Source organism: Gadus chalcogrammus, chromosome 7 (assembly GCF_026213295.1).
Source record: "Gadus chalcogrammus isolate NIFS_2021 chromosome 7, NIFS_Gcha_1.0, whole genome shotgun sequence".
NCBI classification, from domain to species: Eukaryota; Metazoa; Chordata; class Actinopteri; order Gadiformes; family Gadidae; genus Gadus; species Gadus chalcogrammus.
In genome coordinates this window covers 20,389,960-20,678,317 of record NC_079418.1, presented here as the reverse complement: position 1 = coordinate 20,678,317, position 288,358 = coordinate 20,389,960, and the positions used below count along the sequence as shown (strand labels likewise).

General features: G+C 45.3%; 14 protein-coding genes across 15 annotated transcripts in view; 8 read left to right on the top strand and 6 right to left on the bottom strand.

The window, feature by feature from the left end:
- Positions 1-27,166: 27,166 nt before the first annotated feature.
- uvrag (UV radiation resistance associated gene) lies at positions 27,167-100,575 on the bottom strand. Its single transcript, XM_056593456.1, has 15 exons — positions 100,249-100,575; positions 96,768-96,885; positions 95,954-95,988; positions 94,742-94,903; positions 93,732-93,806; positions 93,378-93,463; positions 85,608-85,713; positions 82,256-82,382; positions 76,245-76,329; positions 73,710-73,797; positions 73,230-73,290; positions 69,342-69,507; positions 57,561-57,636; positions 36,631-36,722; positions 27,167-30,106 (listed from the first exon to the last, which is right to left on the bottom strand). The coding sequence occupies exons 1-15, from the start codon at positions 100,351-100,353 to the stop codon at positions 29,143-29,145; spliced, it is 2,346 nt and encodes a 781-aa protein (XP_056449431.1). The 5' UTR covers positions 100,354-100,575; the 3' UTR covers positions 27,167-29,142.
- An 847-nt stretch (positions 100,576-101,422) lies between these two features.
- dgat2 (diacylglycerol O-acyltransferase 2) lies at positions 101,423-113,245 on the bottom strand. Of its 2 annotated transcripts, none has more exons than XM_056594575.1 (8): positions 112,940-113,245; positions 110,944-111,072; positions 109,815-109,922; positions 109,285-109,355; positions 105,197-105,401; positions 104,440-104,614; positions 103,360-103,562; positions 101,423-102,912 (listed from the first exon to the last, which is right to left on the bottom strand). In XM_056594575.1, the coding sequence occupies exons 1-8, from the start codon at positions 112,977-112,979 to the stop codon at positions 102,758-102,760; spliced, it is 1,086 nt and encodes a 361-aa protein (XP_056450550.1). In that variant the 5' UTR covers positions 112,980-113,245; the 3' UTR covers positions 101,423-102,757. The 2 variants fall into 2 exon arrangements, with proteins under 2 accessions (XP_056450550.1, XP_056450551.1); XM_056594576.1 differs by lacking the exon at positions 112,940-113,245 and adding an exon at positions 111,584-111,659.
- A 2,143-nt stretch (positions 113,246-115,388) lies between these two features.
- mogat2 (monoacylglycerol O-acyltransferase 2) lies at positions 115,389-123,661 on the bottom strand. The gene is made up of 6 exons (XM_056595386.1): positions 123,500-123,661; positions 122,370-122,548; positions 118,566-118,770; positions 118,122-118,296; positions 117,686-117,885; positions 115,389-116,249 (listed from the first exon to the last, which is right to left on the bottom strand). Exons 1-6 carry the CDS (start codon positions 123,591-123,593, stop codon positions 116,095-116,097), a joined length of 1,008 nt encoding a protein of 335 aa, XP_056451361.1. The 5' UTR covers positions 123,594-123,661; the 3' UTR covers positions 115,389-116,094.
- Positions 123,662-124,408: 747 nt separating this feature from the next.
- On the top strand, positions 124,409-138,648 carry map6a (microtubule-associated protein 6a). Its single transcript, XM_056595385.1, has 5 exons — positions 124,409-125,406; positions 132,165-132,381; positions 132,811-133,040; positions 136,310-136,420; positions 137,656-138,648. The coding sequence occupies exons 1-5, from the start codon at positions 124,673-124,675 to the stop codon at positions 137,801-137,803; spliced, it is 1,440 nt and encodes a 479-aa protein (XP_056451360.1). The 5' UTR covers positions 124,409-124,672; the 3' UTR covers positions 137,804-138,648.
- Positions 138,649-143,184: 4,536 nt separating this feature from the next.
- On the bottom strand, positions 143,185-155,547 carry umodl1 (uromodulin-like 1). The gene is made up of 17 exons (XM_056594828.1): positions 155,500-155,547; positions 151,850-152,092; positions 151,107-151,268; positions 150,847-150,956; positions 150,453-150,639; positions 149,212-149,352; positions 148,634-148,842; positions 148,101-148,545; positions 147,645-147,757; positions 147,238-147,451; positions 146,930-147,067; positions 146,260-146,507; positions 145,961-146,112; positions 145,602-145,838; positions 145,302-145,461; positions 144,070-144,154; positions 143,185-143,706 (listed from the first exon to the last, which is right to left on the bottom strand). Exons 1-17 carry the CDS (start codon positions 155,543-155,545, stop codon positions 143,519-143,521), a joined length of 3,078 nt encoding a protein of 1,025 aa, XP_056450803.1. The 5' UTR covers positions 155,546-155,547; the 3' UTR covers positions 143,185-143,518.
- Positions 155,548-161,418: 5,871 nt separating this feature from the next.
- Positions 161,419-170,148, top strand: zbtb21 (zinc finger and BTB domain containing 21). Its single transcript, XM_056593771.1, has 2 exons — positions 161,419-161,893; positions 163,228-170,148. Exon 2 carries the CDS (start codon positions 163,234-163,236, stop codon positions 166,306-166,308), a length of 3,075 nt encoding a protein of 1,024 aa, XP_056449746.1. The 5' UTR covers positions 161,419-161,893; positions 163,228-163,233; the 3' UTR covers positions 166,309-170,148.
- Positions 168,610-170,181, bottom strand: atg101 (autophagy related 101). Its single transcript, XM_056593773.1, has 2 exons — positions 169,441-170,181; positions 168,610-169,351 (listed from the first exon to the last, which is right to left on the bottom strand). Exons 1-2 carry the CDS (start codon positions 169,690-169,692, stop codon positions 168,947-168,949), a joined length of 657 nt encoding a protein of 218 aa, XP_056449748.1. The 5' UTR covers positions 169,693-170,181; the 3' UTR covers positions 168,610-168,946.
- A 73-nt stretch (positions 170,182-170,254) lies between these two features.
- Positions 170,255-187,611, top strand: LOC130385315 (C2 domain-containing protein 2). The gene is made up of 13 exons (XM_056593772.1): positions 170,255-171,147; positions 171,602-171,694; positions 172,980-173,093; positions 174,917-175,018; positions 175,350-175,466; positions 176,492-176,600; positions 178,129-178,237; positions 178,556-178,620; positions 179,870-179,985; positions 180,209-180,377; positions 181,726-181,973; positions 182,783-183,053; positions 184,858-187,611. Exons 1-13 carry the CDS (start codon positions 170,866-170,868, stop codon positions 185,082-185,084), a joined length of 2,022 nt encoding a protein of 673 aa, XP_056449747.1. The 5' UTR covers positions 170,255-170,865; the 3' UTR covers positions 185,085-187,611.
- A 143-nt stretch (positions 187,612-187,754) lies between these two features.
- Positions 187,755-200,882, top strand: prdm15 (PR domain containing 15). The gene is made up of 24 exons (XM_056594827.1): positions 187,755-187,822; positions 188,426-188,466; positions 188,554-188,647; positions 189,242-189,395; positions 189,936-190,088; positions 190,469-190,571; positions 190,951-191,034; positions 191,637-191,930; positions 192,280-192,489; positions 192,899-192,993; positions 193,091-193,178; positions 193,640-193,807; positions 194,356-194,450; positions 194,947-195,078; positions 195,913-196,053; positions 196,500-196,663; positions 197,004-197,083; positions 197,352-197,471; positions 197,802-197,933; positions 198,063-198,146; positions 198,682-198,857; positions 198,950-199,030; positions 199,488-199,718; positions 200,274-200,882. Exons 2-24 carry the CDS (start codon positions 188,433-188,435, stop codon positions 200,880-200,882), a joined length of 3,522 nt encoding a protein of 1,173 aa, XP_056450802.1. The 5' UTR covers positions 187,755-187,822; positions 188,426-188,432.
- Positions 200,883-201,755: 873 nt separating this feature from the next.
- On the top strand, positions 201,756-215,586 carry ripk4 (receptor-interacting serine-threonine kinase 4). Its single transcript, XM_056595019.1, has 9 exons — positions 201,756-202,213; positions 203,353-203,619; positions 206,892-207,183; positions 209,284-209,432; positions 209,802-209,851; positions 210,797-210,955; positions 211,257-211,363; positions 212,120-212,345; positions 212,719-215,586. The coding sequence occupies exons 2-9, from the start codon at positions 203,438-203,440 to the stop codon at positions 214,215-214,217; spliced, it is 2,664 nt and encodes an 887-aa protein (XP_056450994.1). The 5' UTR covers positions 201,756-202,213; positions 203,353-203,437; the 3' UTR covers positions 214,218-215,586.
- Positions 215,587-221,104: 5,518 nt separating this feature from the next.
- Positions 221,105-233,351, top strand: c7h21orf91 (chromosome 7 C21orf91 homolog). The gene is made up of 5 exons (XM_056594489.1): positions 221,105-221,210; positions 222,114-222,245; positions 229,691-230,158; positions 230,349-230,411; positions 230,933-233,351. The coding sequence occupies exons 2-5, from the start codon at positions 222,119-222,121 to the stop codon at positions 231,103-231,105; spliced, it is 831 nt and encodes a 276-aa protein (XP_056450464.1). The 5' UTR covers positions 221,105-221,210; positions 222,114-222,118; the 3' UTR covers positions 231,106-233,351.
- Positions 233,352-233,995: 644 nt separating this feature from the next.
- btg3 (B-cell translocation gene 3) lies at positions 233,996-237,239 on the top strand. The gene is made up of 5 exons (XM_056594490.1): positions 233,996-234,104; positions 234,606-234,812; positions 234,941-235,078; positions 235,575-235,782; positions 236,321-237,239. Exons 2-5 carry the CDS (start codon positions 234,640-234,642, stop codon positions 236,525-236,527), a joined length of 726 nt encoding a protein of 241 aa, XP_056450465.1. The 5' UTR covers positions 233,996-234,104; positions 234,606-234,639; the 3' UTR covers positions 236,528-237,239.
- Positions 237,240-237,850: 611 nt separating this feature from the next.
- cxadr (CXADR Ig-like cell adhesion molecule) lies at positions 237,851-268,587 on the top strand. The gene is made up of 7 exons (XM_056594420.1): positions 237,851-238,032; positions 255,457-255,626; positions 260,414-260,615; positions 264,216-264,371; positions 264,943-265,065; positions 265,898-266,036; positions 268,246-268,587. The coding sequence occupies exons 1-7, from the start codon at positions 237,981-237,983 to the stop codon at positions 268,553-268,555; spliced, it is 1,152 nt and encodes a 383-aa protein (XP_056450395.1). The 5' UTR covers positions 237,851-237,980; the 3' UTR covers positions 268,556-268,587.
- Positions 268,588-286,873: 18,286 nt separating this feature from the next.
- Positions 286,874-288,358, bottom strand: part of auts2a (activator of transcription and developmental regulator AUTS2 a) — a 265,666-nt gene continuing 264,181 nt past the window's right edge. The window contains exon 21 of the mRNA XM_056594279.1: positions 286,874-288,358. This exon is cut by the window's right edge and continues 1,519 nt beyond it. The gene's annotated coding sequence lies outside the window, so the exon portion shown is untranslated.

Genomic DNA, 288,358 nt, shown 5'->3' with positions numbered 1-288,358 from the left:
CAGTTGCTTTTGAGAAGTCTGCGTCTTTTTTGAAGAGCTGCATTTTGATGAGTCTGAAGAAAAGGAATTTTCGTGCACAATAAGAAAGCGCTTTTTCAATGGCCTTTTTGTATCCCCTATGATTGCGGTGTGTAGTTTTCTTTTCATATAAATCCTGCTACTTCTATTTTGGATCTCACTTTAATGAATCCATCCATCAGAGAACCCAAGGTTGAGAAGTCAATGAAATGCTGCTCTGCGACAAAGAAACAGAGTCTGATGTCAGATATCCCCTTTGAAGCCTTTACACGGACGTCAAAATCCAGCAGCACCAGACACTCTCATTTGAAGTCAACCTTCAAACAAACACAAGTACACAAAGCGACAATTGTAGATGGACAGCGAGGTAAACTTTCATGGTTGCATACGTTCCAGCTCAGTTGCGTCGGACAAACTTCTCGCACTCACGACAACACCAGGCCCTGGCCAATTTTCCTCTCTTCTCTTGAACCTTCATTGAACACACTCCCTTTACACCACCCGAATGAGGAGGTGGTGGAACAAGGAGCCGTGTCGACATAACCGTTTTAGGCTTTCAACACACACACACACACACACACACACACACACACACACACACACACACACACACACACACACACACACACACACACACACACACACACACACACACACACACACACACACACATACAGAAACACTTGCACACAAAAACACAAACACACAGAGGCTTTGTTTGTTGGAGGAGTAATGGGCCTGTTTTTTATTTTACACTCTCCACCCTGGTAAAGTCTGGAGAAAAGCTTAATATATATAAAGCTGAAGCTTGAGAGAGATCTTGTCAGGGGATGGGGGGGGGGGGGGCGGGGGGGGTTGGGAGACGTGCTTAATGGAAGGATAAACACAGATCCGTGAGAGTGACCAGTGGCTGGGGTGCTGCTGGCTAATACTAACCGGGGGGGGGGGGGTGAGCTACCGTATCCCCATGACATCCTCCCCGCGCGACCGTTGGTCTGACCGGGCGATCCGCCATGTCTGGGGCCCACATGAGGAAATGATGAGGGACCCTGGTTACTTTGTGCTGCACGCTAACAGAAAGCAAACGTCAGGGGAGGGGAAAACACTGGAACGCATTACGAACCCGTCTGGGGAGGGGACTGCAAGCAATATAAAGGAGAACTTATATTTATTGAATCAATAAAATAAAAAATACGCAACGTTGTTTTCGCATTGGATCCCTGGCCTTTTATCCTCTGCTTATTGGACGGTATTGAATCCATCACATGTGTTCGGCCGGATGAGGTCATTACCCAAGGCTTTGTGTGTGTTGTTTTTTTTATAAGGACAATTTATAGCAAATGGCGCATCGCTGAGCTACTCTGAGCGAACTGTATTGCCTCATAGCAGACAGCCGTAACCACGCGCTCACTGTTATTAATTAATAGCAATTAAGATGCCATGGCCCATCTGGTGCTTTTCCCGGTGTTAAAGACTCTGTGCTGATGGATAACCGGCTCAATCCGATACTCTTTAAGTCCCTTGAATCTAGCACACGGGGGAATCCTTTCCTAAACATTTAGCAGTCATTTAGAACCCTGGTATTCGGCAGTCGGTCCAAAGAAAGCCATCTAATGAGACGCCGTTGTGTGATTTGGCAGGGCCACAAGAGACCGTATAAACAATTACATGGCAACATTTGAAATTTGCTCATCTCACGTTCGCAAAGAAATAAACAAAATGTGTACACTACTCGTGTAACGATGGAATGACTTTGGTTCACACAGTGGTGCTTTTAGGCAGGAATAAATAGATGTAAGAGGAGACTTAATGCTCGCAATCATGCGTCGAAAGTCCAAGTCCAGGAACATGGGGAGAGACACCCACACACATGCACACACACTCACCTTCTCGGTGAGTGTGTGTGTGTGTGTGTGTGTGTGTGTGTGTGTGTGTGTGTGTGTGTGTGTGTGTGTGTGTGTGTGTGTGTGTGTGTGTGTGTGTGTGTGTGTGTGTGTGTGAGAGAGGACGTCCCTACCTCTCAGCTACCTTTCGGCCTGCCGTCAGAAGTGCTGCTTCTCACGCACCAAGAATTGACAGCCAAGATGGATTGCCCCAACCGATAATAAAAGAGATGCCCTGATTGGTCAGAAATTAGCTGGGTGCGGTCTTAAATCGAAAGTGTCTCATACTGAGGCAGGCTCAGGCAACTCAAATAAAACGTTCTCACAGGGCATTTCACCTACTAATAGCTGACTGATTGCTGTGGCAAATTTGAAATTACAGTCAAATTATAGCTCTTAACTAAAATATTACCTCCAAAGGCTTTAATGAGGCATTCCCTCTCCAAGACTAAAGTTTGTGGTCCAACAGTAAATTCAATGAGTCAATTGTAGAGTCGGCTGAAATTGCTTGATCCTGTCGGGATCCCTAAGTGGTTGAGCAGAGCACACGCATCAGACCATGATGTCAAGCTCAAAACAACGGTAGTAGGTAAGAGCCCGCAGCGACACCGCGGTACAGGTGTGCTGTTCCCCTCCGGATGAGGGACAGCTCTTACACTGACACACACACTGACACACACACACAATGGGACGTAGGAGTCCTGGCTAGTGCTTCTAAATGCTCCCAGTGTGCACCACGGAAAGCCACCGGCACTAGGTGGCTGGAAATAAAAGTGAAGGCCTTCTACCCGTTAACCACCGGGAGAAACCACTGGGTTTTTCTGCACGCTGAACCAATGTTTAGACTCGGGCTGGCCCACATGCTTGCTCTTCTCACGCTTATTAAAAACGGTGACGGTCCCGGGGCGGGTCAGGGACGAGGGCCCCGGGGACAGTGTGTGTAAAGGATATAGAGCGCTGTTTGTGTGTTTGATTCCTAACGCAGAACGCGGCCCCGCTAAGCCGTGTCACAGTTCAAGGTCTATTGAAGCTGAGGTTTGAGCGATTTTAAATATACCAACCCCATGTTTAACTTGGGCCGCCCCGGGAAGGACCCGCGCTGGAGGTTGATCTGTGTCAACACGGAGGGTGTTGTGTGTTGGTGTTGTGTCTTCGATGGAGCTTAACATGTCTGCTGTCGTCATTGTGCTGAATAGGCCTAATTTATATGCCGAGAAATGTTAATGTTTTTTAAGAACATACTCTGTCACACATTAAAATAAGAGTACATTAATTAACACTTAGTTAACGTTTCAGGGTAATTAACGGATAAATTGTGTAGCAATCATATATTAATGGTGTTTGTGTCGTGTTTAAGTTAACAAAGTTATTTATGTTTTTATTTAATAAGGTTAGGGTTAACTAACACTAAGCGTAGCCCCTGTGCGAACACTATATAATAATGCTTGTTGCAGCTTGATTTCTTTTTAATTAATGGTGAATTATGGCGTGCATATTGTAAAGTGTTACAAGGCTTGTTAGGCAAGTCAAGGCAAGTCAAATCACAAAGGTCATTCAGAGTACTTTACAAAGTCAGGAATACATTTTGAAAGACAATTAACAAATATTACAATTAGGAGGTCCAATAATAAAAAAAATCCAGTTCAGATATATAAGGCATTAAGAGTGTTTGAGTCCTGATTCAACAGTAAAAGCGTGCCGCAGTAAGTGAGTCATAACGGGCGTTGAGGGAGATGCAGAGCTCAAATCTGACATTTGAGTTTGACGTGTGTCCACATACTTAACGCCCTCGGCTGCCAGAGGACGTCTCGGAGCTTTGATGTTCCCCCTGCCCTCGCTGTTTGCCTCGGTGGGTGGGAAAATCACAACTGGAGCCGGGGACGGGCCCGGCGTGGTCCAGCACATCAACACTAACCCCCTGTTAGCGTACAAATTTCACGGACGTCGTTTGGCCGGTTATTTTTATATCAGGGCTCGGAAATCAGAGGATTATGTAAATGGACAAACATTTACCCCCTCCGCTCCCAGTGGAATGGCTAACCGGCGAACTTCTGCTGGCTGCCGTCGGTGAAAAACAAGGAAATCCTTCATAGATATATACCTGCACCTCCGAATAATATTATGAAAGGTGATGGGTTTCATTATGCTGTACGAGAGAACTCTGTAACCCGACCAAGGAGATAATACCGTATGTAGCTACAGGGAAGCTGCCAAATAAGTCACCTAATTACAGGATGGAAAACACACACACACACACAGCCCTGAAATATCTGGCCGTGACGGCCGGCCGACCGCTGAGACTGAAACCCCTTTGTTTCTCTTCGGTCTCGGGACGCGTACGCCAGACAGAAGAGACTTCATGTTGGGTGGTTGGGGTCGTCCTGTGGTCCAAAGTGCATCCCGAGTACACAGGATGTTGTTGCTTCTCAAGGTAGACGGCGTGTCCGTTCCTACCTGGTCTCTATCACTTCTGTTACACTTTGTTTGTGACACTCCTTGATGTCACAAAACAAAAGCGACATAACGTTTTTATCTTCATATTTATTTGTGTTGTGGTTGTTATTAGTGAAAGCAGTGGACGTGCAAGTAGTAGTCGGATCCGCCGAATAGGGGGGAAAGGTTGAAAGTAATAATAACTTTAACCAGAGAAGAAACACACAAAAAATTCCTGCAGTTCACCACCTGGCCACCGTGGCTGTTTATCTGGTTGGAATCCGTCTGTCAGTCAGAGGATATTTATGGCTCAGCTTAGCACTGTACAGAATCATTAATAATAGTCTCATTCATCCCCCATGGGCAGTGTGCGTACGGCGTCCTCTCTGAACTGGTGGTGGTGGGGGGGGCGACATTAAGGTCAGACCCCCCCCCCCCCCATCATCAAACCCCTGTGTGGTTCCTGCCAGACATCCACCGCAATCAGCCAATGAGATGGTGCTAACACAACAAGCCTGCATTGGACTCCTGCTCAGAGAGCAAACATATCGCCTTTCTGAGCTTCCCAGTTTGGCAGCAACCGTTTAAAGGCCATGCAGGGGAAGTTGCCCGTCGCCTGGTTCTATTTATTGATATGTGGGTTGTTGCTTTTTTTTTGCTACGAAAATCTTTTCACAAGACATGGCAATAAACACCAAGGGTAGACAATTCAGGGAGGGGGGGGGGGGGTGCTTGGTGAAAGTTCTACATGAGAAGGTGTCCCTGTTTCTTTGTTTTGAGATGAGTATGAGAGAGCAGATTCTTGTGTTAGCCAGAACCCTCTCAGCTCAAAGGCAACAATCCTTTCCTCTTCTTTCTAATGCTAAAAAGGTACTCATCATTTCAGGGATATGAGGAGAGCCTGAGCTAATGTCTGCCATAGAGCCAAAAGACCAGCCGTAGGGATGCGCATTTAGGAAGGGTTTGGGGGAAGGCATCCTCCTCATGAATATTCATGAGCTACAAGCTCTGAACTTCTCGTCATTTGTTTAATCCAAATGGATCCTCATTGCTGGAGCTCAGCTCAGAATTGTCTCTCTCAAAGCCTTAACCTGACCGCTTACAGACCAAACTCTCTTTCTCTATGATCTGGAAGTACCTCCGGCTGCAGCTCTCTTCTTGGCGTCCGTGTGAAGAGTCAAACTCCCCCCAACCACGGACACCGAGAGGGGGGGCAGCCGCGGCCAGAGCTCTGGGGCCCAGGCATGACAAAAAAAATCCTGGCCTCTCTTTTCTGGCCCGCTGTATTTATATTTTCTATAAACCGTAGGCCCTATGTGGTGAATAAGAACTAACTAACTGAGACGATTGTGATATTATTTCTTACAAGCTCTGCAGCACTAATGGTTTTAAAATCAATAACGTGCTGATGTAAAGTCTTGCCGATTTCAGTTGGCCAGTGATAAATCTGTTAGTTATCTTTACTATCGAAGATTTGTTGTATCGTATCAAACGAGTAGCAGATTTTGAGTAGCAGATTGCCCCCTCCCACACCCTCCACCCTTTCCCTGTGGCCGGGGCTGCTCTAGGTGTTAGCTGAAACCTCCTTTTCTATCCCAGAGGAAGAAGGAAAGATATAGAATCTGGAGGAAGGAAGAGACAGTGAATAGCTACAATGGGATTGTAAATAGTATAGTATATAATGAGAACAATTTTTATGAAAAGATAAATTTGAAGAGCACAGATTTTGGTTAAAAACGTCCACCCTAATGTCTCTGAGGTAAGATTGAGGAGAAACATTTTTATGTTACAAAAAACGACCATTCCTTGTGTTTTTGATAGTTTATCGGGAGTATGCTAAAGTACTTCATTCCATGGGAGTACCAGCATTGGAGAACATCTCATGTACAATAATGTATGTGTGTCTGTGTGTGTTTCAGCATGCGTGTGTGTGTGTGCTTTCGTGTGTGTGTGTGTGTGTGTGTGTGTGTGTGTGTGTGTGTGTGTGTGTGTGTGTGTGTGTGTGTGTGTGTGTGTGTGTGTGTGTGTGTGTGTGCGTGTGCGTGTGCGTGTGTCATGTTCTTTAAGCTTAATTCTGGGGCCCCTTTCTATCCTGAAAGAGACACAGATAACTTTAGCTGTCTGCAGAGATAAGACACAGCTGCAATTTGGAGCCAAAAGTTGACAACGATTCATCTTTACCAATGTCATATTCTATTACCGCTGACCCTTATACACATCTCTCCTTGTCATTGCTTGTATTTTTTTCAATCTATGATTGCCAGAAGGGATTTGTGTATGCTGCATCAACATAGTTACTCTTACATGACAGCTTAGGCGTGGAACCAGCATGTACTTCAAGACACTAGAGAAAGAGAACCAGAACACATGAAATTGGTGTGCTTACGGTTCTTAATATATATAAGGGTTCTTAAAGTATAAAAGGGTTCTTAAAATATATAAGGGTTCTTAAAATATAGATTCAAAAAGCCACATGTAAACACCCCTTCCTGATGTTTATCAAAAGACTTGCTTGCTGACTATAATAACACGTTCACTTAACACCTATGCGTGTTTGAAAACCTCACAGTTACACTCGGGGTTGAGTAACCGCCAGGGGAGCGAAGAGATCCCACTTCTTTTGTTCGGGAGAATCTGCTTCGAGGCCGCGTTAATCAATCACCCAAGAAAAATAAGCATATCGGCAATGAATCAGATCAATGTTGTGCACCAGCGCCATTGATCCCACGCAAGGCTTAACCCAGAGAGACCTTGGGGCTGATCTCAAGCGTAGCGACTAAACAAGGGAACCCCCTTGGGCCCGGATCCATCATGACAATGGTTCTGCATTGTGGACGGTCGGAACGGGAGGTTCTCCAATCCTTCCCTCCAGATCTGTGAATGGAGCGGAACGTACCGGAGCACAATGGAGTTGAGTCTGGAGTGGAAGTGGCTGTGGGAAGACGTACAACAGGAAGGAAGGGTATAAAAACGCAGCACCAATGGATGACCTATTGAAAGGAGGCTTTCACCTTTTATGGGCCTTGACAAAATTTATACTCTCCCATTATGGGTTCATAAGAAAGAAAAAAAAAACGCATTGCTCCCGCTTACGAGCCAGATGTGATAATTGTCCTGATACTTTATGGATTCAGGCCCAACGTTGGCGGCCTGAGAAAAACGCTGACGTTCAAAGAATCTGTTCTCCGTCGGGTGTGTTTCTTCTCTGCGTGGTTCTCCGTGTTTTCATAGCGACTAAGATCCACCTCCCGGAGAGATTCGTCAATGCCAAGCCTGTGTGTTTTCTAACCCCTCCTAACCCACCGTGGTTCCATCAGTCCGTAAACACAGACGTCCATATCTCAGGATTACGGCGTTAACGCTGTCATTGGTGCCCTGGGACATGAAGGAGGGCAGCTGCTGACCGCAAGGCGGTTCATCAACAGCTTGACTCTCTTTCGACCCGCGGAGTCGAACGGCCCGCCGTCGTGGTGTGTGTTTCTTTCTGTGCTGGAAGGCTGTGCTCTATGTCTGCGCCATTGTTAGAATGACCTCTAACTATCCAGGCGGTGTGCATGTGAGAGAGGCAGAGAGAGTATGAGTGTGTGTGTGTGTGTGGGGTGTGTGTGTGTGTGTGTGTGTGTGTGTGTGTGTGTGTGTGTGTGTGTGTGTGTGTGTGTGTGTGTGTGTGTGTGTGTGTGTGTGTGTGTGTATGTGTGTGTGTGTGTGTGTGTGTGTGTGTGTGTGTGTGTGTGTGTGTGTGTGTGTGTGTGCGTAAGTGTGTGCGTGTCTGTGCGTGTGTGTGTGTGTGTCTCTAACTATACAACGGCCAGTGTTCTGCCATTAAGTCTGGTAAAATGTCCGGTTGGTGATTAGGGGAAGGATTTGTGTGTCCGAATCACCGCTGGACATTTGTCTTCCGCTGTGTGTGTTTGTATATGTGTGTGTGTGTGTGTGTGTGTGTGTGTGTGTGTGTGTGTGTGTGTGTGTGTGTGTGTGTGTGTGTGTGTGTGTGTGTGTGTGTGTGTGTGTGTGTGTGTGTGTGTGTGTGTGTGTGTGTGCGTGTGTGAGTGTGTGTGTGTGTATTTGTTCAATCTCCCCTGCTGTATAAAGCACATACCTCTGGGCATGTACAAAGCATTGTGGGATACACAATTGATCTTGCCTATGTGTGTGGGTGTGTGTGTGTGTGTGGGCTGGTGCTTATGCGTTCATGCGTAAATGTATGTGTATGTGTGCATTATGTGTGTGTGTGTGTGTGTGTGTGTGTGTGTGTGTGTGTGTGTGTGTGTGTGTGTGTGTGTGTGTGTGTGTGTGTGTGTGTGTGTGTGTGTGTGTGTGTGTTTGTTCATGCATGTGTACAAGGCCATAAACATTCCATGTTACAGCAGTAACTTTATTGCTGCTCTCAGCAGGGCCGAGGGATGAGAAGGTACCACGGTTTTCCCACCTGTAACCTGGCCTGGTCCGTACTGTTTTGATTAAACACGACGGCCCCCCCACCCCACACACACACTCACTACACCTGCATGCCCACCCACACTCTGCTGGAGGCACTCACAAACACACACAGACAAACACAAACACAGACACACAAACACAGACACAAAATATATATATGCACATTCACACAAAAACACACACACACACACACACACACACACACACACACACACACACACACACACACACACACACACACACACACACACACACACACACACACACACAAAACACACACACACACACACACACACACACACACACACACACACACACACACACACACACACAAAACACACACACACACACACACACACACACACACACACACACACACACACACACACACACACACACACACACACACACACACACACACACAGTGTGTCGTGCAGGGATGGCAGGTTGGTTTCTCTAGCAGCCCATAAAGCGCTGGGCTGGCTGGGGCCGGCCCCCCTCGCGGCCCCCTCGATGCTGCACCACACTAAGCCCACCGACATGTGTTCTCACAATGGAAAACCCTCGCCTTCTGTCCCCTCCTGAGGGCCATCCATTCTGCTGACCCCCCCCTCGCTCCCTCTGTGTCCGTTCTTCTTGTCCTGTCTTCCTCTCTCTCCTCCCTCTCTCGCTCTCCCTCTATTGCTCTTTCCATCTCTCTGCCCTCTCTTTCCCCAGCTTTCTCTCTCCCCTCATCTGCTGTCTATGTCCCTTCATTTGTCTCTCTCTCTCTCTCTCTCCCTCTCTCTCTATCCCTTCTTATTTTTCTGATGTCCTCTGTCTCCCCCCCTCCCCCCAACTAAGTCTTCTTTTTCAATGTCAGCCTCTCGTTCTCTCTCTCCATTCCCCCCCACTCTATTCCCCCCTCCCTCTCTCTCTCTCTCTCTCTCTCTCTCCCTCTCTCCCTCTCTTTCCCCTCCTGACATCCATAAAAGAGACCTGAGTTCCCATGGCCAGACAGATACCATACGTGCGGAGGGCATTCCTCCACCTATATAAGCTACGAGCTAGAAAGCAGAGCCACGGGGGCCCGGGGCCCCGGCACGCACACCGCAGGGAGAGAGAGAGAGAGAGAGAGAGAGAGAGAGAGAGAGAGAGAGAGGAGGCTCTCCTTTGGGGATAAAAGAAAGAAGAATGCGTGTTGATGTCTGCTCAAAATCCTCTCACACAGGAGGGAGAGAGAGAGAGAGACAGAGTGAGCGGGAGAGAGAGGACGAGGGAGCAAGGGAGCAAGGGAGCAAGGGGGGGGTGAGAGACAGGGAGAAACAAATCACAACGAGGTCTTCATTAATTTAACTATTTTAGTTCTTTCCCCTCTGTGTCAACAATGTTATTTTTAAATCAAACCTAAGACTCACTCAACAGCTGTGACCCACCTGGAATTAGTGTGTGTGTGTGTGTGTGTGTGTGTGTGTGTGTGTGTGTGTGTGTGTGTGTGTGTGTGTGTGTGTGTGTGTGTGTGTGTGTGTGTGTGTGTGTGTGTGTGTGTGTGTGTGTGTGTGTATGTGCGTGTGTACACGTTTGTTCACCAAGGAACGTATATTTGTGTGTGTGTGTGCCTGCGAGTGTGAATGTGTGAGTGAATTTAGGGGCTATACTGTTATTAGACCATGGTCACCCTCACACACACAAACATACACATATGCACAAACGCACACACATAAACACACACACCCACACGCACGCACGCGCACGCACACACACACACACACACACACACACACACACACACACACACACACACACACACACACACACACACACACACACACACACACACACACACACTCACACACACACATCTCATTTAAACATCCTACCATATATTCTTTACCGGTAAAGAATATGCTGCTATATGCATTACCTGAACGTGAATAATGGGTTTGAATGTAGATACAAATAATGATTTAGGAACAGTGCTTAAAACACCATTACCTGCAGTCAGGCGGAAGGATAAACGAAGGTTTTTGTTACGTTGCTGCCGGAATGCAACAGCGAGCGTGTTCCCTACTCTTACTGCACAACTAAACCTGCATGTGTTGTTCATATTTCAGGGGGATCTCTTGTTAACTCCTCAGAAAGCATAGAAAGATCTTTAACCCTGTGTGTAAAAGGTTGGTTTTTGTTTTCTCAGTCCCCTGGTGTGAAGGACTGTGTTTTTATAATGCATACCATGGAAGAATCTAGATGCTTTTCTTGTCCAAACCGGAACGTAATGAGGTCTTCTTAATGTGGAAGACATGGAGGAGGAAGATTTAGGAAGTTCTGCTAACATTGAACGACCGGGGGACTGTATGTTGACAGTACACAGACATACTGTATACAGTCTGTTGAGATATTTGCTATTGCTTTTTTTTTCTTTTTTCGGTGCACATCTGCTCCATATGCCGAGGTAAAGAAGAGGACAGAACAGGAAGCGGGTGGAGTCTGGTCTGCCTCTGCATAAAATAATACTCATAATAATAATAATCCTGATGATAATGGCTCTTTGTAGCTCGCATGGGTGTTGACAACTCAGTCCGCTGCAATGACAGGGCCAGTCAGTGAGCTCCCGTCTGTAGGTGCCAACAACTGTTAGGGCGCCTGCCAGAACTGGCTGATGCTTCAGCTAGCTCAGTGGAGCCAGGGGAGAGAGACACAGAGAGAGAGGGAGGGGGAGAGGGGGAGAAGGACAGAAACAAGGAGAGAGAGGGAGGGAGAGGGACACAGAGAGAGAGGGAGGGGGAGAGGGGGAGAAGGACAGAAACAAGGAGAGAGAGGGAGGGAGAGAGACACAGAAGGAGACGGTGGGAGAGAGGGGAGAAGGACAGACATAGGGAGAGAGAGGGAGGGGGAGAGACAGAGGGAGAGGGAGAGATACAGAGGGAGAAGGGGAGAAGGACAGAAACAAGGAGAGAGTGAGAGATAGAGAGAGACCGAGAGGGACAGAGGGAGAGGGAGAGATACAGAGGGAGAGGGAGAGGGAGGAAGAGAGCAAGAGAGAGGGAAAGAGAGAAGGAAAGAAAGAGAGGGAGAGAGAGGAGAATAGTAAATATAGAGATTGAGGGAGAAAGAGACCAAAAAAAAAAGTGAGCAAGAGAGAGGGAGAGAGATCGGCGAGGAGAGACTATGCAGGAGAGAGGGGCGAAGTGTATTTCATGTCAAATAAAGTGCCTGAGGACCATCTAGCTCTATCTAACAGGTAGAGCAAGCAGCAGGAGGCGTAGGAGTCGTGGGGCAGGAGCCGAAGCCTCCCCTGGGCCGCTCTCCCATCCTCCTTCCTCTCGTCCTCCTTCCTCACTGCCTCTGGTGAATGAACGAGGCTCCGTAACGATAAAGACCATGCATCAGCCTGTTGGATGACTGAGGGCCAGGGGGGATGATTAGGGGGGTTATGTTACACCATCACCATCACTGTGCGAGTGCTTACGTTTCAGTGTTTTTGTGTGTTAGTGTGTGTGTTTGTGTCTGTGCATGTATATATAGTGTGTGTGATTTCTGTATGTGTGTGTGTCGTTGTCTGTGTGTGAATGTGCAAATATATATATATATATATATATATATATATATATGCAGGTATATTGTGTTCTTTGTATGTGTGCGTCCGTGCGTGCGTGCGTGCGTGCGGTCATACAGCGTGTGCGACTAGCTGGTTGTGACGGGCAGGTTATCAGTGGTGAGCAGAGCGAGGAGGCAGGGCCGCTCCTGGTAGGCAGATGGAAAAGAGAAGAGCCGGCTGAAGAGGTGAGCCTGGAGCTCCTTCAGCACGCTTCCTGTTTTCCCTGTGCGTAGAGGGGGTATGAAACATGTGGCGCTGGGCGGGAGACGCGCAGACGTATATTATGTTCCCCTGCTCCAAACAGCCCTGGCACCAGGAAGCAGAGCCTCATGGCTTTCCCTCATTGCACCTGGTGCTTTTCCTTTTTCTATCCCCCTTTTTTTCTATACACCATCCCGTACGAAGTTGCCTTTAGTTTTCCTAACATGACAACCATCCGCGCTCACCTGCTCACCCCTTTCCTTCTCCGTTCTCTCCATGCCTTCGTCTATACACACACACCCCCCCCCCCCCCCAATACCTAATCTCCCCCCACCCCGTCCTCTCTCCCCTTCTGTTACTCCACAACCCACAAGGGAGAGTTTTCCCGTCGCAGTCCCCACTGCGAGGGGGGACCCACGTCCAGGCACAGGGGGTGTGGAGGTGGGGTCAACTTCGCCCATCTGGGGGCTGCCCTCTCGCGGCCACACACCTCCACCCACTCCCCTTCTCTCTCTCTCTCTCTCCACAGGATGTCCCCACTTGTGACGAGGTGGTGGGTACATCCACAGCCCTCGCCAGCCGGTGGTCCCCCGCAAAGCGGCCTGATCGCGTTACCAGCCAGTGGCGCGATCCATGAGGGATACATCTCCGGCGGTGGCAGACTTTATAGAGCGTCCACCCCCCCCTCACCCCGGGCCCACCCACCCTCCCACCCCTCCCGGTTGTTATTCATGCCTGCAGCCCGAAGGAGGGCGAGAGGGTGTGGGAGTGTGTGGGGTGGGGATGGGTGGGTGGGTGGTGGGTGGGTGGGTGGGTGCGGGGTCGGATCCCACATGAACACAAGGCACTCGGGGGGGGTGGGGGGGGGTTAAGGCGAACTCCTCCTCATTCCACCTTCTCATACGGGGTGATTTATTCGGCTGACTTAAGTTGTAGCACATGTGTCTCGTGGACAGAGCGGCACATCGGCCACGAACGCTGCACCTCATGCCGGGGGACTCATTTGTTAAGGGCCCCCCCGAAAGGGAAAGCGAGGGGTGAAGCGACGAGGAGGTCGGGGAAGGGGGGGTCGAGGTTCCAAAATATGCATTGGACGCCTGCTGGGGGTGCAGGTATCGGTTATTCTTCACACTTAAAGGGTCTTTGTACGCCTCCTTACAAGGAATCACTTCTCTGGCAGCGCGGAGACAGCAGGGGGGGCTGCCTGCGCCGACCTGCAACAAATATTATCGTCTGCGTGGCGGAGAATTCGAGAAATACGCACCCTTTAGAGAAACGTATATTGCAGAAAAAAACTGCGGTCTGGCGGATGGCAGACGCTGTGGTGTCATCAGATCTGGGCTCGTCATCAGACCTCAGGAGAACTGGAGTGGGACCTGGGGATAGAAATCCCTTCTGTTTTGGGGAAATCCTTGTAACTCTATTCTGAAAAAAAACAAACATCAGAACCACACTTGCGAGGATTGTAGTAGTGCCTTCCAGGGCCGGCAAAATATGAGACGCGTTTTTTTTTATGGGGAGAAAACTCGACCACATCTGGAGGTTGTGTGGATTGACGCTTCATTTCAGTCCGTCGAAAAACAATATTTTGTCTTCTTTTTTTCTTTTCAGCATGGCTGCCAGGAATCATATACTAATTTCACTTCAGCTTTCCCAGCAACTCAAGAACTTAACATGTGTACATTGGGCATACTTCAGGACATAAAAGGCATCATCTTCTTCTCGGCCTGCATAGGGCTCACTCAATGTTATTTTATGTCAGTACTCAGCCTTGTCCCCTCTCCTGAACATGGCCCTGGGGAGATACAAGGTGTTCACATCGCGGTGATCTCTATGAGGTGTTAAAGGATGAGCCATCAGGTTGTAAGGGCCGTGTCAAGGCTTAAAATACACCATTGTCCCCATTGAAGGTCAATTACACCAAGCTTTTTTTGTTGCTTGTATTCGTGCCCATCTCCAGTATCCACTTGGCTTCTATTCTTAGCTCAATTGTAGCGGGATTAGGGTGTCATGTTGTCCTTTATGACGGTTACAGCACCCTCATCATCCGGACCCGTAGGGCCACGAAAGCTTGTTTTCCGTTTGACAGTTTGAAATTGACGTATTCCTTACCATATGCATGCACGCACACACGGGAACGCGCGCATGACTGAATGCCTGAGCGTGAACACACACACAAACAAAAACAAATGACTGTATGATTTCAGATCCAAAATATTTCCCCCAAATTCAAGGTTTTATATTCATTCGTCATCCAAGCTTTCCTTGGCACACTATATAAATCCTGTCATTCCTCGTTTTGGCTCATGCGTTTCCGCAGTCAATCATTGGTTTGATCCCATAGCTCAGCTGTTACATGCCAGGATGACATGACCACTGCATTCTACTTCTCGTCCATGCAAACCTCACGAGGAAATGTGTTCTGCACCCTGGCCAGGATTAAAAGGTGGATCTGTAAAGGTAAGTCTGTGAATAATTTGAGGTCCGTCGTTTCCAATCTAAAAAGAACGGCGATCATTGATTGTGTTTTTTTAAGAACAGAGGGCACATAAACATCTAACCAGTCCACGGGGCTAGCTAGCCCGCTCACAGAAGGAATGGCTAAGCTAGCTGCTCCCACGCTATGGACTCCAGCCATAGCTCGTTCATAGACATCCGATCTCTCCAGTTGGAGCAAGCAACCTCTTGCGTTATTGATGGCGTGATTAAAGAGTTCAACTGTATCGGCAATAACAGATGTAAGGTATCCGCGTCGGGGAGTTAGCCGCGCGGCTAAATGTTGGGTCCATTTGAAGTCCACCTCGAAACAGAGTCATGTGTGTCTTCATGCTAATTCGGTTAGCCTTGAACCGGCAAAGAACACAGCTAAAACAGCTGCACCGTTTCCTACGAGGAAGGACGGCCAGTCTCGATTGTGGAGCCCACATATGCCTTCAATCAGAGAGAGCGGGGGAGCGGGGGTCAAAGGTGAGGCTGTTATGGCCCTGGCAAAAACATCAGAAGATGGAGATATAAATCTGGCAGTCAATATTAGCCAGGTAGATATGAGGTTCTTGAAGGAGACATCATTGGATCAATTCACCGGCCCCCCTTCCCCCCCCAAGGCCTTTCAGAGGTGAGGCCATGACACTTGACCTCAGGGACACACCATCTCGTCCCTCCAAACCCCACTCCCGCCCCACTCCACCTCTCCAGGCCCATGACGGAGTTAGCCCTATCTCATCCATCTCCTCTTAAGTGGGTTCTGAAGGGCCACTGCAAGTCTCTTGCTGAGGAATCCGCTTCCAACCCCAAACCCCACCCACCACCGCCCCTCAGTCGCCCCCCGTTTCTCCAGTACCCCTACGCCAGGTCTGTCTCATAATGAAGACCCCTGTCCCAACCTAAGACGTCACCGCTTTGCTGTGACATAGAGGGGGAACGATGGACGGGCTTTAAACTACTCTGACGCTGCACGCAGTACAGTATGCCACGGGAAGTATACGCCACTCAAGACAACTCACTTTAAAAGGGGGAATTCTTACTCTTGACCCATTTGCTAATATGTTCAGTGGAACAAATGTCTGCCTTCAGATTGTTGTCTATTGATACATGGTTATTTAAGCTCACCAAGCACTTGCTTATAACCTGGTTGGTATGACACAGAAGCTGTGATTGAGAAGTGTTTCGATGTTTAAAGAGGAGTGCTATAGGTATCGAACTACAATCTGAAATCCACCCTTCTTTGTACACTGCTGTATGACCGCGGTGTCATCCAAAAGCCACAGTCTGAGATGCGCTGGCTTTTATTTAGAACTAAACTTTCTCAAAGGGCCTCCAAGTTCAACAGAGCCAAATAAGAGTATGCTAAGAAATACCGGATCTTCAGGACCCCAAATAAGTTTAGACTTTTGCTAAATAACTAAATAATTTCTTTGGCCGATGTTTGCTTTCCCTCCAGTGATGATAGTCAAGGCTTCATAATGACCGCGTCTCCCAGCTAACGTAATCACACAACCCGCTATGCAAAGGCCAACGCTAAAAGATACGCAAACATCTAGCGGGCTAACCGCTGAAACTGGCCATCTCATTTGGCCGCAATCAGACTGTAATACAGGGCAGTGTTGATTCACAGAGGACCGTGTGACTTATGGGTGACCGGCCGGTTAAACAGTGTACACTTACTTTAATGTGCTCTTGATAGATTGAAATGATTTCTCCCATGCATTTTCAACATTGTTAGAAATTACTGCTATGATAACCATAACAAAATACTTGGAAAGGCAAAGGCCAGAGGGAGGGGGAACATTTGATTAAATGCATCAATCTCTATTAGAAGCGCTTAATACATCCAGACGATGGAACCGGGCTCACTTCTGTTACAAATTAAAAAGCCGTTTGTTCTACTTATCATCGTTCTAGGCTGGGGAAATATGATGCACCAGGCATCATAAGGAAGAACATGGGTGAATGTTAGACACTGGCAACGGTATGCGCTATTGGTGGGAAACATGTTTGTGATCTTGTTGAGCATGTTCACACTTTCTTAAAATACCATTACAACTCATGGACTTTTTTAAATAATATTTTACTTTCTGTGCTGCGCCTTTACATTTTTCTCTCTTTCTGTTTTGTCAGTCACCCCCTGGAAGCTGATTTTTTACTGTGAGTTTTCTTTACATTAGGATAAGTAAGCGTAATAATGGGGTACTACCTGGTATACGAAGGAATGTTAAAAGTACTTAATAAGTACTTTCTATCTATATATACATACGTTATCATCTTGTGTCTTCAAACAACAGACTTTAATCTTCAAACGAGGACAGACTTTGATACTGGCTCAGATTTCAGCGCTAAACCGGTAATAATGGTAATGTTAATAGCGTAATGCCGCCATTTTACCGTATCCATTTCAAGGGCCGCTAATGGACTACTGGTGTGACTGGAGTAGCTATGGAATGTTCTAGGTTTCCATTTACATCAACAAGGCACCGCCATGTCCACGGAACAATGGCTCGTCTAAAAAGAGTGGTGGTCGTTGTGGTTTAAAACCCCCCAAAAAACCTTATATTGAATCTAGCAGGCCCTCAACATACAAAAATGCCGGTCAGATAGTTTTCTGTATATTTCGAAAGGAGGAATGCGTTCACGGGTGAAGCCCACTGTCTGTGCTTCGTCTTTTAACCAGGGGGTGGGGAGGTAAGGGGGGGGCTCTTCAGAAGCCCCAGTGACAGGCAGCAGGAAGGGGTTTACACCACCATTCATGTAGGCTGGAATCCTTCCTTTTGCTTAGCTCTTTGGTAACATCCCGCTCCCATATCTTATTGAATAACCCAGGACTAGGCGCACAGGCTTTGAAACTCTTCCCGGTCCATCTGGCAGGCATTAAACGTTGCATGTCTCCAAAAAAGTTTCCTCAGCCTTAATATTCTACATATGAGATTGTTTTATCTGGCCCACCAGAACTGAACTTCCACAATCATCGGGGACACCTTGGCACTAATATCCAACAGACTGCCAAGAAGGTTGAGGCCCATGTGATTCTGCACAGCATCACACAAAATTAAGTCAAATGAGTTTGTTTAGTGTTGTGGCAGTGGCTTGTTTTGTATAACACTTCTAATTTGGAGGTTTCAAGGTTCCTGGGGCCCCACCACCACCACCACCTCCCATAAATTGGGCCCTAAAAGGCCTCATATAACAAGGGCCCACTCCAGGAGAGGCTTGTCAAGGAAGCGATGGATCTCGTTGTGGCAGTACAGTGAGGAGGAACTGGATCAGACTTCTGGAGGAGTGTCTCAAAAGGCCAGTCATGCTACTTACTGACCACCAGGATAAAGAGAGAAACACTGGAATATCATGATGGATCCAAAAAAGTTCCCTCCAAGTTAGGCAACAAGGAAGGATCTATTGCATGTGTGTAACGTACTGGTAACTATTTATGAATTACTAGTCACTATTTAACGAGCAGGTAGGGGCTACAGTTTTCACCTGCTGTGTGTACTCAGTTCTGTCCCCCCCCCCACTTGGTATTCAGTGTGCTATGATCATGGAAAGGTGGCTGACGACAGTCGACACGTGTGATATTCATGCTGAAAATGACAGAGCAGTGTTTATGTTCCGGCATCATAATCATTTAGACAAGGAGAAAACAAAACGGCCGTGAACAGATTTGACATCTGGTTCTAAGAGGACCTCTGTGAAATGATAATGAGAAATGCGCGCAGCCAATAAAATGTAAAGTGCTGATGAAATGAGAAATGCCAAATAAAATCCGGAAAAGGGTGTTTAAATTACGCACAAACACACGCACACACTCACAAACACACTCAAACACACACGATTTTCAAAAAGGAGTAAACACAAATACATTTTGCTATCCCGATGGAAGTGGCTCAAATCCGCCACTCTATTCAGTATTATGAATTCCTTTAAAGTATCTCTGTTTAGGGGCCAAAGTTATTCAAAGTCATGCATATTATGTGTCTCATTTTTGTCCCATATCAAACATCCAGATTGTAGACTCACATACGGTAGACGCATTTGGATTCGCTTTTGACAAATCAATCCTAAAGAATAAAACGCTCATTGTGAGCATTTACAGGCTTAGAATTTTGGACAACTCCCAACCGTCCCAGAACTTCAGAACAATAGTTGTTTTTTCTGGGACCCCTCTGGAAGTAAGCCCAGAACCAGCAGTGAGGCTCGAGTGACGAAAGAAGAGAGGGAAGGACTGCATGGCTACATCTCTTCCTGATGTGCACGAGATCCACGCCAGTTTACGTTAAGGGTATAGTGGGACTCCATGGATACAAAACTAACCAACTATAGTATTCAATAGCAAATTGAAGAGAATTGTAAAATAATATTTATAAAGTAATACATATCTTTAGTTTCCTTGAGAACAGTAGCTAAATCTATAATAACCTGCTTAACAAAAGTAGCCACAGCCAATAAAGAGCTATTAGTTTTATGTTTTTAAGTTTGGGGGTGGGGCGTTAAGGGATAGAGGAGAAATAAATCTTCCAAGAAGGGTTTGATTTGTTTGAGGGTTGAAGTGCTAAGTTAATGTTAGTATATAATAGTACGGTTATGACTGTATGAAGAACCAACGCATACAGAAACAAAACAGGGTGTGGTTCATGTATGTGTTCTGTCTCTGTGAGATTCGGTGTAATAAAGCAGTATTATCAAACGTGAATGGGACCAGTGTTCCACACCACGTTCCGAAGCCAAACTCTGAATAACTTGTGTAACGCATATACTTCATTAAAGATGACATATTATTTTATGGTCTAATAGCCCCGTCCGGATTTATTGCTGCTCATTGACGAATCATTCTCATAGAGAGCAATGTGTAATGTGTTTCCCTGTATCTGCATCAACGTCCAATGAAAAGCTCATGGCAAGTAAATCTGGCACATAGTAGCAGGGTTTGATCCAAGAGTTTTACGTATTCATTAAATTTAGAGGCGGAAAATCATGTCAAACGAATGCTCTGTGAGTATGACAATCGAGAAAACAACCAATTAATGACACGAGTGAAAGATTGGGATAATAAAAAATAAATAGCAGCGTTGATGTTGAAATAGTCCAAATGACCACCATGGGAGTTGAACCATGGCGACAATTAGCAGCAAATTTTATTTCAATTTTTCTTCTGCCAAACTTTGGCTGCCTATGTGGCTCCCTCTTTGAATAGTTTCAAGCTACTCACACACACACACACACACACACACACACACACACACACACACACACACACACACACACACACACACACACACACACACACACACACACACACATTAACACACTCGCCCAACACGTGTGAGGGAACATAGAGTGCAGTATCAAGGCGGGTTTGTTACTTGTTAGTAACTCTGCCTTCTGACCTTAATGAAACAAACGCGGGCCGACTGGTTGATGTCGAGCCAGTGGATACAAATCTATGAATGAACATGCAACAAAGACCAACTTGTGATTGGTCCTCGGCTCAACCCTATCACATCGGAGACTTTGGGCTCCGTAAAAACCCCACTAAATTCTAAAACCAGCAAACCACGCTACTAAAACAAAGCAAAGCAAACGGAATTGGACACAAGAACAATAATTAGCAGTGTGACTGTTCGGGACGTCTCAGTCATTAATCACGAAGGCCTTCTCGTCGTATCCTCCCTGCAGGAGACAGATAGCTCTGAGGGGGGGGATAGGGGTACTAGTAGTTGTCCCGGAGAAGACAGAGAAGCGGTGAACTCTGGCAAGTGGACAGGCAGCACCAGAGAGGATTTTACTGAATTGGAGCCGACATGTAAATTAATGGTTTGTGTCGAATATTACAACACAAACCAATGTGGCGGCCGTGTCTCAAAGCACAAGATTTGGATGGAGAGTGTGGTGGGATGTTTGAGACGGCACCACTCAGGCTCAGTTCTGACTGGTGCAGTATCCCTCTACCGGACTGATGTTTGCTCTCTCCATGCCCACAGAGGGCCGCTCCACCTCCCAGCGAAGGGGGAAAAGCTCCTGGACTCTAGATGCCGCCAAGGGGCTGGTTTAGTTTAGTCTCCTGGCAGACGCTTTAGATGTACTTTTCGTCTTCTTTTCTTTTGAGAAAGGGGCTTCCAGACTGACCTCAATCCCTGGTAATCCCACCTCCACTACTGGCCGCTCAAGTGGATTTCCTTAATAACACACACGCTCACGCACACACTCATACACACGCAGAAGCACAAACACACAGCCGACACAGATGCGCGTGCGCCCGCCCCACACACACACTCACACATGGTTTGGCCTCAAGCTCCCACATAAAAACCGCGGATGGGACCTCCATTAGTCCTTCTCTCTCTCACCCTCTGTCTTCCTCCTCTTGTTCATGTTCTCCCTGGCCTGTGAAGAGATGTCCCCCTGTGGCCCCCCCCGGGGTCCTGAGAGAGTACAGAGGGGTCTATAAAGATTCATCTCCCCACCAGATCTCCGATGCTGGGCTAATAAGAGCAATTAGCCAACAGGAACATCCTTAATGGCTCCCCACAGTGTTTTAAGAGCTTCCCGGATGAGCGCTAGTGTTGGACGGGCACTCGTGACGCCTCCACATGTGTTTCATTACCGCGAGGAGGCGGAGGAGGAGAGCCTGCGGTGGGCCAGGTGTGGGGGACCGGGCTACGAGGTTCACACAACAGGATGTGGCTTTGGTCCCCGCAAGAGGATCCTCTCCCTGTCTGTTTCTGTGTCCCTGACTTTGTCTGCCTGGCCGTTAATCTGTTTATCAGTCTACCTGTCTGTCTACCTGTCTGGCTGTTCATCTGTGTTTGTCTACCTGTCTAGATGGCAGTATGACTGTCTGGGCGTTCATCTGCGTCTGTGTCCCTGTTTTTATCTGGAAGTCTACCCATTAGTCTATTTATTAGTTAGCGCCTCCATGTATTTGTCGTTCAGTCCGTCCGTCCGTGCCTGTACAATGCATCTGTCTAGCTACCTCTTCTTTCTGTCTCTCCGTCTGTCTGTCTGTCCACTCATCTGTCAGCCCCTCCACCTGTCCATGTGTATCCGCTCCTCATTAGGCTTGGGTTGGTTCTGAGGTAATGGGTCAGTAATGGCGACAGCGTTTCCTTCCTCTTGGGGAAATGCGGACCCAGACCCACCGTCCGACAACACACCAGAGGGTATGTGTTACACGTCTACGTCAGAGCCCAGTCTCACAACCTGGCCGATGTATCTTTTACACACCAAGCCTGCCAATCCCTCGCTCCGACATGTCAACACGGCCGGCAACATAATGTTATTCATGGCACAGGCAGGCCCTCCAGACTTTACGTTTACTCCGGAGCTGTTCAGAAGTCTAGCGGCCTTACGTAATGCATCAACAGAAGTGGTGCTTCTATTGTTCCCCATCACCCATGACCCACGCACCAGCGTCTGACTCAGAAGAGTGTGCATTGGAAACCGGTAAACAGATGCACCTTGAATGGACGAACACCTCTGTTACACATGTAAAACACGAACACCATTAAAAATGTCTTCCGTTCCAGAACCTAATCCCTCCTTTGGTGTTGAGGTGCGCCCTCTTCTGCTGCTATTGTCCCACCCATTGTTGGCTTGCAGGTGTGTAGCTGTATGTTTCAGCCCCCATTGTCCCTCTGAAGATTGATCGCCTGACGTGCTCGTGTAACATGTCAGGTGTCGGCGAAGGGCGACGTCACCGGAACGCCACCCCCTTGCTGCACGCCTTGAGCCCAGGCTGTTCAAAGCCTCCACGCCATGACATCACCCCCCCCCCCCCCCGCTGGGCGGGTTACCTTTCACGAGGTCCACAAGGTCGCCTTCACGCTCGGTGTGGTATCCCAGCGCTTGTGTTTTATACGCTAATATTTTATACACCCGTAAACGGTTTGCCCGGCGCCTCTGCCGCCCTTTCACTTGGCATGGAGAAGCGACGCAATGTATCCCGCGGAGCGAGTGAAGTCTGAGGCTATAAATAAAGAACCTTCCTTGGAAGAAGAAGAAGGAAGGTTCTTTATTTAGAAGAAGAAGAAGAAGAAGGAGAAGAAGAAGAATCCATCACGATTTTTCAGAATGCGGACTCGAAACGTTTTGCCTTCGTCTGAAGGCAGAACGTATCCCGGTCTGCATTTTGAAACATCGTGATGGATTTTTCTTCTTCTTCTTCCAAGGAAGGTTTTTTTTTTTCCCTTCCAGACAGGTATTTGCTGCTGGATGCTGAGATGGCTTCAGCAGCTGAGCAGGTGACTGTGCACGGTGTTACCAGGGCTCTGTGAACACATGGCTGCATGGGCTAAGCCAGGCCAGTCTCTGGGGCCTGGTCCTGCACTTAAGAGACACCACCAAGGTGCTAGTGCTCCCTCTGCACTTGTAACCCAGCCTCCTCAATCCCCATATAGGGTCTGTAATCCAGCCATAAGCAGTTGTACAGCCCGTAATATATAGCAGTATAAGGTCTCTGCTTGCTAATGAATAAGAGCGTTTTCTTGAGTCTGGGCGTTCAGAGGAGGAGTGAGACGCCGTCCAGGCCTCTTATCTGTCCAGTGTAATCATTATGTTCAGCGAGGGCGCCACGATAGACAAGATTTCCACTTGTCCTCCTGAGGCAACATTGCTGACCTCATTGTAATTGTGCTTTCTAACAAAAAGATATTCCACACATATATATTTTTTATGACAATTAAATAAAAAGTACCTTGGTCGTATCTTACCAATGGTGTGAAGTTAAACAGGCAATTTTGGAAGTGTTCGTTCGAAGTGCTGGTTTCTGATTGGCCTGAATTTAGGTGTAGGATTTATGAACGTAATTATATCACAGACTGACAGATAATCCATGCCAAAACCTCCCAAAAATAATAATGCAATACTTTTTTTGGAATAAATGTAAGACCTCATTTTCCATTCTCCAGACAAAACCCCTTGCAGCGATATGTCTCAGCAGCATTCTGCACAGCTTCACCGAGTGGTCATATTGAGTTTCAGCTCTGCTTGTTGGTGTGAGCCACTTTGTACACCTCTTTGCTGGGCGATAGGATCAGAAGGCTCAGAGTGTTTTGAGTTGCGTCATTCTGAAGTGTAACATCAGAGCGATCAACGCATGTTTCTCAGCCCTGTCGGCACTCCTGACATCCATGTTTCAGGACACGATCAGCTCCGGGTTATGTCATAGAATTACACCAATTTCCCGATAATAGGACTCTTATTGCCTGCAAAGGAAATTAATCTTCAGGTGTTGGCTGTTTTTGGCTTCTCTGGCTTCTACTCGATTCTTGTGTTGCGTTGTTGAAATTTATCCCATATGGCTCTGGTTTGTATGAGGTCATCGACTGGAGAGTACAATGTGTGGGTCATGTTATGGAGCTGCGTGGTTCGGACCTGATTATCCAGAGGATGTGTGCTGATACACAGTAAGCAAACAGGGGGTGGACTGGTGGACCAGGTGAACAGCAGAGCGACCGGTGGGACCTCCACGGCTTGTGGAGCGGGTCAGTGTGATTAGACACAGGCCTCGCTGCTTTCACTCGCATGATGGACTCCATTTCCGCGAGGCCTACGTTCTTCGTCCACTCTGGTGCCCAGGGAGACAAAAACAACGAGGAATTCTGTTTCAATACGATGGGGGTCCCCCCGAAAAGGGAATTAAAACAGGTATATTTTGACGGAAATTCAAATTGGCAGATAGTCCCTCTGATTAAATTATCCGGAGACAGGATCATCTTTGCATTCACTGCCCTGAGGGAAATGAAAAGGAGGAAAAGAACATAGGTTTTACACACACACACACACACGCACACACACACACACACACACAAACACACAGAGACACACAGCTATACACTACCCTGAAGGCGAGGGACATGGGGCCGAGTGGCGGGGCCCTTGGCGTTGGACCCAGTGTGTACTTTTCGAGGTGTTTCTGACGGAGAGCAGTGTAGTAGACGTGACAAGTCAGGACTCTGGTATCTCGCACGCGGGCTCAAGCATAGCGACATCGCGTAGCTGGGGGGGAAGAACAGGGAAAGAAAACTCTTCTGATGGTGTGGTGGGGCTTAATCCCGCCACACACCCCCACAGCCAGCACCCAACACTCATTCTGCTGCCTTATGGTCGCCTGTCCACCACCAGATATTGGGTGAAATGCATAATATAAGTCCCTGTTGCACCTGTCGCAGAGCGCCTTCTCACCTTTGTCCTCATCATCCGGGTCCAGTTACCATAACGACATCAGTCCCCCCCCCCCTCTCTGACCACACAAGGTGTCAATCCTTGAAATGGGGGGAGGTAAGAGGGAAAGAGGCCTCAGACTCCCCCCCCCCCCCCCCCCTCTCTCTGACCGCTTAAGGTGACATTCCCTGAGAAAGAGGGGGGTGGGGGGTGAGGAGGCTGAGGCCTCTTTCCGTCGCGGCCTTTCGACACCTGAAGGGGCTTAGTGGTGAGTGCACAGACACCGTGCGGCCAGGGAGACCGCAGGCTTATGGGCTCCAGCAGCACAGGGACCCTGCCTCACGTCGAGGCTGGAAAACCGGTGCGCACTGAGGGGATTCATCGGCCGCTAATGTACTAATGCACACAGATGTACTCGTAGCTGGGCTGAAGGTGGATGAAGGAAAATAAAGTCTGAACCGTGCTTGAGAACGTTTAAAAGAGAGAGCTTGACGAAGCGAAAAGCTGGAGAAGGCCGTTATCTTCGAATGGGGGGGATTGAGTTGTAAGGGAGCTTATTGTAAATAGGCAGATACATTATCCCCCAGACATGGAGGAAAACAACCTAGTTGGGTCAAGCTGGTGAGGCTATTTGCATAATGAAATAAAGATAAGAAGAGGGTTGGGTTTCATTGATTCAGAGAGATGTGGTTCACATCAGGTCCTGGGCTCAAATGGAGGTCTGTGTGTGATTTTACGACTCCAGCTGGTTCCCAGACTAACCATTTTTGAGAAAGGCGGAAGCGATCTCAGCCATCTTTGGCTGAGATCGCCAGTAAAACTGCGACAGCGACAGTAAAACTTGCTCGATCCGGTCATCAGACATGAGTTAAAACTGAGATGGGATCCAAAGGCTGTGTTAAAATCACAACAGGGAAAGGGAATCTCATCGGACAGGAAGTTTTCTTTCCTTATATTCCTATATTAAAGTTTTATTTTTTATAATACAACTTTTTAAAGGAACATTATGTACAATATCTACATGGATTTATGTAAAAAGGAAAACAGCAGTGTCTGGTCTTTCTTTTCCCGCGTTCCTTATGACGATGTAAAATGATAAACGTATAGATACAGACGGTCGGACCAGACTTCCTCTGTTTACCCCGACTTGTCAAGGAAATCTAAGCAGCGAAGTTAGCTATAGAATACGGTAAATACCATCTACCTTCTGTGGTTGTGGTTGTGTGCTACACCGGAGGGGAAGGCAAAATCGAGAACTTTGTTGTGATTTATACGTTGTTGTGATTTCAACATTGTGTATTCACTTTGAAAACAGTGGCACAAAAAAAAACTGTCTTTTAGGCTGAATCTCTGCTTCCAGTTCAGTTTGAATGCAAGCATAGAGTATTTCTATGGCTTCGCCATAATATCCATTATCTAGTATGGCATAGATATAATGAAGAAAACATAGAAAGCATAGCCTCTGGTCACCTTTCCATTTGGAGAATTTAGTAATATGTTCAGACTGATCGGGCATAGAAGACCGCTCCATGTCTGTCCGAGATAACCGCTGTAAACAAGACAATTGATTTCTTCATACTACTAGTCTTCTGAGTCATCGTCTTGCCATTTAGAAAACCATTATCACACAATGACAATAACCCATCGAAAGCTTAATCTAAATCGTTATATTTGTGTCTATGTCTAAGACACAACTAAGTAGACTACATGTTTGAAAATAACATTATTTGAGTTTCAGCTGAACAAATTGGTAGAATAAATTATTAATAAATGTATTATTTATATACATTGGTGTACTCTCCTTTCAACATAGATACCTTTCTAGAGAATAAAAAGTACAAGCAGGATGCATCCGTGCCAATGGCTGGTCTTTAATAACAAATCACCCTCCATAGAAAAGTGTGCGTATGCATATATATATATATATATATATATATATATATATATATATATATATATAATCTATATATATATATATATATATATATATATCTATATATATATATACATACATACACAGAAATGGTCAGTTACTGTAAAGCAGTATTACATGGTAATGAGCCTGTTGATCCTAATGAGGACTCCATCTGGTTGGTCACGGCACCTGACCAATAGGCTACAGGCTCGCCTCAGACTCCATCCAATAAAAACATTCCGTGGTTCATTCATATAGTATATAGGACTGTTGATGTGTGTTGCCATTACACGGAACAATACGAATTAATGACTTCCCCTGTGCATGGGGAAAGGGGAAAAAGAAAAATGGTGGAAAATCAACTTCCTTTGAAACAAGACGCACATGGTCGCCGAGGGAGATAAATAGAAGGGGAATATTTGCTAATGGATACCAGTCCAACAACGCAAGTTCATTAATAACACGTAGACGTCCTGAGGGGTGATGGGGTTAGTTAAATCACATTCTTGCTTTTAACATGTGAGGCCTGAGAGGGACATCTGAATAGAATACACACAGGTAATTACAACCGTATTTTTCGGGGTCCGTGGAAATGGGCAATTGTGACGCGCTGACATTAACATTGATATTAAATCCTAAGAACGACACAAAAAAGGTGAACATGGGAAAACAAAGTTGAGGATGGAAAAAAATAAACAGATAACATTGCACCGTTCCCTGCCATGTGCCGTTTGCTGCTGTTTGTGGAGAAGTAGGAGACAACGTTGAGCCGCTCCCCCAGGTTTGACCCAAGGGGGCTGGGAAATGCAGTGTAGGACAGTTAATATCGTGTCAAGTGTTTGGACGAGGGACTGACCTCCCACCTCACTTTGAAATCATCAGGCACTGGATCGACTGGCCAACACTGTCCCAAAAGGTCATTGGTGGGAACACAAGCACGCTTGCACGCACACGCACACACACACACACACACACACACGCACGCACACACATACACACACACAGAACAAAGGCCAGGGTAGTGGGAAGCATCTGAGTGATATTTGCATCTACAGTTGAAAAGCACAAGTATTGGAAACAGTGGGGGCTTGTGTTTGAGCCAAGTCAGGTAGTTTCCAAATCAAGAGCTTTAAATCTCAGTTCGAATAGTGCTCCTCAGACACAGGATCTCGAATATTTTGCTTTCCTTCTCTATGTATTAGGCTTGTTATTTAGCATTGAATGATATCACAGAGGTAATGTTCCAGTCCTGAGCGTGTTGAACCATCCAGAAACGGTTACAGGGTCAGACCTCACAAAGTAAACCCCACTGCTCCTTGGACTGACCGCCACCTGAGCTTTTAGCGAGAGAGGGCGCGTTTCATGCCATGATCAATGCCCAGCAGTTTTGTTGTGAGTAGAAGGAAAAATGACAAAATTATCATACGTGAAAGTGTCTGCTACAGTTGGGACCGGAGAAGAACAACAAACTAGGATGAAGGAATCCTCTAATGTTGTTCTCCTGACACAAAGTACAGCTTGCATTGAAGTGGTTGCTAATTTACTTTAGTGGCTTATAATCATTAAGTTATACATCATTAATGAAATTAAAAACCACAGGTTCGGGGTAACAACTACAGCCTCTAATCAATCACTCAGGGATAATTTATTTGATCTATAGAAAAAAAGAAAAGAAAAAAAAAAGGATAAAAAATACTTTATAAAAGAAATAGATAAATAAAGGGCAAAAAAATAAAATATATATTTTCTTTGATTACTGACCCAATACTGCCTTAAACTGCATTATATTGAAGGAATTACTGTAGAAGCTTTACAAGAAGTGCAAATTGGTCATCGTCCCAGTATCTTTCCAATGTGTGTTGACGCTATGATGCATGAAACAGGGAGTCACACTGGGGGACCGCCTCCTTTCTTAAAGCAGGTCCCCGACCCGTCGTCACGTCCAGGACCCTGGAAGACCAACCCCGGGCCCCCCCCCCCCTCCACATCCTCCTCTTCCACTTAGCCCCGTCGTCGCCGCCTCCGCCTCACTTGTCGGAGTTCTTGCGTGGCCGCCGGAAACTGGGCATGTTCTCGTTCAGAGCGTAGATGCGGCGGGAGAACTCCTCGAAGCCGGCGGCGTCCAGCTCCCCGAGCACCTGCTCGTCGCACTCCACGGCGACCGCGTGCTCCACCGGGATGCAGGGGTAGTCGTCCAGCCGCGCCCCGCCGCCGCCGCCGCCGTGGCCGCCGCTGCCGCCGTGGCCGCCGCTACCGCCGCCCAGCCGCAGCCCCAGCCCCAGCCCCAGCCCCGTGGCCTCCGTGCCCATGATCTCCTCCGCCTGCTCCACCGAGCAGCGCAGGTCCGGGCCGGAGCCGTCTGCCCCGCCGGTCAGGTCCTGTCCCGGGGTCAGCGTGCCGTTCATGGCCCCCGTCGGCTGACTGCCGGGCGCCGCCTGCTGCCCCTCCTCCTCTGTGAGGGCCTCCACCCCAGCCTGAGCAGCCGGATTCGGGTCAAAGGTGCCGCCGGTGGTCCCCGGCTCCTCCATCTCCCTTCCCTCCTCCATCGTTCCCTCGTTGCCTTGAACCCGTCGTTCGCTGCTTCCTTGTTGCTCCGTCGCCGCCACCACCACCACCTCCGCCGCTACTTCCTCCTCCCCGACACACTCGGCTGCCTCGTCCCCGGATCCCCCCCTGCCTCCCTGCTCCTTGACCTCCAGACCCTCCGACAGGGTGCGCAGTGGCGCGGCTGTGTCCAGGGAGGAGGAGAGGGGCTTCGGGGAGGGTTGCGTGGGGCCCCCGGCGGCCGCCGGCTGCTCGCCCATGGCCATGTCGTAGCTTGGCACGGCGCCGTCTTTGTACTTGAGCTTGTCCGTCTCCGAGCTGGCCCTCTTCCTCACGCCTCTCTCCGGGGAGCTGGTGTGGCAGGGGTAGCCCATCTCCGACATGGCCGACACGCTGAGCTGGGATTTGACCGGAACCGGGATGGCGCTGGAGACAAAGTGCTGGTCGCTGTGGAGGGAGGAGGCAAAGGGAAAAATGAAAAAGGTCAATTGTTTAAATCGCGAGGAGGATACATTTAAACTAGCAGGCCATCAATGGAACCCGTTGCCGGTGATATAACTCAAGATGTACTCAAGATGAGGGGAAACGCATAAATAAAAGCGAAGACATACGATATAAAGCGTTTCAATCATCTGCGTGCATCGTCGATTCTGTGGATTGATGCAATGCAGCCATAAAACATTTGTCACGGGCAATGAGCACGGAGCACAGGTCCAGTCGAGGGGGAGGCCCCCGAGGGGCCCCTGAATCCCAGAAAGACCCCCCCCTCACTGACCTCATCTGTCCCTCTACCCCCCCCATTTTCCTCGACCACCACCCTAACGCCATGATAAAGTATAGGCACAGCTGCAGAGCTTTTACAAATCATTCTGTGATACAAAGGAAAGCCAACCATTTTCTCAGCCCCTGTGACTACATTCAACCCCCTCCCCCCCCCCCCAACAATTGGAAAGTTTGCAGAAGACGTCCACCCGAGCGTGCAAATATAACAGATACTAACTGACGAGCGACGTGGGACACACACAGCCCCACCCAAGCTGAATGTGAGCCATCAATCAGATTAAATAGGGGGTCCCAAGGTCTCTTTCGATAGGCCGGATCATGTATACCTCAGCAGTGTACTTAGCAGTGTGCTTAACCTCTCAGAGTAGCCAAAGCTCCAGAGGAGTTAGGGGGGAGAGGGGTCAAAGGTGAGGCAGGGCCCCCCCCCCCCCCCCCCCCCCCCTCTGTCCTACCCTGACATCCACATGTGACTGGTTAACCAATAGCATAGCAAGTGATGGCGCTTCCACTCATGTGATGCCAGTGGTTTGCAATATGTTCCAGTGTTGTATAAGCTCCCATACATCTTCCAGACAACAGCAGAATCCATCGATAAACAGCTCGGATGCCCAGCCTCAAATGAATTTCTCGGTATGATTTCCCCCTGCGATGCCATCAGATAAGTCCATTCCATCGTTGAGTTGAGAGAAGTTAATGACGTCTGAACACTCAACACTCAGCCTTGTTGTGAACATTTCTGCCCTCGGTTTGTTTCTCCAATACACCACGGTCTGGCTTTGTAGAAACAGAACGCACAGAACCGTGGTGATGAACCGCACACGAGCACCGACGGACGCACACCAACAATGCTTACACGAGTTAAATTACAACCCATTGAATCAGCGAATAGAAATACAAAATGGTCGGATATTTGAGCCAGTTTCCAAGCTAAGATTGTCGGAAAGGTTCCTTTGACCATGTGACGTCAGAGGAACCCACATGGACGGCAGATGTGGTGGTGAGGTGCTAGATGCAGCTCGCAGAGAAGATTAAAAAGGTAAACTATGATGGAGAGATCCCCAACCGTCAGCACATGATGAAGGGGGGGCCTAGATACCATGCGCCCCTGTGACCCCGGGTTGAAGACTTTGTTCCGACACATGCGGGGACGTCAGAGGAAGCACAAGGGTTGCCTGTGTGGACTTCAAAGCACCTGATTGATGAAAGAGAAGGAGTGCTCCACGCTTTGGGCTACCACAGCATTGGTACGCCATCGACCCGAGGAACACCCGTTCCTCCCGCTCACCACCTCGGCTCATCACATGGATGAACGCAGTACGGTTGCACGGCCAAGTGGGATTGTGTTCAGTACACGAGGCCAACGGGTTGCCATTCTGGGAATGCCCCCTCTTCATGCAGCCAAACCGATGACTGAATGTTCTGGTCTTGGCAGCTCGTGTCCATCATGACACATCGTTCTGAGGCCACAGTCAATAGAGCGTGGCCAGGCCTCCATTTAGCACAAGGGTAAGATTGAAAACACACTCCTCAACACCTCGGTTGATGGAGAACACAAAAATACTCAATGGGTGGAATAGACAGCCTAGATGTTTTTGCCCACAGGGACGCAATGTTTTGATTTACCGCAAACTTAGTGGCTCATTATGAGCACTGGGTCATAACGTCAAACAGAACACAATTAAGTGGGAAGGAGTCAAGAACATTGAGAAGGATCGAATTGAGGTTTACAAATGTGGAAAGGGGCGACCAGGCGTATGGGAATCAGAGAGGCTGAGACCATTGTTAAGGTCTTTGTGTTTAATAAAAAAGAGCATAAGTCTATTCTTTTGACAAGTGGATGTTCTCATGGTAACAGCACTGAAGCGATTACCCTTTATGAGGCAGAGTAACCAATGCCCCATTAAACTTGCTATTTAATTGTTAATTTGCCCCAGTGTCAATGACAACATATTACTCACTGGAGGGTCTGTTTGTTACACCGAGACGGATGGAAGCATTGGAGATCCTGGCTCAGAAACCTAGGGCAGATGCCTGCTCATACAACTTCTTTATGGCCTGGATTTGCAACAGGCAGTTAACGCAAAGCCGCATTCCACCGGTGATCCAACATTTCTGAGACGTTAGGAGTAGATAGTAAATGAGCTCATTGATAAGATGTACTAGAGCCTGCTTAATGCAGCAGGTTCTTGTTACTTTTGAGGTATGGCCACTATTCCACCAGTGGTGAGCTGCAGACATATTCACACCCAACATGTAAGGAACAAACGACACCAAAGTGCCCAGTGGACGGCTACACAGCCCACTGACTCACCATGTCCTAGAAAAGCGTAATGTTTTTTAAATGAGGCCTCATCCCTGGTGAATGTTCCTGACAAGGCTTCCATTTCATAATTGAGGTCTCTAGCCAAATCTTCAGGCTGAACACCGGACATGTGGAGCCAAGAACAGGGTTGTACCTCAAACAGGCATTTCTTTGATCGCTTCTCCTTTCTGTTGCTGAAGACAAACCTGGTGCACTCAATGTAAAGTCTGGGAATGACGCAAGTCAAAATCATTCCTAGGCAGGCATAACGGACATAAGAGACCATCCATGTGCAAAGCCCTGCAAGATACCAGGATATTGGGCCAAAACAAACATGTTAACACATCATTTTGACTTAACTAAGATGGTCTAAAATGAAATCACCAATATAAAAAGGATTTCATTATATTCACTATACGCAACAGATTGAGGTCTTTGAAGGTAGTAGTGTTAAACTATTTGATCTAAATCAACACAGCAATGCATTGCATTCTTTTAACAACATCCAACACCTTTGTCATTCAGACACATGCCTTTCGTTTATCACTGCTAATAAGGTGTAGTCAGACATGATGTATTGACGGCAGCAGGTTGAGGGACTAATCAAAAGCAAAAAGCAAAAATATATTAAAAAGTAAATGGAGCAAAAGTGGGGTTTTGTTATTTTTGCTGATCAGTGATGAATGGGGCCAACATCAGTGGTCTATAGTATTAGGACTGTGAAGTGGTCTCTGCAGTGAAGTCAGATTTATAGTTATGGGGCATGTTTCTCCGAACGTATGCTGCCGAAAATATACGAGCTGCATTACTTCCTCATCCCTTAGGGGAAAGAACTATGTTCAATAAGACACACCCGTGCATGTGTACAAGGCCGTACACACATGCGCACAATTTCCCTATTAGAGGAGTAAACTAAAAATTCCAAAAAGAATCGTGGACATTGTGCATGCTTCAAAGGACAATTTGTGGTCACAGATATTACTTCTTATCATGCACTGACGAAGAACCATCACAGGTCATGATGTCGTCATTTAACTTCTAAAAATAACATTCCATTATTTTTCTACTTTGTGCTCCGCCCACAAAGAGGGGCAGTAGGTAAGATGGATGAACTTTTATTTGAGTGTAATTAGTTAGAAATGACAGCCTCCCTACATCCATTAGTGAGAGAAATGTGCTGCGAGAATTTCCGTTCTGAGTTGACTGCGCCTGCTCCCTGCTCATATCTGTGGGTCCTGGAATCCATCTTGCCTGTCAATCCCAGATGAAGCGTGAAAAGCAACACCTCAAAATGCCTGAGAAAGGCAGGAAGGGAGGGAACTTTACTACTCTCGAATCTTACCTACACCACCTTTCACGTGGTAATTGGGCTGTACCGATTCTCAACAAATAAAATCATGGACCAATCCGACTCGCTGCGAAAGATTCAAAGACACATTCACAGACTGACGGCTCTTGGCTGCGGTTCGGGAAGACGTCTTCATCCCTTCTGCTCTGGGCCTTGAGAGGCACAATGTCCAGACACGGCTTAGACATCGAGCGTCTCTGTTGTGTTTCTGCACCACACCTCTCCTCCCCCTCAACCCTCTCCTTCGTGTGACGGCTGGGCCGCCAGGCCGTCTGAACCCGTGCCAGACTCCAGGCTTCAGAACGCCGAGTGGCAGGTGTGTGGAGCGCGTTGAACTTGTCTTGTTGTAATTCCCACCAGACTGTTCTGTTTATGCAGACAGGAGGTTTTGGGTAGCGTCTCTCTCTCTCTCTCTCGTCTCTCTTCCTCGGTTAATAGATTCGCCATATAACCGCCGTGCTATGTCCTTCAGAGTCTGGGAGACGTACAAATAGGACATGCGATCCTGTGCCTCCTTACACTGTGATGTGCAGTGACTGAGATTGGTTTCACTTCTATTTATGTATATTGGTCAGAGATCTGACCCGATTTTCAACGGTCATGCTGAAGTCGGCACACCTCTTGAAGTTCAGTATTTTACAGCGGTCACCAGGATGAATGGAATCACTATGATCCCGAAGACTATTATTGCTGGACACATATCCATCCACTTGCATAGGGCAGAGAAAGAGCTGGACATCAGCTGGACATGAGCATGAACGCTTGTTCACTGCCTGCCACTGCCCTAACCTTCGTATAGGGATGTACTAGAAATAGGATATCAAAAAGTTAATTAAGAGTTACTTTGTTTATTTCCAAGCTAGGTGGAAGTGGTTTGAGATGATAACAGTTGAGGGAAGAGCTCCTGCACGGCTGTTATGGATATGAAAACTGCATATTTCAGCAAACATTGTAACGACAAAATATCCTGGCCCATCTCCTTGACCAGTGTTTTTGCCAGGGCTTTCCAGTGTTGGAAGCAGTACATTAATAAAGTCCTCTTGGCAGAAGGCTGCGTTGCCTCTTCTCCTGGCGCTTGTAAAGGCAGCAGGCTTTCAGTTCTTCCCATTGCTGCTGCTGCTGCTGAAGCTCTCGAATGAAGCGTGCCTTTTCATAATGCACATAACTATGTATGAGGTCTAAAACAACGTTGCCCCCAGAGTTTGGAAAAAGTCTGACTGTGGTCAGACAGCCTGGGTGACTGTGATCTGCCACCGGTTATATCCCCTCTGGGGGCCAACTATCCGAACCACATGCAGATCTGCAGTCGGGACGCATGCCAACCTGCGCGCGTCGACCAGAAGCATGTGTTCCTGTCCGAGTGTGACCGAGTCGGGAGAAGGGGAAGGTAAACGAGAGACTGCCGAGGCTCCCGGATCAACACAGAGCGCCTTTTGTTCCCGTCCCCAAGGCCTCGTCGTCGACCGGGAGCGTGGCTGTGGCGAGCAGCCGTGGAATTGCTGCACTTCCACCTTCACTTTACTGCGATGTGCACACACAGACAGACACACACACACACACACACACACACACACACACACACACACACACACACACACACACACACACACACACACACACACACACACACACACACAAACACACACACACACACCTAGCTCCTCCCCCTTTGCACCGGGGGTAGACGAGCCAAGGCTTTCATCTAATCTCACTTCAGGCACCCCCACTTCCCATTTGGACTGAGGTGGGGGTTCAGGGGTTGGACTTGGACGGGGTTGATTCGAAAAGGCCCGGGCTTTGCGTGGCGTCTTCCCTTTCAAAACAAAAGGTTATTCAATTAACGTGTGCAGTACACATTTTCCCCTTTGCTGACCCCGGGAGGAAGAGATCAAAGGCTAGACTTGCATACGGCGGCGGGCCGACGCTGACTGACTCCCGAGGTTTAACTGTAGGGTTACTCACGGGCCAGGAGACTCTACCGGCAGTGTGAGCGGGGGATCTAAGCATTCCACACTGCGGTACAAAGGCCCGCACCCAGCCACCGGCACTCACCTTATTGGCGAGGGCAGAAACATTTTGGAGGCAGGGGTAGAAATGATTGTTGTAAAACAAGTGGCGAGTACAGAACGGACACTCGAGCCGCCGGATCTCCAGAGATTCCCCCCAAACGAGTTTTGCAGTCGGAGCGAATCTGGTCACATCACAGATGTTGCAGAGGTTTGATTGATTTAATAATGGAAAGGAAAGGCACCGGGAGATCATTTATGCATGCCAATTTGTTAACTTGACATCAAGGTTAAATGTACCTGTTCATGTTACGACATGAATAAATTTAACTTTATCATTGTACTGTTCACTCATGTGTAATAGGCTACCATAAGGTTAATTATTAGCATAGAACACTCAGTAATAACCATTAATTGCCAATTTACTTCTGTCTCTAAAATGAGTGATTTAATGCATCAACTATTGCGAGTGAATAGTCAATAAGGACACGAGTTGATGTGTTTCCATCCACTATTGCCCCCGGAGACTCACCATCTGACCAGCAGGCCGTGCTCCAGGAAGTTCCTCAGGTTAGGCAGCGTTTGACTCAGGTCTGGAGTGGATAAGCCGTGCTGATATCTCAGCTGGAAGAGACAGAGAAAACAAGAGCTTTAAAACCCACACACACGGTCACATCTATTGAACAGTATCTTAACCCCCACCCACTCCATACTGTACACTACAGTATGGTCACATGGCAGTGCATCATCACGTGAAGACGGCAGGCAAGTGTTCAAAACCACAGACGGGGCTGAAGTCCAACATTTTTGCAGCGTGAGATCAGCCTCTCTCTCCCGGCCGTCAGACTATTACTCAAGCGGGGAACACACAACGGTTATTCCTCCCTGATAAGGGGCGACTGGGCTAATGTGTGAGGTGTGCGGGGAGACAGGAGGCGTAGGACGCTGGGCAGCGACACATGCTCTCTCAATGTTTAAACGCTCATTTGATAAATACACAATGGGAACAGATGAATGATTGTCGAGTAAACCCCCTAAAACAGAAAGCACAGCGCGACTTAGCCTCCATCTTATCTTGCGGTCGCGGAATCAAGTGTAGTGGAGAAACTGGAGCAAACGAAACAAAAACAAACAGCGCCACGGCGACAGGCTGCCCCTGGTAACGGGTGGGCTCTGTAGGGCCGAACAGCCTTGGTGCATCGGGCCTCACGTTCAGAGTATACAATCTCCCAGGACCCTCTGTCACACACTTTCTCCCCGCCAGCTCACATCTGGTTTCTTTACAACAGGGGCACCACGACCGCGCACACACACACACACACGGACACACACACAGTCATAGCTAGAACAGCGAAGTGACAGGGGCATGTGATTCTGATTATGAAGGAAACAGAACAGCCAAAAGTCTATCCTCTCACTGTTAAAACATCCTGCTAGCTCACACTCTCACACACACACACACATATATATAGAGACATTATGGACCAGTGGTATCCATTTTTCTTTGCTCACATTTATGTGGGAGACAAATGTTTTTTAAAAGGAGCACAGGCACCCAATCACAGTGCGTCCACACAGTTGGGTTTCCTCTCTGTCAGGGATGTGGCCCAGTACATTGCGGTCTTTGTAAAGCCTGATTAATGCCATGAAGGGTGGCGTTAGCTCCGACACAGACAGTCAAGCAACTGCCAGAACACATAAAGGCCAGATGTGTGTGTGTATGCGTGTGTGTGTGTGTGTGTATGCGTGTGTGTGTGTGTCTAAACGTCAGGGCTTTAATCCCCGTCTATCTGAACAGCTGCATATGTACGCGTGTACGTGTACATGTGTGTGCGTGCGCGTGTGTGTGTGCACGCGGTATGAAGGCGTGTTCACATGAACTGTACTTTTCATACACATGTCGGTAGAATATGTCCCAGGGTGCTTCGGGGGTGTGCACTGCGGTCGCGGGTTGCCTCCCCCGTTTCTTCTGACCCACGACCGTCGACGGTGTTATCATTCCTCCTATCTTCGACACAGCAGCGCTTTATTCAGGAGCAGACCAGATGTGGGGGAGCGGGGAGCCGGCGTGACACCTCAAATCTCTGGGTGTTGAAACAGCGCGAGCAGAAATAGGACGACACAGACGCGCATTCATCGCCTAGAGTAAACCCGCTCCGACCCAGCGCCGGCCATGGTCCCGTCCGCTGTTGCCGGCGGCGGCAGGCAACACAGGCCAACATCAATAGTACTGGCGGTTTGACGAAGGGAACGGACTCCACCGTATAAGGGCTAGGAGAGAATCCCACGGAAGTCTCAACAAGTTATTTAGCCGATATGAATCATGTACAAACAACGTAAATATTATGTCTTGGGCAAAGTGAGACTATATACACTGGACATACCTTGAGATTTTCTTTTTGTTAAGGCGAGCCATGGAGCCAAGTCAAGGAGTTAATAGATCTTCTGATGCCTCTTGCTGAAGGACTACATGATGGGAAGGTGTATGTGGGACGTTGCTGCATGCAAGATAAAATCCTTAGATGATCAGGACGTGGTGCGAGAACGCGCGAGCGCGAGAGAGAGAGAGAGAGAGAGAGAGAGAGAGAGAGAGAGAGAGAGAGAGAGAGAGAGAGAGAGAGAGAGAGAGACCAAGTGTGTATTTATGCGTATCAGTATAGTATTTCCTGTGGTTAATGAAAAATACGTTATAAGGGTTAAAAAAACAGGTGAAGGATAAAGACAAGGTGAGAGGTGACATCATTGGGCCGTCCCAAAGAGGAATCTGAGATGTTCTCGTGAGCAACGCATGTGCATATTGAGAGGCATAGGGAAAGGACTGCGGCTGGCCCCAAGACCCTATCAGGAAAATATTTGCGCTATGGTCTTCTTATGTTCCTCATTTATTCACCTTCTTTCAATCCCGGACAAATACACAACAGGCCTTTGCCAAATCTCTGCCACTTTGCGCCACTAACACTTAAGCTAAGTGTTTGGTTGGCAGCAGCAGCAGCGCCATCACAGGCATCGGGCTAACAAACGCTACGCGGCTCCGATATACTTTATTGTAATCAACAGTATTAAACACATCCAGAATGTTTGGATGGAGAGCGGGCTGTGGGAGGGCTCCAGGGTGACCAAGAGCTCAGCCTGCCAGACTATCAATATTCATGCGCTGGTCTGGCCTCCCTGGTGGAAACCACCTTCGTTTCATGACTCGGAGCAGAGCAGTCAGTCAGGGCGGGGGGGGGGGGGCTGGTGGTACTGGGCTTTTGTGGCGCTACGTGGGTGTTGAGCAGGAAGACCTGTATCCTTTTCATTAGCTGACGAGAAAAGCAAACCGCTTAAACAGTCGCCCTCTTGTTCGCAGGTTGTGCGAGACAAACAGTCAAACATCAATGTGTTGGTGCGTGTCATCATGGGAAAACCAGGCTTAGGCAAAGTTGTACGAGACGTTGAAATGGCGGATTACTTCTGCGTTCGCAGGCACCACGAAGGATCTGCAACGCGAGTTAGAAAACAAACGGCTCCTTGGGAGGCTGCAGTTCCCCTCCTCTGATCCCAATTAGTTGTTTGGGTTTGTGTCACTTTTGACGAGGTGAAAAACAAGACTCATCCAGAGAAAAATCGCGGCTACATGAGAAGTTAATACTTGGATAATTCCGAGCACATAACATACACAACAAATGTGGAGCACCACTGTATCAACAACCACTGGTGAAATCATACTAATTGCTCCCAATCAGACCACATGAGACAGCTTGTCATTACACATTTCCCTTCCACGCATCACCCTGAAGAATGCTCGCTGGGCCAGGTTGCGTGCTCATGTACACGGTATGGAAGTCCACTTCGACCTAGCCACAGGGCTCTTTGTAATCGAACTAAACAGATTGTGGCGAGAAATTCCCAGGGCCCATTGATGGCGGCTGTAAGGCGAGAGGACCGAGCCGAGGTAGGCAGGGAGGGAAATGGGGGGGGGGGGGGGGGCAGTGGGTCTCTTTCTCATGATGCCTGCTGAAATAGATCCATCCAGGGTTCCCCGTCGCTGTGCACACCTTTGTGCTCGGTCCCTCCCTGTATACGCTGGACCATTCACCCCAAACCGACTGAGGTGCACACTTCAAAAGCTTTTGGACGGGGGCGCTAGAAATGTGCACATCTGTTGTGTCCACGTACGTGCAAAATAAGAAGTTTGCAATCAAGCGGTGTTGACCAAGAGATCTGGGTTGCATCCTCATCCCCCCCCCCCCCCCACCATCACAAAGAGCCAGAAGAATGTTGGATTGTGTACATCGCGGGCCCTGCCAATCCACTGGGTCCCTGACCACATGTAAACATACCACAGCTGACTAGCGCCAGCGGGAACCCGTTGGATTACAGTACATGCCACCCATCATTTGACAAAACCTGTGTGCTCTCGCTGAGCTTTGTGGAGTGGCTAAACAAACACAACGAGGCTCATGCCACGTATTACTGTTTCCCCGTATTTGTCAGTACCAATCACCCTCAGGCCGGGGGCCAGGGATGCTGGACCGGCCCCGGGGCTTTTCAAAGCCCATCGCTAATAACGTGGTGCCGGCTCCTCCTGGGTTCTTTGTTTTGTTCGCTGAGAGATCCGTGGCTTGTCAGCAGAGAAGTCACAACAGCTCAGAAAGTGTTGGCTATTAGCGTCGTTTGACAAGCGCTGGTCCGTCCATGTTAACTGGAAATGGGGGATACCGCGGAGACAGGCGACCACGGACGTTTTTCCTCCAGAGGGTTCGGTTTCACACGTGTCAAGGGGTCAGAATTCTCCAGAAATCAAACTTTTGCGCATCCTGTCCATGTCGGCCGTTATCTCAATACGATTTACAATCAAGAGTGCAATTGCCCACCGCTGTAAAGAATAGACACGGTACATGGGTCTAAGCTTATCCCGAGAGAGGATAATCAGGGGACCTATTAGGTTCTGTGTCTGATTGCTAAGAAAAGTGCTTGACCAGGTGTACTGCTTTCCATGTCCCTGTGCAGACATTCGGAAACTGGGTTTCAGAGCCAAAATCAAATGGTGGACACAGACGTCGGACTCTATAGATTGGAAACATGAACAGAAAATCCCAGCTGGGGACGTTGCCTGCCACTTACAATATTTCATTTTAGGTTACCGTGATTGAGACATAGATATAAATGTACAAGAATTTATTATCCGAAATGACAGTAGCAAAACTGAAGTGCATCTCTGTTAAAGAAACAAAGGGATAGGCCAACGACCCGTTAAATTATACTTCATTATACTATACGTTTTGACAAGAAGAGACGTTAAACTAGACCAGTTGAGAGCTGAATCGCATCTCGTTACAGCAGAACATTTTCAAGGAGACAGTTTATTAAATTGTGCGAATGGATAAAGTTTTAAGAGGGGTAATTCTACAGTGGTCGGGCTACATGATGTTCACTTGAAGCCTTTGTAGCAACTGTTTTACAATGTTGGCCAAGTTTGTGTTTGCTGTAATAATTCATAATTGGTCAAAAAAAATGAAGTGACAGAAAGTGAAGTGCACCCAGATTTGAGCTCACGTGCACATTTAAAATTATTAATCGAAAGTCTGATTTGTGAGATAAAGTATCTCAATAACCTAAGCCTAGAATTTGACAGCTGGCTACCTTATTTCCAACCATTTTATACAAATCAAACGGCAAACATCTCATTGAGGCGGATTCAATGTCATTTGTATACTTTCTTTAAAATTGGTAGTTATATATACATATCTGATTTATTCACATCTTTCCAACAATTACATTGATATCATAGCGGTATAATAGATCCATTCAAACCCAAGCATGTCTATACAACACAGTCCAGAGCTAGCTTTCAACAGTTTGTTGGCTTGTGGAGCAATTGTCATCTAGTCATCCATTAATGTCTCGGTCTTCTGTTTTGCCATGGGTAATTATGTGTTCGGCGCTGTGATAGGTTGAATGCTACATTTCTTGGCACAATAAAGCTCAATAATCATGTTGTGCAGAAAGGAATATGGAAATCAACTTGATTAATGACCACAGCGTTTCATGTGTCTCACAACATATACATAGCTAGACCTAAACGTTGCACAAGACTGTTTATGGACATCTGATGTACCAAAACAGAAACACAAATATGCTAGCTTTGAGCAGTTTCTTGGCGCAGAATAAAATGCCACAGTCATTATCATCGTGCTCTGAAACCAATGTGAGAAAAGAGGGGTTTCTAAACAAGACAAAACAACATCTTTCTGAATTTCTGACTCAGAAGAATTCCCTGTCAATTTTGACATGTGGCATAAATTACAAGACGTATTAATAATATTACATAATTATCATAGCTGCGTCTATATTAATTGTTATTGGCAAACGAGTTGAAATGATTTAATTGATCGATGTAGATGTCACTCATTTTGAAAAAGTATTTGTTAAACCCCTGTAAAATGTGTTTATTTAACTTGGTCTACTCAGAATTTACAATGCATAAAGTCTTGTGATCCTTTCACTTAAAGCTAAGATTAGTTGGAAATGAGAAGCCGTTTCGTTTAAAGTTATTGCCTTCTGTCGGGTCCCTTAATACTATTGCTATGGTTAAGCAGATCGATGGCCACTACCTGACCATGTAGTTTGTTTGGCCTTTGGCTACAAGGCAAAATCCAATATCATCTGTGGTCTGTTGCCGCAGTTGATATTTCAAAAAGTCCCATTTTGAAACTACACAAAATATTCAGTACTGCGATACTACTCCCTTTACTTCAAAACTCCAATCCATCCTTTCTCCCACTACTGATATTCTGAACTCTACGTTCCCTGCAACAAAGTAATACAACACAGGTGTGGTGCACTCGCAACAGTGCAGGCCCAAGTACGCCTCTGATTTAAAACACATTCCTCCCTTGCTTTGCAGGTCGTTACTAATTCTTGAGTATCGTATTGCCGCCAAATTCAGTCAACAGATTTACATAATTAGCTGAGAGGGTTTTGTAAGATGAATGGGAAATTAAGTTAGAGGGACCACCGGTTGTTAGGAACCAGTTTTATTCCCCGCTGACCCAATTCACAGCAAGGGGATGAGTTGAGGAGCTGGATGGCCCTTATATATTGGTGGTGTGTTTGAGTGCAGGCTGCTGAACTGATAGAAGCCACCGGTACTGGTGTACTATAGTGACACCTATTGGAAGAGCCGTCAGTCCTAAAAGTGGGATAGCCCCTCAGGCCTAATGACCCTCAACCGATGTAACACTAGAGCCACTCTATTACGGTCAAGTAACTTGACACTCGGCATGACCCTGGCAGTGAAGTCACAACAGCAAGGTAGACTTCCTGTTAGCATTGTGGGCGTGCAGCACCATCATCAATCCTCCTCTTCGGGCCACCGGCAGCCCTCAGAAGTGGCGTTTAGATGGGCCAAACCTAGGAGGATATGCTAATGGTAGACTTTGAAGTTTCAAACTCAAAGCATACACTGCTGGCTTTTGAAGAAAGCCACAATGTTTCACAGTCTACATGGCAAATGGTGCACATCGGGGTAAACATGCTACGTGTGACCGGTCCCTGTGAGGGAATAGAAGAGGCCTGACGCCGGTGTAGGCATGATGAGCCTGTTTGGCATGTATGGATTACTAGAAATGATACTAAATAAATGCATAAAAATAAACAAGAAGTCCAATTTGACATGCCTTTTGAATGACAGTGCCAAACATAACCATTAGAACGTTATGCGAATCCGAGCCAAGTCCTGATCAGTCCGTTTATTATTTGGAAGCAGCTTTTGTGGCATCACTAGGGAAAGTTATTATTTTCTTAAGCCTGTGTCGAATTTCAACAAGTTCTGTAGGAAAACTTTGCGGCGAGGTGGGTGAATATATATATTGTGTGGTCAGGTGCCCATCTTGGCCTTGAGCTGACCACATGTTCTCTCAGTCTGCCTCACTTCCTCTCAATGGGGACATTGTTTCTTTTCCGTTTTCTCCTTTTCATTTCATGGCAGGCTTTACGATTTGGTTTTTGTATTGGTATCACTCGGGGGTCAAGGGTCATAGGGAAAGCCTGGGATTGCACACCGCATGCATTCCTCCCCATTGCCTAGTAACCAGGAGCCTTTTCAAATGTGCGTGGTAAAAGTGGAAGGCTGGGAGCTCCCTTTCCAGTTACATTCATGGTTGAAATATATGGTGTTCACATGATGATCATAAGGTTTAAAATTAGCCATGAACCGTCTGATGCATGGATGCATCAAAAATACATCTCAAAATACCCCTGATACCACAACACACTTACTAACCACCAATAGTAGCTGGACCACCACATGCCCTTCCAGAAGCAAGCGAAGAGAAGCCAATTGATTCTTCCAGAAAGTTCCACCATCCACCTCTCTGTGTGTGTGTGTGTGTGTGTGTGTGTGTGTGTGTGTGTGTGTGTGTGTGTGTGTGTGTGTGTGTGTGTGTGTGTGTGTGTGTGTGTGTGTGGTGTGTGTGTGTGTGTGTGTGTGTGTGTGTGTGTAAGATTTATGACAATACCAAGAATTTAGCAGCCACTTTCAATAAAATGTGGGGCATTGTCACAGAGCATTTGATACTTTGGAGAGTACAAAGATCAAGCTGTTTGGATATGACAATACCAGATGAATGAAGCAGTAAAAGTGTAAAATAAAACCAATCAAAATGGTTTGTTCTTCAGGGTAGATATAAATCTGATTTATATGGGGAAAATTAGTTGGGGGCGACTTAAAGAGACTGTACAAAAACATACTAAATTAAAGAAAACAAATTAGAAAATTTGCAACTCAAAGACAAATATCCAAGTCTTTACGTACTTCTGATTCGAAGGAGGTTTTACAACTCAGAGTGTAAGTGTGGGTCGATTCTATTTGTTACAGTGATTAAAGGCGAGACTAGCATAACACTACAATGTACGACAAGAGCCCCTGAGTTTCCTTTTCCATCGCCCCTGGAGTATCAAATTAGAAACCTGTCACACGGTATGGAAGACTATAGGCTGTGTCCGGTTTACTTTGGAGGGCTTTTAGCATTCCCTGGTCATCTGGGTTTGTTCAACTGTGACCCTGCTCAGTGTTAAGGACATAAAAACCTGCATTGCAAACGTGCTCAGATCTTTGGCTGCAGAAATAATAATGATCCAAAGGAAGCAAGGAATTTGCGTATGATGGATGAGAATCAAAAGGTAATCTGTACAATGGTTTATCATGCAATACTTCAGTTGTGTGTCTCCTGAAACACAATGTAATTTCTATCATATTTCAACCACTAAACGATGGACGATCAAAACTCCCATGCTGTGTGCATTATTAATTTCTGAAGCAAATCAAGAAGGCCTCATCTCCGAAGAGACAAAATGTTCTGAGATCAAAAGACATGCCGAGTTTACCTTGGTCTGAACCTAGGAACTCTACATATTTAATAATAACTCAAAGCTCGGAGTTTGCTTGCTTTAATTTTTTTTATTCATCTCTTCTCAGACTCAGCCAACAGTCAAAACATTTTAATGTGAGCCTTACAATACATTCCCCATTCCAGACTGCACCGCAAATCCAGCCTGACAAATCCCGGCATGGGCAGACAAGAGAACCCTGTTATATTGGTTCTCCCTGAACTGACACTGATGCAGGCGAGGTGTGGATCGGCTTATGAAGATTAATTTATCTACCTACGTCATGGAGCACCACGGCAAGTGCCTCGGAAAGATTTATGCATCTCTTTTTTTTCTTTAAGAAAAAATGTCAAAATGGATTATCGAAAAACGTAACTAGTCCTTTATAGGGGGGTGGGTGGTGAAACAAAGCAAGCCATGGGAAAATAGATAAATTGAATGATAAATGAAAAATCGAAACAAATCGCTATAGTTCTTTTTAACTGAGGAAACGTGCCCTGAGACTCCCTCTCTTTCCCCAGCATTCTTAGGGCAGATAAAGATTGTTCCATTAATTCAGCGCAAGGAAAGAATTGGGAGGTTCCGTGTGTGGTTTATAACAGTTTAATGAGTTGGAGATGGGCCACCTGGGAACAAGACATTGTCCACGTCTATATGGAATGGGAATTTTCTAAAAATACTGTAACAAATAGGGGATTTACAGCTGATACATTTGGGGCACTAGTTAACTTAATAAATCATTGTACAACTTTGAATTCCCATTAGGGGAAAAAATTACGTATTTTTTTCATGTGAATGTCCTGGGTGTTTGAAATATCCAACTGATATACAGTTAACCAGTAAATCCTTAGTTTGATTGAAAATTGAAAGGAAAAATGCCCCACACTTCTATCACAGCTCATAACAAATTTTGGGGTGTTTTGTTAGTAATGTTTTTGTTAAAGTGCAGTGGAATTAAAACCAAACAGAACAGGGGAAGGACCAGTGAAATTATTAACAGATATAATTGGAAATGTAAAATGACACCCTGTTACACCCAGATAAACAACCTTTCTTTATTAATCATAGAAAGTTTTCACCTGTGAATATCTTTGAAACTTTGCAACACGTCCATGACCCAAGTGTTAGGTTTGCATTGCGAGCAGACTAGATCCAATAATAACGTTAGGGTGGTGCATTAGATGAGTTATGGCGGCACATGTAGAAAACAGAGCAGACCCCCTTGCGGGCAGAGGTGCGGCACATAATTCATAGCAGGGTTGCTGAGAGGTGGGGTTCTCCAGCCACTGATTTCCCACAGCTCAGGAAAGACACTTTACTGCCTTCAATCTAGTGGAACGGGTGAGCTTACAACTGCAGCAGTGTGGCTGAAAGGACAAACACTGTAAAATGGAACACGCGTTGACATAATGCTGTATAATTACAGCACATGTGCTTCGGTTTATATTTAGACTGGGCATTGTTCGGCTTACTGCAGAGGCGAGAGCGCTAATTATTCCGGCGCAGACATGTTTCACCTTAAAACTACTGGTTTCCATGGCGATAATGTCAACAGTGACATGCGTCTCACATCAAGAGCCACTGTTGTTTTTCATGGTATGCGTTCATTAAAACTATATGGTAGCTAGCTATACAATTTCTGACTTAATTTCATGGAGTTGCGCGTGTTGGTTGAAGATAAAGTTTATAATTATCTTTAGACAAGAAGTTTTATAGCTTGACTTCCGTTGCCACCATGCTTATCTCTCCTTTTGCCGTCTCTAAAAATAATTACCTTTAAATAATTCTGAGCAAGTGTTGAGGCAACCGCAAACATACCTATACTTTCCTGCAAACTGCTAAGATAATATAACTTTGCATCCTCTCTTCACACTTTGTTATGTCTTACCTTGTTCGAGCCCCATATCCTTAGGACTGCAAAAATCTGCTTCCTTTAAAAACAAAGATTATTCTAATTCTGAACCACAGCCTACTCCAATTACTCTCAAAGACTGAAAAAAAAGACCCAGAAAAGAGTCCAAAAATAAATAAAGAAAACAGCCCTCCCTATGTGCTTCCTTTTAACACGAGCCTGTGTTTATTTAACCGCTGCTTTCATTAGCCACTTATCCCCTCCTCTTTCAATAACCGTGAAACCATTATGCAGGGCCGAGGAACAAGGGGCCGGTGCTCATCACAGACGCTTCATTAATAAAAAACCAAGAGGGGCCGGCCATGGCAGAGCGACTAACCGCCGTGAGATGACAGTGAGGCCTCTGGCCGGCCATTCTTATCCTCTCACCCTGCCAGCGGTAATGAAGACTGACATCAGGGTTGATAAAGAGACACCCGCCTGTAATGAGGTGAGATCCTACTTGACCGAAGAGGGAGGTGGGGGGGCGCCTGACATTTTGAGAGCAGCACTGAGTTAAACGTTGTGGAGGAAGAAATAAATGACTGAAAATCACTTTCCTTCTTTCTTGAGGGATGAGTCCTGGCAAAGAGCTCTGTAGGCCAGTGTGTGTGTGTGTGTGTGTGTGTGTGTGTGTGTGTGTGTGTGTGTGTGTGTGTGTGTGTGTGTGTGTGTGTGTGTGTGTGTGTGTGTGTGTAAAGTCAGATGAAAAGCCTGGCGAGTGGTGACCCAAGAGGCCGTAACGAGATCCACATTGAAAGCAGAGAGGGTGCTGCTGAGACGTGACTCCGAGCCAGGACGGTTGATATTTTCGACCAGATGGGGCCAGCATTGTTTTATTCCAAGAGCTGTTTCATTTCATTGAGGCAGAATAAATGTCTTTGCCGATGACGCAACCACTCTGCCCCGAACAACTGTATGACAGCACCCAGGGTTTTGATGAATTCACAAGAAAAATCTGTTTGGCCAAAACAGCTGACATAAAATATATTTGGAGCCGTCCTTCTGCTGGTTTACATGGCTTGAGTTGGAGCAGAGCTAACCTCGGCCAGACCCTCATCAAAAGGAAAAGAACAAAAAAGCTGCTAAGCAGCTCAATAAATCTTGTCTTTGTGACTCGATTCAATTTCTTCTGTACACGCGTGGGAGAAACAGAACTCAACAATGATATGTTGTAGGTTTTGCCAATTTAACACATTATGAAACAGCTATGATAAGATGAGATAGATAATCTTATTTACTTGGTCATGACCTGCCGGGAGGCCTTTCATCTTTCCCGCTATTTATCGGGCACTTATTCTTCACGTCAGTCTTTAGATATTACTACATGGGCCTGCCTTTTGAAGAGGATGCACGAGAGAAAGCAGGGTTATCTGTTACTGAGAGGGATATTAAAGGGCTCTGTGTGGGCTTTCGAACAGTGGTCTATGACACAGTAGAGCTGACTCCAAACAAATAGGCCCCTGGCTCAAAATTCCAACCAGCTGGAAAATGCAGCCCGGCTATTAAGTCAATGATGGAGAGGAGCCAAGTACTCCTGGACACCCAACTCACCAGACAATGCTCATTTTCTTAGGCTGTACAAGCACTGACAGACACATTCTAATTAGGTCGTTATTATCATAAGGAAGGAGCAACCAATAAGAACTACCCAAGAACAAGTATGTTTTGAACGTATTAAACATACTTTTCGTGCATATCAATCTATGTATCCATTTTATTTTAAATGGCAAACTGATTAATTTACAGAAATATATTCCTAGAAAATGATTAAAATAAAAAGTATTTCAACCTACTGGGTCGCAATCAATCATGCAATTTTGACCTCCTAATAGTCTGAAAAAAGTGTCCATGGCTCAAATAACCAATGAAACACACACACACACACACACACACACACACACCACAAACACACACACACACACACACACACACCCACACACACACACACACACACACACACACACACACACAACACCACACACACACACACACACACACGTCTTTGCTTCCACCCATATATTAAAGGGGGAACTAGCTCCCCGGTACCTCTTTGCGGTGACAGACAAAACCCCAACTACCAACCTCCAAAACGTGGAAATTCAATTAAATGAATTTAAGTGTTTCATAAAGTCAAAGGTGGCTGTCCAGAGGAATTCCCATAAAGTCTCTGGGGCTGAATGGCAGAAGACTGACAGGCCCGCTGTGTACACATGCACTAAACTGGAAGCCACCCAGCAGTGACATAAGTGCAGTCACAGAGACTCTCTTAAGATTGACAACTGCTGGCCAATAGCCCGAGTAGCCCAAGGCTACCCCTTCCTTGAAACCACCACAAACAGTGAACAGGGGTAACAAACACAGGGTAAACATAAACCATACAAGGAAGCGTGGCGGCGAACGTTGGGCTCACACAGAACCACAAGGAATTCCCCAAAACGACTAGACTTGTATTATCAGTTTATGGGCACCAGGTAAAAGGGGGGGGGTTCTCCCACTTCTGGTTGTAAACGGGTTTCACCAAGAGTGGTGCCCATAAGTGGCACTGGACGCATTTTGTCGCTAGCAACAGAGGGTTGTGATGGAAAACGGGAGCAGACAGTCTGAGAGGCTATGAAATCCATGGGCAGGATGAGTAGAGTGTGTCGCAACTGGCGTGGGTCAATAGTTAACTGGTAATAGGGAGACTCCTAAATGAATGGGATCTTGTTCCCAACGCCGTTTACAGCAAAACAAGAATAGCACTTTCTCTCGACAGCTATAATGCCAGCGTCATTGGACAACAGGCCAATGAAGCATCTTATCCTCTGCTATGCGTTGTCCATTATCTTACCCGCATTAGCAAGCAGGACAGAAATGTGCTGCAGGTGGTTTCATAGCTGATCGTGTCTCAAGACATTGTGTCCTATAATTTATCACCCAGCAACCATCAAAATGTTGCTTACTGTGAAATGTCTTTAGAACATTGGCACCACAGTAACGGGTATTGCTGAATGGCATTTAGAGGTAATGAAAGGGGTAAGGAGGCCAATTTCAAACTATGAATAGATTCCTGCATACCTGTTAAACAATTATGATGTAACTTAACAAAATAAACTGGTACTGATGCAATGGATGACGAAAATGAATAGATCAAAATGTAACACGCACATTGGTGTGGTTGCATGTCAAATTTTGTCATGCGTGTTGTTGTTGTGATGTGATCGAGCAACATTTCCGCTGTTTGCTGTTATATGATATAGCAATATATATATAGTTTGTTATGAGACAGTCAAATGACCACCGTATGTTGTTATGTCACACAAGAACACTAGCACTGAATGATGTTATTTGACATATTAACATCACCACTGTATAAAAAGTTTGCATTTGCAATGTATACATAATCCAAGCCAGTCCCCTCTCAAGGCAACATTGACGTTGCCGTCATGTACTGCGAAATATAGACCCACATACCGTACATCCAGGTCCTCTGTGAAGCCAAAAAACTGCTCCATCTAATGGAGCAGCTTACTGTAGCAGACACTATGTCTTGTCATTATCCCACAAGCATGCTGCACATTTTATAGTAAAACTTAGGACTTCAAATGAATCCATCCGATCGAGTTCTACGAAGCTCAAATAGGATCATCTTCTTCTTCTATTAATCAGTCAAATGTGTTCGAAACCAGTAAGTCGAGTGAGGCCGACTCGGTATGGCTGTATTTCCATTTATTTAACCCAGTCACCCCCCTGCCAGAAATAATCCTGTGCTTGAAATGTGATAAATACAGTAAACTAACACACACCGTAATGCACACTATGGTGTCGGGAGTGGAGGCCCGGTTGCGCAAGCGGGACCCTAATGGCATTCAAACATGAACCACATTGTGTGGTGTCCAGGTCTACAACCCACCTTGTAGTAGATGTGAGGGGACGATTACATGTTCTACTTGTTGCCATATGGAAGCTGACACTTGGAGCTCTCAGCTTAGGGCGGTATTTTACCACGCTAAAACAAAAACAGACACGCTTAAGGCCTCGACGGAACCTCGTTCTCTCATTGGTCCTTTCCGCTCTTCCTGTGAGAGGTAAATGCTCACTTTTTTCTACCATGTTCACAAAGGGACTCCTTCCCCACCCCCCTGCTCTCCGTCTCAACCATTATGTGTTTTAACATATAGGGTTCCTGGACGGTAAATGGAAAAGGGATGTTGCCTCCATGGAAGGATGAAGAAGGTTAGTGGGACGGCTGTGCAGGCCTGATCCCTTCCAGGTTTGGCTGTCTTGGGGTAGTCTTAGAAGCTGTGACCAGAGGAACCATGGTCCAGGGTTCAGATAAACAAACAACACACAGAGGGATGTATTGTGATTGCCGAACACAGGACTGGTTTGTTAGGGCACGGTTTAGGCAGAGGCACTTGGCCATGGAGGAGGTGTGTTGTTGTTTAGGGCGAAAAAACTGGAGACGCAACAGCCATTTCTTCCCTTCTTTTTCTGGCCTGTTCCCTGGACTGTTTTCAGGGTTGAGTCATGGACCGCAAGCCTTGGCCCAGACGAACCAAGAGACACAGGATGATTCTAGGGGGAATTTGGAATAGTCATTTCTAAAAGTGGGCCACTTCTCAGAAAGATCCTTGGAAAGAAAAACAAAAAAGAAAGGAAAACCTGCTTGGCAGGACACCCTCCCTTGTTGTTTGTAAGTTCTGCTTTATTTCTGGTATCGATTTATATTTACTCTCATACCGATCAGGACATTTGCCAAGCTCTATAGCCTGCACATTTTGCACTGCACTGGGAATTCTACCAGGTTTCTAATCAAGGATCGAAGAAATACATATTGATGCTTTAATAATAATAATATTAACTGCAATATTCAAGAGACAAAAAGCACTTTTCTCTCTCTCTGTGTGTGTGTGTGTGTGTGTGTGTGTGTGTGTGTGATGTGTGTGTGTGGTGTGGTGTTGTGGTGTGTGTGTGTGTGTGTGTGGGTGTGTGTGTGTGTGTGTGTGTGTGTGTGTGTGTGTGTGTGTGTGTGTGTGTGTGTGTGTGTGTGTGTGTGTGTGTGTGTGTGTGTGTGTTTGGAGGGGGGTTAGGTAAACCTCACAGAGTACCAGCCACCTGCCAGTATGCGCCAGAACACGAACCCCACACTGCCTATCACGGTGGAGGGGAGAAATTATGAAACTAATCAATCAGAGACCAGACGATGCTTAGGGAGACATGTTGGTACAAGAGGCAGGACACTGGGGTAAGACTCCCCTACTTTTGCGATGAGTGTTGCGATCTTTAGTGACCACATTGAGTCTGGACATCGGCTTAACATCTCTTCCGAAAGACGTTGCTCTTCGACAGGACATATTCCCTGTCTCTCTCCTGTCCCAGGGGCCTTGTGGATATTACCGAGGCCAGAGGGATGGGCACCCCCTACTGGCCCTCCAAAACCTCTGCAAGCACACATGTCTCCAAGCCACAGATGGCCCAGGACCAGCCCTGCTGAGCTCCAGAGAAGCCAGTATTGTTAGGCAGGTAGCCATGATGAGGTGAGGTAACCCATAACAATGTGTCTCCTTTTGGATGTTCTATATACATATCACTGTTGATGGAGGAAATGATCGGGACAATTGTCAAGTACAATATTGACCCTGGAAGAACAGAACCTGCACAAATGGGGCTAATATTCTTAATCCCTTTTGTCTTCTGACAATATGTCAATCTCTACTATAGTCCACATGGAATTCACTATCTCAATATCAACATATCTGCAAAAACATTGAAAACTCAAAAACCGTTAAAAGACCATTGAAAATAATGGTCTCCGGGGCCTATTAAAGTCCTTGACTCCACTAGTCATGGCTTTTGTGTTCCACAGAGATTTTGGTGGAGCAATAGCCCCATAGTGTTCCTTTTCTCTGTGCCTTGTGTCTGCCACATATGGTTACTATTGAAGGACAATCACATGAGATAATGGCCACACTGGGCTCAGCCTTCTCACAGTCCTGTTGTTGGAAGACTGGGTCCTCTCCCAGTCCTTGCAGATTGTGAGGATCCGCAAGGAATCGATGTCGGGGGGGGAAGAGAGGTTATATCAATAACATGGGATATCAAACAGCATCAAGAAAAGAAACGGGAAAACAGAGAAGGAGCAGAGAATGAAAGTCAGGCAAATATCAGTACAATAAAATGCAATTTAGGATTCTCATCACATGATGCATGGCTCTCAATATGCCAAATTAAATTGAATCAACTAATATTTGTACTTGTCATGCACCTCCCACCTCTCCCAAGTGCTCTTTTCCAGAACGGCCCTGCCAGCTACTGTTCCACATACTGCCACCTCCAGCAGCTACTCAACGCAGTGGGCCTCACCATGAGTCACAGCCTTGTTTTATGGGGCCACGGTTGCCACATTTAAGAGCCCATGGCACTTTATCGTATGCTAAAAACCACTGAGATGGCAGTGTGCCTGCAGCGCATTGTGTACATGTGCAATAACTATATTTGAGACAAAGTAGCTACAAGCAAGGCCATCGGGAGACACAGGAGGAGGCCTCCCCCGCTTGCGTTAACCTTTGTGGTTTTAATTACCAGTAATGGACATCCCACACAATTACTAACCCGCAGGGTTACTGATTGAAAGCTAATTGTTTTTCGCCCCCCAACATCAACTCATAAAGCCTCGTAGCCAGGGCCACAAGCGTGTTTAACCACCGTCTAGCCTGGTGGACGAGTGATTGAACACGACACCTGGCAGGATTCTAGGAGGAGGAGAGGCCTCTTGTTTTCCCTTACGCGCAGTCTCAACAACTACAACTCATTTGTGTGTTGTAAATGCAAAGGTTGTGGTTTTGGCATCTGTGCCCCCCTGCGAAGAGGACTGCTAGTTACATGGGCTGGTCCGTAGGGGCTCATGTTTGAAGGGCAGGGAGCGAGCAGGGGCAGGGGGGGCTACCCGCATAAGTAGATTAAGACCCATCCGATGCATGTAGTCGCAATGGATTTGAGCTCAATTCTGGTGCTGGTTCAGAGTTAAAAGCTATGTTTTCTTCAGTTACACTTGCACAATCTTTGAGGATTCTTGAAATCATACAAAATAATTAAAAGTTCACCCTTTTATTTATCATCAACGGTACCCCTAAACAGTCTCTCCACAGAGCAAACCCCCCCGAACCTCATAAAATAAGCCCTAAACAAAAGCAGTGTTTAGTGTTTTGCTTGGGTCACATCAAAGAGGAGCCTTTTGCTGCCGTCGTTGTGCCTTCCCAGCTCTCCTTGTATCGCTCACATCAAAGACAACCTAGCCAGCGAGAGACTGCCGGCTCCTTTCTCCCACCCAGGTTTCCAGCCGGTCCTGGACCCAGCCTGTCAGCCCGCCAGCTGAGGTAACTAGCCAGCCAGACCAGCGCTTTCTGTACGGGGAGACATATGTCTTGCAGTAGCACTTCTGCGTCCCTTCTTCAACTACCCACGCCACTGCAAGATGACGAGCCTAGTCTTAACCAAAGGAGCACATTGAAGAGATTAATGTTTTCAGTAAACCACAATAACAAAAAAAACTCCAAACACTGTCCATAAGTCAATTATTTGAGTTGTAGAATGGTAAGAAAGTGGCTAAATGTTGGTATGCATGGCGGTTAGCAAGCAACCGTACACTCTTCATTCAATTAATAAGAACCATTCCGTGGTCAAGGCAATGGGAGCGAGACAAAGCATCCTGATAAAACAGCGGGGAACTACAAGGTTAAGGAAACCCCAATTCGATTTCGAGGAGGGAGGAAATCAGATGTAACATGGCAGTGGTGCGTAGCCTCACGCATTTCCCGGCCTTTGACTCCGAAAACCTGAACATGTGGGATGTGATGTCTGATTGGACACACAGGAGTGTACGGTTTGTTTGTGGTGCGCCTGATCCACCACCGGAGGGGTTGACAAAGCTCTCGGCGATAATTGGCTCTGCTGTATCGATTCTGACGTGGTCACCACTTCTGCCATTTTCGGAACAATGCTCACAATATGCCATCATTATCATCTGGAGACGGACGGTTCATGGGGCTGGTCACACCGCTTTAGAGTCGTCCCGGTAACCCATTTATAACGAGCATCTATCCAGCCCCACATGGAAGGCATCAGAATGAGCTTTGAAAAGCAAGTCGTGTCCCTGCCTCATAAGAATGCAGCATTGTATTTCTTATTAAAAAATACCCTAGACAATTTTCGGCCTTGAAAGTCTTTTCTTTTATTCTTATATTGTGTATAGTATAGATCACACAACATCTTTTATTTTTTAAGAGATGAAAGGGGGTGGGTCTCTTGTTTCTAGTTTCCAGTCGAGTGCCCGACATACCGGGTCAATTTATTTAGCTTTTGGTTTGGCTAATAGGATTTATTCCTTACAGAGATGCACACAACAAAGTCCTCTACTTACGCTCATTCGTATATTCTCATGCAGAACATGGAACATACTAAGGAATGCTATAACATATTCACAGCGGTTTTCCATGACGAGTCTGCTAAGAGCTCCCTTTTTGCCGTTATATACGTATATATATAAAACTTTATTTAACGGCCGAGAGCATTCCACTTAAGTGTTAGAAGGGATGGGGCAGGGGGGGAATTAAAATGTCGGAGTGTCAGTATGGACGTTTGCCAGGTCCTAAGGATCGTTACGTATAACTTTTTGTATACGCACACATCTGAGAACATGTGTGAGCACTTAACATGTGTGTATGACGCTGGGCAGTTCCAACAATACAGTAAAATAAATCAAACAACAGCAGCCACTGCGGAGGACCGCCGCCTCACCTCTGATGACGCAGCGCTGAAAGTGACCAGGAGCAGGGTCAAATCAAACGGGACCTCCCATACTACTGGATCAAGTGTGCCAGACTTAAACGCACCGCACTAGAAAGAAAAGCGTGAAAAAATTGCTTTCTTTGGATTTATGATGCGTGAAGAAAAAAAAAGGATGGTCGGGAAAAAATACTGAAAATTTTGACAAATTATACACAACGGCCCCCATTACGCTTCAGATTTTCGTTGTTATAGTTAGAGCTTATTTTCCTTTGACTTCCAAAATGTTTGCTCATCCACCTCGCTTTCTTGATTTTGGACGGCAGTGTGCGCAAGGCCGTAGGTCCGACGTTTTGGCGAGCTGTTCTCGGTCTCGGTTTAAACTCTTACTTTCCAAACCTCCCAACGAGAAGCAATTTGAGGCCTGCCACCTGCCAGCCCTTAATTGGCCAGTTTAATTCCCGTCAGTCCCGAGTTTCCCTGCCGGGGCAGTGGGAGACAGGGGATTGGAATGCACAGGAGATAGAAGTCAATTGTAAATGACTGGAGGAGGATGGCAGGGAGTTACCCAGGTCAACACATTAGAGCCACTTTAATAAGTACGGCTGGGTCAGGAGTTCAAACCTACCCTGAAGTGTGTTTGAGGGAGACAGCGTGAGCGAGAGAGAGGGTTGAATTCCAAGGGAAAGGGAATAAGCCAGAGATGGGATAAAAGTTAAACCCTCGAATTCGTAACGGAAGGCAACTGCACCCGACCGTGGAACAAGTTTTTCGTTGTTTATACGACACAATATCACAATACACAATACACAATACAAAATGTTGTAGGCATTTGCACATACAGTCATTGTCCCTTTGACTTGCATTATAATAAGTCTCTTCCTGCTTGACAGTGGGTGTTGAATGCCGTTATTTGCCTCAGCCATATGACTGTATATATGGATGAGTGTGTCCATGTGTGGGTAGCCTCCTACATCTTTTCTGTATTAAATCTGATCTTTCACAGTAGACCCACGTTTATTTACTCAGAGCACTAGATACCCCGACTCCTAGAGAATGTGCACAGAGGCCACCGGCGTGTATAATATTCAGACCTCTACAGCACATTCTGCTCTTCACACCTTGTACTGGATACCCTTGAATTTGGGAAAATGAATTTACACATGTTTTTTCGGGCCATGCGGCAACCCCTGTGGGGGGGCTTTTTCAGGTGTGTGTGTGTGTGTTGTGGTGGTGTGTGTTTGTGTGCCGTGTGTGTTGTGTGTGTGTGTTCGTGTGTGTGTGTGTGTGTGTGTGTGTGTGTGGCCGTGTGTGTGTGTGTGGTGGTGTGTGTGTGTGGTGTGTGTGTGTGTCGTTTGCTGCGCGCGCTTTGCGAGCGCCGTTCGTGCTTGCGTGTGTGTGTCTGTGTGAGTGTGTGTTTGTTTGATTACCTGGGCGATGTTCTTGTTGAGCAGGTAGACGGCGTATTCAAAGTGGAAGCGCTCTCCTCTGGGGTACAAAGGGAACCTGTGGAGGATGGAGAACAGGGTGAGTGGGTGGTGGTCGCACAACAAGTGGTTTTCATTCCCCCTAAACCACTACTAGGAGCACGACGGCCGGAGGAGAGCAGGAAGAAGAAGAATAAAGTAAACCATTATTCATGTGCTGTATCAACCAGCAAACAACCTTCCCGGTAGAGAAGCTCTCACAGCCCCACCGAGCCCAGTGTGGAGGAACACGAAGAAGAAAGCCTGCAGCAGAATATGGAGCCTGGATCATGGATTCAATGGTAAGATTCATAATGGGGGGTGGGAGGGTTCTGGCGTTCATTACACTTTACTTTTGTTTCTTTCATCGGGCAATGATCTTTTGGCGATTGTCTTGGTTCCCTATGACCAGCTGTGTGTAATGTCGGCAACGTATGCAGGTGGTTGGTTGGTTGGGGGTGTGGGTGTGTGTGTGTGTGTGTGTGTGTGTGTGTGTGTGGGTGTGGGTGTGGGTGTGTGTGTGTGTGTGTGTGTGTTTGCGAGGGTGCGTGTCTGTGAGCGAGGAGGGTCCCGTTACATTCTGTGAGCATACCTCACAAGGATCCCCCTAAAGCCCCTGCTCTTGTTAAACTGAAATATTAAACAAGATTGGGAGGCTCTCGAAAAAAAATAAACTGTCCACCCAAATCACATTGTGAAAACGAAGAGAACTTTCTCTCCCTCTCGGCGTGGTTTGGAGAGGGTCATTTACGCCACTCAGACGTCTTAGTTGGGAGTGATGATTTGGGCGCCTCAAACAACCGCCCCCCCCCCCCATGGCCTAAACATGGGAGAGCTTGTGGACGGAGGAGATTGATAGCCTCGGGTGCTGGAGGAATGCTGACGTTCTGAGTGGTGGGAGAGAGGGAAGAAAAAAAAAATACAGAGTCCTCTACCAAGGGCTAAAGGCTGGCCTCTCTTCCTGTCATTATGCGCTTATGTCTGCTGATCTCCCACAGCGAGGAGAGCACTGGGAGCGCAGCCTCACAGCCTGGACTCGCCTCTGGGCTGACAGGCATGTACAAGAACCTGTGTGCCTTGGTGCACGCACGCACACACAGAGCTGAACGCACACACGCATAGAGGTGCAGGCGCACACACGCACGCACACACACACACAGAGGTGCGCAAGCACCCACACACACACAGAGGTGTGCGCCCCCCCCCCACACACCACACACACACACACACACACACACACACACACACACACAGACACAACAGAACAGATCACACACACACACACCACAGCACTACACACACAACACACACACCACAAACACACTACACATCAGACGCTTTGAGGTTATGGGAGTAGTTGAGGATCCACGGAATCATTGTGAATGGATTCCAAACTTCCTCTCCTCCGGTAAAGTGAACTTATAAATATCAAAGCTGAACGTGTACAGTTTTTTTTCAGCTGTCACCGTTGTCACACAAGACAGAATATGCAGACGTGCAGATGTTGCTCCATCACTTCTGCGTCAACATTATGTTCTTTATTTTTTACGACCCTTTAATGTTTTCCTCCAACAACTACCATACCGTGTCTCAATACTTGACACCATATTTTCTTTGAAAACACATTGTTCTAATGAACTGAACTATGCATGCATGTCTGGGGTTAGTGTTATGCTTAAATCAAATAATTTCCATTTTCAAACCGTTCATGGGCAATTTCCGAAATAGATATGGAAAGAATTGCACATAGAACCACATTGAACCGACTAAAAAGCGCTTAAGCAATCGATGGGCTGGGCGAGTGAGAGTACATGGTGTGTGAAAAGTCTGCACAACAGGTGCCGCTCTGCTACACAGCTGTAAGACCCGATGCACACACATGGCTGAGTCCGCATGTGTGTGTATGTGATCTCTGTGTGTGTCTGTGTGTGTGTGTGTGTGTGTGTGTGTATGTGTATAGGTATGTGTGCTGAAGCATGTGCGCAACTGGCAAATCTCCTTCCTTTGGGTGTGCGTGTATCTTATGTGGTATCTGTGTGTTTGTGGTGTGTTGAACGTATGTGGTGTGAGTACCCAGTGTCTGCATGTGTAGCGCGTTGTGTGTGTGCATGTTAAGTGAAGGTGTGTGCGTGGTCTGTTCCCCTGGGGTCACTCGTCCATTAATCCTATGTCAGAGCAGACGTGGTGTTCCTCACCTCTCACTCAGAGCGACCCGCAGGTGCTGGAGTGGAAGGAGGGAGGGAGAGAGCGAGAGCGAGAGCGAGGAAGAGAGAGAGAGAGGGAGGGGGAGGGAGAAGAGAGGGCGGGAGGGAGGGAGGAAGAGGAAGAGGAAGAGAGGGCGGGAGGGAGGGAGAGAGAGAGGAGAGAGGAAAGAGAGAGAGAGAGAGAGAGAGAGAGAGAGAGAGGGAGAGAGAGAGAGAGGAGAGAGAGGAGAGAGAGGAGAGGAGAGAGAGAGAGAGAGAGAGAGGAGAGAGGAGGGAGAGAGAGAGAGAGAGAGAGAGAGAGAGGAGAGAGAGAGAGAGAGTAGAAGAGAGAGAGAGAGAGAGAGAGAGAGAGAGAGAGAGAGGGAGAGAGGAGGAATGAAGGGCGGTAGGAGGAAGAGTGGGAGGGAGGTAGGAAAGGAAGGGAGGGAGAAAGGGAGGGAGTGGCTGAGGGAGGGAGGGCGGGAGAGGGAGGGAGGGATGGAGGAAGAGAGGGATGAAGGGAGGGAAGGGTGAGAGGGAGGGAGGGATGAAGGGAGGGAAGGGTGAGAGGGAGGGAGATGCTGGGGGCATACCATAGAGAACACACAACTGCCTCAAAAGATCAGTCTCTGAAGTCAGCCGGGAACATTCCCAGTACGTAGAAGGTCGGGTATATCAGTGACCGATTATGTATTTCATTAACCCCACGCTGCATTAAGAGTGCACTGCTGAAACCGGGCTTGAGCAGGTCATCATTCCAAATCACCCTTGTAGTCCCTCGCCCGCCCCCCAAAGCGATATTTCATCATCACCATCCTGTTGTGTGTTGTTCAACCGCCCCACAGGGCAGCTCGCCCCCCTGTATGGGGCCGAGTGGCCACACAGTGGGACATCTCGTAGCTAGGCGTGTCCCTGAATGGCAGCCGGGGTCCCAAAGGAAAATGAAAAGAAAAGACATGGCTGAGGTCACTGCCTTGGACCAGCACATGACCAACAACAAAGGGAGAGAAAAACCCAACACACAACAACCCCCCCCTGCTTTCTGAAACCCAATATCGCTTACATCAAGAATCAGTAGTTTGCTGAACATCATGCACAAGGCTGAACACACTTTCACACACAGACATATATACTCAATATAGGCGTGCCGTGGATGTATAAAAACACACAAATACACACACACACACACACACACACACACTAGCTCCGTCATGGTGAGGTGATTAATGACCCCTGTCCGATGCGTCTGAAATCACACTGGTGGGACCCTGGTTCACCAAACACGAGGAATTCCTCTCTGGGACGTTGAGTAAAGTCAAATATATTACTACACACCAGCAGGGAGGATCAGGGAGAGGAAGCAGAGGCAACAGTGGGATTTGGCGTGTGTGTGTGTGTGCGTGTGTGTGGTGGGGGACAAAGCAGTATTCTGTAGGACAGAGAGGCCAGCCTTGTACTATACGTATGTATGTACTCTGTGAGGGAGCAGCTGAAAAGGGCGTCAGTGAGGAAGGACAGAGGGCCAAAGGCTCACATGTCCAAGACTTGAACTCTGGGAGAACAGGACGCATGAACAACAAACAGACCAATTGATGACAACAATCAACGGTGATGACATCAAACAAAATGGTGTGCTCTAAGATCAAGGATTAGAAACACAGTGGAGTGCAGAAGAGAGAAGATAGATAAATATGTGTGCAGTACACATAGATGAGTTTAGACGGACACTAGAGGAGGCTGCCAGGCAAGTAAGTCCAATGTCTCCAGACTAATAAGGGAGAGAGAGGCAGCATCAGTCCCAGGTTTACAGACTAGTAAGGGAATATCAGTCCCTACAGTTTTCAGTCACATGTCTACAGATTTGTCACTGACGACTAAACCTCAATTTGATACTTAGAGCTGCATTTTCTTTTACGATTGAAAAGACAATTTCAATTTGCCAGTATTTGTCCATGTATACTTGTTTTAATTGAAGGTTGCGATACAACCTGCAGAATGCTTTTATTTTTTCTTCACTGAGCAGGACGAAACACATGGACTTAAACACACAGCTTTGCTAGTTCATTTAATTTGCCCACCGTCTCTCTCCCTCTCGCACGTCCGTCAATGGCAGCTTCCGGTCACACTGTCAGGCGCAGTGGAGCAGAGCTGGCGGGTGGATCTGCAAGGCACCCACATCAACACTGGAGGGTCCACATTTGCATCCATGCACCCAGAGACTTGATTATGCAACCCTGAAATGTGCTTTCGTTTAGCCAACGCTTTAGCTCTCATTACTGCTGGACCCAAAACGATTAAAAAAACAGCAGCGGGTTTGGAAGCAAAAGTACATCTGTCACACACACATCCTCCTCATAAAGAAATCCCCTTGTGCGTATGTGTGTGTGTGTGTGGGTGTGTATTTTTCTACCATATCAGCCCCCCCACTGTATGATATTAAAGCGATGCATAGCACGCCATGCCGGGAATTGCGTGTAGACACAAAAATATGTAATTAATAAGGGTAGTTCCACAAGAGAGAACTTGGAGTGCATCGTAAAAATAAATCTAAGTACCTGACAGAAACCTCTGTGTCTCTGTGTTGTCATAACAAGACAGACCCAGTCTGCCTGCCACTTAGCCATTGGAGCTAGACATCCCCTTTCTCGCCTTCACAGACAAGCTGCACATATCAAAGACCGAGTTCCTAGTTAAAAGGAGGAAGCCGTTTTCTCAAGGATGAAGGGATAGGTCGAGAGATGGTATGGCATGTCCATTCTGGGGTTGGCCTCTTTTGTTCTGTTATATTCGTTTGCGAGCGCGTTCCCATCGATAAACCGACAGATGAAACGTGAGCACGATTCCATGGGCCTCGGTGGAGATGAATACCGCACATGGCGTCTTTAATGACTTCCAATAAAGAGACGTTTTACTGTCTCCCCAGCCGGATCCGTGGCTATTTGTGAGTGGATACGATGTGGTTTCTTGCATAACAAAATAACCCAATGAGCTCTGCTTTGAAGCACACAGTTGGACACACAATGCATGATTAGAACTGTATCGATAAAGAGTCAAAATGGAGGAGAGAGACTCCAGTCTCTCGAATCTCTTAAAATGGCCGTCCTCCCCTTAAAAAGCAGTCGTTTCTCTAGGCCTGTGGGGAAGAGCGCCGTGCAGGGGGTCACGGAGCTGTAGCTCACACACGGCTCCTGCATGCGGTGCATGTGTCCCTGCCTGTGTACCGTTCAGTGTGTTAAAGCGAGTGTCTTGGATCTCGGGGGAGCCATTGCGTTCAGTTAGAGGAGTGTACAGGAGAGAAGGGGGAGGAGGAGAAAACGGTGTGTGGCTGGGTGGTCGTGGCTCCGGCGTAATCTGGTTCCTGAACGCGCGGCGGGAATAGTCCCGGTGACTGGCTGACCTCCTCCAGTGTATACAGTGGGCCGGCATCCGCACATGTGTCAGCGAGCCTGTTTAGACAGCTTCATTAAGACTGGGAGAAGTAGCAAAACAACCCGGGACCGTGTGCCCGAAAGAGGGAGGCTCGCCGATATTTCAAACCCTGCTTGGAAGTGTGTGTGTGTGTGTGTGTGTGTGTGTGTGTGTGTGTGTGTGTGTGTGTGTGTGTGTGTGTGTGTGTGTGTGTGTGTGTGTGTGTGTGTGTGTTGTGTGTGTGTGTGTGTGTGTGTGTGTGTGTGTGTGTAGGCGAAGGTGTGTGTTCTAAGGAGGGAGGGTATCTTGCCACACTATGTGTGTGTTTTGGTTCACCATAGTGCGTTTGAAAAGGTGGTCGGGTTGACCGGGGAAGGGGGGGGATATGCCTGTAAGTTTCACAACGCCGCTTTAACGTGACATTCTAAACGGCGTGGAACCATAAATCATCCGGCCCCTTCGCTTCGACCAAAAAGAAAAAAAAAGAAAAAGGAAAAGAACACCTGCCTGCGACTGTCGGAGCCTAAACGGCAGTGGTTGCGGTATAAATCACGGCGGGCTGTAATCTCCAATATCGGAGGAATGATTACACTGAGCATCTGTCAGTGAAAGGTATTTTAATGGCCGCCGCCGCTGCTGCTCTCCACTGCGGCCCCCGCCGTGACTGCTCCGCCGTCGCGCCGCGTGCCGTTAACGTGTCTCCTGAGCGACGGCGCTCTCCGCTCCGCTCGCTGCGAGCAGCTTGTCGTCTCCGGTTTGCGTCGGGGCCCTTAAGGAAATCCAGCGGCCCCCGTATTTCTCCCCCCCCCCCCCCTCCCATCCTGCAGCCCCTTGATTTCTTCTATGGTTTTAATCAAAACCAGAGCCGGAGGAGAGGAGCGAGGCCCCGTCCAGAACCCCTCCATGGTGTTTATGGGCACGGCGCCATCTTCGTTATCTTCCCCAATCCGACGGACAACCTGTAATTTGGTTTCCCCCCCTTAACTGGATAACAACAAAACAAATTAAAACACCTATTAACTCAGTGTCACGAGGGTCTAAGCACAAAGCACAATGAGAGTGAGAAAGAAAGCGAGCAAAAGAGAATGCCCGGGAGAGTGAGCCGGACAGAGGGAGGGGAGGGGGGGGAAAGAGAGAGAGGAGAGAGAGAGAGAGAGAGAGAGAGAGATAGTAGAGAGAGAGAGAGCGAGAGAGAGAGAGAAAGAGATTAGAGAGAGAGAGAGAGAGAGAGAGAGAGAGAGAGAGAGATAGAGAGAGAGAGAGCGAGAGAGAGAGAGAGAGAGAGAGAGAAGGCCTGATAGCGTGAAAGATTCTGTTCTGATAGTCGTTTGTACAAATTCAGAGCTCGTCTGTCGGAGGAAATATGAAAACAGAATTTGATCTCCCTAAGCTCGCTGGGTCACTCTCCTCTAATTCGCAGCATCCCTCTTCTCACAGGCGTCGCGTCTATGGCAGATGCTTCTCATTTGCTGTGTAATGAAAGGTGAACACAGAACCATCAGGCAGGTTGCGTAACGGCAGGGCCTTCAACGTGATGCGAGGACGAGCCAACTGAACTGGCCCTCACCAGAGTTCCTTTCTCTCTCTCTCCAACGCCGTGAGAGACGTTCATATTTGTCCTTGAATGATAAATAGTGAAAGAACATACAGTAGACTAAATTCGGCCCTTCATAGGAGCGGCCAGGTCTCGTCTCCGACACCAAAGGCTTGATCTGTTGACGGCCTGCTGTGTGACTGACCTGGTGGGGGGGGAGCGGGCGTGCGGCAGGGGTCGGTGTGAAAGGGCAGCGTCCGTCTCGGCCCGTCCACATGGACCACATTAGGAGACGTGGAGCCCATGCGGAGCCTCATAACAATAACCCTGCTGCTGCCTTTTCCCTTTGAGCCTCGCGAAGTTCCACTCTTCTTATCCAGGCCTCCCATGGTTTGCCTGGCACTAACACGAGTACTTCCACCCGCTTTCCCTTTATACTTGATCCAGGTGGTAATGTGTAAATCCCTTCTCATGTATATATATATATATATATTTATATATCCCCCACCACCCACCATTCTCCTTCAAACTGTCGTGAATAGGAAGAAAAATTTATGAAAAGAAAAAGGGGAAAGAGGAAAATGGATTGGCATTGATATGTGGGCTAAACCACGGGGCTGTCCAGCGTTTCGCTTTTAATAGCCAGGTTCTGGTCTCAATCACACGGAAGACATCTGGATCGCATCTCCCCACCCCCCCAACACACACACACACACACACACACACACCCATGCAATCAGACACAGCAGGACAAGGTTCTCGCCAGGACAAAATGTGGGCGCAATGTGTCTTTAGGAGCCCGTCGATTTCAGAGAATGTGTCAGGGAGGAGAATGCTGCTAACTCAAAATAGTGATGAGCTTATGTCAGGCAGAGCAAAAAAAAAAACGGATGTCCTAGGACCCAAGGGCAACACGGCTGATTTTAGTTTGACTGAGAGGATGGTTGTTATCAAAGTGATAGTGATTTAATCTTGGGCTGCACCACGGCGGGAAAGGCTAATATGTCGGGGTCCATTTCGGAGCACTACACACCCCACTGACAGATATACCGTTACTGGTAATGGCCATTATATTTATTCAATATTTTTCGACTTCTACGAAGATAGTTGAGAAGCAACCGGCTGAAATGTTTGTCCCCTCCAAAAGTTGGGACTATTACCTAGTTTAAGTACAGGGTGGGGGCCCTTGTTACAGTCTATTCTGGTTGGGATCCTCAAGCACGTCCTGCCTGCCACACTGAGTGCAACGGCCCTTAACCACATGGCAGGGGCCCCGGGGGAACAGCAGAAGCTTCCTGAAGACCATTACATTTTCCCCGGTCGAAAAAAAAACCTCACAAATATTGATATTTGGGTTTTCATTCGAGCACGCTACGTGAACGATAGGCTGTCGGGCTAATTCTGCCACCCTTTGAGCTCGCGTTCCCGCATCGCCTAACTCATCATCATTGGCTGCCTCTTTCCGACACTTTAATCGCCAGTCTTTGTACACGTTCCCCAGTTTAGACTGGTTGCTTTCCGTCTTCCCACACATCATTTGGCTCTGTGTCTGCTTACACACGAGGCCTTGCGACTCATAAACTTTGGTGGGGTGGGTGGGGGGCAGGGGGTGGGGGGGGGGGGAGGAAGAGCCGTGGAGGCGGGGGAGTGGGGGTCATCCGAGCGTATGGGGCTGCTCGGCTATCGAGTCGGGTCCGGGTTCACAGAGAGCCCTTCTGTCCCGACACCCGCGGACTCCCAGCAGGTTTATTGTGTCTGACAGTGTGAAGGTAAATATCCTGCACTGTGGGCCTGGGAATCCCAACGGTGTAGACACACCTTTGGACCACGGGGCAATGACATACCACACGACCCCCACCCCCCCCCTCCACCCCCGCCATGCCGAATCAGACTCAACACCTGCTGTCCGGACTCAAAAAAAACGAGAGAGTTGGGTGCTTGACTGCGATGACGTCTGATTCCGATCAATGCTCCTGTGTGCCTGCACACGCACAACATGTGCGCACACACACACACACACACACAGATATGAACCTAAGCATTATTTTACTCGTAATGCTTAGCAGATGTTGGATAGGGAATCGTGTGCTTGTTTACATATCTCCATCTCACACATGTACTCAAAATGCATGCGTGTTGCCGCACAATAAACCCAAGATTGCCAACATTTGTTCTCAACTTGTTCACTATTCAAAAGACCGCTGCAAGGTTATTCTAGTTTGTGGGCTGCGTAGTAGTCTGCGTGGTGAGCTAACATGTTGGGACGCACAAAGTGTAGCTCTGGAGAGACTTATTTAGTCCGGAGCCCCGTTATTATGACTGTTATTAACGTGGCTGGCCGTGTGGCCTGGAACTCCTCTCTTTCCCTGTCCTTAATTCAATATAATGAGTCGGCTCTGGGTTTCAAAGGCTTACCCCCGCCTTCGCCGCCAGCAAGACAACAGACAGCTTTACACTAGGCAGACAGTGTCCAAGCACAAGTGCTTGGATCTAAAATAATGCATGATATCGTTTTAATTGCAGGAGTGCAATAAACGCCTAAGAAGAATTTGATCTAAAAGGCACTGATCAGAACGTCTCCAGATAGTCTATTGAACAGATATACTCTATAGTGACGATAGGAAAATAATGCTGCCGTGTTGTATCATAGGGCTGTTCTGTTACTGACGTACATCGGGGATAGGCTCTGCATACTTTAAAGGCAAGTCACTTAAACAGGCTGTGTGCGGACAGGAATCATCGCACTGCGACTGAAAGCATCGCGTGGCAAAACGTAATCCAGAGCCGGTGCCTCTTTCACCTAAATACTTCTCTCAGTCTCCTTCCAAGAGCATTGAACCTGCCCTTACTAATCACTTTGAAAAAAATTACACACATAACCAGCCCTAACAACACTGATTATACCAATTTCCCCATCATCCTCCCACCTCTCTCCCTTACAGCAAGTGGGGTCATCATGCATGGAATGCCTGAATGCTCCAGTTGCTGCATTCCTGACGGCATCTGCGTGCCGCGAACGTGCAATTATTCACAATGCAGCATCATCGTGCGAGGGTTTTCACCTCGATTCACTGCATAGTAACGGGTAACCATAGCACACCCAAATAATAATTTAATCTCTGTGGCGCGATGAGTTCAGTGGAGGCTCTCTTCTGTAGCCTCACGTGAGAAATTCTGCCTTGTCATTATCTGCCACATTTCAACTTGAACATTTCTCGTAAATCGAGACTGTAAGTAATTCAGCAATCATAGAAAATCTAATAAAATCGTTATCCAAATTCCACAAGGTACAAAACAAGGTTGATGGTAGCCCGGAGGTGCTGTAAACACACGACAATTTCAAAAGTTTCCAACAATGCGCCGTGTTATAAGACACAACTGCCACACCGACATATGTACGAAGAGATCAAAAGGGGGAATTTATAACCACTTCAGCTTGGAGTGCTCTCCATTTCAAGCAGATATGGTGAAAACGACCACTTTTAAAAGATGAATGTGGCTGTATTGCGTTTCTACTGCTTTGAAATTGATTGTGGAGTGGCTTGGCCGAAAGGTATTGGTTCCATCCTTAATGTCCTCAACCTTACCTGTAGGCATCCTGGATCAAGAAACCCATACCATCTCCTTAATGATATGCATCTGTATTTTCTATGGTTTTGATAAAAAATATATTGATTATGTAAAGATAACAGATGTTTCACACTCCTTCTCCAAAGGCCTCTTGAGTCTACGGTCTACGCTGCTGTCAAAACCTTTTAAAGGATTGACCAAGCTGAGCATATGCAGACATTTGTGATGCACTCAAAAAACAACGGGATATACAATTCTGCATGATGTGTATTGGTAGAGACAGCCACGATTACTTTGCACTGCATTATTGATGACAATCACATCTTGTTTCAACTGAAAATTAAATGTCATGCCAAGATACTTGGATATCTTGGCATGTCAATTCACATGTTTTGATTCAACCCATCTATAAAGGGTTTAATGCATTCAAAGTTATTGATTTCAATGTGCACTAACATTGCATTAATCAAGGGGGGGGGGGGGGTAAACTGATTGATTCTGAGTAGGTCTCCGGCATGGACTGGGCTTAATTATACGTTGCATTTATCATGTTAGGTTTAGTTGGAGACAAATACTATACTAAAAATTTGCTACTTATTTTGTTGTTCTTCTGTAGCTAGTATACACTCTGTAAAGATATGTCTTCAAACTGAAAAAAAATCTGGAAATGCACTGATAATGTTCCAGAGAAAAAGATTCCTATACCAGACCACTCCTGCACGCATACCAGGCTTGTGTGCATCGAACAAGGCCACAAACGATCTGACGGCTGGAGAGAGCAAAGACTGTATCGTGAGGAATGCAGAACTACAACTGGTTCACAAGCCAAGGAAATACTTGGGCAGATTTCATTGTTCTTCAGGATTTGAGTAAAACAAAACATATATTCACTCATGTACATGAAGTTGATTTGAATAAGCCGTTTGGAAACCTGCTCAAGAAGACACTGCAACATACACACACACAAGCAAATGCGCACACATCTAAATTAAAACTGTGTAGATTGATGATTGAGTTGATAAATGCGTTCCAGCAATTTGATCCACTTACTCTCTCTCCTTCTCCGTCAGCCTGTCGGTGATGGTGTCCTTGATGGAGGACCGGGAACCCTTGTGGATAACTGGATACCGTAAAGGGATCTGGAGGAAGCAGGACACCATCAGGACCAGGTGCGCCGTGTAACCGAGGGCCACTGCCACGCTCCCGTCATCCTTTGCTGTGGTGAGAGAAATGGAGGTTCCAGCTGTTTACAACGTCAAATCATGGCGCTTGGCATCGGAGAATATGGATCAGAGGCGCCATGCTTGTTATTGAACTAATCAAAAAGAATCAACATGCAAAACAGATCCACAATCTGACATTTGATCCAAGATCAAACATCTTCAAAGCATACAGTCAATGCCATTCTGTCTGCTGATGTGTTGGGGATGGGTGTTCATTATGTGAAGAAATAAACTGTTGGAACATAATCCATGTCCACATCTTGTGAATCCAAACAACATTATATACCGAAAGGGCTGAATCAGGCAGAATATGTTTTTTGAAGTATTCACAGAAGGAGGCTGTTGTATTTATGTGGGAAAGTATGATGAGAATCATAAAAAAAATAGGGTTTCGGTGGCAAGACAAGTCTATGGCCAAGAACATCTTGTATACAAATTCCTAACTAAATCCAACAAAATTTCCTAGAGAAAGACGGTTCGACAGGGTAGGATGTTGATTGATGGTTAAAGGTAAAAATTACTTCACAGCTCACAAGTAATTCTACACCGCAACTGAATTGCTCTGTTTTGAAAGAGCAGAGAACCACTATACTGAATACAACAGAACTTGGCATGCAGGGCTTGTTTTTATCTACATAAAAGAGATTTTTGCACGTTTTTTATTGCATTTTTGCATTCACGTTGTTGCCAACATGGCACACAGGCAATTGTGGTCCGGCGTTTTTCTCCCCGCCAACTTACAAGAATGTCAGGTCAGTTAAAGTACAAAGAAACTGATGCAAGACCTTGGGGTGCAAACTTTGATGGACAATTATGCTAAAGAGACAGGTAGAGCTTAGTGTTTGAAAAAGATTATGGTAATGAAAAAAAAAAAAAAAAGACTTTCTCCCCCTGGTGAGAAAAGCACTTCCATTGACCCTGACCCCTGCTGATAATGTGGAACATCCTCCCCTTCAGCCTCAGGGCGTTTCAGACAGACAACCATCCAGAAAGCTCTAGACTTGATCATGCAGCCTCTGCGACGGACCCCACACTCAGTGAGAGCAGAGGTCAGCGGGGAGGTCAAGTGCGTTGGGTCAGGGGCCATTCTTTTCTCCCACGTTATCTCCCATTTCTCTCCGACATTGGCTAACAAACCGCACCTCTGTTACCGACCACCCTCAAAACCACACAACTCCAGCTCAAAGGGAGAAACGACCAGATGGGAGATGGAGGTTGGGGAGTGAAATGCTGGTTAGGATGTCTTTCTCGCTGTCTACCCCCGCATGCTTGGTGCTCTTCTCACTGGTAGGTGTCCACCTTATCAGGGCTTAAAGGCAGGGGCAGAAGCAGGGCACAGAGGAACAAACCACCGCTGCAAATACACATCGACTGTCAACGACAGTGGTGCAGTGATTTGCAGCAGGCCTGGCTGGGTGTTTGAGCTGAAGGGGGGGAGGATGGCAAGAGGGAGGCGATAAAGAGCTCTGTACTCCCCTTCTTTATTAAGGAATTTCAGCAGCAGGGATGTCCCCACAGCGGGGGGGCGGAGAAGTGGCGATAGGTTGATCCTGAATTATGGACTCAAGAGTGTCCCCCCCCCCCCCAGCTGTGAGAAAAGTTCAGCACGGGAACACGCAAACGTTCCGGAGGATCCCGATGTTCCTTCAAAACATTGGATCCCATACAGACTGACAAATAATAAATTGTATTTTATTATCTCATATTTTCATGGCTCAAATGTGTATCTTTATTATACTGTCCTTACACCCACCAGATAAGTTGGAGTCTAACACTGGGAAAAAGAGCTATCGCACAACAGGAACATGGTGAGTTATGCCTAGTGCTCACGTGTTATAGAAGAAGGCAATCTGTCCACCGCAGGAACTAGGAACCTTTGGTTTTCCACTGCAGGAAGCAGGGTCCAAATTAAGTTCCGGGGACATAATTTGACCCCCAAAAATGTCCCTGCTTGGGGGGTAGGACTTTCTAAATGTTCAGGAACCTTGTGGGTGGGGCTTGCAGTGCTGAACATATCTGATTGGTGGAAGGCTCGCTGCAGTTTTTTTCAGCCATTTCATCATCTGCAGCCACAAACCTTCAGTTTTTTTGTTCACTTTGACCTGCAGTAAGGCTAAATCACAGTCCTCTTATTGCATCCACAGTGGTTAACTACATTCATATAATCATCGCTTTCTGTTATATGTGTGATCATTCATCTCAATAGCAGTCGGGCGCTACAAGGCAATGTTTATTTGCAATGCGGGACATGAGGATAGGTTGAAGCTATGATATGGGGGCTACACCCGTGAACAGTTTGAAGCCATGAAGTCAGCATCACTCAGTTTAACTGTTCAAGTAAGGTTTTCACTATTAATGTTTTTTTTGCTGAAAAGAAGCCAAAAGGCTCCATTTCGAACACTCTAAATCTATCTACTATGAATCCATCCAAAACCATTAGGCTTATCAAGGTGGTCCTTTACAGAACTCTCGCCACAATGTTCTCTTTGGACAATACGACATCCCCTATGGCAATCCACATTGCGTTTCTGTGGAGGCGAACACCACGATTGAGCCGGCCTGCTGCTGATCTTACCCTTGCTAACTCCTCAAGTCTATGGTTGAACGACCGCTTCTTGGAACACCAACATTGTTGAACGGCGTCCATTGGTCAATTATGTGAGTGGGGAGAATTGGGAGAGCTTAAAGTATTTAGAAGGGTTTTCACAACCTCAGGAACACATTTCGTCGTCTCCCTCTGTTGAGTTTGGTCTTAAGGACTATTTTTCTTCTTAAGCCATACGAAGACTCATACGAAGATATTCTGGAGATGTGGAAAATAAGGGTTCGGGACCTGATTCTCACCACTGGAGCCTCGTCCAAGGGGTTCAGATACACAGGAAGCAATCTTTTGCATTCTTGGATGATGAGGAGCATTTTGAGTGGCCTGATGTATTCTAAGCTTGCTTCCAAGATGGGGTTGGTGAATTGTTATGTTCAAACCTTTTTCAGTTACTGCTTTTCTACCCTATCATCGTACTTCATCTGGCCCGAACACACACACACACACACACACACACACACACACACACACACACACACACACACACACACACACACACACACACACACACACACACACACACACACACACACACACACACACACACCCCTTCGCTCTTGATCACATGGATATGTGTGTCAAACAAAGTCTTTGTCATAGCAGCATATTTACATTACCGCCCGGCGGAGGCTGGGTCTTCTCAGGTTTGGGAGACAAGAGGATGGGATCGTGTTTATTGTGGGCAGATAGTGGTTTAGAAACAAGACTCCAGTAGGTGGTCAACACAGAGCCGAGACTGCACGGCTGCAGAACATTGAGTATCCAGTCCTGTTGTGATCTGCCCGTTAAAGACTTGATGAGCTTTTTTTTTTTTTTTTAAGAGTTGGACTCTAGTGAGTCCAACTCTAGTGAGTGTTTCAGGATGGCATTTTTATCGGCCTTTTGGGGGCTGTAAAACGGCACCATTACGGAAGTTGGAAACTATTCTACTAAAATTATATTTTCCGCCATTTCATGTGCACTGCCTACGCGATCGTATTTATATCAACTGCCCTTTAAAAAATATATTTTTAGCAATAGAAAACATGCAAACCGGGATGAGCCCCGATGTCTGAAGGACATGCATGGAGGCATCTCTAACATGGAGAGCCAATCAGACCAGCTGTCATTTACCTTGGAAGTCCTCCGAGTTGGGCAGCTTGACTCCGCAGATGACGTAATCCGACTGATTTGCCTGTGGATTTAGGTTTGTAGCTTCAGATTAAAGGCAATGAAAAGGACAAAGTAAAAGACAAGAACACAAAACAAAGTCCCTGTGGGTTAACCAGGGGTAAGGCAGCAGGGTGAAAGCCTTTAAATTATTTCAGTACTGAGCGCTGCTGGTGGCATTCAGAGTGTTTATATATATTTGTTTTACCTTTATGGAAAATCAATTAAAAAAATATATCGTTTGGAAGCCCTCCTGAAATGCCAAGGGGAAGGTAACAGGGGAACTCATGACAATACAAGATAATTATCCTTCCCACAAGAGGATCCAACATCTTTCTTTTTAGGGATAACATCATGCACATTTATGACCTTATGCTTTACATTTTTCCTCCATCCCATGAACGGTTCCACAGCTTCAACACTGAAGCCGCCTTGATCACTCACCACAGTGATGGGGTAGATGTAGGACAGCTCAGACAGGAGCTGCCGACAACGGAAGGTGAGCTGAGCGTTGGACTTGAGGAACTGCTCCCTGGAGAGACGGAGGAAGGGGGGGAAGAGGTCAGAAAGAAGGTAAGCAGGGGGCTGTTTGGAGAGAGGGATACAAGAGCGAGACACATGGACAACACTCTCAGTCACTGGACAGGCTGAGACAAAGGCCATAGTCTTCAGTGGTGCAAGGTGACGTCGCTGGGGCTGTGGGGGAGCATGTGTGCGTGAGTATCTGTGTGTGCCTTGGCTACAGGGTGGAGAAGAGTTGTCGTCCCGCAGAGAGAGTGGAAGACGGTGAACGTCATTCTGTGAGGGGGAATTAACCGATAGTTGAGGAGCCACCGGGGAGGAAGAGCAGAGATGCATGCGGGACCAAGTTGAATTCAGAGGAAGTCTGGAGTGTGGGTGTGCGTGTCAGGGGGCTGCTGGAGGAGGGTAGAGTATATGGATGTAGTGTAATGGGCTGTGACAGCACACTCATGTCAGTCTCCCTTCGCTAAGCCGCCCATTACATGAGAGTCTAGAGAGTGAAACAAACGGCGGACAGAGTGTCAGTACAATGCGCTGTCCGCTTCTTCTTAACCCCAGGAGTGATTGATTGAGTCATGAAGCTGATACGCGCTCCTGCTATCTTTACCCAGGTCTCTACAAGTCATAATGGTCTTTAAATTTAAAATAGGTGGTCAGGTCCTGACTAAAAGATTTCATATCATAAATAAATGACCACTGAGCGGCTCAGTTCTTCGTCATTGTGAGAGAGGCTCCGCTGTCACAGCACTCAACATTCCTGCGTGACAGCGCTCAATAACGCCCTGAGACGTGTTGAGCAGCAGACTGGCCTTCCCCGCGCAGCGCATCATCAACGACTCTCAATGTTCAGCGATCATCTACAGCATTTCCAAATGTAGTTATATTGTAACACCAAATGAAAAAAAAAAAAAGGCACCTTAAAAACTTTTTAAAAACATTGGACTCAACGGGGCAACGTCAAGGAACGAACCGTGATGCTTTCATCCTCTCGATATTAGCCCTCAGATATTTGCCATGACTAGAGTCAGATTAAGAAGCTATTTCTCGAGCTCTATATTCACAAACGTTGGCGTTATTGTATGCAGAGGGCAAGATGCAGAGACATCTGGTGAATCGCGGTTCTCCTCGGTTTCCCCGTTTAATACTGGGAACGCTGCCTCGGCACCGGTTAGGGGTCTACGTCGAGTCTTTGATGAAGAGAGGAGAAAAAAAGAAAAAGATGAAAAGGAGGTTCACGGGGGGAAGACGTTATTGAATACGATGCGTTCTTCCCCTCTGTCTTCCTATCCTTCCACTTTAATTTTCTCTCTGGCTTTTGTTTGTGGTCGACAGGCAACATATCATTACCCTCTGTTGATGCCGTTTTTATCATGCGACAGAAGAAGACATAGGGACTAGTGGTCCTGACCGCTTGATCATACCGTCAAAAGAATTCACTCATCCCTATCTGGCAAGCTCTTCCAAACCAAAAACACGCAGACCCAAACTCAGGGCTTTTGCCCATGGATGTCTCTTATGTATGTAGATATGATTCTTTAGCCTCAGCTTCGTTAATGAAGAGTTCAAGTCTAGGTTATTGGTGTATTCCTTTAGCTTACAGTTAGTCTCAAAGCACTTTACAGGCCCGCATTATACGACGCCGTTTAACCTTAAGACCTGAGAAGGGCCTCCCCAAAACCCAGTGGGAAAAGCAACCTTGAGAAGGAGCAGAAAAGAGGGATCCTAGCTATCAGGAATGCCTCGAACTGTAGCAGGCATAACTACCGTGAAATGTAATCGACCTATAATTGTAGGTAAAATGAACAGCAAGTAAAACATTGGAACGTTCTACAGGCATCTAATGCATAGACTGCAAGTCCAACCACTATTTCTTATGTTAAATAAAATACATCAAGACATGGAGAACCAACTAGGCTAAATGAAAGAATCAGAGAGTTCACGGAGCAGACACTGGGCAGATGCAGCAGTGTCAGTGTTCATTTCCTCTGAAAGGACTAATTTTCTTGGGGCCCGCTAGTGTTTCCCGGGTCGAGGCTGAACTACCCGCAGTTGCCAGGTACGCTGGAGACAAAAAAAAACTGTGACTCGTATGCAGAGGTAGGGGCGGACTTCAGCGGGCCACCGTCCGCTCCCGCCTTAGGCCTACGTAAACAAACCCTTCTTTTAGCAGAGTATACATAGTCTCTAGTTAAAAACACACAAATAGACACCCTTGGCTCCGTCCTAGAGACCCCACCCACACTTGTTATTCTCAGAAGGCCTCACAATGTCTTCTCAAAAATTTTCAAAACAACTGACTGGCACAATGGATCACTTCATTCAGTGCAATGCAACCTGGGTAATCGCTCACAGATTGTCTGTTCTGTTTAGGATGGGGAGGTAAAAAAGGGACCCGTTTGTGTTTTGTGTGTACACAAGCAGAGATAAAGCGATGGCTAATTACAGGTTCATAGATACCTCTTGGCGGTGCATTCCTTCTGCTGCTTGGCTAAGGACTCCTTCTCTTCCTCCAGACTTTGGCGCTGAAAGGAGAACGCTTCCTCTGGCGAGAGAGATAGCGAACGAGAAAGATAGAGAACAAGTAAGGGACAGAGAGACAGAAAATTGCTAGTTGCACTATGTTCTGGTAAATTTGCACAGGTGGGTGGGCTAGCTCCTGGTTCTGTGCCATCTCCTGTTGAAGTTTGTCCGACATCAAATAGACCGCATTCGATCAGACACAACCCATTTCCCTTTTGACACATAAAAAACACACGGCATGTGTGAGATGATTACAGGATTTGTCAGAGGGTGTAAATACAGAGCTAGGCAAATAAACAAAAATGTGCAGATAAGGACAATACTTGATACAGTTGGCAGACGCATCACCCTGGAAAGCCCGAAAATGATTGGATCCGATTATACAATCAGAAACAGTACACCAAGTCAACGAAGCTTGGCTGCACAGTCCAAACTCCCAGAGAAGACCTAGAAGAGCTTTTCTCTTGGAAGCAAGAACTTCTCTTGAACTGCAACACCAAAGTCACCTCAAACAAAAAAGAGAGAGGGGGGAGGGGGGGGAAGAAATAAACAAAAGAGGGCATCATCGTAAAGGAAGGGGGCTTAGGGGTTTGGAATGTGAGGAGAGCGACCTTGAAGCTGCCATCAGGCTGAATGTCTGCAGACAGGCTGAGCTTTAACGCTAATATCGTGGGCCATCACTCATGCGGACCTCAGGAGCCTGCCTTCTCCTAAACTACTTCCTGTTCGTGAAAGCCGCTTGGCTCGAGACGAGACGCTCCGGGGATGGGGGCCGCCACAAGGAGTTAGGTAGAGGACAGGGTTAGGGGAGCCGTGCCATGGGGGGTGATGCTGGTGCTGGTTATGGTGGTGTTCGCGACGGGACGCGGTGTCAATCTGATTAGAGCCCCAGACTGATGTAGCGGGGGAGATTAAGTCTGTCAGGTTTCAGATTAGACTACAGAAGTTTTCTCGTGCAAACTTTTGATTTTCCCTTTTATTTTTTGTTGTGTTCTTTTTTTGGTCTAAACACCGCACGGTACAGTGTAGAAGTAAGCCCAGCTTTTGCAATATTCATCCATCATCATTTCACCCTTTCATCCTCCTAAAGCAATCCAGCAGGAACACATCACGACACGGCTCCGCGGCCGAAAAACAAACACAATGTACTGTATCACAGCAGTCCTCCGGTTCTCTGGACAGAATGTGTCTGTTTTCGTGTTGTGGTTCGCACGCATCCACAAAGGTTTAGCTGTTTGGCTCTAATTAGGATGATCTCTCCTGTGAGAGTATGGTACCCATTATGGGTGTTATGGTTACCCTCAACAATACCGTACAGGACGATACGCATGGGTCAGCCGGTAGACACGCAGCGTTCGGGACTGATGGAAACACGCTACGGCCGACCAAAAGAAGCAACCTGACTTTAGCACTTTTTGGAGTCCCAGCCATGAAATAACTATAAAACACTGGTACTTTATAGTAGCAGGATTTATTATACTCCTTTTTTTTTTTGTATAATATACTCAGCCAGTACCGAACCGAAATCCATGACCAAAAACCGTGAGTGGGTTTTCACTCACCTGAACGGTCACACCCTTAGCATACATTCTGCACATTCAACACAGGCAACAGTGAAAGTTACTCATTCACAATCTATCTTTTCGATATGGTACCAAAGTACAAGGAGATCTTTTTATAAATGATATGGTGCAGCAGTTGTTTAGTTTGGACGAAACCCAGAACTAAGCTACAGTTCCAAAGACATCTAAAAATGGGGCGTACCAACTGTGGGTATAAAATATCTAAAATATGTATTCCCAATGGTTATTCAAACAGTAAGGCAAAGCAGCCAACAGGACGCAGCGGAAATGTGAAACAAAGAAATGCCTTATTTTATTTTATTGTATGACAATGCTTCACATTGTTCTACAATTGGCTTCTATGTGAAGCACTTTGAGTCTGCCTCGTGTATGAAAAGTCCTATATGAATAAAGTTGGCTTGCCTTGCCTAAAATATTACTAATATAACAATAGACTTGTAATATAAACCAATATAATATCTGTGAACAGGGCATTCACCAAGCCCTGATAAGGGGTTCAGGTATGTAGTATGGAGTTGTGATTTTTATCAATGTAATACACAGTCATATGGGGGGGGGGGGGGGGGGTGTCTTAGAAAGTCATTAGGACTGACTACAACTGCAGTAGCCATCAACCCATGTCCTCAATCAAGATGGCAGCCGCAGTACAGGATGCTATAGGGTTTAGGGGGTTTAGCTTCTGCGGGGAGGAGAAAGGCTAACGAGAGCCTAATGAGCACCTAACAATGATGACTTCAATATGAGACCTCATGACACCCCCACCCCCCTTCCCGTTTACACTGGACATTTATTGGACCGGGGGAAAGTGAGTAGCGCTTCGCCGGGTGAGAATAACTAGTACAGTTTATTAAGTACAATAAACGCCCGACGCAAAACATGATTTATGCCATCTGGCTACGACAGCGTTGGCGGTGGTGCCTGTGAGGGGGAGAGGGAGATGTTGTGGTCTCGGCTGAAAAGGAGATAAATCCAGACCTTGATACCAAGTTCTGAGACACTTTACAATATATCGTTTTTGATGCATAAATTAGGTGAAATCCGAATCGAAAATTGAAAATGACACGAAGCCGTTATTTCAAGCTAGCCTGCCCTTTTTGAGGTATTTATGACACGCACCATGGGAAAGAACAACAACTCATATCCTCAAATGTACCCTCCCTACGAGAGTTCAGCGTTGCTGTTAATCAGCAGGTATTGAAGGGGTGGTTGTTAACCTGTCAGGAGGATACAGCGCCTGGTGATGCATGAGGCTTTAAAAAGTACTAGGCTGCTCGTGCAGTTGGTTGGACTTTCGCAAGTCTCTAGCACATCCGTCAAAAAACATCCCAGACAATAATCCTCTTTGCATCTTCAAGGATATTGGTTTCACACACACACACACACACACACACACACACACACACACACACACACACACACACACACACACACACACACACAACACACACACACACACACACACACACACACACACACACACACACACACACACACTTTGGGTTGGTTTTCTGCCCCATTTGTTTTGAGTGGAGTTGGTTTATTTTGCCGCGATGGCTGATAAGGGTTAGCACTAGCGGTGCTGCACTGCCACCAATGGCTGCCTTGCGAGAGATAGGAATACCACACTGTGCGGTACGGGTCTCGGCCCTGGGAATGAGACAAAGGGGATCGGAGCTCGGCCGCGGACACAGAATACCCCCTGAAGGGCCATACAGCGTTTAATGGGACTCTGTGACCGTACGGTTTATGGAGCCAGAATGGGCTCGGGTGGAAGCTGCACTTTAATAAAGAACAGGGGCAGGGGGGAATGTGTGGAAAATGACAGCCTCCAGCTGACAATGAACAGAGAAACGGTCTCCAAGGTAGTTGATGATAGTTGAAAAATTATAGATGTGTCTGAAACCAGGCTGTGCAACAAAGCCCGGTCCAGCCGCGTCTAACCTTAAATGTACGCCGTTGCATGTGTTTTGCCAGACGAGCCACGTCTGAGGTGACTCGTTCTATATCACTGACACCTCCCGATGTAGCCCTACGGGCATGTTGGTGAAGGTCCAAATCCAATCAGACTGTATTAACTCCCGTACACACCTGTCGGCTAATGGTATAATTAACGTGCAAGTTATTTCCCAGGCCGGGGCCGATTCGCAAACGTTTACGTTAACGTTCATACAGTCGTCGTGAGTAATATATGGGAAGCAAACAGCGTGTTCTGCGGGATGTGAGCTATGAGACCCCTGGGAAGACGGGAGAAGAAAAACATCTCACAGTACCATAATTTTAGCCTTAGCTTCTTCGTATAGCCTCATAAATACCTTTGCATTCTTGGACTAGGCCCCGGTACTTTTTCTTCCCCTGTGCTTTCTAATAAGCACCTGTCCTTTCTGGAGAAGGGCCATGAATGGGATGTCGAGAAGGGAGGGCATGGAGTTCCTTTGGCCATAGACTGACTGGTGACAGGTAAAGAGTCAGAAGATTAAGGGTCATTTGTCAGGATCGAGGAACAAGAAACCAACCCACGTTCGACACACACACAGCTTTTATTCCATTTGGATGTGTGTACAGTGTGTGTGTGTGTGTGTGTGTGTGTGTGTGTGTGTGTGTGTGTGTGTGTGTGTGTGTGTGTGTGTGTGTGTGTGTGTGTGTGTGTGTGTGTGTGTGTGTGTGTGTGTGTGTGTGTGTGGCGCCAGTCATTAACAGCCTCCATCACAGCTCTCGGTGGCCATCTGAGGTGCCCTGCCTTGAGGCCAAACAACAGCTAGAGTTGATCCATCAGAATCCCGGGGAGCCGTTTGTGCACACTGCGTTTAGACAAACACCGCCAGTGGGGACGGACACACGGACCCAAGTGCTGCGTTTCATCCGGGCCCTTTGAAAGGCGCCTCAGAAACCACACAAATGTCTCTGCTCTTAAGTCGAGACTGGCTCTGGATGGTGAGTACCCTATAAAGTTCAGCAGCCAGCTTGCGTTTGATCTCTCAGGTCTATAAACGTTTCGAGCGCCAAGGATGCTGCAGTAAAGTGTAACGTGTTGCAGAGCGCAGTTTGACCTCTGCCCGCCGTTTAACGCCCTGGCGCGTGTTTGTTTGTGGAAGTACCATGGGAAGACCCCCGTATCTGTTCCCCTTCCTCCAGGGTCCGTCGAGGAAGCCTGAAGGATAGTGCCAATTATCTGGCGAAGAAGAAATGGGTGTTTCTATGATGCTGCTTGATTGTTTGTTTTATGTTTTTATATTTTTTTAAGTGCACACAACTCAAACCTCAATACAATCGTTTGTGTATGTGTACGCATTCAAACTACAGAGGTTATTTAAGTCTGTGTTGTGAATTTAATGTTTAATGTGTGTTCCGCATCACCACCAAAGTAACTCAAAACGGGATTCTTTCCGAAGGTTAGCACTGCAGAACTCCCCTTCAGTCTCAGACATGACAGAGTGCCAGGAGAAAGGTATTGAGAGTTGATAGGTGCCATATAGTTAAGCACATCTGATTTAGAGCACCGCTGAAACCAAAGGCATTCCTCAATACAATACAGGTGTAGATAGTGTGTGTGAGTGTGTTTTTGTGAGCATGTGTGTGTGTAACGTGAACCCAAGTTCAAGTTTGGTGACCTTTGACCTGGGATCACTTATGCAATCAGTTTACTCAATAGAGGTCATGGATATTTGCACACACCACACTTTCTAATATGTTTACCGATCATACCGGGAAACAAAGATCACTGCAGACTCAAAGGAAATCGCACGACATCTTAACCACGTCAAGACGTTTACTCTTGGCCGCCATTGTTGGTTGATCGATAATCTACTGTCGGTGTGTGCAGCAGCATGACATCATACCCCTCTACTCTACTCCCTTCTGAGATGCGAGGAGGAAAGCAGTTTCGGATTGATCTCCGGTGAGGGACCATGGCGTCGCTGCGCTCGAAGGTCACCGACCGACCGCACGTTAATCCAGAAACGCAAACAAAGCGCCACTTTAAACCAAGCATCCGCTGGGTGCCAAACCCAACAGGCCGAAGCCCCGCTCCCGGTAGACCATTTCTCTCGTGTTTGCCGTGTTTCTCCAAACAAAAATAATCGAGTTAACGATTGATTTGTTTTTTTGTAGTTTATGCATTTCATTCATTAAATGTTTTATAGAAATTGCAGCTGGATACATATTTGTAAATCGTTTTCTATTTGAACATTTTGTGTATTTTTTTAAGGGAAAATTTCAAAGTTCTCTGTTACAAAGTTTTTTTTAAGAGCGCCATGCTGAGCTAATGCATCACGTTTTCAAACTCAAAATTAATCGTTGATCCTGATCTCAATGTTGACCAAAACAATCATGATTTCCCCATAATCGAGCAGCCCGAGGCGTGGCTACCTTTCTTGTTAAGCTGCGCCCGCTCCTTCTGCCTCAGGTCCGTCTCCCTGCCCAGCGCCTTCCTCTGGCGCTGCAGCTCGCTGCGCAGCACACCGAGGCACAGCTCCATGCACTCCCGCTCCTTCTTCTGCTCACGGGGCCGGCAGAGGGGCGGAGGGGGGGGACACAGGAGAAATGAGGAGATGCTGATTAATACTGATACAAAAGGAAATACACTGCTCTTAGCGCTGTACTGATCCGAACCAGTTCAGAGATAAGAAATAGGTTCAACAGGGTAATGTTCCTGAAATTATTTGAATAACTATATGGAAAGGCTAAATGTATATGTATGAAAGATAAATAAATTTAAGGATATAACAGCTCAGATCATCAATTGATTATGCTACCCGAACTGAAAAATGTATCTACGTAACATTTAAAGCATGGAAAAAGAAAATAACAACACATACATGATGCAACAGGTATCATTTTTTTTTTTTTTATCACAGATGAGGACACTGCATACCGACCAGTGCTGCAGGCAAACACAATCACAACACCACACCCAGCACACATGGCCTCACCTTTCTTAACCCTCCCCTAGCCCCAGCCCAGCACTAGAAGTGATAAAGACGAGGCACGCAGTATAACTGTCAAAGAGAAGCACACACGCGAACACGTGGCTCAAAGACGGCAGCACGCAGAAGAGACACCTCCAAAATACCGGGCCGTCTCCCAAGACGCAACACCCAGGTAGGAGTCCATCAGCCCCAGATGATGAACCTCCCCCCACCTTGCTCCCAGTCTATCTAGCCATAACCATTGGCTAGATAGACGCCGCGTTCCCGGGGACAGCAGGAGATTCTTGTGGCGGGCGGCTGCAGGTGATTAGCAAAACATCCATCTACCTTTCACGGAGGACGGCCCCTGCATCGTACGCCCCCACTTCAACCACTCTATCTCCTGGCTAGGGGGAAGGGGACCGTGGAGTTGTGTGGGGGAAATCTAATGGGTAACAGCAGCAGCCGTGGGAAGTTGTGGAAGGGAGCAGTATTGTGTATAATAATAATATGTATGATGCCACGTACAATATTTACATTCGGTTTATATGGGAGTGGGGGGTGCGGACAACTTTAAAGAGATGTTGAAGAGTGTGGAGGCGGGCAACCGATGGAGCGATGACACATTCGAGAGAGGGAGGAATGTCGGGCTGTGGCATCACACGCAGCCACCTCCAGATAGCCATCTTTGATAGGAAAAAAAAACTCTTTCTTCTTCGGGTCTTCTGAGGGTTTGTTGGGGCAAAACAGGGAGCCGTCGCAGCGAGACGGCCGATAGGGCCTCCATCTCTAGCCTCCTTTTAAAGTGTCGGACCCTGATGCTCACACACATGCACTTGCTAACAGCCTCCAGCTATGGCACGAACCACCAAAGCCTCCTCCTACACGTTCACTGCCAGAGCGGCGAGTTGACAGATAGGTCATGTCCTCTATGTGTGTGGGTTTGGGGGGGGAGAGAGGGCGAGAGACAGAGCGGCAGTGAGAGACAGAGAGAGATTGAGGAAGAGAGAGGAAGAGGGAGAGAGAGAAAGAGACAGAGACTGACTGTAGTGAACATCAAATGGCAGTTGGTCAGCTGAGTAAATATGCAGCAGACATGGGGTGTGGGGGACTGGCTGTGTGTGTGTCTCCCTGTGTGTGTGTGTGTGTGTGTGTGTGTGTGTCTCCCTGTGTGTGTGTCTCCCTGTGTGTGTGTGTGTGTGTGTGTGTGTGTGTGTGTGTGTGTGTGTGTGTGTGTGTGTGTGTGTGTGTGTGTGTGTGTGTGTGTGTGTGTGTGCATTATAACCCCCCAGATTAATGGTTGAGTGTGGGTGAGAGGGTGAAAGGGCCATGTGAGGGAGGGGGGGGGGGGGGGGGGTTTGCAGTGCCGCTTTGATCCATCCACACTGTGTGTATCTCACACGCGAGAAGATGGAGACTAATCGGCAGAACCCTTACAAAGTATTCCCTAACCCCCACATTTCTCACTGGCAATGCCGTTTTTTTTTTTCCAACAAAAAGGAAAAAGTGGATTTATTTCTTTCCGTGACCTGAAAAGGACACTGTAATTGATTTCACTGAACGTGTAGGCGGCCCGGTCCTGTCTTTTAATAAAGGGCTTCTTTGAGGGCCCTGGTACAGACTACAGTTGGGGGGTCTTATTGTGTGAGAGCTACAGAAGTGCTGCCTCATGAGGGGAAGGAATAGGGGGATGGGGACAGAAAAATTGTAAGAAAGGTCAAAATAAAAAAATGGTAACAGATGGGGGAGTAGAGAGGCAGTGTAGAGCAAGAGTGGATTGTGGGCAAGCTCAGAAAACCGTTTGTGTAACGCTCCATATTGATATAATACACACACACCATGACTCCATCATAACACGTCCCACATCATTCAAACCAGATATGACATCTATAAACGAGTTCGTATCATACAATTACACCCGCTATCATGATGTATTTCGGGGTCTCCTCTTTCTTTCATAGTTTATTTCGACAACCAATTCGGTCATGTTATGATGACATTTCAGACTATAGGACACCGCTGTCAACTATGCTAACTAAAACATACCACACACACACCTTCAATATCCTGCGTTAACATGCTAGAAATCCCTCTACAATCTGCCGTTAAGGCAGCTGTACAACAAAGCACACGACATCGCTATGTATTTGCACATGATCTGAAAGGTATGTGATGTTAAAAGCAACGGGAGAGGGAGCGGGGTTAACATCCTTTGAGCGAGGGAAGCTCTACCTGACAGCGGAGGGCGTCAGCGTGACCCCCTCCTCCCCCCCCTTTCCCCCCGGGGCCTTTAACGCAGCAGAGAGCGGGAGCACTTTTGAGGCGATTTGTTTAGAATAAACACGGCCTCGTCGCGTACCTGGGGATTAGCACTTCGTTTTCACAGCTGCGCCGCGGCGGCCAATTACATTGCTATGTCGGATGGGCTTTTCTTGATTTCCCCTGTGCGGAGGATCCTCCTTATGGGAGGGGTGAATATAAAGCAAACACGATGCACATCCACCGTGTAAAATGGTTCTATAACAATCCTATTAACCCTAGCTGCACTATTAACCACGAAAACTTCTCCCATTCCATAGCATATTCTGATCTGTTGGTGATAATGATATATGATAATATAAACATACACCATGCAAATAAATTGCTTCCACCGACTGATACCATATCCACGATGAGAATTCCAGAGAGCCTCGATACACCTTTGTGTATTTAAGAAAAGTTTAAAAAAAAATTATACCTGCAAAATTATCTTTTCTACTTCTAAACTCAGATGAATTTATGAGCGTCACCAAGTCTGGAGCCAAGCGTCTCACCCGCTCTGTGCAAGCAGCCGTCGTCCTCAGCTTCTCCTCGATCTCCTTCCCGATCTTCTGCACCGTCACCTGGGTCTGCTTGATGGCTCTCTGGGCCGTGTGGAGCCTGCCAGCGGAAGGAAACACGAGACAACCATGAGGCTGGGAGGCCGTCTCCAATCGCAATCGCACAGTGGGAATAACCTGAAAGAGCTTTACCTCTACTGCTTTTTCTCATTATTTTTGACACATATACAGTAAGCTTTTAAATTAAACATACAAAAATATATTAAAGGTCTATAAAAGTTGCAACAAAAAAAAAGTAGCGAGTTTGTTTGGGCCTGGGACCGCATGAGGGTTTAGGAGGACTTTCCCGGCCGTTTGTGTGTGGGTGTTTGTGTGTGTACAGGACCGAAGCTGACCCCCGATAGTAATGAGGACCGCTGCTCGCCACGGACACGGTCCCTCCGCACAAAATTGGAAAGTAAATGAACAGACCAATGCTGAACAAAGAACAACATGGATATTGAAAACATGAAACGGGATAATGAAAATCCAAGGGAGTATTAGAATTACTGTCGTAAGGGTTATAAATACCCCGAAAAAAGGATAACGTTTTGAAATCCCGGACCGCAAATAGCCCGAGAGAATTTGAATCTACTATTATCGTCTAATAGATCTTACCAAAGCATGAGATCAAATGTTCCCATCCAAACTCCAACCTGTCTAGCGTGGAGAACGAGGCAAAAACCTTAAAAACCACCGCTAACCCTGAAATGCACCATACAATAAAACAACGTAGGCCATACAAAGTGACGTTTTTTGTCATACTTTCATCTTCTTAATACCATTGTTTATTCACAGCCACAAACGACAGCCACAAAAACAACAAACTGCATGAGAATAACTGCAGCCATCAATCAGGGAACTTGTTTAAACGTCCAGAAATGTTTCAGCATCTAGCCTTCTCTCTCAAAGAGAAGGACCCCCCCCCCCACACACACACACACACACACACACACAAAACAAACTGCCACAACAGAGCCCACGGGACCCGATTAAACCAACATCAGACGGCCATTCCACATGTTGGGAGGATGAGCCATGACAAAACTTTGCTGGGGGATGGACCCAGTAATTAGACCGCACGTTGTCACAGCGGTCTGCGAGCCCCAAGGATGTGAGGGTTTTCTGCTTGATTTATGTGCGTTGATCGTACGGCGTGAGAGCTCGCTCTCCCTCTCGGTGGTGCGGTGTGAAGGGGGTTCTACCAGCTGAGATCCTATTGGACCGACGGCTTGCGCTTGGTCGAGGCAGATAAAAAAAACAATATCATGACTTCATGTCTTGCATCAACAAATTTTAATAAAAAGCAACCCCCCCTGATTATTCATAGAGCGTTTTTCTCAAAACTTCTTCACAGCCACTGCTCAGGACAAAGTCAGGAGGCCAGAGAAACACACACAACTGGTAATATGATATACTGCAGGATTATCTTATGCTACCTATCATTGCTTTTGTACCATCGTGCCATATAACGAAATACAAATTTGGAAGCGATTTACCACCTTTTCCAATTAAATAATAACACCATGTTGTCACACTGCAATGGAGCATGCTTTATTACATCTGTAAGAACAAATATTGTGTATCATACTATAGTACCTTTAAGTTGAATTCCACCCAAGAGCAGTAAGTATATCCCTGTATCACATCTACGGTCAAATGGCTTGATAGGCCTACATTAGATAACCCTAACTTCTAAAGCAGCCCACAGTAAAACTCTGACCCAAACCGAGTGGGAAAAAGGAACCCATCTTAAAGGATCTCTCCTGCAAGGGATGGCTAGGAAATGCATTCACCTTTAGTTCCGCAGAACGCTATGATTCTATAATAAAGCAAAGGAAAAGGACAAGATCAAGATAAGTAAACCCCAAATCACTCTCTTCTTCTGCTTACTAACAATTCTTCAGACGTCCCAACAAATTGCTTGATGATCCACCTTCCGCCGTGAACAACGCAACACCAGACACTGACGACGCACATAAACACAGAAGAACAGGAGGAGAGGGAATTCTTCTGGTGTGGATAATAAAAGAAATAGGCATTACATTTGACTTTGATGTGACGGGTTTATGTTTTGGTATGCACTTGCCGTGAGCCTCCGAGAAATGCTCTCCTGGAGTGGGTTTGGTTAGCGAGGCTCTGTTAAACAGGCGTTCGGCTTGGTGGGGGTAATTTTACAAATCCCAGGGGGCTCCCTCCCAGACTTTTTCCTCAAATTAAAATCACATGGTCACCTTGGGATATTACTCCATCTGGTTTGCACCCACTCAATAAATGTCATTCTGTTAGAATTTAAGGGAGGAGGCATCCAGGAAAAAAGCGGTTTATTTTTACAATTCCATCCTTGCTTTTTTTTTTTTTTTTTACTTTCATTATTTATCTGTGCGATGTGACAGCGATAGCCGACGGTTGATCACGCTTAGGAACGCCGGGGCAAAGCTGTTTTGACAGCTACATCTGTTTAGGTGATTGCCATGGTGGAATCTGATCTGGCATCTTCCCCTAGGTGAGAGCAGTTATCTCCTGTCCCCCCCCTTTCATGCTTGTCTGCCCCCTTATCGCTCAAGGCAAGTCCAGGCTCAGGGCCTGCCCGTCAGATCCCATGGTCTGGAGGTGGCGAGGGAGAGGTGGTGGGCGTCAGCGTGCAAGCACTACAACCGCGAGGCAACGGTCCAGAGCACACATTCCCACAAAGCCGTGACAACTTTTGTCTTGTTTTGTTTTTTCGATGGTAAGAGAGGGGAGGGGGGGAAGCTAACGGCTACGCTACGGGTGTTACCCCAGGAAGTTATGACTGTCGAGTGTTGCACTTGGCACTGTCGTGTCGATAAAACGTAAGAAAAATAAATGACAGAAATATTTGCTCATTCCGATCATGGGAAAAGATCAGCCAGGGTGTCAGAGTCAACACCCTGGATGCTGCGCACACGCACACACACACACACACACACACACACACACTTCCTAGAACGATTTCGAGATGGGGACTTTTGAGGCAGATTATGGAAGTTTGAAAAGGATTTAATAGGCATGAATTGTCACCCAACATAAATATAAAAGCTCTTTATATGTTGACAGAATCTCTTCCGGCCTATTAAAAGATCGTTCCAGTGTTGCTGGCGGGCAGCAGTCAGCTGGAAGGTGTTCCAACACCCATCCTGTTTTCCGCTGATTTCCCTGTTTTCCCTGTTTCCCCTCCGTCGATTGCCTTAAACTAAATATTTACCAGGGTTTATGCGGCGCACTGCGATCCAACGTTCGCTATCTCGCCACAATCACAGATGCGGGGTCGGCGTTAGCGAAGGCAGATGTGTCATCTGGCGTACAGCGATTAGGGACCAGGGGCCAGTATGGGAGCGCTCATCAGTTGTCTCTGTGGTCTGTCTCACGGCTTTGTTCACCACCCCTCCAGACGAGGGGATTACGGCCCGGGACACGTGAGCGTGAATCCCGATGAGAGATCCCGGCTTTGGACGCGTTCCATTCCCTGGAACAGTGTTGTGCGCTGTCTTCAGCAACCTTGTTTTGTGTGTTTACATGATTTTTGCCCCTTTCGTTTTTTTTTTGGGGGGGTACTTTTCCCCTGCCTGTATCCCTTGTTTTCAAAGACCGCTTTGACGCAACAGTGGAAACTTTTTGTGGATCAGTTGTGCACCGCAGAGAAAGCACAGAGAGGATGTGCAGTTCAAGATGGACTCTGCTCCAGCACATCTAGAGGGAATTGGGAGGGGGGGGAAGGTAGTGCTTTCTTGGCATAACTGTGAACCCTCACTCTTACAGAAATATTGCATTTCTCCAGAGATTCTCCATCCTTAAACAAGGGCATTCCGAACCACGGGCCCTGTTTGGGTGTATCCAACTTTTTAACTGACCTTTTTTTGATCTGCAGACATGGATCAATGAGGTTGATGAAAATTCGACTCATTCGGTTTGCTTATTTTGCACACCAACAAAAATTATTGGGAACCACAAACTAACCGACTGTGATCTCGTAGAAGAAAACCTGGGGCACGAGTGCTCAACTATTGGGAAGGTAAATGGCCTTGATTTTCCTTGTCATCTCAGCCTGGTTGGTATCCATGACATGGGAGTATGGAAGACCGTGTGGCCGGATCTTCCAGCTGTTCGTCTCGCTCAGGCGTGCCGGGTGCACTTGTCAAACAAATGTGCACTAATGGCAACAACTCCACGGGGTAAATGATTGTATTCTCTTGATATTCAGCAACCATTATTCAAACATAATAGGGTCGTACCTTGTTGAAGAGAGCAGCAAATTGCCCCATTCAAAACAATCTTAAGAGACGTTTTGCAGCAACAAAGAGGGATAATGTCCCGGGAATATATACCTCCGCAGAGGAAATAACAGCCCACCAAACTGGAACAAGAGTGGAGACCTGATAGTCAGAATCATAATAAACATCTCAGTCCATCTCGGACTGTATCTCATCATAGAGGAATGTCAACACATTAATCCAACCGTTCCCCTTACAAATGCATTGTCTCCTTATCTTTGAAAGTTCACAATGTGTAAGGGGTAACCGTTTTCTTTGTTATTTTCCTACAGTGTATGTGCATTTATGCCTCGTAGTACAGAGGCAACCTCGCGATACTGAGCCATGTCTACTGTGTTCCCTCTCTTACCTTTCACAACAAGTTAAAGAATAGCCGTTTAGCTTTTTCAATTGTCGTCAGTGAATAACACTTTTGACTCCTTTCCAGCTATGTTCATGAGTTAGCAAAAAAAAAAAAAAAAAAAAGGAATATAAACTTTTAATAAAATAAAAAAGAATTTGCAGGGGCAAATCCTGTTGATACTGCCAATAAAGGCATTGAACGCCATGGTGGCAGCTGATGTCTCCATGACACGGACCAATCAGAACAGCAATAACAGAAAACATTTAGTGTTTCAGCATTGACGGCACTGACCCGGCGGTATGACTTCAATGCTCAGTGATATGTTATATGAGTGCGGGCCATATTGGTGGAGTTTCAGCGGGTTACCCTCCCTCCTTCAGCCAGCCGGAGGCAGGGGAGAACCCTGGCAGCCATCTAATGAGAAAAGACTTCCCACATACACGCATTTTCAATGTGCATTCATGGTAACAAAAGGATGCAATGAAATGCCAGGGGATGTGGGTGAGTGGCAAACGTAAATATTTGAAGATACATTGAGCTCCGGGGAGTGGCACCTATGCTAAATCGGCCACAAAGAGCTGTGAAACCATGAGATTCGGCCTCCCAAAGCCAGGCGTACGGTTCTATGGAGGGGGCGGCATCTACAATCGGGCCCCATGTTTAAATCAGCCAAACAAATACGCAGCCTATGTTAACATTACAGACATTATTCAATGTCAGAAAGCTAGCGCATAGTTCCTCTATGGCCTCGTTCAACCTAGGATCCCAGGGTCACTCAAGTGCCTCCACTTACGGGCCACTTGAAGAAAACATTGGAAAAACACATTAGGACCCAGAGGTGGAGCAAAAAAAGAGCTCGAAAAGGCTTCAGACCAAGATGGAGTGCTCTGCGCCTTAGTGGTGGACGGGCTTCACAGACGGACACAGCAGTCAGGGAACCCCTGGTGGATCCGTCCCCATGTTCCCCCTGACCCTGCTCCCTTTCCACGTGGGCTACTCCCAACCCTGTCATGACTGTGGCCGTGAGAATAGGGGAACGTCTCTCGGATCACCAGCACAACAGGATCGCCTCACTTCCTCCCAGAGGCCCATTGTTGTGTCGAGCATAGCAACGCCGCGTTGCCTTCCAGCTTCGTGAATCAGGTAACAAGAGTCTGTTGATGGATGGTTCGCCTCTCCTCCATCTCTCCATCAAAGCCTGTTGTCTTTTGTCACCCCATGTTGCCTTGTTGTTGAAATAGCCCCCGGGGTCTTGTCAACAGCGCCAAAAACAGAAAAGGTGTTCATTCGCTGACAAATTGCCATCATTAATCAAGATCCCTGCGTGTGTCGTTAGCAAGAGAGGTCCCATCCATTCCTGGCATAGCGTTAAACCAAACCAAATAGCTTGTTGCCCTGTGCACTTAAGTAAAGAGCAGACCAGGACTAGGAGTCCAGAAGGAGCGTGGCCATGCCTCGCTGACTAGAGAAAACAAAATATACTAAAAATACATTCATATTAAAGGGATACCCCAGATCTTTGAACAAAAGATGACCAACTACTATATTCCATCACCAAAACAAGGCCGAGCACCTTATTGCTAAGCATGGATAAGATACTTTAAACCACAATATGGATATATTCCAAAAAGGTAAAAGCAATAATATAAGAAAAAAACAATATGCTAAACAAACTAGCGCTTGGAGTACACCACTCGGTCTAGGAGTTAAAGCTCTTAAACAAACTTTAACCCTGTTGGCCGGGAGGGGGGGGGGAGGGGGGGTAAGGCAGTACAGTACTGCAGGTAAACTACGTATCTGATGAATCCTTCTGCAGTGTGGGATCATGAACCATGAACATGTCAGTGTGCTTGGACAGGATGCAGCACAGAGCCAAAGGAAACATATACAAATGGAGAACGAGGGAAGATAACGTACAGGAAGACAGAGAGAGAGCGCCGTATAGGTGACCCCAAGATGAGGAATAAGCGGGAGTGAGGTTTCAGAAACGCTTCCATAGATTTTCGACAGGATCCGATCACTGTAAATCTAGAACGCTAATGAGGCCCTAATAATAAAATGAGCCAGAGCAGAGGTCATAAGAGTGGCGAGGATGACAGGGATGATGATGATGATAATAATTGGACCGGGGGTCCATCTCCCCTCGGTCATCCGCATCAGGCTCCCCGCGCCCCCCCCCCCCCCCCTGTGCATTAAAAAGCATCCGGGACGAGGGGAGAAGCTGCCCACCAGCGGGCTGGCGGCAGGGCCCTCCTCTCTTACCGCGTTCCCCGAGAGGACGAAAGTTCACATCAGGAAGACATTTCTGTCGTTCCCCTAATTTGCCTTCCGAGGAAGGAAAGGGTCGAGCCGAAGGAACTTTACAATGAGCTCTAATGACGGGCCCGCCGTCCTCTCCCAAGGGTTCCAGTCCTCTTCCTGGCTCCCTGGTTCCACGGCCACTCGGAGGTAATTGGATGTGGTGGGTGATGGGTGGGTGGGATAATGTGATAAGGCTGCTGTTTTACCGTGCATTTCCCCCTCGGGGATAGCCCTGGTGACGCCGTAAGTAGTATTTACATTCGACCGCATTGATATAAAATTAAGAAAGAGGTCAAAAAAAAGAACCAAGACCGTGTTTGTCAACAAAGGCCAGTAGCAACTACTCCATATATCTAAAGTTCTTGACATCATCTCCTCCTTGTGGTATAAATGTGGATTTATTTTTGAGTATTTTAACTCCCTAGAGCAATAATTCACAATCAAAAAGCTAATCCTGACCGGTGATGACAATGTGCTTTTACTTTGGCTACATTATGGTCATATTATCCATATTTATGTCTTTTAGCTTCCAAGAAATACAGAGCCGATTGCAGTCTTGGCAATTCGGAGGCGCTTTGGAGGAACCCATAGAGTACAGGGACACTAGCTTAGATGTTAATTCCAATGGCACCATCTAGTGGACAAATGACGTGGTTGCTTCGGAAGACGCTGTTGAAACTGTATGTTCCCACAATGGCACTAGTTCATGTGATCTATGAAATGAGACGAAAAATGCGTGATACATAAAGAGGATGTGACAAAGAGAGAGAGGGGGAGCAGTGGGTTCACCTGAGCAGGGAGAAGACGCTGTAGGAGTTGCGGACAGAGTGCTGGTCCACCTGCAGCAGGCTGTGCTTCTTGCGTTCCGACAGGTCCTGCAGCAAGACAACGGCTCAGTGGTTCATGTCCCGGACAGTCCTAATTTAACCTTATTCCATTAATACAGTAGACATCTGTATCTGCGTGTGTGTGCGCGTTCGTGTGTGTGTGCGCTCGTGTGTGTGTGTTTTCGGGTGTGTGTGTGTGTGTGTGTGTGTGTGTGTGTGTGTGTGTGTGTGTGTGTGTGTGTGTGTGTGTGTGTGTGTGTGTGTGTGTGTGTGTGTGTGTAGGAGGCCCTTGTAGCGATAGCACCGGGGCAGTTACCTTATGATCAAAGTCAGCTGCGTAGTAGCCATCATTCAATCCAAATATAATCTCATTTGGACTCCTGGAGCGAATCTGTGGACAGACGAGACCATAGGCATAATGCAGAAAAGGCACAGAACACAACAAAGAGAACAGTAGGACCGTAACATATGGCTCTGGCCTCGGCTCCTCGCTTCACTCTCTCTGATAACATGGAAATACAGAAAAACACATGTTCCCTTCCAGACATTGTAGGCAACTTGAAAACCCTCCATTAGATCCACTTATTTCATTGCACCACAACGAAAGATGCCCTTTCCCTCTTGTATGCTGACGGCTTTAAGAACATATTTCCAAACCGCTGACTGGGCGGATTTCTGACGCTCTGCCGTGGAACGGTTTCAACGGTCAGCTGGCGTGAAACACACTGGGAAAGTGCTTTGGTCAAGCCTGTCATGGATTTGGCAGGAGCCACGCGTAGGGCTCCAAGGCTGGGCTGTTTGGCCGCTGCTCCTCACTCTCATACAAAATCTGAATTAAAGCCTTAGAATACAATGTAGGAGTCATGTGCTCTGGGGTTTTGTTAGCTCCCCTCTACCCTTGTTCAAACCGCTGTTGGCTTACTGTTTGACCTCAAATGTTAACGCATAGTTTGGATGGCTGACGGTCATGCCAGGGTTACCAGCGCCAAACCAGGTAGACCGTTTATTAATATCCGGATAAATACATTCAGAGTAAAAAACTGTTATAATGACCTTGAAATCTTAAAAACCTTAAAGTTATGCATCCGTCAAAACAAGCGTAAGTCTGTGACATTGGGAAAGAACTTCCCAAGAGTTCAAACTAATTCTCAGCTAAGTCTGCACGCTCCAGCTTGTTATTATCACCCTATCAAATTCCATGTTTCCTAATCCAACAGGGAAACGTGTCATCTCATTGCATCACATGCTCCCCTTGGAATGGGTGTGATTTTTCCTTTGGTTCTCCAAAAAATCATCATCATCACATGTACAGGCGCTGGAGCTGACCTGTTGGCCGGTGTATCGCAGGCCGTCCAGGTTGACCTTCCACTCGATGAGGAGCTGGTACTGCTGGAGCTGACCACCCCAGATCCTCACCACGAAGCACGACACCGACGTGTCCAGTAGGTCAGGCAGCATGCCGAAATCCAGGCTCCGCCACGTCGGATTCTGACGTACGCACACACACACACACACACACACACACACACACACACACACACACACACACACACACACACACACACACACACACACACACACACACACACACACACACACACACACCAGGGTGCAGAGGGATTGGATCAGACCCTATAGCTACCTCTGTTCACTTTACAATCTACATGAGCACTGACAAGTCCCAAGTTAACTTCCAAAATGTATCCTGAAGTATTTCTCTGAATCATGTACAGAAGTTGAAATGCAATGGGGATTTTCTTTTTCACAGAACAGTCCACATATCGACATAAGAAAACAGATTGAAGCTTTGGATGCATCAATATACTCAGAAGGTCATATATGAATTTGAATTGTAAGCAATTAATGATGGTATTGTGTAACCTGATCTTCACAAATTCACTTGTCCCCAACCCTCTTACCATACATCATAATAATGTCACATGTCAATTCCTGAGTGATGCTTTCGAAAAGCCCTTTGAGACAGAAGAAGAAGAAGAAGAAGAAGAAGAAGAAGAAGAAGAAGAAGAAGAAGAAGAAGAAGAAGAAGAAGAAGAAGAAGAGAAGAAGAAGAAGAAGAAGAAGAAGAAGAAGAAGAAGAAGAAGAAGAAAAGAAGAGAAGAAGAAGAAGAAGAAGAAGAAGAAGAAGAAAAGAAGAAAAACAGGGAAATGTAAACCAAATAAAGAGAGGCTACATTCACTCACTATTGGGAGTGGGCACCATGTGTGTGTGTGTGCGTGCCTGCATGTGTGGAGGAGTGCAATAAGCAAGGAAAAGAGCTTATGTCAGCTGATGACTGTGCATTTGGCCTTGCAGTAATGGCCTGCTGATACTGTAGTGCAGGAACAAAAGGAAGTGTGCAGAGATTGCACAAACAGAGGGTGAAACAGCCGGAGATCAAATAACATAAAGTTTACAGTTGGGTCACATATGATGAAACACAAGTGCAGAGATTTGTAAGGGAAGAGTAGGAAGGTTAGAGTCGCCATAGAGACTGAGTAGCTCATGGTTTTGTGCAATGATGGTTGAAGATAACTTACCAGCGAATCTCTTATGATCTCACTTTCATAAAAGTCTGCAAAGAAAACAAGAACATTTTGGTTAAAGAGTGGAACACTTATATTCAATGCATTCCTTGCAATAGCTCCTTAGAAAGTTGTTTTGACAGTAAGGATAGCAAATGGGTATCTGCGTCAGAAAAAGTCATCACTCGAAGGGCATGACATAAAATAACACCAACTTCTTTCATCCTTGTTCAACGTGATCAAGTCCGTTATACCAACACAGCTTTTCCTTCTAGGAAGGCATCACAAGCTTCAACAGCACAATCCAACTTGTGACTAGCATAGAGAGTGACCATGACATTGTGTTTCCCCGAAATCGATGGCTGTGAACCATTTCTTAGAACTTCTTACAAGTGACCATTTATACAAAAAGACTGAATCCTACTACCCGGAGATCAAAGTGTTCACAGAGCACCATTATAAACTGATGCTGTGAAACATCGCTGTTCAAATTTAAAAAACGTTTGTTGTTCAGCATCAAAATGTGAGATAGAAACATCTACGATAAGTCATGCGGCTCTTTGTTACCTAAAAATATGAATATATAAATATAATGTATAATGCAGTGACTTCATGCCTCCATTCATGTGCATCATGTGTTTTTAACCATGATCCTTATGAAGATGCTATAAAATTACCTTGACTTCAAACTTGAAAATGGTATTACATGATATTCTTCATAAAGCCATCAGAGACACAAGCCACTACACAGAGATGTAGTAGAGAAAGAGAGGTCGAGAGAGACAGAGTGACGCAAAGACCCATAGAGGACAGGGGTGTATTGGGGCACCTCTCGATATGCGGTCTTCTATACAGAGGTGGAGGGTGAAGTAGGTGTCAAGCAGTGGAGACCCATTCTTGTTGACGATGTTTCTGGCAGCGATGCTGCGGAGGTGGCGTAGTCGTCTCTGTTGGGCAGGAGCAGAGAAAGGAAGAGTCATGGTGGGTGAGGGGGAGGTGGACTACAGCAGTATGAGATGGATGGAGACTTAGCGGGAGGATAGAGCAGCATTGTGATTAATATCCCTCCCGTGTTATCAAGGAAGGAAAAAGGGTTCCCCCTCTGTTATTTGTGATGCCCCCTTGCCTATGTAATCCTGCCGCTGGGTCTGAGATGATTTATCTAGAGAAATGTCACAATTTATAATATATATTAATCTCCAGGTATCTCTTAGTCATTAGAAATTTTGTCTATAAAATGTGATGCATAACAGCAAATTTCTGTCAACCGACTAATCTTGGCAATCTTAATATACCATGAATAAAAATTCCATTCAAAGTTCACAGAATACTCAAACTTCGATTCTACATTGTTAAAAACAGGCGTCTTAAAGTAATCATTTTCAAAACACTTCCTTCCCCACCAAGGGGAAGGAAGTTGAAAAGGTGAGCCTACGGGGTCCTGACATGAAAGAGTGAATTCATTGGATACAAGAAAAACATCAACAATGCAGCCCTCTCCAGGAAGGCAAAGAAAAGGCAGTCCTTTCAGAGGAGGTGTACGTTCTTCATGCGTCGTGCAGCCATAGCTCCTGTGTGTTCTACTAGTGTGCTGTGGACAGTTCTTGCTGTTCTGGAGATAGCATCAAGACTGATAGGTTAAACTAACACAAATGTGAGGAGATATGCAATCTGGAGGTGTAGGAAGAGAAATGGATGGAGGAAGGGGGCAGGGGGGGGTTCTGTTCTGTTGACAATAACTCCTCTCACCCATGTATGTATAATATAGGCCCATTAAGGTTAGGCCCTTCCCCAAGTTATCCTGGGTGATGAAAAGCTATATTGGAACAAAACAGCCGGTCAACTATATTGACTAAAAGGTAAACGCACCAGCGGCCAGTGTCTATTTATATTCACTAGTGATTTTTAAGAAAAGCAAACAAAACATTGCACATCATCTCTTGCAAACACTTCATCAAGGCAAGCAGATATCTTTATGAGACAGCCTATTTATCTGAAACCAAAACATAAAAGCTGAGTCACCAAAAGTACAGACAAAGTATAGTGTATGTGTCAACGTCAAGTATACCTGGCAAACATTGACCTTAAAGAGGTAGGTGCAAAACAAATGTCAGCAAATGTAAATAGGGCTGCAGATTGTAGGCCTAGTAGAGATATATTAGGATTTAGCTAATTTATTTCCATTCATTTGAAGCACAAGATCGACCTCATAGGAGTACCACTCCTGTAGAGTCTCACTAGTGGCACGCTATACTCTCTAGCTAGCTACAATTGTTTTTCCACCGCCAAGACTGTGATCCTAGACATTAATTTGCAAAGCAATGAATGCTGATTTGCAACTATGACTTTCTCGTGCATAGTCATTAAACATTGCTTGAAAAGCAATTCCTGTGCTTCCGGTAAGAAATATGCAATTCTCAAAATCTGCTTGAAGAAACACCTGAACTTTCGCCAAATTCAGCACAAGGTGTGAATGGTGGACTGTAAAGTGTTAATGAAATATAGACTTGCCAGAGTGGATTTTAGGACGGTTTCCATGTGTACTGTTGTCTCAGATTGACAAAACACAGACAACAGCAAAGGCCCATTTGAAAAGCTTAACCATAGGGTTTCCTTTTCAGTTAAGAAAGTCAAACGCTGGTCCATTGATTGTTATGCTTGCAGAAGTTGTCGGAATTCTCACAGTTCCAATCACATAGTACATGCAGCATTGCAGTTAAAATAACCAGTCTATACTGCGTTCCAAACTGAAATGTACAACCAATGTTAAAAAAGAAGATGTAATAACATAGTCCATGGTGCATACAAAGAGTAAATGGACAGAACAGTAACATTGCAGAGAATGGTCCGCTTCAACGCCATTACTGCAGATTTATACAGCATCTGACTAACATTCTTTACCAGCAGACCCTCACTGCAACGATTGGCCACCATTCAGTCGCTAAATCTAAGTCATGGGATTCCCTATAAGATTAAGGGCATTGGAAACAAAAAACCTTTGTACTCTGTTAGGAGACTTCCGGGCAGGATAAAGACAAAACACAGACACTGTATACTGGCCATTTGTCTCATAGGTTGACTAAATAGCCCATAGGCTATGATAGTTTTTTTCGGTTAGAGATTTCCAGCATTCAATCATGACACACACACACACACACACACACACACACACACACACACACACACACACACACACACACACACACACACACACACACACACACTATTTACTTTTTTACGCAGAAGCTTAGATAAACATTCTACTTGTCAATCTTTGTTTGATGACAGGATAAACAGTTCAAATTGACTTTACCAAGTAAGCGAGTAAAAACAGATGCAGACCCTTTTTTAGCGAGATGAGTTGGTCCACAAGTAAGTTATTTCCCAGAACACTGTCTTAAACTTTACATGTTTGGATTTTGTGATTACATTATTAGCCCTTCTGAAGATGCCTTACATCAGCATACTGCAATCCTGCATAAAGTAATACAAGATGGCTCATGTTTGAATGGACAACGAAGAACCATCAACATTGTATTGTCAGCATTGAAAAAATATTGCTTTAAAATGTTTACTTTCTGAATGTTATACAATTGGAGTAGGAATGAAAATCCTCACAATATCTTTTAATTATTGCACAATAAGGCCCCTTATCCCAGCAAACCCGGTGTTGAAACTGGTACAAAGCGGATTACAAGGTAGCACCATTACAACCACCTTATAAAATATCTTATATGGCTGCCTACATCCCAAACTCGTAACATCCCTGCTAAAGGGAATGTGAACACTACGAAGCACACCAGAACAACCAATTAACTTAGTGGGGTTTCGGTATAAGTCTGGAATAAATATTCAAGAATGAATGCTTTCTGATTCATCTACCAATTGATGAACCCTTGACTTCCACAAGTCAAAGGGTTCAAAGAAACCATGGAACTGGTCACCTGAGCTTGATGATGCATAACGTTATTCCCAACTGCTGCAGAATGAACTCAACTCGGCTGGAATTGGCAGTACATTTAATCCGTAAACAATTATGAGAAACTAGAGTAAACATGGACGTGGAGCGGGAGCAAAGCATGGTAGAATCATGTGTCGTTGAGAACAACGTTGCACATGATACACACATGACAGTACCAAAGCTCGACTGTTAGCTACAGTAGCTAACTAGCCATGTTAGCTACCATAGGCCTGGAGTTGTTTTATAATACGTTGTCAGTTATCAATGCAACACATTTGAGGTGACATGGAATGGCCTACGTGCACAGCGCTCATACAGCATGAAGTTAGGACCATGCACATAACGTTACCTGCTGGGATGTGAGTTCTACATGCAGTGCTCGGGTGGATGAAACTCCGGAGTTAGTGACAGCTGCAGCGGGGATAGCAACATCCCGACCGGTGATGGAGTTCATCCTCCTATCGGCAGCTAGCGAGTTTGCTTCATTCAACAAAATATCCCATCGTTTGCATCTACTACAATCATTCAATGAGTGTCCTATGCTTCAAAGCTCCAAAAATGAGTGTGCAGACATTGTTGTTTAGAGAGAAAGTAGTGTAGTAGCCTAGCTGTCAGCTAACCAAGCGACAAAAACAAAGTAGCTATTTTGCTAGTTGCTTCGGAGTTCATGTCCGGTATTTTGGTAGAGAGGCATCTAGGTTTCTGATTGGCTCAAGACAACGTCCGTCACACGAAGTCTTTAAACCTTGTGTTATAATTGGTTTGTTTGGCTGACGGCCGCTTGGAAAGGGAGGGGCATGTATGCATATCTGTCAATGCTGGAAGGAGGAAGTCGCACGGGACAGCGTGACCTGCAGGTGACACACGATACACAGTGGGTATTGTAGTTATAATTACACGGTATTAGGGAATTTAAATCAATGGAAAGTGATAAACATCCTTTAAAGTATGAATAAATATCCACACATCTGATAGAATGTACACAGAAAGATAGAAATAAAGAATAGAGATACATGATATTTTGTCCTCCACAAATTCAGTATCCTAATCTAAATTGTCCTCCAGGAGGCAGCATTCAACCGAGCAAAAGAGAAGAAAGTACTTACAAATGTATTTAAAATCGGAAATTCACTGAGCTTCTCGCCAGACCACTGAATATAAATAATATATATGTGAAATGTAATATGTAACGGAGTTTAAATTTATATTTTGATTATGTTTAAGTGGTGTCCTACGGTGCTGGTATGTTTGTTGGTTGTGTGTTGCCATATCTCCTTAGAGCGGCGTTGCCATGAGAGTGAGGTAGCTGCAATATATTTTGTTTATTGAGGAAGACATCCTCTGGGGGGTATATTTTAATGCAGTAGTCTTTTAATATACCAACACCATTTTATGAAGACATGGGTGCGTCGTCTTCTGCTTACAGGCTTCCTTCAAAATAAAGAAGAAAATATAAATCCCGTCGTTGTTCTTAAGTCCTTCACTAAATGACAACCGTTACATACATATCAAAAGACAACACATTTTTTAAAACATAAAAAAGTTTAATTTAAATATTATCAAACAGATTATGCAACCATACAGAAAGGCCTTTCGAGGTTTATTGCTTGAGATAATGATGCACATGGATTAGACACTTGTGTCCACTGCTCTCTAGCAGGACACGGTCAAAGTAATGAGAACTTACTTTTCAGATTACACTATTAGCATCGCTTGCTGAACCTGTCCATAACACATACATGCTCATTTTCCATTCCAAAATATAAAGAGACACTTCAATTCCAAAAATAAAGTTATTAAAAAAAGACCAACAGCATAAACCATTCGAAAACAATTCCCTGAAATTAGCAATGGTTACACTTTTCCATCAATACTTCCACTTTCTTTAATGACTGAGGTTTGAATCAAGCTTAAAGACCTGAAGGTATGGGAACATTGAGTGACGTCTCTTTACACACCAGTCAGTCCCTAAAAGGACAAGAACGGAATGGGATAAAGAACTGTTTAGGGAAGGTCTTGTATTAAAGGCATTTTTAGAACATGACAAACAAAAACAAACATACAAAAAAGTGCACAAGTGTTTTTTGAGGAAAAAAGCAGAAATCCATGTCTACCTCGAGTCTTCACAGAATACAATTAATACTTTCTGGCAAATAATCAAAACATCAAAAATGTTTGGCACTTTCGCAACATGAATTCACTTGGTTTCTACCTCCACCTACTATTATTATTATTATTATTATTATTATTATTATTATCGATGCATTAAGTAGGAACAAGTAGGATCTTTGGCTCAATTAGAGTTTGGGTCTATCCGCCCAATAATAAGAGTGGTGACTCTTTTTGCATTGCGTTTGCATAGAAATTGGATCTCGAGAGGAGAATTATATGAATGCATCAGTGAGTAGTACAAAAAAACAACATGGCACTTCATGAATGTTTTGAATCTGTTAGCTTGTTGCTGTTTTATCGATTATTGGGCCTGCCAGGACCAAGTGTTCCGCCCCAATCTCTTCTGATAAAAAACTGCCTTAAGAAAATAAATTCGAACAACGATGGACCATTAATGGCAGTGCATCATCTGAATTTGTCCTCTTATCAGATAAAGACAGAAGGAAGAGAGCACACACAGAATACCATTTTCAAGATGACCCAATTCATTCTACCTGCACATTTCTTAGGGACAAACTACCCTCGCACTGGTCCAGGTCGAGACCGAGTGTCGGTTTACAAACGTAATTGTTTTGTGTGTTTGAGTTTGTGGTCCGGAGAGAATCAATCAAGGCACATGAGTGTCTGGTGGGGGCAAAAGGGATTGCATCCAACGTCAGGAGCCCCGGGGTGACCAACAACCCTTCTCACAGGATTTCGAGGACATCGCTCTCTTTGAGACCGAACTGGGTCTTATACTTGTCGAAAAGGCACTGAAGGGATTTGATGTACATCGCGTGGTACTGATCCACCACATCTGGGGTCGGCTCCTCGACTTTTGGCACTGAAATGGGCTCCCCGACTGGTGAAAACAAAGAGTGAAAGTGTGTTAACAGAATTAATCAAAAGTAAAAAGAAAATGTGCATTAGTAGGAGTTAAACATTAATGTGCCCTTGAGGTCGGACAGAGTAAATATTGACAGTGTGGATCTTCTGCTGACTGCCTTAAATGGGTGCTTGTAACATTGGCCTTTTAAATTACATTACATAATGAGCGCACATTTGAAAGCACATTTGACAATTTTGGTGGTCTTTCATCTATTTTTTCATCTATTAAACATTTTTAAAAAATTTACGCATATAGGCATGGCGGGGAATAGCAGTATCCGTATTAGTATTAATAATAATTATAATAATGTATTCTATTTGAAGCGCTTTTCAACACACAAAGAATTATGAGGCAGTGCTCTTCGATTAGAAAGTAGACAAGGGTGACGATAACCTTCAAGCATTAACACTTTGAACTCACCAACAGTAGTGATGGGTTTGCAGTAAGGCACAATGCCCCAGGTCTCTGCCGAGAAGAAGCTACATCCGTGGAATAGACAGGGGGCAAAGCCCACAATCTTCTGCATCTTCCTCTGCACCAGCCTCCACCAGGAACCTTCCTCATAGATAATCTGCTGGTAAGCATCATTCTCCCCAAATGAGTATACGGGAACCAGGTCCGACCTGAGGGAAGACCACAGATTACTCAACAAAGCTCTTTGCAATACTTGGATAGAGGAACAGTTTTTTTTATAGATGACTTTGGTTCATACAAATAAAATCATATAATAAATAAAGACTTTATAACTTTGTATGTATTCAAGTCATTCTCAGTATTGTAACTGTAGTGTAAAATTGATTTTAAACTTTATATATTAGATACATTTTCAAGGAAGGCAAATATCCATAATATAGTAATATTAATAATATTGTGTTATAAAGGGTACCCTTTTTTAAGGAGATACAAAGTAATACATATGTATGATGTCAAGTACCTGTAGAATTTGAAATTATTTTCATACTTTACTGGTTTTGGATAACTAAACTTAATTGACCCAAATCCACTATGTGTTGACTTATTTTTCTTATGTTGGACTGTAATCCTAGTTATGAATGAACATTCCCATATCTAAAGCCTCTTTGGAAGAGGCACTACAAGATAATACATAACCTGAAATAGGACCCGGACTCATTATGGGAAAGGTTCCCACTGGCTTGCACTGAATGTTTACATATGATGTTAACTAGTGGACTTATAGTTCTGTTTATGGGATTAAGTCAAAGCTCTTTTATAATTTAGCTCAATGTAAGGGAACAAGCACATTCGAGTCAGGATTAAAAATTTTCTCATTATGAAACTCATAATGAGAACTGTTTTCAAACTCAGCTTGAAAACCGGTTTTCATAATGAGACATTTATTTTATACATTCCTAGGCATTGAGTATTCAGTGCATCACTGGTATGTTGATATATTTAAAAAAAAAAATGATATAACTTCTTAATTTTCTTGGCTCTCCATTATATTTTGAGATGATGAGTGCATGCTTTTGTCAGACATACCCTTTCTCGAGAGCTAATCGGACGAAGCCCTTGCGTCTGCTCAAGGTGACAGAGTTCTTTCCTGGGGCACACTCCAGAGATTCGGCTGCCCCTCCGACTACGATCACCACAGCATTCCCTGTGCCGTTACAAGTCAGCAGGTAGTCTATCGAGTTCTTGTTCACTGGGCAGATGCCTGTAGAGGGGGGGGAAAAACAAAAACTGAGTTTGTAATTCCTTACTATGCACAATTATCTGCCATCAATCCTGCAACTCCCTAACCTCACTATCCTGACGTAAAACTTTGGTCCCTTATTGTGTCTGGTACTGATAAAACATTTATTGTGTTTCTCACCGCTTCATCTGATTATTTATATTGTCCCTTTATTACGTCTAGTCTCAACTTGTTCCTCAGACGCAGCAAAATAAATGCAGGCCTGTGTATGTTAGTCCTTAAGTTCCCTTATTGTGAAAAACTCCAACCATGTGGCATACAAGTTCAAGGAAACCGGCTTTGGCAGAGGGTTGGATATGATCTAGTAAGAATATAACTTCAAAAAGTAGCTGTTCTTTCGTTAAACAACCACGATGAATTAGGGCCTCAATATAACCTCAATTGATTATACAGTAAAAGATAGAAATATTTGCAGCCAAAACAAATGTAGCAAGCTTAGATAAACAAAAGCCATTTGGCTGTGCAACAGGCCAAAGCTCAACCGTTGTAATGCAGCTGCAGTCAACGTTATCAGAAGTTTAAGCATATAAATATCTGATGTACCTCCAGACATTAGGTAATCTCGAAGGACTGGGAAACGAAAGTTGCCAGCAAGCGTTGCCAGGGACGGCTTGATCCCTGGGAATTTCTTGGAGAAGCTTGTGGCCTCGGTCCCAAAGTTGCAGAAAGCACCAAAACAAAAGATGCCGTGGGGGTGGTATCCAAAAATGTAGTTCCGGCTGGGCAACAGGTCGTGGGTCTTGATCAGCTGAAAGACAAGGAGGGGGGGGACACACAATACGTTTAAATTATTTCCCTGTAGGGTTCGCAAAAGTAAGGGACTATTGGTTTATGTGGACAATGATTCAGTAATCTGGAACATTCTTTGGATGTTTGGCCCTGACAAAGTAGTCAAAATAATGCTGTGTGTTCAACCTTCATTTCAATCTACAAATAACAAAAAAGCTTTGCGAGAACCAGGAGGTCCAAACATCTTGTACTGTATAACAAAAGACAACCAACCTAAGTTAAACACGACCATTAGGAACATAGCTAGTACACACAGCTAGTTCTTGTGTAGTCTTGGATTTGTTAACCAGTAGTAGGCAAACAATTTAGTTATGTAACCACATTAGCGGATGAGATTACATCCCAGATCTTCACAGAAGCGACAGAGGGGGGACTTGGCAAATAGAAAACTACATTGGATTCAGCAACATATGCCATTGCCAGGGAAGGAAGAATAGGGCATGGACAGCATAACAAGGGTTGTGCAGCCGGGACAATCACTGATATATTCATTTCAGCATAAATTGGTTCAGTCAAATTACTATTTTCCAAGTCAAATTCTAAACATTTCAATTGGACATTATTTAAACACTACAAAATCTGTACAACACCAGATAGGGTTATTAACATAACCTTTCAACACAGCAGTAGTTGAAAGAAGCCCCAGCACGAGTTAAGAGAACGATTTAATCAACGTACTCCAAGTTTAAACACAGCCAAGTAACACCAATGATTAAAGTGCAGGACACTGTGGTGAGCAAGGTTCAAGGTTCCTGCAGGGAGCACATCTCACGTCGTCATCAATTGGCCAACAGAGCACATAAAGATCCATCCATGTGTGCACTGTCATTTTGATACTGTGTGGAATGGGGAGTGAATGTAGTGCCCAACACTGGTCTGATGAAGAACAAAAAGAGTATGGCATTTGCTGTATTTTTATTCATGATTCTGCTTGTTGGCGTTGGCCATAGTTAGGGGTCTAAGCAGCGAAGCTGCTTGGTCCCCTATTGTTTCTGTAACATGTTTTTTTTTCCTCAAATTCTGTAAAAGTCATACTGCAGCCTATACCGTAGGTCGAAAACTCTTGAAATATTCAGGTATGGTTACCAATAGCCCCCACCACCCATAAACCCAAATTTGTGGTACTGCACCCAAAGGTTGGCGCTAATGTAAAAAATCATGAATTAGGCTTATTTCTCCTCACCAGAATGACCTGGGGTCTCATTTATAAAACTGTGCGTGGGATCGTTACTAAAAATGTGCGTACGCCCATTCCACACTTGGGATTTAATTGACATTTGATTATGTGTTTACAGTGTCACATAAAAATATTATGTCATTGACACATGTTGGACAGATGCTTTATTCCATGCAGTCGCGCCGTCAGTGGACAGTATGGAGTCACGGGATTAAATATAGAGATTTTTTTTTAATTTATATTCTAAGGAGATGTTTCTGGAGTTATAACTGAGAAATAACGCAGTTGACTTAAATTATTCTGATTAGGATTTAACGCATGATACGGGTTGAAATTAAATTTATGAAGGGCGATGATAAAACATAATCGTTCTTCTCACTTTACAATTCTTCGGTCTGACTTCAGTTCACCACCACACCATCTGTGTCGCCAATTCTCCTTTTCCTCCAAACCATGCGTACGCATGGGTCAGAGTTTGCTTAGGGCTACGCACATTTTCCCGTCAAGTTGGTTTTTTATAGATCACAACCTTGGCGTGGAAAGTCACGTACGCCAACTTCAGCCCCGTTTTGTGCGTACGCAACGGTTATAAATGAGACCCCTGGACTCAAAATTCTTTAATAATATTAATCTCTAGAATCAGATGCATCATGCAATCATGTTTACAATTTCATATTAAAGCCAATCATGATAAAAAGATTCACAGGCTACAAAAATAATCAAGAATTCACCAAAATCGCCACATAAAATCTTTAGATCAAGCCTCACAAAAATCATCAAACAGAATTTGTTTTATTTAGTTCCATTTGAGAAATATTGGCCAATAAAGTTGGAGCAGCTGAGCTAGCCCATTTTTCTTATATGACCATTTTGTTATTGTTTGAAAAAAGAGTATCATCAGGTGGATACCAATACCCCCCACTACCCATAAACCCAAATTGTTGTACTGCACCCAAAGGTGGCGCTATTTAAAATAATTATGAACTAGCCTTATTTCTCCTTACCAGATTGACATGGACTCAAAATTCTTTCATCATATTAATCTCTAAAATCAGATGCATCTTTTTCACCCTTGTCTTCTGCTGTTTACCTTTCCTACAATTTCATAGAAAAGCTAAAACGTCCACAGTCTCAGCCCATTTTGCCTATATGACCTTTTTGCTATTGTATAACTACCATACGGCTATCATTCGGTGGAAACCATTAACAGTGCAAATGTTCAGATCTGTACTCTCTTAAGAAAGACCTCAATTCTCTTGTGAAATGTGTGCTTGGAGTTTTCTTGATGTTGTGTGCTTATCAATAGACATTTTCACCATGTGAATGAGGCTTCATGCAGTTCAGGAATGGCAGAGGCTTGAGAGTTCGAATCCTGATAAGAGCATTTTGAACAAGCTGAACATGACATTCTGTCATCTCTCATTTCAGAAACATTTAACAGCACCTGAAATTCATAAGGCAATCAACATTCCGACTCCTCGTCAACCATTTTCCTTCATAATTAACTCTGTCATATTTATATTTCTTCCGTTAGTGTTCCTGACCTCAAATGTTTCATTTCTCCAGAAATTCAAAGATTTTTCAAGTATATGCTTTTAAGAAAGCCCTTAATTCACTTGAGAAATGTGTGCTTGGAGTTTTCTGGATGTTGCGTGCTTATCAATATACAATTTGACCATGTGAATGAGGCTGCAGTTCAGGTTTATGGCTTAATGGGATAATGCCTTGTACAGGTGATCATTAGGTTGAAAGTTCGAATCCCGATTAGGCCATGCTAAACATGACATTCAGCCATTGCTCACCTGAAAGCCGAGGCACAGTATGACATTAAGTGGAACGTCTTCATCAACATCTTACCTTCATAATTATATGGCATATGTATATATCTTCCTTTAGTGTGTTCTTGACTTTTAATTTTTCTCTGATCCCGTTAATCACCGCTTGCGGTTACATTTATATATAGCTTTTGTTTGACTAAGAATTGGCTGAGATTTACAAATCACCTGAAATGCACTCGCAACCTTGACTTGTGCCTCTGTCATTTTACTTTAAATAAACAACAGTTGGGATTTGAGCCCAATTCAAAAAATAGTCATGCTCCAATAGACACGATGTCCATGAGACTGTGATAATGCTTCTGTGCACAGGTCGATTTTATCTTCTACCTCAACTCAAGGTACAGAGAACAGGCAAAGAGGACATAATACCAGCTCAGCACTGCTCCTATCAGGCAGGACAAAGTCTAGAACTCCCCATCAACGTCAAGCGGCCCTAATCAACTGGGAGCCAGGGGCCGCATGGAACCAGCAGCTGATAAACGATCCAGCCCTTGATTAGCTGATGAAGCATTCATGCCACGCCCGGGTGCCACGCACAATTGATCCATCTTTTTATCATAAAAACCAACAGACCTTTAGATATAGTTAGCGTTAGAACAGGACTATGTAGAACGTTTACACAATTTACCTATGGGTCCAGTTCAGGATGGTGTTTTGGCATATTTGACTAGTTTCTCTCTTGCAATTAGTTTCATTTTTTTTCATAATTGGGGTAGGTATATATTAGATTTAATTGCACATAAAATTGAATCATAGATTAAAAGGTGTGTTTCATGAAAATACACTGTAAACCTACTTAACTTTAATTGGGTTGTGTCTCAACTTACCCTGACTGGAAAGTAGTCTCTGAAATACGTCCACACGGTCCAGTTTCTGACCCAGGAAGACCTCCTGCCACCTGAACAGATGAATAACGTTAATGACTTTGATTATGTTGGAATGTCCTCTGTCGTATTAAGTTTTATAAAAGTATCATTAAAGTGACACAAATAGTCAAATGCACACAATAGACACATTTGCATGTTCATGTTCTGAGCCTGGAATACGGTCCAAACAGATACTATCATTTTAGAAAGCATTACCATATACTAGCAAAGAAAATAGTTTAAATCATGCACTTTACATTTTTCTTCAGATTAACTGTTATGAATGAACTGATAAGAACCAGTTATTGCACATCTTTTTTTGGGGGTCGTTTTAAACCAAAAAAGCTGCCAGAACAGTTATGTCTTACGTTAACAGTCACATGTGCAAGGCGCGAACAGCATGGTCAGATGGCAGGCCATCAAGGCTTCCATGCCAGTGGGTATGGATTTAGAGATAAACGTCATCTGTCTCGATGTCCAAGGGGTTTTACCTTGCTTCGGGGTGTTCCAGTCAAAGATGAGCCAGGCGGTGTACATGGCAGCGATGAGCCAGCAGTCCGTGCAGAACATGTAGATCAAGAGCACTGTGGCCGAAAGACCTGCAGGCAGAAGGACTCGTCTAAGAAGCTGGTATCGACATACTGTCAGGTGAAGATGCATACCCTGTACGGGGTCTTGGGTCTCCCATGAGGGAAAGAAGTGTGATCGTCTGTTTTAAGTATGACGTGCTGACTGGTGAATTTGCATAACGTCAGGTACTGTTTTAGAGGATTTCTTCCCTCAGTCAAAATGAGGATTGAAAATGTTTAAAATCTAAGAAGAAATGAAATGGTGTCTTTTTTTACAGGCACCATTTTAGTCTGGTTTGATTAATATAAACTGATTCATGGCTTATAATATATATATATATATATACACTATAGTCCATATGTAACTATTGATCATCATAATTATTTTACTATTATAATCAAGCCATTATGATTCGACCATTACATAATGAATGGAGGATTGGAAAGTCAAATTACTTAATTCTATTGGTAGCCTTTTTGTGTGCTGAGCATAACTCCATGGAGAGGGGGGCGGGGGGTAAGAAAAGCACAAATTACAGCATAATTATGCATGAAGCTTACTGCATTGACCTCGTTATTTGGAGCCTAACGAAAACAGTGTTCAACACAGCTAAAGATTCCCCAGGGCCCCTTGCATCTATAGTGGGAAAATTATATTTTCACACTACGTTTCTCTATAGTGTTTACCATTTGGCTCCATTGTAACAATATTGAGCTTATATTCTTGAATAATTTATACTTAAAGTTAACCTTACTTATACTTATTATCTAAGTGAACTGAGACTAATGTCATTGATTACAGAGGGATGTCTGTCCGAGTGTTCTCCGGTCAACCCTCTGAGGTGTTATGAATACCAAAAGGAACAGGGCCCGGAGCCTGCCCCCCACCCCCTGCTGACGCGTTTCTCACCCTACCAATATTCCAACAATTTGGCTGAGAAGCCTCCAATATTTTCCACCATAAAGACAGCAAGAGAAACGGAATGTGATAAATGGAATTTTCCCACTACACACCAACACTGAAGACACACAGGTAAACTCTTGCACTCACCCAGGGCCAGGAAGGAGATGACCCACTGGAGCACAGAGATGCACTGGAGATGCTTCTCCATCTTGGATCTGCAAGGCCAGGGAGGAGAGGGCAGGTCCTGCAGAACCGAGAGAACACTGGATCCAGTGCCTAGAAACACACACACGCACACGCACACACACACACACACACACACACACACACACACACACACACACACACACACACACACACACACACACACACACACACACAAGGAAGAGAGATAAGGAATAAGGAATGAGATAGGGATTGTACAAAACATGAAAATCACTCCTTCGTGAAAACATTTAAAGAAGAAAAAAAACGAAAACAACATCAATTATATATATAAAAAAAAAGCCAAGTCACTAAGACAGAGTAATGGATTAAAGCTACGACCGACAATGACCACACAAAAAACAACACAGGCTCTATGCTTGTTTCTTTCTCAGCAACTTTCATTCTTCACAGTGTAATTGCATTAGACTACAGCCTAATCAACGAGGTTGGGCGGGGGCGGGCGGTTGATGAGACAGATGACACAGACAACAAACACACACACAACACCGTGGCAAGCGCCTACGTCACGTCCACCACAGAAACTAAACCACAGTCCTGCGGCACCGCTATACAAACTCACCATAACCATCCAACTGTCTCCCCATAAACAGCATGGGACCAAGGTAGAAACTCTCTTCCCCCTCTTCAGTCAGTGACTCAGTCCTGATACAGGGAGCATGTGAGGAAGGCGTCCCACATTAGATTCACGAGAACCAGAGAAGCTCACAGCACAGAAAAGCCAATAAAGATGGCCTAAGAGACCTGATCCCATTTGTAAATAATCCGAACAACATGATGGCTGAAGGCTAGAGGGTTTAAGTCCTCACAGGGCCATCGATGTTTGGATCGCTTCCAGTCAACGGCCGGTGGGGCGGGAGATGCAATGACCACGTTTACCTTTTGCAGTTGGGTAAATTCTTACAGGAGAGAAAAGCTAGGCTTACAGCAGAAGTTTGACTGAAACTGTAAAATCAGTGCTTTTTTGTATTGTGTCAATATTACTTTCATCCCTTACACTTTCTCACATGAGCCAGACCCAATTCCACTAATTTGAGTTGTGGAATTTCTGCCAATATCGGTGTACCATCTAGGATTATAAGAGGAACTTTAAGAATTCTACAGAGGTGGCGAAAAAGGATCAAATAAGTCTTTATTTTCAAGCTGCTGTCCAGCAGTACAGCCATTGAGTGCAATAACAAGAACTTTAGTCCGCCTTCGCTCACTTATCAGAGGTTCACTGTGTCCATGTCAATAATCAAAACCCATACACAAACACGCTTACAAAGTCTAAGCAATTCAAGCAATTCACTCATCAATAAATGTACAAACTGACAGAATTCAACAATGTCCCAGGCTTTCGGATGATCACTCCGAAAACATTAACAGTAGAATTTTCCAAAAAGAATAATCACCCTCATCATCATATTGATTAAAAACAGAATGAGAGGTAAATCCACCACCTACCTCTACAACTTTTAAATTGTTCAACTTTTTAAGTAGGCCTAGACAACTCTTCTGACTGAACTTCAGTTAGGATAGTGTTGTTGGTTTTGATTGTATTCAGTTACTGAATACAATCAAAACCAACAACATCATCCATACAATTAAATTAAATTAAATGAATCTTCCAAAAAAAGAAAACCGGCCAGGCCAGTAGACTGACCAACGCATACATTATTATCCAAGCTTTGAAGCCAAAGTTTTTAAATCAACATTCTGTCTTGAGAGTGGCACATAGCTCAACAGGAACCAGATCAACGCAAGAAATGAACACATTCGCTTACTTTTCATTTCCAAAAAGAAAACAACAAAGAAAACAAAGCAATTCGACTCAATACATGCATCCATAACAATGAACCCCAAAACATTTAACATGACTGGTGCGGTAGAGCATCACACAACGGCATGTATTACAGTAATCACTGCCGAGTCTCACCTTTGACGACACCCGAATAGGCAGCCAGAAGCGTCTTCATGTCTGGAGATCTGAGTGAATCGATGGCCAAAAACTGAATTGTTATCTTCTGTTGTGACGTGTGTCCCGATCTACAGCTCCCCTTTCATGACAGGCTTCTTCAGACTGCAATGAATGAGCGCACTAGAGGGACATTTAATCTGAGTTGGGGAGGAGCAAGGGGTGAGCGAATCAATCGCCAGTATGTGATCTGCCCGCAGAAAGAATTAGGTGGATGCCAGCCAAGTTCAGGGATCGATCAGGTGAATGTTTCGAAGGAGTCTAACCACTGTAGCGGCTAGGTCGGTGCAGCTGTATTTATCGAGAGCACTCTCAGATGGGTGTGTGTCAATTGATTGTTATCTAATAACCGCACTTTGCTGTATTGTTATGATTTTTCTTTGATACTTTGGAGCAGCCTACTTGGATATTATGTTGTATTGTCGGAGATTACCGTCATTTGCATCTATTTCCATTGAGTTGGTTGCAAAATTTAAATATAAAACACACGAATGTAGGGGTTTATATTTTATTTATGTAGCTTAATATCGAAATAATACTTAATAAGGCCCACGTTCAAACCTATTAAATGACATTGAAGTGCTTTCAGAGTTCAGGGATGCATGAGGTCAGCTGCAGCTGCAAGAACGGGAGTGCTCCCGTTCTTCCTTGTCGTTTTTTAAGATTTTAAAATTTGTTATGTTATTTGTTATTACTTGGATAATAAAAAGTTCAAAGGCTTTTTTCAAATATAATTATATATAATATAATTATAATGTTGATATAGATATTGTAAAATATGTTATATTATCAGCCAATGAATAGGCCAACATTGTAAAGTGTAAAAAAAATCCCCATTACATAAGAAAATGAAGACTACTTATGTTTAAAGATAAGATATACAGTAGGACGTCTTGAAAACGTACTTTCACCTTTGCCTTCAAAAATAAGTCAATAATATCCATTGCTGGATCCTGTGTGAGTGCTTGCATGCGTGTGTGTGTTTGTGTATGTGTGTGTGTGTGTGTGTGTGTGTGTGTGTGTGTGTGTGTGTGTGTGTGTGTGTGTGTGTGTGTGTGTGTGTGTGTGTGTGTGTGTGTGTGTGTGTGTGTGTGTGTGTGTGTGTTTTTTGTGTGTGTTTGTCTGTGGGTGACACATGTGTGTGTGAGTGTATAGGTGCATCGATGTGCATGTGGTGCATTGGACGCTTTAATTAGCGTGTCTCATTCACCCAATGGTATTCACACACGATATCAAGGACTGTGAATTAATGGGAACATTAAAGAGGTCACAGTGCCCTTAACATTACCAAGTTAGTGTCCTATGGCAGTATGCACAAAAATACAATTCTGATTTAGCTACTGCCAAACCATTTTTATATATCTGCACCATCTATCACTATCACTATATGTCTACTTACCGTTGCCTATTTCTTGTCGCAAGAGTAGGGGTACTAACCCTTGTCTCTTGGCCTTATTCCAACATGGCTGCCTTGTCCTCCCCTGGTCTCTCTTTGGATTGCATCAATCCTCCCCTCCACTGTGATAGCCTAGCCAGTCTGTGCCAGAGTGTTCTGGCACTCACTGGCTGCCATGCACCCACCTGGGTGCATCCCTCCCCCCCTCCCCAAACCGATAACACATGCAGACACTCGCTATGTAAAACAATTCGGGTGTCAGGAAGAAACCGGGATAATTGTGGGTGAATATTGATAATTACCTATTTTATCATTCATATTTCTTTATATAAATGACCAAATCCTGGACTTTTCCCAGGGATATATTTCTGAGTGTTTCTCTCTCTCTCCTTCTCGCTCTCTCTCTGTCTCTCTCTCTAACTTTACCTCCCTGACACGCTCTCTCTTTCTCTATGTCTGCTCTGTCTAAACTTTCCCCTATTTCTGCCTCTCTCTGTCTCAACCTCCCTCTCATCTCTATCTCTCCATCCCTCCATCTCTCTCTCTCTCTCTCTCTCTCTCTCTCTCTCTCTCTCTCTCTCTCTCCCTCTCTCTCTCTCTCCCTCTCTCTCTCTCTCTCTCTCTCTCTCTCTCTCTCTCTCTCTCTCTCGCTCTCTATCCCTCCATCCCTCCATATCTCTCTCTCTCTCTCTCTCTCCCTCCCTCCTCTCTCTCTCTCTCTCTCTCTCTCTCTCTCTCTCTCTCTCTCTCTCTCTCTCTCTCTCTCTCTCTCTCTCTCTCTCTCTCTCTCTCTCTCTCCCTCTCTCCCTCTCTCTCTGTCTCCACCTCCCTGTCTGGAACTCTCATGCTGTGTTGAAACAGTATTGATGGTACCCTGCCTAAAAAGATTGTGCCACTTGCTTGATAAAAAAGGTGGCGAAGGTCATCAACAAATATTCTGTAATAAACTGTATCATCTGGCATCTACACAGATTTAGCTGTTAAAAATTAAAAAGAGAAAGATAAACATAGGTTAAAAGCTCAACGTTTTAATAATCAAAAACACATATTTTCAAACATTTAATGCATTACAAACCATGGCACACATATACAGTTGAAAGGAATAAGGACATAGTGAATGAAATATAATGGGAATAAAAACGTTGATTGAACCGTATTTGGTATATCGGGTATACAGTCTTCAATTGGAAATAAATGACTTATATTTACTATGCAATTGAATATTACTTAATACAATAATTAGAATATGTTTTAATGCCTATTCAGCCAATCTGATTATTTTTAATCACAGATTCCACAACCTGAGTATTAAAATGCTGTACAATCAGAATTAAGATTTGGTTGACAACGGAATTAAAAACCATGGTTTAAGTTTTGAGTTGGACACATCTTCCTTGTTTGTAAATGTTCAATCAACGACCTGCAACCTTTTGCATTACCCTCGTTTAATATGTGAAGTAGTTCAAATGTGCTCATAGACAGCATAATCCGAAATAAACGAACCACATGCAATGTTGGCAACGGTGTATCTGCTGTCAAGGAACGGGCCAGGTTACAAATATTAAACAAACTATCAAACTTGGCCGGCCAATCCCAATTCATTCCATACCATGAACCATAGCCTACCTAACTTGAGGTAAAATACCTCTTTCTCAAAGCCTCAACCCGTCTGGGTGCTTGAGCAATCCCAACTCTACACCAAGGCCTCTCTGGATGTGACTCAAACAAAGTTGAGGTAGGTGTCCTTTTCCACGCCGTAGTCGGTCTTGTGCTGGTCAAACAGGTTGCTCAGCTCCTCCATGTAGTGCTGGTGGAGGGCATCAAGCTGCTCCACGGTGGGCTTCTCGTTCTTCTCCACCCTGATTGGTCGGCCCACTGCCCGGGGGGAAAGAAAGGACGTTAAAATTGCAATATGTACAGTACCCTCTGACCGTCTGGGTAACATGATTATTGTTGATTTAATAAAAAAAGAACGAATTGAAAGGTGATGGCCTTTATATTGGCCTTTCCTCTACTGATGCTGTGTGCCAGGGCTATTGCAGACATATTGCAGCAGAGTGGTTGATATAGGCCAAATGAAGCTGAGTTCAAACATCTCTCCCTCTCTCCCTCCCGCTGTCCTTGTGCAAATTTTTTGGCCCAACTGAAGATACTCCAACACTAAGTTTTGAATTTTTGTTGCAAAGTCAACAACCTTTTGGTTAATCGTAAAGCCGCTGGTAATGTAGTTTACATTTCAATGCCTGAGAGAACTCTCCAAAATGCTTGATTGCTTAATGAAACATTGATGGTAGTTTGGTGGGTGATATTAGAAGTTATAATAAACCTCTGCTGCTGGGGGAAAACTAGCCTTCAACGTCAATAAAATGGAAAACATGGCATGACGAGGGCGATCATATCTTTTCTAAATCTTGCCATAAGGGCAAAAAGATCAGCAAATTGGAGCAAAAGGCACAGTGAGTAAAGCAGCATCAATATCGGTTTCCCAAGAAGGAGACCTTATTGTGGAAGAACCAACAGTGCTTTAAACAAATAGCCCTATGCTCCACTGGCATGTCAGCCAAGGTAAAATGCTATACCGCCATATTAGTCTGGAGGACCTGGCCAAGATTGATATGTTTAGAACAGCAATAAGTGACCAGCCATTCAAGTGTTGGTCTTAGTCTGACCTTCTTCAGTATTCCAAACTACATTGTAGGTAAGAACTTTAATGGGAAAATTCTGATTTCCCATCTTGCGAGGACTCCCATCTAGGCCTCGGATGATTGTAAGATAGGCCTTGGATTGTTCTTTGTTTGTTTTATGGGTTATTGTTAGTTTGTTCACTTTGTTGAATGATCGTTGTATGTCAGTGTACCGTTGTTACCCAAATACAAGACCATAATTGTTATAAGTTCGGTATAACTCTTTATTCTACCCAGTTTGGTCAGGTTATGATTGGCATGGCTCAAAATTCCCGCAACATAACCAAAATTGGTGGTCTGAGATTGGTGGGTGAAGAGAAGGGACTGAGAAGCATTTGTATTCTTTTTCATAATTTTTTTGGAAAGTATGGCATTGGACAGCCTTTTTGTCAGTGCCATTGTGATTCTCCTTGTATTTCAGATTTTACTAGCAGTTTTACTGGCAGGCTGAATTCATAAATGATAAAATGCTTTTGAGGGAATGCTGGGTATTGTAGTCCGAGAAAACTCTATTCCGAATAGGACAGAAATGTGATTATTGCATTCAGTATAAACATCCACACCTTTGACAGTGCCATATTCTTACAATATGCAATTATAGATAGTTTGATGGTAAACCTAACTTACCGACTGTGTTTATTGGTTTTCTGTAAGGCATCAGGCCAAAGGAGTACTGGAATACACCACGCGCGTGAAAGAGAGGCAAGGAGATGCCCATCACTGCCTGCAGCTTCTCCTGGATTGCCCGCAGCCAGGTACCTCTTGGATTCCCCACTTGATCAAACAACTCATTCTCTCCAAAGGAGAATATGGGTACCAGATGAGCGCTAAAAGAAAGGGTGTAAGCCATTTGTTTCTTTAATCCATGTTTTCGAGTTCTGGGGCCCTTCATGTCATGAAACTACTAATGACCTTTGGTTGACTGCGTGCTTTTACAGAAAGCACCATCAACTCAAACACACATCAACTGGTGCAATGTCTTTGCCACAGTAGCTCTCTCTGTTAAGGTATGCATCGTAAGAGATGTTCCCATGTTGTGTGTTTATCCCTGCTCTGCACTTACCCGTGCTCCATGGCCAGTTTGATGAAGCCCTTCTTATCGGCCAGGAGAATGTTGTAGGTGCCAGGGTGAGCGTCCAGGGCTTCTGGAGCTCCGCCCACCGCGATTACAACAGCGTTACCGCCCCCTCTCCTCTGCAGCAGGTAGCTCGCGCTCCCTTTGTCTGACGGGATCAGACCTGCAATGCACAACCACAATATGTGAGCCGTTGGCATGCAGCTTTTTTGCTACACCTCTGGATGTACTAGTGTTGATTGGTGACATGTCCAACCAGATGTATGATTAAAAGACTAACAACCCCCCGGTCACTTCCCTGGTAGGCTGGAGTATGAATCCATCTATCATGTCTGGGTTAAAGCTTCCACTTGTGATACCCTCAGTGGATACATTTTCAAAGGGCTTGGGGTTGGTGGAAAATAAGGTTCCTTTAAAAGGGCCGGCACTGACCAGCCAACATGATGTAGTCTCTGAAGAACGGAGCTCTGAACCACAGCGGCAACATCAGCAGGTAGCTGTCCAGTCCTGGGAAGAGACGCCTGAAGCCTGTAGAATTGGTGCAGAAGTTACTGAAGGCTCCAGCCACCAGCACACCGTGCGGATGGAAGCCCAGGACATAGTTGTTTCTGGGGTCCAGGTCTGCGGTCTTGACCAGCTGGAAACGACCAGAGAGACCAGAGTAAGAACTTTAATGATGTCATGTATTCCTACTTAGACAACCAATGAACGTCAGCGAGTGGTTGTTGGTTTCTGACCTAAGACTGATGTTTGGATAAATCATTCACTCAGCCCATTCCAGCCTAAAATCATTTTCTTAAACTGAACATCGGATGACGATAATCTCCTATCGATGTACAACTTATTAGCATTTCATTATTAATGTTAACAATACTTTGTCATACAAGGCAGGCTTTATATGGCCCATCGAGTTTGGGATTTAGCACGTCCCAATGGGACAAGTCTGCCACATGCGTATCGTTCCTTTTACACATTTACTTTGAGTACATGGATCAGATACACACACACACACACATGCACGCATGCACGCACACACACACACACACACACACACACACACACACACACACACACACACACACACACACACACACACACACACACACACACACACACACACACACACACACACACACGTACGTACACACACACACACACACACACACACACACACACACACACAGGCACACACACACACACACACACACACACACACACACACACACACACACACACACACACACACAGACGCACAAATACACCTATACACTTCAGTTTACAGTGTTTACACTATATATAGATATTGTACCTTTGTACTGTATGCAAGGTCCTGATCTATCGCTCTTCAGTTACATGCGTTAGTGACTTATATTCCATGATTACATTATTTACCCATGTTCCTCTGGGAATTTTGTTTAACAAAATCATACAAAAAACAATATGTTTAGTACTTGTATCAATATTATTCATTTAATTATCGTCATGAGCTCAATGCTGAATAGTGTTATTGTTAAACTATAACTCAACGCCAGTTCTGTGACACCTTTGAAATATAAATGTATCATAAATGTAAACATGTTTATGTTTGTTCAGCCGTGATGATAAAAGACCTTCCTGATGATATATGTCTGATTCTAGTGATAACAAATTTCCCAAGACTACTAGATATGACTGAGGCAGCATTTTACAGTAACAGGCGGAGTCAGAATCACGACTGTGCATTGAGATTAAGTAATCTATACAGTGTTCGGCCCTGGTAGGGGCCGACCACACCAAACTCCAATCGGGAGATATGGATTTCAGGGGTCACGTCAACAGTATAGCCAGGGGGCTCGTCTGTCATGCGCAGTAGCTTGTTTGCGTGTCTTTTGTGCGAGCCCTCCACATTCAAAACAACATCCGCTCACTGTGTGTTTTTATCAGTGGCTGAGATAAGTGTTCCAAGGCCACTATGCAACGCGTTTTTTGACAAATCGACACTACTACAAGCCTGGGAGCCGTGCTGTTATCCAAAGGGGCGATCCGCTCTACCTCGTTTGGAGGGGGGAGGTGGGGAAAGGTGGTGGTAAGCGGGAGGGCCATCAATCCCTTCCATCCACAATCAACCTATTTGTGTCTGGTTTCACTTTTAGGATTCAATCCAGGAATGTATTGGGGAGATGGCAGAGAATACTATGTACTATAGTACTATTATGTTACTCTTTACTGAGTTTGTCGTAACTTTGGATATTGTTCCAAAGTAATTTAAAGTGATTCATTTTCGATACATGCCATGAATGAGGCTGGAGTCAGCTTTGGGGGTTAGGGCATTTTGCTCAGGGAGGCCTACAGGTAGACTGCAGACATTGGAGGTTAGCATCCCATACGATCTACCATCCCTCCCTCCCCTATAACACCAGTGAACACGTGCGGTTGGTTAGGACTAGGAGACCCCGGAGCGTGCTCTTAGCCAGTCAAAGGGTGTCCGTATGAAAAGGACGTCAGAGATCAGCTGGTGGCCGTGCTCTGTCTCCAAGTCACTGCAGCGGGATTAGAAATGGTGGTTGAGAGCGGAGGCCCATTGAGGCCGACGAGGAGGAGACGGTGTGTGACTGGCCCGCCTTACACTGAGCCCATTTTAATCTTAACGAGGCATACAGTCAGATGATGCTGTCAGAGGATGAGCGCCGAACGCGAGGTCGGGAAAATCCGTGGAATCCGCGGATTTCTTTCGTTTTTTTAAAGCACTTAAGTAGATTGGCTTAGCAAGGAAAGTACACAACCGTTATCTGGGTAAAGCTCACATGAGAACTATGTAACTTTTCTCTGTGCATGACATTTGTTCTTAAGGATGGTTTGAGGTCAAACCTATGTTATTTTATAAGCAGAAACAGAGGATAAACATAGCTCTGCTGTGTTTTGTACTGCTTTGAATATTTCCAACTAAATCCAAAACAAGATCCACAAAACATCTCTACTCACAAGACAATTTCAGTTGGCATTTAAACCAAGTGCCCTTTGCAATTACTTATATTGAGCTATTGGAGTGTTTTAATCTTTAAGCCAGACACACAAGAGTTATTGAAAGCCAGTAGGCCTACCTGTACATTGAGTACCAACAAAGTAATAGGCTACGTTTTAACTGATCTAGGTAGCCTTGTTTCAAAATAATACTGTGTGATGGTGTTGTGGAGTGAAATCAATGTCATCCTTTCTGAACAAGTGGATTCTGTTGTTGATGTTCTCTGTCTTATCAGCACGGTCCAAAGTGTAAATCTTGCTCAAGGGTAAGATGCAGCCCCAAAGTGGATTGACCTCGACAATGGAGTCCCTGTTACATTCAAAACACTCTGTACTTGTGAAACAACTATCAAGGTTTAACTTGATGCTTGACATACTCGTTTGTGTAGGTGTAAGTAAATAAACTCTTGGAGATTGAGCTGTCTCTTCATCGCACACTTTGATCCACAGACAAAATCGGCTGCAGCCATTCGGCATGAAAAATCTTCCATTTAAAAATATTCCAGTGAACAGAACAGTATGGTGAACACAAAGGCTTTAATAGATACATATATTACTAAAGTTTGAATTGTTTAAATGCAAGTGACGTCAAAGACATTCCGCGATAACGGCGTATTTACGTCAATTGTACACTGCAAAATCAATGGGTTGCAGTGACCTCTGGTGGACAATAAACCATCAGCAAGAGGACGAAGAGAAAAACTGAAATCGTAACCCTCTACACTTTTCGTATAAAGATTATGCAATTCATTGTAGGCCTATTAGTTTTAGTTTGAACATTAGATTGATAATCCTATATATATATATATATATATATATATATATATGTGTATATACATATATATATATATATATATATATATATATATATATATGTGTATATACATATATATATATATATATATACAAAATATAAATCGGGCAAGCAGCATGATAAGAATTTTCACACACACACACACACACACACACACACACACACACACACACACACACACACGTGTGTGTGTGTGTGTGTGTGTGTGTGTGTGTGTGTGTGTGTGTGCGTGCGTGCGTGCGTGTGTGTGTGTGTGTGTGTGTGTGCAGCATGATAGGCATTTTCACACACACACACACACACACACACACACACACACACACACACACACACACACACACACACACACACACACACACACACACACACACACACACACACACACACACACACACACACAATAATAATAAATAACTTCACACCTTTACAGGGAAGTAGTCCGTCATGTAGTGCCACAGTCGGAGGTCGCACAGGTGGTTAAATCGGCGCCCTCCCTTTGACGGCGTGTCATAGTCGTAGAACCACCAGATGGCGTACAGCACGCTCACCAGCCAGAAGCGTGTGAACACCAGGTAGAGGAACAGCGCGATGCAGGTTGGTGCTGGGGAGAGAGAGGCGAAGGGTCAGGGTCAGTGTGCGGTACTATCCAGTTGTGATAGTACTGGTGTCAGTCAGGGTCAGTTTGTGTCATTGCCAGGCCATCACACTTGCGTGTATGTGCAAAGAAAACCACCCCCTCTATATTGCAGTGGGGATGAATTGCAAGAATGCAGTAAATAGAGTGGTACATGGAATAGGCCCGGCCTATGCATGATGAATGAGCTATGTGACGGTGTTGTCCATGGTGACCACTGCACTGCATCAAAGGCAGCGATGCAGATTACCTCACAGACCGGTTTAGGGGTGGTCATGGGTCACCAAGTCGAACTTGTTTAACTTTAAACCTCAAACCTGAACTTTAACACGTGCATATACATGATATATATATACAACTATCTTCAAAAGTATATGAGGAATGTTTAGCTTATGTCAGTTAATATGATTTGTAACATTGTAACTTTGTGCTTGTCTTTTTCAGTGCATCTACGTGACATTTCTGGCCAAATGCCAGTTGTTTTATAGATTTACTCTGATAACACATATCAGATTGTCTTATCTATACTATTGTTTAATTCTAGCTCTCAGTCACGATGACTCTGGACTTTTAATGCAATTCCTGCAAGGCTCTCTTCCAAAAAACAGATCTTGACGATAATTACAATTTTATAAAGTGTTCACCCATTTCTGCCGAGTCACAGTAACAGTAGCCCTACTACAGTATCAGGGGCTTACTACATTATTATCGGCCTGCTGATGTCAGGGTGCCCTGCAACACATGTACGGACACATGAACAGCGTAAAACTTTCCCATCATGTCATCATCAAATGCTGGCACATCTCTGATCACACATACCTGTACAACTTTACGAGCTACAACCTGTGTTTAAACACTACACCTGCGCTCACCTTGCGTGACCCCATGACGCCCCCTCTGACGAGCCTGTGAACTCACCGAGTCCCAAGAAGGAAAAGACCCACTGCAGGACGGCCGCCGTCTGCAGCCTCCTGTCCAGGGGAACAACTCTCGGGGCGAATGCTATCTTCATTTCTCACGGAAAGACCCAGAACACAGGCGATGTTCTTCGATGGCCGCAGGAAACCGAGTGAAGTTTTGGGTCCAAAGTCGTCTCCGGTTTCCAACCCCCTCCCCCCTCCACCCCCCCTTCACCCTCGCCTCTCCGTATCAAGTGTTTATTACTCCATATCTCCCACATGCAACCTTTGACCCATGGCTCTTCTTGGTTGGGTCAGAAGTTGAATCACAGTAGAGCAACATTCAAGCGTTGGATGTTTAGCACTCTTTTCTATAGGCTGTTCCATATCTATCTGTCTTTCTTTCTTACGTTAGTGTTTGATTTTGGATTTTGTGCGTGTGTGTGTGTGTGTGTGTGTGTGTGTGTGTGTGTGTGTGTGTGTGTGTGTGTGTGTGTGTGTGTGTGTGTGTGTGTGTGTGTGTGAGCACGCTTTTAGAGTCCTCTTCTGGGGACTAAACCGGCATTGACCGTATTTGGAAACTGACTACCAAAGAGAGAGAGAGAGAGAGATCATTTTATGCAGCAATTGTGATTGTTTATGTAATAATTCTAATGATGTTTTTACTATTATGAATTATTTTTACTGTTATTATTATTATTATTAGTATTACTACCTAATTGCCTATCTTTAACGTATTGTAATATAAAGGCTATGTCTATGTGCATATCACAGCCTAATTGATGTGATGAGCTACAAAGCGTCCCTCCCACATGAGACGCAGAGTGCGTAACGAGTCAGGTTGTTTTCCTCCGGTGCCGTTCTGAGCATCTAGGGTGGATGCTGAGCTGGCGGGCGGGGCTTCTCTATTCTCGCTGTGTGTAGCAGCTACAGGACCGGACCCGAGGAGGAGACAGGCAGAGAAGAGAACGACCGAAAAATAAGCTTATTATTGTTTAATGCGAGGCGATTTTGATGTGCACGATGGATGTCTTAAGTGGTTTCATTTGAACACATTGGAAATCATTTCCACGCAAAACCACCGATTTTTTTCTTGCACATCACAGATCAGGATACAAGGGCCCTTCGACCAAGGGGGCGATTCGTAACAAATTGAATTGTTTTGGATCGAGGCAATCGAAAATCCGTGATCATGGCGTGGCCCTGCATCACCAGGGCGTGCTGCATGTCCCGCCTTTGGAACCAGCTGGACAAGGCTGACATTGCGGTGCCTTTGGTCTTCACCAAGTATGCTGATGTCTCCGAAATGCAGCACATCCAGCTGCAACCTTCGCTCCATCAAAAACAGGCGCATTACCCGCGTGTGACCATAGCTGCGCAGCCCACCCGGGCAGAGCAGGGCTTCGCGGCTGGCTTACCGCGGAGGAGCGCCTCGGAGGAGCGGGTCAGTAGCTCCGTGATGCGCCAGGACTATAAGGGCAACTGGAGAGTTCGCCCCGAGCCTAGCTGTAAACCCAAAAATGAATACCACAACCCGGAGATCCCCTTTAACACCGAGACACAGTATCAAAAGGATTACAAGCCGTGGCCCATCCCCAAAAGAGGTGACCACCCTTGGATTTCCAAACCCCCCCGCTCCATCTCCGTCGGCGATGATCGGGTCTTAGACCGGTCCAGACACCAGTCCAAACACGGGCTCGCCGAGGTCGACGGTGGCGTGGAGAAGAGCGCCATTGCCGACCAGGTGCAAGAGAAAGACATTTTCCAAAGTTACAGAAAAAAGCGGGTTAATTATAATACCCAGGCAGAGAAGAAGGTGGTCATTAAAGTTGAAGGAGGGCCCGCAACAGAGGGCCGAGGCAGGGCAGCAGTTGATGCTCTAAACAGACAAATAAAGGAGGAAGTGACCGGTGGAAGCTCATACAGGTACGTTTACACTGGACGTTATCGTCCCCTTGTCTCTTATTTATTTGTGGCAATTGACGATGATCATTGACCACCTGATAAGCATTTATGATCAGGTGAGACTCTGTCCAATCAATTATTAGCATGACGACTGGAACTTCCTAGCCAGCTGTGAAGTGGGACTGCAAGATGCTACACTGTCACCACGCCCCTTTCCCCAGATGGTTTAATCAATAAAGCTTAAAGGCTGTTATTCTACAAGGAATGAAATAGCCGGAATCCTACACCACAGCTATCTGACATATGGATCCGAACAGCTGACGTGCAACACAGTAGACCTCCGGACGTGGCTGAGAGATGGTGCTGGTTGCATGGTTCATCTATGGACAGGGTGTTTTTAATGTTTCTATCTGTTTCCATGCCTCCATACTTGGACCCGTTCAGTTGTAGGCTAGTTTATCAAAATTAATGAATTTGTTTGTCATTGTATCTTTGTGAATCTAGCCCTCCGATTTATTTCGATCCTCTGATAGAGCCTTCAAATGCATCCAAAAGTCTTGCTATAGAATTCCATGCAAAGGCCTACAGCACATTTTGACCTTAAACCACATTGAGGCAGTTCAAAGCCTAGTTGTAGGGCTTGACCTTATCAAAACAAAGACATCATAAAATTACATGAAAATGTACTTATTTTTCATTCCTTAATGCGTCAGTTCTAGTGAGGTCTCCCCCTTAAGCTCAGTTTATTATCTACAGTCAGCATTCGGTTCTAGATAGTTTAACAGCTGCCGTTTACAAAACACATCGTATGTCCATGCAATGTGCCACCGCTGTGTGGTTGGGAAGGCGACTACATTGAGTTTACATTCAGAGAAACCAAGCAATCTGTTCACCACTTTTATTATGAACAGAGGGTCTTCAATCCTTCAACTTCGCAAGTCAGCCTAATTCAATCGTATGGGGAAAGTAGTGAACGTGAAAAGTATCCTCAATTGATCTTGTATCTAAAACATTGCCATGTCACACAAAATGGTGTATAGATCAACGCACACACTCTTGGCAGCTGTCTTGTCTACCCTGGTGCACTTAACTGCAATGGACTAGCTAGGGCCTGCCATTGACGATGCTCACTGTCCAATCATGGTGGCTACTGGACATCCTTCATTCACCTTCCACACATATTGACCCGGGTCTACTGCCCGCACCGAAGGAGTCAATGGCTATGTATGTGCAATTTATTTATTTTGTGTTTAAAAGGTCATTTTTGAGATAACCTCCTGTTTCAACAAGGCTCTACGTTCAAATATACCGGTTGCTACAGGTGACATGGTTGCTGTTAAATCCTCAGGTCTCTTCTTCATTGGTTTTACCATCCCTCAGCGGTCACATAGAAGAATTATTCCCCAAAATAAATGTCCTGTCTGTTAAAGGGGCAACAAGGCAGAGAAGAATGATGAGAGCCACTAGGTGCTGCATAGCTGGCAGGAGTGCTCCTGGTACATTCATAGCACTTCACAAGGTGCAATATAGGTCACATAAAAACAGTAACATACACTACAAAGAGAGGACTATAAATCAGAGATGGGGTGATGGATAGGGACAGAACAGAGTAGTGAGAGAACAAAATTGCTGTGCTTTCTGGAGCCCAGAGAATAGGGCGACTAAGACAAAGACATTGATATTGATATTTTCCTCATACAATAAAAACTATAAACACCCTATTTATTCAATGTGATCACCTAATTCCTTCTGAATGTGTGTGCAGTTAATTTGCCCTTCCAATCAAAAAAAAAAGAAAAAAAATCACAGTCATGCTCTTGCAACTGAAGGGGAAACTAGGGGTGGCCAGGGGGAACCAATGAGGTGGTGGGGTCTCACCTGCTTCCTGGGGTCCAGGTAGGGTTCACTGTACAGGCTGCGTATCCTCCTGTGCTCCAGGGCTTTGTTGTCGGCTGGCTGGTGCTTGGACTGCACACCCCTGTAGGCATAGTGGTCTCAAGGTTGGGCATGTTATCATGCGGCTGGTTCTGGGACTTGGCTCGGATCATCCAGTTTTTATCCAAATACATTGCTCCATTCTCCACTGTATCTCATAGCACGGTCGACAGCCAGGTCGACAGCTAGCTTTGGGTTTTGCCGGATTTCGATTAAGACAAAGCTCTACCCTAGACAACGCGACACAAACCCTTCACCTTTTTGAAAAGCTATGTCCCGCCTCACGGAAGACAGTAAAAAAAAATACCCATCTGCCTTCCATTGGATAGGGTTTTAAGTCTCATCCCTCATTTTAAGGTTAGAAATCCCAGACACAAAACATATTTTGAAAAAAGTTGAATGCGGCCATTCTGATCTGACACAACACACTCCAGTTATTTTTGGTAGAGTAGCGCGGTTTTGGATTTAAAAATGATCCTCTTTCGTGTGCCAACATAGCCCAGTGTTTATACGGCCTCAGGTCCTCAGTTGCACTCACTCCAGTCTATTATTCTTCAGTCTTTAGTCAAACCAATGATAGAAGTTGAGAAGGTAGTTTGATAACATGAGGTTCTAAATGACAACTTTGGTTGTTGCATCAAATAGCTAAAGCCATCGAAAGCTATGTGTTACATGTCTGGTTGTCTTGGTCTTGCCTTGTTTCCTATTCTGGCATGAAAACCTCTGGTCGCAGGGTCTCCTGTGAATAATCACAATGGATAGTTTACACTACACTGCAGTTACAGGAGAGAGAGAGAGAGAGAGAGAGAGAGAGAGAGAGAGAGAGAGAGAGAGAGAGCGAGAGAGAGAGTGAGAGAGAGAGAGAGAGAGAGCGAGAGAGAGAGAGAGAGAGATCAGATTTAGATAAGGTTGCTGTTTAAGGTAAGCCAGGAGGCACCATGGCCTTGCGTGCTAAAAGGCTTCAATCAATGAACACTCACACAGAAGACAGTGAGAAAGGTCAGTCATTTAACATGATCATATTTCCAAATCATCTCTGGCTTACAAATAAAAATGGATCAATATTATATACCATGAATACATAAATACAAAACAGGCGAGTTCCAACACATTCTGAGAGGCACTCCCAGTGCTTGGGGCCTGCAGAGTGAAAGAGAGAACGAAAACTCTTGGACTTTTATGTGGAGTATGTGCAATCACTTAATAAATCAAACAACAAAAAGGATTCCTTCCTCTCTATTCATCTCTCAACCATCCCCAGTGGTGATATCCTCCTCAGACGGCCTGAGTGGATGTGATTGCACCATGTTTAAGCCACAGCGGATGATTTTCTGCCGTTCTAGTGGCTCAACATTGTGAGCGCCCCCACGGAGTCGAGGGAGTCCGGAGGAACTGGCCGTAGTTCAGACCTTTCTGGAACATTGTGGCGTGAAGCTCAGCGGTGTGGTACACTGGCCCGCTGCCAAATCCGGTCCATGCCAGTTTATAGTCCTAGCGGAGGACCCTTTAGCAGCGCACACACACACAGAAACACACACACATACACATACACGCACACACACACACACATGGGTGCACACATTCATACACATACACACACACACGCAAGCACACACACATTCACACACACACATGCGCGCACACATTCGTACACAAACACGCGCACGCACACATTCATGCACACACACTGTCCCTTGAAGGTTGCGTTCTAAAGCGGCTCTCTACCCCATAGGAAGAGGGATAAAGGAGGGTGATGGCGTAGCCGGGCACATGGAGACGTAACCCATGGCAACAACACTCTTTTCATAACTTTGTTTGAGAAAAGGAGCAAAAAAAAAGGGAAACACAAACAAAGAGGTTATGAACACTGGCTGTTGTCAGGGAGATTATTGTTCTGCTTGATGAGGAGAACAAATTGGTTTCCAGTCAGAGTTAAAATTTGACGAGAATCAAACCGTCGGAGCAACTCTGACTTAGACCAATAGGGAGGAAGGATTTAATCCAGTATCTGTTGTCCACCACTGCAGCTCACTAAGCTCCTCTCATGTAGCATTGGGCTTATTGTTTCATGAAACTTGAATGAAGATTATAGTAGAAATATCGTTTTTTGGAGATTCATTAAGTGCAAGTGGAGGATGACCATCACCTATTCTATGCAAGAGTCCAAAATCAATAGCTTTCCCCTTGTGCTTAGATGGAATGGCAGAATGACTGTAAAAGACAACAAGCATAACAACTACATCCTGATTCATTTGAGAAAATGGACACATCGGTAGGCTACTCTTTGGCCACTCAAGCAGTGGACACTTTGCAGAGTTTACACAGCAGAACTAACGGTGCTAGTGGAAGCGTTGTATTTGACCCTGCACTACACACGTACCAAGTACAGGCTGACCTTAGAGACACTGGCAGGATTGTTTTGTCATACGTGCGTGACCAGCAGCCATGCCGCTGTGCAGACCGGTGTATGACACTGCCTTCCCCATGTGCTCTCATACTATCTTTATCATCTCCCCCCCCACACCCACCCCTCTCTCTCAACACAAACACACACAGACACATACACGCGCAATGCTTTATCGCACACTGCGTCTCCTGTTTGACTTGGCCATGGGCTACGGACATGGTTGTGTAACTTGTCTGGTTCGGCAGTATCTTGGCCCAGTCCAGCATTACTGTAAAAATGGACTTCAGTCCTCTTGTGAAATCCGTCTCCGAGTTTTCTACCTCTCTCCTTTAAGGCTCCATCCAGCAGCCATTAAGATGACATAACAACATTTCACTCATCACTGACTTTTATATTGTTCTGACATGTGAAGAATATTACGTAAGTTACTGGAGATTTATGAAAAGAATTACATTGTGAATAGAAGTACATTAGATGATATAAAATGAGATGGATGTAATGTATTACTCCGAGACGGGACCTTTGGGTGACACGGCAGAATGTCTGACTCATTGGAAACACATTTCATGATGGATTACATCAAAGTCATGTACAATGTTGTTATTAAGTCATGAGCACCGCAGAAGATATGAAATATAAGAAATTAAGATGCGGATTAGGATAATTAAAGTAAATTACATTGAAAAATAAAAGCAAAAATGGATAAAATAGAAAAGTTTCATTGGTTAAATTCGAATGATCTACTAATATTTTTCTATAGTCTATTTATTCTTCATATTAAAAAAAATCCTGCCGTTTGTTTTGTATTTTTTGCACAGTCACCACAGGATGCCAGGCCCTTAGTGTCGAACACACACCAATATCAAAGCTCCGTTCTCTCTCAGCAGAGACCTTGGCCGACAACCTTCAATGCTGTTTCCTCTCCGCTGAGCTGAGACTCCCACAACTACAATCTTTCTCCACAGCATTATGGATTTCTATGTTATTTCATATTGGTGCTGACTTGCCTAATGAGTACAGTGTTCCTGCTGTGTGTCTCTCTCTCGCCCTCTCTCTCGCCCTCTCTCTCTCTCTCTCTCTCTCTCTCTCTCTCTCTCTCTCTCTCTCTCTCTCTCTCTCTCTCTCTCTCTCTCTCTCTCTGCTGTATCCGCCTTAATAATAGATTCCCTTAATTCAGTCCTTCCCATCACTGGCGTTGCCTTTGTGGGAGAATGAAACAGTGGGCTTTTCACTTGCCAGTTCAGCGGAACGGGGAACCGTACATTGTTTGCATTTGTGGGGGTTGGAGTTTTTTGAACAATTGCTGTTTTTAGGCAAATATGCTTGAAAAGCATTGGTCTTTATTCAGCGCCTGTCATGTAATAAATTACAACAAAGCAAAGAACAACGATGCAGTCGTGCTTTCGAAGAGGAGGGTTGTTTGCAAAATGCTGATAAGTCCCTGTTTACTATTCTAGTTCAAATGAGAATAAGAAAATGCGCTGCTTTAAAGTTAGTAAAAAAATGTCCAACGGAACCGTTTCTAACCCTTAGTCCTTTTTTATGTTATGTTATGTTATGTGTTACATTGTGCGATCTTGTTAATATGATTCATAAAACAATCCCAGAAGATATTTTTCTATGAGAAACTTTTAAGAATTACACACACTGGCGTAAGTCTGCATTATTTACATTTCTATTTGGTATACTGTTGTTCTTGTTCTATTTATATATTATTTATTTTCTCGAATGCACCAATTGGGAAAGCTTACTAAAAATTGCGTTGTACTTCACTCGTGCAATGACAATAAAAGGCTTTCTATTCTATTCTATTCTATTTGATCAAATTAAGATAAACCAAATGTATGTGAGTTGGGATTGGAAGATATGGAGACATTGGTGCAAAGTACATGAGGTGCAAAATACAACATTTGTATTGATCAGTCATCAGAAATAAAAGGGGTACAATGACTTGAGTTTTTCAATCTGTACAGAACTGATTTGGTTCTGACGCGGTAACAATGGCTTCCTACAGAACAGCAGACACCTGCAGTCCTCCAAGTCAAACCGTGATATATTATACACCAAGGGAACACAGGCTTTAACCCAGATCCCTCCATCTCACTCTTCATGTGAGTCCAAGTCCAGTTCCTTACCTGGCCATTCTGTCTGGACACAGAAGGACGAAACAGCATTCTGCCTTGACAAAGGATTTCAAGCAATGTTTTAACTTTTAAAACACGCAAAAACAAAATGCTCGTGTTCACATCCTCCTTCACAACCCCGGCTTCTCTGTGATTCAATAACCTTAACAGCTTGTTTTCCGAGTCCTACAGCTACTCTGCACGATTCAGCTGTGTTTCATCATCATTTAATATTTGCAATGTTGACATAGTTGCAATTCGATTGATGATCTCCTATCGCCAAATTTCCCCCCCCCCCCCCGTTCCCCCCACAGCACGGAGTTCAAGGCCTACAAGGACGTGAAGCCAACCAAGATGATCCGAGCCAAGTCCCAGTACCTGCCGCCTGACGACAGGCCCAACCTGGAGACCAGCTACAGCAACTCCTACCAGGGTGTGCAGTCCAAGCCCCAGCCGGCCGACAACAAAGCCCTTGAGCGCCGGAGGATACGCAGCCTGTACAGCGAACCCTACCTGGACCCCAGTAAACAGGTGAGGCCCCACCACCTCATTGGTTCCCCCTGGCCACTCCCTGTTATCCTCTGCAGTTGCAAGATGTTGGCTGTGGATTTCTGGAGAGAGCAACTTGCATGTGAGGTTGAGAACGATCAAAGAATTCATTTAAAAGTGGAGTGGCTTCCACAATCCAAGGGCTGCAGCACGACAGACGGACGGAGAGCCGAGAGGGCAGTAGGAAATCACATCACAAGGTGCCATTTACATTGTATCTTTCATGAGTAGCAGTGGTGCACATGAATATCAAAAGCAGGAAAATACTAATTTAAAAGGTCTCGTAGCGTTGTACATGTGGAATGTGTCGGTCGACTGGGGATAGTACAGTAGTTACGATCAGATCCCAGCAGCGATAGGGATGGAGGGTTGCGGGCTTCTCACTGACCCCCGGCTCTTCATGGCTCCCAGTCGGACAGGTACAGCGCCACCCGCACCAAGCCCAAGAAGGCCGGCGGCGCCGCCAAGACGGCGGGGGGCCCGGGCAAGCCGGTGAAGAAGGCCAGGCAGGACAAGCAGGGCGCCGTGCTGAAGGGGTCCAAGAAGAAGGCCCCGGAGGAGGGGCCCGCCGGGCCCCCCGCTGCCCCGGGGGACAAGGAGAAAAGTAAAGAGATGAACAACAAACTGGCTGAGGCAAAAGAGTAAAAAAACATTTAGCACTACTTCTATCCTTTCTTTCTCTTTTTCTTTGGGGAGGGGGATGGGGTGGGGGTGGGGGGTGAGCATACACACCTCTTTGTTCTCACACCTCTGCCTCCCTCCACTCTCTCACTCTCTAATTGGCTATTTCACTTCCTCCCCCTTCAAGCCCCTCCGCTCTCATTTCTCACTCCCTCTCTCTCTCTCTCTCTCTCTCTCTCTCTCTCTCTCTCTCTCTCTCTCTCTCTCTCTCTCTCTCTCTCTCTCTCTCTCATCTCTCTCTCTCTCTGGCTCTCCATTTAACCTTGCAAAGTAACCACTACCTCTTGGCTGTGCGTGTGCTTAAGCTGCACAATTAAATGTGTCCTATAATCTAAACAGGACATGATGTCATTGCTCCTCCCAGCTCAAACGAGACCTCTATGGTCCCGGCCGGGCAGGAGCCTCCACTTCCTCCGTCGCCCCCCCCCCCCCCTCTGCTCCCGCGCTGCCTCATCTTTTGGTTGCCAAGGCTACCAGATGCCTGGCTAGCCACAGGATGGGTCTCTTGTACTTTTTTGCATGGGTCCATCCACAAACAATTCTGCAAAGTTGACATCCATCGACGGAGCAGGTTTGCTTTGTTTGCGTCTATCAAGGGTTTGTCAGGAGAATAATGGATCTCTAATTTGGTGCCATGGAAACCAACCTCTGTGTACGTCTCATAATAATAATAACAATGACGAGCAAAGCAACTCCTCCTGACATCTTTGATAGATGTGCTGCTTGGCAAGTGGTTCCATGCTTGGTCATGTAGCCTGCTCTGCCTCTCTCCGTCTCTCTACTGCTCTCTGCGTGGCTGTGAATGCAGAGCAACAAGCCGGGCTGATGATGTTTGACGGAAATGCTTTGTTGTTTTATCATTGTTTTGTTTTTTTGCATTGTGTAAAGAACTGAATAGCTCTCAACCAACAACATCAAGTGGTGCTTAGTTGAATTCAAGTGGTGTGTTCGTTGTGCTCATCGTTAGCTCGCGTAGCTTCCATCCCGCGACATTAACACGAGATTGGCTCCTCACAAGGGGTTGTTGTGTTCAAGGTCACAGCTCCCTGTTTCTGATAAGGCTCACCGTACGGCCCCCCACCCAGCTGGGAGCCCTCGTCTGATGCATGTACTGTACCGTCGTTTGCAGAACACATTAACATGCTGATGACGGTTTTGTCAATTGCAAAGTTAAGGTAATGATATAACTTTGACTTGTCCTTTTGATGCTGACAATAGTACTGGCCATAGCCGCCTGTAAATTCTCCCATTCATAATCTTTATTGACAAGACATATTTAGTGCACAGCAACACACACACACACACACACACAACCCCCCCCCCCCCCCCCCCCCCCCCACACACACACACACACACAGCTAGGGTGAACTGTGACCTATAGAATTCGCTACACATGAACCCTTTAAATGCAACAACTTAATCTAGTGGTAACCTCACTCACCTATATGTATGTGTTTGTAGAGGGAAGGATCTATCCTATTTTCTTGGTTAAAGATGACTTATTCATCAGAATATTCATCCTTTACACCCCAGTAATGATATGAGGCATCATCTATGTTATGCTGAGTTTGAATGCAGTCTTTGTGGACTCTGACTTTGCTGTTCATTGTTCTTTCTTCCGACTGCATGTTATTCTGCTTGTCTTACAATAAGCCCATGTTTTTGTTGGACAATGGCTGATAGTTGAACCAGGAGCACTTTCCATTGTGTAGTGTAAGGGAATGGGGTTCAATTATTTTGCCAGGTTGGGCAATTTGAAAACAGTTTGCAATTGCTTGGCGATGAGAGGTATACCAAAGTATGCCGAATAATACGATATTTCAAATTTGTGTGTCCAAAGTAAGAAAGGTAAAAAGCTAGTTGTATTTTTGCAGTAACTTATTGTATATATCTTAATATGGCCGACAGAGCTCTGCATGGGCTTAGGTCTTACGCAACACATGGCTAAATGGCTGTTTTCTGTACGTCTTAGCGTTGAAGGAACTTTCATTTTGTTTACGCCCCTTGGTTTTGTCGAGGATAGACCACAATGGCAGAGCATTGTACATTGTGAAAGGCCTGCCCTGCCTCATGGCTCGCCCATCACTGTACCCCGCCCCACTTCAATCACCCACTCCAGCACCCTCACCCAACTCAGCACCCTCACCCACCACCACCACCACCACCACCCTGCCACCACCGCCTCCTATGAGGGCACCCAGTACACTGTTTTCCATCACCTCTGCCAACCTGCATCGCTCGGTGACCCATTCCAAAGGGTGACACTGACCATTTCTATCTATATTTATCATTACCACCGCTACCATAGCTGATCATGTGACACCATGGCTGATCATGTGACACCGTAAAGCATGAGGCTCATTGTCATTTTGTAGCCTTTGGTTTCCAGGGGAGGCTTGTGTGAGGGTCCGGTTTGGGGAAGTGTATGTAAACAGTGGTTAGATCACTTACGGGGCTATTATTATAGTCATTATTAATTATTATCATTCTTAGGCAAACCAGGATAGAAAGTGTGGTAAAGAAAGTGACGTGTTGGGCAAGAAATATATATACATATATATTTTACTGTGACGTGCTTGTGTTGCATATATTTAATGAAATGCACAAATAAATGCCAAAAGTAGAAAAAAAGCAGTGTGTTCTTGGGTCTTTTGTTGAGAAATACAGAGATAGCACTGCTAAGATTGCAGATATGTGCTCGTATGCTTCACCTCTTCCACTCCTTACCTTGGTGAGATAGATCATATCATTTAATGATTATCATCCACATGGAAGAGAATTTCGCTATTGCTCACTATTATTTTTTGCATATTTAATACTGGTACCATATTCTGGCATAAGTTCTTATGGCTTTTCAGCTTCATGCATATTGCGTTCACGTGGGGAACTGAAGAAAATATGATTCAGGCACTGAATATATTCAGACCACTCGTTCAAATTGGGTAGCAACATGCATGTAACAAACAAGTCCAAGAACCAAATTCCAGAATAAAAAGGCATGTGATTCTCTATGAGCCTGGCCATATTTACACAAATAATGCAATGATGTATATACGTTACATATTTAATTTAACATCAGATGTGTTTGATATGTTAAGATATTGAATGAAACCCATCGTAATTAACTCCTTATCTTCAGGTAACATGGATGGCCTATGTTTGAGTAAGTCTTGCTGTTTGAGCATTGTGTTTCAGAGTGCTAATGAGTGACATTCTGATTCATTTAAAGGGTTGTGCTAAAACAGCACCACTACATACAACTCTGCCAGCCAATCCGAGACATTGGCTGGGTGCAGACCCTAAAGCAACACCTGTGGGGCTGTACGCTACCAGATCCCAGGTAATGACAAATTACTACGACACAACAAGAAACCGACAACAACAGCAACAACAACAACCGCAAGCCCCAATTACCACCCATTCCCATTCATACATGCCCAAGAAGGAGCCGAACCCTTCCAAGTTTATTGTCACAGCAGCACACTTGCGTCTCTGTGGTCGCCGATCGCATACTCGATCCAAGCGAGGTTCCGATGTTTCGTCTTTCATGTACGTGAACACGCCCAACACTCCAGAATGCCCGTTCAGACATTCAACTAAAAATAGACATTGCATGTATTTTCTTCCATATGGAAACTATAGTGTCCGGGAGGAAATGGGTCTCTCTGCAATGCATGCCGGCTCTGTCCTACATGCAAGATGCAAGGCCATCTTACGTTGCTTATGCGCAGGAAGCCTTGGGTTCTCTCAAGTCATCGCTGGTCATCCGCGAAACATCTGCCCGTTGTGGACTGGGATGAATCCAGGATGCCGGGCATAACCCATTGCACGGTTGCATGAATATGATGGTTGAATTGTTACATTTTTTGATGATCACAATGGAGGGATCATCCGACCCTTTCCGATTTTAAGATTTACCTACTATGCATTTTCTGCCGATGATTTGTTATATTGGACTCTGTGAAACGTATCTTCAATTTTTTGTTGAATCTTGAATCGTTTTACTTTCTTCTTCACTGGAAACACATTATTTCACTCAATTTTTTCGTTCCATTCAACAGTTTTTGGGGTATTATCTCTTGAGTGTTTTAAGTATTGAATACTTTTCATTGTTAAATTCAACTGAGGGTAAGTATGAATTGGAACTGGCTCCGGCTGGCTCTTTTGAAGAAGACTATAAAGAGAATGGTCTGTAATGTCCTTGCTGTATTTGATACTAGCTATATATAATACGAATGCAACTTGGATTAACTTTAAACCATCCGGTTATAAAGATACAAACCAATACAAATTTAGATTGTTAAACCTTTGGGTGTTGATTCTTGGCAAATGCCAACAGTATCCCCATGGTTTAATTCAACTTTTCAAAAGTACCAATGACTACTTTCTGTTCTATAGTCATTCTCTCCCTATCATCCCGAATGAGTGCTTAAAGAGTGCTCAGCCACACAGATGTTGATGATCTGGAGTTATGCCTCATCCTGTGTTTGTGTTTTTGTCTCTCTCTCTCGCTCTCTCTCTGTCTCTCTCTCCCTCTTTCTTCTTCTTCGTTGGTATGTAAACTGTGCGCTAAAGGGAAGCTCATGACGAGGGTCTCCGAGCCGATCATCGTGGTGCCCAGGGTGCTGCCGGAGGAGAGTCAGAACCTCTCGTGGTAAGACCCGAGCCCCGCCGGACCACTGGGGTGGTCCGCTTCGCGCCTGATGTAAAACCGGCGGATTAGCACACCGACTATCCAAACCCAAGCAACAGCACTTCAGTGTAAGATGGCAGGAGATATCAGTAGTAGTGTACATATATAATGGTTTGGGTAACGCTTTATTTCGCAGACTGTTATTTCCTCATGAAATATCTAAGTGATGATAATAATACAAAACAACAAAACCATGAATACAAATTATTTTGGGAGTGATTAATACAAAGGTAAAATGGAGAAAAAACACTTGTACAGAAATTATCTAGTAAAGTCTGTATATGGGTTTTCAGTAACCAGACTAACACTAGGAAGTGCAATATCAACGATGATGATTGTATCATATGCATATAATATATATTTATCAGATATTAACAAATTAAAGAAGGCTGTGATATTTTTCTTTGGCAAAGATTTTATATATAGAATTCTTACCTACCGGTAAAGTTCAGGGTGCATATGTGTACAGTAAACAACCAAACAGAACCTAGTTCATGAATAGTCTACATTTTACCTTCATATTGGTCTGTGATGAATTTAAATTATGGAATAGCCTGTAAAATAAAGTGTTACCATGACGACGTGTGACTAGGTTATATTTAGCAAAAGAGATTATTGCTCCATAACCCTAAAAGCTTCCTGTTCGCCAAAAAGATCACATACTGTAGGTCACAAGCATGTTTGAAACATGTCTCACGTTTCTCATCCAATGCATTATTCCATCGGTGCTATATATTAATTTCAGGTCACATTATATTGTTTTCAAAACAATGTTTTAATGGGAAATCTGTTCAGAATAACCACACCATTAAGTGCTTCTATAAATGTATAACAAAAAAACAGAAATTGATGTATGTGAATCAGTTTAAATGTAAATAAACATGCTTGAAAGTTGCTATCTTCTATTGTCATTCTGTCAGTGGCCCCCCAGCTATTGTTGTTTATGTTGGGGGTGCAGCCTCACAGTCAGAGTGGCCCGGGTTCTAACAGGACCTTTGTGTGTGTGTTCTATGTTTTTGAGAGGGTTTCCTCCCCCTGAAAGGACATACTAAGGTGTTCCTCCCATAGGCCACTGGCTTGGCATGGCAACTCTCAAAGTCAAAGATTATGAAGCATACAGAAACCAGACAGTGTTGGTTATGGTTATTTCTCATTACTAACCAGAGGGTTGTGTTTCTCCTTCCATTGACCAGTGGGTGAGGCCTACACCCTCAACAGTGACATTGCTATGTAAAATAATAACATTTCCTATCGCTGCTATGGTCTTGGATGGCTCCATCTTACCCGTAATGTTTTAATTCACACTATCAATGGCTCCCCTACTAAAATCTGTCTCTTTAAGTCTGTTAAAAAGAAACCAGAGGTAAAAACAGAATGTCTTATCCGTCTGATATATAAAAAGAAAATCCAGGGATGTTTTGGCAATTTATTTTGGCACTGCAACAGACTATATTTAATTGAAGAGGTGCAGTACAGAGAGCTGCAACTGGGGGTGTATCTGAGATAAGGGGAGGTGGTTGGTCTATATGAGTGTGCTATTTTTTTATTTTAGAAGAGGCGCCTTGTTAAACTTCACTTACCTGATTTGTATGGTTACAATTGTTAATAGTTGACATGGATGAGTTCTACTAAATACTAGTCAACTATGAACTACGTGGCTTCTAAATGGATAGTCTGGCCTCAAGGAATCCCAAACATACACAAAAACAGGATAGCATGGCTGAACAGTTATCCGTATAATCATTCGATTACATTTCTACTTGATAGCATCATTGTATTTCCAGGCTAGCTCAAGCACAAGCTACACACCACTTAGAAAGGCACGTATTTGGTTCTGGCCAAAGACCATAGGTTATCTTCAAGGTTATTACACAGAGGAACAATGGACCATAATAGCACCATGTGGATCTAGATAAATGGGTTGGTTCATCTCCATTATCTATCGAAAAAGGCCTCACAACTAAGGACCAAGTAAGTAAAGTAATTGAGGCTATCATGTCCGCAAAATACTACTAGGATATTATTGTTTGACTCAAAAGGTTCTGGGGTCAAATACGATGGCAGCAGTCTACACATCCAAGATGCCATAGCCCTACCGGATCATAACTGAAATATATGTACAGTCAATGTCCCTTTGGTCAAAGGTCTCTGCTGAATGACTAAAAACCTGTATACATTTCTTAATTCTGCACTCTCTACCCTACCATCAGAATTCCCCTGTGTAACCGAGAAGACTTAATGTAATTATGCTCCTCAAGGATCCTTTAGCTGAGGCTCTGGCCTGGTTATGTACACTGCAGAGATGTTTGAGTGCTAATTAGCCCTGACCTGTGAGAGGTAGGGTCCAGTGTAAAAGCCTTGGGACACACTCAGTCACTCAGTCACCCAGTCATGTATACATACTCTCTCTCTCTCTCTCTCTCTCTCTCTCTCTCTCTCTCTCTCTCTCTCTCTCTCTCTCTCTCTCTCTCTCTCTCTCTCTCTCTCTCTCTCTCTCTCTCTCTCTCTCTCTCTCTCTCTCTCTCTCTCTCTCGCACGCACGCACGCACACACACACACACACAAAAAAAATCAAGGACGAAGGCTTCTGGTTCAGGGGCACACTGACCCAAAGGAATTGGGAAGGGGAGGTAAGCTGAAGAGGAACAGGGGCTCTGGGATGAGGTAAAGGCCATACACGTTGGATAGGCTACATAACAACGCTGAAGGCATGAATCAAACTAAACACCTGAAAATATGCATTGCAGGTCTTTAAATCTGCAACTTGAATCAGATCTTTTTACTCCAAAGCAAACCTGATATCGGGCCTAGGAGTTGTGACGCAATCTGCCTATAAGGTCGTTTTGTATCATTTAGCAATTTAACATTTCGTTTGTGCAGCAATTATGAACACACACACACACACACACACACACACACACACACACACACACACACACACACACACACACACACACACACACACACACACACACACACACACACACACACACACACACACCCTGGATGAAAACGCGCGAAATGCGTCCTTTAAGGTGCGAACACACCAAGCGCGTACCTCGCGTACCATGTACGCGCGTAACGCACCTAAAATGTTGCTTGACCATTTTGTGTCAAAAATGGTCAGATACGCGCGTACGCATACGCGCGTAGATGAGACCCCAAACCCCCCCCCCCCCCCCCCCAGCCTGTGGCTGCGCTGGATTTAGGAGTCCGAGGAAGGAAACCCAAACGCCGCTGTCTTTGGGTCGATGATAGAGCTTGGATCGGGTTAGATTAAATAATCTCGGATATAAATAACAATAATCGGGTTAAATAACTTCACATGGTGTGTTTCCAGCATTCGTAGTGTTGATCAGCAGAGAAATAGTCCGCCAAGACGTTGAGGTTGCTTAGCAATCAGAGACTCTGTCCATGCAAGTGAACGGAGCGTTCACTCTTCGTCATAACTATCAAACCAAACATCCTTCACATTCACCGAGCGAACATTATGAAAGTAAAATGCACATTTCTCGCTAGAAATGTTTCCATAAACGCATTTAATGGCGTAACTATGTTACTATTTCCACCCAGAATAAAGAAAGTTGCCGGCCGTGGCTGCCATGGACATGGCTGCGCTGGAGTCCGAGGTAGGAAACCCAAACGCCGTCGCGTTTGGGTAATAGAGTTTAGATCGGATTAGATTAAATAATCTCGGATATAAATAACAATAATCGGGTTAAATAACTTCACATGGTGTGTCTGGTGTGTTTCCAGCATTCGTAGTGTTGATCAGCAGATATATAGTCCGCCAAGACGTTGAGGTTGCTTAGCAATCAGAGACTCTGGCCATGCAAGTGAACGGAGCGTTCACTCTTCGTCATAACTATCAAACCAAACATCCTTCACATTCACCGAGCGAACATTATGAAAGTAAAATGCACATTTCTCGCTAGAAATGTTTCCATAAACGCATTTAATGGCGTAACTATGTTACTATTTCCACCCAGAATAAAGAAAGTTGCCGGCCGTGGCTGCCATGGACATGGCTGCGCTGGAGTCCGAGGTAGGAAACCCAAACGCCGTGGTGTTTGGGTGATAGAGTTTAGATCGGATTAGATTAAATAATATCGGATATAAATAACAATAATCTGGTTAAATAACTTCACATGGTGTGTCTGGTGTGTTTCCAGCATTCGTAGTGTTGATCAGCAGATATATAGTCCGCCAAGACGTTGAGGTTGCTTAGTAACCAGAGACTCTGTCCATGCAAGTGAACGGAGCGTTCCCTCTTCGTCATAACTATCAAACCAAACATCCTTCACATTCACCGAGCGAACATTATGAAAGTAAAATGCACATTTCTCGCTAAAAATGTTTCCATAAAAGCATTTTATAGCGTAACTATGTTACTATTTCCACACAGAATAAAGAAAGATGTCGGCCGTATGCTTCTGTCCAAGCTCACTACTCTCTGCCAGTGACGTCGGGTCAAGCTCAACGCTGATTGGCTATTGCGGCGCGTATGAGCGTAAAAAGTTCAATTTTTTGAACTCCTCGCGTACGCGCGTATATGTACGCGCGTATATGTACGCGCGTATATATACGCGCGTATATGTACGCGCGTATATATACGCGCGTATATATACGCGCCTCATACGCCCCTAACGCGAGTAAAATGTTGCTTTACGCGTGTACGCGTCTCATACGCGCGTAAACCAATGGTTCCCTATGGAAAAATTGCCAATTTTATACGCGTCGTACGCGAGTAACGCGCTTGGTGTGTTCGCACCTTTATATTTCATCACTCTCCTTCTACGCCTCCCTCGATCCCTCCAGGGCACACCGAGCCTGCGCGCAGCCACGGATGTCATGGCAACCCGGCAGCGGATCTCAGGCGGCAGAATGGGCTAATCAGAAAGGGGGTTTAGTTATAGCTTCCCAGATGGTTACGTGCCTACTAGCCACCAGCCTCCCGAAGAATTATTCATTCATCACCGTCTCCAGGGAACACCATCCTCAAGAGAACCGTCCTCTTGTGTTTGTCATGTAGCACACCAGGCGTCGGCTTTACCTCTGCACTCTGAACACGTGGAGGTATTTAATCCGGGAAACATTTTGGTTATCATGTGTCTAATGACAACAATGTGCATTGGGTGTGCTCCATAAATGCCTTAAAAAAGCATGATGGTTATTATGTGGCCAGCAGGTGTTCCGGATGCCTCGTTTGCGAATGGCTTATGTTTCTTATCACCAAGCATCTGATAATCGCCTGACCTGATGTGGACCTGACCGAGGAGAGGATCTCGGTCCCTCACATGCAGGCAGCCATCTTGTTATCTGTTTAGTTCTTTGAAAACTGCTACACTAGCACCCTCAAGTGTGTGGATACAGCATAACACAAAACCACTTGAGATGAATTATTACAGCCAACTTTATCTTCATCATACACTCAATCATCTATGCATTGCAAGTAGAGGACATAAAAAAAGAGTAACTATTTTCGTCTATGTAGAAAAATATTGAGAGAAAGTGCGTTACATCGTATCTTTGCCTACATTTTTCCCTGGCAATTGTTGAACTGAATGCGACAGACTTTGGATAGCTTTTAAAACATAATATACACTATGATGTATACGCTACAGCGTGAATCAATGACAATTCATTGCGTGATGTGGCTTTAAAACATTTATACAATGAAACGAAATCATTAATGTACCTGCTTATGACAAGCCTAAGGGACACAATGCCACCCTCATTGAATCCCTACGTATTGAAGACATTGAAGGTGAAGTCGTCCTGCTTGGGTTTGATGTTGAAGTTGTAGTGGCCGATACGGTTTCTTTGGTAGAAGACGATGCAGGTGAAACCCGCCAGAAAGATCACCATTATGCATATTCCAAGAAAGCTGAAGCCCACGACTTGGAGTATATCGCTTTCCGTCTCAAGGCTATCTGTGAATTTCATTCAGGACAAGTCACAGATCACACAGATCCTGCCTGGGAAACAAGCTGCTCAAATAACCGACTAGATGTACACTACGCAATGATGATAGTGATACAAATAATGCGTTGTGTATCACTTAACTGAGGGATAGCTCTAGCTAGTATTCCATTAAGCCAATAAACCCAGACACTTTGAATACACAACTCGGATATATGAGTCATCATAAATTCCTTAAAACGCAAACTTAACTAAAATTGGTGAAGTCGCTCTAGTGTCGGTTCAATATACATTATATGGACGAGCAAACGTATCTACTGCAAACATGTTCTAGCTTATCATTATTTTGGGAGAGAAAGAGGGAAACCACTCACACTCATGCTCTCGTATCAAAGCCCCATTGGAGCCGACAAGGGAATCAACTGTTCTGGCAAGGCGGGCCTTACTCATGCTGCAGTCCTGAAAGAACACATTTGATTGGTTGACTGGCTTTCAAGTCGGCAGGGGGAAAAGCAGCACATCATCAGTGAACAGTAGGGCTGTAACGATACACCAACTCACGATTCGGTTTGTATCACGATTTTTGACCCACGGTTCGATACATCCCACAATTTTTTTACATTTAAAAAGCATTTTAGTTCAACAACACTTGTGTAACAATTAACTGAATGTAACATTTAATAACAAATAATTTGGAACACTGAACAGATTTGAACAGAAAGAATACTATTACAGTATAGCTAAATTAATAAATAAATAACCAAAGATTGCAGTTGGAGGATGCTTGCAGGTAGGCAAAAACCCTCAACTAGTTTGGTGGTTTAGTCAAATATCCTATTAGCGCTTCTTATTAGGCTATGTAGCTTAAATAATGACATAATCAGGCCGTATAGAATGCAACATGGTTAATAGCCTAACTTTCAATAGATGGGAAAAACATGAACGTCTAACATGAACGTCGCAATAACGAGGCATAGTGTTACGAGTAGCGTATGTGTGTGCGCGAGAATGGCAGTGTGCGTATGTGTGTGTGTGTGTGTGTGTGTGAGTGACGTCAGCGAGTGAGTGGACGATTGAGGAGAGCGAGCGGTAGCGTGTGTCTAGTGAAGAAGAGAACGAGTCCGGTAGAATAAAGCACCCAGCCTGTCAATAATCGGTGGCCGCTTCATTCCGACCTATAAGCAGACCAACTGCCGGTCATATCACACAAAACAATAGAGAAAGGGATCACACAGGCGATTTTCGCGCTTTGCCCACTCTGGATAAATGTCATTCATATCGCATATGAGGACTTCGATGGCTGTGGAGAAATGCAATCCTCCGTAGCCACGGAGAGCTGTCATCACAGAGAGGGCATCTCGTCGCATACTTACGGCATCGATAAGAGGGGGCGGTGTCAGCAGAATATTATTTAGACAAATTATTAGCAAATTTCAATTGGACAATTTGACCGGAGGGTTAAAAAGGGCGTATCGCGCTTTCGTGGCTTTGAGGGTTAGGGTTAGGGTGTGCGCACACTCATCCACAGGTTCGTGGCTTTGAGTATCGCGATTTCGGTTTCGATACGCGTATCGTTACAGCCCTAGTGAAGAGTGAAAGTCCTCACAGGTACACATGTCGCCGATCCCATCTCCACACGGATGTTGGCTTGGCACTTGAGGTAGACCACATCCAACTCTACGAGGGAGAAGATCCGCACCGACAACGAGGACGAGCTTGAGTTCCCGTTGCTTATGATTGCAGTGTAGGAGTCGGTCAGAGGACAGCTGGACACAAAAAAATCATAAACAACAAAACGTATACACTGCAACGTCGTTTTTTACAAGCGATAGCCCCCAGCACAATCTCCAGGTACTCTCCCAAACCTGCAACTGGGTAACAGCAGAGCTATTACCCAGACACCTACCCCCTGTTCAGGAAAATGTAGCTGGGGTTGTCCCCAATATTCCTGGTGGGGGTGGCCCAGCACTTGCTGATGATCAGCCTCATCTCCTCAGCGGAGGTGTTCATGGAGACCTTCACCACCACCTCCTCGTCAGGGGACAAAGTGTAGTTGTGCGGCAGGGCAGATGTGCCGTTCAGCAACTGAATGATCACTTTGAAGGAGCCCGAGGCCGATATAGGGTCTATGTTCATGTTGTATCTGGAAATAGTAGAAAGTTCAACGTTTGCAGCACACCAAGTTACCCCTACAGATAAACAGCTCCACAAAGAATAAAAAACAAAACAACAATGCTATTCGATTTGTCTATATTGAGACTCTACCCCATGTCACCAAAGTTTGCGGAGATGAAGACGCTCTTCCTGTAGGCGCAGAGGATGGGCACCTCCAGTGTGTGCACGATGCCCTTGGTGCCGTTCAGCAATGGCTCCGGGCTGTTGAATAGGGTCACCTTGGCTGTGAGGTAGGAGTCGTTCTACATAAAAAACCCACATTTTGAATCATTTTCATTGTATATTTTTTCAAAAAAGATACAACAAAGTGCAACAAAGATACAACAAAAGAAGCTGTTCATTGAGTAAGGCAATATTGAGATTGCTTAAAAAAGTTAAACCACACTGACGCTGAACCGGTTGGTGTCGTTCCATGCCGCGGTCAGGCGCACGTGGGTATCGTTGAGGTCGAGTGGGAGGTTGGACACCTGACCGAGGTGGAGTGACGGCAAACTGATTTGTTTGGTCTGCAGAAAATCCTTGGCTACCGTCACCATGATGGCCTTTGGGCTGCATTCCACCGAGATGGATGGAAGCCCTTTATTAATGTTGGGAATGCCCATGAATGTGTAGTTAATGGGTACAGTGATGGGCGGGGCTAAGGAAGAGGAAGTGGCAGGTTCAGTGGTGGGCGGGGCTAATGGAGAGGTAGTGACAGGTACAGTGCTGGGCAGGGCTATGGAAGTGGCAGTAGGAAGTATAGTGGTCGGTTGGGCTAAGGAAGAGGTAGTGGCAGGTTGAGTGGTGGGTTGGGCTGAGGAAGTGGTAGTGGCAGGTACAGTGGTGGGTTGGGCTAAGGTAGAGGTAGTGGCAGGTACAGTGGTGGACGGGGCTAAGGAAGGGGTAATGACAGGTACAGTGGTGGACGGGGCTAAGGAAGAGGTAGTGGTATCTACAGAGAGAACAAGGTGAAATAGTAAGCATTAGAGAACATCCAACAAACATCTAGACACTTTTCTTATTATTATGTTATTTCTCTACAATTCTACCAATGAACATAGGGTCTTCCGGACCACATACCTCCACAGACTCGTCCTGGCCAATCAGAGTCCATATCTTCAAAGCCATCATTACAAACACATGTGTAGGAGCCCCAGGTGTTATTGCATGTGGCATTTTGGGAACAGTCGTTCAGCCCCGAAGCACATTCATCAACATCTATAGGAATGACAAAATAAAATGACATTTGAAATGCACTTCATCTTGCTCAAGGATGCCTAGATGGAGTCTGCGGACTGTTGGGCTTTGAACATAAAACCTTGTATTTGTCTGGGGAGTCAAAACAGCCCAACTATCCTCTCCTGGACCATGCAGTGAGAGATACATACCAGATACACTTGTGCTGTGTTCGTCCACACTGTATCTGGTGCTGTTTAACAGGGAGCCCAACGCTGCAGAGGTCACGTTGAGCTCGGTGACGCTCGCGTCGTAGACGACGGAGAAGTGGACAACCACGCTGCCCTGTGACAGGCTGGTGATCTCGATTCTCACCTTCCCAGAGTCAACCAGTTCTTTGAGCTCTGAAGAGAGAGACTTGTATATCTGTCGGTAAAAAGGGAGGGACAGATGGATGGATGGTGGATAGATGGACGGAATAGGAATAGAAGGACACAGCACAGGTTAATAATGGCAAGTCATTACAGAAAAAAAAGAAGAAGAATAGTATGTTTTGTAATCATGCCTGTGTAACTCTAAACTATGTGGCTATGGAGATGGTAATGAGGGACCAACATACCTCTTCTTTAATACCCTTAGAGAAATTGAAGTAAGCCTGACTGCTTGAGTTTAGGAAGTCATCAGTGAAGTTCACATTTGTCACTTTTGCAGTGGCCTTAAGGTTCTGAGCAGCTGAAGAAAAGACAAAGTTCAAAGTAATTGTATTATTACGTATAAATATGCACAATGGTCACAATGTTATCCAAAACCAATCTATTGTAAAAAAATACCTTAAGAGTGTGCGAGTTGCATCGTACACATGTGCGATACAACTACCTAGTGGGCCCAAAGGCTACCGCATACATTATTTCTCTGATAAAATGCATCATAGAATTGAGCCATGGTTAGCTTCGGGAATATAGTATTGCAGTCTTCGGCTACAGGCCTGAAACACTTTTGACACTGGGAAGGGGGCCTTGAGTGTAAACAGGTTAGGAATACCTGTTATAGAGCAATCAGCCCGTAATTGACTTACCCGTCTTCACATTCAATAGTTGACTCTCCCCTTGGGCATCACATGCACAGGGGGTGATGGTGACACTGTAGAGCACCCCAGGATCCAGATCTGTCATGTTCACCTTGGTCTCATTGGTCACCAGGTGAATGATGAACTCTGTCCCCTCTCTCAGATCAACTAAATAGCTTGTCTGGTTGCTCTGTGTCAGGCCAGACCAGGACAGGCAGAAGGATGTTCCCGTGATGTGGGATGAAGACAGTTGGGTGAGTTTGGGAGGAGCTGGTTGGTGGTTGTGGGAAGAAGAAGAAGAAGAAGAAGAAGAAGAAGAAGAAGAAGAAGAAGAAGAAGAAGAAGAAGAAGAAGAAGAAGAAGAAGAAGAAGAAGAAGAAGAAGAAGAAGAAGAAGAAGAAGAAGAAGAAGAAGAAGAAGAAGAAGAAGAAGAAGAAGAAGAAGAAGAATATGACTAAGTACAATTCAAGTTAAACAACGGTTCTGGTAAAATGACTTGTAGTTGCACATTCCTGTTTCCTTTCTCAACATTTACAGGAGACGGGTGATGTGTACTTCATACCACATGTGGACATCTCCTCAGGCGGTGGGGTGCTTGTGTTAGAAGTGGCGTTTGTCTGCAGGGTGGTCGGTGCTGAAGCCGACCAGCAGGGTGGGTCCACGGTGGGTCCAGGGGTGGCAGAGGGGTTTCGGCTTGTGGATCCAGTTAGTCCATTGATACAGGGGGTTGCATTGGTGGGGGTCTGGTAAACTGGAAATCAAAAAGATGGGCGATGTCAAGGTCGTCCTCTGTAGGTCAAATGCAAACACATTCAATGCCCAATGTAAAAAAAAAAAGGTTGTAGTGCTCAGAGGAAAGAGGCAATGCACTTATGTCCCTGTGTAAGGTACATATCATGCACTGAATATCTATACACTGTTTGATATTGGAGTTTATGTATCCCTATCCTCGTTACAATACCCCGCTGCTGAGACAGAAATTATCTCTGAGTCACTCTGACACAACTATTAATAGTCTCATCCTCTCACTGTATCGCGAACGGACACACCGACACACGAACACACATACAATAAATCATGTCCGCCCATTCACAGAGAGAGCTGCCCCTCGCCAACACACCTTCACACGATGCACCAGCATTTTGGGGAAGAACGTCTGTGTAGCCGTGGCGACAGGAGCAGTGGTAGGAGGCCACGGTGTTGTTACACTCGGTGTGAGGGGAGCAATTACGGAGAGCAGTGTGCGCACACTCATCCACGTCTGTGTTGACAAATGAAGACACATTGTGTGCTTGTGCAGTAATGAGTAGGTTTATGAGGCACAGGTATATGCTGTAGCAGTATAGTCGTGCGGAATAATAAGGTATACTGAACTGAAAGGCTGGGTGTGCACTTTGGGTATATGTTGAATTCACTAAAAGCAATTTTGCATCAAATATTGTGGTGAATATTTAGGTATATTTAAGATATTTAAGATTACACCACTGTATTACCCATGTGGCATTACCTTGAAATGGTTCCCAAAATATGAATTGATTGATGATAATTAAAGCTGTTGTTTAAATGGTGGTATGGTGGTTTGGATTGAAGTCTGTTTGTATCCTTATTGTAAGGAATCACTGATGGTGCCTTAGACACATTGTTTTTCCGATTGAGGGGTCACAGTTGCATGCAGTTAATTACTTTCACATTTAGATTGTACCATTTAAATATTATATTTCTAACAAAATGGATTCAAATTCTTGTTCGATTCATGTGTGTGAGTGGGTGTGTGTGGTGGTGATAGCTTTTCCAGCGATGCAGGAAGCGACCCACAGATGACCGTCAAAAATAAGTATCGGGGGAGGGAAACTATGGCGGTTTACTGACTCACACATCCTGAACACTGAGTTTTGGAAAACATCATGAATCACAATCCTCCACACACAGGAGCAACCAAACAGCTAGACTGTTAGACACTCACAATCATTAAGCATGTAACTGTGTCAATTTAGGATACATATGACTGGAACAGCTTACACTGTTTACTTTCTGAAGGTGGATGATGTCTGCATATTTGTCTCTGCTTTTGTATTTTGCTGTAAAGGATCGCGCTAGAATGGAGGCCGATTGCTCACAAGTATGTGGGATGATTCATGATCCACATACTTTCCAGAACAAGTCTGCTCAATGATGAGATTCCTCCTGGCCCATAGAGGTTACATTTTATTTTGTGTCTTGAATAAATAAATGACATTTTAGCTTGGTATATAGTATACCTATAGTATGCATTCACTTATTGCACCAGTGGCCATCTCCGAGAGACAAGAGAGTGCTTTTAGTTCTTCATGGTAATCTTTCTGACCATGAGATTATCCTTACCTTCCACTGTTACAGAGGACACCTCTGATATGTCCCTGAGGAGTTTATGCAATTTGGCCGTGGTGACGTCCAGGGAGAGTGTGGCATCACAGCCAATTATCAGAGACGTAGCTGTCCTGTAAGGAACCACTGGACACGAGCTGAGATACTGGACCGAAATATCTGAGGAGTTCAGCGCCCCGCTCACCTAGCAGGGGTACAGACATGCACAACACAGATGGAAGAAATTGAAATGAGTTCAATTAAAGAAAAAGATTCAGAGAATCAATGACATAAAGTATACTTTCGTAGTAGGTCGCTTCCTTCGAAAAATTCAAAATTATGAAATGCATCAAAATATAAGGACATTCTTTAAACTACTGAATCCCATTTTCTGCATTCAATACTACCATACCATGGTGTGCAACAATTGTGTGTGGTTAAGAAGTCCTTTATCCAAGGCCATCATGACATCGTAATCCGTCTTCACTGTCACCGTCACATTGAGCCTCCATCCTCCGTTGGCTACGTAATGTGTAAACACTGAAAAAGATTACACCTTGCTTTTAACACACATCACTCAAACAAGAAAACAAGTGATTGGGCCTCCAACAAAAGAAGATTACAAGATAAGAACCATGTTAAAAAACTAATTATCACTGAATAACTACTTACTGGCAGGGTCGACACATCGGGAACGATTCAACGTTTGGCAGCATTTCTGCCAACCTGGGCAGTCGATGTCCCAAACACAGGTTTGGCAGCCGTCATGTGACTTTTCAGATGCGGTCGGGCAGAATCCCGGCTTGGTAGTGAACTCCCTGGTTCTGTTGAGTGCTGAATGACGAGATATAACTCACTATAAGACCTTTATGTATGTACATATACACTGAAGTCTTGTTAGCAGATGGCTCCAAAGAAATATATGACATTATTAGTTATAAGTAGTATTTACTGGGTATTTATTTATTTATTTAGCAGACCCTTTAATCCAAGGCGACTTGAGATGCATGTTATTAAGGCAGGTAGGGTGAGACATCTTGATCAAGGATTTTTATTGATAGCCTGTGGATATGAAGGTAAATAACCCTAGCCCACTATTTAAAAATGAATACAATAGGTCATCATCTACTATGTAGTAGGGGTTTTAATCATGAGCCTGGCTGGAACTTCAGGATTATGCTGTGTTGTCTACTACTCTTTGACATTGTAAAGGTGTGAAGAAATATTAAAATGTACTGAGGTACCATACGTATATATACCTAATAGGCAACCACGAGCACGTAAACATTTCATATCTCTGAATTCACCTCAAGTCACTTTGGATAAAAGGGTCTACCACATAGGCCTACAGTAAATATGAAACGTCAAGAGGAAAGTGGTTTTAGTAGCGTCAATGCTAACAGACAACGACTCACGCAGCACACAGTAGTGACCCATGTGTACGAAACCATGGCAGCATCTGGTGACCTCTCGGACGACCTCTCTGTACTCCGGCCACGAGGTCATCTTGTAAAGAGTGACGTTACACATCCGCCATGGCAGCCAGCCCCCGCAGTGTCTTTGCACGATGTAAGGGACCGCATGATATACCAACCTACTCTCCTTCCTGGTCTCATTGAAGGTGCAGAGATGGTACCCTGTATTCCATAAGTCTTTTCCTACAATTACAGAAAAGCAAAGAGAAGGTGTTTCGTTGTTCAGTTTCTCATGGAAACAGATGTTAAGTTGTTGAATTCCAAAAGGTCTCAACTGACACCAAGGTTACATGAATCACACATTAACAGTTCATTAACAGTTAATTAACAACCACTTATGGTCTAGTAATTAGTTTACTTATGGTATTCTTATAGTATTTATGTTTACTCATGGTGTTCACATTATGTAAGGTGATGGGGTTCATATAACTTCTGTATTTATTCATACTTCATTTTATAGCATTAGGTTTAACCCCAGCCTAACCCACTAGCCCTTACCCTAACCCATTTACTAATGCTATAAAGCAATTATCACTACTACATTAACTAATGTTAATTAATGGTCAAGAAATGTACCCATAAGTTTTACGTTCTAAAATGCATTTTACATTCTAAAATGCATTCGGTAGGTTCATGGTTTGTTTTTATCTCTGACGCTCTGTAAGTAGGCCTATAGCGTGATCCATACTTACCCATACGTAGCCATCTATCTGTCATTTTCATCATCGAGTAAAACTTGTGACTAAGACAAAGCATTGTCCGAATACAAATCTCCCACATACTATACAACATTTTTCTCAACAACATCAACCTAAGCAATCTCAACAGAGGCCTACCTTCCATCATAGTGTGGTGTCCCCTCGCGAGGGCCACAAGGGCCCCAGCAATCCACATAGAGTGTATCCAGCTCATTTTCTGATAAAGACCCATTCCCCCACTATGTATTCAGCCACCACATCGTACCTGTGTTTTCCTCACTAAGATGGTGGAGAACGATTCAGGGCGTATTCACCTTCTCAGGTCCTCTCTGATCCCACTCCCACCCCTCCCCTAGCTGATTCGAAGGCCCCCAGGTGAACCACAATTACCACAGCAGCACAGCGGGCTGATGGCCCACGGGGAGTTGTACATGCGACATTGTTAGCTCTGACATGCTGCAAGTAAGCAGTTTATGACAAAATATGTTATACTTCAAATTCTGACATGGCCGGGTTTAGTCTAGTTCAAGCTGGTTTTGAACATTTGGGTTCTTTTGACATCCTTGCATGTAACATGGAGTTTTCGTTAGACAGCATGGGTTAGGAAATCCATGAATTTCTTTTTGTGACAAGCGAAGGTTTTCAATAGTTGAAAGCAAGTTATTATTTGACGTTAATTAGACATTAATAATGGAAGTGTCAGCATGAGTCAACATGTTTTCGAGTCCCGGTCCCCCGTGAATTGATACCATTGATACCCACCGCGGTCACCATGGCAGCACTGTAAACTCTCAGCATGTGTAGACAGTTAATTGTCAAGTAAAGGGGAGGTGGGAAAAATATAAAGTAATCAAAACATTTTTTCGGAAATGTTGGGTTTTCAAACGACATTGAAGCAACCTTTTTCCTTAATTATACTAATAACAGCCTTTTGAGATAAGAATATTTTTTTTCAGAATTGTGCTGGCCAAGAGAAAACAACAGACAAATGAACTCTTGTTTTGCAAAAAAAGATATCATAGCTTAACGTGAAGAGCCTATATGATGTACTAATTTGCTCGACAGCGTTTCAGCCTTGGCTGGTTATGCTTATTCTTCTTCTTTCATGGTGTGAAAATGGGTTCAATTAGTTTTGCTTCAGTCAAACAGTCAGCCAGGTGTATCAAGCTGATTATGTAATTGAGCATGCTGAGGGAGGTAGGGAGGGAGGGAGGTGGGGCGTACTGGTTACATATAAAGAATAAATATATAATTGAATATACAATGTGTACAAAAACAAATCTGAATTAGCTATAAGACAATATACTTCTTGTAAATAAATAATTTCATTAGGAAATATATTTTCTTATCATAGGCTATTGGTTATTATAGGCTATAGGTTATAGGGTATCTCTCCAAGAGCAATGTCACACGTAAGGGGGCATGCGACATAGATGGGCATAGACATAGAAGCTACGTGGGCAGCTTTTTGGAAAGTGCAATCAGATGGTTAGATTAACAAAACAATTCCCTAATAAACAAAGTGAAAACTGTGAGAAATTTTATTTTTTTCAATTACTAGGCTAAGTCGATTAACCTAATTGGGGTAGGAGAATATGCAGCAAAATGTAAAAAAGCAGTAGCAGGCCACCTGTACTCCATTACTATGATGTGAGGCAACCAGTGACACACACCTGCGGTGCATCACATATTGGTTTATGGGCTGCCTGCCTCCAAGAGGAGAATCCCGTGGCATACACGTCTCGCACACTGACCAAGACGGAGAAGAGATACGCGCAAATCGAAAAGGAACTTCTAGCAGTGGTCTTCGCCTGCTACAAATTCTATGACTACATCTACAGCAAGCCGGTTGTGATTGAGACTGACCACCAGCCCTTGGTCACCATTCACAACAAGCCATTTCACACCTTCCCAGCCCGCCTGCAACGCATGATGCTACAGTTGCAAAAGTTCGACCTGACCCTCACCTACAAAAAAGGAAAGCACATCTACAAAGCTGACAACCTTTCCCGTGCACCGAGGTGCAACGCCAGCCCCAAGAGGGCAGAGTGGCCAGAGTTTGAGATGATGACAGTTCAACTAATATCCCCACGGCGTCTTGAAGAACTCCGTCAATACACTGCTGAAGACACGGTGCTGCAGAAACTCACCTGTTTCATTCAACGGGGGTGGCCAAGACATCCATGCAGCGTACCTACCTACAGAGGTGAGACCATTCTTCAGTTTCCGTGATGAACTCACCGTTGAAGACAGGGTCATCATGAAAGGAAACAGAGTGGCCGTGCCTACTGCCCTGCATTCGGAATACCTGAAGGTGCTACACATGGGTCACCCAGGAGTTGAATCCACCAAGAGAAGTGCAAGGGAAAGTGTTTTCTGGCCATCTTTAAATGAGGACATTCAGGCTGTCGTTATGGCATGCGACGTCTGTAACAGCCTGAGGCCTCACCAGCAAAAAGAGCCGCTAAAACTGCACACAGTCCCAGACCTGCCCTGGTCTCTTGTCACCACAGACATGTTTGAATGGAAGAATCACCATTAAATGGTGCTTGTTGATTCATATTCTGGCTGGTTTGAAATTGACCGGCTCAGCAGCCTGTCATCATTGACTGTCATCAATAACCTAAAGCGTCACTTCTCAGTCCACGGCATACCACAGAAGCTGTACTCATAATGGAACACAGTATACCAGCCAGGCCTTCCATGACTTCGCCCGATCTTGAGATTTCCACAATGTGACGAGCAGTCCAGAGTGTCCTCAGTCCAATGGACTCAGTGAGAGGGCCGTAAGGAGTACAAAGAATCTGTTAGAGACCACAGAGAGGGACGGGACAGACTTCTACCTGAATCTGCTTGGAACACGAAACATGCCCCGAGACATCTTGGGCTCACCTGCACAAAGGCTGTAGTCCCGTCGCACTCGGACCATTCTGCCCATCTGCAAACAATTTCTAAAACCAGCTGCAAGTACCCCGTCCAGCATCAAAGCACAATTAACAAAGAAGCGCCGGAAACAAAAACACTATTACGACAAGAGCAGCAAACTACTACGCCCTCTGGAACCAGACCAGGTGGTGAGACTCCAAACACAAAGGGGACATGATAAAGTTGGAGTAGTGAAGCGGAGGTGTGATGAGCCACGATTATATGTTGTGGATTCTGAAGGGAAGGAATATCGACGCCACATCCACAGCCTCCAAACAGCACCACAGACACTGACGAATTGAACACAACAGGTTACACACTTGACCCCGACATGGACAAAACACAAAGGACTGAAGGAACTGAACAAACACCAGCAGAACAGTCACAGACAACGAAATCCAGAAAAGTCTCCCATCAATGTATCCCAGCAAGGCGTGGGATCCGAGCAACGTGTCGTACCGCCGGCCAAAAACCCAGTTCAAGTTGCCAATTCTATGTATTTCACTAGGTCCGGCAGAGCTTCTAGGCCAAAAGGAAAATACATGAACAGAGCTAACTGCTGAAGTTTATTGAATCCATAATGTCAGAAATAATGCTTTGTTATTTGACTTTTGCATAATGTATTATTGTGTTGACAATGCATATAGTTGTGGGGCACTCAGTTAAAGTTAAGTGAACCAGATCATGTTTACACTTCACTTATAAAACGGCTGTTAGTGCAGAAGTGTGTTTTTATGTTTCCCGTGTTCATTAGCCACAGCTAAAGAAGGGGGATGTAGATAGCTGTACTGTTTAACGGTTTGACCCTAAAGTGTTACCGTACTATGAGTGGGTCTCGCTACCCGGAACTCGATGTGCATGGAGCATGGATCAACTTTACCATTCGGATACTTTATTGATCAAAACAACAGATGGAATCACGACCAACGCGTTTTCTACAGAATTATATCCATAGTCTTGGCTTTAATGCTCAGTGGGAACAGAAATAGTCCAAGAGGGTAAGTTAAGGCAGCCACAACTTACTTGAGCGAGTTAATTAGTTATCTATACATAGTTCTTGCATAGTTGTTGTTAGAAATGTTTTCCTGACGTAACTCGATGAGAGATTCTGGTGATAACCACCAGCTACTGCCCTATTCCCAGTATAGCCTGCGAATGCGCTTATCCATGCTCGGAGTGAATATAGTTCATGCCTGCTATCTCACAGCTTTGAATGCTGTTTTTTATTTGGGGATTAGCGTTCATTGGAAAGCATTTCTGATACAACTTTTTTTCTCATGTCAAACATTGTTTGGCAGAAACACTTTAAGCCTTCGTTGTGTCCCAGTGTATTGTCTTTTAAGATACAATCGATGATCTAGACCTGTGTTGCCTACATGTTTCATAGCCGACGCGCCATTAGTTGAATGAAGTCAAATAGCATCAAGAATTCGGCCACGTCTCATAGGTGCTCCGCCACAAAAATGTAACTGGCGATAATGTCTCCGTTTCTATATCAGGGACTATTGCTTACACGGACGAAATAACTGGCAACTCAGTGATGTTTTCACTCAATGAATGCACGTTTTAGCACTGTCTGTTTGCTAGTTGTATGCCTAATGGTGTGTTCAAGATGCCTCGGACACCAGCCTTCCGAGTTGCAAGTGGGGAAATATCGTAATTCCTCTCGGAATTACGATAATTCCGAGAGGAATGTACGCCGGTACATGCTAGTCGTAAATTGGACATCTCCCAGCTTTCTTGTGATATTTCACTGAGAAACGGCCCCTATTGGTCTTTCCCACAAGCGATTCTGAAAGTAGAAAGCAGATCGAATATATCGATTTAAAATGCTCTCGCACACTTGATTACATTGCTACTTTACTCCGATCACCATTTATGCATTGCACGGTCATGCTGTGGGTTTGTTTTCGAGCAGGAGATGATGGCTACCCTAGTGCATTACAACAACCTCCTCCACGGGCCTTCTGTGTTGGGGATGCTCAACGAGCAGCGCCTGAGCGGCCAGATGTGTGACACGGTGCTGGTGGTGGGGGACCAGAGGTACCAGGCCCACCGGAGTGTCCTGGCAGCCAGCAGTGAGTATTTCCAGTCTCTGTTCACACGGACAGAAGCGGATGCCCCGAAGGTGGTCCACCTGGATATCTGTGAAGCGGATGCCTTTGAGAAAGTGCTGAACTACATGTTCCTCCTCGCTCTTGGTGGACATGGGAAGCCTGGCGGCCATACAGGAGCTGGGCTACAGCTTAGGAATCCCCTTCCTGTCCAACATCGCGTCCACAAGGCCTCATGTGTCCTATTGTGTCTCCAGAAAGAGGCATTCCTTATCAGAGGAGGATGAGACCGACAGTCAGACAAGGATCCACTCAGCAAGAAGCGCCTCAGCCTCCCACGCATCACAATCCTCAACCTGTCAATTCAAAGGCAACAGGAACAATTGACGATGCCGAGCGCAAGCCCGTCTTTCCATACAGTTCCACATTGAAGGGCAACAGTTCACTGTCCACCATGATCAGGCCGCAGCTCTCATCCTCTGTGTCTTTCAGCGACATGTAAGTCCAGTATATTAGGTCCCAACCCGGCTGCGAGATGGGCATTAAAGACGAGGATCCCGTTTACCACGGCCGAAGTGCTTATCAAGGTCAGCCGGGTGAACACAGCCAGACCATCGACCGAAGCGGGCCGTTCATTGAAAGCCTCCTGTGTCGATCGTTGTCCATGGACAGCACCGTTCCAGTGTTCTCACCGACGCTGGAGCTGCACGGCTGCGATCAGTACGTCGTCAAATCGGCATTGACGGGGACGGATACGTCCGTCCACAACAGTATTTCCGACACATCGCCGTCACCGCTCGTTCTCAGGACGAAGTACCCTGGCGGGTACGATGAACATGCCACTCAGGTAGACGATGGGGTCTGCGTGAAGGCCGAGGCCAGCAGCCCTCTGGGGGACCCCCTGGAGGTTCTTCGGATCACCATCGGAGACACGTTGCCAGTAAACCTAAAACGTTTCCAACCAAATATCGAACAGGGGCCCAGGGCGGGCTTTGATAACTTTGGAAAGAGAAAGGGGAGGGCAGTGAGTGTAACATAATTCACCTACAGCATTTTGTTATGTGTTGTTCTTTCCACCGTGGAAGTGGAAGGCATGTCGTTTACCGTCTTGGTGGTTCAGGGGTCGCTGTCCCTTTAAGGATTACGAGCGTCTCTTGACGTCAGAGCCCGATGCGGGATTTGTTTACTTGCAGCACGTTTTCACTTCCTGTTTTCTCTAACTCAATAAACGAGTCACACAACTGTGTGCTCAACGTGCGAAATTGTATCTCTCATTCAACGCAATTTCCACATATATATATATAAAAAAAATGAATGCAGAATATGATGGTATGTATGATGGGTGATTTCATCTTTCACTTTTTCTAAAGGCATCATGTTTTTTTTCGTTGATACCAATTGATTTCACATGCATTGATAAGGTGTACCAGTCATGGAAGTGTGTTAACGCTTTGAATTAATCAAGGTTCATGCAGAAAGAATTCTTTCTAAAATAATATTCAAAGGTTTGAGGATCATAATATATAGCCATAGTTCATTTTGGAGAATAACATTTTAAGTCCCACACAGGGCTCTACACTAACTTTTTTTTTTCAGGAGCACTCGTGCCCCTAAGTTAAAAAAATTAGGAGCACAGGGAAGAAAATGGGGGCACAATAGGTTTTTCTTTAGAACATTTATTAGCATGCAGAAATTGCACACACCAACAGCACCAATTTACTGAAGTAAAATTAAGACAAATAAATAGACAAGATTACATTTACGCTACACAAAACGGCACCAATTTCAGCTTCCAACGTCCCAGGGTTATTGGGCTTGGTGCGTTTTAAATAGAAATCTGGACAGCGAGAATGCCTAGTGAACTCGATGTGTTTCACCACAGCATCGCTTTTCAGATTAGGGTTCCCCGTTATAAACTGAGGATCCTGCCATTGCCAATGGGGCTTCCTTACAAAATGTAAAAAACTTTTTCATGTTATTAGCATCATAAACTAGCCACCCGAAATCCTTCAACTAGTCGGGGGTTGAATTTGTAGACTTTATCGACTACAGTAACAGCATTAACTTTCTCCACGCAGTCTATTCATAATATTGTAATGACCACGGAGGAGGCAGTGAATGAAGCATTGAATAGACAGCGATTTAGATACCTAATAAACCGTTGGAACACACAAGACTGGTAACCATAGCAACGTAGGTAAACAAACCCTGCTAAACCCTCCCGTAGCCCTCCCAGTGCTACGGCCATCCGGAGGCGCACAGAGCTTTTGGCTGTGATATTATATATACAATACAATACAATTATATTATATACTATTCTATATTGAGCTCGGGGAGTCGCAAACGGCAACAATCATTTTCTCCTCCATGCTGCGGTTCACCCCGGACTGCACTACAGGGAACGGTTGGCCGGTTGAAAACTGATTGGCTGTTACGTTACGCACGTCACTCAGTGGCCATGCTGTTGAACGCTGATTGGCTGTCATCACGCGAAGGTCGCGGCAAAGTTTAAATATTTCAACTCGAGCAAAAGTGGCATGCTGCAAATCCACCTGAAATCCACATGAACCCCACACCGGAAACCTGGGTGTCATCTACGATTCGAATTTCTGCTTTGACAAGCAAATTGCTGCTGTAGTCAAGAGCAGTTTTTACCAGCTCAGTCATTGCTGAAATTAAACCCCATTTATCAATTCACAATCTGGAAAAAGTATTTCACGCCTTCATTACATCACGGCTGGATTACTGCAACTTCCTTTACCTAGGACTCCCTCAATCCCTCCTCTCTCGCCTTCAGCTGGTCCAGAATTCTGCAGCAAGGTTGCTGACTGGATCCTGAAAGCGGGATCATATAACCTCCATCCTTTCTTCCCTCCACTGGTTGCCCATCCAGCAAAGAATTCATTTAAAAACCCTACTTATGGTTTTTAATATACAGTATATATCACAGAGCTCATCCACGGCCACTCAGCTCCCAGGTCCCTTAGATCATCTAGTATGGATCTCCTGCACATTGCATGCACTAGATTAAAACAGAGGGGCGACAGGGCTTTTGCTGTGGCTGCCCCCAACCTTTGGAACGAACTGCCGCCTTCAATTTCCGTCACCATTTTTAAATCTAGGCTCACACCTCTTCTCCCTGGCCTTTCCTCCCCCTTTGTGATATGTTGATTTTTACGTTTTCTCATCTACTGTCTATGTATGTGGTATGTGTTCTTTTATATGCCTTTTTGCACCATGTACATTACTTTGGCCAATGAAAACTGTTTTTAAATAAATTGTACTTACTTCTTTACTTACCTCCATAAAACCCTTATCTTACCAACACAAGAGAGACAGTTTAGTAGAACTTGCAGCACACATGGCTTGAGGTAGTTATGTTACCCATCTAACAATCAAACACACTTAATTGATAACAAAACAAACACTCCTGTCATGAAGGGTGGTGTTTTGACCTGCCGCCTAAAACATATCCTGATTTGGTTGTCGTTTAACAAATTTAGATTTATTCTGGAAAGGTGGATCTGTCCAAAAATGGAATTAGAATTCCAAGTCAAACCGAAAACTATGTTGTGCAATGTACTACTATGGGTACTCAAAAGACATGGTCTTAACTAAATATAAATCACCACTGTCTATATTCTTCGTCAGATATTCTGTATTAATTATAGTTCTCTTAATTTAATCAATAAACTTTTTATAAATATATCGATATATAAAAGATTTCAAAGAATTAACTACATTCTAATATTGTGTATATGGCAGTGTTTGTATTTTTCGATTTTATCCCTATTTTGTTAGTATATAAAACATTATCTTTCTAGTATGTGCTAAAACGGCAATAATTAATATTTGAATTAGTATTGGTTGCATTATGTTGCTTATTGACACTTGCAGGCAGTACACAATTCCCTAATGAACAAAGTGAAACTTTTTTCAATTACTAGGCTAAGTCACTTATAGGGGAAGAAAAATATGCAGCAAAATTCGCAAAGATCTCTAAATATGAATATATATTTAGTTGTACTTCTAATTAATGCTAAATAGAGTGTTATTGACGCGCATCATTGATTTAACCTGTTTCTTTAACATTTCTCGAAACATTCTGTTGTTGGCCACGCCCTTAGTGTTTAGACAGCCTATCAAAGAAAGGCGCACGTGACGAGCGTTCTTTGCGATGACCTCATCCCTGGAGTGGGATGACGTCAAATTCAAGATGGATGGAATCACGACCAACTCGTTTTCTACAGAATTCTATCCATAGTCTTGGCTTTAATGCTCAGTGGGAACAGAAGTAGTCCAAGAGGGTAAGTTAAGGCAGCCAAAACTTACATTAGCGAGATAATTAGCTATCTATACATAGTTCTGGCATAGTTGTTGTTAGAAACGTTTTCCTGACGTAACTCGATGAGAGATTCTGGTGATCTAAACCTCACCAGCTACTGCCCTGTTCCCAGTATAGCCTGCGACAGCGCTGATCCATGCTCGGAGTGAATATAGTCCATGCCTGCTATCTCACAGCTTGGAATGCTGTTTTTTATTTGGGGATTAGCGTTCATTGGAAAGCATTTCTGATACAACTTTTTTTCTCATGTAAAACATTGTTTGAGAGAAACACTTTAAGCCTTCGTTGTGTCCGAGTGTATTGTGTGTTAAGATACAATCGGTGATCTACCTATGTTGCCCACATGTTTAATAGCCGACGCGCCATTACTTGAATGAAGTGAAATAGCATCAAGAATTCGGCCACGTCTCATAGGCGCTCCTCCACAATAATGTAACGGGCGATAATGTCTCCGTTTCTATATCAGGGACAGTTACTTACACGGACGAAATAACCGGCAACCCATTTATGTTTTCACACAATGAAGGCACATTTTATCACTGTCTGTTTGCTAGTTGTATGCCTAATATCTTCAACACAATCATGATGTAATGCCTGTAGAACCGAACCCTTCTGCGCATGTGTTGTTAGGTGCGCTGTTCTCAACATGAATAAACAAGCTGCGTATCCAGGATAGGAGGTTTTGTTTGTTATTAAAATTATTGTCATTCAGTGGGAAATAATAGCACCTTGATAAATCGGGATTTGTGGTCATGTTTCGATTGGTCAATTTAAATAAAATCCCATTAATGCATATTTGACATAGCAGAGACCATACATTTTTGACTGTCATGCTTTAAAACACGTTATGTTGGTACACGTTCCCGAGGCTGAAAACCGAGCTGTAAAGTTAAAATAGAAACATAACTGTTTTGTTTACTTAAAGAATTGCTTTTAAAAGAAATGTTATATGCTCTCAATAACAAAACAAATAATGTATTAGTATTATAATAAATTAAATATGAAAGTCATGAAACTTTAAGGGGGGTTAACAACAATTTGGTAATGATTGCAAAGATGAAATCCTTTAAATTAGTCATTGTGTTCGATTAAGATGATTTCTAGATGCATTAATGGCCACCTTCGCAATACATATATATATATTTTTTTACTTTCATCCAAATGTACATGATATTTTGTGTTGTCACTATTTTACATGTGTTGATGGTTATTTACGTAGTTTTCTATTGGGTATTACAGATTTATTTCATATTGACACTCCTGCATTAAGATCCAATTGTTTTGCTTTGCGTCCAGGAGACAATGGAGACCCTAGTGCATTACAACAACCCCTTCCACGGGCCTTCTGTGTTGGGGGTGCTCAACGAGCAGCGCCTGAGCGGCCAGATGTGTGACACGGTGCTGGTGGTGGGGGACCAGAGGTACCAGGCCCACCGGAGTGTCCTGGCAGCCAGCAGTGAGTATTTCCAGTCTCTGTTCACACGGACGGAAGCGGATGCGCCGAAGGTGGTCCACCTGGATTTCTGTGAAGCGGATGCCTTTGAGATAGTGCTGAACTACATGTATTCCTCCTCGCTCTTTGTGGACAAGGGAAGCCTGGCAGCCATACAGGAGCTGGGCTACAGCTTAGGAATCCCCTTCCTGACCAACATCGTGTCCACAAGGCCTCACGTGTCCTATTGTGTCTCCAGAAAGAGGCTTTCCTTCTCAGAGGAGGATGAGACCGACAGTCAGACAAGGAGCGTCATTGTGTGTCGGACTCGCAGTGACCGGAAAGCCACACAGAGGCCGCCATTGCCCAGATCCTCTCAGCAAGAAGCGCCTCAGCCTCCCACGCATCATAATCCTCAACCTGTCAATTCAAAGGCAATAGGAACAAGTGACGATGCCGAGCGCAAGCCCGTCTTTCCATACAGTTCCATACTGAAAGGCAACCCATCGCTGTCCACCATGATCAGGCCGCAGCTCACATCCTCTGTGTCTTTCAGCGACGTGGAAGTCCAGCATATTAGGTCCCAGCCCGGCTGCGAGATGGGCATTAAAGACGAGGATCCCGTTTACCACGGCCGAAGTGCTTATCAGGGACAGCCGGGTGAACACAGCCAGACCATCGACCGAAGCGGGCCACTCATCAAAAGCCTCCTGCGTCGATCGTTGTCCATGGACAGCCCCGTTCCAGTGTTCTCACCGACGCTTGAGCTGCATGGCCGCGAACAGTCCGTCGTCAAATTGGTGTCGAAGGCGACGGGGACGGATACGTCCGTCCTCAACGGCAGTTCCAAAACATCTTCGTCCCCGCTCGTTCTCAGGACAAAGTACCCCAGCGTATATGACGAACACGCCACTCAGGTAGACGAAGGGGTCTGCGTGAAGGCCGAGCCCGGCAGCCCTCTGGGGGACCCCCTGGAGATTATTCGGATCACCATCGGAGACACGTTGCCGGTAAACCTAAAACATTTCCAACCAAATATCGAACAGGGGCCGAGGACGGGCTTTGATAACTTTGCTAAGAGAAAGGGGAGGGCAGACAACAGGAGATATCCCTTCAAAAAGACCAGAGGGTTGAATGAACATTATCCCTCTGAAAACATCGCCGTGGCCGATGACATCATGGCAGAGGGGATGGCACCTTCGAATCCCAGCCTAGACCGTAATGACAATGATGTAGTCAATGATAATGTTAGTGAGCCACGTCAGGGTAAGCTCTTCAAATGCTGGAACTGTTTGAAAGTGTTCAGATCCAAAGCCGGGCTGCATCGCCACGTCAACATGTATCACAACCCCGAGAAGCCGTATGCATGCGAAATCTGCCATAAGCGCTTCCACACAAACTTTAAGGTGTGGACGCACTGCCAAACCCAGCACGGAGTGGTGCAGAACCCAGCCTCGTCCTCCAGCTCCTCCATGCTCGACGAGAAGTTCCAGAAGAGACTGATTGACATGGTGCGAGAGAGGGAAATAAAGAAAGCGCTGCTTTGGAAGCTCAAGAGGAATAAACAAAGCCTACAGTCTCCTAAACTGACCAAAAACCGGCCGAGGACCAAATTCACCTGTCCCTATTGTGGGAAAGTGTTTCTGTTCCAGTCGCAGTACAAACAGCATCTGAGGACCCACCCCGACGAAAATGATGAGGGGAACGCATCGAGCAACCGGGACCTTTATCAGGAACAGGACGCCCCCGTCCCAGAGAAGGCGGACCACCTGCCCGCCAACGTGTACGCCTGTAGACTCTGCAACGTCAAGCTGTCGTCCCTGTCGGAGCAGGGCGACCACGAGCGAGGCTGCCGCCACGCCACCGTGTGCCCGTACTGCGGCCTGCGCTTCTCCAGCACGGCTGTCAAGAAGGAGCACGAGGCTCACTGCAAGTACAAGAAGCTGACCTGTCTGGAGTGCATGCGCACCTTCAAGTCGTCCTTCAGCATATGGCGCCACCAGGTGGAGGTCCACAATCAGAACATGATGACGGTGAAGGATCAGCTGAACCTCAAGCCGCAGGACGCCGAGGGGGACGAGGACGAAGAGGGGCCCGACGTGCTGGGACACGGCCAGTACGGCCACGACCACATGCCGACGGGCAGTTCGGGAGAGGACGTGGACTACGGCCGCCACTCGTCGGGCCCGCCCGTCTACGACTCGGAGGACTCTTCGTCCTACGTGCCCGAGGACCTGAGCATGGGACCCCACGGCAAGCTGGTCGTCAAGGAGGAGCCCATGGAGGAGGCGGTGTGCGAACGGGAAATCATGGACGCCGATGACGACAACAACGGCGCCACAGAGGAAGCGGGCGTCTGGCCGTGCGAGAAATGCGGCAACCTTTTCAGCTCTCACAAAGACCTGGAGCGCCACCAGGAGCTGCTGTGTCACATCAAGCCCTTCATCTGTCACCTCTGCAACAAAGCCTTCAGGACAAACTTTCGCCTTTGGAGCCACTTCCAGTCCCACATGTCCACCGGAGATGACGCCGGGGCCAAAGAGGTCGACAGACGCCCGTCATCGCCCTCCCCGTCCCCGCCCTTGACGCCTCAAACAACCTCTGAGCATCCTGGCCCAGCGGCCGTTGCGGCCAAGCCAGCCCAGACCGTGCCTGTAGCCGCAGCGATCGCGGAAGCGCCCAGCAGCCCGGAGCCGGGCAGCTCGTCAGAATGCAAGGGCAAGAATCCGGAAATGGAAAGACAACAAGGCAGTCCCAGCCCTCTGTCGAGATCCAACAGCGTGGAGCAGTCGTCTGGCACTCAGGATCCTGACACTCTGTTCTACCATGCGCCCACTCTCTCCGCCCTGACATTTAAAAGGCAGTATATGTGTAAACTCTGTCACAGGACATTCAAGACAGCGTTCAGTCTCTGGAGCCACGAGCAGAGTCACGGCCATCTGTAGGCCTCTCACAGAGAGTGCACTTTTACCCGGCCCCCCCTACCCCCCTGACAGACGCTACCTAATATTGATGTAACACACCTCTGCTTACACGCGTCAGCTTAAGAAAGGAAGACTTTGAATGTATAGCCTACTCGCTTGCCTCCATGTCATGTATTCAAGTGGTCATTAGAGGTGTAATGGGTAATGTGTGCAATGAAACGCTATTTTAGATCTCACTAAATGAGATGGTTGGATGGTTTGCATATTGTTACTTTAAACTAGTTTGCTCATTTAGCATTTTCTTCACTGGTTAACTTCTGGTGCTTTGTTTTTCTGAAATGTTTTTTTTGTTGGCATAAGTAAAACATACGATTAGGCAAGTGCTTTTGTATAGATCTATTGGGTCTGTAGATGTATTTCTCATGGTGGCCTCAGCAAACATGTAATAAGTATGCACTTTGTTACTAATCACTGTCCGTCTGTCACACATAAGGAGTGTGAACCCAAGGACATGTACACATTTCCAAGATGCATTATATTGTTTTTAGATCGGTGGGGAGCTGCAGAATTGGATGGTATGAATGATGGGTAATTTCATCTTTCACTTATTCTAAATGCATCATATCGTCTATTCGCTGATAAATACCAATTGATGGCACATGCATAGATAAGGTTTACGAGCCATGGAATTAACCAAGGTTCATGCAGAAAGAAATATTTCCGAAATAGTCAAAGGTTTGAGGATCACAATATATACTAGCCATAGTTCATTTTAGAGAATTAAATTATAATTCCCCACATATTCTTCACTACTGTCATGGCCCATTATTAATGAAACTTCAGATATTATTTATTTATTTTGACTTCTGAGCAATTACGAAGATTCTTGACACACCTTAGCAAAACTAAGAGTCCTAGTTCCTGTTAAATTATATTCTTACAATGTTTTTGAGGCCTTAAACATTTTCTCGATTTCGATCATGTAGAAGCACAAGTTAGGTTTCAGATCAAAATATTGACTCAGGCAATTCAAATTTACGGAAGACAAAAGTGGAAGGTAAAGGAAACAATCTTTCTCAATCTCTGTTTGACTCATAATTGAAAAGTATTATTTGATTGTATTCTGATTCCCCGGATATTACTTTTCTCTGCCACCTCCATAAAACCCTAATCTTACCAACACAAGAGAGAGAGAGGTCAGTAGAACTGACAGCACACATGGCTTGAGGTATTTATGTTACACATCTAACAATCAAATACATTTAATTGAAAACAAAAAAAACACTCCTGTCATGATGAAGGGTTGTGTTTTGACCTGCCAAAGCCTAAACATATCCTGAACGGGTTGTGGCTTAACGACTTTATATTTATTCAGAAAAGGTGGATCTGCCCAAAAATGGAATTTGGATTCCAAGTCAAACCGAAAACAATGTTGTACAATGTACTACAATGGGTACTCCAAAGACATGGTCTAACAAAATAGAAATCACCCTTGTCTATATTCTTCTTCAGATATTCTGTATTGATTATAGTGCTCTTAATTTTATCAAGAAACTTTATATAAATATATCTATATATGAAAGATTTCAAAGAATATCTAGATTATAATATTGTGTATATGGCAGTGTTTGTATTTTTCGATTTTGTACCTATTTTGTTAGTATATAAAACATTATCTTTCTAGTATTATTGTGCTATTACTGCAATAATTAATATTTGTATTAGTATTGGTTGCATTATTGTTGCTTATTGACTCGCAGCAGTTTTGTGTTTAGGATTTTCTACAGTTTTGTGCTTCATTTCTGTAATAAAGAATAATAATCCAGTATGTTTTACTTGTAATCTAGGCAATTTTGAGATATTAGATACTCTACTCTACACATTTGGTTGTGTATTTCTATTATAACAAAAGTCTATAAATACTTTGCATGTCCATGATATCTGCCCTTGAAATAATGTTTTTATGAGATTTCCATAATAATAGGGGATTCCTGATAAGTTTTTATTTTGGTCAGATGTTTTTCAAGGTTTTCAACCTAAGGGCACTTATTCAAATGGAAAATATAGTGGTACATTTAGGAAGGACCGGTTTCATCTGGGAAATGATAGACTGGAAATCCTGTGTACTTCATCTGTGAGGTCACAGCCTCACTGAAAATATGCTGAGGAAGTTTTCCCTTAGATGAGGATATCCTCTTGCGTGCTAAAAGTTAGGTTGTTCTTATCATGCAAAATTTCACATGAACTCATGATTTGAGGTCACAAAGCCTTATATTACAGATCGATGTTCCCTTGGTTTGAAATACATTATCCATATAAATTAAAATACAAATCAAAATCACTAGTCAAATATGGATCGCAGTAATCAGTGTTTATTTTCAGGAATTTACACAATCTTTATGCAATATATTATGACAACATTTCCTAATTGGTTCTACTTCAAAAAGGTGCATGGCTTAAACAAAGGTTATTGTAGATAAATCAGGGAGATGAATGTAATCTTGCAACAAAAAACGTAAGCTACAGGTAGACGGAAAACTCAATGTTGAACATGGAACTGCTGCTCTTCTAACACAGAGACACATTTGTCAGAGATCAAAAGATGCAGCTTCAAAGGTCGCCAATTAGGCCCATATAAGTCTTTGACTGGGGTTTTCTTTCACAGCGCCAGTGTGTCTTTGATAAGCCGCCTCATGGTTGTGCTTACAGACGTGCCCAGCGTGTCAGTGATCTGAAAGGTGATTTTGTAAAGGTAGGGCTGGACGTCCTTGAGGCTGGTGTCAAACACGTTGTCCACTTCGGATTGGGTTGGCATTTTTGGCAGGTATTCGTGGCGGTTGATGACCTCAACGACGTTGATCACCTTCTCACCAAGCTTCTCACCCACTTTCTCCCGACAGATCTGCCTCTCTTGCTCATTGGCCAGGTGGACAACGTTCACCTTAATGCTCCACACCTCCCAGGGAATGCACTCGTCAGAAAATGGCCAGCGGGACTTTTTCTTCTGGTAGAACTCCAGTGATATGCGTCCCATGCCATCGCTGCCCGTGTTTCCCAAGGCATCCTGAAATGTTGAAAATAAAATCAAGCCAAGTTAGTTGAAAGGTCGAATTGGTAGGCTAGCCAAATCCATTTTCACATAGGCCTGCTTACCTTAAATTCGGTCACAGCCTTACTGATCACCCTGTCAAGTTCATCCGATGACACTCTGACAAAGGTGAAATCAATGAAATCGCAGTCAATGTCTTGGGTACCAACGGTGCCGATGGAGTAAGTTCCTTCCTTTTTGTAGTGAAATTTTCCAGTGCTGCGGTGCAAAAGGATAGTGTGAAGCAGAGCAAGCATTGCTTCTTCCACCTGTCTTGACTCCACCGTCAACTCAAGCACTTCCGAACGGCAATTCATTGTCAGCAACTTTATATTGCCATTGACTGATTATTTAAGGTTGGCAGTATTCTGCGTTGTCTCTAAATACTGAACGGACAAAACACGGTTTGTTTACCTCTGTGAATAGGCGTGGCCTATGGGTACCGCGTTGTTGTTTTGTAACGTTTACCTCGTTGACAAGCTACATCAACCCACTCTATCATACGTTACAGCATGTATTCGATGGTTGAAAATCAACGCTTAACGAAGCATAGAACAAAATAATAACACCAGCGAGGCGAGTGTCTCCATTACTCCGCGCATAAAACGATGACGACACTCTACGGGAAACGGAGTAGATCAAAATTAACATTTGGGTGCAGTCCAGTCGCGATCGACATTCGATACGTTTAACTGGAAAACACACCAAATTAAGTACAACAATTATTTTTACACAGTAAAAAAAAATGCTCGGTGGACACAACTTTCGGTATAATATCTAAGGACAAATACCTTTCCAATGCCAGTAAATAACGCTTTGGCGTTCCCTTTAAGTGGGCCGCGGTGGGTTGTGGGAAACACAGTTAGTGCCACATATCCGTTTCAGAGGAAGGCGAGTTTACGATCTCACGATAGAATAGAAGCCGAGCACCAAACCTGCACTGGGGACTTCTAGGGGCTCTCCATCAAATGGTTTCCCTTTCTGGCTTCCCGTTTCCTTGGATAGCTGAATCTGGACATAGTCGTGAGCATTGGAATGTTTTCCGGTTGAGGAACTTTGATTAAGCTGATTTGTAAAATGTATAGTAGATGGTTAAACGCTGTCTAGCTTTGTTAGCTAAGCTAACAACTAAATTCCAGTCACATATACACGGTTAGTAAGTAGCCTGTAGGTGCAATTCCTGAGCTCCGGTTTTTTCCCCCTAAGTATTTTTTTTTGCAGGTTTCGGTTGCTCTCTAACAGACTGGAATAATATGTGATGTTCATGGAGCTCGTTACGGGCACCTTACAGTTACAGTACCATAACATGGGAAAAAATACTTCTAACTTTTTGGGAGCGCATGTTTTTAGCTGTCAGTCATTGAATGGGGAACACACAGGATGAGACGAACTGCCCTCATCGACGATGTCGCTCACCTTCTTAGGAAAGTACTGTAGGATGCCAGGTCATTTATCATAAGCGTGTTGCGCTACGGACCATTTCCCCAAGCATGTCTGAAACGGAGAGCTCCGGGGTTTTTTTTGGCTTGGGAGATCCAATGTGGCTCTGCATGGTCACACTTTTTATTGCATCGTTGGTTACGTTACTGTTGTACCTAGTGCAATATGTCCAACACGGTTATCTAGCGAACGTACCGAGACCGGCGCAAATCAATGCGTCAAAGGAGGAAGCGGACGCACTGTTGGAATGGATGCTGTCATTGCAAAGCTGGAAAAGTCAATGGAAAGAAGCTTGGTGCAGGGCGCTAAACAACGAGTCACGGAGGTCTGGGGTATGTGGACCTGTGCAAATAGGTGCTCTGCGTATGTCGTTCTGAGCTCTGCAAGAATAACCACAATATTGTCACTACTATCCCCTTTACTGCTGAAGACTTAATTCAGTCCAAGTTAAAATATCCGTGTAATATGCCATTTAAAATGTTGCATATCTTTTCAAAACCCTAGTTGGTTGGTTGGTGTCATGCATTTGTATCTCTGGAATGATGTAAAGATCCAGAAATGTTGACTCCACTCGCATATGTCGTCTCCTAGTACTTTGGTATTCTTGTAGTGTAGTGATTGCAAAGTAGCTTTACGTTTTCTTTATTTTGTAAATGTTACAGCCTAGGCTTGTGACCTTTTTTATGATTGGACGACCAAACTCTAATGGCATTTACTGTTATTTAAAATGTTGCCCATGCATCATTGCTCCTGACTGCAGTATGTTTGCCAATCATTGCCTCCCAGGGTAATTTGTTGTCATTTGACGAGGATGGCCTCCATTCATCCGACCTGGTGGTCAGTCAAGTCTGTAGCTTCCAGAAGTCTTCTGGACACAAGGTAAGCTTACCCTATTTTCTTAAGGTTTAAGTTAGCTTTGTTATATATGTAGTACTTAATACAGCCTTGTTGGTGGTATTTCAATGCTTTTATTCGATTGATGTTGATCATTTATGAGCCACTATCCTTCATCAAATAATGCAGAAGGTCGGAGGAGATTTCTGGATCAATTGAGCCATTGTTGAATGCCAGTGCCACGTTCCCCTCCTCCTTCCAGGCCCACATAAAGTTAGCATTTGTTTTTCAAGGACAGTTTTGTTCTTGTTAACATTAAGCATGTTTATAAAGGCAACCACTCATGGCTGATGGTTTCAGTTTCTTCCTGTATGCATGCTTTTGTAATATCATGGCTCCTGAAGGTAATCTACACCTATTGTTCGATAATGAATTGGGATTAGCTTATTTGCAGTTTCCTTTTGTTGGAGTTTACTGGTTGTTGCTTTTTTCACATTTTATCAAGACAGTAAATCCTAATCAAAACCACATGCGAGGATACATATTGGAGTAAGCTCAGTTCTCAGTTAATACATTTTAATTTTTTTCCGTTTATGGAGGCCACAGTTGTAAATTGCAGTTTCATTGAGAATTATATTATATCTATAATAATCTAGATATTTCAATCCATTCCATGTTTATGTTGGTACATGGAATTTAATGTAAGGCTTCAATGTGGAAGGTTGAACTTTTTCTTTTACATGACTTATTCAGACACAGAGAACATGACGGTAGGCTGACAGCTTTACAGTTGTGGCTGCCGGATTGTTGCACGAAATCAGGCTTGTTTTACTTGCTGAGTTAATGTGGTTTATGATGTAACCTGAATTCAGACACCTGGGGCTTTGTTATTAGTTAAATGGGGTTTAATAAGTAGCAATCCTCTAGACTCTTGTGTGTATCAAGTATTCTGGATTGTTGTTCAAAACAGCACTCGTGAGAAGGGGAAATATCACCTGACACCTACTTTGTATGCTCCAAAATGCACGCTTATGCAACCCCACCACAGGCAAAATTGTTGGTCTTTTTTGTATAGATACAATATCATCTCCTTGAATAGAAACAAAATTAACAGTGTCCCTTTTGAGGTATTGTTATGTATTATCATGTACTGTCGGAAAGCGTACTGGGTAAGACTACATATCTTACCTTTTTTTGTTTTCGCATGGCTTGAAATAACCCTTATCAGCCAAATCATGTTTACATTGCTAAACGGTTCATGTTGACATGGGCCTCTCGTGTAGCTAGGTGGGAGAAGCGTTGTTCTTAAAGGCCTTGTTTCGTTCGACAGACCGCTCGCTGCAAGCTGGTGGGGGACAAGCTTCAGTTCAGCCTCAATACAAAGTCCCCGTCCTCGGCAGAACCACGCCCATACACCGTTGAGATCGCTCCCCTCCAGATACAGGTAAATACACCACCAACCATCCATTTAGCAGCCTGCACGCGCTCATTTGGGTCTTTAACGTCATGGCTCCTAAACAGAGGGTCATCTTAACAGCGGGGCTGGGCCACTCCGAAGTCACTGGGAGCTTGTTTTAATTGGCGGGGCAGCCGGGGCTGTGCTGTTGCTGCTGCTACTGCTGCTGCTGATTCATTGAACAGTGGCAATCTCGTCTTGTTTCACTGTTGGCAGGAGAAAAAACATAAAAATGCTTGCCGTAGGCAAATGCCCGTAAGAGCTCCATTTAGATTGCTGCCAGACCCATAAAGAGGGCTTTTGGCAAAGGATGGCTTTGCTCGCCGAAATAAATCATTAAATCATGTAAACGTAAGAGCTGAGGTTACTCTCTGAATATCCGACATGCTACTGGGCAGGTGTTGTCTTGATCATCCAGCTTTAAACGGCTCAAGCATCGTATTGCTGATTTCAGGGTTCAAGTACCGTGTGACCAAAAACAATGATGTCATGTATAACCTATGTGCTTCTTTTCAAAAACGTTTGATTCAGACCTGCATTTGAATCTAGTCCTCATGAAGGGCACGCGTAGCATGTGTCCCAGTTGAATGACAGCTATTTATAAGCCAATAAGGGGCTTGCTGGCCCGGCCGTGGGCCTAATCTCCCTGTGCTGTAAATACAATGGCAGTGAGCCGCTTGAAGGCTCAGGTCTGGTTTGGGAACGGGCCTTTCTTGTTTTAGCTGTTGATTGATTGGTGAAAGCCTTCCATTGAGTGCTTTCCCCCTCTGTCTGGAGCATTCAACGCGCCCATCCACCTTTTTACTCCTGAGCATCCGTGATCACCCCAGAGGTTCCAGTTTGTTAGGCTCTGACTCATGCCCCTGCTAGAACAGTCCTGGCCGGTGCAGGGGCTGGTGTCCCAGGCCTGTGCCTGAACCCCTGCTGTTATTCCACGTGAATAATGAACACGCACACAATGAGGGCGGCCAGCCGCTCTCGCTCTCACTTTGTTTTCAAACAGCGTTGTGCCGTGCTACTGTATCGCGTCATGAGGCCTCGCTGCACGGGATGCTAATAACACAGACATTCCTGCTAACCGCGCACATTTTCTACTTTTGAACCGGAACAAACCAGAGTATGGCCTCCGCCGTATGTTATGGCTTTAAGGGTATGATCTCACTAGAACTAAACTTAGATGTAACTTCTCTAGTAGATATTTGACCAAGCCCAGCCGCCCAGTGTAGGGCCATCCGGGTCGTTATTTTATATCCATGCAGGCATTCTGCATTGGGATCTGATGAGGCCTTTGTTTGGTAGCACAGAGGCGACTGTAGTACACTGGCGGTGGAATCCAGGCATGCTGGCGCAGGAGGTGTGTGTTTGTGTGTGCTTGTGTGTGGAGGAATTCTGTTGCTGGATTTGTTTCACAACCAATTGTGGCCAATAAATAATTCCCTTTTTGTTTCGCTTTGTCCATAGAGGTGGTTCATTGTTCATCAGTTCCCTTAATGCGTTCTTGTTGCTCCGGCCAACAGTATGTCTTTCTTCGGAAAGGAGTTGAGAGGTTTCTAAGCCTGCTGGATTTCATTGTCAATGTTTTTTATGCCTTTTCCCAGTGGTATCATTTCATGGTCTTATTGTGAGAGAGCCAAATCTGGGCTTTTCAAGACATCAAATGTGGAATGAAAAAGTAATGCGTGACAATAATGACCTTAATGTGAAAGAATCCAGCATGCGGTTGGTTTCACCCTTCACCTGAATCCTTTTGAGTAAAGAACCATAGTAATGACCCTGACCCTGCGCATGTTGTGTGCTTCGTGTTGCCCCAGCTGGACCTTGACCTCCAGGAGGCCGGTGAGCAGGTCAAGGTGGGATGGGGCGTGTCCTACATGGACACCCGGGACCTACGGCTCACCCCGAGCCTCACTCAGGTAACGCTGCGCTGAGCACCGTGACTGTAGCGCGACTATAGGAACGCTTTGATGCCAAGTGGGTCAGGTGGTTATTGTAGCGGCGGAGGTGTTCGACTCTCAGCCGAGAGGTACCGGGTTCGATCCCCACCTGTCCGCCCCCTCACCTGTGGACGTCCTCGAGCAAGAAGTCTCCTTGTGTCTGAATTGACGGTTTGGAGCATAGAGACCGAATATGAGTCCAACGAATAGCGACCAAACCGTTCTTCAGCCTTTCCTTTTGAATGCAGTTTACCTACATGTGTATCACCACAGCACACGTGGCACAGACATGTTCTCCTCTCCTCTTCAGGACAACGGCACGTCCCCTGGCGTTGGCGAGCTGAAGGACCGGATCAGGAGGCTGCTGTGTGCCGCACGGCCCTCCGTGTCGCTGAGCTGCAGGCCCGCTCAGCTCCCGGGGCTCAAGGTGAGCCCAGCCACCAGCGAGCCACCAGGCCAGGTCTGAAGCCCAGCCTGTGACCCGCGGCTATGGGTCCATGAAAGGGCGATGCCTGGCCTGCGTATTATTATTATTTTTTATTATTATTTTTTTTAACTGTGGCCAATCGGCCCTGTACTCTTAGAGCTTCACATTATTGCGCCAACATGTGAGGGAACAGCCATGCCCGTTGGGAACAGCCCTGCCCGTTTGGAGCCATTGGGGCTGGGTGTCTCGCTCGGGGACATTTTGCCCCGGGGATGCAAGCTGTTGATATCTCTCTGATGTCTCCGAAGCATGACTTTCAAATGTTGAGTCTTCCTGATTATATCGTTCCGAAGTTGTGTCTGTGTTGGAACCATCATTATAGTTTCCAAGCCGTTCATATCTGGTGATTCACACTCTGACATACGTAGTTTTTCGAAGGGGGTAATGACAAACTGCACACGTCTGTAATCTATGTGTGCATTGCATAAATAAAGCCCTTGTCTATTGAAGGCGTTTGCAGCCCTGGGCCGTAATTACAGTCAAAACAAACAGGGCACAATGAGTGTGTTTGTCATTCAGATTCAGCTGTCAATAGCCCTGTGTCGCCTGCGCCGTCAGCCATGTTTACCTGGCTGGACTAATAAGCGTGTTGCTTGCTACTCCGTTTAGTGGGCTGGGTTTTACATTTGTCTGAATGCTGTTGGGCTGAGCCCCTATATTTGAATACCCGGATATTCGTTTGTTAGGTATGTATTTGAATCAATTCAATATTCTAATAATGTCCGCCTGCTACGTTTACAGGCAGTGAAAGAGACTCCCTATGAAGGGATTTCTTTCTTTATATTTTCTTCCCAGAATATTCAGAATTGGTTTGGAACCTATTCCAATATCCAATGCATCCTACCGTTTTACGGTGTTTGGTTTGGACAATGAACGCAGCCGTGCCCGGATGAAGAAGTAGAGGTTTATCATCCGTGTTGGCGGTCGCATGACCTCCTCTTCCCTGTTGTGTTTCTGGAAAGCAGGAGTCATGCAGCAAGGTGTTGTCCCCCCCCAAACCACCACGGGCACACGAATGGAAGCTGCTGGTCAAGAACTTCCGGGTCACTCTAAATCAGGACGGAGCATCTGCAGGTAGGGCCCGTTTGTTTTTGTTTTTGTGGGCTTTTGTGTTTTATTTTGTGTCCAAGTGTTTCTTTTGACATGTTTATCCCAGTGACTGCTGACTCACTTTGACTTGCATTACTATTTTATTGGTCTGTAGATGTACAAACATATAAAATGACTTACAGAACACCTCTTGCTCTATTTGGAGTTTCTAGAAGACGCCTCTTCACAGCCTTGACACTTAAAGTTAAAGCTCAACCTTTACTTGTGATGTGGGCCTAACACCCAGGTTACATAAGTTTAATATTGAGTTATCATGTGATTTTCTGTTGATTAACTAGTAACTAATATGTCTCCCCCCCGGGGGGTATATTCACTCATAACATTGCACAAGTTTACATATTTGCTCACTCACCACAGCTTTCTGCCTGAAATGGACATTATACACACTTCCCCTCGAGTAAGACCAATTATTTTGATTCCGACAAAAAATATCACGAACAACAACAAACTCCCTTCCATCTTGTGCTTATGAATAAGCAAGCATGTCTACGTAGGCCCGCATTTAATTACTTTTGATGAAGGATTTGGATTCAGATATTTTTTTTGCAATTGCATTCCCGCAACTTTTATCGCAGAAAACCCACAAAAAGCACTGCATATTTCTCCGGAAATTACGTTTTCTTTTGGGCATGACAATCGCGGTAAAAAGCTGATTCCTGAAAGGCTGACCAAGCGAAGCCATGTACTCTAAAAGGAAGAAGACAATCACCCTGATGGGGATGTTATTGATGAGCTCTACCTCCTGGCCCGGCACCAGGGGCTGAGTATTCCTCACAGCGACTCCTTCCTGTGTTCCGGTCCTTGCTCACATCTCTCTCAGCAGAACGGATGCCTGGGCCCACTTTGCCCAAAGAGATACTTGGCTCTCGGTTGCTAAACCGCCCCCCCCCCCCCCTGACATAAATGATCACCTTCTACCGAGGCAAGCAAATTGTTCAATCGTTCAGAACAGGGCGGTTGGCCGTCCCGGTAAATCGTCGTATAATTCACGGCCCCGGATACGCTTTTGGCTGACCTCACCCTTTTCCAAACGACATGCAAGTGGTCGCGGCGATGTGTGATGTCCCCCCTGCATAAGCGGTTTGACCGGAGATCTGCTGCTGAAGACCATTAACTGCTCCTCCTTATGTCATCGTGACCTGCCCTAGTTTTTGTCCTGAGAGCTGGCGGGGGTTATTTATTTATTTATTTATAGATGGGATCGGTCTGTGTCTGGGGGGGATCTTTTGTTGCTGAATTGCTACATAGCTCATGGATACGTGGAACAGTCTGAACGTTTTAAAATGGGACGTTCAAGCTTGTGTCATCAGTTGACTTCCTTCCCTTCTCTCTCCTCCCTCCATTTCATGATTCAGACCCTTGTTTATCGACCTAACTCGTCCTTTATTCCTACAGGTCCCTGTGACATGATTGTACCCTGCGTGTTTCCTGTGAAGCGACGGAGAGAAGCCCCTTTGTTTTAACACGTGGTCTGTGTCTGTGGTCTCCGCAGGCAGCATGAATCCTGTGTGCGTCATGCAGATGGACGACCCTCCACAAAGGTTCTCTACCTCGGTCCAGAAGAACTCCACCTCGCCCTCCTGGGACCAGCCTTTCATATTGTAGGTCCACCTCTATAGTATTGTACTACGGAATAGTGTAGAAAAATAATCCTAATCACTCAAGGTGCTTTGACATTCACTCAGTAAAGACTGTTAAAACCCCCACAATTAAAAGCAGTGGATCAATCAAAGGCAGGGATACATTTACAAGGACAGTCCATCCGTCAATCGATCTACACGTCTATTATTGTTATATTTATAGCATTCGTCGATAACTGCAACATCATGCGGCTTACTGAAATTGTATTTACATTTGTATTATTTTCTTCATAATCTTGACTACATCCCGTCCGTCTCTCTTCTCTCTGTCTGACTTAGTGAGCTGAATGGGCGTTCGAAAGAGCTCAACATCCAGCTACTGAATGATGGGCAACCTCAAGAGGGTAAGACGGAATTTCTGTCTGTGTGTCTGTCTTGCATGAGACAGAGTGGCGCTGAGCATCTGTTGTTAATTCTACAGGCTGCTTCAAACGGCAGAACCACTAGTGTATGAGTAGCCGTGGATGAATAGCAGTCTACTCTTATACAAATAATAGTGATGCATTCGATTTTAAAGCCTCTCTCTGACTGAAGGACTTATGGGAACCCCAGAGTAACTGAACACAATCAGTATTAAATGACTGCAGTAATGTTTCACAAAGTCAGTAGGCCTGGATTACTCTTACTGTTGCTCTGCGTTTAGTAGGAAAGCCAATGGATGTATAACTTGTATAATGTAGTGGACGTTTTTGTCATGATGAGTTGGTACATTTGTCCCAAGGCTTGGGTTACATTTGGTGTTCCTCTCTCATTAGCATCCGGTCGGATTGCGCAAAAAGTCTCCGGTGGCTTTAATGTCCCATCGAGGCCGTTGCTTGGTCAGATGAGCCAGCTCAGCCTGGGAGATGGAATTTAGCCGTTCACACTCCCCAGGGCCCATATCATCATCACAAACCCTTTTATTGAGAAAGTGCAGCTCTGCAAATGAACAGGTGCAGGGCAAAGTAGGCCAAAATCTGTTCACCATCTGAAGTCGTCTTCCTTTAAGTTCCTCCTACAAAAGTTTGAAACCCTGGTAAAGCCACTTGCCATGTAGCACAAGTGCTGACTGTGTACACACAGGTGTACATCCCCTTTCTTCGGATGCTGCGGATGCATAAAGAACTATAATCTGTTAACACATTTTGCTATCTGTATGTGTAACCTTAAGATTGCAGACACATTGTTGTGTAGACTTGACGCCAAGTCACTCATTGTAAGAGGTCTGATCATAAATCAGAGGTGTTTGCACTGCAGTAACCGTCATATCTGTCCTGATGACCGATCTTTCATTGGCATGACAATTGTCACCTCAGCCAAATTGCAAATCTATAATCACTTTATTTACATGGGGCATTTGTTTAACAAGTCCTGAATTGGTCAACAAAGATTGTTGCTAGAGGGTTGGTTGTTAAATGACACCCATAATTGCCATGCGATGGACATACTAGCTGGCAGCCTATTGAGGCTGTTGGATCGTGAGGGTAAACAGTGGCGTATCCATCCTGTCCTATAATCCTACTTTAACCGCAGTTCTTGCTGCTCAGTTTCTATGGGTTTCAGTGGGATCTGAGTGTGCGATCAGACTGAAAATTGTGCTGCTTGTGTTTCCAGATTCTTTACTAGGTCAGGTGTCTGTGCCTTTCCATCTGGCCAAGATGCAACCCAAAGGACAGCAAACATTTGCACTCATGACCAAAGACCAAGTGACTGGATCACTGACTACTGAGGTAAATTGACGTGCAATGATTAATCACGATGCGCTTCTTACCTGACATGTCATGTGAATGAAGTTATTGTGCATGTTCATCACATATATTCGTTTTCTGTATCTTTTTATTTCTATGTGGGGCAATTATCCCCAACCGTTGAACTCTTGCTTCGGATTTCCATAATAACCATGAAGTGATGTATAAGCAGGTTATTAATAACCGACCCTCCTTTCTGTTCCAGTTTACCTACCTGGAGCCCAGCGAGGTGCGCACTTGGCTGCCCCCCACCCCGGCACCCACCAAGCGGGTGGAGATGGACCGCACGGTGATGCCCTGCGGCACGGTGGTCACCACCATCACGGCGGTGAAGAGCAAGCCGGGCCGAGCGCTCTCCACCTCCATCAGCACAGGTACATGTTCTCCGGGTCCATCTCAGTAGCCTGACGCCCAGAGATTAGCCTGCAGGTTAACCTATGTGGGGGAAAGTAGGCAGCAAATGACTCAAACAAGATTAATCTCCAAGTTTAGAGCCGCACCTCGAGCCTTTCGACCGATTTTATTTGTGTACGTTTGTTAAGGGTTTCCGTGGTTTGCAGTAATTTGTGCTCCCCGACTCGTATTATAAAGAAGTGATGGTGCGGCCGCCCGTTATTAGCTGGTGGGAGTTTAGTCGCAGGTGTTAGTTTCCACCTCATCCATCTCGAGGCTTGAATGCTCAACATTGAGATTTGCTAATCCACTTTTGCTGTAGTGTTGGCTTGCATAACACTTATTTGACTGAATCTTTTGTCCAAAGTAAATTCATAAATGAAGATGCAACCCAAAAAGTTCATGACTCATTGGAGCACATACAATTCCAATGCACTACAGGTTCAAATAAACTTACTGCTGTAAGTGCTACAATATAGAAACAAGAGATGGGGAGAGTTGTTCCTTTCTTTTGTATTCATTTTGCATCACGGGCCAGGACGCCGTCAGAAAAGATTAGTTTTCATCCTGCGGCAGAAGATCGGTGGGGTCTCAGCTGTACTGATGTCAGTGGGGGGCTCGTTCCAACGTTGTGGAGCCAGGACAGCAGACATCATAATTTAGTTGAGTGGCTGATGGGTTCCTAATTAGTCAGGGAGTAGCAAGTCACGGCGTGTAGCGGACATTCCCAGCATACATTCAGTTACGCTGGAAGTTAGATTTTGGTCTGCATGTAAACAAAGAATTACAGATCTGTAGATATTGTTTATGCAATGCGACGTCTACCACCACTTCAAACTGGATTTTCCACATACCTTTCCAAACACGTTCATGCTGTTTTTATAGGTCACTTCGATGCCGGTACATTATGCCGAGGTCTGTTCCTGCTTGGCTCCTGATGGAACTCGCTGGTGCATTGCATTCATGACACGGTTGCTGCTATGCATTCTTTGTTGAATGCTATTTATGCAATCGCTGATAAAGGACTTGGCAGAAAAAGCTCTTGGATTCCCTCTCACTAGGACAAAAAAATTACTTGTCTTCTCAAAGCGTTTAATCAAAACGACATGTTTTCCTAAAAATAAGAGCGGCAAAGAATACCAACTCCTATCTTTGGATGACATGGCCCATATGCTTGGGGGGACACCGGGAAAGTTGGCGAAAAGCGATTACAGTTTCTGTCACGCCGCGGGTAGAAGTGAAACATAATCGCGCCAAAAGCTCACCGTCACTGCAGGGGTTACAGTGTCAAACCGCACAGGAAGTCATTCCATCCTCCGTCCCCCTCAGAGTCCACCCAGAAGGCCACGCCCACAAAGTCCAAGCTGTCGGAGCGCCGCGTCTCTGAACTGCCGGTGGTGGGGTCGGCGGGCGCCATGGTGAACAAGGCGCTGTCGTCGTCGGACACGGAGCTGCTCATGCTCAACGGCACGGACCCGGTGGCGGAGGCCGCCATCCGCCAGCTGCACCAGTCCGCCAAGCAGAAGCTCAAGTCCCCGGTCAAGAAGAGCACCATCATCATATCCGGCATCACCAAGGTAACGGGGTCGGGCCCGGCGGGGGGGTGGTACTTAAAATGTAATAGCGGTTGTTTGAGTCTTCGGCTCGCTCCCTACGGGTCAAACAGCTCTTCAGGAGCTACGCTTTGAACCGGAGTCTCTGGGTTTATGTTGCGAACAATAAGTATTCAGCACTTTTGTCTGCTGGTAAAAATAACCAACATAACTTCGCAGCCATGACCATGTCATATTATATAAGGCATGGCTCTCCACTGAAGCAGCTTTTCATCAATCAGTGACAGCCATGGTGTACAAACGGATTGTGGAATGGATCGTGATATAACCCAGGACGGGTTATAGAGAGTCTCTGTGGACTTCTACACCACTCCATTCACACAGAGTTGCTGAGTTTATGAGTCAACAGGGTTAGATCAGGCCAAATAGTTGCCGGTTTTCCCCCCTTGTGTTGTCCAACGAGGACATGCAGCAGCACTTTCAGGGCTGGTTGTGGCATGACTCCTTTTACTAGGAAGAGCTTGGTCATAATCTTTTATGTGCTGCAGAACGAATGACAATGGGTTGGTTACTTTCCACAGCCTTTTCCACTTCAGAAGTGTCTTTCACTGAACATTAATTTATCCACTTTTTATAGTTTTTAGGATTAAATATACATTTTCTATATTCTGTGCCACCAGCCTTTCACTGTGCTCATACTGTATAGTCGTTTTACGTAAGGAAATTACAAAAAGTGTATTTATCCTTCACAGTTTATATTTTACATAGAAATCAAAGGCCCGTAAAACCATTTGTTTCCTAAAGCTCTGCTGGCCTCTCTCCCCCCCCCCCAGGCCCCCCTGTCCCAGGACGACGAGCTGGCCCTGATGGCGGACTACGCCGCCGCCATGGACGCCTCCATGTCTGAGGGCAGCTCCAGCCAGGACATGACGGTCGCCATCGCCTCTGGCTCCAGCAGCTCTCCGCCTCTGTCAGAGGCCCAGGCGCCCGGCCCCGGTGCACTGGGGCGCCCCCCGCAGGACTGGGAGAGCCAGGCGGGCGACGAGATGGAGAACCTGTCCCTGTCCATGTGTGTGTCTGAGGCCAGCTGCAAGAAGAGCAGAGGTGAACCACGGAGGGACTGCGTTCGCCTGGGGTTTTGGGTTGGTGGTTGGGGTGGGGGGATGTATGCATGGTGTTATTGACCTGGTCTTGGTGTACCTCTAATGCTCGTCAAACCTTGCTTCTTTGATGTTTTTTTTCTACCATGCCATCTTAGAGGAAAACGGCGCTACTAAGCAGCCATTTTGCCCAGACCAGTAAGTTACTTTGTAGATTAGAAAACATGTGTGTGCGAGAGAGTATGAAAGAACCTTTTGTGGTGACGGGCTGAACAATGTAGACATGATTTGAACATGATTTGGATTATTAATTTAACAATGTCATTTCCTGTCTTGTCAAGTTCATATGCATCTTGACATTGTTGAGGATTAAATTGTAGGTAGTTTTTCATATGCATCGTCATGCAGTTTCTAAACATGGCGAGTTACTGCTAAAAGTAAATTAAAATGTACTTCTTTTTTTTTCATAAATTGTTCAGCCCTGGCTAGTAGGCTCTCTAGTATGTAGAAAGTAGATGATAGTTAGTAGGTAGAATATGATACTCTGGTGTTTTTTTATTCACACATTTCATTTTAATTTAATTTTGAAGGACAAGCAACACTCTTCTACTTGTTTGTGCACTATGATATGGTTTCATGAATGAAATCATGGCATGGATGCATACAATCACATACAGGTGAAAGATTTGACTTTAATTGGGATTTAATGCATGTGAATTTGTGCACAAGTATATTTCTCCAAAATTATATTGAATTGTATAGTATGGGGTATTACTTAAACTTTTGTACATAAGCGAACACTAGTTTACATATTCCCTTTTAAAGTGAACCCCTTGTTTCAGCTCAAATTCAAAATCCAGATGTATAAGTATGTGTTTTGGGCTTAGCCTTAGAGTTGTAGAAAGGAGGAGGGTGTGTTTTCTCATGGATTGACCAATTTAAACTATTTTAAGCTCTTTTAGTACCTTATTTGTGTATGATCTTAATAAGGAGCGAATATAAGTTGTGAATGAAATGTGGCATACACAGCAGTGTTATACCATAAGGGTCCGAGAAGCTAAACCCTCTCTCGGACTCGGACATCAACACATGGAGTTTCACCCATCCATACACCTCGCCAAGGGTGTCCCTTCATCGTAACATTGAAGTTCCTTAGAAAAGGAACTTCGACGTCACAAATACAAAGGAACTTGAGTTCGGAGCAGAGTAGAAAGTTCATAAATTGGTTGGGGGAGACTGACCCAAAGGATTTTACACCTGTTTTCTCAAAGTGAAGATGTTATAGCCGTGACAAACTGCCAACATATATTGCTATGCCACCCACGTCTCAAAAGAAAAAACGGCCTCTTAAGGTACTCCAGATTGCTATACAACAACATGACATTAAAAGGCCAACTATCTCATCAATAGCATGCATCTGTGGATGTAGGGGAATATTCTGTGGGACATTTCTAACGGGGTAACGCAAAATGAATCACCAAAGATCTATGGTGATAATGAATGGACAGTCAGACAACAATGGCCTTTCAATTACGGCTACCGTAAACAGGCATACAAGTCGGGCTGTTATCCCCTGAAAGGTTTGTTACCAATTCCATTGATTCTGAAGACCAGCTTCAGGTCTTGTGGGATTCAGTCTTGACCTAGATTAAGCTTCAACTCACATAAACAGCACCAAACAAAAGGCAGCCGTTCCCCCGAGGATGTGAACAACCTTTACTGGACGGGCTGGGTGTCGGTTGCCTTTCAAGTCTCCCTCTCTCTGCTCGCGTCACTATTAACCACTTCTCCCTTCCTTCGGGACGCAGGAAGCTTCCTCCAGAAGAGCGCCAAGCTGTTCTTCCGCCGGCGGCACCAGCGCAAGGAGCCGGGGATGAGCCAGTCCCATAACGACCTGGTGTACCTGGAGCAGCCGGCGGCGGTGGACCGCGCCCGCCACACCGCCACGCTCAGCCGCATGCGCAGCAAGCTGCTCCCCAAGCACAAGAGCAAAGCCAACGGTTCTACCTCGCCGCCGGGGGGGCCTACGCAGTGACCCCCCCCCCCCCCCACGCACAGTCCATGCCCGCTACTCCAAAGCCCACCGTGACTTTACAGCCCCCCCTCCCCCCGTTCACTATCAGCGCCTCGACCTTGACCTCCCCTACCCCTCCCCGCTTTGTGCGCTCCACGCGCCGGGATAGAGATGTGTTTTTGAACATAGCGGACATGAATATTTTGGGAATGAATGCGATCGCTTACGTCGACGGATGACGGAGGGCGTGTCTGGCATATGGCAACAGAGCCGACGGAACAGATTGTCCCAAAATACATTTTGAGAGCGCCCCATGCAAAGTCAATGAGATCCGTCGACGGACGTATACAGTGTGAACGCGGTGTTATTAAGCATCGCACCCCCCCCACCACCAATCCACTCCACCCTGCTGAAGTACCCTTCCTAAACCCAGCCTTGTGGACATGGCGCAAAGAGAGACAGACAGGCGATGCATGGTTTGGTCGACCCCGTCTTGCGAAGAGGGTCTTGAGATTCATGGAAATGCAGAAGCGTATAGTCTTATGCATGTTTGATTTTATTTGGACCGTATGCAACGACGACAAGTCATCTTTTAGCAGTTCAGCGGCCTTGTGCCACGCAAAATGGCGGATGTGCACGTCTTCACTGTGTACCCTACTGACTCCGGTGGGTTGAAATAATTGTGATTCTCACGGGCGTCAGGCTATTGTAGGCCAGTGACGAGGAGTGGGTATGATTTGCACATCAGCCATGACTTTTTTTTTTGTCATTCATGAACTTGATGTACGAGTGCAATGGTGAAAGAGACTCTTATTAGTTGGAAATGTTTTGCTCATATTCACCTAGTGATTTTATGTGTAAATGGGGCATAAAGGGAGACCGTTGACTCGTTCTTTTATTGCAAGATAAGGAGAAAATTATCGTGATGAAATAATCTCAAACACTAGTTGTGTTGGCATTTTATGAAATAAGGAATTCAAGTACATGAATATCAGATTGTACTGCTTGATTGTTAATGTGGCAAATTCCATATGTGATACAATATAAGAACATTTAAAAAAAGATGATAACTATTGAAACCTGAGCAGCAAGGACTAATATTAAACCTTTATCCGAATTCATAATTATTCATGGGCATGGTCTAAGATATTTTGCAATATTGATGAGTCGTAAAAGTCACCCAAGAACTTTAATACAAAAAAAAAAGCGTAATTGCGATGAAATTGTTACTGTTTCTTACTGTGGGGAATATTGCAGTGTGTCTGTCATTGTCATTTGAATGTTTTATTTCTTATTTGCGGTGTTTTCAAAATGGTTATCCACTTCTTTAGTCTTCCAGGATGCTCTCTCGGACACTACTCTTGTAGATGGGTTTTTCGGTGTGTCAAAGCGAACCAAACAGGCCAGAATGGAGACTTTGACACTACTGTTAAGCCATACAAATTGCAGTGCTTGTTAATGAAACCGGTTCTGTGCTCATTTGGATTGTGTATATATTTCCATTGATTTGAAATGTCAATTTCTTTGAATATGTGTTTTTCTTTCTTTATAAAACAATTGTATCGTGGCTTTGAACGAGCATCGATAGTGAAAACCTTTTTTTGGTAACAGTTTAACGGTTTTTTATTTTGATTGTTTTTAACCCAGCTAATGAATGTATTAGTTTCGTGGACATCTCGTCGAACGATGTTCTTCAAGAAAATCTGTTACTTCTAACTACTGTCCGTCCCGTTTTCTCCAACGGGACCACACGTTTGACTGGGAGCGACGGCCTATGCGCCACAACAGACAAAAGCGGGATGCTCCTCGATGTCAAAAGGATGTTCCGCTCGGTTCAATTCAGGGGAAGCTGGAGCTCACCCCTCCGTGCCCGAGCTCTATGGACACTGTATGGACTGGACCTGAATTAACGCGTTTGATCGGCCAGCGCTCTTTCCTCACAATCTGAGACTTCTTATTAAGAAGGCCGGGAACATAATCAGAAACCTGACTCAGACTGATAACGTCTGCCTGCCAGGACGTTGTGGCCCAAATGTGCCTGTCGTTCAAGGTGGCCTATTCCGCAGACATGTTTGTTTTCCTTTTTTCTTATCGTACCAAAAGAGGCATTTACAAGGGACTGCTGCCCAACCAAAGCAAATCCTCTTTACAGTGTGGGTGACTTTTTTTTTTGTTACTAAACTAAGGTCCTAATTTATAGCAAAGTAGCGGGGTGATTAAGATTATGCTATTACCAACATTAAGGATTAAAGAATGGAGAAATAAATGGGTTGCTTTATACATGCAAACTTTCATTGTCCCTTAGGAAATGGCAGCCTGTAAGCTATGCAATTGTAATACATTCAAGCAATGAGCTTTTATGTGATTAATAAACTTCCTTCCCATAATTAACATGTTATTGTATTGTATTTATATTCAGCAATAAACATTGACTCAAGAACCTGTTTCACTTGCAGTGCTTATCACAGATCACACATGATTCCCTGTTAATTTCCATACATAGGTCTACCGACCATTCTTTTTTGTTTGGTTTTAACTAAGCCATAACAAACTACGGCTTCGTCGGGATAAACTGAAATCCCAACTACTTGCAAAAGGTTTTGTAGTACGCACGAAAACGAGCATTTGTGAACATCGCAATATGCCTACATTACCCAGAATGCCTTTCATGCGACTATTGTTTCCGGTCCTGCGCCTTCTCTGGAGCGGATTGGAACCTGGAGTCAGGATTCAATAAATGAGTAGTCTTCACAATAAAGGTAAACTGTTTTAACACTTATGTGAGTCGTTTTTTAACATTACAGCAACGCACGTCCGTAGAATATGTGCAGCTGATTGAAATGGACCACGCCGAATTTCACTGGGTGTCTTTTAGCCCCGGGGTATTGACATTGAAGTGTACAGGCTCCGGTTGCCGTTTGCGTGTCCATTCCATCCGCCATGCCGATTGTTCTTTGTTACATACAGGGGAGCACTGAGCCCTCCGAGATCGGAGTTAAAACCCGGCAAGAGAGGGAATCCACTGAAATCCTGGATCTCATGCTGCCATGGATTGCATACATTATACTTCCTCTTGATTATGCCCCTCCGCTGTGTTTTCGTGAATGGTGGATGCCGCTGTCATGTTGTTCACTGTGGTTACCAAAAAGGTTCTGCACTACAAGGATAAAGCCATTGATATTGTCCCACATTAAATTAATTCCTTGCTCTGAAGAACACACATTGCACACACTGTTACAACTAATAATTTGTTTAAAATTAGTTGACGTTTGTGTATAAATAATTGTTAAATACATTTTGATTCTTAGCTCGTATTCTTGCGTCTTTTACTCATTGCAATGAACCTTATTCTTGATTTTCAGGATTGCCATGATGACTGACCAGGCACCGGATGAGTTCATCTGTGAGTATATTTTAAACGGATGGCTATGATAGGGAGAGGGAGCCTATTTACATGTCATACTCAATGTCTTGTGGTGTTTTCGCCCAGGGTGTGAGGACTGTAGTCAGTACCATGACTCTGAGTGTCCAGAGCTGGGCCCGTTGGTGACCGTGGAGGACTCATTTGTCCTCAGTCGGGCCAGGTGAGCCACTATCTCATACACACACACACACACACACACACACACACACACACACACACACACACACACACACACACACACACACACACACACACACACACACACACACACACACTCTACTAGGATATTTACAATTGTTTTATCCCTCAGGGGCATCGGCAACGGATGCAATGCATGTGTCGTTATGGTTGTGTTGTTATGAACAATATATCTTGCTTTTCAAATTTCATCCCTCAAACATATTTTTGGTTGACTGAAGTTATTCCATGATTATAAAGAAATGTTATTATGTAAATATTTGTATGAACCTCAATTGGAAAAACCAATGTATCATAGGAAAGGGACTGTCTGATCAAGTCTGGATGTTGTTATAAAGCTGTCAGTTTACTGGATGGGACAGGAAGTAATGCTGCCTTACAGGAAGCTTTTATTTTTTTAGATATCCATTTTCCAGGCAGGGAGATGATGACATTAGTAGAATAATACTGCAGTTCCGCTGCTGGTTGTTCTCAACGTTTTGGGAGTTGTAGTTTGGCTTCCTTCTGGTCCATCACAAGGTAAACATGAGTATGCTGCTTTTGTCCATTATAACAGGTCTTCATTGCCAAGCAGTCTGGAGATCAGAGAGGTGTCCGTCGGCGTGGAGGGGGTGTTCGTACTGCGACAGCTGGTCAAGAGGACACGATTTGGGCCGTTTGAGGCCAAGAGGGTGCCCCACTTGGAGAGAGATGGGCCCTTTCCTCTGAAGGTGCGGACATGACATGTTTACAGCAGCAGTTTCCTTGACTCTGTCCTTTACTGCTCATGAGAAATGTAATTACCATTTGAACAGCACGGAAATGCATTTGTGCATTTGGCCATCTGCCAAGGTAAAAGGGACCAATTATTTAAAATAAGTAAAAAATTAAAACGTTAAATATTACACACATATTCAGTTTATTTATTTAAGTAACCCTAAATCAACCTGGAATGTATAGATATGGTAGTGGAATATGGGTTATATATTGAAATGGGCTTTGGGCATGTATAAGCAAGCATATCTTGACTATATATCAGTATTGTTCAATGCTCCCTGTGATCTTTGATTAAAAATATTTTCTGTGCTCCAGAAGTTCGGTTTTAATTTCAGCAGATGTGTTTTAAGTCAGATGAGGAGTCTACCCGAGATGTGTGCCACACAGACGTCCACCTCAGCCAAAGTCTTCATTACAAACCAGTAACTTTAGACAACAATGTGTCAGAGGTGGAGTGAAGATTCTCACCGGCTCTCGTGTGTTTGTGGGATCAGATCTTCCAGAGGGACGGGGCGGTGGTGTGTCTGGACTCGTCCAGCGAGGAGGACTGTAACTGGATGATGCTGGTGAGGCCGGCCGGTGACCATGCCCACCAGAACCTGAGCGCCTACCAGCAGGACGATGACGTGTACTTCAACACCTCCCAGGTAGCAAGCCCCTCCTCCCAAGGTCCTCAGGTCCGCTGTGGGCTGCCTGGTCACACTGGTTGAATTTTTATCTTATAGTTTATTTACATTTAATTTCTCTCCATATGTTGGCCTTTAAATTACTTTATTTACCTCTAAATTACTTTATTTCCTTTTTTATTTGTATAGTCCACATTGGGTTTGTTCTAGTCACCAAAAAATTAAATAAATGTGTAATAAAATATTTTACTCTTCCTATAAAAGTGGTGCACTTTTGTTTTAACCATGGTATTCAGAATCAGAACATGGTTGGTTAAAACACCCTCTTAGCACACATCAGTATGGCCCAGTCTGGGGGGTTTCCCTGCGTCAACCCGCCGTGTGTTGTGTGGCCCCTGCAGGACGTGCTGCCGGGGACCGAGCTCCGGGTGTGGTACGGGGCCTTCTACGCCAAGAAGCTGGACAAGCCGACGCTCCGGCCCCCCATGCTGCCGACACCATCAGGTCAGCAGGGGGAGCTAGAGAGCAGCCAAGGGTTGGCCCTGTCTCACTCTATATGGCTGAATATACCCTGTATAAAGCTTTACATCCATGAGGAAAAAAAATCACAATGCACTTTAATTGAAGATACTGGCTGTTTGTTTGAAATCCATTTTAACTGGGAGCAATGTACCATGTCATTTTTTATTCTAAGAACAATTCCTACCTTACTATCATGATATTTAGGTATAGTTTTAGTAGTTTGTATTACACATAAACAATTTTCATAAATTAATCTTGACAAAAACCATAGCAGCCCTGTGCGGGCTGGCTCCATGCAGCTGGGGTCATCCACAATAAGTGTAATGGCTGCTAACATCACAGGTCTCTTTCCATCAAATAGATGTGATCCCCTCAGCCAAGGCAGAAACACTAATGGATGCCGTATCCCCCACGATGGCCAGCGGTGATGAAAACATTAGCGCAGGTGAGTTTCCTCTCTGCATATCGTCTGACCGTACGTCAACACATCAAGTTAATTTCTAGAGATTATTTTATTCTAAGTATTTTATTATTTGGAAAGGCATCACAATCCCTCAAAAGCATAAGGAAAATGTCTGAATTGAACAGATATATTGTGGAATATCAACTGTGGAGTTATTATTGAAAACATGTTATCTGTTTCAAATGTGCAAATATTATTATTGTACGTATAATACTGTCAATGTCAATACAAATAAGGTCCTATCTTCATCTTAATCTATTTTCTATCCTATATATTATAGTGTTGCTTTATACATACTTATAAATACATAGATATTACATTTTTTATAGGCTGCTGTTATGACAAAAGATTAATCAACTAGAACAGTGAATGAATTAAGAAGCCGTCTCATCTATTTATCCACCCACCCATTATCAAACTGTACTTTGAAGACAGCAGTAGAAAGTTTATCACCTGGGCAACAGCATTCGAAAAAAATAAAATAAAAGGCCTCCAAATAGAAAAGAATACCTCCATAGAAAGGAAGAGCTGAGAAACACATCCTAACAGCGTTGTGTCCCCCCCGTCCGTCCGGCCTCCCCCAGGCCAGCTGCTGAGTCCATTCCACGACGGGAAGGCGGTGGACCAGCTCCTGCCCCGCGAGGACGCCCTCATGGCGCTCAGCAGCACCGTGGAGGAAGAGGAGGAGGAGGAGGCGGCCCTGACCACCGCCACCACCACGGTGACCACGGCCACCCGCGTCCGCGTGGCCCCCAAGAGAGCCGGGGCCCGCGGGAGGAGGGGGAGGGGCCGCAGGGCCGGCGCCGTGTCCTCCTCTTCCTCCTCCTCCACCTCCTCCTCCTCCTCGTCCGCCGGCGCCCACAGCGGTAACCGATACCGTAGGTCTGCGCGCATCTCCTCACAAGAATTCATCTTAAGTATCACATTTTGTTTTATAAAATTGCATATTTGATTGTTAAACATCCACGCAGCCAAATCATGTATTAACCTTATGCAGGCAATTTGATATGCTCGTTAGCAAGCACATATAGCCATTTAACATTAGCGTGATATGAATACTATGCTTGGCACTTCAAGTTATCAAGAAAGCCACAACATAACTCTTTGATCCACCATGATCATGAGCCAAAGTCAGGAATGAGTGTCCTTTCCCCAAACAAATGCTAAAAAGCATAACAAACCATAAGATTATTACCTTATCCCACATCCCCGGCCCTCTCCCTCCAGACGTGAAGCCCCTGATGGAGGCCGCGGCCCCCGAGGGCGTGGAGGCGGACCCGGAGAGCGGGGGCAGCCTGCCCACGGGCACGGGCGCGGGCAGCGCCCCCCTCCTCAAGAGACACAAGAGCCGGGAGCACAAGCGCGTGTACCGCTGCAGCCTCTGCAGCAAGGTGTTCCAGAACAGCAGCAACCTCAACAGACACATCCGCTCCCACGGTAGGACCTAGCGCCGCCCGCCCGCCTCCCATGGCAGCCATCGCCCCGCCCCCCCCCCCCCCCCCCCCCCCCCCCCCGCTCCCATTGGCTGTGGTTAGGTAAAGGGGTGGGGGTTGTTGGTGGTGCTGTCAGGTCTCTGGGTTACTGTTAAAGTGGATTAAAAGCATAATCATGATGATTTTGAATTACCCCCCAAAGTAATTTAGAGTAAGTTTAGAGTCTGTAAAAGGTTACAACTAATTATAAGCATCTCAATGCTTATAATTATACTGACTTATGATGGTATCACTCTGTTGCCTAATACAGGTATTTATAGTTGAACTGCATGTTGCAGTGAGACTGGATGAAACTATGTTCCTGTGAACTTTATAGTTTGTAGAGCAGGACCCATTCTGCTGCGCTTCCCCAGGTGATAAACTCTACAAGTGTGACGAGTGCGACAAGCTGTTCAGCCGCAAGGAGAGCCTGAAGCAGCACATCTCCTACAAGCACAGCAAGAACATGGTAAGTGTGGCCCCCAGGGGCCTCCCGCCGCTTCTTAACACACACACACACACACACATTGCTAAAGTCCTTCATGAATTATCGTTGTGTCCCACAGCCGGACGTAGACTACAAGTACATCTGCAACATGTGTGACAAGTCCTTCCGCCTGGAGAACGCCTTGAAGTTTCACAACTGCAGAACAGGTCCTCGTCTTCAAAGTTTATTTTACGTCTTCTCTTTTAAGACACTGTTTTAAATCAACCATTTTGTGTTGTCATCACAACTGCATAACAGGTCATACACTTCAATGTTTTCAAAATGTCTCTTTCAGGGCATTCCTTTTTATCAATAATTCTGAATTTCTATGTTCGATAGTTTTCATGTCAAGAATTAAATGTGGCGTATCGATGCAGTAGCTCAGGCGGAAGAGCTGCCGGTTGGATACCCAGCTCCTATTAGCCAATTGTCAAGGTGGTCCTGAGCAAGACAACTAACCCCAACCGCTACCGATGAGTTGGAAACTAATTGTAAGACCTCTTGAGTGGCCGCAGGTCGGAAGAGCTCTATATTACTGCAGTCAGTTTAGAACCGCCACGCCTGGACCCTGGTGTATATCGGTGTATATCTTCTGCGCCAACCCTTCAACCCTCTTCCTCTCCCGCAGACGACAAAACGTTCCAGTGCGACATCTGCTCGCGCTTCTTCTCCACCAACAGCAACCTGTCCAAGCACAAGAAGAAGCACGGCGAGAAGCTGTACTCCTGCCAGATCTGCAACAAGATGTTCTACCGCAAGGACGTCATGCAGGAGCACCACCGGCGCCATGGCATGGGTCGGTCGCTGGTTATTACCCACAATGCACTGTTTCCTCGAAGGGTCACGCTGCACATGTCGGTATAGACGATAAACCTCGAATAACTGCCTTTTAGTAGGGTAGAGAATTGTATCGGAACCAATGTGTTCTTTGAAGCTGAATGATGTACTATATTTATAACAGGAAGCAGGTTGACATGTAAACCAAAGGTTGCTAGTTCGATCCCCGGCTCCTCCTAGCTGAGTGTCGAGTTGTCTCCGAGCAAGACAACAAACCCTTACTGCTTCCGACGAGCTGGCCATCGCAGTGAACGGTTGACTCGGCAGTCGGTTTGTGAATGTGTGTAAGAATGGTTATGAGTATCTTTGGATAAAAGCATCTGCTTGATGCCCTAAATGCAAATGTTATTGTCAGTACATTTTTTGAAGCTCTCTGAGCTGTGGCCACCATGTCTGTCCTCAAGATCCCCCCACAGAGTGACGGTTCAGTGCTACTGTTGTGGTTCGAGCCCACCGTGCGTTCATCTCTTCTCTGGCGTGTGACCTCCTCCCTGTGTCTCTGCCCAGGCCCCAAGCACATGAAGAGAGAGGAGCTGGAGGTGAGCGGCGAGGAGGCCACCAAGTACAGGAAGGAGCCCTCGCCCTGTCCCGTCTGCGGCAAGGTGAGAAACGTAACGCATTACTGGCTGGCGGGTTTGACTTCCAGCCGTCAGGTCCTGGGTTGATTTCTGCCCCCATATCTGCAGCCCTGCTTGTAGGCGTTCTGGGGCAAGATGTCTAACCCCTACCTGCTCACCATTGCTTGGCATCTTTGTACAAATTACAGGTGGTTTTAGGTTAAAACACTCGCAACTGATTGACGACCAAGTCCCAAAATTTGTCCGATACAGTATATCGAATCAAAAGGCACCCTTCTTTTGATAACAATATATGAAATGTATAGTATTTGCACAAACTGTGTTTACCTACAGTCGTATGCAGACAACATTTAGCTAGGTTATAAGACAAACATGCAGGCAAACATTGCTAAATATATCTGATTGAAAATAAATATTTTCATACAAATGCTCCGTCTAAAATATTTGTCCTTGTGTGTGTGTCTGTACGTTTGTGTGTACATACTCATATATAAATGTGTGTGTGTGTGTGTGTGTTCAGGTGTTCTCCTGCCGCAGCAACATGAACAAGCATCTGTTGACCCACGGAGATAAGAAGTACACCTGCGAGATCTGCGGTCGCAAGTTCTTCCGCGTGGACGTCCTCAGAGACCACATCCACGTTCACTTCAAGGTGAGCCGCAGGGTCCCCACTGGGGCCCCAGACCACGCTGAAAGGAGGCCCTTCAGTTCTCAGTTCACTTGATCTTATCCAATCATGAAGCTGGTCTTAAGGCAGATATCACGGCAATACATCAAACACAAGATCTCTTGTGACAAATATCACAGCCATACATCATACACATGTTCTGTTGACGCCGCTAGCTCAGGATGTAGAGCGGGTAAGCTGGTAACCGCAAGGTTACTAGTTTGATCCCCGGCTCCTCCTATCGGTCGAGGTGTCCCTGAGCAAAGCACCTAACCCTAACTGCTCCCGACGAGCTGGCTGTCGCCTTGCGTTGTTGACTGACTCCGCCGTCGGTGTGTGAATGTGGGCATGAATGGGTGAATGCCAGGCAATATTGTAAAGCACTTTGGATAAAAGCGCTATATAAATGCGGTCCATTTTACCTCTTTTTTTTTTTACCATGTTCTCTTGTGGTAAATTTCACAGCAATACATGAAAAATATGTTAGGTTATGACCGGTATCACAGCAGTATGTCAAACGCATTTTCTCTTGTGACGAATATCACAGAAATATGTCAAACACATTTTCTCTCTAGACAAATATCCCAGCAATGCCATGAAACATGTTAGTCTTGTCTCAAGTACCTTCACGTTATCTTGGTGCATTTCAGGTCTCAAAATATCGATATATCTGACTAAATTATTTAATAATTATTTATTGTCTATGTGTTTTGTACTTGGGGGGGGGGGGGGGGGGGGGGGGGGGGGCAAGACCACATCATTGAGAGGAAAGGATTGGTATCGGAGGATGAGACTGAATAACTAAGGTATTTCTTTCAGGACATAGCATTGATGGACGAGCAGGAGAGACAGGGCTTCATCAAGAAGATTGGAATCTCCGCTGACGACAGCGACGACTCGGACGAAGACGAAGACGACGATGAGCCAGAGCACCACAAATACAACTGCAAGAAGTGTCAAGTAAGGTTATACCAGACCCAAACGCCACCGGCTGCAGTGACTCTAATGGAAACTTTCAGGAAACCCGTTGAGCTTGTTATTTCGGTATGAATATAGGTCAAATTTTCTGATGTGAGATTTGAGACTGCTCATTTGCCAGTGATGGCATGTAACAGATCTTCAAACGTTCAGTTCTGGTATTGGGTACCAATGTCCATGTTTTTGTGAAATTGTAGTATTTTATTTTTATTTTTTATTTTTTTAAATAATAACTGCTGTAAACTGATTTTGTGTGTGTGTGTGTGTGTGAGCAATAGTAAGGACAGTCTGCCGTTTAAGGTGTTAGACTCTCCAGCTGAAAGGGTCTGAATTTGATCCGTAATAATATCCATGGTCATACCTGTATGCATCCCAGAGCAAGATGTTGCAGGTATCTGAACGGTGCGGTGTGTGTCTCCGTGTGCCAGCTGTCCTTCGCCAAGGGCCGGGACTACCTGAAGCACATCATGGAGCAGCATAAGGAGCGCGGCTACGGCTGCGCCATCTGCAACCGGCGCTTCGCCCTGAAGGCCACGTACAACGCCCACCTGGTCATCCACCGCGAGCAGCTCCCCGACCCCGCCGTCCAGAAGTAAGACCGGGGGCCCGAGGACAGGGGAGGGGCCCTGGGGTGTCACTGGGAGGGGTGGGGTTACGACTGGGAAACGCTGTGGATGCGTTACTGCCGCGAACAGGGGCTGATTGAGTTTCGTTATGGATCGCTCGATTAGGGCTTATTGCTTCTGGGAATCCTCAAGGCCTCACTATCAATGTATAATTACGATATTAAATATATATATAAAGATATTATGTAAATGGATATTACTACATGTAGAAAAACTGAATGCTGATGAAGCTGTTGTAGAGTAATAGCAAAATATTTTTAATGATTGCAAAGGTGTTGTATAACAATGTTACTGTGTATCTTAAAGGTACATTCACCCGTGTGAGATTTGTGGCCGGATATTTAACAGCATCGGAAACCTGGAGAGGCATAAGATCATCCACACAGGTGAACCCTAATCCATAGATTGATCCTACTTTACAATACTAATTGTGAGTAAATCAGTGGAAACGCACAGACAAAACGTTTTTATTATGTTCTCTGGTACGGTAATCGCAGAGTAATTCCAATTAATGTTTGAGGTGTGTGGAATTAGATAAATGCACACCATATTTCATACATTCCAACAAAAGGCATTCTTGCCACCACCACTCAGTGTATTGCCCTGTACCCTCTAATGCTAATGCTATGCTACCTCCATTCTGGGTGGTTTCAGGGGTGAAGAGTCACGCCTGCAACCAGTGCAGCAAGTCGTTCGCCAGGAAGGACATGCTGAAGGAACACCTCAGGGTCCACGATGACATCCGGGACTTCCTGTGTGCCGAGTGCGGAAAAGGTTTGGCTCACTGTCGGAGAACCTTGCCTAATTTTACCTTTTATTTGAAATACATAACCCTATTTTTGTACCATTCTTATATATTTAACATTTTGGTGTTGTGAATCGTACCATCTGGATGACATTTAAACACACAAATGAGAGTTTAGTTATTTAGTGGACTCCTTTACAGGGGGTTTTATTTTATTTTAAGATACCTGTCATTCAGGAGCGGGTAGGGCCTGGGCCTTTGCTTAAGGGTGCCTTCAGGTAGACGTGGGGGTTGAACCCGGGACCCAGAAGCCCCACCAACTGTTGGTTTGCTTGTCCCTCCCCCCCCCCCGTGTGCAGGCATGAAGACGAAGCATGCGCTGCGTCACCACATGAAGCTCCACAAGGGCATCAAGGAGTACGAGTGCAAGGAGTGCAACCGCAAGTTCGCCCAGAAGGTGAACATGCTGAAGCACTACAAGAGACACACGGGTGAGTCAGGCTGCTGTGTGTGTGTGTGTGTGTGTGTGTGTGTGTGTGTGTGTGTGTGAGAGACCGTGCATGCACAAACGCATTGAAACAATGTGTCTGATATTTGTGTGTGCGTGTGTTCCCTCACAGGTATAAAGGACTTTATGTGTGAGCTCTGTGGGAAGACGTTCAGCGAGAGGACCACCCTGGAGACGCACAAACTCATCCACACAGGCAAGCATCCCCCTCACCATGCATGGTAGACTCACAATACATGCGTGGTGTGTTTATGCAGGCTATGTATCAGTCGATCAATGAGTACATGCATCACAGCACACACACACCTTGGTTCCCCCCCCCCCTCCTCCAAAAAGGAGTTGATGGATGCGGAGGCTTGAAGTTCAATAGGATGACAATACATAGGCCTATCTTAAGAAGTAAGAACTAGACTGTGAGGAAACATCATTGATTATTTTATTATTAGTTTATGTTTCCCTCCCCAAATGTTCATTACCCGAAAATGTTCCTTATTATTACAAATTCTTTCCTTATTATTGACACAAATGTTCCTTATTATTACCTCAGATGTTCCTTATTATTACCTCAAATGTTCTTCATTATTACCTTAAATGTTCCTTATTATTACCTCAAATGTTCCTTATTGATAACCAAAATGTTCCTAATTATTACAAGCAAACGTTATTATTTCTACAAAAGCTCCTCATTACTCCCACCAATGTGACCCTCCGCTGCCCCTCTCCGTCCACAGTGGGCAAGACGTGGACCTGCGGCACGTGCGACAAGAAGTACCTGACGGAGTACATGCTGCAGAAGCACGTGCACCTGACCCACGAGAGGGTGGAGGCCCAGTCCTGCCACCTGTGTGGCACCAAGGTGTCCACGCGCGCCTCCATGAACCGCCACATACGCCGCAAACACCCAGAGGTGAGGGGGACCCTGTCCAGTCCGACCATGTAAAGCCTGTGTTGAGTCATAATCATCGGTTTAAATATAAAATCTTATTTTTTTGTGTCCAGGTGGTTTTCGTAAGAATTGACGAGTTTGACGATCTTCAGGAACCTCCGACGATTGACGAGTCTGCGATCAGTATTGTGCAGGTTATTGCTTATTTTGTACTTTTAATACACAGGCCGTGACCCAGAACACACAATAGGGTTCCAAAGCACTGTATTGTTGTTGTTGTTTAGATTAACACAAGCTAACTCCTTCTGTAGCAACACTTCAGAGTTGGTCAGTCAGTATATTCTTTGGCGATTTCCGCCAGACCACATAACGCCACGGTGTCAAGGGGCTCATCCTAGCTAATGCCTGCAGTCGGAAAAAAAACTCAGAGAGATTTACGGCTTCATTCCACCAATTCTGTTTGCTTTCAATTACCCAGAAGGCCGTAGTTAACACTGCCCTACTGGGGGCTTTGATGAGAAACTAGTGCTTGAGTTCTGTATGAGTCATAAACCAACGATTGTGAAAGGCAAAACGGAAATTGGTTGCCAACACAGTTATACTGAGTCCAGGTGAACTCTGAATCAACCCCGAGCGTCTTGTACCCCACAGCCCACCCTGAGCCTGGACAAGGACGGCATGCCCCAGGAGCGGCCGGGCGGAACGTCCCGCCATGCCCGCAAGAAACAGAAGCGTGCCGCCGCCGAGCCGGAGCTCTCCTCGTCGGACGAGTATGGCGACTTCCCCGAACAGCGGCAGCACGACGGGCCCATCGCCGAGTTCACCTCCGCCCTGGGGGGAGACGAGCGGGAGACCAGCTCGGCGGTACAGAGCATCCAGCAGGTTAGTCCTCACCTGTTGCAGCTCTTGTATTCCTCTGCCCCCACCAATCCTGTGTGAAGAAGGCCGAGCTGAGGTCGTGAAGCCGACCGAGGGAGGAGTATTCCCGGTGGAGGACCGAGTTGATCGTTGATCAGAGGGATCTGTGGAGCAAACCGCTTTGCATCAACCACTGAGGCGTTTTGAATTAATAAAGGAAATGAGCACTGAGTCGCTCTGAATCCGGTGCAGCCGTTTATCCGTATGTCTTCACTCGCTGTGTTTCATTTTACCTGGAGAACCTTTACCTTCTGTGGCTTTAAGAAGGCCAAAAATGTATTTATTTTGGCAAGGCATCTGTGAAGATTTCCTTATTTAACACACAGGACTTTCAAATCATTCAGAAACCTCGAACATTTATATATTATGTATCCATATATCAGAGTAAGACCTAATCCAGCGTTTATCGAGAAACTCTGAACATCATCACCGCTGGTTCAGAGATGACCTATTCACCACGGGGAGGGGGGGGGGGACTGCAGCTTTGACTGACCCGGTGCCCATGTTCACCCTTCACAGGTGGTGGTCCTGGCCGACCCCAACGCCCCCGCCGTCTCCTCCTCCTCGCCGAGCAACTCCGTGGCGCTGACCAACATCACGGTGACGCCCCTCAGCACCCACGCAGCCGGCGCCCAGTTCACCAGCCTGCAGCCCGTGGCCGTGGGCCACCTGACCTCGGCCGGCGGGGACCGGCCCCTCACCCTGGACAACTCCATCCTCACCGTCACCTTCGACGCCGTCAGCGGCTCGGCGGTGCTCCACAACCGGCCCGGGGAGCTGGGCTCGGAGGTGGCGGTGGTGGGGGGCGGGGCCGGCGGAGGGATCGGGGCGGGAGCCACGGGCGGCGCCGGCGCCGTCGCCCCACAGCCGGTGACGCACTTCATCAACCTCACCACCTTCGTCAATCCCATGGGCCACCCGATGGAGAACCCCAGCCTGGCGTGGAGGCCCATGCCGGCGGTAGAGGCCACGGGGGGGAGTCAGGGGGACCCAGGGGGGGAGGCGGGGCACGGGGAGAGCCAAGAGGCAGCCGGGGGCCAAGACACGGAACAGGGCCAGGGCGGGGGAGTGGGCCAACCTTCGGACCAGCAGCAGAGCGGGTCGGGACAGCAGATGTACAGCTACTGATGGAGAGCGAAGGGGGTGCCGGTCACCCCTCACACTCATTAGTATCAAGGTTTAGTCATTTTTTTCTTGTTATTTGTAATTACTTTTTATAGAAGTATGAACACGGTCACCCTGATGCCTGTCGAGCCCTATGGACGTTGGAAGAAGCTCATGAATGTTTGCCTTTTTTACATCATTTTGTTGATGCTCTTAAATGTATGAACCGTTTTTAACTGAAGGGGGGAAAAGGTCTGTTGGGCAGACCTTTTAAAAGACGCACGTTTGCAAGATGACTGAATCGGCTATATATAATATACTACTTTTGATTCACTCAACATGGTACCTTCATAGAAATAAAAACAGATTTGCTTACTGTTCCACTGTTTCTACAGAAAGAAAAAAACATGTCTGTGATGGACAATTAGGATACAGAAGAAAGCTGTTAAGTTTGTATTTTCTATTTAGCGTGTGTGTATATAATGTATATTATCTAATCATTGGGAATTACTGTACTTGAAATCTTTGAAGTCATTTGCATTGATTATTTTTCAAGAAATCTCACCCAAAAATATTTTGCATTTCATTATTTATTTTTTATTACAGAACATTTTCTCGAAATAGGTGGTACTATATCCCCAACGTTGGCGTTATGTACAGCTCATTGGATGACTTGTGTCATCAACCCAACTTCACCCATCTGACAGTCAGTTTTTTTGTGATTGTTGCGGCCAAAAATCCTTGGTTATGCGGCATTTTTTCTTAAAAAATGCGATGAAATATGCAGCATATTTATGCAATTTTATGCGATGAAATTGGGGGAACTTGCGAAAAAATGCGGGAACTTGCGGGAAAATGCGGGGAGCTTTACGACAGCCTTTAACTGAACAATTGCACAATAATCGGTCAAACCTTTGTAATGAAAAATTATCATTTAAATCCACAAACAACATGTGTAATCCGGGGCATATAAAGACTGGGACCAGCAGAAAATTACTTTCTCTCCATTGAAACCCATTCATATTTTTCGATCTCAGGTCCCATGGGCTCTGCCGGAAGAGGAGTGACTGGTTAGATCAATTAGCCGTGTATAATAAGATACACATTGATACAAGTGTAATCTATTCGACATGAACTGGTAATTTGGCCACTTGCTTTGGTAGCATAATTATAAAATATGTTGTATGACAAACAAAGTATCGAAAAGTATTACTATCTAATCGCCATGTATAATGATTGAGGAGAACCATTGGCCCGGAAGAGACGAGTGAATCGCATCACCAAAACAGGACCCGGAGGAGGCGTCGATGCATGTTCAACCACAGTCCTCGAGCTGGTGGTTCCGGCTGGCGCAGGTAGACTCACAGATGCCTATGGGACATTTTGTTCAAGTGTGCAGAGAGGCCTACGATTATTACTATTGTTTAGGAATGAAGCAGAGTGGAAGAAATACGTTGAAATTATTATCTTAACCAACGTATGTTGAGTTTTCAATCTGTCATATTGGTTTGGGCTACTCCAATACGCTTGGGACTGTCAGCCAACTTGAAAGACTCTGTCGATAAAAGTGGCTGCTGAAATCATAACGTTAATCGTTTTTTTGACAGGTGTGATGTGCTTGTTTACATTGATGCCTTCCTCGAAGCTGCATCTCTGATTAACTCATGTTTAAGAAGATATCAGCATAGCCCAAGGTTCATAATTTAGTTTCATATTCACCAAATAATACATTATTTTACATGTTGTAAAATAGTAAAGTGCATCCTGAAACCTAATCTGTATCGACATTGCAATTGCTTAGCTCAGTTTGGTTTGTTTCTAGGCCTACTAAGAAAACATCTTGTCCAGGGTAACGCATTCTCCTGTCTGTGGGGTGATTTTTGTGTTAAATTTAATTGATACACCAAGTCACATTTTCTACCCACAGGCAGGTGGACACACCAGATATACTGACATAGCTGATGCTGTGTTATTGAATCCACTACACTAGCCGAAGGCTAAATCATTTGGTCAATATCACATAACTGGCTGTTCTTGTTAAGAACCATTTTCCCTCTTTCCTTAGGGGGCATTTTCAGAATATCGGTCCCCAGAGGAACAAAGGAGTGTGTTGTGATACATGACATTCCTGGGTTCTTATATTCTGTGTCAGTGCCCAGACCTTTCTCCCTCATTGTGAGGAGAAACGTGAGCCAGCCTCTTTCTTGGAGGTAGGCTTTGTGGAGAGAGTATAATATATGAGTATAATAACAGTAGTGTACACAGTGCAGATTCTGGTGAGATTCTTCCTTGTGTGGCAACATCCAGGAAATGATGTCACACTGCAAGCCCAGCCCACATATTTCTTTACCTGAGGTAATCGGTGGTTGGGGGCAGAGCTATATTATGGGCGGAGCCATGCAAGCAGAGGTAGACCAGGAGCAAAAACAAGGAAGAAGTCATACTGAGGAGTTCTCGTCTGCGTGTCGGTGTGTGTCGGTGTGTGTGTGTTCAGCTCTCAGGATTGTAGCAGAAACATTTGAAGGAGGAGTTTTTTGTCCTTCCTCACACTCAACTGAAAGGTTTCTCCAGACCTGGATATGGACCTCCCCGACGCTCCCCATGGGAATATGGGGCTGTTGAGGAACTTTGATTCCCCCGAGTTTGGCAGCTGGGAGAAGATCGGCTCGGGTGGCTTTGGACAAGTATACAAAGTCCGTCATGTACAGTGGAAAACATGGCTGGCCATCAAGTGCCCTCCCTGCCTTCACATGGACGACAAGTAAGTGTTGGGAGAGATTTAATCTAGAGCGACTGGTTCTGTGTGTTGAGGTTTTGTTTTGTGTTGAGGTTTTGTTTTGTGTTGCAGTTTGTGAAGTGGAGCAGGAGGCTTATGTTAAGTGTTTGGAGTGGAGAAGTCACCACATCTTAACTCAGTTGTCTCTGTGTTTAGGGCAGATAGGCCTTGCCCAATTGGTGGCTTCTGGTCTAGTTCCCATCAAGAGAGACGTTCTTGGTTGTTGTTTTACGGGTAACAAGTTCAACGTTTAGATGTCCACAACTTCTAATTACCTACGCTCGTTTTCAAGCTCCCATTACCTGCAATTAAAAGCCTGTTGGGAGACACAGAGTCCTCTGTTGGGCAGTTTTTATATACGACCATTCGTGGCCCTCCAGGCCTTTGCTGCTTATTTACATTCCAAAGGGACCCAAGAGCAGTTCAAAGCCACTTTCACCCCCCCAAAATCAGCCTCACCCCTGGCCCAGTGTTCCGGGAGTGGCAGGTTTTTAATAAAGATCCATTTGTGAGAGGGGGGGGGGGCGGTTAATGCCATTTTCCCTCACCTTCCCACGCACCCCTGGGCATGTTAGACAGTGCTCTGGAATGCTCCTGTGTATTGCAATAGGTAATGTATTGTATTGATGCGCCATGATGTTATGTATAGCAAACGTGTGTGTGTGTGTGTGTGTGTGTGTGTGTGTGTGTGTGTGTGTGTGTGTGTGTGTGTGTGTGTGTGTGTGTGTGTGTGTGTGTGTGTGTGTGTGTGTGTGTGTGTGTGTCGAAAAGAAAGATTGTTTTTGAATTGTTGTCTGTTCGATCCCGCCAGTGTGTGTATGTGTTGGTAATTTGTTCATGGGTTGTGCAGGTGCATGTGTGTGTGTGTTTTATCATGGCTTCTTGTTCATGCGTGTTGAATATTTGTGAACCAGAAGCTGAATCAATACAAACACTTCAGGCTGGGCCTCAGAACCTGTTTCACCGCATGGCGAAATCCACTCTGTCTGACAAGCCCAAGGGGTCAAAGACGAATATTCAATTATGACCTCTTAAGGACCTCTCCGCCCTGGAGCCAAATGCCTCTTTGACCATAGCCTCGGGGTCGATTTAGTCAATAACGGCCTTTCTGTGTTTGTTGCATTTCCCCCTAAAATATGAGTCTGGGTCTGAAAAGGCAAACCCAGGGAGATGCTTCCGACATAATGACAAAAACACCTACAATTATCTCCCTGATTCACACTTCTTCCGCTTCTGTGCTGGACCTAGATTGTTCCCTTTTAAAGAGGGCCGTCATTGAACTCATCATTAAAAACTAGACGTGCAAGAATGAATGCCCTCCATTTTCTTTCTTCCCTCTCTTTGCATGCTATCTATTGTAGCTGCTCTCCCTTTACATTTACAAGTCTTGATAAACTACCCTACTCTTGGAAATAGAACAAATTCACAGGGCACATCGCTGCATGCTTTCAAGCTCTACATAAACCTCTTCACCTCCTTCTCCTTTTGTTGTGGTGGTCAATGCCCATGGGGGGTTAGGGTTGTGTAATTCAGATTTTCACAATCAATTTCGTAAACGGCTTAACCCCCCCGGTGTAAGAGACCCTTTGACATAATTGAAATCAACCAACCTGGGGATTTAGTTTTTTTCTCACTCCAGGTGATGTAAAGCCTATGTCATACGCACGGCTCCGCTTTCCAACACCTGACTCTAGTGTTGGGGGAGGGGCATTTTGTTCTCCTATCCGATTATGTAAACCTGTAATTCACCCCTATCGTGTGTGTGTGTGTTTGCAAAATGTGTATGTTTTCTCCATTACCGTCATTGGTCGATGGGGAAGCGAAGATCAGAGTGTATGTTTGTTTGTTACAATAACATAAGGGAATATTAACGTGGAGCCAATTGTAGGTGCGACAGGATTTGATTGACTGAGCATTTGATCGGTGATGACTGACAGTAGCTAGCCACTGTTCAGTAGCTGGTAAACTTGGATTGAGTAAACTCAGCTTACTCAATCCAACAATTGGACCCTGAATGTAAACGCTCCAAGCCAACACACGCCACCAACCACGTCTTGGGTGACTCAATGGCTAACGGGGGGGGGGGGGAGAAAGAGGAGGGAAGAGGAGGGAGACAGTAAAGGCACCGTATTGTCTCCCGCCGGTTGTCTCCGTACCTGTTGCTCCACTTTCCTTAGATAAACAAAGGCCATTGATGTTATCAGCAGCCCACATCTGCAGAGCATATCAATAGTCCTTCAACCTACACACACACACACCCACACAAGCACACATACAAACATATATCACATCCGTCCGTCCATCTCCGTGAGTCAAAGCCACCTTTTGTCTGAATGGGTTCAGGCTGCCGCCGTGTGCTTCAGACAATGCGGATGTTGTGGAACCGGTCTCACCGGCCCCGTGTCTGCCGAGCAAAGGACAATTGTTTGGCTGTGTAAAGTTTAGGGGAATGGGGCAAAGCGAGTGTCCCCTTACTCCTCACCCTTGTGAAGGATCATTTTGTACCCATTGGGATATTTCAACATACAAAATGTAAAGGGATAAGGATCCAAGTGCATTACGTAAGCTGTGCTGAAGAAGCAGCATGTCTGGTTTATCACCCAGGAGTCTGTAATGAGCTAACACCCGCCTCCTGGTTCAACCTCTGTTTGCTTCTCCGGTAACCCATCTGACCTGAGCTAAAGTGGGCCAGCGATTCCGGCTACTTTCTTGTAAGACGTGTTGCGTGGAGGTCATTTGTGGTACACGGTACTTTGGTGTTTGAGGTATGCACGCCTGCAGCTCCTGCATGCTGATAAAAGGTGACTGTGCAAAGGTTGAGCAAGACGCTGGAGAACAAGAGGCCTGTTAGCTCACTTGTGCTCTCTCTCTCTTTCGCGCTCCGGTGAAACAATTTAAAACAAATTCTCCTCGTGTTGTTTTAACCCCAGCTTGGCGGCTTTCAGGCACTTGCCTTCATGGAATTGATTTCCGCCATTATCCAGAAAGGACATTTAAACTACAGGCCAAGACTGCTACTTTGGTTGACAAAATCCACCCTTGAATCAGCATGAATATTTACTCCTAGAATTCTGGTGTTCAGTGATTAAGAAAGATACATTGAATGTGTATTGTTGTTTTGCTTTTATTATCAACGATGGCCATCTCACTGTCCCACGGTCTTAAGTATGATTTTAATCAGCCCATCATCAAAGAGCAGGCACACCCGTGCTGTCGTATACCCGAATCTAACCGCACGTTCACTCTTCCGGTCGTAGGGAACGGGCCGAGCTGCTTGCGGAGGCCAGGAAGATGGAGGCGGCCAAGTTCCGCTACATACTGCCCGTGTACGGCATCTGTGAGGACCCCCAGGGCCTTGTAATGGAGTACATGGAGACGGGCTCCCTGGAGACCCTGCTGGCGGACGAGCCCCTGCCCTGGGAGCTGCGCTTCCGCATCATCCACGAGACGGCGGTGGGAATGAACTTCCTGCACTGCATGAGCCCGCCCCTTCTGCACCTGGACCTGAAGCCCGCCAACATCCTGTTGGACGCGCACTACCACGTCAAGGTAGGTCTGGGCGCGGTGAGAAGGAGGGCTGATGGGTTCTGTCTATCCCCTTTTTGTGGGTCTTTTCTCGTCACCATCTCAAAGCTGTGATGATGGTAGCTCACCAGCAGTTAGCATTCGCATACATCCTCATGCTGTCATCGATTCCCCTTTAAATGGAATTGTTATTTTTTAGTGCTGTCAGTTAAACGCGTTATTAACGGCGTTATCGCAAACCAATTTTAACGAGTTAATTTTTTTTATTGCGCGATTAACGCAATTCTTTTATAATTTTTTTAAAAAAAGCCTTTTTTTTTTCTTCTTTTTTTTGGCTCAAAACAAAGAAGCAGTAGTCTGACTGCTATGTTCAAGTATTGTATCTAATTTCTCTTGTTGAGATACAATACTTGCTTTGGGATTATGACCTGAATGTGTTTTTTTATGTAGGAAACTGGATACAACTTTCAGACCCTTGTACTTCCATTGAGGTTGTGACATTTCTGGTATGTGTGTAAAATGAAATGACTATGAGGAAGAGGTTGCCAGCAAGCCTTTGTTAGTTATTTTTGATGTTGTCTCAAATGATTGATTTAGAAGTGAAAGAAATTCTGCCACCAAACCTGGCCAGATAGATTTAATCAGTTTGGTGATTTTACAAAAACGCCCAAACATTATCTTGTGTCAGTCCAGACACAGCCATTTGTTTGGGCTGAGAATGGCACAGCATATCCCTAATATTTTCTATAACTACTTGATCGGAATGTGCTCTATGAAGGAAAATAGATTGAAATTGACTTGTCAAGTTAAACTATATCTAATATTATCCAACCATCGGTTAGTGCTTTTTTTTTTTCTTTTTTACATTTAGCAGACTCCTACGTCCTCATCCCTTTATACACTACCCCTTTTTAATGAAATTCTTATTTTCCCAAGAACGTGTTGTTGTGGTTGGCTGTTCTTTATTAAGGAGCATATTTGGAAAAAATACAAAACAAAACCTGTTGATTAAAGACGTACCTAATCAGTGACTTAGTCCTTACTCACTGGCTTATAAACAGGTGTGTTCGTGTCTGTGTCTGGCCTTGCATCTGTGTGCGAGGTAGATTATAGCACGCTATGTTGTGCTGAGTCACAGTGTAAGGCAAGCTAGATACAAGTAAACCAAAGTTCACAGACAATTTAAAGTCCTAGTATGGTAAGACTAACAACCATTGCACACACGCACACGCACGCACACACGCACGCACGCACGCACACACACACATATGCCCTGATCCAATGGGAGGCATTGTAAATTACAGTTTGTGAAATTGAAGGAACTGGCTAAACGGCGCTTCAAGACACACATGCAGTACTAAGGCATACTTCTCGTACACGCATCATAAACGACTCATACTTTTTATATGGAAAGTTTGACAAATGTTTGTTTCACTTTTGGTTGGTTCCCTGTGTCAAAACATAAATCTTGTTATTTTATTGGTCCATAAATTGTGTAGCCTGGTACAATGATTACCCTAAATCACAATGTAAATGTCTGCTGTAGCACATGGGCCATTATCGTCTCAACCCATCTGTTAAATCCTTTCAAAAGACTTTCTGCTGCTAGCCGCTGATCCTTCAACTCTCATCTCTTCTTCCTAATGACAGCTTTGCTCCTGACACGCTGGGGGCTCCGATGGGGGCCCTTTAAAATCACTTAACTGTAGATCACTGTAGGGAAATAGGGTGGGAGCCATCGCGTCTCGGGCTTAATACCTTGATGTAAACAGCTCCGCCGGGCCTGTTCAGACAGGACCCATCCAGATCCTGTCATCCACTCCGTCACCTCCCTCCCTCGATCCCGCCCTCCCTCTCCCTGTGCACGCATGTGACTGAGCCAGTGGGTGTGTGCGCTCCTCACACAAGCAGGGAAGAGACTCCTTTTTTTTAGAAGAAGAAGAATGACGGGTCAGGACTTGACGCGGACTGCCCTGCTTTATAATAAATGTATACAATAAGGGCTTTCGCAGGCTCTGTTCGTAGAAAAGGGCCACATTCATCATTGTTGCCACAGCACTTTTGACATTCCCGTAACACAGTGAACTCATTATTGAACTAATAAATCTAATCTCCGTGTTGCAGATATCGGACTTCGGCCTGGCCCGCTGGAACGGGCTGTCGCGGGCTGATGACATCAGCAGGGACGGGTTCTGCGGGACCATCGCGTACCTCCCCCCGGAGAGGATCATCGAGAAGGACCGGGTGTCGGACACCAAGCACGACGTCTACAGGTGTGTGTGTGTGTGTGTGTGTGTGTGTGTGTGTGTGTGTGTGTGTGTGTGTGTGTGTGTGTGTGTGTGTGTGTGTGTGTGTGTGTGTGTGTGTGTGTGTGTGTGTGTGTGTGTGTGTGTGTGTGTGCAAACACACACACACAGGTGTGGCTGTTTTTCTTGGCATAGGCGTTCACCACCATCACCCTCTCTGTACAAGCAATTTTTGGGGATTTATTTCTTCCACGGCAATTTACTCATACTGAGTCACCGTTAAACCTCCATTGTGGACGCTAACACCGAATGGAGGCGAACTAAAGGCTCGTGTGCAAAAGGTGGATTACAGAGCCACTGCGTAATTGACTTGTTCTCCTGTGCTTCCTCTTCCAGCTTCTCCATTGTCATCTGGGGAGTTCTCACGCAGAAGAAGCCCTACCAAGGTGAGACCGACGGGGCTGTTGTTGCAGATGATTTCAACTGGATGTATATATTTCCGCTGTTGTTGTTGACGCACAATGGATCGGGTACAAGTTGTTACACAAACACAGGCCCTTGTCCTTAAAACACTGTCTAGACACGACGATGCCTTTAACGCAAGCACCCGCAGACACACACACACCCACATCCTATTCCTATTTGTGTGCGTTTCTTGTGTGTGTGTGTGTTGGTGTTCAGTGCATGTGAGCAAATGTGTCAAGCCTCTGCAGTGGGGTGTATAGAAAGTGTGTGTGTGTTTACCTGAGGAATTTCAGGAAGGAGCAGGTGGAAGGGCCAGGTGGAGGTTATTGTTTTTGTTCTCAGGCGTATCAGGTAGCAGCGCAGGGGATTGGCGTCTCCGCCGCCAACGTATCGGCGACCTATACGTTCCCGAACACCGACTTAATTAAAAAACAACAATGGGTCGGCTATAGGGCCCCACACATACGTGCGCACACACTCCGGGATTAGTACTGGGAGGATTACAGGCTACAGTAAGGGCCGGAGGGCCTGCACCCGTTTGCCTTGAACCCCTGACGCTGCTGATTGCTCATGCTGATACACACTGGGTCTAACCCAGTAAGTCTTCACCGCCTCTTTTGCTTCTGTGGGAAATCACCTCAGCCCTTTCAGGCTTATCTGGGTGCCCAGGGAGTTTGTGATAAAGCCAGCCGCTAATGCACTTCCAATACCTGGACGCCAGCCCGCTGGAATGCACTTTCCGTTCTTTTTTTTTTATCTTGCATGAGTTTAGATTCTTGGCAAGTGCTTTGTTTCCATGCGGGCCTCAGCGCCTCTCAACGGAATCCAATTTGATCAACAAAGGGACATTTTGTTCAGAATAGATCATCAGCATTATCCAATTATGCGATTCATTAACAACGTTTGTGTTTTGTTTTGTTCCCTAGGAGAGAACAACATCCTCCAGATCATGGTGAAGGTGGTGAAAGGGGTGCGTCCCGACCTGGGGTGCGTGCCACGCAGTCGACCCCAGGCCTGCACGGGGTTCCTGGGCCTCATGCAGCGCTGCTGGGCCACCTCCCCCGGGGCCAGGCCCACCTTTCAGGGTGAGCGCAGCAGTCTGCCTACTTCTCCTTCTGCTGGTTCTTGTTGCTGTCAGGGCTTGATTTGAAAATATTCAAACCGGTTTCACACAGGGTGACTGTGTGTTGTTGATCAGTGTCGAGACGCAGCAAATGTATGATTGGAGTTGGAGTCGTTGCTCTAAATTGTAACCAAAAATATTACATTTAAATTAAGAATTGTAATATTTTTTCCAATGTGGACGTACTCGCTGGCCTTTTAGTTATTGTTTATGGATCACAATCCCTGTTGAAAACCTGACGGGAAACTGTATCCTCTCCACAGAAATCACATCAGAAGCTGAAGACCTCTGCTCCAAACCTCAGGAGGAACCGAAGATCCCCAACCCAGAATCGGAGCTGGCCTCCTGTAACAAATTCCTCCCAGATAAGGTAGGAGACCACGAGGCATTACCTCTGGACGGCTGCCCATTACTGGACTGTTCAAACATAGCCACCCCCTGAAAGAAGTGTTCACATGAAAACATGTGCATTGTGTAGACACGGAATAGACCTTATGAGACTCAGCGGAGATAACATAATCAACAAATTCATTCAAAAATGCTAACCTGGCCATTTAACCAGCTTTACATTAAGCATCGTGAATTCTTTCACAGAGAAGAGCTGATAACATTTTTCCATCCGTCATCTGTGAAATGCCCTAGACATGGTAAACATGTGCTGTGTAAATATTTGATCCTGGCAAACGGTTACATTGGTCGCCAAGAATGTAGGCCGTTGACATTGTTTGACCCGTCGTCTTTGCTTTGTCATCGCATCTTTGTTGTTCATTACAAGAACTGGGAATGCATTTTCCGGTAAGGGGCTAATGTTTTAACTGAACCGTAATCATCCATCAACAAGAGGATACACTTTTTAAAATGCGTCAAACTATTTCAGTACCTCCTCAGATCAAATCAAGAGCACAAGATGGATGCGTTAAATTATTTAAATTAGATAATTTAGATAAAACAAATAATAAAGTTCATTCTAATAAAATAGTGTCACTTGTGTTCAACATATTTCAATGTCTTACTTTCTCCCCAAATCTCTTCCGGCTACCACAGGGTCGTTTTTTTTTACATTTTATTAAAACATATTTATTAATTTTACCTTTTGCTAACGTGTCCTTTTGTTGTGTTCGTGCAGGTGAAGGACAACAGGCCGGTGCGGCCCAAGTCGGCCATGCTGCCGGAGAAGGACTGCAGCCTGTCAGAGCTGCTGAGCCAGGTGGACTCGGGGATCTCCCGGAGCTTCGACCGGGTGAAAGAGGAGGAGGACACCTGCAAGAGGCTGTCGGGCATCTCCTCCGTGGACTCTGCCTTCTCCTCCCAGGACTCCATCTCCCTGTCCTTTGAGAGGGAGAGCACCTGTGGTACGTGTGTTTTAGAACCGGGCGTGCCATCCACTATGTTCAGCGGGTTCCCGGTTGGATTAACGACCGTTTAATGACACAGCAATTAAATCAGCTCGACAATCAAAATACTTTTACTGCTATGGAGACACTTTGTTCTCAATTCCGAGCATCGTTAAGTATGAGCACGTATACAAATACAAATTGGCATGCGGGAAAACGGCTATTAAACATCTATATATTTAACTGGTAGTTAGTTTAAAGCATCATTAACAGTGCCTTTTCCAGCGGGGGCCTTAATTTATGGATATATTGTATATATATAATGTAATATACATATTAGTTGTTTCTGATCATCTGTCCTGCTCCCCCCCCCCCCCCCCCCCCCCTCCAGAGTCGACAGAGACCCACAAGCGGAAGCTGTGCGACGCCATCCGCACCAACGACACGGCCCGGCTCATGAAGATCCTGCAGCCCCAGGACGTGGACCTGCTGCTGGAGGGCGGGGGCGGCCTGCTGCACCACGCCGTGGCTCTGGCCAACGAGGAGGCGCTCAAGTTCCTCCTGCTCAACAACGCCGACCCCAACCTCGCCGACGGCCGGGGCTCCACGCCGCTGCACCTGGCCACGGAGAAGCACCTGAAGCCCCTGGCGGAGCTCCTGCTGAACCGCCGCTGCACCAACGTCAACGCCAAGGACGAGGACCAGCACACGGCGCTGCACTGCGCCGCGCAGAACGGCGACGAGGCCGTCGCCCGCCTGCTGCTGGAGCGCGGCGCCGCCCTCAACGAGACGGATGGCCAGGGCCGCACGCCCACCTACGTGGCGTGCCAGCACGGCCAGGAGAACGTGGTGCGCGTGCTGCTGAGCCGCGGCGCCGACGTGCACGTGCGCGGCCGGGACCACTGGACGGCGCTGCACCTGGCGGCCTGGCAGGGCCACCTGGGCATCAGCAAGCTGCTGGTCAAGCAGGCGGGCGCCGACGTGGACGGGCAGACGGCGGACGGGCGCACGCCGCTGCACCTGGCGTCGCAGCGGGGGCAGTACCGCGTGGCGCGCATCCTCATCGAGCTGGGCGCCGACATCCACGTGGCGGCGGACGGCGCCAACGCGCCGCTGCACGTGGCGGCGCAGACGGGCCACACCAGCACCTCGCGCCTCCTGGTGAAGCACGGGGCCGACCTGCGCGGCCGCAACGCGCAGGGGCGCACGGCGCTGCACCTGGCCGCCCAGCGGGGACACCTGGCCACGGTGAAGATGCTGATGGAGGAAGGGGCGGACCCCCGCGGCGAGGACAAGGCCCTGCGCACGCCCTGCCACCTGGCGTCCGAGGGCGGGCACGGCGAGGTGGTGAAGGAGCTGCTGAGCGTCTGCCCGGACGGCGCCGGCCTGTCGGACCACCAGGGCCTCACCCCGCTGCACCTGGCCTTGCAGGGGGGCTACACAGACGTCATCACGCTGCTGCTGCCGGAGGGCGAGGCGCTGGCGCTGGCGCCGGGGCCCGTGGTGCGGCAGGACTCTGTGGAGTTGGTGAAGGAGAGGCCGGTGGCGCCGGGGCCCGCGGTGTGGCGGGACCCTGGGGCGGTGGTGGAGGAGAGGCCGGTGGCGCCGGTGCCCGTGGTGCGGCGGGACTCTGGGGAGGTGGTAGAGGAGAGGCCGGGGCCCGTGGTGCGGCGGGACTCTGGGGAGGTGGTAGAGGAGAGGCCGGGGCCCGTGGTGCGGCGGGACTCTGTGGAGGAGATGCCGGCGACGCCTCCGCCGACGGAGAGCCCCCGCAAGACGCAGGCTGCCAAGCCGCTCCTGAGGAAGGTGGTGATACTCAAACTGACGGAGCACGACCGCAAGGAAACGTCCCCGGACACGACCGTCCATCGGTGGTCCACGGAGCTCTGATGACCGCGTGACGTGTCGTTGTACAGGACTGTATAGATCAGATTTTTTTTTTTTGCTAGGATCCCACGTCACTTGGTTGTAAAGATCACGTGTTTGACCCTTTTTATTTTATTATTTTTTTGGGCCGTCAAAAGCAGCTGGAAAATAGTTCTGGCCAAAGGGGTTGATTCTCTGGTGTTTTAAGGCTTCAGATTTGTATTTAGTTTTTTTTATCAGTGGGAAACGTTTTTATGTAAATATGTACAATGTAAATACAATGTGTATATAGTCCAAAATATTTTGAGTTTAGTCCCTTTTTTTTTTTCACCTAAAGACATGCATTTGTAATCAGAAAGTATTTGGATATTTTCCAGTAGTATTTTTCCCTCCTATACACCCCTTTCTTCAGTGTTTCTTAAACAGTATGTCCATAAGGTATAAATACAAAGCCCAATACTGTGGATGATATGGGCCAAAGGATTGTGACATATCTTACCTTTTGATTGCTGGTGTTAGATGAATTTGTACAGCATCATTACCAAAATAAGTCTAAACTACAAAGATGGTCGTCTAAAAATCCATCTAAGAATGTGGAATATTACTTTCTCACATGCTACCATTTCTTTATTTTTTCACATGGATAAATCTAAAAAGCATCAGTCAAAGCTAATCTAGAGAACCAGACTTCTTAAATATCATCGACCTAAAGTAATGACACATTTTGTAAAAAAAATATGTTTTGCATTAATTAGTGAAGAAAAATATGATAATGGGTTTGAATTATTGTATTCTATCATTTTTTATTTTATATACTGTCTGTGCCTGATCAAATAGAACATGTATTCAGTAAGGTTTTATTATCACATTGCTACAAATGTCTGATCTAACTCTACAGGTCAATTCATTCCAATTTAAAGAAACAACCTAATGACAATGAAGGTAGCTTTGTTTAAACACTGTCAAAATGTACCGCTTCCAATGCAGTTTGATGGATTGAAACATGCATTCATTTATCATCTGCATCCAAAGAAATATAAAAGCGATACTGCCCATCTCCAAACTCTTGTTTTGTTCATGCATTCTTGCTGTGCATTGTTAAACATTAAATGTTTTTTTACAATCAATATAAAGGACTATTTATCTCATTATTTAGAAGTCTCAACACTGCAAATCACCCCTCCTGGATAATCACCAGCTCGTAAATATTTCTTGAAATATAGATTCCCATAATTCTATCATTCGACATTCATTAAAAAAAAACGGATAAACAAATGTAATGTCATTCAATCATCACCTCCTAGGACACAATCTCGGATACATCGCCAACATGCTCACCGAGACGCCTCCTAGGCTCGCTTCACATCAGGGCAGTATTTTGTGGTGCCAGAGGCAGACATGTCTGCATCTGTTTTGTAGAGTCAAATGTTACGTCTCTGGCTGCCCCAGACCCCTATCAGCACGCTTAGGTTGGCAAAGACCATGGGAACGGCCCTGCAGGGGGATCGCAGGGAAGGGTTTGTGAGAAGTGAGATGAGGGGGCGGGGGGCGGGGGGGGCGGGCAGCGCAAGACCTGCAATTCCAGCCTGTTGGCTAATTCTTTAGACGACCACTTGAAGTTTTCATCACCCGCTAAAAAAAAAACCAACATGCCATAGCTGACGCCTTAAGGGCTCGGCTCCCTGTAACCCGAGCCCTCTTGTGCTCTTAAGCCGGGCCGTGGCGGTGCTCTGAGGGTGCAGTAAGAGCACTCGTGTTTGTGGAGGGAACCGGTGAACTGACTGGTGAAATGTGTAATTAGAAGCCTGGGCGCTCGGGTTTGTGTACACAGTAGAGTAGTGTGCCATGTTACCTGCTTCCCAGTGACCCCTCACTGATTCACCACCGCCATGTTGAGGCTCGGATAGCATGGCGCTGACGCCCAATCTTCTTGTCGAGGTGGCGAACCGTCTGATGACAGGCGGGCGAGATAGTCTCAGCCTTGTCTTGTACAAACAGTAGGTCCTTTGCACAGGTCTTCAAGCCTGTTAAAATCAACTAACTTTAATGTATGAAGATACTAGATACCTACCTTCCGATAGTGTAGAACGAGAGCCAGGCTTCCGTCCTCCAGGCTCAGCCTGATTTGTGGCCTTAGGCCCACAGTTTCAGATTCTCATAGCCTCCTCAGGGCCATCGCCTCTGGAAGCCTGCGGCACCCTCCCCCCATGCGCACCGTTACTCTGGAGGGGACCTCTGTCAAACGGGCCACGGCAGAGTCGGCGGCAAAGGGGTTCATCTTGAGCCCCCCCTAGGGTGCCGGTGTACAGCCTGACACGTGCCATCCCCAGCCTGGGGGAAAGCAGGCCTGTATGTGGGTGCTGGTGGTTTAAGAACCAGGAGGTGTTAATAGACGCTGTTATCCACCACTACCCACGGCATCTAGGTTCCAGGGTTCATGCTGTACCTCTCGGGGCCCTGTACAGTTTACTACCCATGGGGGCCCAGGGTACTGAAGGGGGGGGGGGGGGGGGGGGAGTCCCAGAGGAAGTGCCAGGTCATGACAGCAGGGGCGTAACCCGGCATGGTTGCCGTGATGGCCAGAGAAGGCTGAAACTGGCTCTCATGTCCTCCATGTCAGCAAGTGAGTAACCCTACATGGAGGCTGTGAGGGCCGGAGAGTTCTGGAACTTGTATCACGCATTTGGGCCGGACAAGCTGATTCGTCACATGTTATAAGCTGCAAATGAAGCAATGCATCATGCTCATGTATATCATGAAGTTGGAGCATATAGTTATCTATAAAACAAACAAAATTGTAAACATGGAATATTAGCAAGATGGACGCAAACCTGAATACACCAGCTGATTTGAGAGATGCTGACTCATAGCTTGGTTGTACTTCATGTTGTATTTCTCTATGGTCCATTGTGTTTAGTTCTAGTGTTCTGGATAGTCAAAGAAACATTTGTGTGTGTATGGAATGGGAAAATAGAAATGATGTTTCTACTTTGACTACTACTTCTTGAAATGAACATACAAATCCTATGAATTCTAAATTATATTCTGAACTGGGCAATAATAAAATTAAGCAGGACTACTTGAGGCCTGTTTCATAATCTGCATGATCACATTTCATAACCAAACTTCACTGCAGAAAACGTGCAGGCCTGTGAATCTCTTCGAAAAAGAATGATGTACAACAAAAACAATGTGTCGCTCTCTAAGCAGTGACTGTATCAAGCTTTTGAATGTTTCCTTCCTATTCGACAGGTACTTCGCCTTTCTTCAGTCTTAGTCATACCTAATCCACGAACCCAACCAACTGTCCTCAATACCAACTCTGTATCTTAAACACATACTACTGACAACAAAGCCTGTTGGTCACATATCGGACACATAACCGGTATACCGACATGCCCGGCTGCAGGGATGATCGATGAGTTTTACGGATGAAATGTTGCAAAAGTAGCAGCAGCAACACCTTAGTAACCACAGCTGTTGTACAACCCTATGACTAGCTGGCTTTGTGGTGTAATGACGATGCTACGGGCTGTTTTCCTCCTCTTCCTCAGTTTAACCTTACTAAACTTGTCGAACAAGATCCGAGAGGCCTCCGAAGACACGAGGCAAGCAGCAACCTGTGGATATAGCTCCAGGGCATGTGTGTGTGTGTGTGTGTGTGGGGAGTGTGTGTGTGTGTGTGTGTGTGTGTGTGTGTGTGTATGGTGAGTGTGGTTTGTAGTGTGGGTGTGTGTAGGTATGTGTGTGTGTGTGTGTGTGTTTGTGTGTGTGTGTGTGTGTGTGTTTGTGTGTGTGTGGTTTGTAGTGTGGGGCTGTGTGTTTGTGTGTGGTTTGTAGTGTGGGTGTGTGTAGGTATGTGTGTGTGTGTGTGTGTGTGTGTGTGTGTTTGTGTGTGTGTGTGTGGTTTGTAGTGTGGGGCTGTGTGTTTGTGTGTGGTTTGTAGTGTGGGTGTGTGTAGGTATGTGTGTGTGTGTGTGTGTGTGTGTGTGTGTGTGTGTTTGTGTGTGTGTGGTTTGTAGTGTGGGGGTGTGTGTTTGTGTGTGGTTTGTAGTGTGTGTGGGTGTATGTTTGTTGTGTGCGTGTTCTTTAGCAGAGATGGATTCATGAGATTAATGGCTGGCTAATGTATAAGGGTGAAGATAACGATAACATAAAGCTTCTGGTTCACGGAAAAGAAAGAAAAAGAAAAAGGGTGGGTTTCAAAACTTTGGACATGTTGACAGAAAAGCTTATATTTGGTGTTTCTTGTACAAGTATATTAGTACAAATGTTTTAGTACATTCAATGAACTAAAGTTAGTGTGTGTGGTGTGGGACAAGATGCAGTTCAGGCGTGTTATAATTGTTGCCATTTTAATGTTCTACGTAGCCAGTCAAGGAATTATAATTGTTTCATAACAACTAGTTTTAACTGCTTAACATAGTGTCAACCATAAGAATGTATTAGCAATCATAACAACCATAAATACAGATCACTAAACTTTGTCTCCCAAGGTTGGCTATGAGATTCGTCTACTCCTGTGGGAACCATTCCACTGTGCAACCTTCAGCTTCTATGGAGTGAGTCTGCACAACAGGAGATTGCAATCGTTATGCTCATTTATAAAATACTAGGCAACAAATGACCCAGACTCGCTGAACTCAAAAGAAAACCCTCATTATTGACATTTTGCATTTCTCTGGGAGCAGTTCACTATACAAAAGTGTAATGAATAGGCCTCACCCTAGTTATCAATTGATCATTATATTGTTAATATCAGAAGAATATTGATGAAATGCTTTGACATACATTTCATATATTATTTCACATTGTTTTCGGCTAAATGTTAATTATACCACAGCTCTCTATTATTGGGAGCACAAAACACTCAATCGTGTTGATGGCAAATGTAGTAGTGTCCTTTGGCCACCAGGTGGCTCTGCAAGCCATTATAAATACTATGATTGAACACAATCGTGATACATAGTAATTCCCAAAGGGGGGTTCTTATTCAGGCACACGATTTTAAATAAATTAAAAAGTGTACGAGTCGTTCATCTGCTGGTGAGGGGCTACTACACCTTGCTACTTTCTCCACCTTAATTTTTATTCTCTACGATTTTATTTGACCTCCCGTTCGTTTCTAACCTTCCGCTCTCCCAGATGAGTGACCTTGAGGAGAATTAACGGCGTCTGCCTTGTCCCAGCTGGGGGGGATTTCTGGTTCAGAACAGCCTGATGAAGGATTCCGTGGCCCCTCCATACAGCAACCGGGGTCCGGGGACCACCCACGAGCAGTGGCGGCGCCAGAGATTTTTTTCTGGTGGTGCTATGGGGGTGCTCGGCGTTTTACTGAGGGTGCTATGAAATTAGGGTGATAGCATATGAGTCTCATTTTTCTCTACTACAACACCTCCCCACCATATCGTCACATATGTTTACACGTTTGCTCTCTAACGGGTCTTTGGGGTACAAAAAAAGCGCCATTCAAATCGATCGTATTATTATTGTCATTAGGCTACTTCTGACGGACGCGCACAAAGCCGCGTTCATCTCCGACGGTTAAAATGGAGATGTTATAGATAACGTAATCCCAAGTACTGTGTGGATTAAAGTTTGCGCCAGATGACTACCAGGTCACCACTACCATGAGCGACAAATTAAACTAAACATACCAAGTTCAATACACTTCTAACTAAAGACGGCAGATTAAAATGTCAGACAGAATTAACTTAAACAGGCAAAGAGTCAGAAATGCTTTCAAAAAGAGTATATTATTTTAGGTCACAATCAAAACATGAATGAAACCAAACAGTAGGCACTCAAAACCACAATAATAAGAGATCAAAAAGTGTATGATTTTGTGAAGGCTTGATTTAAAATTGACCGATCGCCAGGATTACTGTTACTTAGCCTACTACTCATTGAATAATCACGTTCACGCACGCAACGTGTCTGTGTCGTGCTACGTGAACAATCTGTTTATTTCAATCTGTTATTTTCTTTTGTGATTAAAATATTATTATCACACAATACATTTTATTAAGAACTCAGAATGAAATTAAATAACAATAATAAATAAACCATTATTTTCTTGGGGGTGCTATGGGGGTGCTATGTCCAATCTAGGGGGTGCTCTAGCGCCCCCTAGCCCCCCCCTGGCGCCGCCACTGCCCACGAGAAGATTTTTCTACTCCAATAAAAAAAGAGTACGAGCCTACCGATTTGTTTATGGAAAGATTTGTTGTTTTGTAGCATTTTCTGTTGGGCCGGGTAGTGTTCACACTTTGTTTCAAACTCTTTAGCCAACCATCGTTTCTGAACTAAGACTACATTATCCAACAAAACGTCGTTGGTCTATTGGTCGACTTATATGAAGTCGTACATATCTATTTCTAGACGACAATATCTAGGGGAAAATATCATCATACATGCAGAGGAACATGATTCCCCATTTCGCGGGGAATTCCCACGTGTGGTTATCAAAATGAGTGTGCCTCTGCGGGAATCGAGTGCCATTTATCTCTTTTTGCTTTGCGGTTCCAAACCATAGTGTTTCGATTATAATAGATACGTTTTAAATTATAATGTCAATCATTCTCATTCACAGTAACTATTCTTAAATCGAAAGCATCACATTTTCTGTAGAAAGGTTTTGTTTTGATGACGTAGTAAGGATAAACCATTTTCGGACCCTCGGAGTTCAGGGGGGAAATATTCCTAAAGGTAATGGATACTAAACACATATTTGACAAAACATATGAAATGTTGCCATAGAAAAGGTTGCAGTACTACTTCTGAGAAACATGCAATAGATGATTTACGGGTTATTTTGTAACGGTAATTGAGTTTGTCAGTTTGCTCATCCCCCCTCAGAGGACGCTAATGGTTCATTCCAACCCCAGAGTTTCTTTCGCTCTGTCGTCCGTGACGCGCAGCGAGGCTAATATTTGGGTATCAGCTGTACGGCGGGAGCCAGGGGTCGGTGAAGAGAGACACAACTGTAGAAGGAGGCAAACGGTTTTCACTGTCTCGGTAAGTTACACACTATATTGCCGTTATTGTTTTGTTTTTTTCGAGTCTAATGTTATTTGTTCCTGAAACAAGCGTCAAATAACGGTCCACAGCCACCTATAGAGGCTTCATGGCAATAACTCGCTAGCTTGTCATGCATTTGTTCAACGTTAGCAGCTGCTGTGACACCAAACGCTACGGCAAAGTCATCAAATACAGTTAATACGAATGTAAAGAAGCCATATAGTAGAATAACAAAGTCTAGGTACAAAAAGATGTACCGAGAGGTAATATATTTGAGTGTGAGTCAAAGCTTCTTCCTTAAACTGAGTTCAACTTTTAACAAACAAAGCATGTGGAGTCTCTAGCTTTGTCTAGAAATGCCCTTGAGTTAGTGGAGCATTTGTTATGTGCGGGCACATATACGGGCATGGCCATTCGTGGAGCAACAACATTTTCTAGATTCAAGTCAAGATACATGTTCATTAGAATAACTCAAAACAACTCGTCCAAACTATTGTTGTACAATAACTTTGAAAACAAACACTTTATAACATTTCCTGTTTAGGTTGCACTATAATGAAATTTAAGCTACCTTTTTAAAGGCATTGATAGTTAAATATTACATGAATGAATGGACATCTTTATTTTAATATTTGCATGGAGTAGCTCCACCGAAAAGATGGATCCATTACAGATGGTTGAGGTCTCATCATTGTTATTGTCCTTGGAGGATGATCACTAAATCCTCAAATCGATTCATGAGGCTCCTAACAGTTATGTCATAATCTTCGGTCCACAGTTGGGCTCCAATCCAACAATCATTAGGAGTAATCTAAGAAGCATCCACCATTTCTGGTAGTCCGTTTTGCCTTGTTTTTTATTCTAACTATGCAAATGATCCCTCGACCCTTGCTCCCATAGGCACTATGCATGAAGAGGAGCAGTTTGTGAACATTGACCTGAACGATGACAACATCTGCAGTGTCTGCAAGCTGGAGACCGACACCGGGACCATGTCTTTCTGCCATGTCTGCTTTGAACTCACTATTGAAGGTAAGATAGTGAAAATTATCTGCTCTTTCTAAGGGGAATGTTTGCTCATGGTGTGGTGAAGAGCAAACACAAAAATCTCAAGGTCTGTCGATGCACTCAAACAGACACTTGCTGCATTGCCTTTGTCTGTTTTCTGTAAAGAAGGAATGTTTTCAATTAAGCTTTTCAAAGTACTTTCCACTCCAAAAAAGATTCTGCAATTCTAAATGCACTCAAGAAAGGCTTGAGATACCTTTACTGCAAAAGTTTGAAATATGAATGATTGAGAATATTTTAAGATTAATTTGACACAGAGTCAGATCATTTAGTCCTTTCTTTCTGACCTTCTACCAAATTAGTTGATAAGAAGAGGTGATATGTTGGGAGATATAATGAATATACAATTAGTATAGCCTATTGCTTGCCACTGCTGTAGACCAGATAATAGAGTAATGCCTCAATCCAATATTCAGAGCATCCATCAGAGCAGAGTCTGATCACAAAGGTGTAAGCAAGATTTGTTGAAAAAAATAGCCTGTAAATGTTTTGTGACGGATGCCGTCCAGCACCCAAGTGTGTCAGTTTTGTGCAGCATTAATGGCTGTGAAGGGCTTACCTCCTTACCAGGGCAGGCTGCTAAGCTGCCTCCCCATTTCGGCCATGTTTAAAATGGGATTTCTTTCCTTAGCACTTAATTAATGAGCCTCCTATTGGACGGTCGGGCAGCGTGCGGACGTCTGCTAAAGGATTTGATATGGTCCCCTTTCAGTCTGTCTCCTACATCTCCCACAGGATTCGATATGGTCCCCTTTCGGATCGTCTCTTACTTCTACCATAGGATTCGATATGGTCCCCTTTCAGTTCATTTCCTACATCTACCACAGGATTTGATATAGTCCCCTTTCAGTCGGTTCCTACTTCTACCATAGGATTTGATATAGTCCACTTTCAGATCGGCTCCCACTTCTACTACAGGAGTCGACATGGTCCCCTTTCAGATCGGCTCCTACATGCACACAGGCTCCTTTCTCCTCCTTTTTTAATACAATCTTTTGTATCTTTGCCCAAGATAAGTGTGTCTTGCCTGCTTGTAGGTTTTTTATAGCGGATAAGGATGACTTAATTTGAAAAGCAGGGTAATTATTGGAAAATGCTAAGCCCGCCAGTACAGACAGGATAACTGTCTGCAAGCACTCGCCGCAGAAGTAACCGAAAGATTAAGAAAAACCTGTCCTCCCTCACCTGTTTCTTGTGTGTTGGAGGGCAAGAGTAATTCTTTGTTCGTAAGTTTAATAAAAGAATATAAGCAGGGGTATAAACAGAAGATTTGTAGGCCAAACACAACACAAGTGTTTTGATGTGAACACACTGAAGAAACAAGCCGCATTAAAAAACGTATCCATGCTTGGCATGTGTATGTATGTCGAAAAGTAGGGGTTTAGATTAAATTGGCTGTGGTCAATTGATGACAGAATAGTTTTACTGCCATGATCATTGATGTAGTGTGTGTGGGGCAATCAAATTGGCTGCTTTGTAATTTGTACCTAGGGTTGTAGTGGGGGTCAGTTGTTGAATTTAAATTGGTGAGAAGGAATAAAGTGCTCGGTCGATTTACGGATTGCGCCTGCCTTAGGTTTTACGATTGGATTCCCAGGCCAGGCTATGAGTCCTAACAGACAAATCACTATGCTCTATGCTCCCGAGTCAACATCATCGCTGTCCGCATGGCTTCATCAGAGGAGAGGGATACAAAAGCCTGCTCACTAGCCAGGAAACCATGGAGAAAGAATGTCCCCCAATCCCATAAATAAACGCACACGCGCTCACTTTTATAACCAAACACGTGCTTTGTGCCTTTGGATCCAATCCGTATCATCGTTGCTTGGAGGTGAATTGCGTCTGTCGAAAACTGAATATTCATGCTTTCTGAATAATATATCGCGCTGCTGCTATGAATATTAATTTACATATTCATCTTCTTTTTGCAAGCATTCTGAGTTAAATTGCCTGAGAACGAGTGTCAAGCTACTGGCAGCTGTCGTTGTTTCGTACACACTCATTGTTATTCTTTACTTTGGTGCTCCATAAGCAAATTCTTAAAAGAGAGATGATTAACCATTCAACATCAAGCGCTGCCCCAGAACTAAGCAATACAATGCAATGGATGGAATGTTTACACGTTCACTGCCCTCCTGGCCAGCGATGGACCGACACGGGACACTAAAAGCAGTGTGTTATACCAGAGGTCAAACTGAAGCCAAAGCTGTCATGCAACTCTACTAACAAACCAAACACTCATTTGCCAGCTTTTCCGGCCTTGGCAGACTGCAGTCTTCTAGGAGCTGCCTGCTTAGGTGATTCCTAATGCCAGTCTCAACGTATCTAATGAGCTCCTCTCGCCAGGCGTCACCTGCCCTGCTCATGTTGAGGCAAGCGTTCACACACATCAATATGCACTCGGTTTCCCCCAAACAGCATTCGTTGTATGTACTTATGGCCGATAGCGTCGGATGGATTTAGTCTCAGCAGGAAGGGCAGGCTTTAGTTTTAGCTGAAGCAGCTTGTTTCCTGGAAGAGACCCCTAGAGGCCGTCTGTGGCGCGTTTCAATAATAAGCAGCCCACCACACAGGGTTGTTGATGTCAGCCTGATGCACATAGGTGGGCATTTTCTCCCCTTTGTTGGAGCACGGCAAATTACTTCTTGCACATGTTGTTATGGCCTTGACTGTCAACTCGATGCGGCAAACACAAATGTGAAATTGCCACATCACACGCTGTCAATCCAAATGGACTATTAGGGGTTCAATGGGTTTTACTTGTGACTGTATAGGAGCAAAGTCATAATAGTAATGAAATATTTCAATGGAATTCAGGATAGCCATTAAATGTCTCGCGAATGTGAGGACCTACCCAATACGTTTAGTTTATGTCCAAGGCACAGCTTCAATTCCCACCAGGACTCGCGGGAGGTGCAGACTGTATCGAAGGAGAACTGATGACGCATCTAAGGGAGTCAGACACTTCTAAAGAAATGTATCTCATTGATCAGAAGTTTTGTAGGATTATGGTTCTTCTTTCAGAATGTGACATTAGGGTGTGGTGGTTCACGTCGTAGGTGAACTGGCCAGTCTCATCTTGAGCCTGCCTTTGTTATGCAGATGACCCTAAAGACCTACTTGGTACCTTTTGGATCAGGTTCAGCCAAACTCGACCCCGATACATTTTCCCTATTACCACTGACTGACTTCTGCATCAGGTCTGGATTATTTCAGGCTTGCTAGGTTGAGATCACACCCAGCTGAAAAACCCAATGGAGGAAGTAAGGGAAACTCCAACAGCGACACAAAACCACAGGGCTGATTCTAAAGCGGATCAGTGCTATTATTTGGGAAGCCATTGTTTCTGACGCAGAGTTACCATGTAGGGCATGTGTATCCCGGCTGAACCAGTCACAATGCAGGTTGAGGCGAGCCAATGGCGTCGACGGTGCTGGCAGCTTTTCTGTTCCAGCACTCTGTTGGTCCAGGTATTTGCTGATTGTGCTCGCAATGCCTCGAACCCTCGCTGAGTCTCGCAGCAGGCTGTGCAATTAATCAAATTTATCGTGATTTCAATATTTTTGTCGATCTCCATACAAATTTAATCGATTTGAAACATTTTATTTTGTTGGAGAGAAATGCTGAATAAAGGCATCATGATTTCAAACTCAAAAATAGTCGTTTGAATAATCGTGATTTCTATATTGACCAAAATAATCATGACTATGATTTTTTTCCATAATCGAGCAGCCCCAGCAGTATTCATATTTAGGAAAACAAAGTAATGAGTCAAGTCCTTTAGGTTATATCTCCCTTTAATAGGTTAAGTCTCCAGTCAAGTTGACTAGGCCGTAGAAGTGCCCCACAGGTCACGCGAACTGTCTGGTGTCCCACTTGGAGCCACGCAGCTGTTGATGGAACTCCATACTGAGCCTTGCTGCATGTGGACATTCTGCCCCTGGTCACCTCTGTCCTACTCTTCCCTCCTGCCAGCTCCAATGGAAATGTGCCAAGGCCCCTGCATAGGATGCATTCATAAAAGTTTCAAAAGGCTTAAGCAATGGTAATGGGTCAGAAAATGTCTGTTGGATTTAAGTTAGTATATTTAATAGACTGGAGTACCAGTTAAAAAAGGAGCAAATAAGAGTACTAAGCATATTGGTACAGAGCTCAGAGAAAAAACTAATTCTTGTGTGCCTGTGTGTGCGCATTGATCCTCGGACACTAAAGGCAGCCTCTAACTACATTAGCTCTCGTTTGTTGCCTCCAGCATAGTAAGTGAACTAAGCTGAGCAGTAGCTTCGCTCATGAAGCAGAGCAGTGAATAGTGAGCAGCTTCAGACCAGATTCGAAGATAAGATTAATCTGTTTACACGACGGCACCCAAGAGGCCACAACAGGAAAGTTCAAATCTTTTTAGTCTTTAACCACTGCATGAAAGACTGAATACAGTCTTTTTTGATCAAACTGAAAATCGACTCAAAATATCTCCCATGTACAAGATTTGTATATTTCTTTGTGTTTTTAAATGATAGGCGTACTCAATTATAGTAGTTTAGTTTAAGGCGACGATTGTAGCCAAAAGCGCTGCCTTTTCAATGCTAATCTGGAAGGTGTTCTGGTGCCCAAGCAAGCTGAACTGGGTTAGAGATTAATAACTTGAAGTCTCATTCACTAACCTAGGCCTGAGCCACGTCCCGCTGCCTCGACACGTAATGTGATGATGCCAAACTGTGCCGCTACGAGAAGAATGCTCTTTGTTTGGCTGGTGTTGTTGTTTACTGAGGGGCCGTTACAACCGTAAATCGTAACAAAAGGCTTGGAGATGGAGGGGGGGGACTGGTTGTTTGTGGCGCACCAGCATCATGATGATTCACGTCCCCTTTCTGCTGTTTGAGACAATGTGAATTCAGCTCTGTTAAATGATCGGAGAGTGGCCTGTTGTGCACACGTCTGCTACGGCTTTGGACGGTGAAAGAACTGCAGTGATGAGCTGTTTAGCCTGGGTGAGGTCTTTGGCTGCTGCTGCTGCTGCTGGTGATAGTAGTAAACATCCCCGGTCAAGGGATTGTGATCGTGTCTGCTGGGCTTGTGGGGTCTTTATTTTTTAATGGAGCCTGCGAGGTGGCGTGTGAGTTCACACTGATCCACTTACGTGTGTGTGTGTGTGTGTGTGTGTGTGTGTGTGTGTGTGTGTGTGTGTGTGTGTGTGTGTGTGTGTGTGTGTGTGTGTGTGTGTGTGTGTGTGTGTGTGTGTGTGTGTGTGTGGCCTTTTATAAGCATTGCCATTTGTTGCAAGCACGTGCATACACTGAAGAGCTTAAAATAGATGCTTTCATGATATACAATGAGCCCAGGGCCTGAAACCCATTCATGGAGCGAGGAAGGACCAAAGATCCCCCGACTCAATATTCCTACACCACAAATTGGAGGCTAGTAATGCAATGAGGTTGGAAAATGTATTATATTGCAAGCCTGACTGGTGATCCATTTATCTAAATTGGTTATGCCAACACTCTAGCTAAGCTCAGGAAAAACCATCTCAGCCATATTCCCTTTAGAGGTGCTATACAATACAAGGGTAAGGAAATGAACACCAGCCACCTCACACCTAATCCTGGTTGGCTGTGGCAGGGGTCATTAAACCGCCTGTTTTACCAAGAGTCAACCTTTTGAACCTTGATAAACCGTTGGCTCCACTGAGGGTTTTAGTTGTGTCAGGTACATTTTATAAATTGCATGTAGTAATTTGATCTTACTCCTGCATTAGTGGCACGTTTCTAAACCTGGGCTTGGACTTAACCCACCGCCTAAGCTTCCATGACCTTATTTCCATTTTGAAAGATGTATAGAGAGCGTGGTACCACAGACTTCCTCACTTGAACGATAAAGAGATGAACAAACATAAAGCGTATCTTGTGTGCCTGTGGGGTTTAGTGGTGGGGGGTCAGTGCAGGAGGCGGATCAGATTGTCACAGTAGAGCGAGAACAAGTATCAGCTTCCTGTTGTTGGCCCTGACATCAATGTTCAATGGGAGGAAATGGCCCAGGGGGGGCCAACGGCAATCCAGCTAACCGGCTATTTTCCTATCCTAATATATATTTTTAGCGATGCAATAAGTATATGCCTGGGTGCGTCCCTGAGCAATTTGGCCAGTTTTGCGCAGATTGGCTAAACCAGTGCTCAGTTGCAGTCTTTGTAGTGTAGGTAGAGGAGAACGACTAATCCCTATAGCTCAGCTCCATAGTTTACGTCCCTGCCTGTGTGAGACATGGACCATTAGAAGAAAGCCATGACGTGGGGAACAAAGACTTGCATAAGCACAGTCTCTGACTTGTTTGAACCTGATTCTTTACACACGCCCACACACACTTACTTTCTCTTTTACCCTTTCAGTTCTCCAGCATTAATCAAACCTTTGAATAATACTGAAGGCCCCATTTCTTCCAAAAGTTTGTCCGACCTAAGGTCTTTTTAATTTCGGTCTGACCAGCTGTGCTCTATCTTCCTCGGAGTGTGCCGTTTAGTGTTCTCTCGGTGTAAGACCTCATTCTAATTTAGTTTTTGTGGCCGCGGTTCCCCACAGCTGTGGCCATAACCATCTCTGTTCCAAACACAGCAGTTGAAGTTCCTGGAAGACCACATTGTAACTGTAGGGAAATCTTTCGTGCTACACCCAGGATGGCTTTTGGCTAAATCTCAGACATGCTTAATAATGGATGATGTTTGATGTGTGTTTTCCCTTGACAATTATTCTGCAGCCGGCTGGCAACCCAATGTACAATGACTTGCAAGTCATTTTCATTAGTCTAAAGAAGATAGCTATGACGTTGAATGCTCTGATAATGGCGTCTTTTGTTGTGTAAAAAAAACAAAAACAAAAAAAACAAACCTCCCTATGTGTGTTCGCTTTGTGAATATCCAATTCCATCATGTGAACTCGAGTTCCTCTCTTCGTGTTCCTAGTTTTTCAATAAAATGCATGAAATCGTGTATGTATTAAGACTGGTTTAATGTACTGCTCTCTCTTTGCGCTTAATCCTCACGCTAAGCAGCTTTCACAGAGGAAAACACTAGGTCAGTCTGCCTGTTTTAGCTGAGTGCTGGCTTATTACAGTCTGGAAGGTTCAGTGGGTGGTTTGACACATACGCGTACCGAAACAATCAACTGATTAGTCGGATGGACATAATGAATGGGTTTTAATTAAGTTATTTTCAAGTGAAAATGCTTCCTACAGCTATAGCTTTTCGAAGCTTCAGCCAAAGCGATTATTGATGTTATTTGAAAAAGAATCCAGTGATTCATCTTAATAGAAACACAGCACCCCTACCTCAGACACATACGCTCCCCGGCCACTCATCGACCCGTTGGTTCGCCTCTGTTCACTACGTCACCTCATTGCTTTTATTGTGTGTGTGAACGCAGGCGTGTCCACCGCCACCCTCCTGCACTCCAAGTCGCTCCGCGGCCACCGGGACTGCTTCGAGAAGTACCACCTCATCGCCGACCAGAAGCTGTCGCACTCCAAGGCCTCGCGCAGCGCCTACGAGGGCATGAAGCTAGCCCTGGGCCAGAAGCTGAGCCGCATCATCCAGTACGCCCAGAACAAGGACGCCCAGCGGCCCGGGGCCAAGCACTGCTGCTACAGCCAGAGCGGCGACCGGGGCCAGCCCGCGCTGCGCTCGGACGCCCAGGTGCCCCGCTACGCGCCGCGCCGGGACGGGGCCGGGGGGAGGCGCGGGCTGCCGGACTACGCCGCCAGCATGCTGGAGTTCCACGCCGCCGAGGAGCTGGGGCTGACGGTGCCCCACGGTCCGCCGCGCCACAGGGGCCAGCGGGCCGGCGGGGAGGGGGCGCGGCGGGGCAGGAGCCACGGGCCCAGCGGCGAGGAACGTGAGTACAGCACAACTAGCTGTCCTGAATAAGAATATTATCTACTGCAGTTATGTATTTTCGTTGATGATCATTGTCTGCTGTACAGGCACGGCCATGGTATTGTTTTTGAATGTCACCTCGTGGTACAAGTATCTGTTCCCTAAAAGCCTTGCAGGTTCTCATGGGAGGGGTCTTTCTTTTCTTTCAGTGGTTAAAATGAACATGGATGAACTGCACCAACTGAACGGCGAGCTACTGCTGCAGATTCAAAGTAAGAAGTCTTTGTCTTTTGTGAGACGCATCCGGCTGAACCGTCCAAACAATAAACGTCTCCTTTATGTTTATAGTTTCCAAATGTATCATTGCTTTGTTGTGAGCGTGATGCACTGTGGTTGAAGTATGCACGTTCAAGGTCACACACTGTGCAAGTACTGGCTTGTAGCCTTTCACTCGATGTGAAGGGGGATGGAGCTGAATGTTAACTGGAAAGTCAGCTTTCCCAATGTGACTGCACACACACACGCACATTCCAGTCCTGTTTGTTTACTTCCCAATTCAGCAAGAACGGCTCTTCAGGCATGAAGATTATCAATTTTCTCAAGCATGTCTCGACAGAACAGTAGCTCTGGCATTTTTGAGTGTATCCCCACCTGAATCACCTTAATGGAAGTTGGCATCTGGCACATTATAGTTCACTTAGTGATCGGTTGTGTGTGTGTGACCTTACGTATCTAAAGGAAAGTACTAAGGACTCTGTTCTTACTGACTTTCTCTCTCTCTCTCTCGTTCCAGAGGTGTTTGAGGAGCTGACAGCAGCCGTGCAGGAGAAGGACTCACTGGCGTCGGAGCTGCACGTGCGTCACGTGGCCATCGAGCAGCTCTTCAAGAACTGCGCCAAGCTGCCCTGGCTGCACATCAGCAGGGCCGCGGTCAAGGCCAGCAGCGGCAACACACCCGTGGAGTGAGGCGCACACCGCCTTCTCTCCTTGTTCTCCCCCTCTCTCTCTCTCTCTCTCTCTCTCTCTCTCCCTTTCTATACTTCCATCTCTCTGTGAGAGGGGAAGCCTGGCAAGCTGGGGGGCCCTACCCCTCCATCTCACCACTTAACGGGCTGAAGCACGCCTCCTGTTGAACGCTGAATGACTTTGGTAGGCGGCGATGCTGTGCCGCGTTGAGGTTGCCCCAAGCAACGGCAGCTGGCTGCATCGTGGCAGCCACGGTGGGACCAGGTTGGAAAAGAAAGGCAAGGCCATTGTTTTGGACCACCCCGAGGTTGTAGGGTTTTTGTAAAGCCCTGTTGTCCTTCATAAGTGGTACAACGAGAGCTGTACATGTTGCTGTAAATAGTACCCTCGGTGGGTCGTCTGGCTACTAGATGAAGTGATTTCCTCAAAGGCAATGCTTCCCTCTATGCAGTCGACGGTATTAATGGGGGACATCTGTTCATCCTGTCTCCATTTTACAATTGAATTGTTTTCTTTTGGGAATTGTTTTTCTTAAGATTTAATTTGATCTCGAAGAACTTTGGTCAGGAGATGAAATCTATATATTTACATATTTGCTTTAAATTCCCCATTTTGTTGCTTTAGCAATTGGATAGAGAATGAAGAAGTGCCTAAGAGTATTTTAAACCTTTGGATTGACATGGTGATGCATTTTAATACGGTTCTAAACTGCTGAGCAGTCACCGTTTGCTCGGTTTTTGTTATTTAATGGCTAGAACTATTAAATTAGGGATCGAGTTGCCTTCAAGATAGAATCAGAGGTTGAAAGGCTGGTGGTGATTGTAAGCCAAAAAAAGCACATGATAGATTTGGAACATTTTCAGTTTTAAAAAAAGGTATACACTTGATCTCCCTGAGTTCACAACTGACCTTGGCAAGCAGTATTTGCAGGTTTACTCATGCAGAATTGGTAAAGCATCTGCAGCTTAAGATAGTGATGGCTTTTTTTCATTTCAATTGTGCGGCATATTCTTTTGAGATGCTGTGGATATCTGTAACGCTTTAGTGACAGAGGAAGGATTCTATCAATACTAGTGCTTTCCCTTCACCAAACCAAAGCTGTTGTTGATACATTTGTGTCTGGAAATAAAAGCACCCGCCTTGCTTAAGCTTGATGATTCCAGTGTAAATGCACATGCAATACCAACCAGATTATTTAATTTCATTTGTTTTTGTCACGTGAAACTGTAATTCATGCAATATTATCAGAAGTCATTTTTATACAAGCGGTTGGTCAAATGTCTATCATTTGGTAATGTGTTATAATTGAGGGCTAAATTGAATCTTAAGCAATACTATTAAGTTGGGTAATGGTTTCCTGGACTCGTTTGCCCTATTACAATTAAAAAAGACGGTAAAACTGTCAGGATGCAATTAACCTACGGTGTGCCAAGCATACGATCAGTTGGGGAAATATTCCCAGTTTGATTGCATAACATCCATCTTCATCCGTCTCGTTTGAAGATATTCTGGGGAGGAAACCAAAAGGATTTGTGCTTGGAACGTGTAGTGCCCCTATGCAAGAAAGGAAAGAGGAAGCCTTATATAGCTAAATGATACAAGAAGAACATATGGAATTAAAGGCCAATATATATTTTTTAGCTTTCCCCTAAGGAGAACAATGAACTACTTCAGAAAGCAAAAGGTTAGGGAAACCCTTGGGTTGAATACCAATCGATGCTTTGCATAGCATTTGTCACTGTATAAAGTTCTCTTTATAAGAGATATAATAAGTTGGACCCTTTGTGGGTCTTAAAAGGTTCCGTCTGGTTGTTTTGGTCAATTTTAAACTGTTTGGAGGGATTTATTCAGTGTGTTTGTGTTATCTATATTTTAGTTTTTATCCTTTAAGAATTGTTTGATTTTTTTGGGGACTTTTTGTTTTGAATCTGAGTGCTGTTATGGTTTGTTTACAGAGGAAATATGGACATGTCAGATCAGTGACCATCAGTTGCCTGCGGTGCATCCCTTTTATTAGCTGCAGTTCTTGTTTGCATATACTGGTTACACTTGTACTCCTTCTGAACTGATTATACAGCCTGTTGTTTTATTTGTGATGCGTATGGTTTTACTTGTGCATTGAATTACAAATTGTATTTATTGTGTGTTTCATGGAGCTTGCAGCCTGCGTGACTTGTGCATATGACTATTTTTCTAAACCATTTAAATAAATATTTTTTTTAACATGGATTCAGAATTGGTCTCTTTTCATCGTTACTCATTTAAATATGATAATGCAGAACTTTCCAATAGGACATACTGTGTATGTGCATATACAATATTTCATTCAGCAAGGCCTCCTAAAGTAACTTTTATAATCCATTATGCCATCTTTAAATCGACCTGAATATTCATATTTACACGCTCAAACGAACTGAATTTACTTAACTGAGCAGCATCTTAGAGTAAAGTAACATAACAATCAAGTAAACTGACATTTCATTAAACATATACACTTGTTTAATTTAGGTAGTAGATGGAGCTAGAGTGCCCTCTTGTGGGGAAAGGTTTAAACGACTATAAACCTGCTACTGATAAATCCCTATTCTTTTCAAGTTGAACGCGGGATTAGAAGAAAAATACTGGGATATTTACGTTGAACACAATCACTGATTTAATGAAACGCTATAATTAATGTATCTACATCTCTCAAACCAAATCCAAGATAACCACCAGTCTTATACATATACCTCCTCAATACACATACGACGCTGTTCGTGTGAACCCACCATGATAAAATACAACAAATTATCTAAAGCAGATTAACTATGCAAATCTACTTCGACAGAAATCGGTCTAATCCATGTGTTTCCTCTAAACCAATGGAAATACACCGTACGTTTTATGGGCAGGAATGAAAGCCTCGTGGGCGGAGTAGCGACAAACGTGAGGTCCTCCTAGCAAGAGCTTCCAGGACCTCACCGTTTCCTATCCGTGCCCACATGCTGGATCAGGGAAAAGTAAGTTTGTCTTTCTATAGTTGCGTGACGTTAATATTTTTGCTAGCATTTCTTTGTCCTAAACAACGCCTTAAAGCGACGAACAAATGATCATGTTGATAAATGTTCATTATAGACTTTGCTTTGTCTTAACGCTGTGACAGAGCTAGGGCCTTAGCGCTATATCAACGCTGTTCTGACCTCACGCGATTTACTTGTCACATAGTTGCTGTTGACGTTGTGATATAATGTAACATTTATGGAAACCGAAAGCTATTAACAGCCCTTAATGCAATGTTTAGCAAACTGACAGAGTACAGTAAACTATTTGAAGTGCCACATGGATAAACGGAAGTAGTGCGTCACAGCCCGCCTCGCTGGATCACTTCTTGCCGCCACATTGGAATTCCGTTGGCGGGTGACGTCATCCAGAGTTTCTAGACTCCAATGTTTTGCAGTTTTCGGGTTATCCTAAATAGTAGATCGGTGGTCACTTGCCTAAATCTTTATTATCATTTACAGAGATTGCCAAATTGTTAGGAAGCTGATGTGAAACATGAAGAAAGAAATTGCTGCCGTGGTTTTCTTCCTGAAGAGGCTCATTAAAAAGGGGGAAAAGTTGGATTCTGCTCAAATTGAGAAAGTGGTCGAGAGGCTGGCGGCTGGACTGCAGGAGAAATTCAGAGGGCACTGGTACCCAGAGAACCCCAGTCAGGGCCAAGCATTCAGGTAATATTTTTTGCTGCTCAAATATAATCACGTGAATCTGGTGTCTCAAATGGTGCTCAAACTAACCAAAACACCAACACCAAGAAGTAATGTAGACTAAATAACAACTTTTATTTTTTGCTCTCTAGATGCATCAGAGTGAATCAGTTCCAGATGCATGATCCAGTGTTGTTGCGGGCCTGCCAGGAGAGTGAGGTTAAGTACTCTGACTTGAGCTTGCCCAGAGAACTCACTTTGTGGATGGATCCTGGAGAGGTGTGTTGTAGGTGAGTCTGGAGCGATTGGTGCATTGTTATTTTTAGAACCGCTACAATCGTTTTCTCTCATTTATAGTACGGTATACAAAAGTACTACAAGCTACTGCCATGTAGTAGCTTGTAGTACTTTTGTATACCGTATTTTGTAGTATATTTAGTATTTTGTAGAATCCTGCTTGCCATGTTTTATTTTTAATTTGAATTAAGGCACCTGCAATTAGAAGATTCTGTATTTTTTTTAAATAGTTAACTTTATTCTTTTGTTTGAGGAACAACAAATGTGGTATGAATTTTTTGTTTCTTAATCATTTGACCATACAACTAAAAATGTAATTTTACTGTGAAAATACTGGCTGTTCAAAGAACCACCGGTAAACATTGTCATTTTTGCATGTCCTCTTTCCTTGTTGCCAAACAATTAATATATTCTCTGTCTTTTAGTGTAGCCTTATTGGCTAATTTAGCGACCAATATTGGTTGTTTAATGGTTTGTTTTCCTCCTTAGGTACGGTGAGACAAACCCCTATTTCTCAGTGGCCAGTTTCTCTGAGGGAGAGGCAGATGAGAAGGAGGTCGCAAGGAAGGTGACCAGCGCCTTGGAGAGGGTGACATCGGACTACAGCTCTGGCTCCTCCTCTGACGAAGACTGTACACTGAGGGAGACCCCGGGCTCATCAGCCCTCACCATAGCCCTCGACTGCACCACACATCAGGTGAAAGCTATAGACACTTGTTTACGGTAGTATTTTACACTTTAGTCCTTCAGCAGGTGCTTTTATCCAGAGTGGCTCCGCAGTGTGGCTGAGAACCACTTGAAGCATAAAATCAATATTGGACTGCAAAATATCTGCTGCACAAGGTTTATTAAGGACATGTTCTGTTTATATGGTTGTTGGTTGCACTTAGAACACTATTCGTTGTCTTACCAAGTGATTTAACAAGGAAGTGCTGGTGCAAGCTGGTCGATTTTAAAACCTAATTGCAGCTTGGAGCCAGGGTTTGTTATCGAGAAGTTGCCAAATTGTTGAAATAATGGCCATCAGAGACCATTTTCTTAAATGGTTACCTGTCCCAAATATTTAGTTGGGCTCTTACTGAGTATAAGCAGGTATGCCCTGGGCATATTGCACAAGGGTGTTTGAGGGCAGACATAGGAGTCAGAACCCTGAACCCACCAGCTGAGAGTCAAACGCAACACACAAGCCTGCCTCTGTCTTTGAGGAAGCTAATATAGCTTTTTCGATTTCACAGGTGATGAACCCAAATGCTCCGACGTGGAACCCCAAGAAAAAGATGGCGGTGGGTAAGGGTCACCCACCTGTTCGGCCTCACTACAGCGTCCGACCCCATGGCCGACTCCAGCACCCCTTAAGGCACAACGTTTGGGTTCCAGAGGTCTACCGAGCAGCGCATGGATACTGGGGCGGCATGCACAACATGGCGCACTCTTACGGCTAGTGAGTGTGGAGATTTTAAGAAGGGAGAATCTTGACTATCTTTTAGGGAGTAACATCAAACTAGAGGATTGACCAAATTATTTTAATAAATTATTCTAGATGATCTGATGATAGATGATCTTTGATCTGTATTAACTGTTTTCTGCACTTTGGAACATTTATAATAGTTAGAACTAGTGCTGGGCAACAATTCAATAGTATTGTTTATCTTTGTTTGGTGTTGTATTGTCACAAAATTAAGATATCGAATCATGATACCCAGTTTTAGCGTCTAAATGAATTAGGATGAGAAGATATGCCTTTAAAATGATCCACTATGAGGTTTGAAGTGTCGGAGACAAGGGAAAACGTCATGGAGAAAAGAAAACTAGTTTTACACTGATGCCATACTTTACATAGCCATATATCTTTTTTGAATTCTTAAGCATATCGTGATTTTTATTGATATGGTGTTAAAAACCTACAATAGTTGGGATAATGAATGTTTGTTTATTGCCAGCCCTAGATTGAATATTAAAATAAACATGTTAGGTGTATTTAAAGGCTAGTAGGTGGTGAGTCAATTTTCTTTATGGGTGAATTTTGTACATGCTTCCGTCCTTTTTGAGTCACCTATTATTTATTCAGTGTAGGCTAATAAAATGTATAGACTTTTTAAAAGGATACTATATTTACTTGTTTCCATGTATCAATAAAACATTTCTATCGTTCAATCTGTAGTCCCAACTTTCATTCATAATGTGACAAATATTTGATATGCAGGGCAGAATAGTTGTGGCTTCCACGGCAGTCTATGCAGCCTACCAGTAGGCATTTTAAATGTTTCTCAGGCTCACGTTGACAATGGAAGTACACGTACTATACCTAGAATAGAACTAGAGGTTTCCTCACTTTTAAGTGTTTTTGTAGATATACCCTTGCATTGTCATAAGGATTTCAATGTAATGATGTTATACTGTGCCTTTGAAAATAAAACTATTGCCTTTCAGAGACTAACAGACATTGTACAGTTCAATAATTGTGTTTGGTTGCTTCTCAGTCAGAACGAGCTAGTTAAGATAAATCAAAGTTACATAAAAAAATTCTGAAGTTATGCTCTGACCTATTAAATCTTTTTTTTTTATGTTTGTAATGTTACAGCTTATCAATTATTAATTATGATATATATTTATATTTAAAACAACTTAAAACGATCAAATAGTTGGTGCACCCACTGGCTTCCGAAATAATGACATGGAAAGGGAAAATGTAGCTTATCTTCGTTCAAAACAAACAGGAGGGGGCAGCCGCGGGTCTAATATGAAAACGGGTCACGTGACACGCGCCCTCCTGTGTGCACCTGCCGAGGGAGGGAGCGGAGTTTCGGATGCTTCAGTAGAGTGAGCTGCTCTTTCAAATTCACCACAAGTCCGTCTGACCAAGTTTCGAGAGAGTCTGGGAATAGAGCAAAAGTTATGGAGTTCGTCGTACCCCGATTCTGCTGTGTGATATTTGCTCTAATGACAGGTAAGTGTTTCTTAACAATTTAAACGGAGATACTTGTGTGACCCTGTGTGAATTTATAGGCGAAACCCGTTGGGAAAACGGCAGTCTTCCATGGCCCGCGGACAACGAGCCAGCGGCCCTCAAGCCCCGCAGGGTCACGTGTTTACGGACATAAATCGTGTTCAATGCGATCGATGTGAGCGAAATCTGTTAAATATTACCTAGTTTTATTACCAGGCATCACTCCCCCACGGTGAGATAGGCTAACTCAGGCGTTTTAATTGTTTGGTTTCAAAACTAATTGTGTTGTGTTGGTTGGCTCAACGTTAGTGTAAATGCAAAGAGTCGAGGATAACACAATTTGATGGAAAACGAATCAGCGATGTGGGATCTCAGTCGACTAAAACTGTACCTCGTTGCCTTGTTTCAAGGTCGACAGTTTCTACAAAAGGAAATGCTTTTTAAATTTACTTTGCTATGTGGCAAGACTATTATTTAAGACGGACATAGGCTACCGCCTTGCTATCCGTCACAGCGGGGGTGGATTTACTCAGTATCGACACTATTGCTTCATCGTGTCTTTTTGGTAAAGTTAGTTTACGTTTAGAGGAAACTGGCCAATGTAATTTACAGAAACTCAAAGTGTTAATGGGTCGGCAGCTTTTTTTGTTTGTGCCTACAATGGCTTGATCCGCTTTAAAACCTGTAGCTGAAGAAGGACTTCAAAGACCTGCGTTTGTGTCTGCCATCTGCCAGCGCAGCCCTCCCCCTTCCCCCTCCGAAGACCCTAGTCCGATGGGCCAAAGATGTACGACTATAAGTCGATCCAATTAGATTACACTTTGATTTGTTCCGTCTTCAGTTGTGTGTTTGGGATAGCGGGATACCCCCTTATGTTGACCCATTCGTAATGTAAAATAATGGCCCATACGAAAAATATCCTCTATTGTAGTTTATAGACAAGCTTGTTGATGAACACGATATTGATTAAGAAGTTTTTCATGAACTACAGATGGTACTGCTTTAATCTTAAAAACGGGAAATTATGTTTCCTATCTTATTATATATGGGTGTGTTGTTCCTTTAGTGCCCTGGAATCTTGATTGAAACTACCAGGTCCTGCCTAACTTACCTTACGCATTGTTATGAGAGGACGTGTTTTATTCTTCAGCATTTATTCAAGATTTGTATAATGAGATGCTTGCTTTAATCAAACCCTCCCACTTATGTAAACCCGAGAGAGAGTTGGGGTCCAGGGCGTGGTATTTTGTCCACTTTATGCGTTTCCCACCCTTACAATGCTGTCAGACATCAAGATGATGTGCCATTGATTGATACTTGCGCCGCGAATGTGAATGAGACTTGTATTTGGTTTCATCCAGTTACAAATACACAAAAATGCTAACCATGCATAACCTCTATAATGACTTGCATGTTTATTATGTATACATAATTATTTAAAGATAAAATGTTTAAGGATGCTTAGGGTTGTGCCATTGGATGAAAACGCCATATGCCAGACTATACACATCTTGATCATAGCCCTTGCTCTACAGTTGGTAGAATTAGAATTTTATAAAATCAAGTGGTTCTTTGAAATCCAGGCAGCAGGGTATTTTAAGCATTTGTTAAATCATCTGTGTTTATGTGCATCGAGTCTCCTACACTCCCAGTTTCCGTCAGTTTTAAAAAGAAATTCCTGAGCTATGCTGCCCATACTCGTTTTGAACGGTGCCGGAACAGATGCCTGCTGTAACTCACCATCCCCTTAGCTCTGGATGGGAGAGTTTTGATTTGATGCCAGATTATTTTTCACCCGAGCCCCATCCTTGCTGCAGTTGGTCCGAGACTTCTCCCATATCTTCTCCTAATAACCTCTCAGCTGTGGCTGATTGGGTCAGGAGGGGGAAATGAAGCAACTGGTTGAGGTTAAGGAAAGGCAATAGCAGGCAGTGGCTGCTGTTACCTGGTAATCCTACACTTCAAGAGCCCTGGAAGGGAGCTGGTTGCTAGGATACCTTTTGATAACACAGTGCAAGTGTGGTTGTGTGTGTGTGTGTGTGTGTGGTTGTGTTGCTCAAATAAAGCTACCCTCCCCCACCTTAGAGTCTTCCTTGTGTTGTCTTCTCAGTAGAACTGCTCTTCATTGTGTGTTGAAACCTGATCCATGGATATGATCTGTGTATTTGAGGCGTTGCAGTTTTTAACGCGTTAGCCTTTCCATGGATGGCCGAATGCCCAGCTATACACAGGTCTTCTGCAGTTTTAAGCAGACATTCCAGTCCATGTTTAATGTATCAATATTAAGAGGGTTTCCTTGCAGATAGTTATTTAGGCTCACAGTAATCTTCAGACATGAGCAGTCCTACATGTGCCATCATCAAGGCTCTAATCCAGCCCCGGGTCTTGGACCACAATTTCAAATTCAGTTTGTCATGGCATGGCTGGTTTAGTGGTCCAGCGGGCCTCCTGTTGGCTTACCAACAACCCTGACGGCAGCATCATCACCTCCCACCCGGCTGCACGCAGCCCCGGAGCCCCCTGTCCTTGGACATGAAGCGAGAACATGTAGAATCAGATTACACTCTGGGGACGCCACTTTGTCCTCCACAATCTGACGACGGGGACGACCGACCATGAATATTCAGAGGCTCCTCCCTTCAATATTTTAGCATGCGGAAGATGTACCAGCCTGGTCCTGTTTCCCCCCCCTAGCAGAGTGTGCCTAAACTCATCAGCCGCGCAGCGAGCGGCTTTGTCCTTCTCATATCTCATTTAGAGAATGAGCAAATTGCAGGCGAGAGATCTAATTAAGGAATTTCATGGTGGTTTTAATGACTGTGTGTGTCCACTCTGTATTCCATGGCCGTCTCTTATTCACAGATTGAGAGAGTGGTTACTGCCCTGACGTGGGACTGAAGCCAAAATCCTGAATAAGAGATATTGGGAACTTGCTATCAGAAATCAAAACTCAGAAAGCAAGTCTACAACCCAACGTGTGTGTTTACATTTGGCTTATTTACAACTTTTTTGATAAGGTACAAACTGTATTCCTGTGTTTGAGACTTCCATAAAGTATGAAGGAGTGCAGTATTGAGTAGTGAAATTAATAAATTGTGTGATGATGACGCTGAATGCAATCTTTCTTCATTAAAAAAATTCTCCCTGAAGAAGTCAAATGTAGAAGTTTGATATGTGCTTTTTATTTCGGCAATGACAGAGGTGGCCGTCCTAGTCTCAATGTTGATTTATCATTCATTAACCCTCCACTTTTAGCAATTAAAAATGTTGTCTTGTCTTTCCTAATCTCTTATTCTTTAACGCTGTCTGTCGCTCCCACTCTCTCATGTGTACCCATCAGTTAAAACAAGGTCATCGTGACGTTGATTCTGAGCCATCGGTCATCATCAAGGCAACGCTCTGTTTGGACGATAAATATCCCATTCATCATTTAGCCTCTCGCTGTGCCCGGCTCAGTCCCTTATCACCCTCTTCTCCTAATGAGGCATCATGGGCCCAGTGACAAATAGACACCTTCCCTTCAATCTGAGGGCATTAGAGGTTTCTACTAGGGATGTGCATTTCTGGCAAAAATTACTATTCAATATTCGCTAGTGAGAAGTATAAGAATAATATTCGAAAATCGGTCAATCAAGGCCAACGTATTTAAGCGAATTCTTTCAGCTCCGAAACATTTCGTCAATCAAGTACGGATTTGTAACAGATGGAGTAAAAATTTGTTTTGCATAACACATGCATAGCACTACCACACCCCATTTTCAAGTATTTAAATGGACTAATGAAATGGCCTCAACTGACATGAAGATCGGTCACTGACTAGTAGTCCTTCTCCTTGGTTAAATTGCTTTCCGTTTTCGTCCTTCATGACTATGTATTCTGGTTCTTTCTGCATATAATTCTCACGGCATGCGAGCTAGCCATCCCTCTGCGAGGGTACTCAATGTGGCAGGCCGGTCCCCAGGGTGCTGCCTCTGCAGGTGTTGGTTCGAAGCCCGACGCTCCCCACCAGCTAGGTGGGTGTCAGCTCAGCTTAATGCAACACTAGACCGCACTGCGAGTCATGTCTATGGACCAATGTGTGAGGGATTAGGTTCTCAAGATTGCTACGCCGGGGGAGTAATTGTCTCACTTTATCTACTGAACAAAGTCAGAGCCTCTGCTACTCGGAAAGAATGTTTTGTTCCCAGTTGAGGCTGCTACACTTGTCTCGGAGATAAGTTTTATTTATTGCAATGCGTTATTAACGGCTGACATCCAGCCATTGTCTTGACATGGCTCTGTTAGAATACGGTTTTAATTTGTCTCCTCCTGTGGTACGCCCACCACCACTACTGCTACTGCTACCACTACTTTATTTTTCCCCTGAACACCATGGCTAATTAGACTTCTAATCTTGAAAATGGCCTGTGTATTTTCTCCTAAAGGTGGTGGGCAACTTAAAGGGCTGAGGAGGGAGAAGTTGTAGCAGCTGTTGGAGCATTTTATATAGTCATTACCTCATTGTAAAACATTACACATCATCTACTAAAAAGCTAAATCATATTTCTCAATGAATCTCTTTAAATGTTTTATCGTTTCATTGTGGTGTCAAACTTTTTATTACAATTGTGAATACAAAGTTGAGTATTGCTATATGTCCATGGTATGTTAACCAAGACAGGTAGACATATAGGAAGTAATAAACAGCAGCTGGGTTTGGCACAGCGGACAAACATTCAACTCTGTAGTTGGCCATTAACACAGCTTGTCTCTTATCGGTCCCACGTTTGTAATGGCTTCTCCCATCGCCCTGCTCTCACGGACAGGTGTCATATAAACCTGTGTTATGTCCGGCCACCTTCCATCACGGTCCTTAACCTTCGCTAGATGGCCAATCCCCCTCACCACCTGGTTTATTGCGCAGGGATATTGCAGGATCTTTCTCTGTGGTACGATGACCAGGACATCTGCCAGAGTCCCTCCTGCAAAAGGCATAGAAAGGTCAACAAGCCACCACTGACACCGGTTTAATTACCATGGTACATCTCCCCTGAACCTGTGGAAACCTGCAGAGCTCCCTGTCATACTCCTGCAGAAATTGGATTGGACTGAAAATAGCCCTGTTTCATGGTGGTCAGCATGACCATTACTGCACCACCGTAATCACATGGAGTCCCATTTTAATAAGCATGCAAAGCATAAAAGGGCCCTGACTGCAGCAGCTCTCGCTGTGTGTGTTGGCTCCCGAGGAAACAGCTGTTAAGTGTCTTAATGGAGACCATGTATAATTCATGGCCGCACACAGAGCTGCAAAGCTGGCTGGCTCCCTCCAAGTGGACGATAATTGCAAAGGGAGGTCCCCGTTCCCCTCTAGACTAGCCCAAATGGCTTCACCATCGTTTTGCAGGCCTTGGCACAACATCAACTATACATTTATTCCCTGTGAGACCCAGCACCTTGTGAGAAGAGGCTGTACCCTCACGTTCGAGCTGGGCACGCACTGCACAGCCCATTAAAATAGTTAAACTGAAAGAGTTGTAGTTTTTAATCACCTTTGGGAGCACCCATTCACACTTTTCAGAACCTATAAACGCCCCTTTACAGAAGTCGTTATGTCTCCGAGGCAGCCTGCAACCTCAAACTACCTTTTCGAAATGCATGAATACCATTGTTTGATTTTACAGCAGATAATGGGTGCTCCATAATCCTTTGGCAGTGAGGTCAGAAGATATCTGATACACCTGACCCAAATATACCAACAGCTGAAAACAAACCCATTTCTAAAGTTTGATACATGGGAGATGAGACAAATTATTAGGATGTCTGCCCCCAAGTACCCTGCAGTGCCCATACGTTTGCAGACACCCACTCAGGCTTAGTGTCTCTTTCTTGAATAGATTAATTGGGCCAACTGGGCTTGACTGTATTTACCAAAATTACATAATTTCAGTCCGATGTTTCAAGAAGGTCCAAAAGTAGTAAAAAAAGATTCCGATCCACTTAGTTGGGACATTGTTATTTTAAGATGTGTAGATAATCCTCCTGTTTGTCTTTGTTGAAACAAATATTAATTGCAATGTTTTTGATTCAGCCCCTCCTTGTGAGTAAGAAGGAGATTTTCAGAATTAAAACGAACTCCATAACCGTGTTCGTTCAGCTCTAACTGGCTGTGCAACTGTGTGATGCAAACTAACACACCACGTGCTGATTGGGTTTTGTGAGCGGTTTTAGTTATAGGATGTTTTTTCGTCTTTTTATACAATTATTGAAATCTCCATAAATGAACATGATCACTGATCTGTCCAAATAATGAGATACGAGCTAGTTGAAATGGTACACATTGCGACTTTAATGTGTTGGCTGAAATAATATTGCAACAGGCTGTAGCATCTATCCAACAGCATGATTTGTGAACCAAATATATTTCAGGAGCCAAATACACATTGCCAAATTGAAGATGGGAATTCAAAGAGTTATGCTATAGTTTTCGCCACCTTGGAAACCTTTTTAACATAATCTTCTTATTCTCTGTGGGGCATATCAACCTATACAATGTCTATTCTTTCTATTGCCTGAGTGCAGCAACTTTACATAATTCATATTTAAACTGAATTAATTTTGAGTTATGTACAGTTGATTTTTTCCAACATCACAAACTGAGACCAGATCTTTTTTTTTTTTTTTAACCAGGGGCTTATTCCGTCTTCTATGCGTGTGTCAGATTTGCTTAGCTGTGGTAAAGTACAGAACGGCACAGCTACTGCACAGCGTTTTAGATGCAATTAATGCTCTGAAGTCAAATATAGCATGGTAGTAATCTGCATTGATGCACATTTACGCTCAATATTGTTCAGGGAGGTCAGGGTCCGGTTGGTCTCCGGGGCTTAAGTGATCAAAGTTCCTCTTCTACATGCTGGCCAGACAGAATCCACCAACCTTTTGAACGTCAGCCCAGCGTTGAAAATCACGGTTTGCAGTGTTTGCATCCAGTAGCAAGAGAGTCCTTGTATTTGTGCAGTGCGGCTGTCAGGGCTTACAACATTTATCTCTGCCGCCCAGACACTCGTATAGTCTATATCAGCCTGACAAGTGTCATCTCTTCCCCAGCGCCAAAAATAAAAACGAAAAATTAATGTTGGAGGTTGGGGGTGGGGGGGAGTACTGCAGCAGCAGAATCCCTGTTGTTGATGATTTGTTAAAATCATGAAATGATTAGAATTGGGTTGTCTTTCTTTCTTTTTTATAAATGTTTGACCGTGGTTTCATGCCACTTATTAAATACGTTGGCCTTTGTGGCCATCACTTCGCCTTCTTTGTGTGGCCACTGGTAGCATGAGCCGGAGGCTAGTCCTCGCCCGCTGGTCGTCGTTGAGGGCTAACGGTAACTGACATTTGCCACAGCTAACTTCCCGCTGGGCACAACATTGAGGTATATTTACCCCACCTGCCGTCTGTGAAGCACTTTGGATCAAACAGACTTGTCTTAAACAGAGGCCTGATATAACTTCCTGTTGAGAAGGCAGGAGAGGCGGGAGAAAATAGATAAAGGAGTCAAGGGCTGATCCAACGTGTTATCTTTTAACAGCTAGCTTATCTTGATGTCCTGTTGTAACGTGACCCTTCCACAGAGGACAGGAGCGTTTGTCTATGTTGTGCCGCGTTTCATACGGGCTGAGTTCTGCCCAGTGGTCAGATCCACAGCCTGGAGGCAAGGGCTTAGGGATGGCACAGATGCATTAAAAGGGGATATTGATCCTCTGTGGTTATTACAAAGTACATCATCAATACATCATTTTTCGTTCTTTGCGCACTGTCCCCATGACACTTTAATCAGAAAATTCAATATTTGTTGAGTGAAATTGTGTTGAGTCTGTCGGAGCCAGTGTCTCCATAAGGGCAACCCATTTGAAATGACACACAATGCCATCTCTACTTCTAGAACTACTTTTACTACAAGTGACAATAGTGCCAGCATCATGCTACAGTCTGGGAGGAAAGGAGTATAACTAAATTTAGACCAGAACCTTGGAGGCATAAATGACTACTATTACTACTACAACAGCAACATGAGTAAGACAAGCTCATTGAGTGCCTCTAGGCCATCCCACTGACAGGTTCTGCACTACACAGAAAATGGGTATCTGTGAAAACTGCATCTAGATCTGCACATTAATTTTTTGTGCAGCAAATGTGCTTGTGATTTGACGCAATGTGGGGAATTCAGCTGCGACCCAAATAATCTGATCAATTGACAGCCGCTTTGTGTTAACACCAAGGCAATGACAGATTGCAGAGAAATATGTCAGCCCGACTGCAATGCCAGCTTTCCCTTTTTGTTTGTGGTTTATGTGGTCTTATGTATGTCAATGATTTATTGGAGGTTCGATAGTGGGTAGTTGGAGTACAGCCACCCAGGGTAGAATTTCCGGGCATCCAGGAGTCGAAGGGTATTCCAGGTAAAATCATTTCAACTGTTTTGAATCGCCCCTTTTTTGGAGAGCTCACTTTCCTCCAGACAGCAGGGAGGAATGTGGAATGCATCGGAGGCATTTTGTGCCGAGCACAAGACGGTCCACAAATACGCCTACATGTCTAAAGGCTGCCCTCGCACCTCAATCCTCTTAGTACTCTGGCCGACCGCCACCGGCCGTCTTACTTCATTGTTATCAACATTTGGTTTATTTTAGTTGTCCATGTGTGGCCAATTCGACCTCACTGGCACCTTGGTTTTAAGTAGAACTTCTTTGTGTCGAGTACGTGTGCACATACAATTCCAAATCTGGTTGTTTCTTCAACTGAAACTCTGCATAAATGCTATGAGGAAATGTTTTTAGTATCTGTTTGTGAGGGACCAACCTTGTTTATTCACATTCCCTGGTCGGGCCCAATTCTATGTTAGTGAGCTAAAGTTCAGCTGAATATTAGATACATTTCAGAATAGAATAAGCCTAGCATATTGCTTCGAGGTCAAAAGTCTTTTTAGGTGTGTTTTTAACTCCCGCTTTCTTTGAATAATCTTCTCTTGAATAGGTAGGTTTCTAAAAATATATATATATATCAAGTGGGGATGTTATCACTCTGTTTGCATACAGGAGTGATTTTGGTACTTTTGTGAGAAGCCCCTTTTCCTATTATACTTGAATTTGATATCTTCTCCTCTGTGTTCAAGTTCCCCTATTCGAATGTCATAGTGTGTTATAGTGTGTGTATGTGGGTCTATTTGCAGTGCGAATGAAGTGGCAGCTCTCTGCAGCAGTTGGCTTGTCTGTGTTTGGTCAGCGGAGCTGGCCCCCCAGATCAAAGCTGGCATTGTGCTCCTGGGGGCACGGGCAAAGGCCAGAGTCTGACAGAGTAGTGTACGACCCAAGTAGATTACTGTGCAGCCATGCTGGCTGAAATTTACCGGGTAGATGCTTTCACTCTGGGGGTCTAACCGGGTGATAAACGGGGGGTCTGTCCGACAGGATATCACAGACTTTATTTGCTCTGGGAGAGGGGGGATTGAATAGAGTATGACAGGTTTCCTCAGCAAAACGGACCTGTGACTACACCCCTGTGAGACATGTGGCTTTCATTTCTTGCTTCACAGTGAACACTTGGAAAGCGCTGCACAGAGATACCCATCTGCCTTCCCTTAAAGTTCCTCCTCGTGCTTCAGCTTCCAAAGAGAAAATAATCTGCTGTTAAATACAAACTTGCAAATGCACAGTGGAGTGTTGATTGATTAATTATTTTTTTACTCAAATTGCATTATAATATGACGCTTGTTTTAAGAGGGGCTGTTAAAAGTGTCCTTTTAGCACTGTGTGAGAGAGGGATCGGCTGAGTCGGCTGCCGTGCTGTGCACTGGGATTAGAAGGGGTTCCCTGGGAAAATGTGAGGGTATACAATGTCGTAAAGCGTCACCCCCGACCCCATCAGTCCCAACCCCCTACTCCCCCCTCTCAACAGTCACTTCAGCGTGCCCAGCTCTACTGTAGTGCTCCTCTAAGGATTTTCTTTAGGCCAGGTGGTTGCTTCCCAAAAGCATTGAGAGCCCTCATGGCTCTGAGACTCTTTTCAAAACATTCAGTCACTTTCCAATCATAAAACAATTGTCAATTATTGTGCCGTTCGAAGTAAAGTACATTTTTATATTTACCGGATCACCAGGCTGTTGACTCTATCCGCTGAGATGGAATGTCTCTTTACCAAGCAGTAGTCAATCATTAATGAATGCCAGCTGAACTGAAACGTTGTTTGGTTTCGGGTCTACGAGCCAACCTAAACACAGTGTCTCCGATTGGTCTCACACCGTGGGTCCATGTTGACATGCAAATGGTTGGATTGAACGTCTTCTATTTATAATTCTTCACAAATCCAGCTTAGTGTTGTTTAATGAACATTTATGGGATTGTTTGTGGGCAAACTACAAGGTCCTCTCCACACAAACATGCACGCAAACCCTCACGCACACGCACACAAACGCACCCCCCCCTGTGGAAGCGTGGATGACATGCTTTTGTAATTAAACAACCGGCTTCGCTCTCTGAAATGAAAACACGCTGGCAAGCCGCTCTTCCAGCCGCACAACATCTACAAGGTGCATTTGCCAAGGCAACACATCTCAGGGGACACCTCCTATGCAACGCCTCCATATTCTCCCTTTTATACTCTTTAATTTGCTCCTGGCAGTGCTACACTGTCTCTTTGTTGCTGCTGTTGTGTGTTTTTTCCCCCCGTTGTTGTCCTTCTTCTTCCTGTTTGTTATGGGGTTGCTATCAGCAGGCTGTTTATAAGGTGCTATCTGCGTTGCTGCCTGAGATGGCCTCTCGCCTATCGGCTCCATGACGGGAACAGGCCCTGTATTATCGCCAGCCAGCGCACTATGTATCCCTGCCTGGGCTCCCATGAGTCTTGACGCACAGGTGTGTGTGTGTGTGTGTGTGTGTGTGTGTGTGTGTGTGTGTGTGTGTGTGTGTGTGTGTGTGTGTGTGTGTGTGTGTGTGTGTGTGTGTGTGTGTGTGTGTGTGTGTGTGTGTGTGTGTGTGTGTGTGTGTGTGTGTGTGTGACTGTGTGTGTGTGTGACTGTGTGTGTGTGAGACTGTGTGTGTGTGTGTGTTGGGCACTGCGTGGGCGGGGTTTGAGTTTCTCAAACTGGGGGTAACAAGTGAGAGTCTCTGGAACAGGGACATTGTTATCTCACTCCTCAGGGTGCTTTCAGATAAAGAAGCTTTCTTCATGGGGGTGGGGAGAAGGTTGGTGGCAATGGTTTGTGTCAGGCTCCCGGACGGTGGCTTTTGGTGGAGAGGGAGGTTAGACAAGCAGCAGATGCTTGAATCCACTGGCCTGCGCCTTGTGAAATGGTAATGCACTGCCTATAAATAAACCTGTACGCTTCCCAGAGGCTGAGCCGTGAGGAACTCTGCACGCAAAATGAATTCTGATGAACAGATTAACCATGTATTAAGGAATAAAAACATTTCCTGCCGCCTCTTCCTTGTATACTCTGCCATGTGTCGCTCATTACACAGTCTATGCCCGGGAGAAGAACAGTGGTTATGTGTTCATTCCATATATTATTCCCCGCAGTTACACATATCAATAGACCTTGTCTGTTGTCTCGCTGCATGACGAGCAGCCACCCCAATCTCTCTGTATTTATTTATAAATTGGGATTCCTAAGCCACCGGTAGGTCAAGGATTTAGCTATGAAGGGGATTCATGTTGACCTAATCTGATTAGAATAATGACGGTTAGTGTGGTTGGCCTCTAGACGCTCATAACACCGCCAATAACCAAAGCCCCCCCCACTTCCATCTCCGCGGCTCCCTGTAAAAAAATAAAAATAAAAAAGGCTGTTTAAAGCTGAGGCGGGAAAGTCCTCGTCGGTTAATGTACAATTGTGTTAAAACGGCCGTCGGGTCGTGCGCTCCGGGAATTGACGGGAGGCTCAACATGGCGGCCAGATCTCTCGGCCTGCATTACATCGCTATCAGTGTGGCTGAACGGCCCCCGCCTCGTCCGCACCACTTGATAAACCTCGGAGCTCGGCGCGAGCTCGCAGATTGTTGGAAATGAATAGTTCTCCCAGAGGGGACCCTGGGACGAGCGTTCCAAATCCCCTTTTCATTGCTTCTTTATTGAGCTTTTCTTCCATTCCAGCTTCCATTTTATTCATGTATTCATTTATTGATGTATTACTTTCGCAGCTCTCGGGGTAGTTCCTGTGTGACCACTGCCTCTGGCACGCATGTCAATAAAGGTGCATGACTGCATGTGTTTTCAGCCCTGTTCCACACGAACCCCTTAACCATCAGTCCCCTGCTTTCTTTTTTTTTCCTGAATGGTGGCCCCGCTAACCACCCGCTTATCGGTTGGCTTCTCTTCACTCATCCCAAAAATAACTTGCACTCTGTCACTAGTTGGTTCCTTTTCTCCATTCAGGTGTTTTTGAGGGCAGGATGTGAGCTCAGCAGGTCTCCTCATTAGCCCTTCCACATGGATTTGTGGAGTGTAACCCCTCCACTGAAACCCTGTCCCCCTTAAAGTTTTGTCACCTCCCAAAGCACGGGAAAGCTGCACCTAGCATTTTAGTTTGTCGGGCCCGAACTCGGATGACAAAAGGCTTTTACCCGTTAATGGGTCATGAATGCGTGGATGCCCCGTAAACCGCCCACATGACCCAGCGCATTCAGTCATCCTTTCTCGTCTCGTTCACTACGGCTCGGCCATGCGAGACAGAAATGGATACAGCCCAGTGAGCCCACCCTCTCCTCCTTTCGGTATGTCCTGGCTTTATCGAAAGCCCCCCTGACCCCCAGGAGTGCTCTCTGGTGGTGAAAGGTCAGCCCCGGTGAAAGAGGCTTACGATCCAGCGCTGCCACAACCAAGAGCTTGGATGGCCTTTCCCCTCGGCCCGGCCCCAGAGGGTTCATTGGAGGGAACTGAGCACCGTGGCTGTCTGGCCCGCAACGTGGGGTCATCGTGGCTGTCCCCACGGGGCTACAGCTTTCTCAGCCTGCCTTATCCTACCGTCCACCTGGAAACCTTGTGACAAATCACTCCTGTATAAAAAGGTCTTTATTTCGAGGCATGTGCACACTTCACTGACTCAGACTAATCCGAGCAGGCTTTCAAATAGCGGATTCTATCCATGGAAAGTCTAAGTTGTTAACGTTTGGGGAATATTTCTGTCTTTGCCTCATTCATCTTTTGAATGGAGCTACTTTATATTGCATTGAGTGGTCTGTCCTTGATGTATTCCTAGTGGCATAAGAACACCTCCAAACACCAATCTCTTCCTATTCTCTTCAGAATCTCTCGCTCTCTATGTCTCTCTCTCTCTCTCTCCCTGTCTCTCTGTCTTTGTGTGTAAAGATCTGGTTGCTAGGAGACGGGATTCACTTCCCATTGTATGGCGATAAAAGGGGAAGGGGTCTGGTTGGTGGAGTGGCGGCGTACCATCAGCAAGACTGGGGAGGGGATTTGGGGGCAAAGGGATTCGCTCGTCACAATCAGGGGTGTGTGTGTGTGTGGGGGGGGCGGGTTTGAGAGAGGGAGAGAATGGGCCAAGAGTGATGAGGCGCAGGGCATTAGGTTGGGGGTCTGACACCCCCACATTCCCGGTCTCCGGGCCAGCGTCGCTGACGGGGGAAGTGCTGTGTCAGACGGGGATCGGGAGAGGACTCGCTGGCCAAGGAATGCACACACAGACGGACACCCAGCGCCGTGAATGGGTATTGAGGCAAACCTTTTTAATTAACAAATGCACATGCCTCCCCCACAAAGCAGCGCGGCTCTGCTACTAAACACCCATGCGTAGTATCTAGCAGTGTAAACACTAGATGTTCTCACACTGCTGATGTTTAATCATGTGTGCGTGTTGTAATACTGTGTGTGAATTTATTTCCGTCCTGCTGCAATGTCGCTCCCAGCTCGGCTGCCCACTGTTTACCAGGAGCGTGTTTCTCATATTGGTCCCACATTCCCTTGGACTGGTCAATAATGACTATTATCAGCCTGTGCTTCCGTCTGGGACCATGGTCTGTTTGCTTTGGCAGTGGTGCCTTTTACTCTGAATAAATCCCCTCCCTGCTATATGGGCTGCCGTAGATTATGAGCCAAGGCATTCCAGCCACACAGGCAATGGCTGATGGTTTTTCTCCCAGACTACCTGGATCGTTAATCATTAACTTTTTTTTAAGGCACTAAGGCATTTTATGTTTTTTGTCCAGCTGTGAGTCAGCTGCTGACGGTCGAAGGTTATTTCCTGAAGAACTAGGCGGGGGAGTCATACCTGTGTGCTACGGTCTGGTTCCTGCAGAACCATCAGTCTACACAAGCCCCCTCCTCGACCGGGCGCTTTAGAGCAACCGCTGATGGTCCTTTTCCCGGATATTGTTGAGCGAAAAAAACCTTGTCATATTTTGAATTCATTATTTTCTTTATCTCTGCGCTGCCTCTGTCCAGAGATAGTACAGCTGTCTTCTTTTGACGAGTTAGTTAAAATGATTAAAGGAAAGTTGTCTCAGGGCTTGGTTACATCTCTGTTATCAATTTGTGTTTAGCACACCAATGGGCGGCCATCTGTGCACCTGTATGTAAAGGTGGAAAAAGTGTGTTGTCTTTCTCTTCAAATGCCTCATTACCCTTGGGGTTTACCATTGTAGAACCTGCTTGTCCCACTCTGATACATATTTAACATGCATGCTGAATTATATTGTCTAATATGTCTTCTTCTACTTCTCTCTTCTTCTTCTTCTTGATGTGATTTCAGGAAGATCCCTTTCATAAATAAATTCTACTGAATTTAATAGGAGGCTGTATTTAGTGGGATTTCAAGCTTTGGGTAATTTCGGCTATTTTAATCAATGAATTAATCAATGAAATTGAACCAAGGTCTCCGGCTTCGTTTAGACCGTAGAACTAAATGTGCTAATATTATGAACTTTCACATTGCAAAGTAAAAAAATCCTCTTTCAAATTAAATTAATTGTATGAAGTCATGTTCAGGATGCTTACCTTCTACCAGCCTCTGTTTGTTAGACGTGACTGAAAAAAAAAAAAGGAACAATGTAATTTAATAACTAAACAAGAATACCGAAATAGCAACCACCAGAGACTCGATATTTGAATAACACATTCAAATGATCAGGGCCAGCCTAGTTTCTACCTGCTTAAGTAGGTACTGTATTAGCTTTTGCCATTTTTGATGCTGGAAAAAAATAGATTTTCGATCCCTTCCAGTCTACCTTAAGACAGGCGCATGCATGCAATGAACTGGTTGACCTTGGCTGTGTTGTGGCAAGGAGTTGGCCTGCTTCCAACATGGGTGACCCTCTGTTGCCTCATCCTCTGCACGTTTTTTCTTCCCGTTGTCCGAATTGAAATGTATGCACATAACATCCTTCTTTTAATGGTCTCAAACGGGCTGATGTGCACTCGGTGTGAACCATATTTAAATCACTGATTGTCACGGTATTTATTTGATCTAACGTAACCCACGGACACACATGCACACGGCTTATCTTTATCGTGACCCTTTTTACCTGAGCCCTACGGCAAGATTTTGTGAGCCAGTCAGGCCGAAGATGCCGTTCATATTTCATCTCACCTCGGATATGAGCGAGGTGCTCCGTCTTATCCGGTAATGGATACAAATGGCGGCAGAGATCACTCCTGCCCTTTCCTTGATTGTACGGGAAAGTCGGGGATGAAAGTGACAGAAATAAATACCCTAAGCGTCACACTCCTTTTTGCGGCGCGTTATTTCTTTCTCCACAACCGTTCGCTGCCGCCCTAAATCTCCCCCAGCTCCCCTTGTAAAAACCCTCTTGATGCATCGCGTGGCTCTGTGTCTCGCGGAATGCCAACCCAGGCTTCCTTTCTGACATTGACGGATGCGTACGTCGGATTGTCTCCTCCACTACGATACTCGCTCTCACTCTCTCGCCGTCTTAGCTCGCCTGGCCGTTCCTCAACGCGATGGATGGCTCCCATCAAGGGCGTCTGTCGCCAGCCGCGGGACCTGATGCGACGCCAGCGGTGTTTGCGCTCATAGTGGGCGCAGGGAAAAGCTTCTGGGCGACTGTATCAAATGCTCAAAGGCGTCGGGGGAGGCCTCAAGAATCGGGGCGGGCGTGACCGAGATTGTCACTCTGTATGTGGGTTTGGGTGCGTTTTTTAAACTGAGCTGTCTGTGCCGTTGCCCAGAGCAATGCTGCATTTTTTTTTTATGGCATGTATACCGCGCTGATGGTCATGAGAGGAGGCAGGGTCCTTCACCTGATCGCCCCCTGTGCCCCCTGCCCCAGCATCTACCCCCCTCACCAACAGGTTCTGGAAGCACCATATTCCACTTGGTTTTTAAAAAGCAGATTCAACTTTCTTTTATTCAAGCAGTCTGCTAGCAGAGGAAGTAAACATTGCACAATTCAGAGATTTTGGTGTGTATATAAAAAAAAAAAAAATATGGTAGGGGATCATTATTTGTAGATAATTCTGTTTTCTGTCCACATACCATTTGGTTTTTTGCTTTGTGCTATGAGGTAGGACAAAACATAGAACAATCTGACACCTAAAGCTTTTTTCCCCGCCTTGACTACTACTGCGTGCGTGCGTGCGTGCGTACGTACGTGCTCCACTCTAGCAGCCAATCTTTTGGGAAAGATGACATTACTTTAGCAATGATGTATTCCCCCACCCTGGTTAAGTGGATGGCGGCAGGCTGTCATAAGGATTTTAGTGCATCTAGCCAGCATGTGACAACTCCATTCTCTACAGGGAGTGTTGCTTGGCTCAGCCTAAATCTCTTATTCAATAGAGACTCTTAGCCCCAGTTGATGTCACAAGAAAATTATGTGCATGCATTTCTAAGAATAAATGCGCAGGGGTCCTCTGTTTGCTGTTTGGTTGATTGGACACACTCTTTATGTAGATGCATACAGAAATGTATTTGAATATAGATAAATTCATGAATGTTCCACTTGATTTTCGTTTATTTTCCCCCCTGACTGTATAAATTACATTTGAAAACGACACAATTTTGAAGTGCTATGCAAGGGTGTCATTAAACATTCAAATAAATATCCTTGAAAGACATGTGGAATTAGCCGAGCAATTGCCTCAGGATTCAATGAAGCCATTCCTAATCAAACAGAGCCGGCTCTGTTAAGCTGAATCTGTCAGTGATGTGTTATGTGGGGCCATTACATGCTTTTGCTCTTAACATTTTTATGCTTGGCTGACTATAAAGTTAAAGATCAACATGACCATCCTAACATGGACTCCAAAGGCTGACTGCCAAAATGAATACCAATGAGAAGACAATCGTTGCAGAGCTAAATCGGAAATTCTTAAAATAAAAACTTATTCTGCCATCTGTCATGATACATGTGGCTCTACCACGATATGCGGCTGCTAAGAAGATTTCAACATTCGGTGTGTCTGTCTCTGTCCACTCAGGGCTGGCCTCTGGTCTGGAGCTGGCCATCACAGGCCCATCGACCATTGAAAGAGCCAGTGGACAAACGGTGAAGCTGGAGTGCCAGTTCACCCTGGGCCCTGACGACCTGGCCCCCCTGGACATCGAGTGGAGCTTGCTGGCCTCCGACAACCAGAAGGAAGACAAAGTGGTGAGTCGGGTGTGGTTGACTTTGACAATGATCAAGTTGTGTTTTCTCTCCCTGAATGTCTCGTTGTGCAGGATCAGATTCCAGGAACAGATTGAATATCAGTATTTTCAATCAGTCTAATAAATGGTGGTGCTGCTGCATGCCTATTTAAAGGTTTCTTTTGTCAATTGACAAAAGAAACCTTTCGATACGCCAGCCCAGGATGTGTACTTTCCTTTTGTTAAGTGGAAGAATTGAATTCCTCCCGTGTGGATTCAATGCGTGTCTGTTTGGATGGGACAGATTTCGATGTGTGAGACTTTGTTCTTGAATGCCCACTTGATAATGTATAATGTTTGGAGGGAAGGCAAATGTCTTAAATGCTTCCACACGCATGCGTGATAGTGTATATGAAACTACCTCTGGCAGTGTCTTTGGTTTGAAATAATACACACCAGTGGTTTTCAATTGGTCTAGCCTCAGGACCGAACATGTGTACTTGTACGTAAAATGTACTTATTATTGCAGTAAGCAACACTTCCATCGTGTATTGTTAAAAACATTGAACCAACAAAAATCAGCGAGAATTGGGGCTAAACTCAATTAAATAGCCATAGAAACATGAATTAACATTGAAACATTTGCAAGTTCATGGGCTTCTTTCTAAAGCTGTCCCGCAGGACCAACATATGGGTCGCGACCCACCAGTTGGGAACCTCTGCATACACAACCCCAGGGCTACACAGGCCTTTTTTCCTCACAATATGTTAATTTCTCGCACGATGATTAAACGGCAAATTCCTTGAAACCATTCAACGTAAGTGTATGGAGAGCAACAGTAACCTGACTTGGGTGTGTGTGGGAGCGTTCACCTTGGTTGCACTCCCACAGTGGGAACACTGGTGGCTCCTGTTACAGGTTCTGGACCCCTAGTGGCCTCATCGGTCCCAGAGAGCGGCTCCCTTCATTGACCCCCCCCCCCCCCATGGATCCCTGCCTCACGCAACCAATTGTTGTGGACTCCCCGCACCCAAATGGTGGACGGTTGTCTGGCCAATAGTTATTTGGCCCAAACTTGAAATGGATCAGCATTCCATCATGGGGGAGATTCTCTCATAGTCACACCTATATCTCGTTAATTCCATGTTTCCCCCTCTGACCCAGTCTGGCTCATTCCCAGGGCGCCATCCTGGTAGGAAATCAGGGGCTATTCCAATTACACCACTATTGTCGCTTGTGACCTACTTGGTTGTACGTACAATACGAAGCTGAACACATTAACTGGGAGAAAAGGCGGAGGGGAGATGACAAGGGGAGGGAGTCAGCATGGCTGCTTTTTAATTTATGGTCTTCATTCAGTAATCAATTATAATAAGTCCCCTATTGTAATATCCCTCCTTGTTTGTGCTCATTATTTAATTAGAGTACAATATGGGCGATTTCCCTGCCACAGGCTCTTTGAGTATGTATGCAGATGTTATTAATCATGGTGTAGTTTATTTACTATAACATTGAGATTTGCATCCTCAAGGTCATTGGCGATGCCCCTCGGAATGGCCGAAACCACGGCAGACTTTCACGTTTGATAAACATCGCCCTCCGAGCACCGTCATGCTCATTGATTTTAACTTTATTCACACACACATTATTTGCATAATCATTGCCCAGTCCAGAGTTCCATGCAGAGTAATTTAACTAATTAGCTGCCTATTAATTTCCTGTGGCGGCTTAGTTCATGTGACAGCGCCCAGACAATGCGATTAGGACACAGAGCTTCTTGGCTGGACACAGAGATAAGGAGGATGACTGAATTTAGGACCCAGAGGGTTCCGGAGGCCCAGAGACATGACGATGACGAAGATGATGATGATCTGTTGTTCACAGGGCGTGAGATTCCACTAATCTGTACAAGAAAATGCATTTGGGGACCAAGCAAGCGCTATGATCAGAGCTATGATCTGTTCAACACTCGTAGCAATGATCTGGTGCATAACATCATCAGTAAACAAAGCCCTTTGCCTCATAACTCCTAACATGAATGACATGGGCTGCAGACAACTGCATATGCTTGCTCACTGTAGCTTATACATAGCTGTCTCTGCTACAGACTTGATTGATGACGTCCAAAAGCCAGCAAATACCACCCACATTTCGAGATGTACGAAATCAACCACATAGCCATACATCAGAGTGAAAGTGTTTGTTGGTTTGATGCAGTGGGGAACGAAGCCACCGCCCAGTCTATTCATAACCAGGGCTCTTCATCTGACATAGCATACATATCATGAGGGTCTTTTGGTGGCCAGTAGAGCACGGTTAATGCGGGCCGCTTTGTTTGGGCTTTTCAATGCGGGATGCCAGGCATGCCTACAGTAGCCATCATTAGCATTTGGTTCTCATGGCTGAGCTGCATGCTTCTCTTTTATAAAGTAGGGCGTTCACCATCACTGGGAGGACAATGCAGAGGGCATGCATCAAAACAAACAGAAAAAAAAGTAATGAAAAAAAATACCACCATCTGATGCAGTAAATAATAGGAGGTGGTGTCTGTTGCAGCGGGGCAACACTTCAACAACAATGTGTCATGCCTCCAGCTGCTGCTGCTGTGTTTTGACATAAAGCCTTGCTGCCATTTCATTGCCCAGGACGAGGCGACACAAATTTGTATGCAACGAGCCTCTGAGGGTTTTGGGCACAGACGGCGTCGGTCGAGGGTGAATTGTTCTCTGTCGTCTGTCACATATCAGGGGGATGAATTGGCTCGCCTGCCACGCTTTGCAGCGTTTCCGACCGGCCACGGCTGCCGTTGAGGTCACCGCAGTCATTCGCGGCAAGTCTTTTATTTATTTTCTGTTCACGCTTTAACCTTGGAGGCGCAGAGCTGCTATGTCATATGTGAAGTAGGAAGCGGCAGGACGTCAATAGAATAGGTCTTTCTGAGTGTGTGTGTGTGTGTCTATGTGTGTGTGGCTACTCTGTTTTGCCTCTCAAATTGTCCCCGCCCTATTTCTCTTGTCTCTCCACCGCTCTCTCCGCCTCCCTTTCCATTCCCCGTCTGTGTACATGTTGTGTCCTCGGTGCCAGACACAAGGCGCCCAGGGGAGACATCTTTATGACTCCCTCCCCCCACAAGGCTGTGTGGTGCTGGGTACAAATCGGCAGCACAGGGCTCCCACCTCGGTGACACCTGTGGAGGTCGCCGACGCTGTCCTTACATTACCACACGCGCCTGCTCTCCCAGGCGTTCGCCCTTGTGCTTTTCATTACCCGTGCGTGCGTGTGTTTATGAAGCATGTGTCGGTATCCGCTGTAGTCCACCGGAGACTCCCTGTGTACGGTTAACGGCGCACATGTCTGCGGAGTTGTTTGTTCTTTTTTCACTGTGGGTTTTATTTCTTCTGAGTGAGGGGAGGAGCTCTTGTCATCTCCTCGCCTCCAGGGCAATTTCATTTCCTCCTCCCGTGGCCTCGTCTCGACATTAATACTGCCGATGCTCTCCCAGTCAGCCCTGGGAGATTATGCGCGCCCCCACCCCGCCCTCCACCCTCAGCCCCCCCACCCCCCGTGTCCTCTGGGAGCCAGGTGGAATTTTCCCCTGTTACCTGTTTATGTGGCTAATGCGTACAAGATGTACACCGCCTGCCAGTCTCCATTTGTTTTTGAGCTCCAAAACAACGGCCCGACGCTCCCGTTGGGAGCGGAGCAGCAGAAGGCAGCTCTTGCCCTCTGCACACGCACACCGAGGAGACCCCCCGCTGGTTCTGTTTTCCTTCTTCACTTTAATAAAGCCCCTTCCCTCCCCCCCCAGCCCGGTTGATTATGCATGTTCATGTTCATTTTGGCTTGTCTCAGTTGTTATTAATTCCTGCTCCTCTTCTCCTACCCTCGGGTACGGAGGTTTGGGCTCCTGATCGTGGAGCTCAGCTTGATGGTGAGGCAAGGGGGGGGGGGGGGGGGGGGGGGGCGGTTCAGAAACAAAATGGATAGGAAATATGTGCCAGACTGAGGAGGATTTGGAATTGTTCATCCTTTTCGTCTTTCCTCCTTTTGTTTTTGTGTTTGGTATGTTTTGAGTTATTGGCCAAGTCCTGAGGCCTTGTTGGCTGATAACCTGGCACTTGTTTACTGGCATTTCCGTGTAGCCTAGCGGCGCCAAGCAGGTTTTGGTGGAGCGGGTTGATCGCGGGGGGGGGGGGGGTGGGGGGGCGGGGCAGTGTCAGGGGCTGTGGGGCATGACTCTTTGTTGACACAGCAGCTGTTGATTTTGCTCCCAACAGTGGTGGCTTTGTTTGTTCCATGTCCATACCTGGGCAGCACGAATTGGCTTTTAACAAGTTCAGGCTGCCAAGCTGAAGGGTACCGGGGAGATACAAACTTTCTCTTTCTCCCCGGTTACTCTCTCTCTCTCTAAGCATTTGTTTGGTAGCCTGGGAACCACAGTGCTAGCTTGTGTTTTATTTGCTCGGCATATGTATCTGGGTTCCCTCCCGTTCTGACAGAATACCAGCATACCTGGCCTCGGTCATGCCAATCACAACCATATTTTCGAATATGGCGGGGGGGGGGGGGGGGGGTTAATTCAATGACTGCAAAGGGCACCATTGAGGCATTGATTGTGGGTTTATCAAATAGCGTCAAGAGGCCTCGTAGCCCGGCCTGTTTAACTGAGCGGTTCCAGACTAATACACATCCATGCTGCTGTGGTTGGTTCAATGCGAGGCATCAGGTTGGTTCATTGGGACCAGTATGCATCTCTTTAGACGGTTTTTTATTTAAATCCACCCACTCTCTCTCCCCTCGATCCGTAGGTGATCCTTTATTCCGGCGACCGGGCCTTCGAGGATTACCCTGTCATGAAGGGTCGCGTCCACTTCAACTCGGCCGACCCCAAGAACGGCGACGCCTCCATCAACCTGACGGGGCTGCGCTCGACGGACACGGGCACGTACCAGTGCAAGGTGAAGAAGGCCCCCGGGGTACGCAGCCGCAAGATCCTGCTCACCGTCATGGGTGAGTGCCGACCGTGTTCCGCCGAAGGGCATCGGAAGTCAGGTTCACCGTCTGGGTTTTTAATGCAACGCTCTTATCACGATTTATTGCGTTTGTTTTCCGTTGCTATCGGAGGACGAGAAGTCTATATCTTCTCCGCTCTTTCTGGGGAAGGTCAACCGAGAATATTTCCCACGTCCAATTCGCCACAACTTCCTCGAAATCGTTTACATCTTTACGTTTTCTAGAGCACACTCTATCCTTGTATCTACACTTGGCATGTGTAAATATGAATTGAATATACCGGAATCTTCCGCAAGTGGATTTACCTGAGCAGCGTTTGGAACTTCGATATAACTTGTGAAACAAAACTAGTACCAAATAAAAGGCGGAAGGGTTTAATGAGTTTATGATGTATGACGGAGGTGATGACACAAGCATAGTTTGCGTATTGACCCCACACACATTCCTGGGTTCTCCCCAGGCTTGTTTGCCTGCTCACTTATGAAGTGACACATGATGACATGTTTTGCATTGAGTGAGACACTCTGCTAGCGTTTGGACCATGCAGCATGAGAAGGGCGATGCATCATCAAGTTACGTAACCAAGTTCATCACCCTAGGCACACACACACGCACAAACACACACTCACTCTTTCTCTCTTACTTCCTCGTTCAATCTCCTGACTCGTGACGGTAAAAGAAGTACACTCACTCTAACCCGTGAAACCATCCACCATTTGCATATGGTAACAATAGCTGCACGCACAAAATGGCGGACGCCAGCACTTTCTCATCTCATATTTGTGCTGTGTGCCAAAAGTTGTACTCTTCGACTGACAGGTTTAGCAAAAAGCCGCCAATTGGAATCTAGAAAACCAATGGACTTTGAAAGCCTGCTTGTTTTGACGCTTTAGCTCAATATAGATCTGTGTTCGCATTTAAATTGAATACAACCTTGAAAAAAATGTTTTTCCTTTAGGGGAAGGTGAGCTCAACTGCCGAATTAATATAGATAATAGATTACACTTATTTGTCTGTGTATGTATAGAGAGAGTTTGACCTCTAACATGCGCCACTGCAGAGTTTGTGTTTGCGGGAGAGCGAGCTAGAGAGCCAGAGAGAGAGCTGATGGCTGGAAGGCACAACGGCTGACAGCCTGCAGGATATTGACCCCAGGGATGGAGGTATTCATTAACAGTGACAAGAAGACGGTAGGACATCCTGCCTGCTCTGCAGTTCACCTTCACGTTGATCCTGCTGGACACCCTCCAACAACAGGGGCCCTGAGACGCACACACACAGAGACGTGTGGTGCTGCACACTTAGACATGCTCATGGAGCCGCGTGTGGATCTAGTGTTGTCAGGTGCCCTTGGATCCAAAGGCAAGGGGACAGCAGGAGGGGGACGGCGGTCTTTCAGGGAGATGGGATGACCCCCCCCCCCCCCCCCTCCGTGTGTTTGTTTATGCCGGGCCGGTTGAGCTGAGACAGAGAAGTTAACCTCGGTCGAGGGCCCACCTGTTGACCAGCGTGACGTTCCACTCTGGGGCCACGTCGGCCGCCTCTCACAAACACTCGATCCTCTTCCTTACTCCGAGTGCGCTCCACACAATCACTTAAGGTCTCTGCTGGTTGACGCTCATCGCGGGCACACCGCAACACAGGCCACCGACAGCCAATCCTCTTTCAGCAGCAGGGGGAGGAAAAGGTGGGGGGATAGTTGATTGGACTCGAGTTGGTCATCAGCCCGCGGTAAACCGCCGCTCACGGCCTCCCCGCCACTCGTAAACACAACGAAGAGCACCGCGACATGGCCACCCGGCGCAGCCTCGTACCTCTCGTTAATCTCTCCCCGGATGTCTCGTGTTCTCGTGCTCGTGTATGTATTGATTTATTTCTATATGGCTCCGGGAGAGCTCATGATGACGGTAAGGCCCACCGTCTCTCTCTCTCTCTCTCTCTCTCTCCACTCTCCCCCCCCCCCCCCCTTCCGGCCCGGGGACCCCAATGCCCGGTCGCTGACCCCCTGGAGGTTGACCTCGCCCCCCCCCGCGCCTCTCGCTGTCATATCTCGCGTATAAATCGGACAAGTGAACGGTGGGGCTAATGCGAGGAGCCACGTGTCACGGCTCCTCCGGAGTTGACTTTCACCATTTTTAAAAGAAGTGTTCAAAATGTCAACATCACGGCTGACATTTACCGGTGTGCGTGTGCGTGCGTGTGCGTGCGTGCGTGCGTGCGTGCGTGCGTGCGTGCGTGCGTGCGTGCGTGCGTGCGTGCGTGCGTGCGTGCGTGCGTGCGTGCGTGCGTGCGTGCGTGCGTGCGTGCGTGCGTGCGTGCGTGCGTGCGTGCGTGCGTGCTGCAAACATCCACCACTGCTCCCTCCTCTCATGATAAAATGACGGGCCGTTGAGTGATGAGCTACACAGCCTTGCTATGTCGAACCCGCCCCCCCCGGCTCACCACCACCCCTTCCCTCTTATACCCCCCCCTCCCATCCATCCATCCATCGGCACTTGTTTTAATATCTCCTCTTCTCGCTCGACTCTGACCCGCGCCCTTCCATCCACACTCCAGGGTGTAGATTAGATTAGTTGTGGGGGCGGGTAGGGGATAGAGACTGGAGGGGACAGAGCTGTCTGTCTGGTGTTAATCCCTGCAGTTCCTCTCTCCCGGCCCCACCACCACCACCACCACCGCCGCCGCCGCCACTGCTGACAGACGGACAACGTCCTGGCTGGCTGCCTCTGTCAGACTTGGCCAGGGGTCTGTTGATCCAGGGCATATTACTGCACCGTGATGTCATAGCCTCGCGCTCTGTGGACATGGTACACACCACACAAAGCAAAGTCCTGCACAAACACACACATGCGTGCGCACACACAGACATACTGGCATTATGGATTGTCTTTTACAACCTCCGACCCCCACGCCTATTTCTCCTACCTCTTTCAACCCCCCCCCCTCCAGTCCCACCCCACACACCGCGACCCCCCCTGCTACTAGATCTCGGCTCAGCCCAGGTCTGCACCCCTCAGCCGGGCTCAGTCTGCCTTTAATTTAGGGCTCTGGATGTTTGTTAGTTTTTCAAATTCCCTTTTCATCTCCTGCCAGAGCAGAAACCGTGTGTTTGTTTGCACAGGTTTTACTCTGACCACCAACCCCTTCCCCCAGTGTGTGTGTGTGTGTGTGTGTGTGTGTGTGTGTGTGTGTGTGTGTGTGTGTGTGTGTGTGTGTGTGTGTGTGTGTGTGTGTGTGTGTGTGTGTGTGTGTGTGTGTGTGTGTGTGTGTGTGTGTGTGTGTGTGTGTGTTGCTGGCTACGTCTCCCGTCCCATGACCGCCAATCTGCCATTATCCTGAGTGACAGCACCTGTAATGACAGCAGCTGTATCAATTACCCTGATGACTGCTGTCATTATCCTGATGGCTGGCACTGTGAGGGGGGGGGGGGGGGGGGGCGACCATGTGTGTGTGCTCACAACGTGAGTGTGTGTGTGTGTGTTTTGGGGCATGTGTCTGTGAGTCTTGTTGTCTAATATGGACTCCACCTGGTGTTGTCCACCTGGCGTCGTCTGCCCCCGCTCACCGCCCGGCCCTCCCGCCGTGTGTTGTCCACAGAGAAGCCCTCCCGGCCCCGGTGCTACGCTGAGGGCCCCACCGAGGTGGGCAAGGACATGATGTTGAGATGCGTGTCCGCCCAGGGAACCAACCCCCTGCAGTACATCTGGGAGAAGATCAGCGACAGCAAGCTGCTCCCCGCCTCCGCCGTGCTGGGTAACGCGCACACACACACACACCTTTTCTCTCTTATTACTTCAACACACACTTTTCATCTCTTATCCCTTCAACACACTCACACTTTTTCCCTCTTATTACTTCAACACACGCACACAAACACATTTTTCTCTCTTAGAACTTCAGCACACACACATCTTTCCCTTTTATTACTTCCAACAAACACACACCTTTTCTCTTTTATTACTTCAACACACACACACACTTTTTCTCTTATCACTTCAACACTTAAAATATAAAAAAATATGATGGAAAATCATCCAGCCGCGTAAACACCACTTTGGCTGCCGGGTGTGAGCCATCTGTTGACTTCACACACACGTTAAATATATAATGTAAATAGTCACATGGCTCGCTCTCTCTCACACCAGAGTTGTCTGCCTCTCTCTCCCTCTCTGCAAAGAGGGAAGCCTGCTCTCTCCAAAGACTGAAAGGAGGTCTAATCACCCTCCAAAATGTAGATCAATTTGGATCAAGCCAATCAGTGGCCTACTGCTTGGCTTGAGAAATTTGCATTCGCTAAATAAATAACAAAAATCCCTCTCCGCAGACCCAGTCGGAGGCACCGTCAACGTCAGGAACGCGTCGGCCAGCGTGTCGGGGACGTACCGCTGCAGGGCCAAGAACCTGGTGGGCTCGGAGGAATGCATCCTGCACCTCAACGTCACCCCACGTAAGGACCCACACCTCCCCCTTATCCCCCCTTAAAGGGGACGTGTTGTACCACCATTACAAGCCGTGTTGAAAATGTGCAGCCTCTGACATCACAGGTGGGCGTGTCCACCCTGATGTGTGACGGATAGATGAGCAACGTTTGCTTCGGTCCACTGGGTAGGCTGGCAGGCTGATCCATCCAGCACACATCAAGGTGGACACGCCCACCTGTGATGTCAGAAGCTGCACATTTTGAAAACGGCTTGTAATGGCTAATCACACTCGCACCTGGTGGTATAATATGTCCCCCCCCCCCCGACCCTACTGAACACCCACCAAGCCGGGCGCTTCAGTTGGCCGGTCCCCTGAGCAGAGAGGGGCTGAGGATGGCGATGATCTACTTCTGTCTCCCCTCGTAATGACAAATCACCTCACGATTTATAAACGAAACATTGACCTAAAAAAACATTTGCTACCTACCAACACAATAACGATCACTGTAGTCTTCTGCTCCCAATATGGCGGGCGTCATTACGATGTGACGTCATGTACACACCCCTTAAGCGATGAAGGTTACAAGGGTAGGTTAGGTTGTTGATTGTAAATCCATAGCATTAAAAACAGGCATTACCTTTCAGAGGTATGTAGAGTATTATCTAGGTGAAGGTTTTATTGATCATTTTTATCCTCGAGCATGAAAACGAAAAACAATCCCTGCAAAAATGTTTTCAGGATTTCTTTCAAAATAACTCACTCAACCCAATACACCAAAAATGTATCAAAAAAAGAACTTGTAACCCACCACAAACATCATCACTGACACTAACATTGTTTTTCTGTTTTGTTTGAAGCCCCCAACACCGCGGGCATCATCGCAGGCGCTATCATCGGCGTTCTGCTGTTCCTCATCATCCTCGCAGTCATCCTCGTCTGCTGCTGCCGCGCACGCCAGAAGAAGAAGTACGAGAAGGAGATCTGCAACGAGATAAGGTGAGGCCCCCGCACAAACGCACACGCACACAAGCGGAACCCTTTATAAATAGTTCCAACGGGATCTGAAATTAAACAAAAGACAAAATCTGCAGATTTCTTTTTTCTGCATTAACACTATTCTGATGTATAAAGCCGCGGATTTGCCGTCTGATTTGCCATGTGGAATCCGACTTCAACCTCATTCCTTATCTGAGAGCGTTACCATCCAGAGTCGGCCCTATCACAGAGGAACTGCTGGGAGCCACCGGCGATTCAGCCACTAAAATATCAAAATGCGTCAAGGCTCGGGCGAGGGTGACTCCTGGGCTCTTGATTGTTACTGTCTCAGTTTTGCGTCAGTTGCCTCATTCACAGAAGCCCTGCACTGAGGCAACACATTATCTTTAGATTAAAACGACACACCCGCGGCACCGACAGATCGACGGATGTGATAGCCCTCCTTGTTGTTCTTTCCCATGCAAGTTGGTTTAGCAGAGCCATCAGTGATCACAATGTCGTCCGCAATCGGGCACATTAAAACACCAAATGGATGTGAACAGCCAGACAATAATAATCAACCAAATTACAGTAATCATAGTTTACGGCAGTCATAAATCCACTATTCATTTATGAGCTTCACCTGTGTTTACCCCTTTGACCTTCTGTGGGAAGGGTTCAACACATGTCCAGTATTTCTCTCTGTCTCTCTCTCTCTCTCTCTCTCTCTGCATCTGTCTCTTTCTGTCTATGTCTCTCACCCAAGCATACTCGCAGAGCTTCAATAGCAATGAAAAGGGTTGTCGCTCCATCAGCGGTTTCCCTCCCCCCACCCCCCTTCCATCCTCATAGAAACAGCTGTGGTAATCAGTTTGAAAGCTTTGTTTGCTCTGAGCGTCCTGTGGCTGACCGCCTGGACCGGTGAACCCACTCCCACCCGTCCCATGCTGAGTCTGGCTGGGCAACGTGTCCATCTCTTTTGCAAAATGACCTCTTTCACTAGCTCCGTCCGTCTGTCTCTCTAGATCTGTCTCTTACTCGCCGTCTCTTGCAATCTCCATCTCTGTCTATCTCGGTCTGGAGGAATGCTTTCATTTAAATGAAACGCACAGTATTACCGTTTTTGGAAAATCTGCAAAAAGAAAATGCTTATATTTGGACTTGATTCAGCGATATAAGCAGTAGATTGCACTAATTCTCCAGTCAGCTGCCATTATACCACTGCTGGAAGAAGACAATGTAATTAATAGAGTACCCGTAGGTCTATACCAGTCAAACATCAAACAAAGGAAACGAAAGCTTGACGAAATGAGAGCACACTAGACACTTGAATTGGAGAGATTTTAACAATTGTGTGCATACACGCGGTAGCCTGAGGGACCCTTAAGTCAAGGCATTTCTGCACATCATCATTTAATATACTTGTTCGCATTGACCTTTTTATTAATACACACCTGTGTGTCTCTCTCTTCCTCTTAATCTCTCTCCCTCCCCCCACCCACCTCCGGGCCAGGGGCAGCCCTGTTGTGGGCTGGATCAGAACCAAAAGCACAACGCCCCTCGCTCATACTGTACCACAAAGAGGATTACCACACGCACACAGCTTAGTACAGACCGGCGCCCACCGCTGAGCCTCCTGTCTAACTAACAGAGGCCGACGGCCCCCTCCGGCCCGTTGTGGTGCAGCTCTTAACTCACTCATCACTGCCGCTTATTGGCTGTTAATGTGGCGGCCAGAGGGAGTGCAGGGTGCTGCTGTAAATGTCCCCCGCAGGCTGCGTCTCAGTCACTGCCTGCTTGTCTGGTAGCGGATGCCCACCGAGTCACCAGTCCTCTGCTCTCTTTTATCAGGTCGACGCCTGTGATTCACTCTCACGGCAAAACACATTTTTCAATCCCCTGTTCCATCGATCGCTCTTGATTCCCATGTGAGCATGTGAAAGTGAGCGTTAAGGGAAAACAAACACGGCCTTGTTGACTGACCTTCGTCTTGTTATCTTTTCCTCCGCCTGCCCTCCCCTGCCCCCCCATCCTCTCCCCATCTCCACCTCTCCCCTTTCCACCTCTCCACCCCTCCCTTTCTCCACCCCTCCCCTCTCTACCCCTCTCCCCCTCTCCCTCCTCCCCCCTTTCCCCTCTATTGGCCATCCTCCACCTCTCCATCCCTCCATCCTTCCCTCTCCCTCCTCCTCCCCTCCCTGCTCTCCATCCTCACCACCCACCACCCCAGGGAGGACGTGCCGCCGCCCAAGAGCCGCGTGTCGACGGCCCGCAGCTTCACCAGCGTGGGCAGCCACCGCTCCTCGCTGGGCTCCATGACGCCCTCCAACCTGCACGAGTACGCCCTCAAGCCCCAGTACGACAAGATCCCCTCGTCCGAGGACTTCGACAGGCCGCCCAGCCGGGCCCCCATGGCCACGCCCATCTTCACCGCCCCGGCCCCGGCCCCCGCGCCCAGGGTGGCCGGGCCCAACCTCAGCCGCATGGGAGGCATCGCCGTGATGATCCCCGCCCAGAACAGGGACGGCTCCATCGTGTAGCCAGGCCCGGAGTCCTCGACTGTCTGCCCCGGGGGTGGTGGTCGGGGGGAGGCGGGGAGGGAGAGAATGTGCTGACGGACTGGGATGGGATGGGAGGGGGGAGGGATGGGAGGGGCGGGAGGGAGGGAAGAGGGGATTGAATGGGACACCATCCGATGTGGACAGCCGGAGAAGGAGCGCCGGGCGAGCTAGGCCTGACTTGTTGCTCTTTTTTGTCTATTTCCAAACGCGGGGAGACTTTCGACTTTCTTCTGCGGAGGCCTGGTTCCATTGTGTTTTTCTGGTGAAGGAGAAGCAACACGGCCAGAAGCTCCAAAAACACAACAACAACCCACTTTGGAACACATTAACTTTATACCGACAACACAAATGATACTGCTTTTATCACTCTTTACTTTTTGGGACCTTTCTCACATGAAACGAAATAGAAGGGGCGTGAGATGTGATGAACGTACCCTTCAGATTTTATTGTATATAGTGGAACGCATGTTGTCGTTTTTATCAATTCTAGATGGCCCTTTCTATGGTGACGTGTTGAAGAAGTGACCGTGGCCCCTCTTTGGGCCAGGCATATGTATACAGCTCTATGCATGTATGTATGTAGGTATAGGAATGCAGATTGCAACTGTGTGCTTTGTGCAGGAATGTCAATAGCACACAGTGGTGGGGTTAGGTGTATTTAAGCAACTATTGATTTGCTGCCCACAATGATGAAATACCCGTTGGGGGGACACTCTTATTGTTATTATTTTAACCATGTTCTCTGTGAACCATTGGAATTCATCTTTTTTCAGTTCCATGCATTCTGAATTTTTCAATTCCTAACAATGAAGGCTTAAATATATGAAGGGGTTTGAGCCACAGTAAGACTACTAACGAAGGAACCGGTTCTATCTGAAGGAATCCAAGCAGCCACACATGGAGTCGGATCACGTTCTCGCTCTCTACATAGATGGCGTTTGCATTGTTAACCAGCCCCTGGGACATGGAGGTCAGCTCGCTGCGAATGAGAGAGCAGCAGTTTGAATCGTCCAGTTTCAGGTTCCCTACAGGGTGGGGGGGGGGGGGGGGAGGCAGAGGGGATTGGGCGCTCGCGAGGTGGAGCAACTCACCGCTGCTTGCCATTGGTGGACTCATGTGTACCGGCTTAGCTTGAAAACAATTGGAGAACATCGCCCCTCCTCGCAATGGGGGTGCAAGAGGGAGAGAGGGCAGTGCGTTGGAAATTAGTGGGGACAAAGTAGACCGCAAGGTTCACTAGGCAATCACAGCTAAGCGGGTTTGACTGAAGCTAGACCCCCCCCTCCCCCCCCCCCTCCCATCCAACCGACGCGAACGCACAGAGACACGCAGATACACACCTTATTAGCAGGAGCTCCGCGGCCCGTGTTAATTTATCATCTGGAGCGCCCGCGACCCCGGCCCAAAGGCCTGACGTACTTAATCCTCCCTTTTGCACTTGCATTACAGGCAGCCAATATCTTGATTAACCTTCCCTCCCCGCGGTCAATACCAAATCCCCCCGCCGCCGCCGCCGCCGCACTAATTGGACTTTGTAAGGCGGAATACAAAGAGGGCGACCGAAAGCGCACGTGACGACGTTAAAGAATAGACGCCCGACAAAAGAAGGTGAACCGAGACCCAGCAGTGTTTTTGTGTGTTTGTGCAAGTGTGTGTACTGTGTGTGTAGACTCGTTTTGAGTTTGTTTACACTACGGTTCAGGGTGTTTGAAGCAGGCGTGGTCACCAGAAGAGGGAGAGAGAGAACTGTTGTTCGTTCCAATCTCTCTTTGAAAACCATATCGGTTTGTATTGTTGCACAGAAGATTAGAAAATGGAGGCCAATCACCGCACATTGTCCACCTCATCTCCCTCCCCCCCTCCCCCCCTCCCCACAAACTAAACACACATGCAAACACACATAAACCATTTTCTCATTTTCCATATTTTTTCGATATCCATTGTGCCTTGTCCCCCGTTGCCATGATTTTTTTTTTTGTGTGTATTTTATTCGGTACACAGCTGCGGCTGGTCCATGGTTCCGGTCCACTGGGCCTTATTTGGGCATTGTCTTTTATTCCCCCCCTCTCCTGCCTCAGAAAAGAATATTTCCTCCTATTTTTAAGTTCATTAATATCCGTGCTTTTTTTCTCCCATGACCTACATTGGTTCTGGGCTCTAGGTTTCATTCTGCGGAATGGAAATAACATAATACCTAATCCCAAACAACAGTCTTAATGAGATGATCAATGTTTGTGTGTATATACCATGCTCTGCAGTGCTGTGCCCACCACAACCCTCATTAGAAGGGAGGGGGAGGGAGGGGGGGAGGGAGCGAGGGAGGGGGTCCTGTCAGCCTGGATCAGATGCCTCTCCGACTACAGCGGGAAGGGGCCCTGTTTTGTTGTTTGCCTTACCGGGAATGTGACGGCTGTCGAAGTCCTTCCTGTTAACTTAGCGTCACTCCGTTTTTCTACACGTAACCAACCCTATTTCCACCTACACAACACTGCGGCCCCAGATGGGCTGTAAAACCTGCCGACTGCTGTAGCATCTTGGTTTATATAGCTGAACAGAGCCCTGGGGAATAGACAACAACCCCACCCTCCCCCCTCCCTCTCCCTCCCTCCCTCTCCCTCCCACCTGGTAAAGACTGGTGGAATCCTAATGATATTAACCGTAGCTTCTAAATGAGCGTACTAATATAGTATGAGGATCATGAAGGTTTGCACACCATGTGAAAACCGTTATGCTTATCTTTTTTTTTATTTTGTGTGTTTGATCTTTTTTTGTGCTGTATTTTTGAATAATAAAATTCCACAAACAAAAACGAAAGAAAGGTAATGTTTATTTTTATACCCAGGCAGCCTAACCATAAAAAACAACAACGATTTTCTCTCTCCCCATCCCTGCCTGCCCCCCCCTCCTTCCACCTCCAACCCTCCACTTCCTATGACTGTGATTAATTTCAATCAGTGATCTCGCCCACCTCCCCCTCAACAACAGGTGAGCTGGCTTTCCAACCACTTAATGACTGCGATTAATCAATGAAGCAGACAGACCCGGACGCAAAGCCGCCATCTTCTTCTTCCCCTAACCTGAGCATCGACCATGCTAGCTCTTTGTGCTTTCACCCTCATGACACATGTAGCACACCACACATACGCTCCCTTATTTCCACCGGCTATTTGTGGACTTTGCACACATCAGGGACCTCACATTCAGTCTCCCCATCAATTACAGCCAATATCCCTTAGTTAATGCGCTGGGTAATTATTTGCTTTGCAGGCCACGGGTAATCAACACCGTGCGGAATTGGCTGGCTAATTAACTACACAGAATGTGTTATGGGAAGGACCAATACGTGTTCGTTTTTAATTCTTAACCCGAGGATAGATCATGTCGGATCATCTCCCTCGACATTTCCATCACTTGCAGAGCGACGTCCGTGTGTGTTTGGACGGCTCGATGCCCTCAACTGTTGCCAACAGCGAGCTCGACGCACGCCGGTTGACAGGTTGTCAATAAAAAAAGACTAAAACACTTAGCAGCAGTGCTAAGGAGGCTATCAGCTATAATTGGAAGTGGGTAACGGATAGGGCCCCAGAGCATTGATCTATGGCCTCTGGAAGTCACTCTGGATCGTAATGACTCTGGCGAGCCTACCTCCCGGGGGATTGGTTGGCTGCAGATGCGCCGGTGGGGTCTTGCGTCGTAGAACATCCAGCGAAGAACATCACGGGTGGGACCCGGGATGTAATGGCACATTTATGGCCGTGCATTGTAAACCATCATTAAAAGACCATTACTGCCCGTGCTCTTACTGCACGTGCACTGGGTACGACGGGTGTGGGGGGGAAATGAGATTTATGGGTCTTTTGTTGTTCTGGTCTCATTGAATCAATGCAAAATGATTCATACATCATCCCTCAGTGTGCTCCGGCGCTATCTCAATTTGTGACACATTTTGCACCCGTTGTCCTCGTCCACAGAAGAAGAGAGACGGAGAGAGCGAGCGAGAGAGAGACGGGGAGAGGGGGAGATACACTAAGCAGCTGGGGATTTGTGAATGCCTCCCACCTCTTTCCTCTCTCCCAGTGTGCCTGTGTAAGGTATTAATTGTTTGCACAGATCAGGATGAGAAAAGGGGGGGGGTTGGGGTAGGGAGAGAGAGAGAGAGACAGAGGGGTGCCTCATTGGTTCGCCTGGAGGGTTTCCTTGGCAACCTTATCTGGTTGTACCCAGCCTAAAGCTGGCTGCTTCTAAGGGTGATGATTTATCTTGTAACCAGAATTATCTCGGCGCTAACGAAAAGGTGTTCCCCTCTAAAAGCATTGGTCTCGTCACAAACGACTCCCCGCTTCCACCTCGGCGCCGCCGGCACGGTGTCTGAAGTACTTTCCATTTTTAGACTGGGGTTGAAGACTGAGTCAAAGGCGTTCTATCTAGGTTGGTGGAATACGAATGAACCTGGAGCTCCAAGGGCACCGCTTCGACTCCTGTGGCTTCAGACGGAAAACAGGTTAAGGGTGCCCTCTCCATCCCTACAAGCGTGTACAACTGTTTAGTTTTAGGGGGTGATTTCATTTCATGCTTCTAAAATTAAGACTGCTAGAAATAATGCAGTCGAGTCCAGTGTTTTGGAAATTATCGGTCTTAATGCAAGCCATGGGGAAAAACGTAAATCTTGATTTTCTGCGACACATTCCCAACAGAAAAATGATATACATCTCTCCTTATCGGATTTGTAAAGCCAACCGTTAAAGGAATACTCTGACTTTCGAGGGGAATTAAGGTTAATTTCTGCTTATCCGTAGTCTTTTCTATTTCTATTCAGCACAGCGCTTTTCGATAAGCATTCGACCGAGTAAGCTGAAATCAATGGAAGCAAGCGCAGCCGGTTAGCCCCCGTCGGTGTAGAATACACAATCGCAACCTCCTACTGAAACAAAGCACCGTGGAGCCTTTTCACATCCACAGTGTCCCAGAACTCTCCGGAGAAAACACCAACGGCCTGTGCTGCCCCGTAGCCTTGAGACAACCGTTCATTCTTTCTCAAACGCAATGCACGCGGCCGGATCGTCCGTGGAGAGGGCCCAGGGTCCAAGGCCCCGTCTCCCCCCCCCCAATCAAGCTGCCTACGTGTGGGTACGACGCCAGACAGCCCAGGCCTCTCTGGAGCCCTGCCCATCTGCCGCACTCTCATATTTCATCAGATCTCATCTCCTCTCATCAGCAAGGGTTGGATGGGTGGAGGCAGGGGGGGTGGATGGGTGGAGGCAGGGGGATGGAAGGCGGAGGAAGAGGGGTGGATGGGGGGAGGCAGGGGGATGGAAGGTGGAGGAAGAGGGGTGGATGGGTGGAGGCAGGGGGATGGCGGGTTGGATAGGGCATTTATAACCACGTCAGGGGGCCCCTTCCTTTCATTCCGAGCCTGTCACGCAGCAGTCATCTGCTCCGGGCAGGGCTCCTGGTGGTGGTCATCTGGGTGACCTCTCCGCCGCTGACAGCAAGACATTTTGATGACTCATGTGTGTCTCTTGATGTACGACCTTCAGACGCAGATGTTGCCTCATCATTGCTCGATTTGGCGCGCGCGCGGGCAACGCACATGGAGCTCACGCACATGGAGCTCACTCTAAGAGACAGGAAGCTAGCTAGCTCCTTGTGGGACTAGCAAGCTTCACGGTGGACTGCTTGTCGTCTCCCATCGCTGGTGGATGTGTCATTTGAATTGTGACCGGGAACATTGCGTTGTGTGGGAGGTCGAGGTTGGTTGGACGCTTGGGTCAAACTAATCGGCATCCTTAGGCCGGCGGATTCGTGGCCAGAGATGACCCTAGCCCTCTAACTGAGAGAGATTAGAAGCAAATAGTCGCACACAAAAAAAGTGTTTAGGAGGATATCTAACATCTGCTTTAGTGTCCTTCCCGAACCTCTCAAACAGTGCGAGAAGGATATTAAAAAAGATGTGTTTAAGAGGATCTCTAACCTCTGCTTTAACATCCTCCGCAGCACCAGAAGCACCTTAAAATAAAAACGCCATAAACAATGAGTTGCGTTAGCGGCGTTCATTTTACCCGAGTCTGGGTTTCTCTCCCGATTTAGAGCCGAACGTAAAACGTGGATGTGAGCGGGGCCGCGGCGGGAGCGGGGCCAGATGCTGCCGGGTTGATAGGGCACTGCAGGCGCAGTCGTTTACACTGTGATTTGTACCTTTAATCCGCACCCGTGGCCGACTCCATTATAGTTGATCAACCTCCAATGCCATGTCATCAGTCCAGGAGAATAGAGGGCAGCAATAAAAGGTAGCCTTGGTAAGTTTTCCCTTTTCCCCTCCCTCTCTCCTTACCCCCCCCCCCCCCCCCCCCCCCCACACTCCCGCTCTGTGATTGGGGTCATCTCCACCCATGATGATTGTGACGTTGGTGATAAATGTTAGTGTGTGTGTGTCGAAACCAATCCGGCCTGCATACTTCTATGCTCTCATGCAGGACGGACACACACACACACACACACACACACACACACACACACACACACACACACACACACACACACACACACACACACACACACACACACACACACACACACACACACACACACACACACACACACTCCTGTCTTACTTTGGTACCGCAGGGACGTGTGCCGGATCTGTGCACCGCACCCCCAAGGAGGACGGAGGTCAGGATGGGGATGGTTGTAGCAGGATAGGGGTCTTTGCTCTCTTCTCTCTCCCTACCACCCCACCCACCCCATTCCAACCCCCCGAATAATCATCATCACCAACACCCCCACCCGCACCACCGCCCCTACTCCACCCGGGGATGACTGTGACCTCGCGCAGTGGGAACACCAACCTAGCAATTATCTGGCCGCCCCCCTCCCTTCCTCTCCATGCCAAACACGTAGCCTAGTGGGTACCACGGCAGATGGAGCGCCAACTCGCCCCCCCCTACCTGTGATGCCAGAGTCGCTATTACCACCTCTTCTACACGCACCCCCCCCCCCCCCCCCCCTACCTGTGATGCCAGAGTCGCTATTACCACCTCTTCCACACGCACCCCCCCCCTCCACCTAACTGGGACTGACGCTGGAGACCCAGACGGTTGTCGTGTTACCGCCTGAACTCAATTGCAAAGGGAGGGAATGCTGGAGAGGTCCAATATGGCTGAGGTTGAATAGAACGGCCTGCAGTGAGAACCGGAGAAAAAAAATGTCACTGTTGAAAATTGGAATAAATTGTGGGAAATTGAATTTATTTTGTATTTAATGTAGGGCAATCGAAAACTATGAATACTTATTGTGTGTGTGTGTGTGTGTGCGGTTGGCGTACGTGTGTGTGTTTCATGGCACACGGTCAGACATTGGCTAACAGTTTATGGCCAAATAAAGTGGGCTGACTAAACTTGGCGGACTGCCTTATAATTAAATGTATTTCGAAACAAAATTAATTATGGGCAGTCCATGTGCTGTGTGTGCCCTGTTTATTAATTCCCAGTTAGTTGGGTAACCTTAGACCCCCCCCAGCCCGATCTATTCTGCTATGCTAATTATTTAAAGTTCATCTGTGTGAATCAGCGAAGCTAAGGCCGCTCTCCTACTCACAGGGAAAAGGTCATGGTGAATCATCGAGAAGTCGGACTCTCCTGTGGTTTTGCAGCTGCAGTGGTTGGAGGTCACGAAAACAGGCTTATGTGATGAAACCTTTCTATACATGTGAATTATCTTTTCAGTGACAACGGCACCTGTTGGGAGATGAATTTGCGAAAGGCCTCTTGACCAAAATGTCTCTGCCAATGTTTTCATTCTGAAGCCGATATTGAGAGGACTTTCTTCACACATTGTTGAAATGCAATCAAATACAAATGTTATTTTAGTCTACCTTTTCAGGTTAAGTTTAAAGTGTAAACTATTTAATCCAGGCTTTGATTCTATTATAAACACTGTAGCTGTATGTGGGCTTTGAAGACCTTGAAAACATCTATTACGGTATCGGAAAGTTTTGTATTGACATGGCTAAGCAAAGACTTTATAGAATAACAGCATTGTATTTGGCTGCAAGCCGAACAAAGATTTCAAGGACAGCCTTCTAACCGAAATAGATTTTTAAAGTGGAATGTGCTCCAAATAAATAAGAGCTTTTTTATTAGTCCATGTATTAAAGAGAATCCAGCTCTTTTGGATGAATAATGTTAACTGTCCATCTGGGCTTTATCAATGGCATATATATATATATCTCTGACCACAAAATATATGTTCCTTCAAATGTAAAGTATATTTTAATATGCAACTGTATTTTATGTACACTTTTAATTATTTTTCAAATTGTAACAAATTTTATAACCTCCCACCATATCACATACATCCTATCGGTGGCGCAGCAGCAAAAGCTGTTGGTCCTCCGCTCTGGAGACCTGGGTTCAAGTCCTCTCTGTGGAGACGGTAACCTCCTTTTCCCCAAAAAAATAATCTCTAATTTTTTTGTTTTTAAAGAGAGAGAAGTTATGAATTATAAGGGAATAAAGAATAGACAACTCTGAGAAGGAGTCCTAGAAAAATTATGGAGAGAATAAAATCTAAAAAATCTAAACAGTGAGGTATAGAAAATGATGGAGAGAATAAAAAATAGCGGTTCCAGCTGTCCTACTTGGCTGTCCCCAGCTCGGTGAAATTGTATTATTTGTAGGATATTTTTGGTGCTTGTGTATATATTTCCCAGGTGAAGTTTAGAAATATACACTTTGCGAGACATACAGGGAAAAGTTTAGAGCAAACACACACACACACACACACACACACACACACACACACACACACACACACACACACACACTACACACAGACACCATCAAAGGCCTCATTATTTTCAACTATTCTTGGTGTGTGCTACCTGGATTTGAATGTCAAATGTCATTTATTTCATCTGTCCACGAGTTTCTGTGTGAAGGGGGAGTGTGGGGGGCAGCAGGTTTTAGGTTCTAGGTTTTTGTCAGTAAAAAGGAAAACAAACCTTTGTACCAACCCTATAACAAAAAAACAACCCTTAAACCTCACCCCAATAGTAAACCCTAACCCTTATTCCAAACCCTAAAACTGAATAACCAAAATCTAAAACCCAACCCATTGGAAACAGTATCCCTAAAAACAAACCCGATAGCCAATCACCAAACCTAAAACCCAACCCTAAGACCAAACCCAATCCCTAAAACCTAACCATTAAAAAATAAATCTGACCCTACAACTAAACCCCAAAAACCAAATCCTAAAACCAAACCCTAAAATAAAACTTTAACACCAGAGCATGTGCCACTGTTGCCTTAGGTCTGATGATCATGTCAGAGATAATTATTCCCATGATATCCGTGAATGAAAATTGGATACCGTGACAACCATTGAATCAGTGTATTGATTTGTACGGTTTGCTCTGAACTGGTGGATCCTACCAGCCAACAGAGTCCATGTTATAATTTATTTCCTCAAGGCTTAGCGTCTTATTTCTGGAAGCAGTCCATGCATAAGCGGTTGTCTACAGGGATTAGGATAATTTACCAGGGCTGTATTCACAATGTACACCAATAACAATGTTTAACAATCAAGGCCAACGATTGGTCTTTTCATCTCTCTCTCTCTCTCTCTCTCTCTTTCTCCAGTTATCCCAGTTTTGCTATTGATGTGTGAACTTTGCATGAAGGAGCGTAGTTTCTTTTGGAGAAAGGCATTCAGCTTGTCCCCCTAATCCTTCTCTCTGAGAACCAAACGCAGTAACGGTGTCTAGATCAATGGAGTTTAAGCAGTGTGTGTGTGTGTGGGTATTTGAGAGTGAGAGAGAGGGAGTGAGAGAGAGAGTGAGAGTGCGAGATAGCAGGGGCAGAGCTGGGAGTTGCACTCAAGCCTAGCCACTCTACCGGCCACTCTACCGGCCTACCCCGATTGGCCTACTCACCGTCACTTTCTCTCCTTTGTATTCCCGCAGAATAATTGTATAGAGGTTGGACCGTCATCAAAACTAAGGATTTACAGCAAATTCACAAATGTTCATACATAAAGCATATTTCGTCCAGGATACTCATTGTAAGGCTTAGGGTTAGTGTTAGTAATACAATGAGGGATACAAATTGTATTGGCCTCTGTTAAAGTGGAAATTAACCCACTGTTTCACCTGGAATTTAAACACAATGAGGTCGTAAAAATTGTGTTTTGGGCCGAGTTTTGTAGGATGGAGGGGGTACGTGTTCCCCCCATGGTTATGACCCACGCTAACATTGTGATGCTTTTTTAAGCCAATACTCGACTTATATGAGCTTGATGTAAATAAGCAATGTGAATGAAATTAATTAAATGAATGGCATATTATGTTGAAAATCATGTAGGAGTTATTACCCTGCTAAAAAGGCAAAAAACGGGTTCACAGCCCCTTTAATAGTCTTTTCCTCTTTCCAATTTACCCCTGGATGCACCTTGAAATTAAAATGACCACCGTGGCACAAATACAAATAAAATACATCTCATTATAGGCGCAGCCATCTTTGTCGAGTCGTAGGGTTAACCTTGCTGAAACCGATGGACTCTCAGAATCCCAAGATATTACGACCAAAAGGGGGTGTGCCTCTCGAACACACCATATGTCCTCTCTCTTGTCCAATGAGGTCTCCCAAGATATAAATGCGGCATTTGTTTCGGCAAACCTAGTGCCAAATTTGCTGTACTGGTCTATAATTCCTTACTAGACGTATTTCCTTTTACGAGACCTTCTTAATGGATCTTAGTTTAATAAGCTGTTATGTTTTGTCTAACCCTGGCAGTTTAAAAGCAAGCAACTTAATTAAACCAGTTTGAAAATGCTGTTTAGAAGAAAATACTAACAAATAAAAATACTTTAGCTTAGATAAAAGCTGTACTAGTTTTCCCCCATTGAGAAAGTGGCAAGGTTTCATAATTCAGTCCTAAATGCTATACTCAGATAGGCTACATGTTTAACGTTAAAACAAAAAAAGGTTTTTACTGGCAAACGGAAAGTAGGGAAAGACACAACAGGCAGACACAACGTAGCCTACTAATTCGATCAGGTGGAACTGTGAATACACACAATTGGATCTAACGAAAAGCAAAACCTTCACACAGAAACACAGACTCGTACCTTGACCGACATCTTAACCTTACTTGCGAGGCAGCCTGCATTGCGAGATAACGATTTCCCAAGAATGTACTGCACCAATGAAAAAAACATAAGGGAAATACACACATACATTTTAATGTCATGTATATCCTCTTTATTGATGATTGATTATTGTGTATTTTCATCGCCGCAGTGGTGTGCACTCGGCCTAACCCACTGGTGACCGCGGCTCAATTTCTGAGGAAAACACAATATCTTTAATTTTAAACGTAATGCTATCATGTCTATTTCACTGCCATAAATAACCTCAGACATATTTAAATAAAAAATCTCAGTGGGAAGTGGAGAGAGCTGTGAGCTCTCTCCACTTCCCACTGCATTGCTAAGTTCGGAGGTTAACACTCCAAACAGCTCAGGTTCGGATCCCCGCAAAAACGTTAACAGGGGTACCACTGTTGTTTTTTATTGGTCAACATGGAAAAAACATCAGGGGTAACTCTGTCGTTTTTTATCGGCCGTCATGAAATAAACATAAGGGGAAACACTGTCGATATTTATCAGATAAAACATAGGGGGTAACACTGTTGTTTTTCTTCGGTCGTCATGAAAAAAAACACAAGGGGTAACACTGTCGTTTTTATCAAATGAAACATGAGGGGTAACACTGTCGTTTTTATCAAATGAAACATAAGGGGTAACACTGTCCTTTTTTATCGGTTGTCATGAAAAAAACATAAGGGGTAGTAAGACTGTCGATATTCCATTAAAACATAGGGGGTAAAACTCTCGTTTTTATCAAATGAAACATGAGGGGTGACACTGTCGTTTTTCTTTGGTGGTCATGAAAAAAACCATAAGGGGTAACACTGTTGTTTTTTATTGGTCGTCATGAAAAAAAAATAAGGGGTAACACCGTCGATATTTATCAATTAAAACATAGGGGGTAACACATCCATAAGGGGTAACACTGTTGTTTTTTATTAGTCGTCATGAAAAAAACCATAAGGGGTAACACTGTTGTTTTTTATTGGTCGTTATGAAAAAATAAAAAAAGGGGTAACACTGTTGTTTTTTATTGGTCGTCATGAAAAAAAACATAAGGGGTAACACTGTTGTCTTTGTCAAATAAAATATAAGGGGTAACACTGTCATATTTTATTGGTCGTCATGAAAAAAAACATATTTGAAAAAAAATAAAAATTGTCCTTGTCAAATAAAATATAAGGGGTCACACTGTTGTTTTTCATCAGTCATCATGGGAAAAAAACGTAAGGGGTAACACTGTCGTTTTTATCAAAAGATACGTAAAGGGTAACACTGTTGTTTTTTATTGGTCTAAATAAAAAAACATATAAGGGGTAACACTGTTGTTTTTTATTGGTCGTCATAAAAAGACACAAGGGGTAACACTGTTGTTTTTTATTTGTCTTCATGAAAAAAACATAAAGGGTAACACTGTTGTCTTTGTCAAATAAAATATAAGGGGTAACACTGTCGTATATTATTGGTCGTCATGAAAAAGAACATGAGGGAAATAATAGAAATTCACGCATACATATTAATGTTATGTATATCCTCTTTATTGATGATTGATTATTGTGTATTGTCATCGCCTCAGTGGTGCAGTGGAGTGCACTCTGCCTAACCCACTGGAGACTGCGGCTCAATATCTGTGGAAAACACAATATCATTAATTTTAAACGTAATGCTATCATGTCATATTTAACCTCAGACAAAATTAAATTATAAATCTCAGATGGAAGTGGAGAGAGCAGTGAGCTAACCCCCTGGAGACCGGGGTTCAAGTCCGGTTGATGTCCTCTGTTGGAAGACTCTTATTTCTATTTAATGCGAATTATAAAGTCAAGTATAACCATTGGAATGACTTTATACGGTGTCTTGATGGTGCATTGATAAGTTTGGAGGTTAACACTCTAAACAGCTCAGGTTCGGATCCCTGCATAAACGTAGACAGGGAAACAACAGTTGACACTGTTACAATTTATTGGTTGTCATGAAAAAAAGAAAATTGAAAAAAATTGTCCTTGTCAAATAAAACATAAGGGGTAACTCTGTTGTTTGTCATCATGGGAGAAAAACATAAGGGGTAAGACTGTTGTTTTTATCAAATGAAACGTAAACGGTAACACGTCGTTTTTTATCTGTCGTCATGAAAAACCCATAAGGGGTAACACTGTCAAAATGTGTCGAATAAAACATAGGGGGTAAAACTGTTGTTTTTACCAAATGAAACATGAGGGATGACACTGTCGTTTTTCTTTGGTCGTCATGAAAAAACCATAAGGGGTATCACTGTTGTTTTTTATTGGTTGTCATGAAAAAAAACATAAGGGGTAACACTGTAGTTTTTTATTGGTCGTCATGAAAAAAAACATAAGGGGTAACACTGTAGTTTTTTATTGGTCGTCATGAAAAAAAACATAAGGGGTAACACTGTTGTTTTTTATTGGTCGTGATGAAAAAAAACACTAGGGGTTACACTGTGGTTTTTTATTAGTCGTCATGAAAAAACATAAGGGGTAACACTGTTGTCTTTGTCAAATAAAATATAAGGGGTAACACTGTCGTATTTTATTGGTCGTCATGAAAAAAAACATAAGGGGTAACACTGTAGTTTTTATTGGTCGTCATGAAAAAAAACATAAGGGGTAACACTGTTGTTTTTTATTGGTTGTGATGAAAAAAACACTAGGGGTTACACTGTGGTTTTTTATTGGTCGTCATGAAAAAAACAAAAGGGGTAACACTGTTCTCTTTGTCAAATAAATATAAGGGGTAACACTGTCGTATTTTATTGGTCGTCATGAAAAATAACATATTTGAAAAATATGTGACACTGTCGTTTTTCTTTGGTCGTCATGAAAAAAAACATAAGGGGTAATACTGTTGTTTTTTATTGGTCGTCATGAAAAGAAACACAAGGGGTAACACTGTTGTCTTTGTCAAATAAAATATAAGGGGTAACACTGTCGTATTTTATTGGTCGTCATGAAAAATAACATATTTGAAAAATATGTGACACTGTCGTTTTTCTTTGGTCGTCATGAAAAAACCATAAGGGGTAACACTGTTGTTTTTTATTGGTCCTCATGAAAAAAAACATAAAGGGTAACACTGTTGTTTTTTATTGGTCATCATGAAAAAAAACATAAGGGGTAACACTGTCATTTTTTATTGGTCGTCATGAAAAAAACATAAGGGGTAACACTGTCGATATTTATCAATTAAAACATAGGGGGTAACACTGTCGTTTTTATCAAATGAAACATGAGGGGTGACACTGTCGTTTTTCTTTGGTCGTCATGAAAAAAAACATAAGGGGTAACACTGTTGTTTTTTTATTGGTCGTCATGAATAAAAACATAAGGGGTAACACTGTTGTTTTTTAATGGTCGTCATGAAAAAAAACATAAGGGGTAACACTGTCATTTTTTATTGGTGGTCATGAAAAAAAACATAAGGGGTAACACTGTCGATATTTATCAATTAAAACATAGGGGGTAAAACTGTCGTTTTTATCAAATGAAACATGAGGGGTGACACTTTCTATTGGTCGTCATTTAAAAAAACATAAGGGGTAACACTGTTTTTTTATTGGTCGTCATGAATAAAAACATAAGGGGTAACACTGTTGTTTTTTAATGGTCGTCATGAAAAAAAACATAAGGGGTAACACTGTTGTTTTTTTATTGGTCGTCATGAATAAAAACATAAGGGGTAACAATGTTGTTTTTTATTGGTCGTCATGAAAAAAAACCTAAGGGGTTACACTGTCGTTTTTATCAAATGAAACATGAGGGGTAATACTCTCGTTTTTCTTTGGTCGTCATGAAAAAAACCATAAGGGGTAACACTGTGGTTTTTTATTGGTCGTCATGAAAAAAAACATAAGGGGTAACACTGTCGATATTTATCAATTAAAACATAGGGGGTAACACTGTCATTTTTATCAAATGAAACATGAGGGGTGACACCTTTTTATTGGTCGTCATGTAAAAAAACATAAGGGGTTACACTGTTGTTTTTTTATTGGTCGTCATGAATAAAAACATAAGGGGTAACACTGTCGTTTTTTATTGGTCGTCATGAAAAAAAACATAAGGGGTAACATTGTTGTTTTTTATTGGTCGTCATGAAAAAAAACATAAGGGGTAACACTGTCGTTTTTATCAAATGAAACATGAGGGGTGATACTCTCGTTTTTCTTTGGTCGTCATGAAAAAAACCATAAGGGGCAACACTGTCGTATTTTATTGGTCGTCATGAAAAAAAACATAACAGGTAACGCTGTTGTTTTTTATTGGTCGTCATGAAAAAAAACACAAGGGGTAACACTGTTGTCTTTGTCAAATAAAATGTAAGGGGTAACACTGTCGTATTTTATTGGTCGTCATGAAAAATAACATACCGGTATTTGAAAAAAAAAAAAAAAAAAGTGTCCTTGTCAAATAAAATATAAGGGGTAACACTGTTGTTTTTCATCAGTCATCATGGGAAAAAAACATAAGGGGTAACACTGTTGTTTTTACCAAATGAAACCTAAAGGGGAACACTGTATAGAATAGAATAGAATAGAAACACACACGCACACACACACACACACACTCCGACCGGGATTTCCGTTGCGATGGGTTTCCTCCATCAGCGACTTATACAATAAACAAATTATATAAAACAAAACCCCTCTTTCATATAGTATGCAAATATGTTGAAAAGGCCTCCATCTTTGTTATACTTTTAAAATGTTCCTATATAGCCTATTTTATAGCTTACACACTGATATTTTAAAACAGGAATGCGAAATGCGAAATGCATCCTGGGATATTTAACGGTCCCAAGTCCACACAATGGACATATTGGGCTAGCCCCACCAGTAAGTAAAATTATCTCCGTCCACTTCAACAGAGAAACACTCTGAGCATGCGCATTTCAATATTTCAAGTCCAATACACATTGCATTGGGCTGGTGGGGCTAGAGCCCCTCTTGCCCCTCCAGACGAACTCAGCCGGAAGAAGCAAGCCAGGGTCGACTAAAAATTAAATAAAAGCGCCAAAATTATTATTTTATAGTACTTTCTGGGGAGATTATTAAAAAAAAATATATATATATATAAAAATATATTATATTTTTTATATATTTCTTTTTTTTCATTTTTTTTTTTCTTGTGAGAGTAGCGACTTGCCCCTAATGACCAGTCGCCACTGGTCATTCTGATACTGCGTTCACACCAAAAGATGCATTTGCTGCCCGAACGCGTTGCCGCCGAAGTTTTGACGCGCCGCAAATCAAGTTTTGCTGCGCGTCAAAAGTTTTGCAGCGCGGCAAAGGTTTTGCGGCGCGTCAAAAGTTGAAATATTTCAACTCGAGCAGCTTTTGACGCGCCCTCCGCCCGTGCCCGGCAGCGGGCACGGGCATGCCGCGCCGCAAATCAGATTTTGACGCGCCGCAAATCAAGTTTTGCTGCCCGTTTTCTCGGCAGCAAATGCTGCGGCAGCAAAGCGTCTCTACATTCACTTTGAATGGGATCACGACGCGCGTCAACTTTTTGCATCTTTTGGTGTGAACGCAGGGTGACCTTTAGAATTGTCGTTCTTTTTCCGGTCATTGACCGGTAATAACCGACAACGGGAACGCTGCTATAAACCGGCCTAACTTTCAACGTCAACACCGAACCCCTTCTTCTTCGCACGGCTGTCAACATCCGAAACATACGCTAGTTAGATTTTCTCAAACAGCAGTTTCAAGTACGGGTAGCATAGAACTAACGTTAGCCAAGTGGGGACTCCATGATTGCTAAATCTAATGAGAGAGGTAAAATTGCCATAAGGAAGGAAAGCATAGTAGGCCTATGCCTTGCGACTGTGCTTCGCAGTAGGCCTTCGCCTTGCGAAACCCAGTATGCCTTTCGAAACACCTCGTGATTGGTCGATGAAACGCTACCAGGAACGCCTAAAGGGCGTTCTTGTGACATGACGGAAACGCCCAAGCCTGCAGCTGGACCCTTCTCTCCACCGATGAGCTAATATGAGGAACCAGGAGATAGGCGGTAATTGCGTTTACCCAATGCAGATGGTTCATTTTATTGTAAAAAGAAAAGGGCAATTCCATTAGATTTTCCAAACACTGACGACTTCCCAGATGGTTGTGTAACAAGAACTACCCTTCATAATCATCTGCTACCTTAATAAGTAGAATCCAGTTCGTCTGGTGAATGGGTTATCGCGATTTGCAATAATATCGACAAATGTACTGTCCTCAATACATAGACTAATAGCCTTTGCCTTGAAAAAAATATTTAACGCATACAAATAAACACAAAGGTGAATTGATACCTCAATCATGTATTAATCTGTACATGAGAGCAGGGGTCCGTCCTGTAGGCCTAACCCTAACTCCGAAACCTTAACCTAGAACCAAAACAATTCTTCATATCCATAATGAAGTGTTATGGTCCCATTCTGGCCGCCCAGGCGCCCACCCCAAAAAAATAGTCCTGAACCGCCACTGAGAGACACATAGTAGAGAGAAGTAGCCTTTTATACTTTTTGTTCGATATTGTTGATTAATTCTTACTTCGGTATCCATTTGTTTTTTTTCTGCGGAATTCAAAACATAGGCTACACGAGGGCTAGGCTGCTACAAACGTCTTAGCTATGTGGCTCACCCTGTTTAGGAGCATTTATTTTGCTGACGACAATATGAGGCTAGCTTTGTTTGCATGATGAGTGTGTTGATTAACAGCTCAACCTGAAAAACGAGTTTTATCCCATCATGGACGAAACGAGAGCTGGATGCATCCTGCTAGTTTCCTCCTCTCCGATTCTAAAATTGTGATTTGTTGCCATCTAGTGGCGGATTATTTTAATACATGGACAAAGAATGTATTTCCTTTTTACTAGTTGGAAGATAAATCATTTATTACATTAGTAACGATTTCACTCTAGTTTCTACTGTTATTTAAAAAACGTAATATTATTATTATTATCATTATTATTATTATTATTATCGTTATTATAATAATACTTAGTCATTAATACTATTGAACTATAATATTATTTATTATAATATTAATATTAATATGAATAACAGTTATAATTTTCTGGGATTGAATCCTTCAATTTATTTTAATTCAATTAACGTATTCCTTAATGCCCATGATGGACCACACCCTTTCTTTGTTATGGGTAGTGTTGCCGTTTTATATATAAGCCATTTTATTTATATATAATAAATAATGGCCTTTATGTTAGGTCCCCCTTCTTAATTTGCCCTGTAGATAACGTAATACAGGCCTGGGTAGAAATATTCATAAATAAAAACTTACCATCAATCAGGACAATAGCCCAATAGCCTGCCAGTAATTTTAAGTGAACTTTAGCACCCTCTCCTGGCTTTAAAAAATAACCGCACACAAGGCTGTTTTGATAGTTCAGTGAGAAGTTAGATAAGCCAACATTAATTACTGATAAAGCTCCCTGAATCATGACCACGTTCCTGTGGCAGTATACTGGAAATGTCAACAACTTAGTGTTTCTATCATCAATGAAGACGTTTCTATTCTTTCAAAAAGCACGTTGCTTTTTATTGAACTGTATCCATTCTTTAAGTAAATAGGCCTAGCCGTTGTAGTGTGTGGTTTTAAATTAATTGTCGAAAGAATTAATTTAAAGCCAGGTGCTCCAACGTTACCACACTGTCTTTCCAATCAAACACGTTTTTTATTCATCATGGGAAACTAAACGGCTGAATTGGTCCTAGTTTTTAATACGTAAATATGTATCAACAATCCTTAGGGTTTGTTTATCATTAGCACCCAAACTGTCAATAATAAAAAAGGAGGCATGGCACAAAGTCATTAGCATTGTGTATGAGTAGGTATCAGACAAGTTTAGTACACATTTTTTAATAACATGGCACAATTAACATAACACAAGTTTACATGAGGAGCATGCTGAAGATTCAGTCGCTTCATTTTTTCATATTTTTTGTACATGATCTATAAAGACTTAATTTTTCCCTTGTACATGTTTAACAGCAAAAAAAAAAGTTTCTTATTTAACAATCTTTTTTTGCAATACGCGTTGACTAAAACCACTATGGCTCTGTTGGACATTTTGAATGTTGGATTGAAAAAGAAAAAACTTCACTGCACAACATGGTCTCACAGAGTTTGAAGCGCAAAACTAAACCTCCAGTGAACTACTAAAAATAGATCTCTGCTGCTCATCGGAAAACAAACTGCCTTTTTTTGTCTTTTCAATTAGTACGTACAACAACTTAAAGGTGTGGAGCACTTTTAATAATACACTGCCCATGAACCAACAATTTTCTCAGAGAAAACACGTACTTTACATTCCTTCAATTAGGGCTAGCGGTATGCTCTTTCTGTATTGTTGACTGCTCATTCTCTCCAGAATTAGACTTGCGAGATAAAATTTCTATATCAAAGAATTACACTTTTGCATTTTCGCTTTTTACGTCGCATGTACTGTTGGAAATACATCGATATGCGATTCATCAGAAGATGTGTTTAATACAGAGCCCACACGGCTCGGATAAAGCTTGTCCTTACTCATAAGATCTCCACATATGGGTCTTTTGAATTGGGGAGAGAATGCAGTTTATGCCTCGGTCATTACACGGTGTGTACAGATGT

Coding starts and splice junctions, on each gene's coding strand:
- uvrag (XM_056593456.1), bottom strand. CDS start 100,353: ATGAACTCCATCACCGGTCGGGATGTTGCTATCCCCGCTGCAGCTGTC. Junction 93,464..93,731: donor CAGCTGACTTTGATCATAAG/GTAACTGCCCCG, acceptor GTCTTGCTGCAG/GACCTGTCGGAACGCAAGAA. Junction 57,637..69,341: donor CTGACGGAGAAGGAGAGAGA/GTAAGTGGATCA, acceptor CATCCTCCACAG/GTTCCCTTTGTACCCCAGAG.
- dgat2 (XM_056594575.1), bottom strand. CDS start 112,979: ATGAAGACGCTTCTGGCTGCCTATTCGGGTGTCGTCAAAG. Junction 111,073..112,939: donor CTATTCGGGTGTCGTCAAAG/GTGAGACTCGGC, acceptor GTGTGTTTCTAG/GCACTGGATCCAGTGTTCTC. Junction 103,563..104,439: donor CGATTAGCTCTCGAGAAAGG/GTATGTCTGACA, acceptor GTCTTCCCTCAG/GTCGGACCTGGTTCCCGTAT.
- mogat2 (XM_056595386.1), bottom strand. CDS start 123,593: ATGAAGATAGCATTCGCCCCGAGAGTTGTTCCCCTGGACAGGAGGCTG. Junction 118,771..122,369: donor CGGACTACTTCCCTGTAAAG/GTGTGAAGTTAT, acceptor GGTCGTTTCCAG/CTGGTCAAGACCGCAGACCT. Junction 116,250..117,685: donor AAAACCAATAAACACAGTCG/GTAAGTTAGGTT, acceptor CCCCCCGGGCAG/TGGGCCGACCAATCAGGGTG.
- map6a (XM_056595385.1), top strand. CDS start 124,673: ATGGCGTGGCCCTGCATCACCAGGGCGTGCTGCATGTCCCGCCTTTGG. Junction 132,382..132,810: donor ACCTGGACCCCAGTAAACAG/GTGAGGCCCCAC, acceptor CATGGCTCCCAG/TCGGACAGGTACAGCGCCAC. Junction 133,041..136,309: donor AAACTGGCTGAGGCAAAAGA/GTAAAAAAACAT, acceptor ATTCATTTAAAG/GGTTGTGCTAAAACAGCACC.
- umodl1 (XM_056594828.1), bottom strand. CDS start 155,545: ATGGGCAGAATGGTCCGAGTGCGACGGGACTACAGCCTTTGTGCAG. Junction 150,957..151,106: donor CCGATGTGTCGACCCTGCCA/GTAAGTAGTTAT, acceptor CACATTACGTAG/CCAACGGAGGATGGAGGCTC. Junction 146,508..146,929: donor GCCAGGACGAGTCTGTGGAG/GTATGTGGTCCG, acceptor CCTCTTCCTTAG/CCCCGCCCATCACTGTACCC.
- zbtb21 (XM_056593771.1), top strand. CDS start 163,234: ATGGAGACCCTAGTGCATTACAACAACCCCTTCCACGGGCCTTCTGTG.
- atg101 (XM_056593773.1), bottom strand. CDS start 169,692: ATGAATTGCCGTTCGGAAGTGCTTGAGTTGACGGTGGAGTCAAGACAG. Junction 169,352..169,440: donor AGGCTGTGACCGAATTTAAG/GTAAGCAGGCCT, acceptor TCAACATTTCAG/GATGCCTTGGGAAACACGGG.
- LOC130385315 (XM_056593772.1), top strand. CDS start 170,866: ATGTCTGAAACGGAGAGCTCCGGGGTTTTTTTTGGCTTGGGAGATCCA. Junction 173,094..174,916: donor TCGCTCCCCTCCAGATACAG/GTAAATACACCA, acceptor GTGTTGCCCCAG/CTGGACCTTGACCTCCAGGA. Junction 178,238..178,555: donor TGGGACCAGCCTTTCATATT/GTAGGTCCACCT, acceptor TGTCTGACTTAG/TGAGCTGAATGGGCGTTCGA.
- prdm15 (XM_056594827.1), top strand. CDS start 188,433: ATGATGACTGACCAGGCACCGGATGAGTTCATCT. Junction 192,490..192,898: donor CAGACACATCCGCTCCCACG/GTAGGACCTAGC, acceptor GCGCTTCCCCAG/GTGATAAACTCTACAAGTGT. Junction 192,994..193,090: donor ACAAGCACAGCAAGAACATG/GTAAGTGTGGCC, acceptor TGTGTCCCACAG/CCGGACGTAGACTACAAGTA.
- ripk4 (XM_056595019.1), top strand. CDS start 203,438: ATGGACCTCCCCGACGCTCCCCATGGGAATATGGGGCTGTTGAGGAAC. Junction 209,433..209,801: donor ACCAAGCACGACGTCTACAG/GTGTGTGTGTGT, acceptor TTCCTCTTCCAG/CTTCTCCATTGTCATCTGGG. Junction 212,346..212,718: donor TGAGAGGGAGAGCACCTGTG/GTACGTGTGTTT, acceptor CCCCCCCTCCAG/AGTCGACAGAGACCCACAAG.
- c7h21orf91 (XM_056594489.1), top strand. CDS start 222,119: ATGCATGAAGAGGAGCAGTTTGTGAACATTGACCTGAACGATGACAAC. Junction 230,159..230,348: donor CGGGCCCAGCGGCGAGGAAC/GTGAGTACAGCA, acceptor CTTTTCTTTCAG/TGGTTAAAATGAACATGGAT. Junction 230,412..230,932: donor GCTACTGCTGCAGATTCAAA/GTAAGAAGTCTT, acceptor CTCTCGTTCCAG/AGGTGTTTGAGGAGCTGACA.
- btg3 (XM_056594490.1), top strand. CDS start 234,640: ATGAAGAAAGAAATTGCTGCCGTGGTTTTCTTCCTGAAGAGGCTCATT. Junction 235,079..235,574: donor CCTGGAGAGGTGTGTTGTAG/GTGAGTCTGGAG, acceptor TTTCCTCCTTAG/GTACGGTGAGACAAACCCCT. Junction 235,783..236,320: donor TCGACTGCACCACACATCAG/GTGAAAGCTATA, acceptor TCGATTTCACAG/GTGATGAACCCAAATGCTCC.
- cxadr (XM_056594420.1), top strand. CDS start 237,981: ATGGAGTTCGTCGTACCCCGATTCTGCTGTGTGATATTTGCTCTAATG. Junction 264,372..264,942: donor CCCCGCCTCCGCCGTGCTGG/GTAACGCGCACA, acceptor CCCTCTCCGCAG/ACCCAGTCGGAGGCACCGTC. Junction 265,066..265,897: donor GCACCTCAACGTCACCCCAC/GTAAGGACCCAC, acceptor TTTTGTTTGAAG/CCCCCAACACCGCGGGCATC.